At 54.5% G+C, this 213,180-nt stretch overlaps 4 protein-coding genes across 5 annotated transcripts in view; 1 reads left to right on the top strand and 3 right to left on the bottom strand.

Annotated features, from left to right (window-relative positions):
* The first annotated feature begins 5 nt into the window (after positions 1–5).
* On the top strand, positions 6–12,134 carry LOC133356457 (uncharacterized). Its single transcript, XM_061573990.1, has 4 exons — positions 6–461; positions 1,330–1,713; positions 1,756–2,091; positions 11,595–12,134. The coding sequence occupies exons 1-4, from the start codon at positions 6–8 to the stop codon at positions 12,132–12,134; spliced, it is 1,716 nt and encodes a 571-aa protein (XP_061429974.1).
* A 7,896-nt stretch (positions 12,135–20,030) lies between these two features.
* On the bottom strand, positions 20,031–81,618 carry LOC133356608 (ras-related protein Rap-1b). 2 transcript variants are annotated; one of them, XM_061574233.1, is made up of 7 exons: positions 81,286–81,618; positions 38,871–38,965; positions 35,479–35,547; positions 27,472–27,528; positions 25,903–26,043; positions 24,307–24,450; positions 20,031–23,870 (listed from the first exon to the last, which is right to left on the bottom strand). In XM_061574233.1, exons 2-7 carry the CDS (start codon positions 38,925–38,927, stop codon positions 23,781–23,783), a joined length of 558 nt encoding a protein of 185 aa, XP_061430217.1. In that variant the 5' UTR covers positions 38,928–38,965; positions 81,286–81,618; the 3' UTR covers positions 20,031–23,780. The 2 variants fall into 2 exon arrangements, with proteins under 2 accessions (XP_061430217.1, XP_061430218.1); XM_061574234.1 differs by lacking the exon at positions 81,286–81,618 and adding an exon at positions 55,622–55,640.
* A 20,935-nt stretch (positions 81,619–102,553) lies between these two features.
* LOC133356456 (twinfilin-2-like) lies at positions 102,554–142,342 on the bottom strand. The gene is made up of 9 exons (XM_061573989.1): positions 142,153–142,342; positions 124,946–125,023; positions 122,968–123,152; positions 122,009–122,104; positions 113,917–114,021; positions 112,292–112,417; positions 107,135–107,285; positions 105,369–105,490; positions 102,554–103,737 (listed from the first exon to the last, which is right to left on the bottom strand). The coding sequence occupies exons 1-9, from the start codon at positions 142,340–142,342 to the stop codon at positions 103,576–103,578; spliced, it is 1,215 nt and encodes a 404-aa protein (XP_061429973.1). The 3' UTR covers positions 102,554–103,575.
* Positions 142,343–169,571: 27,229 nt separating this feature from the next.
* The window catches only part of LOC133356412 (semaphorin-3E-like), a 49,200-nt gene continuing 5,591 nt past the window's right edge, over positions 169,572–213,180 (bottom strand). The window contains exons 3-18 of the mRNA XM_061573925.1: positions 210,525–210,688; positions 204,217–204,279; positions 202,499–202,615; positions 201,070–201,163; positions 200,450–200,569; positions 190,611–190,753; positions 189,832–189,946; positions 187,996–188,065; positions 186,381–186,525; positions 183,403–183,652; positions 181,843–181,934; positions 180,266–180,307; positions 177,991–178,148; positions 177,219–177,289; positions 170,663–170,856; positions 169,572–170,226 (exon numbers count right to left, since the gene is read on the bottom strand). Coding sequence (XP_061429909.1) covers positions 169,579–170,226; positions 170,663–170,856; positions 177,219–177,289; positions 177,991–178,148; positions 180,266–180,307; positions 181,843–181,934; positions 183,403–183,652; positions 186,381–186,525; positions 187,996–188,065; positions 189,832–189,946; positions 190,611–190,753; positions 200,450–200,569; positions 201,070–201,163; positions 202,499–202,615; positions 204,217–204,279; positions 210,525–210,688 — 2,486 coding nt within the window. The 3' untranslated portion in view covers positions 169,572–169,578. The remainder of the gene's footprint in view (positions 170,227–170,662; positions 170,857–177,218; positions 177,290–177,990; positions 178,149–180,265; positions 180,308–181,842; positions 181,935–183,402; positions 183,653–186,380; positions 186,526–187,995; positions 188,066–189,831; positions 189,947–190,610; positions 190,754–200,449; positions 200,570–201,069; positions 201,164–202,498; positions 202,616–204,216; positions 204,280–210,524; positions 210,689–213,180) is intronic.

Here is a 213,180-nt window from a genome sequence, read left to right as displayed (position 1 = left end):
CAGCCATGGCCGAGCACCCGGCGCAGGTGGCCCTCTACGCGCTGATCGTGGCGATGGGCATCGTGGGGAACGTCGTCGTCCTCCTCCTCCTGCTGCTCGGCTCTCCCACCGAGGCGCCCGCGTCTGGGCGAGGCGCCGCACGGAACGTCGACAGCCGCCACCGTCGTCGCCGTGGCTGTGATTGCGGTGGTTGTGGTGGTGGTGGTTGTCTCCACCTCGTCTGCGGGTGTCCCGCGCTGCTGCGGTCTCGCGTCGCCCGCCTCCCTCCCTGGGGGCTGCTCATCGGGAATCTGATGGCGAGCAACGCGCTCCTGGGGGTGACGCGCAACACGCTGCTGCTCGCCGCAGACGCCGGGTTCGATCCCCAGCTGGGGCCGGGCGCCTGCCGAGTGCTCATGAGCGTGTGGACGCTGGCACGCTGCGTCAACACGTGGAGCTGCCTGGCGCCCTGCGCCTACAGGGTGAGTGGGTGGGTGGGTAGGTGAGTGGGTGGGTGAGTGAGTAGGTGGGTGAGTGGGTAGGTGAGTGGGTAGGTGAGTGGGGAGGTGAGTGTGTAGGTGAGTGGGTGGGTGAGTGGGTGGGTAGGTGAGTGGGTGGGTGAGTGGGTAGGTGAGTGGGTAGGTGAGTGGGTGGGTAGGTGAGTGGGTAGGTGAGTGTGTAGGTGAGTGGGTAGGTGAGTGGGTGGGTGAGTGAGTAGGTGGGTGAGTGGGTAGGTGAGTGGGTGGGTGAGTGGGTAGGTGAGTGGGTAGGTGAGTGAGTAGGTGAGTGGGTAGGTGAGTGGGTAAGCGAGTGGGTGGGTGAGTGGGTAGGTGAGGGGGTAGGTGAGTGGGTTGGTAGATGAGTACGTGAGTGGGTGGTCGGTGAGAAGACAAATGGATAAGTGGGTGGTCAATTAGGTGGTCAGGTGGTGAGTGGATAGGTGGGTGAGTGGATGGTCGAGTGAGTGCACAGGTGGGTGAGTGGGTGGTCGAGTGGGTGGGCAAGTGGGTGAGTGGGTGGACAGGTGGGTGAGTGGGTGGTCGAGTGAGTGGGCAGGTGGGTGAGTGGGTGGTCGAGTGGGTGGACAGGTGGGTGAGTGGGTGGTCGAGTGAGTGGGCAGGTGGGTGAGTGGGTGGTCGAGTGAGTACACAGGTGGGTGAGTGGATGGTCGAGTGGGTGGGCAGGTGGGTGAGTGGGTGGAGAGGTGGGTGAGTGGGTGGTCGAGTGAGTGGGCAGGTGGGTGAGTGGGTGGTCGAGTGGGTGGACAGGCGGGTGAGTGGGTAGCCATCCGTTAATCGGTTTGCTTTTACTATGCCCATCTCCCCCACTGCGCCCTCTCTCCCTGCCCAGATGTTCAAGATGATTCGCCTCGGGCGCCGCGTCTCCCAGGGCCCACGCCTCAACTCCATGGGCGTCCGCGGCGCCGGCGGCGACCCGGAGCGCTGCGCCGTCAAAGCCTCCCTGGCTCTCGTCTGGGGCCTCAACGCGGCCTACGCGGTGCCGGGCCTCTTCTTCACCACGGCCAAGAGGCTGAGCACGGCGCAGGGTGGCAACCTCATGCTCATCAGCAGCACCACGCGGCCGCTCCTCGGCTGCGTCTGGGACTTCGGGCCGGGCGGCCAAGGGGCCGGCTTCGTGTTCGTCATGGCCTCCCTGGTGGTCCACGAGGTGGTGCCCATCGTGCTCATGGTGGTCACCAACGCCGCCAGCCTCATGGCGCTCAGGCGCTTCGCGGCGGAACGGAAGCAGGGGCAGCAGCAGGGGCAGCAGGAGCAGGGGCAGCAGCAGGGGCAGCAGCCCGGAGGCGGGGCCGCCGTGGGCCCTCTGGCTCGAGGTGCGGCGGGGTTGGCTCCGGGGCAGGGGCAGCGCCCAGACTCGAGGGCGACGGCCCCGTGGGGCCGCGAGACGCCCGAGGAGGATGGTTCGTGCCGAGTCTACGACGGAGTCCACGACGGCGTCCACGACGGCGTCCACGACGGCGTCTACGACGGAGTCTACGACGGAGTCTACGATGGCTCGGACTCTGGGGCTGCCCATGACCCCGCGGGGGGCGTCCGCGAGCCGGGCTCGGAAGTCATCGGCGAGCCGCCGGCTTCAGATGTTGGTGGCAGTGTACGCGTTGAGACAACACAGCAGCAACCACCACCACCACGATCACCACCACTACCACCACCACCACGATCATCAACAGTTTAACCACCACTACCACCACGATCACTACCACCACGATCACTGACACCACCACCACGATCACCAACACTTTAACCACCACTACCACCACCACCACGATCACTACCACCACCACGACGACCACCACGAACACCAACAGTTTAACCACCACTACCACCACGATCGCCACCACCACGACCACCAACACCGTGACCACCACGACCACCACCATCATCACGACCACCACCACGATCACCACCACCACGACTACCACCACAATCACCAACACTTTGACCACCACTACCACCAAGATCGCCACCACCACGACCACCATCATCACTACCACCACCACCACCACCACGACCACCACCACGATCACCGCCACCACCACCACCGCCTCCTCGCCCAACCCGACCGTTCATCATCATCAACAACATCATCAACATCATCAACGACGACGACGGCGACGACGTAGATCAGTGACCGAGGCGCAGTGACCGACTGGGACGAGGAATCGGCGCAGGAATTCTGTAAACACAGCGGGCACGAATTCGGGCTATGGGCAATTATGATACTAATACTACTACTAATAATACTACTAATAATACTACTAATACTAATAATTATACTACGAATACTAATAATACTAATAATAATACTACTAATACTTCTACTAATAATACTACTGTAGGACTCGTACAAGGGTTGTCTTTCTCTCCTCTTTATTTTCCTCTTAGAGTCCACCTTCGCCGCGCCACCGCTCCACGTCTCGGCGCGGCCTCGCTCCGCTCCGCGTCTCTCTACTGCACCACCGCTCCGCGTCTCAGCGCGGCCTCGCTCCGCTCCGCGTCTCTCTGCTGCGCCACCGCTCCGCGTCTCAGCGCGGCCTTGCTCCGCTCCGCGTCTCTCTCTGCTGCGCCACCGCTCCGCGTCTCGGCGCGGCCTCGCTCCGCTCCGCATCTCTCTGCTGCACCACCGCTCTGCGTCTCAGCGCGGCCTCGCTCCGCTCCGCGTCTCTCTCTGCTGCGCCACCGCTCCGCGTCTCAGCGCGGCCTTGCTCCGCTCCGCGTCTCTCTCTGCTGCGCCACCGCTCCGCGTCTCGGCGCGGCCTCGCTCCGCTCCGCGTCTCTCTGCTGCACCACCGCTCCGCGTCTCAGCGCGGCCTTGCTCCGCTCCGCGTCTCTCTCTGCTGCGCCACCGCTCCACGTCTCGGCGCGGCCTCGCTCCGCTCCGCGTCTCTCTGCTGCGCCACCGCTCCGCGTCTCAGCGCGGCCTCGCTCCGCTCCGCGTCTCTCTCTGCTGCGCCACCGCTCCGCGTCTCAGCGCGGCCTCGCTCCGCTCCGCGTCTCTCTGCTGCGCCACCGCTCCGCGTCTCGGCGCGGCCTCGCTCCGCTCCGCGTCTCTCTCTGCTGCGCCACCGCTCCGCGTCTCTCCGTGCCCTCACTCCGCGTCGCTCCGCGTCTCTCTACCTCACTATCGCTACGCTTGTCGTCTCTATGGTTTCTCCTACTCTGCATCCTTCCGATGCATGGCTACCCTGGTTGTTCACTGCGTTCTCGCTACCACTGTCTCTCCGTGCTTTACTCTACTGACACTGTCTCTCTACGCTTTACTCTACTCACACTGTCTTTCCATGCTTACTCTACTATCACTTGCTCTGCGACTCCCCGGGCACCGTTGCTGCAGCTCCATCCACGACGCCGACTCGTACAGGACTCCCTTCTCTCCGTTGCGCTCTGGCTTATATCCCCACACCAATTAATCTCCCTAATTATCTCTACCCCCGCTTATCGCTCGCCCCCTGCCCCCCCGTGTCACGTGGCCTTGTTTTCGCCGCCAGAGCGACGCCAGCTAATGCCCAATTACCTTCCTAGCCAATCACTGGCCTGTGTCCTCCCGGCTGCCCTGACACCTGTTTCAACCCTTAACGACCCACGTCGCCTAAAGCCACAACAACAACCATTACCTCACATCACCCCAATGTACTGTGCTTGCTCGCATAGCAACAGAGGTGGGGGATGCGTGGCGCGCTATACTCAAGCCCTACACTACTAATACTACTAATAATGCTACTAATAATACTACTAATACTACTAATAAGACTACTAATACTACTAATACTAATAATACTACTACTAATACTAATAATACTACTTATACTAATAATACTACTAATACTACTAATAATACTACTACTAATACTAGTAATACTATTAATAATACTAATACTACTACTATTAATACTAATAATACTAATACTACTAATAATACTCCCACTAATAATACTACTAATAATACTAATACTACTACTAATAATACTACTAATACTAGTAATAATACTACTAATAATACTAGTAATAATACTACTAATACTAATAATACTACTGTAATAAAAGGACTCGAACACTTCTTTCTGTCTTCGTGTCTTTATTCAGGTTCACGTCTTTACCCACACGGCACTCTGTTATAACTCCTGTATTTGTAGCCCCCGGCTATTCACTGCTATTATAGCTTCCTCACCCCTCTGACTCTCTGCTTCATCTACTGTAACCTCCTCCCTGCAGACTCGCTGCTACCCCTATGTGCAGAGTCCCGCTGCTACCCCTATGTGCAGACCCTCTGGCTGTCACTGTATGCAGACCCGCTGCCCACCCTCTCTGTGCAGCCCCGCTGCTGACTGCAGCCTCCTCGCTGCTTCGGGTCGGTCACCGCTGGCCAACGGTGCCGATCCTCGCTCCCCCCGTGTTCGTGGCGATCTCGCCACACCCCGCTTCGCCCTTCGTGGCCTTCCTCTGTTCCTGGTTCCCCGTCACTCCCCCTGCTCTTCCGGTTCCCCTCCTTCTATACTCAACCCCTCTCCCCCCACGTGACCTAACTCCTCCCCCCCTGACGGCACCTCAGAAGGGCCGTTTACAACCGCATTACATCACCCTCCCCCCTAAAGAAAATCCAGCCGACCTCGGCTGAATTGCAACCTGAAAAGCAATGCGGGTGTAAAGGGCCAACACGCAAAAAGACACGAAGCATTGAAGAACATTATAACAATAACACAACACAACACAATCTAACGAAACGTGAGGGATTTCGAGCGAGTACGGGTAGCCGGGCCGTCCCGGACGGTCGGCGGCCCACCCGCCGAGCGGGAACGTGGAAGGGTTTTAGGGGCGACGGGCGCAAGTTCTTCCGTCGCCATTGGAGGCCCGCCACTGTCCCGCTCGCGTCCAGAAACATCCCGTACTCGCGTCCGCGGAGGGATAGGAAGAGCTGCAGGTCCCGTGGGTTCTGCGGCTCCGGTCGGCGTCCCACAAGCGGAAGGTCCTCCTCCCTGCGCTGTCACGGCCGGCTTGTCTGTGAAGGGTCCGACAGGCGCTCTCGCAAGGTCAGCAGACACAGGCAAGGGCGAGTCGGCAGCAACAGACCCCGGCAAGGCAACTTGGGGAGATGACGCATCCGGCCGTGGGGCAATGTATGGCTTCAACCGGGACGTGTGCACGAACCAACGCCGTGCACCAACCTGAACACGCGCCGACTGTGGGTTGGGAACCTCAATGAGGCGGACCGGACCCTGCCAAGGTCGATGTAATTTAGGAGATGTACCTGGCCGCACCTGTGGGCAATGAAGCCAGGCCAGGTCCCCCTTTTTCCAGGGACACTCCCCCTTTGAACGTCGGGCACACCGCTCATTCCTGGCCTGAGCCTTGGCAGTAGCCATGCGGGCATTTTCCCTCGCCTCAGCGACACGCCGAACGTTGTCCTTAATATACTCAGGAAGAGGCTTAACAGGCCCCCTCGCACCGGTTCCCAACTGGTCATGAATCGGCGGCACGTTCTCACGGCCGTACATAAGGAAAAACGGCGAGTATCCAGTAGCCGCGTGCGGCGTCATGCGATACGCCGAAAGCACCCCAGGGATATGCAAATCCCAATCAGATTGGTTTTCCCCGACTGTATGGCACAGCATGGCGGACAGAGTCCGATTCAAACCGTTCCACCATACCATCCGTTTGCGGGTGGTAGGGGGACGTCCGTATCTTTTTAGTTCCAAGAGCCGCACACACCTCCCCCAACAATTTAGACGAAAAGTTACGTCCCTGATCCGTAAGGAGCCTCTCCGGAGCCCCTTTGTCCATTACATACCCAAATAGAAAGGCGTCCGTGATAGACGCCGCTGACTGGTCAGGCAAGGGCCAGGCCATCGGCCAGCGAGAGAGGTACTCCACCCCCACCAGTAAATACTTATTCCCTTTAGCTGATGGCGGAAAGGGTCCCAAAATATCTAACGCCACCAACTCATTAACCCGAGATACTTTAATCGATTGTATCGGCGGAACATATGGATGTTTAGGCGGCTTACGGCGGGCACAATCGGGACACGCGCGAACGTGACCGACGACATCCGTCGTCATGCCGTGCCAATAATAGTCTCGTTGCAGCGTCAATAGGGTTTTCTGCACCCCCAGGTGTAAAAGTGTGTCACAGTGCAAGGATCTAATCAGCTCATAGCGCAATGACGCAGGCACAACGAGACGCCAGTGTTCCTGTATCCCTTCCCTCCACATCAGTAACCCATCTCAGAGAGCAGTTTCCGAATTACCACCCGCACCGACTTCCTTACCCGCCTTCTCCGTTCGTTTCCGTAACGACACCAAAGAATCGTCCAACATTTGCTCCCGAATCCACACAGACCTTGGAAGACGCAAAATCCCGTCAGCCGGTCCCCCTTCAACCGGTCCCGGTGTAAGCGGAGGTTCGAGAACATCCACTGCCCGCGCGACAGGTTGAGGGGGGGGCTGAGCCGGTCCACACCTATGCGTCCCCGACGCACACGCACAAGGGGATTGTTGCGGCAACCTGGACAGTGCGTCCGCGTTAGCGTGACGCACACCCTTCCGATGGTGAATTTGGAAGGAGAATTCTTGCAACGTGTCCAGCCATCTCGCCAATTGTCCGGATGGCTGGTCCATCTTAAGAGCGTACTGCAAGGCCGCATGGTCCGTTCGGACAATAAACGACCGACCGTACAGATACGGTCGAAATTGGCGGAGAAAATACACAATAGCCAAAAGTTCCCTGCGAGTGACGCAGTAACGAGTTTCCGCGGGAGACAAAACCCGACTCCCGTACGCCACCACACGCTCAACACCACCTTTTGACTGGGACAACACCGCCCCAATCCCGGTGTCACTCGCATCAGTATCCAGAATGAAGGGATGTTCAAAATCCGGATAATCCAACGTCGGCGCAGTAGCCAGTAGGTCGCGCAGGCTCCGAAACGCCGCCTCCTCCGGCGGTCCCCACACAAATTTGTGCCCCTTCCCAGTAAGGAGATGCAAAGGCCTGGCGATAGTAGCGAAATTCGGAACAAACCTCCGGTAATATGAGGCGAACCCCAAAAACCGACGCACATCACCCACCGTGGCGGGGGTTGCCCAATCCCGGACACACGCAGTTTTCTCTGGATCCGTGGCCACCCCGTCCGCACTAACAATATGTCCCAAGTATCGAACGGAACGTTGCAGTAGATGACATTTCTTAGGCTTGAATTTCAAATTAGCAGAACGCATTCTGGCAAAAACGGCCTCCAACCGCAATAAATGCTCATCAAATGTGCGGCTGAAGACAATAATATCATCTAAATAAATGAGACATGTCTCCCACTGCAACCCCGTCAATACCAACTCCATCAATCTCTGAAAGGTGGCAGGGGCTGCATTCAACCCCATCGGCAGACAGTTAAATTGGAACAACCCCTGCGGCGTACGGAACGCTGTCTTTTCCCGCGAGGGCTCGTCAAGGGGAAGCTGCCAGAAGCCCGAAGAGAGATCTAGCGTTGAAAAAAACTTAGCCCCTGACAAGGCGTCGAGAGAATCGTCCATACGCGGCAGGGGATACGCATCTGCCACCGACACTTTATTTAACTTCCGAAAATCCACACAAAATCGTAATTTACCATCTTTCTTTTTAACCAACACGACAGGCGCACCCCACGGGCTATTAGACGGAGATATAATATCCGCTTTCAACATGTCTTCCACTGCCCCTCGAACGTGCTCACGCTCAGCCGGACTCATCCGACGCGAGTTCAAGCGGATAGGGGCCGCGTCCCCCGTTTCGATGTGATGAGAGAGCAGCGAGGTGCGTCCCAAGTCCAAATCGTCCGAGCTAAACACATCGGAATAGCTCGCTAATAATTTATGAATCGCACAACGCTGCTCAGCGGAAAGGGCCGAATTTTCCGCACATAATTCGGCGATCCAACGATCGTCCACCCCTCCGTCGTGTGAAACACCACCCACCAGCCCCCCGTCCGGAATGTCACTCTGAGCCGTAAACGCCGTAGTGGCGTGTGCCACAACGGTACCAGCCGGCACACACACGCTTTCAGAAGTCGCATTTAACACCTGCAAAAACGGGCGCTGATCCGGACGGACAATGGTTTGCGCCCCAACCAGTGCCAATCCGCCCGTAATAGCGGCGGACGGCGACAGCAAAATTCCACAAGCACTCTGCCGACCCGGAACCGGCTTCCGGTATCGTAGGGGAATGAGCATCTGCGAGCCAGGTGGAATATCAACTGAAACTTCCGATAACGCCTGCACCTGGGCAACCGGAGCCGGTCGCCCCCAGGTGGACTGTAAAAACGCCAATTTGCGGCCCCCTGGCAGTTCAATGCAATTTTCATTGATTCTAATTAAAATGGGCATCTTAGCCAAAAAATCCGTGCCCAACAAGCAAGGAACCGCCAGGGACCTCGAAATTAACACAACGCCCGAGGCCGAGACCCCCCCGATAGAAATATTATCGTCCACCTGTCCCACGATGCCCATACTACCCCCGTTCGCAGCGATGCAGGAAGCGTAAGCCGGCCTCACGGCCCCCGGTGGGATGTTCAAAAGATGGAATATGACATCCGAAATAATGGTCGCGGACGCCCCGGAATCCACCAAAATACGCACGTCCACCCCTTGGATCGACCCCGGTACAGTGGACGAACCTGTAGCGGCCGCGACAACCCGCCGAGCCAACTTACGCCACTGCGTTATCGAGCGACAAGGCGCAGATACTGGCCTCCCATATTTTAGAACATCCGCGTCGCACAACAACGGCGATGAGTGAGGTGTCAGGCCTTGCCGGGTGTCTGGTGCGCACCGACTTGCCTGTGCCGGAGAGTCTTTCTTTGGGATGTCCGCGATCGAGGCCTCCTGCTGGGGCGGCCCCGGAACCCGGGCCCAGCAGTCCCTGGCATAGTGGCCCCGACGGCCGCAGCGGAAACAGTCGACGTCGGGTCGGCGCGCAGCAGGCACCCCGTCCCGACGTGGCCGCGCCGGCGGCGGAGCCCGCGGCCCCGGCTCGCTTCGAGCCGGCCACGGAGTGGAGGCGGCCGAGAGCTCCTTTGGGCCGGTCGCATCCGGCACGTACACGGCCTTTGTAGGGTCCCACCCTACGGCCCCCCCATCGACGACAGGACCGCCCGTCCACGCCGTGACTTGTTTCCAGCGGCGGAGATTGAACTGGGCGTCCAAACACTTAGCCGCGGTCCGGGACGTGAGTTTCTCGTGACCGCAAGCCGGCATAGGAATGCCCAGATCCCGGGATAACTCCAACATCTTCCCCAAGATGAGAGGTTCCAGCAGGTCAGGCTCCGTCTCCGGGTAAGCGGCCATCGCGAGTTCCAGCACGGCGCCCCTGTACGCTACAGGCGACTCCTCCGGTGCGCGTTGCCGCTGCACGAAGCGGCGATGGGCGTCATCCGGTGGCTCGTACGCGTCCGCCATTTCGTCGAACACTCCACGCAATGTTTTCTTCTTCGCAGCTTTTATAGAGCGAAAAAAACGAACAGACTCATCGTCAAGGAGAGTCGGAAGCACCTCCAGCGCCTCGGCGTCCGTCCACCTTGCCGTTCGTACCGCCGCCAAAAATCGACAAGCGAACGCACTCCAATCGCCCCCGATGGAGAACTCCTTAACAGTTGTAAGGTGACGACTGCGGCTCCTTGGCCTGCTTCCGTCCGTCACCGACTCTTCCGGCGGCAAGTTCAGCAAGGCGTCGCAACGCGGTGTCGCCAAGATGGCGGACGATCTTCGTGGCGGCCCCAAGATGGCGGCTTCCCGCCTTCCGTGGTGCGCCACGCCCAAGATGGCGTCTTCACGCCGCGTGGTCGATGGCGGCGCCATCGAAGACGACCCGGGCTCCTGCCGATCACCACCATCACCTTCCAACGCCGCCCTTGGCGTGACAAGGTCACACAACTCCGTGATGACGGTTTTTAGGGTCGCCAGTTGCTCCGCCATCCGGGTCCATCTTAAATCTTCGTCCTTCAACGCAGATGGGTCGGGCGCAGCGGCAACCTCCTCCACACCCGGGCCCTCACGGATCTCTCCCTCCGCCGAAGTGAAGCCGACCTCAGGAGGAAGATCGTCGTCGTCCGATGATGAAGCCGACGCCGGAGATGGGATATTCTTCTTCCTCAGTTGTTTCGCCATGCCGTTTCACTTCTGACACCAGTGTAATAAAAAGACTCGAACACTTCTTTCTGTCTTCGTGTCTTTATTCAGGTTCACGTCTTTACCCACACGGCACTCTGTTATAACTCCTGTATTTGTAGCCCCCGGCTATTCACTGCTATTATAGCTTCCTCACCCCTCTGACTCTCTGCTTCATCTACTGTAACCTCCTCCCTGCAGACTCGCTGCTACCCCTATGTGCAGACTCCCGCTGCTACCCCTATGTGCAGACCCTCTGGCTGTCACTGTATGCAGACCCGCTGCCCACCCTCTCTGTGCAGCCCCGCTGCTGACTGCAGCCTCCTCGCTGCTTCGGGTCGGTCACCGCTGGCCAACGGTGCCGATCCTCGCTCCCCCCGTGTTCGTGGCGATCTCGCCACACCCCGCTTCGCCCTTCGTGGCCTTCCTCTGTTCCTGGTTCCCCGTCACTCCCCCTGCTCTTCCGGTTCCCCTCCTTCTATACTCAACCCCTCTCCCCCCACGTGACCTAACTCCTCCCCCCCTGACGGCACCTCAGAAGGGCCGTTTACAACCGCATTACACTACTACTAATAATACTACTACTAATACTAATAATATTACTAATACTACTAATACTAATAATACTACTACTAATAATAGTAATAATACTACTAATACTAATAATAATACTACTAATAATACCAATAATACTACTAATACTACTAATAATACTCACACTAATAATACTAATACAACTAATACTAATAATACTAATACACGTGTCAAGGGGCTGCTGTGCGATGTCAAGCTGTGCACTGCGAGGAGCGACACTTGCCATGTTGCTGCTGAACGTGGGGACTTGATGCCACCCGAGAGCGCGAACACGCATCGAGGCGTCGTTCACATTCGTTCACATCCGAGGACATCAAACTTTGTGATGAAACCGATTGATTTTTTGGAATACCCCCCCCCCCCCCACAGACCGGAGGCCCCCGGGCCCTCGCCACGGACCGCCCCACGGGGCCATCGCCCTGCGGCCAGCCGGGGCCTGCCGAGGCGGCACGAGGCCACGCGGCCAGCGGGACCCACGGCGGCGACGATGACCCCGCGGGGGCTTCCACCGCCGGCGCCGCCGGGCGGGTGCCGCACGCCGGCAGCGTCGTCACCAGCGGCGTCGTCAGCGGTGGCTTCACCAGCGGCGTCGTGGTCTCGGCCACCCCCGGGCTGGCTGCGGAGGTTCGCGCCACGAGGCTGGTGCTGGCGCTCGTCGGCTCCTTCGTGGCCTCGTGGGGCTCGCACATCCTCGCCGTGAACTTCTACAACTTCGGCGGGCAGCGCGAGGGGCCCCTCGCGGGCGCGCTGCTGGCCGTGGCGCGCTTCTCCGCCTCCACGTTCCTCGCCGTGTGCCCCCTCATCCTGGCGCTGGGACACGCGCCCCTGCGGAGGCGTCTCAGCTGCTGCGGCGTCGCCTCGCCGAGACGGCGCCGCGCGGGGGCCGGTGGCGTGCGGGTCGTCGTGTAGCCGTGGGGGGGGGGGGGCTGTGCGCTCCGTCCCACCCACCCCAGCCTATCCCCCCCCACCCCAGCCTATCCCCCCACCCCAGCCTATCCCCCCCCACCCCAGCCTATCCCCCCCCACCCCAGCCTATCCCCCCCCACCCCAGCCTATCCCCCCCCACCCCAGCCTATCCCCCCCACCCCAGCCTATCCCCCCCACCCCAGCCTATCCCCCCCCACCCCAGCCTATCCCCCCCCACCCCAGCCTATCCCCCCCCCACCCCAGCCTATCCCCCCCCACCCCAGCCTATCCCCCCCACCCCAGCCTATCCCCCCCAGCCCAGCCTATCCCCCCCACCCCAGCCTATCCCCCCCAGCCCAGCCTATCCCCCCACCCCAGCCTATCCCCCCACCCCAGCCTATCCCCCCCACCCCAGCCTATCCCCCCCCCCACCCCAGCCTACCCCCCCCCACCCCAACCTACCCCCCCCCACCCCAGCCTACCCCCCCCCCCACCCCAGCCTACCCCCCCCCCACCCCAGCCTACCCCCCCCCCCACCCCAGCCTACCCCCCCCCCCCACCCCAGCCTACCCCCCCCCCCCACCCCAGCCTACCCCCCCCCCACCCCAGCCTACCCCCCCCCCACCCCAGCCTACCCCCCCCCCACCCCAGCCTACCCCCCCCCACCCCAGCCTACCCCCCCCCCACCCCAGCCTACCCCCCCCCCCCACCCCAGCCTACCCCCCCCCCCACCCCAGCCTACCCCCCCCCACCCCAGCCTACCCCCCCCACCCCAGCCTACCCCCCCCATCATCATCATCATCACCACCACCACCATCCCCATCATCATCATCACCACCACCCCCATCATCATCACCATCACCACCACCACCACCCCCATCATCATCATCACCACCAGCACCACCCTCTCATCATCCTCATCACCACCACCACCACCCCCATCATCATCATAACCACCACCACCACCCCCATCATCATCATCATCACCACCACCACCACCCCCATCATCATCACCACCAGCACCACCCTCTCATCATCCTCATCACCACCACCACCCCCATCATCATCATCACCACCACCACCACCACCCCCATCATCATCATCACCACCACCCCCATCATCATCATCACCACCAGCACCACCCTCTCATCATCATCATCACCACCACCACCACCCCCATCATCATCATCATAACCACCACCACCACCCCCATCATCATCATCATCACCACCAGCACCACCCTCTCATCATCCTCATCACCACCACCACCCCCATCATCATCATCACCACCACCCCCATCACCACCACCCCCATCATCATCATCACCCCACCTTCTCTTTATCCAAGATCATCACCTCATTCCCTCCTCTCTCCCTGCTGCCCATCTGGAGCCGTGCCGCCCTCCTCCTCTTTGTCCGTCTTGGGGACTTCCCGCTGCTGCTGCTGCTGTGTGTGTAGTTTGCGTGTCTCTCTCCCTGTAGAGATGTTAACTGCCTCGCCTGGTCTACAGGAGGTCGTGGGTTCGATCCCGACCCTGATGACGCCTGCTGCTGCTGTATATTTGGAGATTGCGTGTCTCTCTCTCTCTCTCCCTGTAGAGATGTTAACTGCCTCGCCTGGTCTACAGGAGGTCGTGGCTTCAATCCCGACCCTGACGCCTGCTGCTGCTGCTGTGTATGTGGAGTTTGCGGTGTCTCTCTCTCTCTCCGTGGTCGCGTGGGATTTGTCTCGGGGTTTTCCCCTCCACATTTGGAATCGACATCACCACGCGTCTCGAGTATGTGGCTGCTACTCTACATGTCCACGTGGTGCTCACGATGAGCCATCATTTGCGATCGCCAGGGTCGCTTCTGAGAAAGAGCTGCTGCCTCGCAGCTCAGCGGGGGGGCCTCACCTGGTGGCACGAGAACAACAAAGCGATTCATCTTCTTGGTTCTCTCGGTAAAGTCACGTAGAAGGGAAATAATAAAAATAAAACATAATAAAATACAATTCTCACGACGTTTCGGCCACAACGCAAGCAGCCGTCCTCAGGTGAAGAACAGGGCTGTCGGAAAGACAGCGTCTTCACCTGCGGACAGCCTTGTTCTTCACCTGAGGACGGCTGCTTGCGTTGTGGCCGAAACGTCGTGAGAATTGTATTTTATTATGTTTTATTTTTATTATTTTATTATTTCCCTTCTACGTGACTTTACCGAAAGAACCAAGAAGATGAATCCCTGCAGTCACGAAAGCTTTAAATCGAAACCAAAGCGTTTGTTTGTGAGTTGAGAGCGTGTCCCTCGCCTCGCCAGCAGATGGCGGTGTACGACAACAAACGGCAAAGTGCGGCACGTACGTTGAACTTCTTTCGCACCGCACTTAGCCAACCGTGCCAATCAGGAGGTGCGGGAGAAGTACGACGATTCAGCAGCGGTGGCAGCGGTGGCAGCAAGTGGAGCCCGAGACTTCGGTGCAGGAGACGCGGTGAGACGAGACGGACAGAGAGAGGGAGGGAGGTTCAGCTCGAATCTAAAACTTAACTTGATCTGAAGCTTTCGTGACTGCAGGAATCCAAACTCTTTGGTTCTTTCGGTAAAATCACGTGGGTATAAAATAAAAGAAATCACGACGTTTCCGGCCACGCTTTCCCACCTGACAATGGACGCTTGTGCTGCGCCCGAAACGTCGTGATTTGTTTTATTTTATACCTACGTGACTTTACCGAAAGAACCAAAGAGTATAGAAAACTAAACTATTTTTTACTTTTTATTTTACCAGGCCAGCCCCCACGGAAGCGAGCTGGCCATCACAGACGAGGTAGCCCAGACGAGGTGGCGGCTTGTCGTCGTTCATCACGTGGAGGTTTATCCCAGCAGCCAAATACTCAAATCGCCGTGGTCATGTTGTCGATTCGAAACGTGGAGAGAAAAAACCGGAGGACCCGGAGAAAAATTCACACGACCACGGGGAGAGAGACACGCAAACTCCAAATATACAGCAGCAGGCGTCAGGGTCGGGATCGCACCCACGACCTCCTGTAGACCAGGCGAGGTAGTTAACATCTCTACAGGGAGAGACACACGCAAACTCCAAATATACAGCAACAGCCGGCGTCAGGGTCGGGATCGCAGCAACGACCTCCTGTATACCAGGCGAGGAAGCTAACATCTCTACAGGGAGAGAGACACCCACGACCTCCTGTAGACCAAGCGAGGTAGCTAACATCTCCTAGCCACCCTAGAGCCCAGGCACCACCATACAGGCAAGTCCTCGTTTAGCGCTCGACAATGCGTTCCTGGAGGGGTCTCGCGACACCGCCGTGCACGGGGGAGGGGGGGGGTCCCGACAGCAGCGGTCGTTATTACTTGTGAGCATAATAGATACCGGGACTCCTCTACTGACGAACGAGTTAGGTTTCAGAGGTGTCTGTTCTAAGTCGATTTGTTACTAAGCCCAACGTTACTCCTGTCGATTCCAAACGTGTTGTACGGCGTGTACACTAAACACGGGGAATGGCGTTAAAATTTGTATAATCTCCTGTAGCTGTAGATGCCACTGGTTCTTCACGTTCTGCAGATGTAGATGCCACTGGTTCTTCACGTTCTGCAGATGTAGATGCCACTGGTTCTTCACGTTCTGCAGATGTAGATGCCACGAGTTATTCACGTTCTGTAGATGTAGATGCCGCTGGTTCTTCACGTTCTGCAGATGTAGATGCCACTGGTTCTTCACGTTCTGCAGATGTAGATGCCACTGGTTCTTCACGTTCTGCAGATGTAGATGCCACTGGTTCTTCACGTTCTGTAGATGTAGATGCCACTGGTTCTTCACGTTCTGCAGATGTAGATGCCACTGGTTCTTCACGTTCTGTAGATGTAGATGCCACTGGTTCTTCACGTTCTGTAGATGCCACTGGTTCTTCACGTTCTGTAGATGTCGATGCCACCACCGCCATCTATTGCGCGGTGGTTGAACTTACGTCTCCCGGTCCTAACAGGCAAACTGGTCGTATGGGCAGTTTTGTTCGTATCTCTAAAAGTTCGTAAGTCGAATGTTCGTAAGCAGAGGAGCCCCTGTACACGAATGGGGTTTATTGGGAGTATCGGTTAAACGTTTGAACAATAATACATATGGTAAACATTAATTCGTTACTAAAATAAAGATTAATATCTTGTCGTACTGACTTCGGTGTTACTACGTACGCGGCTGTTGCTGCTCTTGCAAGGCGGCAGCGGGGGGGGGGGGGACACGAGGTTGCAGCAGCAGCAGCAGCAGCTGCTGTGCTGGAGCTGTGGCACTTTTAAATCATCATCGAGACTGAAAATCTCATTAATCTCGAACTGCCTTTTGTTAGTTTCCGTCCTTCCTCACCACCACCTGCACCCCCGATTAGCACAGCGGGCTACGTACGGTGCGAAAGAAGTTCAACATACACTGCGCTACACTATACACTGCACTACACTATACACTACGCTGTACACGAGCCAGTGGTTCTTAAGCCGGGGTGCAGGCCACCCCTTGGGGGTGCGAGACGTGGGCAGATTTCTTTGAGAAGGTAAATCATAGAAACACAAACTCAGCACAACTGATTTAGTTTCATCAAACCCCGAAGTAGTTATTAACATAACGAAAAACAATCACGAATGCGAAGCAAAGCGATGCAAGGCTGAAAGTAAAAGTTTAAGAACCACTGCTCGAGACGATACACTACATTACACACTACATGGTATGTATATCGTTTATTGTAAAATGTCAATCACAGTTCCTATGATCACTGTTACATTGCTTTTATAGCTTTATTTTGGTGATTTCGAAAACGTTTTGGTTTAGCCATATTTGTTTGTTGTAGTACAGAGTTAGTCTGATAACTTTAATCTAAATTGTCTTATGGTTGTTATTGTTTGACTTGCATCCCACTGGGATGTTTGCACACATCGTTGATACGCGGTGCTTTTTCTGGAAGACTTTGCTGTTTTTTCCTGGACTTTTCTGTTTGCGTGTAGTCACTTCAATATGTTCCTTGTTCGTGTTTTTGTTTGTTGCGGTTGCACCCGAGTCAAGAGCCGAATGGCTCACGGGGCTATACCTAATACATGAAACTGAAACACTACACACTGCACTACGATACTCCACACCACCATACTAAATTGAAGACTAATCTCTTTAGAACTTGTTGTGTTTCGTTTATTACCACCCCCACCCCACCCCCACACCTCCGATGGGCACGGCTGGTCACGTACGGTGCGAAAGAAGTTCAACACACATACAGATCTGCCTCGAAGCCCTAAAGCGATGCCCTCCGTCCAACATTCTGTTGCGTGGAGAGCTTTCTTGCAGGCTGCAGCCCGAAACTCGATTCTACCCTCGGGAGAAGAAAATCGATTATTAAAAATAATAATCACGACGACGACCTGAACCGTTGTCACCACTGAGTGTTTGGCGCGCGGCAAGGCCCCGCCTGAGGTGTCATCTCAACATTCACTCAGAGTGAATCCATCATTCATTCACACAGTGACCCCCCTTCCACTCACACAGTGAATCCTTCATTCATTCACACAGTGACCCCCCTTCCACTCACACAGAGTGAATCCTTCACTCATTCACACAGCGACCCCCCTTACTCACGCAGAGTGAATCCATCATTCATTCGCAGATGAGTCGCACACAGACTCGTAGAGACACGCGAACCCACTGAGACACACACACGTGACACACGCGTGTCACGTGTCGGAAGAGAAGTGGTGGAGAGTTCCCACACTTCACCCCGCCGCACGCGAACTGCCGACCGCATAGGGGCGCCACGGTGGCTAGATGTTAACTACCTCGCCTGGTGTGCAGGAGGTCGTGGGCTCGATCCCACGGTGGCTAGATGTTAACTACCTCGCCTGGTGTGCAGGAGGTCGTGGGCTCGATCCCACGGTGGCTAGATGTTAACTACCTCGCCTGGTGTGCAGGAGGTCGTGGGCTCGATCCCACGGTGGCTAGGGGATGTTAACTACCTCGCCTGGTATGCAGGAGGTCGTGGGTTCGATCTCGACCCTGACGACTGCCTGCTGCTGCTGTTTATTTGGAGTCTGCGGTCTCTCTCTCTCGTCGTGGATTTGTCTCCGGGTCCTGCGGTGTTCCCACTCCACGTTAATAATCAACATCAGCATCACCACCACCACCACGCGTTTGGAGTGTTTGGCTGCTAGAAATGTCCTCGTGATGACGACCACGATGAGCCACTTGGCCGAGCCGCCATTCGCCTTGCGCAGGTGGCTTCTGCAACACAAGTCGACATCCGAGTGGAGGCGCTCACCTGGGACAGTGGCAACCGTTTCAGTTGCCGGTCTTGGAATATGGGGGGGGGAGGGGGGGGCTGCGTTGACCATACTTCACCACGCCGGTCGGTGCGGGTCGGTGAAGCAGAAGGCGGGTGTGGGGTGGTGGGTGAGGGGTGGGTGTGGGGTGGGTGAGCGGGGGGTGAGGGGGGGGTATGGGGTGGTGGGTGAGGGGTGGGTGAGGGGGGTGAGGGAGTTCTGGGGTGGGTTAGGGGGGGTGAGGGGGGTGAAGGGTGGGCGGGGGGGGTGAGTGTGGGGTGAGGGGTGGGTGAGGGGTGGGCGAGGGGGGTGAGGGGTGGGTGAGGAGTGGGTGAGGGGTGGGTGAGGTGGGTGAGGTGGGTGTGGGGTGGGTGAGGGGGGGTGAAGGGTGGGCGAGGGGGGTGAGGGGGTGGGTGTGGGGGGTGGGTGAGGGGTGGGCCGCGGCGCGTCGCGCCCTCGTCAGGAGCCCCACAAACTCGCCGCTTTCAGGAGCAGCGAGCGCGACGACACCACCCACTTCGGACGTGGCCACTGAACCCCCCCCCGCTACCCCAACCACCCCACCCGCTCCTACCCATGCCTCCCCTAGCCCCCTACCACCCCCACTACCCTACCCACCAAACTGATAAGAAGATTCCCGATCCAACGATGCGTCGGGGCGTTCGGGGTGGTCTCGGAGGAAAATGTTCGGAAATCTCGCGAGAGCACCGCGGACTCCCCCCCCCCACCGCCTCCTCCTGCCCCCCCCTCTCCTCGCGCAAGTCACTGATGAGAGCCGCGGCTCTCCCCGTCTCAACTTTGCTCCACATTTCCTCCAAGGAGTTTCATCTTTTGCTGCCGCCGCTTCTGTCGACGCCGCGAGACCTCTCCTCTTCACATGGACGCGCCGATGTGTGCGGGGGAGCGGTGGCGCAGCGCTTAGCACCACGCCACGAACTCTCGCAGCAGCAGCAGCCGCCGGCGTCGTCCGAATCCGGATCTTAGGCCCCCCCCCCCCGCCAGTCACCCCGAAACCTGGCACTGACCAGCGTGGTGAAGTATGGTCACAAGACCCCCCCCCACCAACTAGCCCACGGATACCCAACACGACGTGCGAGTGGGGGGGGGGGGTCCCATCCAGCAGTGGATGAACAGACTGAGCTCAAACACACCTCGTGACACAAGACGACAGGATTAATTTATTGCTGTAATAAATTGCAGACGTCTCTGTTCGTTGGAACTTTAAACCGGGGCTGGTCTCCCTCGCCCGCTCTCTCATCCCCTTAGCGACAAGGCGAGCACCACGGACCACTTTCTCCAATGTGACCCCCTCGGATGTAGCCCCCCCCCCCCCACAGACCCAGCCCCTCCCCCCAAGATCTCCCGCCCCTCCAACACGCGACCCCCCCCCCCCCCCGTCTCTACATCTAATTCCCCATCTCTCATCCGGCATGACCACCACCACGACCACCGCCTGGGAGCGCATCTCAAGATTCAAATTCCTCCTATCCATTATTTCTCCCTCCCCGCCCACCCACCCGTCCAGAATTTAATTTGTGCGCGCAATCAGCTTACTAATGAATGACTTAATTTATGAATATGGGGGGGGAGGGGGGGGGCGTGGGTTGGGTCGGTGGAGTGTAAAATGTAATACAATTTATTTGGCATCAAATGTATGTACGGTACACATTGTACGAATATTTAAGTAGTTCGGGGAAAGAAAAAAAGTATTATATCATCAGACATCTACAGTACAATCAGTAGAAACTATAAAGCGGGTTAACGTGTGTGGACTACAAGGCAGAGAGACTTGGGATGTACCACTGAGTTGGAGATGCGGAGCGAATGGATTTCCTGCGGCTGGGTTTTTAAAATCTCCCCCCCCCCCCACGCCGGCACCTCTGCCCACAATGGTTTGCCCCATAACCTGGCCAACCGAGAGACAGACGGCTTCTCCTTTCAAGTCGGGGCGTTCCATTGCTTCAATGGGGAGGAGAGGGGGGGGTCAGACTCACGAGATACGGACACGCACACGCACACACATATATGTTTGTTTTTAATTCGGAGCATTCAATTAGTTTTTTTTTCTGTAGGGGCTGGGGGTGGTGGGTGGGTGGGGGGTTGTGTGGTGTGGGGCAATACAAAGCATTTTGAAAGCCTTCGAGGGGGGGCCTTGCTGGTAACTTTTTTGTGTCAATGTCACGCCTGCGAATTAACTCGACTTGTAAACACAAACAACGGAACACGCACGCGCTCGCATCCTCTCGTGCCACTGCCAAGCAGAAGTTCAACAGCTTATAACCGAGTTGTAATAAATGATATTGTTTAATAATAACGACGATGTCGATTGACGTTGGTGATGACGATGGCGAGAGGGGTGCGGGGGAGGGCGGGGGAGGGGCTAGCATCAATAAATGAATCTTGTAGTACGCACGAAAGCATCTTAAATCAAAAGTAAGGAAGTGAAATAAACCATGCAGGAGCTACCCCCCCCCCCAGCGCCACGGCCTGGCGAACAGCAGCAGCGGTGGACAGAGGCAGAGGCCATCGCTGTACCCGCGCAAGTCCCACCGCGTGTTAAGTTGTAAAGTCTCGTGCTGCTACAGCCCCGCCGACTGACCAATCAACTGACAAACCGCCCGACTGACCAATCAACCGACAGACCGGCCGACTGACCAATCAACCGACAGACCGGCCGACTGACCAATCAACTGACAGCGCGGCCGACTGACCAATCAACCGACAGCGCGGCCGACTGACCAATCAAATGACAACCCGGCCGACTGACCAATCAAATGACAACCCGGCCGACTGACCAATCAAATGACCGCATCGGCCGACTGACCAATCAACTGACTGCCCGGCAGAGTGATCAATCAACCGGCCGACTGACCAATCAATCAATCGTCAGACCGGGCGACCGACCAATCAACTGACAGAACGGTCGACCACCAAAACCGCATCTCCCTCCCCGTCTCACCAGCCCGCCCGCCTGCCGGGCCATCCGCCCGGACAGACGGGTGCCTCCGTCTCACAACGCAAAGCGGTGCCGGGGGACCGGGGCCACATCAGCGAGCGAGTGAGAGAGGGAGAGAGAGGGAGAGCTGCGGTCTGGGGATTTTGGCACCGCCGGACTCTAGCCCCAACAAACCTCTGGCGCCGTCAAGGTCCCCCCCCCCCCCCCGGCTCTCCTCTGGCTGCCAACGGAACCCGCCAAAGAGAAAGAACAAAAAAACCCCCCAAAAACAATCACTCGTGCGCCCACAAACAATAATCGAACGCAGTCCCGGCGGCGGCGGCAGCGGCCAGGACGATGTTCCCCCGGTGGCTCCGCTCACGAATCGCCCCTCTGGGTAAAAAAAAACGGCGAGTTGACAACTCAGTTTTCGTGTTCCGCGCCCCCCCCCAACATTTGATGGGAGTTCAGGAGCGGGGCCGGGGGGAGTGGCGGCGGGGGGGGGGGGGAAGAAGTCGTTTGGAGACGGGGGGCCGGCGGTGGAGGCCGGGGGGTTAATCGGCGGCGAGCGCAGAGAACCGGGCGAAATGCATCGTGCAGCTGGAGAAGAATAGAACAGGTAGGGGCAAGGGGGGGAGCGCCACCCAGCCCCCACCTGCCCCCTCACCCTCCCCCCCCTCCCCGTTATTTTCTGTTCTTTTTTTACGAAGTCTCAGCTCCTGAGCCACCACTTTTTTTTATTCTTTACAGTAAAATACAAAAAAATAATGGAGAGGAAAAAAAAATGACAATACAGTATTTATAAAGTCTGAAGAGACGGGTCGTATGCAAAAGTCTCTGTACAAATATTAGTACGGGAGCCACAGGTTAAACGGGGAGAGTGTTAGTTGGGCGCCTGCCTGCGCTGTCGAGTGGCGCTGTGCCGCTCGCTTGCTCGGCGACTGTCAGAGCGGGGCAGGGGGCAGTGGGGAGTGGGGTGCGTGAGGAGGGTGAGGAGGGTGAGGAGGAGGGTGAGGAGGAGGGTGAGGAGGAGGAGGTGCGTGAGTAGGAGGAGGAGCGAGCATCTGTCACGGCTTGGGGATGGATGAGAGGAGGGCGACAGAAGCTCCAGACAGCAGAAGTCGCTCACTCGCTCGCACACAGAACAACGCACACACGGAACGCACGCGCGTGCACACTGATGCACTAGCTCGCACACTGATGCACTAGCTCGCACACTGATGCACTAGCTCGCACACTGATGCACTAGCTCGCACACTGATGCACTAGCTCGCACACTGATGCACTAGCTCGCACACTGATGCACTAGCTCGCACACTGATGCACTAGCTCGCACACTGATGCACTAGCTCGCACACTGATGCACTAGCTCGCACACTGATGCACTAGCTCGCACTCGCACGCAAACTCGCGCGCGAACGCACACTCGTGCACACACACACACAACGCACTAGCGTGCACATTCACACGCTAGCTCGCACGCACAAGCTCGCACGCGAACACACGAGCGTGCACACTCATGCCATAGCTTGCGCACGCACAGAGAACGCAGGCGCGTGCACACCGACGCGAACGCACTGGCGTGCACACCGACGCACTAGCTCGCACGCACAACGCACACGGAGCGCACGCGCGTGCACACTCGGGCACACAAACACGCACGCACGCGCACCTGGCCAGCCGCCTACCTGTCGATCGCACGGCGAAGCGGGGCGGAGGGTTAACCAACTCTCACGTGCAACACACGGACCGTTCGAAACACACACACACGCCGGAGGGATAACAAAGGGACAGAAAAAGACAAAAGAAATAACCAGGGAAGGGGGGTGGGGGCTGTGTGGGGGGGGGGGGGGCACTCATCTTTTTCCCACTTCAATTTTTTTTTGTAATTTTTTTCCTTTTTTTTTCCCGGTGGACCGATTCCGCAGCCTTCACAAAAGGGCCCCCCCCCCCTCCACGGCAGCCCCCCCACCACCCCCCCCCCCCTCCCGCCGGCTGAACGTCGTAAAGGTGTCGGCGTCGTGACTCGGTAATTGGTTGCGTGGCGAGGCGTGGGTGGGCGCTCGGCTCTCGAACGCGGGGAAGTCGGTCGCGGTGAGGGACAGCGCCGGCGTCGCTTTCGTCTCCGCACGAGTTTCCGACAGACGCCGGTGGGGGGGGGTGGGGGGGGGGGGTAGCGGCCGCGGGGGGGGGGGCGACCGACGGACAAAAACGGGCGGTGCGCAGACGGTAGGCGGGTTGGTAGGTTGGGATCGGATCGGGGGGACGTTTCCCTCCTCGCGAAACGCCGAGCGCGACGGAGGACCCCACGCCGGGACCCCCCAAGGCGCAATAGAAAAAAGGTGGCGGTGGTGGTGGTGGCGGCGGCGGTGTTGGTGGCGGCGGCGTTGTTGGCGGTGGGGATTGACGGCGGTGGTGGCCGACAGCGTCTCACAGCAGCGTGCACGACTGCTTCTTCTTCGCCTTCCTCTTCTCAGGCGGCGCTCTCCTGTTGATCTGCCTCACCAGGTCGTAGAAGATCTACGGCGGGGGGGGGGGTCAGGGGAGGGTGGGAGGGAGAGAAAGGGAGCGTGAGAGAAGACGGAGGAGGAGGGGGGAGGAGGGGGGAGGAGGGTGGAGGAGGAGGGTGGAGGAGGATGAGGAGGTAGAGGACGAAAGGAGGGCGGGGGAACCGCAGGGGGAGAGGCTGTACTTAATACTCGGAAGTATTCGGTGATAAAACGTCAAAGTGATTTCCTCCTCAAACAACAACAACGACGATGATGATGATGATCATGTCGACATCTGGCCACCGCGGGGTTGCCCAAACCCTCTCCCCCACGTGAAAGGATATCGAAGCACCCAGAGAAATCGACGCGTGTGAGGGGTCGGGGGTGGGGGTGTGGAGGTGCGGTGGGGGTGTGGAGGTGGGGGGGGGGTGTGGAGGTGGGGGGGGGGAGGTGGGGGGGGTGCCCACCTCGTTGACGTTGATTTTGGACTTGGCGGAGGCCTCCAGAAAGGCGCAGCTCTGCCACTGGCGCGCCAGGTTCTGCCCCTGCTCGCGGCCCACCACGCGCTCGTCCTCCAGGTCACATTTGTTCCCCACCAGGATCATGGGCACCTAGGAGGGGCAGCGGGACAAGCGGGTGGACAGGTAAGAGAGTGAACCACTGGATAGGTAAGGGAGTGAGCGGGCAGATGGACAAGCGGGTGGACAGGTAAGAGAGTGAACCACTGGATAGGTAAGGGAGTGAGCGGGCAGATGGACAAGCGGGTGGACAGGTAAGAGAGTGAACCACTGGATAGGTAAGGGAGTGAGCGGGCAGATGGACAAGCGGGTGGACAGGTAAGAGAGTGAACCACTGGATAGGTAAGGGAGTGAGCGGGCAGATGGACACGCGAGTGGACAGGTAAGAGTGCGAGCGAGCGAGTGGGTGGGTGATTGGATGGGCGAGCGAGTGGACAGGTAAGAGTGTGAGCGAGCGAGTGGGTGGGTGATTGGATGGGCGAGCGAGTGGACAGGTAAGAGTGCGAGCGAGCGGGTGATTGGATGGGCGAGCGAGTGGACAGGTAAGAATGTGAGCGAGCGAGTGGGTGATTGGATGGGCGAGCGAGTGAACAGTTAAGAGTGCGAGCGAGTGAGTGGGTGATTGGATGGGCGAGCGAGTGAACAGGTAAGAGTGTGAGCGAGCGAGTGGGTGATTGGATGGGCGAGCGAGTGGACAGGTAAGAATGTGAGCGAGCGAGTGGGTGATTGGATGGGCGAGCGAGTGAACAGTTAAGAGTGCGAGCGAGTGAGTGGGTGATTGGATGGGCGAGCAAGTGAACAGGTAAGAGTGTGAGCGAGTGAGTGGGTGATTGGATGGGCGAGCGAGTGAACAGTTAAGAGTGCGAGCGAGTGAGTGGGTGATTGGATGGGCGAGCGAGTGAACAGGTAAGAGTGTGAGCGAGTGAGTGGGTGATTGGATGGGCGAGCGAGTGGACAGGTAAGAATGTAAGCGAGCGAGCGGGTGATTGGATGGGCGAGCGAGTGAACAGTTAAGAGTGCGAGCGAGTGAGTGGGTGATTGGATGGGCGAACGAGTGAACAGGTAAGAGTGCGAGCAAGCGCTGAGATGGACGCGCGAGTGGATAGGCAAGGGAGTGAACGAACAAGTAAGTGAGCGGATGTGCGAGCGAGTGAACAGGTGAGCGAATGGACAGTCGAGCGAGCCGGTGGACGTCCCCCCGAGCAAGTCGTCCAAACGGACATAAGGGAAAGAAGATGATCGACCTCTGTCCACCCACGGCTCGCGAGGCCGTGCGTGACGCTGGCTCCTCCATGGTTTATTTCACTTCAGTAGTTTCGATTTAAGATAATTTCGTGCGTACTACAAGATCCATTTATTGATGCTAGCACTCTTCCGTCATCACCAACGTCAATCGACATCGTGGTTATTATTAAACAAGATCCTTTATTACAACTCGGTTACAAGCCGTTTCACTTCGGGCTTGACAGGGGCACAAGGGGAGACTTGCGAGCAGGAAGGCGAGGGGGGGGTGGGGCGAGGGGGGGGCGAGGGGGGGGAGCTCACGTCGTCCGTGTCCTTGACGCGCAGGATCTGCTCGCGCAGGTCCTGCAGGTCGTTGAAGGTGGACTGCGCCGTGATGGAGTAGACCAGCACGAAGCCCTGGCCGTTCTTCATGTACAGGTCCCGCATCGCCGTGAACTGCTCCTGCACGTCGTTCCCACCGAGACACGAGCCCGCGCACACGCTCACCGACACGCTCACCGACACGCTCACCAGCACGCTCACCAGCACGCTCACCAGCACGCTCACCAGCAGGCTCACCGACACGCTCACCAGCACGCTCACCAGCACGCTCACCAGCAGGCTCACCGACACGCTCACCAGCAGGCTCACCGACACGCTCACCAGCAGGCTCACACAACACGCACACACCCTCACCGACACGCTCACCAGCAGGCTCACCGACACGCTCACCAGCACGCTCACCAGCAGGCTCACACAACACGCTCACCAGCACGCTCACACAACACGCACACACCCTCATCGACACGCTCAAGAGCACACACGCAAGCACGCACTCCCCAAAACGCGCGCTCACCAACACGCGTGCACGCGCTCACCAACACATTCCCCAACAAAGCTGCCACTCTCGCGGCCGCCTTCTCAACAGTTTGACTCCCGCTCACAGCCAACACCGCTGACGATTACCTGTACCGGGTCTTGGGCATCCCACGGTCGACTCAACCTCATACGAGCACCCGGTGCGGTGAGTAAGCGTCAGCACCGGGGGAGCCAAAGGCAGCTTCAAGGATGTGGTTGCGGCCACACCACCCCATCGCGTGCCGATTCTGGCCACACCACTCCCCTCGAGTGCCGTGAAGGCCTTCAGGGGGGCGCTGCTCACTCGCCGCACTTGCCCCGAGGCTACACGGGGGACCTTTGTCTCCGCGCTTAGAGCTACGCTGAAGCATGTGTGACTGTGTGTGTGCTTTGTGTGTGCGCACACAATGCGGGGCTGTGTGTTCGGCTATGAATGCCATTGTGTGTGGGAGTGCACAGCTGTAAATAACCACGCGTGTGTGTGCGCGTGTGTGCGAGCGTGTGTGCGAGCGTGTGTGAGCGCATGTGAGCGTGCGTGTGAGCGTGCGTGTGAGCGTGTGTGTGAGCGTGTGTGAGCGTGTGTGAGCGCGTGTGAGAGTGTGTGTGAGCGTGCGTGTGTGCGAGCTTGTGTGCGAGCATGTGTGTGCAAATGCGGTGTACATAACGGGCGCGGCTGCAAGGGCATTTACACAAATTCCTGGAGTGGTGGAAATTCCATATTGCCATGGTGGGGGGGAGGGGGCTAGTCTGTCCATAGGACAACCGTTGTTTACTTCCCCACAACTGTGGTACTCATTTTAGTCGACCCCAGAGGGAAGTATGATGGGCCGAGTCAATCCTTACCCCCCCAGGGTTTAAACTCCTGCTCGTGCGCCGAGCCATATGGCCGTACAGGTGTTAAGCTGTGAGATGATTGTAGGCGATGCAGGTGGGCGTGTATTGTAGGCGTGTGTGGGATGATTGGAGGCGTGCGTGCGTGTGTGTGATGATTGGAGACCCGTGTGTGTGCGTGCAATGTGGTGCAGCACTGACTGTGCCGGCTGTATCCAGGATCTCCAGCATGCACTGTGATCCATCCACTTCCACTTGCTGGGCGAGAGGAGGGGGAGAGAGAGACACAGATTCACTCACTTTAGTCACAAAAAAGCAAAGACAAAGATTCCCTGTATAACCTTAACAGACTGTCGGGGCAAGTGCTGTTAGCGAGCAGCACCTATGAAGACGGGCACGACACAAGAGGGGGTTGGGTGGCCAGCACCACGCCCGGCCGCCTTTGTCTCCCCAGTGGCGACGCACACACGCACGGCCCTCGCTCACCAACAATACTAACAACAAAGTGGGCGAGAGCAATCTTGGCATGGTCTGCGCGCCGGCACCGCGCGGCACGCCACCAACACGTGTCCGCTCACGCCAATGTCCGCCCCCTTCCTCTCATCTCGCGACCCCCCACCGCCATACCGCCCAACCACTCCGGGCACTATTTGTGTTTCCGTGTTTTGCCCCCGGCTAGGAGCGGCGTTTCCAACCCCGCTCGGTTCCCTCGAAGCGCCCAGCCCACACCGCTCGGGGCCAGCGAGGACTCCCCCACCCCCCCGCCCCCTCCCCCCTCCCCCCAGGCAGCCGTCCAAACTCGTCACTCGCCCGTCCGGCGAGCGTCGCGTACACACGGAGAACCGGGGGGGGGGCAGCCTCATCCGACTCACGCCTGGCAAACCACGTCGCGGGGCGGCTACGCCAGGGCGTTGCCAAATGGGAGTTGCCAACGGGAGTTGCCAAACGGCATTGCCGATGGAAGTTGCTTACGAGAGTTGCCAACCGCAGTTGCCAACAGGAGTTGCTAACAACTGGAGTTAACCGACACACCGACGGGCCTTGGCCGCGCGTGTGAACCAGGCCACCCCTAGGTCGGCTCGGCCTCAAAAGGGGAACTCGCAGGCCGACCAGCCCGCCCATGTGGTCGCTCGGACGGAGTTCTATCGGCGGAAGACGCGGACTTCCATATCGTGGTCTAAATGTGGAGGGGAAAACCCGGAGGAACCGGAGCAAAATCCCCGCGATGACGGGAAGAGAGAGGGACGCAAACTCCAAATATACAGCAGCAGGCGTCAGGGTCGGGATCGAACCCACGACCTCCTGTAGACCAGGCGAGGTGGTTAACATCTCCTAGCCACCGCAGAGCAACACGAGGGGGGGGGGGGGGGGCTGAGTGATAACGGTCGTCACTTAGCCGACTATTCCTTCCTCACAACGGTTTTCAAGTCTTTGGGTTGTTTTTTACGTGTTACAACCTAAGATGGACATGAAGTCCCTATCAACTTTCCACAACAACTCCCTGAGGAAAATCTGTCACATCTTCCAGCCAAACAAGATTTCAAACCGGGACCTGTACACGCGCTGAGAATGGAACCCGAGTCCCACAGCGAAGGCCGCCCTACGGTGGGGGGGGGGGGGGACACCACGAGGGGAAAGAGCACGGGGGGCAGGCCGAAGGCCTCCTGGCGACGCACCGCTCAAGACCAACCCGAGGCCATGGGGGGGGGGGGGGGGGGGGGGGCCGCCTGCGTTGCGGTGGAGCAGAGAAGGCCGCTAGAGACCGACCGGCACGGCGTGGGGCTTGTTGCGGCCTTAGCGAAGAGGAGTAAGATGAGTGTTTTCAACCGGGGTCGGAAGAGTTTCAAAGCGTTCGGGGAGCACCGAGGACGACGTTTGCTCGTCGCCGCAACCCTGACGGCGCAAAGACGGCCGCTGCGTCGCGCGGCGCTTGCGGACGCGCTTGTGCGGCCATCTGGAAAGCTCATCCCTATCGATATGATGAAAGGCCAATGGAGCCGTGCACTTTCAAATCATCATCAAATCATCATCTAGATTGACAAACTCACTTCTTTTTTGCGTGTGTTTAGTTTGTTGTCCTCGTACGGTGCGAAAGAAGTTCAACATACGATGTGCACAGGGGTGGCTCGGTGGCGGAAGACGGAGCGGCTGGCAAGAGAAAGGTCGCGGGTTCACAACCGAATGTGAGGGGGGTGGGGGGCGATGTGTGGCGGCATTTACTCGGCCAACCATCATCGCTCTCTCTCCTGGGTCGATAAAACCAAGTACTACTTAGCGGGAAAGTCTCAACGTTGTGGGTGGGAAATTGCACAGGTCCGTGCAATGTTCACCGCCGGGCCGAGGGCTGCGATCAGCAGAGCGCATTCTCTCTCTCGCGACTTTGGAAATTGCGACATTCGTATGGCACGAGGATGGCACACGCACGCAAGCACACACACACCCAAGCCCGCGCAACGCACACACATGCACGCACACGCACATGGCGGGGAGGGACGGTCAAGGGCCCCGTTACTGCCCATGCCTGGGGACGGGGCACTGCTCAGCTGTGACCCCGGCGCTCGGCTGGCACACAGCTTTCTTAGAATCCCCCAAAAGCCGGCACCGGCGCGTCTCTCTCGGCGCGTCTCTCGGCGCATCTCTCTCGGCGCGTCCCACTTTGGGGCGAGGCTAAACTGCGATGGCTCGCGGCTGACAGGGATACATTTACACAACGCCCCCCACCCCCCCGATGGGGCTCTTGCCGGGGGGGGGGGCTAAATAGTGTAACGGAGCTGCAGGGGGCACAGCGCACACGCGCGCCGCGGATTGTCAACAGCGACGACGTTCGCAACTTGAAAATAACTCCACCCCCACGAGCACGGAGCGAGACGACTCCGCGGGATTCCTGTTACCCCCCCTCCCCCACTACTTGTCCCCCGGGGGGGGTAGGCCATTGTGAAATTGTGAACCCTCCCCACGCACAAGGGGGGCCCAGTCAAACGCCATGCTTCCTTCACGGTGGCCAGGGGGGGGGGGGAGGTGGGTGGGGGGAAGTGGTTGGGGGGCGGCCCCGACCCACCCCCCCCGCCCCCCCCCCCCCCGTTCGGAGCGCGCCATCAACCCCTTCCCGCCCCCCCCCCCCTTTTCCGATGCCGTCCACCACAGTTGACTTTGTATTTTTTTTTATTAAAAATAAAACCTTCGGGTTTTATTCCCCCGTGGAGGGGGGGATTCCGCAACGTGCGTTGCTGTGCGCCACCTTAAAGCGACGGCACGGCGCTACAAAAACCACTAATTTAATTTACGCCGAGCCGCTGGCGTGCGTTCCGAGATTCAGCGGCTGAGCTGGGGGGGGACCCCGCACTGTTCAACTTGCAGACGCGACGTGGGGGAACAAGGGGTTTAAAAATAATAATCGGCGATCCCCAGCGTAATTAAAGGGGATTACAGCGGTGCTAATGTGCCGCTCAAACGAAAAAAAAAACTTTAAATTGTTGTCAGCCTCGGGGGTAAACGCTCCTACCCCCCATCCAGCCGGGCGGAATGGCGCCCGCATGGAACTCGGCACGGCAGAGCCGGCGAAGGCAACGGGGGGGGGGGGGGGGGTTGCCGACTCCCCCGCGCAAATCACTCCAGGCAAGTGGCCTCACTGAGATCCACCGGTGAGAGCTCCTCCCTCATCCCCCCTCGCCCTCCCCCTCCCTCCCTCCCTCATCCTCCCTCCTACTCCCCCCCTCGCCCCCTCGTCCTCCCTCTAACTCCCCCCTTCCTTCCTCTCTCCTCGTGTGTGGTGACCGCAAGTCGTAAGTATATCCAGCAGCGGGCACGTGATGGTGTTGACGATGATGTGGCCAGCAGTGGAGAGAGCATGGCACGTGGTGGTGATGGTGTGGCAAGCAGTGTCGAGCGCGTGGCTCGGGGTGATGGTGTGGCAAGCAGTGTCGAGCGCGTGGCTCGGGGTGATGGTGATGTGGCCAGCAGTGGAGAGACCACGGCTTGTGGTGGTGATGGTGGCGTGTTTATAGAGTAGCCCCAACTTCTATCGCATCTTGGCTCTAGACCTGCCGAGTCACGCTCGAAGGAAATTTAAACTAATCCAGGGTGGAGGTTTCAGGGCGAATCGTTTCAGGGCGAGGCGGTTTAGGGGCGAGGCGGTTTAGGGGCGAGGGGGTTTAGGGGCGAGGGGGTTTAGGGGCGAGGGGGTTTAGGGGCTAGGGAGTTTAGGGGCGAGGGGGGTTTAGGGGCGAGGTGGTTTAGGGGCTAGGGGGTTTAGGGGCGAGGGGGTTTAGGGGCGAGGGGATTTGAGGGCGAGGGGGTTTGAGGGCGAGGGGGTTTAGTGGCGAGGGGGTTTAGGGGCGAGGGGGTTTAGGGGCGAGGTGGTTTAGGGGCGAGGGGGTTTAGGGGCGAGGGGGTTTAGGGGCGAGGGGGTTTAGGGGCGAGGGGATTTGAGGGCGAGGGGGTTTGAGGGCGAGGGGGTTTAGTGGCGAGGGGGTTTAGGGGCGAGGGGGTTTAGGGGCGAGGGGGTTTAGGGCAGTGGCGGCTCCTGCAAAATCTCTCAGGGGGGGCAAATGTCTGGATGATTGATAAGGATAAGGTCCACCCATGCAATGAATAAATTAACAGCTTAAGCATGTAAAGGCAACTTCACTTCTTTAATATTAATGAAAAATAAAGTGACTCTTACAATACATCTTGTTTTAATTTTAGAACTTTCGTGACTGCAGGAATTATTATTTGTTTCTTTCGGTTAAGTCACGTCTAAACCGAAAGAAACAAATAATAATTCCTGCAGTCACGAAAGTTCCAAAATTAAGATGAACCACTTCTACGGGGAAGTTTTAAACTTATCTTCTTTTATCTCTCTCTCTGACTACTTGTTCTCTCTGCCTGTGTCCTCTCTTTGGAATGTTCACACTTAAATTCTAACTTAGCAATCTTTGAAATACGTAATCAACCAGGCTATGCGTTAATTGTGTGTTGACCGACACTCTGTGTTGTATTACATTACATTTCGATATTTTACTAGGTTATTTAATTTTAGTGTGTCCTTCTCCTGATTTTCAGGCTTGCTTGCCGTGTCATCGCACTTGCAGCACGTCTGTTGACCACTCATTGATATGCTAATTTTTTCTCTAACCCCCCCTCCCTCTCTCTGCGTCCGCCCTCCTCTGTCTATTTAAGGCCACCCCACAGAGACGACCATCTCTCTCTGTTACCTGTGTTGCTCTCTCTATGTATCTTGGTGATATCTGTCTGCTAATATGTCTGTCTATAGTTTTCTGGTTAGATTTTATGTCGCTATTTCATTATACCTGATGATGATTGCTTGTGTTGCAATCGAAACGTCGTATTCTATTATTTAATTTAATTTATTATTTTATCTTTAGACGTGACTTAACCGAAAGAAACAAATAATACATCTTGTTTGTTTATATACTCACTATTAAAACAAACCACTCAAGTTTATTTTATTAAAGATTCCACTAGGTAGCGATAAATTATATTGCTGGATGAAACGTGCTTACGTATGATGACGTAAGCACGTATGATGACGTAAGCACGTTAGGGCTTGCCCTCCCGGAGCCATAGAGAATGCATTGGAGCGCCCCCGTTCGAAAAAAACATCTTTGAATGTAAGTCTATGGAGCCACTCGGGGCGATTCTCAGCCGTAGTGAAATCGCCCCAAAAGAGGCGGTACTCCACAGAACGTGACATGACGCTGATTAGACTATATCCAGAGGCTGGCAGTGACGGCTAGCGTGACTCTGTGGTTCAATGACATTGGTGGTGCGTCGCCCAATCGCCCTAATGAAGAAACCGCCCCTGGTTTAGGGGCTAGGGAGTTTAGGGGCGAGGGGGTTTAGGGGCGAGGGGATTTGAGGGCGAGGGGGTTTGAGGGCGAGGGGGTTTAGGGGCGAGGGGGTTTGAGGGCGAGGGGGTTTGAGGGCGAGGGGGTTTAGGGGCGAGGGGGTTTAGGGGCGAGGGGGTTTAGGGGCGAGGGGGTTTAGGGGCGAGGCGGTTTAGGGGCGAGGCGGTTTAGGGGCGAGGGGGTTTAGGGGCGAGGTGGTTTAGGGGCGAGGCGGTTTAGGGGCGAGGGGGTTTGAGGGCGAGGGGGTTTAGGGGCTAGGTGGTTTAGGGGCGAGGCGGTTTAGGGGCGAGGGGGTTTGAGGGCGAGGGGGTTTAGGGGCGAGGGGGTTTAGGGGCGAGGGGGTTATAGGGGCGAGGGGGTTATAGGGGCGAGGCGGTTTAGGGGCGAGGGGGTTTAGGGGCGAGGGGGTTTAGGGGCGAGGGGGTTTAGGGGCGAGGGGGTTTAGGGGCGAGGGGGTTTAGGGGCGAGGGGGTTTGAGGGCGAGGGGATTTGAGGGCGAGGCGGTTTAGGGGCGAGGGGGTTTAGGGGCGAGGCGGTTTAGGTTAACAAGAGAGTAGACTAGATTGTCCAGCTGCTTCGGGGGTGTTTATATGTATTAGTGTTTTAAATGTGTTTACTGTGTGAAATCGGCACGGATAAACATACAAAAAGACAAAAACAGCCTACTGTAATAGGTTACTGTAATTACTGCACCGTACTTACCACTCCGATCTCGAAGCCTCTGCGTGCAGTATTTTCCTTGTTTAATTTGCATGCAGTGTATAATGTAGTGTATATAATATTTGACAGTGAAATCAAGCGTAGCTACTTTGTGTTTCGGAACACACGCGGTGCCGATAGCCGGACTGGTTACAGCCTTTGGAGCGGTTTTGCCGGATAGGCCCGGGACCGCCGGGTAACGTTGGAATCAGCCGGATAATCGACGGTCAACCACAGCCTCAACTCAAGTGGCAGCATATCCTCCTGACACTTGGTCCTAACATCATCGTCAGAGAGCCACGCTCAGTCCACTGCTGGATGGCGGAGAAACCTCGCAAGGGAGTAATAAGTCCGCCCCAAGCACACGGGTGGATTTCAGCACGCCGCCCTCCCCCCCAACCCCCCCCCCCCCCGCCAACGCGGATACAAACCCGACGAGCGAGACGACTCCGCGGGAGGCCTGCTAATTATCACACGGCAGAATATACGGGGGGCGTCAGAATGGCCTGGCAGAAGTGTCGTGGTGACGTCACCACCACTTAGTGGCGAATGGCGGTTGTTGTTTTTGTTGTTGTCAAAATGAACAAACAATTGACGGGCACAACCAAACGAAAGGGCGGACGAATGAAACGGTTTGGCACGTAGTAGTGGGAGGGCTTTCACGACCAATATGATGCACCATGAGGGTTTGTTTTTGGTTAGGTGACGCGAATACAAACGAGTCGTTAAACCCGCCACGGCCACCCCGATACATGGCCAATTAAGCAAGGTTGTATACTCTTCGGTTCATTCGGTAAAGTCAAGTAGGTAGAGAAATAAAATAAGAAATTATATATCACGACGTTTCGATCGCAACACAAGCGGTCGTCCTCAGGTGGAAAAAATAATCCAGCTGTGGAAGTGCTGAACCAGCGAGAGAGCTGTTACAAGAGGTTATTCATTTATCGAAACGTCATGAAAATTTTTATTTTGTTTTATTTTATTTTTCTACCAACGTGACTTTGCCGTAAGAACCAAAGAGTATGGATTCCTGCAGTCACGAAAGCTTCAAATCACGTAAGTTTGAGTCGTGTAAACAAAACGTGGCCAATTCGCTACTCGCACAGCACACGGCTGCGTGTTGGAGAGTAAAACCCACAGCACAACATTTACAATGAGCCCATGAAGCGGCAATTAATCGGCACGTTCTGCTTGCGTCAAACAACCTAACAACTAATTTGGCTGTCGGGTCGTGGCGGCGATCTAACCCAAGGGAAACTACAAATGGAACGATCACGCGGCTGGTGTAAAAAAAAGAAAATAATATTTTTAAAAAACTTTTTTAAAAAACACGCTAGTAATGGAAGAACTCCACGACTCCAGGAAGTGGCCCCGAAGCTTGCCACAACGTAAGGGGGCCGTGGCCAATTACAGCCAACGTCAGTTGACCGTAGACAATTAGACCCAAGCCGAAACATCACATATAAAAAAGAATGTTTAAAAACATGTTTTTTTTATGATAGAATATAGTATTGTCATCAGTATGACATAAGTATACCAAGTTTGCAGTCGATACCACATTGGGAAGTGGGTTAAAGTTACAAGATTTGAGGATACAACAACGACAACAACAGCAGACAGAACGAGTTGAATGAAAGCGTGTAACAACAAACCACCACACCTTCCGGTAGGAGTCTTCGATGGTGGGATCGTACTTTTCCACAAATATTCCTTGCACGAACTGTACCGTCTGCGGATAACACAGGGAAAAGGTGTGCAAATGTTAGGCACAACAGAACAGCGCGAGCATTTCACCCCCGTGTGATCATTAATTTGTAACAGTATCGTTCGTGGGCTTTGCCTGGTAGGATGGGGATGGTTTGGTTGTATTTGTATGTGGGCGATTTGTTTACCTTTCTTGTACTGTGCCCTCCTATCGTGCTTTTTGTTGTTGTCACGTTCTAACCCTGTGCCCCTAGTGGACATCTGTGAGCTTTATAGCTCAGATCCCTCCTGCAGCATAAATACAGATTCTGACCGGCCATGAAAGACAACAGCAAAAAATATAAATATCCTGCGCCCTCACAAGACATAGTGCACCCGAAGCAAGGTCAACTGATTAAAGACCAAAGTAAATAAAAATAAATAAAGGGACTTCAATAGTGTAAGGGAGGGGGGCATTCCACCACACTAAAAACGATTTTTAGTTTACCTGTTAAGACCCTACTGAGCTGTTATGTACCTCTTTGCAGAAGCTATCTGGCCATTACAAATGATAACTCAATGAAGTGGCTTATCATCATCAAGTGCAAATTTATAGCAGCCAAATGTTCAAAATGCATTTAGTCGATTCTAAATGTGGAGCGGAAAACCGGAGGACTACGAGAAAAATTAACGCAAACTCCAAATATACAGCAGGCGCCAGGGTCGGGTTCGACCCACGACCTCCTGTATACCAGGCGAGGTGGTTAACATCTCGCCACCGAGGAGCTGCGTGGATGAAAGGCAAGGTACGCTCCAACCCCAACCACCACCGCTCCCCGTCTTGAAATTTTATTTCAGGCCGAGTTTAAAGCAGCAGCAACAACAACAGAAACGTAATCTCTCCACCGAGGAAAACTGCGGCGGTGGAGGAGCCTAACCCGAGGGGTGGTGGGGAACGCTCCCGGCCGCAACGGAACGACCGGCTCTCAAATTACCGACGCCAAAGTTTTTCTGGGTACCCCGGGCGCGGCCGTGGGTGGCGGTGTTCCGACAGTACGATTTGCCGTGTGAACAGACCACAAAAATTTCACATGCTTGAACTAACATTTTACTGATTTTATCCAGGAGAGAAACTACGTTTTTTATTTACCAGGTGAAGGCCCCACACACTGGGCTGTGTAGCTCTTGTTCAGAATTTCAATAGCCCCACGTCGTGGCTTATCATTACGTGGGAATTCATGGCAGTAGCCAAATACTTAACAACGTGAATTTGGCTCCTGCCACCCGACACAGCCAACCAGTAAGGGTTGGCTGTGTCAAGGTGGTTGCGGGTTTAAACGACACATTAACGTGATCTAACCCAAAAAACCTCCATGGATTCCCCCCCCCTCCCGTCTACAGCGGTAAGCCACCCGACCCCTCAACCCCCCAAGCCCCCCACCAGCCCTTCCACCCCACACACACACCCAGAGAGCCACCGCTATATCATCGTTTGATGTTTGCAACGGCGACGCCTGTCGTACGCCGTTTCACATTTATCGCAAATCCTGCGGCAGGCGCCCGCCACGGTTTCCAACAAGCAGCAGAATTGCCCTACAGACCTAGAGACTTAACAAGAACGACAACCAACAACGACCCAATTAACGCGCGGAGAAACGTGCCGGCGAATGCCAAGACAACGTCTAATGAACATTTGGCGCAAGTCCCCCTTGGTTTTTGTGCGATGCGGCGCGTGTGAAGTAGAGCTTGTAATGTACGCGCCGACGATTCAATTTTAACGGCGGCACGTACATCCTACCGTCGCACGCGCAGCCAGCGAAGGGCCGCTGTGCACCAAACGTGTGACCCTCCTCTCTTTGCCACCGCGATCGCGCAAGACTGCTCCCCGGGCTGCCCATGCACCGGCGAAGCGATTAGTTTTGTACGTCGCCACTCGTCGCGTTCTCGTCGTCGGCAAATTCCCGGCGGGCACTCAGAAGACGAGGTCCAGAGAGAGACTGGAGACCGAGACCCATGGACTCCTCTCGCAGAGACCCAGAGACTGTGTTTAGAGAATTTGGCTGCTATAAATGTCCACGTGATAAGCCATTTCATGAGCTATCATACAGCTCAGTGGGGCCTTACCTGGTAAAATAAAAAAAATATGTTCAATGGCTGGTGGTGCTAGTGGTAAAAAACAGTGAAGGCAAGGAACTGAATATACAGAGGAGCTCCCCCCACTCCCCAAAAAACACAGAAACATCCTGGGCCCCCCTGCCTCCCGTAACTTAATCCAGCCCTGACCATCATCGTCGTCAACGCCACTGTCGTCCTCACCGGGTCTTCCACAACGTCAATCACCAGCTGCTTGGCACACGCGTCACGGAAACTCAACGTCGCTTGTGCTGGGATGTCCCTGGCTCCCCCCCGGCACGCAAACGTGGATAACCCCCACACGGCGCGGCTTCATGGACCATCGCGCACGTGTGTGTGTGTGTGTTGGTGGTGGTGGGGGGGGAGCGGTGGTGTAGTGGTTAGCGCCCTGCGCTACGAACGCAACGACCCGAGTTCGATTCCCGCTCATGGCCAACACCAGTGACGGTTATCTGAACCGGTCCTGGGTCTCCCCTAGGTCGACTCAGCCTCAAATTAATACCTGGTGATGTGTCGAAACATCACCACCGGGGAAACAAAGGCGGTCGGGCGTGGTGCTGGCCACCCACCCCCTCGTGTAGCATTCCAGCCTTGATAGTTGCTACTCGCTAACCAGCACTTGCCCCAACAGTGTGTTAAGGCTATAATACAGGGGATCTCTTCTGTCTTTTGTTGGTGGTGGTTGTTGCAGGAGTGTGCGGTGCCGAACAAGACGGAAAGACTGCCCTCGGCGCCCAGCGCAACGTCACTCGCCCAACGCTTCACATCGCCCTGGGGGACACGCGGACGGTGTCGCGGTGAAGAGTCTTCCAGGTCGGCGGTGAGCGGGTGAGGTGGGTGCGTGGGTGTGTGATGATGTTAAGATCGGCCTCTGTGGAGGAGGCTCGTGAAGGACGCTACTGGGCAGTTGGAGGCAGTCGCCCTCCAACAACAACGAAGGGCGGAGGAGCGACGCTCACAACAAAGAGCGGAGCGTCGGGTGGCTAAAGCACAGCAAGTTGGCACAGTAGGGGGCACAGGTGGTGCATCAGCCAGTCATCTCGGTCATCTCAGTCAGTCGACACGTGGCACCTGCTGGGACTGCCCCGTGAGGTCCTGCCAGCGGGCGTTCGACACTTCACGTGGCCTCAAAGTGCACATGGCCTGGCACAAGCGTCGTGGTGACGTCACCGCCACTTAGTGGCTAATGGCGGTTGTTGTTGTTGATGGTGGGGGGGGGGGGGTGACGCGACTCACCAGTGCGGACTTCCCCACTCCACCAGACCCCAGCACCACCAGCTTGTACTCCCGCATTGTGACACGGGGAAGCCCTCACCTGCACGCGCACACACCTGGGAGACAACACGGACAGAGAGGTAAATACTTGCCGCCTATAGTCCTTCAACAGATTGTCGGATTAAAAATTAATGCGTCGTTCAACCCGCCACTACCCGACACAGTGAATTGGTAAAGTTGTGTCACTTCAACAAAACGCGGCAATTCGTTGCGAGACCAGAGGGGGTATATCTATTATAGGTTTGGTTAGTCACAATATTCACAGTGGCCTTTGCACCTGATTGGCTTCACAAGTGACGAGACACCACTCTATTTAAGAGCGAAACAGGAGGAGGATTTCTCCACAACTCTGTGGCGGTCGCCTGATGACGCTGGTTGTTGTTACCAGTGAAACATCACGGGACTCGAATTGTAAATGTTGTAGTGTGTTTACTCTCCAACACACAACCTGTTCCTGCTCAACTAGTAACTAATTGGCACGTTTTGTTTACGTGACAAACCTGACTAATTGGCTGTGTCGGGTGGTGGCGGGTTTAACGACGCATTTATTTACTTATGAGATTCAACCCAAAATATGTCTATTATGGGCAAGTGCCGTTTGTGACCACCTATGCACCTCCGATTAGCACGGTTGGCTACGTACGGTGCGAAAGAAGTTCAACATCCATCCATACATACATGAATGCCGGCACGGCACACGAGGGGGCGCGTGGGCGAGGCTACCACCAACTTCTGGCCGTCTCTGGACTCCCCCAATGCCGATGTTTACACACAGCACCAGGTACTGATTCTTAGGTCGAGTTGACATAAGGGAGACCCAGGACCGCTTCAGATATTCGCCACTTTGTGCTGGTGAGCCGCAGGAATGGAACTCGGGTCGCCGGGTTCGTAGTGCAGCACAATCACCCCACTGCACTACTGCACACCCATACAACAACAACAATAACCGCCATTCGCCACTAAGTGGCTGTGACGTCACCACGGCGCTTGTGCCAGGCTGTGCACGTATACATTCACAAACTCAAGTATGCTTACAGAATAAACTATTTTTATTTTACCAGCTAAGGCCCACTGAGCTATATAGCTCCTTTTCAGAAGTGACCTGGTCACACAAATGATAGCCCAAGGAAGCGGCTTATCACGTGGAAATGTAAATCAGCCAAATTACCTAAACGCATGACTGTTGATTCGAAACGTGGAGGGAAAAACCGGAGGAACCGGAAAAAAATTATCGTGTTCACGGGGAGACAGACACACAAACTCCGAATATATAACAGGCGTCAGGGTCAGGATTGAAGCCACGACCTCCTGTATACCAGCGAGGTCGTTAACATCTCGCACCCAATCACAATGTAGCACACACAAAATCCATCACAATATGGTAGCAAAGATAAAGATCCCTCCCCGTATAGCCTTAGCAGATATTTGGAGTTGGGTCACCGGGTTCGTGGCACAGTGCGCTTACCACTGCACCATCGCTGTTCCCTACGCACGCAAGCGTTATTCGCCAGTCCACCCACCACTCTTACCACATTATCGTAATCATTGTCGTGTTGTCATAATTGCGCCATCACCACCACCTTCGTAATTACCATCGTCACCAAAATCCCCATCGCTCTCGATCATCGTCAGCCTGCCCCACTAAATACTTGGTGCGTGCGTTCTCACTCGTGACTCAATCGGCGCGTTCGGCGCTTCCGCGGCAGGTGCGCACGCACGACCCCCAGCCAGCGCCTCGCAGCGTTTATTCGCCCGGGGGCAGATATTCGTGAGCCACGGGGGCCAGGAAGGAGCGTCAAGAATCGTCGAGAAGCGCTACAACGCGCCGAGAAGCGCCGAGAAGCGCGGTATCACGGCAGGAAACTGGCACTTCCTTCTTTGCGGCCATCACTCGTGCCACCCTCGTGAGTGTGGTGCTCGGTTTCTGGGCACCCGCGCTAACCCCAGCCCCAACCACTGGGCCACAAGCGCTTGCCCCCATGGCCGGGTAGATCTCCGTACATGTCTATGGCTCTCCACACGAGTCTATAGGTCTCCGCAAGTCTCTGGGCCTCGTTGCAAACCTATGGGGTCTAAGCAAGTCCAAGGGTCTCTGCGAGAGTCCGTGGGTCTCGGTCTCCAATCTCTCCCTGCACCCCGCCTTCCCAAGTTGGCCCGCTGGGTATTTCCGACGACATGAATGCGACGAGTGGCGACGTACAACGGGCAGCGTGGGCAGGAGCGGCAACGCTCACACGAGCGCAGAAGTGGAGGAGGAAAAATAAATATAAATAGCGAGATGGCCCTGCCTCTGTCCACCTATAAAAAGGCACATGGTGGGGAGGGGGGGGTCAAGGCAGGGGACGTGTACACAGCCGCGATGTTGCCGAGCCGGTGGGCGAGCGCCTGTGAGCGACCGCTCAAAGAAGGTGATAGCCGATGGAAGTCTACGAGAATCTATGGGTCTCTGCGTGACGAGTCTAAAGGTTTCTGCGTGACGAGTCTATGGGTCTCTGCGTGACGCGTCTAAGGGTCTCTGCGTGACGAGTCTATGGGTCTCTGCGTGACGCGTCTATGGGTCTCTGCGTGACGAGTCTTTGGGTCTCTGCGTGACGCGTCTATGGGTCTCTGCATGACGAGTCTATGGGTCTCTGCGTGACGCGTCTATGGGTCTCTGCGTGACGAGTCTATGGGTCTCTGCGTGACGCGTCTATGGGTCTCTGCGTGACGCGTCTATGGGTCTCTGCGTGACGAGTCTATGGGTCTCTGCGTGACGAGTCTATGGGTCTCTGCGTGACGAGTCTATGGGTCTCTGCGTGACGAGTCTATGGGTCTCTGCGTGACGAGTCTATGGGTCTCTGCGTGACGAGTCTATGGGTCTCTGCGTGACGAGTCTATGGGTCTCTGCGTGACGAGTCTATGGGTCTCTGCGTGACGCGTCTACGGGTCTCTGCGTGACGCGTCTACGGGTCTCTGCGTGACGCGTCTACGGGTCTCTGCGTGACGAGTCTACGGGTCTCTGCGTGACGAGTCTACGGGTCTCTGCGTGACGAGTCTATGGGTCTCTGCGTGACGCGTCTATGGGTCTCTGCGTGACGAGTCTATGGGTCTCTGCGTGACGAGTCTATGGGTCTCTGCGTGACGCGTCTATGGGTCTCTACGTGACGCGTCTATGGGTCTCTGCGTGACGAGTCTATGGGTCTCTGCGTGACGCGTCTATGGGTCTCTGCGTGACGAGTCTATGGGTCTCTGCGTGACGAGTCTATGGGTCTCTGCGTGACGCGTCTATGGGTCTCTGCGTGACGCGTCTATGGGTCTCTGCGTGAAGACCCGACAGCTCCCCCCCCCCCCCCCCCGCTGTTCCCCGTCCCGTCAACCTTCCCCGACCTCGCACGCGACTCTGTAGCTACAGGATGTTGTCGCCGTGGCAACTCGCCGTCGGCAGACCTTGGACTCGGGGTGGAGTGGGATGGGGCGAAGGGGGGGGGGGCTGGAACCTCTCGCCCGTTATCGCACCGCGGGGGCCGAGGTCGGCGGAAGCCGGAGCCAGAAAGCAAACAAGCGCCGGCGGCGCTAACAGCTGGAGGGGGCGGGGAGCCGCATTTAATCTCGTTCGTAAAAAAAATTAGCAACGGAAATATTCGCACGCTTGAGTTTTTAAAATGTATTTTAGTTTCATGCTGATGACTAATTGGGTGAAACTCGTGATGTGTGCCGATGACTCTGCTCCATCCCACCCCTCCTCCCAGCCCCGTTCCGTCCCGTCCTTTCCATCCGTCCCGTTCTATCAGTCCCATCCTGTCAGTCTGTCTCGACTGTCCAATCCTTCCCATCCGACTGCTGGTAACAGCGCCGGACCATGCAGGGGTGGGGGTGAGACGGTGTGGGGTAGGGAGGCCTTCATCCAACAGTGGATAGACAAAGGCTGCTGCTGCTGCTGCTACTGGTGGTCTAGCGTGGAGTGTGCCGGAGTTACACACGGGCGTTGTAGTGACCTGGCACAGGCACCGTGGTGACAGTCGCCGTCACTCGGTGACGAATGGACGGCTGTCGTGGTTGTTGGCGAGGTTGCATGGCGAGGGCGGTGGGGGTGGTCAGGAAGCATGGGGTGGGGAGCAGAGGGTGACGACAACAAAAGCTTCAAACGTCTCTGGCCAGTTGGTGACGCGCGCAGCCTCGCTGGCTAACTGTGCCGGGCGACCCCGTTTGGGGTGCGCGTTGATCGTCCAGCCGTTGGCGTTCCCAACGTCACTTTTTTGGGGGGGAATTTCCCCACCACCCTCCTTACGTGGTTGACGACCACCACGGAAAGCGGACATCACAGTACAACATCAGGATCTCTATTTGTTAATAGCGGAGGAATCCGTTGAGCTGTAACAACTATTTTATCACAGATGTCCAGTAAGGGGGGCACGAGGTCAGAACATTATGACAACAAACGAATCAAACACATGACAGGAGTGTAAAGCATAGGAAAGGTATACCAATCTATATATATAAAATCGCAAATCTGTCTGTCTGTCTGTGTGTGTGTCTGTCTGTCTGTCTGTGTCGCCGGACCATACGCAGTTTCATTGGACGAAATGTGAGGGATTTGCGAGACACGATTGGTCCGGCGGTTGCCCCTGGCAACGGGTAGCGACGCATTCGCTGCGGGGTGGTCGCCATTTTTAATTCCCGTAAAAAATATGCGCACGCATTAACACGCGACTCTGAGGTAAATTCATCAAAGTTTCACGTCCTCTTCACTCCCCCCCACCACAATGTGTGCAATTACTATTATAGGGTCGGTAGATTATAAAATTATAGCGATTAGACAGTATTATTGTAGCACGGGGGGGGGGGGGGGGGTAACGGCCCCGGTACCCAGCCTCAGCCGGGTGGGCAATTTAGGCGAGGCCGGAGGCTCTGCACGGTACTAGGCCTCGACACCCCACCACACTATAGGCCGTACATATTACTGCACAGCGGCCGAGGAGATCGTGGCTGGGGGGGGGGGGGGGGGGGGTTAGCAGCCCATCTGTGTATATATGTAAGGTTATTAAGAAATATATTTTTCACCCGGGCAACGCCGGGTACTTCTGCGAGTCACTTTTAAAATACATATATGAGTAAAACTAAACTATTTTTTCATCTTAAACAGGTAAAGCCCACCGAGGTATGAACTTATACCTTCAAGGCGACTCCCTGGTTGCTCCCACGGGGGGGGGGGGTGGTGCACGTTCCCACTCACTCTGCCCATCACAATCAGAACATTTGTTTACCCTGGAGGAATACGATGAGCTATGACAGTAATAGTGCAAACGGAAGTCCTTCCACTTTTTAACTCCACCACCACTTCTTTGGCCGGTCCCGTATAACGCGTCCCTTGGCAACACGGCCCATCGAAACTTGACACCGCTGCCGCCACCGTGGTCGCCACGGTGGCTGGGAGATGTTAACGACCTCGCCTGGTATACAGAAGGTCATGGGATTGTTCGCTGTTTTTTATTTGGATTTGCCATGTCTGTCCGCGTGGTCACGCGCTTAAGAGTATTTTGCTGCTATAAATTTCCAACCGATGATGAGCCACTTCGTTGAGCTATCATTGGTGATGGCCAGGTTGCTTCTGAAAAAGAGCTGCATAGCTCAGTGGGGCCTTACCTGGTAAACATTTTTTTTAGCCTTTCTAGTTTGCCCGCGAATTAAACCGTAGCTCGGAGAACACCAGCGCCGGATCGGCGCGGGGGTAACAAAAGCGGCTGCGGTGACGCCAACGCAAGATGATTGGGACTCTCACCAGAGACCCATAGACTCTGAGACCCATAAACTTCCATATTCTGAGTTGTGATTAAAGCGGTTTCTTGTGTTTAGTAGGTTTATAGTATCAGCCCAGTCACCGATTATTGGATAAAAAGTAGCAGTCTGACCGCCATTGGACCAACAGACGTGGGCGAGTGTAGTATGCCCCCTTGTGTGCGGATACAATCTTAGAAGTGGTTCTGTGACATCTCCTCACATCGGGCCGCCCTCTAACACGCGGCAGGGTACTGCACAGCTGTGTGCGAGAGAGATGCCAACGGACGCCACATCTCATGACGATCGCCATAAAAATTGTTAACGAGGCTAAATAAATAAATTTGCTCGATTGATTTTGCTCTCCACTTTGTTCCTTTGGCAGCGGGCCGGTAAAGTTGCACACGTGGCACGGACACTCAAAGCAACTTTGTTAACAAAAATCAAATAAGTAAAACTATTTCACAGAGTTCTCCGGACCACAGCACCGCGTCGTCCAGAGGGTGAGGCACGCACGGTGCCGCTTGTGCCCGGTGTCAATGACGACACGCCGATCATCTGGCCGCGCGCACGCACACCGACACGCAGAGCTAGCGGGTGACTTTGGAGGTTGGTTAGCCTTCATATAATACTAATAGTTGGCCCAGATGAATTGCTACTACATTAGAGTAAATAAACCTGTATTTGTTGGAAGCCCACTTTAAATCTGATAGGTTCTTTGTGTTTGTATCGTGACACGCTTATGAAGAAGCCGGCTCTGGTGACACGGAGCATCTGACGGCCTGGATCATTACTCTTCACTTGCTGGCTTTTCCCGAAGATATCTGGCGCAGTTTCAAGCGAACCGCCGCTGCTATTTGCCGAGTTTGGTCGTGAGACTCATTCGTCAGCTCACCGGGTGAGCGAGCTGAAACAATAACTTAAACTTTTTTATTTTGCTAGGTAAGGCCCCACTGAGCTATGTAGCTCTTCGTCAGAAGCGACCTGGCTGCCACAAATGATAGCTCAACACAAGTGGCTGATCATCACGTGGAAATGTATAGCAGCCAAATAATCTAAATGCGTGGATGTTGATTCTAAATGTGGAGGGAAACAATGGAGGATCCGGAGAAAAAATCCACATGACCAAAGAGACACATGCAAACTCCGAATATACAAGCATAATCAGGGTCGGGATTGAACTCACGACCTCCTGCATACCCGGCGAGGGAGTCAACATCCCCTAGCCACTGTGGCATTAAATGTAAAATACTCCGCGCCGCCTGCTTCCTAGTAGTGATCGCTGACGATCACGTGACTCGCCGTTCGAAGAGAAGTTTGCCAAAACTGAAATTTATACTGGGAAAAAAAAAAAATCACTCAAATCGAGATCACACACACCAACAACGATCCCAGTATAGCCTTAACAGACTGTTGGGGCAAGTGCTGTTAGCGAGCACCTGTGAAGGACGGTACGGTACACGAGGGAGTGGGTGGGCCAGCACCATGCCCGGCCACCTTTCATCTCCCTAGTGACGATGTTTACTAGACATTTGAGGCTGAGCCGACTGAGGCTGAGCCGACTGAGGGGCGGCCAAGGGAACGGTTCAGATAGTCGTCACTGGTATTGGCCATGAGCGGGAATCAAACTCAGGTCGCCAGGTTCGTAGCGCAGCGCGCTAACTGCTACACCACCGCTCCCCTACACACACTCACAGTGACACAGCCAACCACCCCCCCCACCCCACCACAGATTGTTAAAACTGCCAACTGCGAAACTCACAGCAGAGCCTTCCTCAAGCGGCCATAGCACACACAGCCTTGCGTAGACCTCGGCAAGGTAAGGTAATTTACCCTTTTTACCGGGTAAAAGGGTAAAGGTGTCGACATGCCAAGGGGTAAGGTAAAGGGTAGGGTAAAGGTAGGCTCGTTGCTTTTTACCTTACCTGCTAAAGGGTAAAACGTAGGGTAGAGTGATTGTATTGTGATAAGGTAAAAGGTAGGGTAAAGGTACGCTCGTTGTTTTTACCTTTTACCTTGCCTTGCCGAGGCCTAGCCTTGCGCGCAAAGTACAACAGTGAGAATATCGAGTGTGCTAAATTATTTATGTGATTACAGGAAGCTCTCGATCATGACGGGGAGGGCCGCCGCGGATAAAAAAAATCACAGATAATCTAAAAGTGTCCATTTTCCGCAGATCTTTATGCCAAAAACCACCAATATAGGTATGTACATTGTGTTTAAGGTAAGAAAATTGAGTTTGTTAATGAACAACAAACATTTGTAGTCAAGAATCGACCGGTCGATGATGCGCGTGCTCTGTGACGACACTTTCCTGCTCCCACCCCACAGCCAAGACTCGGCCCACTCAGCAGACAGCAGCAGAGCCACGCCAACAGCAATCAAACTCCACCACCCATTGCTGTAAAGATATTGCAACTACTGTACTGTAGGGGCAATCACGTGGATTTCGGATTAACCGGAGCACACACATTCGTTCAGTTTTAAGCACGCGAGACTTGTAATACACATTTGCAAGAATAACAACTCAATCCACGGGTTATTAATTTAATATTATTTTGTCAACACCTCAGGTGCGCGTGGTTAAATCCGCAAATCGGATAAACCGCACGCGGACAAATACGAGTCAGCTGTGTTATCAAACTGAGGAATTGCTCCGTCCTCCTTCGTTGCCTTCCTCCGTGGGAAGGGGGGTTGCGGGGGGTGGGGAGAGGGGTGGGGAATGAGGGGGGGGGGGGAGACCGGGAGGACGAGTGAGGGGGGGACACGACGCGGGCAACCAAGAAACCGGAATTGCTGGCCTCAGCGCGGGCAAATAATCTACGTACGCCTAACTGGGGTGGGGTTCAACACACAACCGAGCCACCTTCACATAATCAAAGACGCGTCATCATTCGGTGGTGGTGGTGGCGTTGTCCGTGGTGCACAATTAACACCGGCAACACACTCCGTGCCAATAACGAACACCGTACGGGACTTACAAAAATTAATGTAACTAAAATGATTCAACAGGTGATTCATCGCGCACGCGTTGTGACTCGCGCATTTAAATGATTGACGTGCTCCGAAGAAGGGCCACCGCCTCAAACGCTGCCCATCACACACACGTGCTTTTGTTAAAGGCCACAGCGTTACCGACGTTCACGCGGGCCGTGACCAAACCGCCCGGAATGCGGCCTATTTTGTCGGCGGGCCGCCCGGAATGCGACGCTAACATCAGACGACGCGCCCCAAATAAAAAAAAAACGATCTGGAGGCAGCAGCAGCGGAGGGCGCTTGGCCGAGGTAAACAGCAAGAACAAAACCCTCCCGGATCGCTCGCAACGGCATGGCAAGCTTATCACGGAAGCAATAAACTAAAAAAACTATCAAACTATTATTATTTTACCGGGTAAGGCCCCACTGAGCTATATAGCTCTTTTTTCAGAAGCGACCTGACTATGACAAATGATAGCTCATCATCGTGTGGAAATGTATAGCAGCAGCCAAATAATCTAAGTGCATGTTCCTAAATGTGGAGGGGAAAAAAAATCGGAAGACCCGGAGATCAATCCACATAAACACCACATACATGCAGCGTGCGTCGGGGGTCGAACCCATGTCCTCCTGCATACCAGGCGAGGAAGTTAACATCTCCTAGCCACCGTGTCGCGAGACGACGCGTGACAAAAACGAGTCATGCAGTAACGACTGGAATAGATTCTCGAAACGACCGAATCGTGACCCCTGGAAAGCAAACGAGCAATTGAATCGTCACAGGGGGGGGGGGGGGGGGAATGCCAAGTCGCCGTTTTGCCATCGGCAAATCAACTATCAAAAACAACGAATAAACAGTTTGTTTTATTTTATCCTGTAAAGGCCCCACTGAGCTGTGTAGCTCTTCTTCAGAAGCGACCAGACCACAAATGATAGCCCCAACAAAGTGACTTATCACCACGTGGAAATGTATAGCAGTAGCCAAACTCTAAATGTGCGTAATTATTCTACATGCAGAAGGAAAAACCTGAGGACCCGGAGAAATATCCAGCAGACCACGGGGAGAACATGAAAACTCTACATATACACAACATGCGTCAGCGTCGGGATCTAACCCACATCCTCCTTATAACAGGCGAGGTATTTAACATCCCCCCCCCCTCTCTCAAACGGCCCTGGCCGAGCGGTGGAGCAGAGGGAAGAAGGGAGTGGGGGGCATTAGGAGCGTGCGTGTACGTATGCAGAACTTATTTCGTGCCGTATGTTGCCAACCGTGCTAATCAGAAGTGCGTGCCTGCGGGTTTTTGCCGGGATCACGCACGCGCAACCTGGCAAGTGCAGCGGCTAGAGTGCAGAAAGGGTGCTGGCAACAAGCGTATGTACGAGGATTAGGGGGTGGGATGTGCAGACAGACACACAAGTTGGCGTGTTCATCACTTGCATGCACGTTGAACTTCTTTGGCACCGTGCGCTCATCGGAGGTGCGGCAGAAGGACAACAAACGAACACGCAAAAAACTAAATCACAGTGAGAAGCACAACGGGGATTCGATTAGAAGTTGCCGATTCTCCTCCGCTGTCCTCGATGTTCTGGAACAACAGACCCCCAGCCGCTCGTGCTGGTGACTCCCTGCGCCCAGTCAAGTCCAGGCCTCAAGACCTTTCCCGAACGACTGTGCCTCTGAATTAAATCATTCCCGCAGCGTCTGCGCACCATCTTGAGGTGCGGTCACATTTAGACATAGCAAAATAATTCCACATCGTGTTACAAGTCAACCGTCGCCCATGACATGTTTTATACTTCAAGGCCCACTGTGTTAATGCGAAGGCGTTTGTGATGCTCTACATTGGGCAGGCGGGGAAAAGACGATCGAGTTTTGGGTTTATTGCCCGATTACCAAAAGAACAAGCAGTTTTTGTTCCTCAAGACACGCAGATAGGCCGCGTGCTCAGCGATGCATAACATCAGTTTGAAAAAGGCTAAGGCAACGTACTTCTCTGTTTTGCTCTAAAAATGTCACTGCTGTGTCAACAACAATCATGATTTCAACTTGTATCACGCCGAAGAATCGTCACCCACTCAACACGAGGGAGAACGGCGCGAGTTCCGCGTTATAACGGGGGGGGGGGTGCGTAAAATTGCTGTGCGGTCCAAATTGGGCGAATTATTTAATTATTTCGTGGGCAGCGTTCGACATTGGCAGATTTTGGACGGCAATAGCCCTTACTCGTTGCGAACAACTTCACGCAATGCTGTCAAAGAGCAGTATTAACCAGGGGGGGGGGGGGAGGTGGGGGGGGGGGTTGGCCTGCTGGTTCTGAACCTCGAAGGCCTCCTACAAGCGGGGGCGGGGGACAACGTCGATGAGCTATAAAGCACTTTTTCACAGACGTCCAGCAGACAGCGGCAACGCCGCCGTCGAAGCCCATGAAGCGACGGGACGTTTGGTGCCGGTCTACAGAGGTCGTGGAAGGGGGTGGGGCCGAATTCTCCGAGTCGTGGTTGACTTGACGAGCCTTGCGAGAGGCAGAGTCCCTTTCATATCCGTTTTGTTGGCTTTTGTAAAATATGTCGCCCGTAAAAATCCCTCCCAAAGTGGCCGTGCGTCCGTTCGTAAAGCAGGAGCCCCCCCCCCCACCGTCCGGGTCGAGGCATCAAACGGCGCTCGCGTTTGCAAAACACGTTCGACAAAAACCAAAGATCTCCCCAGATAGCCGTCAGCAGATTGGCGGGTCAATGGCGGGTCAAGTGTCGTCAGGGGAGTAGCGCCTATGAAGGACGGCAGAGTACAAAAGGTGGTTAACAACGCCCGGCCGCCTTGGTCTCCCCCAGTGGCGATGTTTACACATCACACCAGGTATACCTAGGAGAGGCGCGCAGTAGGTTCAAATATTCGGCACCGTTATATGGTCGCGATGAGCAGGCATTGAACTCTGGTCACGAGGTTCGTAGCCAAGTACGCTAAATCTCTGCGACGGCGATCCCCACGACACGTAATGACACGCACGTACACACAAGATTTTTAATGTACGAGTTATTATCACGAATATCACACCCAGTCAAACACTGTCTTTAAAAGAGGCAGCCCGCGTACCAAACGGAATGCTTCAGATGTGCGCTGCCATCACGTCGGGCTCGATTTAAAATGAAAATCTTAATAAAAAATATATAATTAAATTGCTTGCATCTCATTCCAGACAACTCCAAGCCAATTCTGTCTGCACGATACCCCCCCGCCTCATCCCCCCAAGCCCTGCGGGGGTGGGTATGTAAAGTAGTAACTCGGCGGGAGACGTCTTCACGGGTAGCACACTCTTTTTATTGACACCAAACTGTTACACGGGTGACTAACACTCACCCAGCCCCTTGGGTGACTAACACCCACTCAGCTCCACGGGTGACTAACACCCACTCAGCTCCACGGGTGACTAACACCCACTTAGCTACTCGGGTGACTAACACCCACTCAGCTACTCGGGTGACTAACACCCACTCAGCTACACGGGTGACTAACACCCACTTAGCTACTCGGGTGACTAACACCCACTCAGCTACTCGGGTGACTAACACCCACTCAGCTACTCGGGTGACTAACACCCACTCAGCTACACGGGTGACTAACACCCACTTAGCTACTCGGGTGACTAACACCCACTCAGCTATACTGACACGGGCTCTTACGCCCCGTAGCCTTCCGGAACACACCCGGCTGGGGTGTCCGTCTCGGCTCTGGGTACCACCGTCCCGACCCACGCGGGCGTCGGACTACGGGTTCCCCAGTCTCGGCTCCGAGCCACACAGGGCCCCGGTCCCGACAAGGACAGCGGGACTAGGGGTCTCGGGCCACTACCTCCTCCACTCCGTCTTCGGTCTTCAACTGGTTAACACTGACCACGAGTGCTCTCGCGCGTCTCCCTTTATACCCCTCCTGCGGACGTCGCTGAGAGCACCCATCTTATTGACCAATCACTGCGCGCGCTGGCTACGATCCTCTTTTCCCCGATTGTATCAGCGCGCCTCACCACCGGCGTGCGCGTTCATACCACGCCCACATCGCGTGCCCAACCCCGCGCCCCGTGATCCATCACTGTCGGCGCACGTCAATACCACCACTACAGGTACATCGTGTACCCTCATTAAAAAAGGAAAAAATCAGCGCTGCTCCAAACAGGAATGGCCGATCGCCTCCAGCTCCGCCTGCTTCGGCAGGGCTGTGTCGGGTTTTGCAGTGGCACGGGCCATTGCTGGAGCCTTGATGGCACGCGGCCATGCTCGTTGCTTCGAGAAGAAGGCAGTCGCTCCATTACACCACGGGAGCAATGGAGCAGAGGTTATCCCTCTAGATCCACACTGCGGGAGCGATGGGTGAGAGGTTATCCCTCTAAATCCACACCGCGGGAGTGATGGGCCAGAGGTTATCCGTCTAGATCCACACTGCTGGAGTGATGGGTGAGAGGTTATCCCTCTAAATCCACACCGCGGGAGTGATGGGCCAGAGGTTATCCCTCTAGATCCACACTGCGGGAGTGATGGGCGAGAGGTTATCCCTCTAGATCCACACTGCTGGAGTGATGGGCCAGAGGTTATCCGTCTAGATCCACACCGCGGGAGTGATGGGTGAGAGGTTATCCGTCTAGATCCACACTGCTGGAGTGATGGGCCAGAGGTTATCCGTCTAGATCCACACTGCGGGAGTGATGGGTGAGAGGTTATCCCTCTAGATCCACACCGCGGGAGTGATGGGTGAGAGGTTATCCGTCTAGATCCACACTGCGGGAGTGATGGGTGAGAGGTTAACCCTCTAGATCCACACTGCGAGAGTGATGGGCCAGAGGTTATCCGTCTAGATCCACACTGCTGGAGTGATGGGCCAGAGGTTATCCGTCTAGATCCACACTGCGAGAGTGATGGGCCAGAGGTTATCCGTCTAGATCCACACTGCTGGAGTGATGGGCCAGAGGTTATCCCTCTAGATCCACACTGCTGGAGTGATGGGCCAGAGGTTATCCCTCTAGATCCACACTGCTGGAGTGATGGGCCAGAGGTTATCCCTCTAGATCCACACTGCTGGAGTGATGGGCGAGAGGTTATCCGTCTAGATCCACACTGCTGGAGTGATGGGCCAGAGGTTATCCCTCTAGATCCACACCGCGAGAGTGATGGGTGAGAGGTTATCCCTCTAGATCCACACTGCGAGTGATGGGCGAGAGGTTATCCGTCTAGATCCACACTGCTGGAGTGATGGGTGAGAGGTTATCCCTCTAGATCCACACTGCGAGAGTGATGGGTGAGAGGTTATCCCTCTAGATCCATACTGCGGGAGTGATGGGCCAGAGGTTATCCGTCTAGATCCACACTGCGAGTGATGGGCCAGAGGTTATCCCTCTAGATCCACACTGCAAGAGTGATGGGCGAGAGGTTATCCCTCTAAATCCACACTGCGGGAGTGATGGGCCAGAGGTTATCCGTCTAGATCCACACTGCGAGTGATGGGCGAGAGGTTATCCCTCTAGATCCACACTGCTGGAGTGATGGGCCAGAGGTTATCCCTCTAGATCCACACTGCTGGAGTGATGGGTGAGAGGTTATCCCTCTAGATCCACACTGCTGGAGTGATGGGTGAGAGGTTATCCCTCTAGATCCACACTGCGGGAGTGATGGGCCAGAGGTTTTTTTCCCTCTGGATCCAAGTACTGTCTTGACTCTACCACCGGTACACTCTTCATTGCCTCTCGAATGTGCCATGTAATTTACACCATCTGCGATGTCATATGCAGGGTCTTGTTTTTCCTGTCTCAAATAAAGTTGTTTGCCCGTACTATTTGTTTAGTTTGCATGAACCTCCCCAAAGCCGCGAATGTATCATCTTACATGCACAGTCTTTGTTAGACCGTGACGTGTGTCGACCATGAGAATTACAAAGAGAAAATATTAAAACCAAATCCTTCGTCAATGCGCCCACACGACTCCTTCCATGAACGTTGACCGCGAGAGGTCAACCGGCGCTCGCGAAATCAAACTCCGGTTCCTGGTAACGCCGCCGGCCCGCTCCGCATTTCCACGCCAACCCGGCGCTCCTGGGTGTTCCCCCCTGCGTGAAAGAGACGAGCGGTCGGCGGTGGGTGGGACGGGAAGTTTGGACAGGGGCGGGTGGGCGACACCACCCCCACCCACAGAGTCCCCCAGAAAGAAATGTCGTGATCCTGAAGTCTTGTGTGCGTGTGTAGTCACATTGCGGGCAATTACATAACCCAGCAACACTCACACCGAAACCACTGTATATGCCACCATGCGCATCACCCATGCGAAGTCACTGCTTTGTCATTGCTATTTGCATTGTTACCGCAATTCACTCCCTCGCAGATCCAACGAGTCCAAGTATTTTCGCGGTCCGATTTAAGGTTTTTTTATTTGACTTGGGTTTCTAAAGTTTTGTTCGTGTACTGTACACGTCGGCCGTCCCATCTCACTTGACACACTACACTGTGCTCGTCTGTACTTCCCGTTGCGTTTTGAACCGGTCAACACAATTTCAAGCCTTTTCGATTTATCCAAAAATATTTTGGTGATATTGTTCAACCTGGGTGTTACATCACCCAATCGCCCTGGCAACTTTTGCCCGTCTCTATCTGCAGGCGCGCATTTAACCCCGCGTCTCGATCCCTAACGTCTGTAGTCTCTTCCGTGCCATTTGTTTCAACTCGACCCAAGCGCCCGTCTCGTTTGTACCGTCAGTCAGTGGCCACCCCCGTCCCCATCCGCTTCAATTCTACTAATTTGTTCTGAATGTTCATTCTGTTAGCCTAAAGGGGGGGGGGGGGGAATGTGCATTTAATTTTCACGAACTGGAAACGATCAAGTCTAACACGCACGATCTTGCGCGTGTGTGAGAACACATTTTGTAACATTAATATGTACAAGCCTGGAACTTGGCCTCACGTTTACCTGCAAATGGTCTGCCGGTAATCAGGTCATCGCCCGGCGGTGGGAGCAACAGCGGTTGGCGCGCTGCCACCGCACAATAAAACGCAACGACGACGACCCCGAGTATCGATTCTCTAGCCGCGGTCAACCAGTGGGCCCAGTGGCGTCTGAAGCTGTCCCCTGGACGTCGCCCGCCTGCCCCACCCACCACGGACCCGCGCCCACCAGCCCGGTGAACTACAGTCCATTTCTCCTATAGAGCGCGGCAGTAGTCGCATCCCAGAAGAACACCGCGTTATGGGGAAAAACAATTTCCGGGTTCTAATAAATTTGATGTAATATCGGTGTAACGCACAGTCCATGATAACACGTGAAATGCGGAACGCAGGCCCGAACGAAGACCGAGACGCGCGTGGGGACGCATCTACAAGCATCCAGCAGCATACCAATGCCCCGTGCGATCGGCCACTCCCGTATAAAGCGGCGCCGATTTTTTACGAGGGTACACGATGGTAGGCAAATGAGGGTACGCAAAGCTGGGGGGTACAGGGGAGAGGCGTAAGGAGGTGGGGGGCGCTGTTTGATCGTGGAGATAGAATTAGCTTGGAGATGCCGCACGACCGTAGTTCCGTTTGCTTGATCGCGTTATATATCTAATTCGCATCACGAAAACACACGCAGCGTTATAGGAGAACTGGCTGCGTATACAAGCGAACGACCCCGACAACCCGCCACAATGTTTACATCACTTGCGAGTTCGGCTTAACTCGTATGGGCTTGCAGCCGATAGGGTGTGGACAAGGGCCAAGCCGGGTAACTGCCAAGAAACGTTCGAGTGGCGTTTAGCCGAGCGGACTTGGGGACCACGGTGATCTCCCGCGGCGTTGGTTTAAGCGGACAGAAACCTCCGTCTCAAATCTACCCGCCATCCAAAAAGTCACCCACAAACATTCATCCAATACTGCGCCCTATCCACCAACACAGCATGTCATACAGAACGCCATTCACCCACCTACCACACTGAAGGTCACCACACTGCAGGTCACAAGACCACTCACCACAACGCTCCACTTTTCTGCTGCTTCCCTCGCGCACTGCCCCACTGTGGAACCTCACTTCCCATGACCGTCTCTCTACACCTCCCCACACCCACCCACTGCAAGTGTGAACTGCTGAGCGTGACGCCTGCCGCTTTTTTGGGCCGTCGCTCACAGAAAGCTACAGCCGAGAAACGACACACGACGACGGGTATGGTCAGCCTGCCATTTCCTCAAACGCAAGAGTCGAGGGGAAACGGAGGAGACATTTCGTAAACCGGAATTTTTGTCAGCAAATTTTTCCACGGCAGGGGGGGGGTTAACGCTCTTCTAACCCCAACGTGCCCGACGTTTGACCGTGCTCGCCCGTCCGAGTCACCGCTCGCACTCGCAGAAGGGGGCCAATCACACGGTCGCAACCGCAGGAGCCGCGCGTGACAAAAAGAGGTTAATGTCATCAAGACGCGGTTTGTTTCTCCGACAGCGCGGCAGTAGATGTGTTCTTGAAAGGGACACCGCTTTATGGAAAAATCGCGTTGTGATAAATTAAATATAATACAGGTGGAGAAGCGCAGTCGGTGAGAAAAACACCTGAGATGCGAAACGCAGGCCGAACGACTGAGACAGCATCCCAATGCCCGGTGCGACGATGCTACGCTAAGGCAGCCTACACACAACCAAAATATTACCGGTCATACTCTCTGTCATTGGGCCACGGTCAATCCACTGCTGGATGAAGGCCCCCCACGCAACCCGTACCCCTACCGCCACTCTATCGCTATTCTTCTAGAAGCATCGCACAGCCGTTGTCCCTTCCAGCCGTGTCGCATCCGGCAAGCCCCCCCCGAAACCCCACTTTGCTTTCTCTTCACCGGGAATCGTAACGCAACCGATGGAGGAGGTGAGGAGGATGAGGAGGGTGGTGAGGTGTGGTGGAAGAATACAGAAAAACCTAATTAAAAACCCCACACAATTGACGATGGGATGCATAACGCTCCAGCTGTTTCTCAGGGCCACGCTCTCAGAATCTGCCATATAAGGCCACGTGTGTTACTTCCCCCCACCTCCCACCCTGCCCGACGATATCCCTCCGCTCCGCCCCGCACCACCCCTCCACACCACCCCGCGTCGGAACGAATCGCCTGCGCAGGTGGGCGGGTGGCCACCCGCCGCCCGCCGGCTGCCTGGCTGGCGGTCCCGGCCGTCCGCGCCGTCCGCGTGGCTATCTTAATGGTTCCCACGCGTCCCCAGAACCTCGACCCGCCCCAGCCCAGCCCCGGGCCGGCCGGGGCCAGGCACCGCGGTTCCACCCCGCAGCTGCCGGCCCGCCCGCCCGAAACCCCAAAATGTTGCCCGCAGATGTTAAGAAATCCGCGGAAGCGCCTAGCAGGTTTTCTCATCGGGACCGGAAAAAGAGGAGAAAAGGGGACGCGAGGCTGATTCCTCGAAAATAACGAGGGTGGATATGCCGCGTTCGAGCAACAATGACAGGGCGGCGTGGGGAGTTGTTATATATTTGTTTTAATCTCTGGAACTCCGAAGATTGAAGAGGACAATAGGAAAGTAACGGTGTGTGGGGGCTGTTTCGGTTGTTGTTGTTGCTCGGCGGGCGCGACGTCCGACGGTTCGCTCCAGGGGCGGGCGTCTCCAGAAACGGCCCATTCGTGCACCAACGATGTGAACACGGTACCGTCAGGATGTTTAAGAGTCGATTTTAAAGCAGACGTGTCGATGCGAGGCTCAAGGAGACGTTCCCCCCCGTTGTTTGACCGACTCTCCCCGATCACCACAATTGTTAAAACCGCTGACGAATAAGAGCGACGATGGCGAGATGGCGAGATGTTTACTACCTCGCCTGGTATGCAGGAGGTGGTGGGTTCGATCCCGACCTCGATGCCTGCTCTACATTTGGAGTTTGCGGTGTCTCTCTCGCTCCCCGTGGTGACATTAACTACCTCGCCAGGTATACAGGAGGCCGTGGGTTCGATCCCGACCTCGACGCCTGTATATTTGGGGTTTGCGGTGCATCTCTCCCGCGTGGATTTTTATCCGGGTCCTCCGGTTTTTCCCGACACATTTAGAATGAACATCACCACGTGTTTGAAAGTATTTTGGCTGCTGCTATAAATTTGCACATGATGATGGTGATAAGGCCACTGCGTTGAGCTATCATTTGTGATCACCGGGTCACTTCTGAAAAAGAGCTACATAGCTCAGTTGGCCGTACACCTGGGAAAATAAAAATAGTTTCAGTTTAAAAACCAGTCCAGTGATTTGGGCAGCAGGATCCGAGGGGGAGACACGACCCAACGCAGGTCATTTTATTGCAGTTTCACGAGCAGACAGACTCGTGTCAACGTTCACATCGGTTTATTTTCCTCCTTCACTTAAAACGTACGCGCTCTCTTTTGCCTTTCACGGTGTGTGCGTGTTCGTTCTCCGATACTTGCTAACGGGAAAAACCACAAATATTAACATGCTCGCCATAATTTTGCAGTGTTTTGCAAGGCACCGTCGTTTTCCCACGCCACAGCTGAGAGGGACACCTCTTAAAGAGGGCCTCTTTAGAGAGCGAGTGTTTGGCCTACTCTTCCACACCGGCCAGTCATGGAAGAGGTGGGAGGTACCCCTCACACGACCTGCCGATAAGGACTAACCGTCTACACCGCTGGGTGGACGGACAGACTATAAACGATTACACAAACTATTTTTATTTTACCACTGAACTTTATAGCAGCTCTTTTTCAGAAGCGACCTGGCCACAAATGACAGCTCAACAAAGTGGCTTATCACGTGGAAAATTATAGCAGTCCAATGCCATAAACGCATGTTAATTCTCCATGTGCAGGGAAAACCCAGAGGACCCGGAGAAAAATCCTCACGACCACGGAGAGAGACACACAAACTCCAAATATACAGACATGAAGGTTGGGATCGAACCCACGACCTTCTGTATAACAGGCGAGGTAGTTAACATCTTGCCACCACAGCGCCCAAGACTGTAGGGTGTGGAGGGGGTGTGGAGCCAGGAGATTGAACCGGCGACCAATGATTTGCACGTCCGGGGCAGCGGTTCCAATGAGCAAGTTGGTGGAGGGGGGGGGGTTTATTGTAAAAATATGAATAATCAGTTAATTAGCATCTGTTTCCTTTATAAGGAATACAGTTGTAAGGTGTATTACTTAATAATACGCTTCCAGGCCGTACCAAACCTGTAGTTGTCAGAGTGGTTAAAATTATTTGTATTTCTCTCAATTTCAATAGATTCTCGAATAAGTCTCGGCCAATAATAATTACTTTTACACAACACTTCAACGTTATCAAAATCAATTGAGTGCCCTTGTTGGCAAGCATGTTCTGCAACTGCCGACAGTTGTGTTTGTGAGCATTTAATATTTATTTGGTTGAGTTAGCCTGTCACCGCACAAACATCGGCGTTAACGTCGTCGGCTTTTAATTGAAGTCGGCTTATTGCAACCTTCAAGAATTAAATATTTACTTTTGAGCGATCACGTGACCAACACTTTATAGGGCATCTAAAAGGTGTGCCCCCCCCTGGGTGTGCATGGGGCCAATTTGGGGAACTATACATAGCTTGGCGATGTAATCCTCCACCAATGTTGTCCAACAATAATCGTCGTCAAGGTGTGGGTTTCCATACCCACGCTAAACCCCAGTTTGCATGAACACACATTGAACTTCTTTCACAACCAATCGTACGTAGCCAAACCCCTTGCATAAGCTCATCGTATTCCTCCGGTATGAATGTAATATTATCATTCTAAAGTTCACGTGCACCGATGCTCGACCACTGCAGCGAAGAATGTGGTACTGAAAAGGTCAGATGCTTTATTTTTTCTTCTCAATGAAGTTCAGTAATTCTCAAGGACTTATCTCCATCAGGGTTCAGCAGTGCAGCCTTACCTTCAGTCACTGCCAGCACACGCTGCCTTTCACAGCGTAAACTAAAGCATTTTTGTTAACAGGTACGGCCCACTGAGCTGCATAGCTCTTTTTCAGAAGCGACCTGGCGATCGCAAATGATGATAGCTCAACGAAGTGGCTTATCTTCACGTGGAAATGTATAGAAGCCAAATACTCTAAATTCATGTCGATTTTTAAAGGAGGGAAAAACCGGAGAACCCGGAGAAAAATATACACGGCCACGGGGAGAACATGCACACTCCAAAAACACAGGCGTCAAGGGTCGGGATTTAACCCGCGAACTCCTGTATACCAGGCGAAGTAGTTAACGTCTTGACACCATGAACAATGTCGATAAAGTGAGGGGGCCCGGCTCGTTTTACAGGAATGAAACGGAGAAAAAAATCGATGCCCCTACGTGAAACCGACACTTTCCAAAAGTGCACCAGGAAGATATTCATTAGCAGTAATCACACACGAGCTTGACGAGGCGAGCGAGCCCGCGCGCACCACGCGGGCATGCGGACGTCACCCGCCTTGGGCCTCCCCCCCCAGTTTGCTCGGGGCCAGCTCCCACCACTTGCACGGCCGCCGTGCCCGAATGTCGCCACGCGTAACCTCCAAACCTACGGACCCCACAACTAAGAGCCAGCCGTGTCGTCTGATGCTTCGTCAACAGATTGCGGAGAACGCAAAAAAGTAAACTCCGCAAATTCTCCATGTCTCTCGACCCCGAAGCCCTCCTCCTCCTCTTGTGGGTAGCAGAAAAGAATAGAAGGCGGCAGAAGAGAAGACACGGGGGGGGGATTCTTCGTGTGTCTTTGCCCGACGCGTAACCCGCTCGAGAGCTGGTGGCGGCGGAGGTTTGCGTCTGGCAATGGAGTGGCGGTGAAGGGTCTGGGAGGAGGGGCCGGGAGGAGGGGCGATGGAGTTACGGATGAGTTGCGGAGGGGGGAGGAGGGGGAGGCGGGGCGGGTCTCCGTGCAGCATCTCGCGATCGCGCTGGCGAGGCGACCTTCACGCCGGCGAGCCTTATAGGGGGGGGGGGGGGGACTGTAAACAACAGCCGTGGTGGTGGGGGAGCCCACCACACGTCGACACTAAACCCACACGGAGAGAACGTGCGTCACAACAAACTCAAGCGAGATGGATCCGTAATGGCCAACAGAGAGTAACAATGGTGTCCCCGCCGCCGTTGCCGTGCAGAGGGAGCTATCTCATGGAAACTGTGATGCGCAGAGGAGTTCGTTTGTTGGTGGGCGGGCGGGGGGGTGCTAGCGTCAAACGACACATGGCCCCGGCCCCGAGCGAGTGACAGCACCGACTTTCCGCTCGTGTTGCTACTATCTCGACAACTGCGGCAAAAAAAAAGCTCGCCCAAAATTCCGACAACCGCCGAGGAAATTAACTGAACTCACTCGCCACTTATACTGCAGGCAGAGGGAGCGCGGAGGGGGGAGGGCAGGGGCTGATCGGACAGTAACCCCTCGGTTAAACGGACCCCCATTCAACGAGTCTCGGATTTAATGGACAAAATCTGTTGAATCAGAGATTTTGTCCGATGATCAGACAATGACGGACTGACCTTAAACAATGGACTGAGTCCCGTCCGTAATGGGGGCATCAGTGCAGACAATATTCACTTCGTCCGCTTAATGGGTACACGGTGTTTATTACACACGTGTTTTTTTTTTGTTTAAAATAGGTTCAAAATAGGGATAGAAGTGGAAAATTAGTTGTACAATACATTTACAGTACTTAGTTCTTCAAATATATGTTTCCGTATTATTAATATACAGGTATTACTACACTATTATTATTACTGTGTTGATTTTTGATAATGAAAAGCATGTACAATGTTACAATTATCCTTACAGAACTACCAGCGAGTAGTTTGCCTGTGCTAGGGTGTTAGGATTTAGTGCTCAGAATGCGCCATTTACCCATTAACGGCCAATTCGGTATTCTACGGACACCTCGTTCCCCCCATTAGTCCATTAAACCGAGAATGCGCTAATCACGTAAATCAATTTACTTCGGCCCACCCTCCAAGGTGTCGTGTTTTTTATCGGTCAACTCATCGGAAGTAAAGGAACTTCCTCTAGTTACAAACGAGTTAGGTTCTAAGGGGTCTGTTCGCAAGTCACGTTCTGCAGATGTAGATGCCACTGGTTCTTCATGTTTTGTAGATGCCACTGGCTCTTCATGTCCTGTAAATGCCACTGGTTCTTCACGTTCTGCAGATAAAGATGCCACTGGCTCTTCATGTCCTGCAGATGCCACTGGTTCTTCATGTTGTGCAGATGTAGATGCCACTGGATTTTCACGTTCTGCAGATGTAGGTGCCACTGGTTCTTCATGTTCTGTAGATGTAGATGCCACTGGATCTTAACGTTCTGCAGATGTAGATGCCACTAGTTCTTCATGTTCTATAGAAGAAGATGCCACCACCGCCACCGCCGCCATCTATTAAACGGCGGTTGAACTTATGGACTCTCGGTTGTAACAGGCAACTAGAACATAACGGTCCAGAGGTTTGTTTACACCTCTGAACGATCTTAAGTCGAATGTTCGTAAGTAGAGGAGTGCCTGTACACGAGGAAGTTACAGGTATAACGTCGATTTTACGGAAGGGACGCGTGTTCCTGAGAAATAAAAACACGCGTAAAGTAAAATGGCTCTTCCCATTAACTTATTTCTGAAAAGAGGGATTTTAATTCAGTCATTCCAACTACTACCTAATCTATACACTTTTCACAATGCAAAAATATAGATAAAAATAAATAAAGAACATTTATATTAAACGGATTAAATAATACTTAGTTTTAAAAAGTCACCTTTTCAGGGAACTCGCCAACAGATCTGCTGCTGCTGCTTGATTTAAAGCTTTCGTGACTGCAGGAATCCAATCTTTGGTTCTTTCAGTAAAGTCACGTAGTAATAACCAGGAAAAACCTTAACTGATAATGGTTATTCCATCATATCTGCAGGGTACTAGTCTGTTTTTCCCAGAGTTAATTCCCCCCCCCCGGCATCCCCAGCGTTTGGCATTGCTGCTTCATTGGCATTGCTGCTTCATTGGCATTGCTGCTTCATTGGCATTGCTGCTGCATTGGCACTGGTGCACCGCCCGTGCTTCTCCTGCTGTTGTTGGTGCACTTGGGCTACGCCCATCCCCAAGCCCTTATAAACAGTTTGCCTTTAGAGGCCGGCTCCTTTGCCGGATGACGACCGCTTGTGTTGCGATCGGAAAGGTCACGTGGAGGCGTTCCTGTTGCACTGTAGGGATACCGGGTGCCACGTGGTGAGATGTTAACTCCCTCGCCTGCCTTGCAGGATGTGGTGGGGGTTTGACCCCGACCCCGACGCCTGCTGCTGTATATTTGGAGTTTGCATGTTCAGCCCTGTGGTCGTGTGGATTTTTCTCCGGGTCCTCCACATTTTAGAAACACGCCTTTAGAGGATATGGCTGCTGTGAATTTCCACGTGACGAGAAGCCACTTCTCGTCGGGCTATCATTTGTGTCCAGGTCGCTTCTGAAAAAAAGCTATACATCTCAGTGGGACCTTACTTTGTAAAATACTTTAGTTGTTTACCATGACGCAGTTTGATCTTACGACACTTGTCTCGTCAAATTTCGTAATAAAACGCGGAAATTCGATTCCGTTAAATCTAAACGTGTCCATAATTTGTCAATTGCCTTCAGGGGAAATTTCCGTCATCTGAACATTCGTAGAAATCGGGGCGATACCTGTAAATAGGGGGGGAGGGATCGTCATCATCTCTAACTTCCCCAGCACCCCCAACTAATGTGCCACTGGACTGGAGGTTAGCGTGCGTGGCTTAGTGACATCATTCGCATCAACCGCACAGCGCTGCCCGTTCTATGTAGGCAGGATGTGAGAGGCGGGGTGAGGGGAGTTTGCCATTTTCACGTACAAAAATATTGGTTCAAGCAAGCCTGACACTCTGCTGATGATACACCGAATGTCGAAACGGGTCCAGTTGGGCCTGCAGTCCCAGAAGGCTGTGCTGCTGATGTATCATTTGCATATTTGATTTTGTAACTTAAAATGTAATGGATCGCAATTGCTGCCAATTTACGGACTTAAAACCGACTAATCATCCCAGCTCCACTGAGAACCAGGCCTCACAAATGGGGGGGGGGGGGGGGGGGTGTGGGTTGGCACGGCAATTCCCGTAATGACATTCAAATATCAACTAGACGTTGGCGTAACGTTGAGTTGATATTGGGGACAAATTCTTTGAGAAAACCGGAGCCAAAAACAAACCACACAGCTTTTGCAACTTCCAACGTATAAGGCCACCGCATTTCCGTCGTGACGGCCGCTCAACGGGCTTCCGTGCCGCCAATGAAGCGCTGCCCAAAACGAAATACGCGTGTCGGAAAAGCGTTAAGGCACAGAATCCATGCGTGTGCAGGATTTTTCTCCCAAATTTTTTTTTTTATATGGGGCCATTTTTGCCAGTATCAAAGTATGAAAAATAAGAATAGGTTTTTATTTTTACCCTTTCTGGCAATAAAACAGGAGTTGTGTTGAGATGTTCAAAAACCAAATAGATTATACCTTTTGCAGGGAATCAAGTGTGCACTGACCACACACGCAATTGTGGTGAACATGCAAACAAAACATGCTCTGATAATCTATGGATTGTCCTTGAAACTGATTGGCCTCCACAAGAGACAGCCTTCTTTATGGCCTAGTCTCACGAGTAGTGGTACCCCGGAGATCGAACTTAATTCGTTCCAGAAGGCCATTCGAACACTGATTTGTTCGAGTTCTAGTGCGTTCGATCTCCGACGTTCTACTATACTGTGTGTGGTCAACGCAGACTTGATTCCTTGCAAAAGGTTTCCATTTGTTACTTGAACATCTTAACACAACTTGTTTTTTTCGCAAGAAAGGTTAAAACCCATTCTTATTTCTCATCATGTTTGATACTGGCGTCAAAGGTCCAACAGACATCACTGCTCAAACCGAGCCACAAATGCTCTGATACTTGCATCGTCTTTGTGACCGTTCGCCTTCTGGCACTGTGTGTGCTCTCACACTGGTGGTGTGACGAGGACATGAAGAAGGCCGCTGTCTCTGGTGCAGGCTGATCAGTTTTCAAAGACACTGCACGGACTATTATCAGCGCATGTTTGTTTGCATGTTTTGCCACAAGTGCGCGTGTGGTTAACGCAGTCTTGATTCCCTGCCAAAGGTTCCGGATTTGGCGTTTGAACATCTTAACACGACTCCTGTCTTATTGCAAGAAAGGGGGTAAGACATTCTTATTTTAACACTGTCGTCGACCCGGGGTCCTGGTTACGCACCCGGAGTATGCGGCGGCCATGAGGTGCGACGAGGTCGTCGCCGCAAATTAAATCAAAGACTGCGCCGATTTCGTCTCCAACCGGTTACCCCGTCCCCGGTGAGCTTGGAGCGCCCGGCGTGGCGACGAGTAACAATTCACGGCCCTGCAGGGTGGGGCTCACGAGCTCTGTGATGCGGGTATCAAGATATGGAGGCATGGGCCCCTGCCTCCCCGGAAGCCGATGCCTCCAGCAGCTTCCCACCAGTAGCAGAAGCCCCACTCAGACTTTCCTCACTTGGTACAAGGTTGCGCTCGATACACGCAAAACACAAATTAATCACAATTGCCTCGCTGATCTCGTCAAGGAGCATAAACCATCATCACGCGAACTCCGGTCATCCCTTCGCAACAGCAGTGGCTTTCTGGCTGGCCATCAAACAAAGGTAGTCACCGAATCGCGCGTTTTCAGTTGCGCTTCTGCGGCCGCCTGGAACGCTCCAACTTCCGATATCAGGCATCCACTGGGAGCTACGTGCACTTTCAAATCATCATCAAGATTGACAAAACTCATTTCTATACTGATTTTTGTGTGTTAGTTTGTTGTCCTTCCCCCGCACCTTCGATAAAAACAGTCGTATACGTACGCCGCGGAAAGAAGTTCAACATACATAATCGACTAGCGGTGGTTACGGTCACTGTCTTTGCATTAACAGTGACAAGAATGAAAAAAAAACAGGGTGATTATGTACGTATATTGAACTTCTTTCGCACCGTACATAGCCAACTGTGCCAAAATGGGAGGTGCGCACAGAGAGACTTCTATCAGGAACCACAACGCGTTTAGCTTGTTAAGCGAGCAACGAAGGCAGCTGCCACGATGCAACAGTTATCGAACGGTTAGTCAATCAGCTCGCTGAACATGCAACGCAGGAGCCGCCGGTTTTCCATCTCCCGGCGCGGCAGTCAAAACAATGGCGGCAAGTTTCTGCCGAGTACACCGCAGCAGTGGATCGGCAGGCCGCGCGCGGTGGGGAAAAGTGTGGATAGATCACCCCAAGCCGAGAGGAGACTGGTCGATGTGGACGAGTAGACCAAATACCACCCCCACCGCCAAGACCTCCCTGTGGGGGAAGCTCTTCAGCCCGCAGTAGAGTGAGCAACCAACCAAAATAATTTTAGAGTCATACCATCACCATGCAACCGACTGTGACCACTGCATCAGCCGTTCCCCATAACTCCCCCCCCCCCCATGCCGGGTGACATCACCACACCGGGTACAGAATGCACGCACGAGTCTCTCCCGCGCCGAGAAGACGGACGCTCAACTACGTACAAACGACGAGGAATGTGCCATCCCCGCAAAGAGTGAGGAGCTGAGGGGAGGGGGGGACGCGCGGAGGGTTTATAACAAACAAAGAATGGTAACGTGACAAAATGGGCTCACACAGCCACAAAAGAAGTGACGGTTTCTGTAGGTGGGCAATGTTCAGTTGCAACATTTCCAAATGACAATTTCTGCGGCGCGGGCTGTTTCCGATTGTGTAAGCGTGACGCGAGAACGTGAACGCACGCTCCGATCGCGGGCACAAGCACAAGGGAGCCATTTTTCTTTGTGTTTGCAGCGCGAGACGCAATATATTTGATGTGCCGATGGGGGCCCCGCGGAACGCGATATCTTGCAGGAGCCAAATCGTCTGAAACGCGTGACGTCGATTATAAACGTAGAGGGAGAAAAAAAACGGAGGACCCGTAGAAAATTCCACGTGAGAACACCACGGGGAGGGAGAGAGAGAGACGTGCAACTCCAAATATACAGCAGGCGTCAGCGTCGGGATCGAACCCACGACCTCCTGCGTACCAGGCGAGATGGTTAACATCTCCTAGCCACCGTGTGGGCGCCACGTCGAGCGGCGCGTCCCAGCGCTGCCCCCACCGGTGCCCACTGACAACGAGGGTCGGGGGCGCTGGGTGCGCCGTGCCGATAACGAGCGGTAATGGGCGCAGCGCTTGCTGTAATTGGCGAGTGGGAGGGGGGGGCGTGTGTGTGTGCGTGACCGAGATAACCGCACTTCCTTCCAGCCTCCCCGGGAGGCCCCGATGGACCTCTCCCTAACGGTATTTTGCAAGAAGAGTTCGCAGGCAAAAGAAAAAGAGAGGAAAAACAAAAAGCCGTGGTCGCGGACGAGGGGCGAAGGCTCGCGCCAACCAAATTTGGTCAAATGTCGTTCCAGGGGATCCTCTGAAGTTACGCGCGACCACCCCCCACCCACCCAACCATCCAACCACCGACCCCACCCACCCAACCATCCAACCAACCAACCACCTAACCAACCAACCACCCAACCAACCAACCACACCCAAACAACCACACCGAACCACCCACCCACCCACCCAACCACCCAACCACCCAACCAACCAACCACCCACACCCAACCATCCAACCACTCAACCAACCACCAACCCCACCCACCCAACCATCCAACCACTCAACCATCCACCGACCCCACCCACGCAACCCTCCAACCAACCAACCAACCATCCAACCACCCAACCAACCAACCACCCAACCAACCACCCACACCCAACCAACCACACCGAACCACCCACCCACCCAACCACCCATCCAACCAACCACCCACACCCAACCATCCAACTACCCAACCACTCAACCACCACCCACCCACGCCGCCACGTATCTGCGGCAGGAAGGCAGGGAGGCGTGGAGCAGTGATAACGGGTTTTGGTGCCTCGCAGACGGAAGGTGACCCCGGGGTGGATTCAATTCCCATGCGTGCGGAGTTTGCACGTTTCGCTCGCCCCCCCCCCCCGCCCCTGATCTGAGTGGGCTTCTTTGGGTTTTCTTTTATAGCCAAATTAAAAACCCACACGCACTGAAACCGGGTATTGGACAAACATCCCAATGCTGAAATGTTACCTGATGACACCTGGATACATCACCCCAAACTGCAAATTTATTTAAAACTTTGACTAAACAATTTTTATTTTACCAGATAACTGAGCTAGTGAGTAATTTGTGGAGGGAAAATCCGGAAGATCCAGAGAAAAATCCACGTGACCACGGGCAGAACATGCAAACTCCAAAGATACAACAGGCATCACAGGGTTGGGCTAGAATCCATCACCTCCTGTATACCAGGCGAGTTAGTTAACATTTACGGGGAGAAAGACACGCAAACTCCAACAAATATTAGCAGGCACGAGGGTCGGGATCGAATCCACAACCTCACAGTGTCCCAGGGGGAGAGGGTCGGTGGGAATGAAAAAACTTGCCCCGTTGTCGTCGACTGCCACGCCACGAGATTGAACCGATACGGGTGGAGCTCTGGGATAGGAGCGAGTCGTGAGCCAAGTCATGAACAACCACGGCAGCATGCCACGCGCAGAAGAAAAGAGTAATTTCCTAGTCGCTTATAATTACATGCTTATTACAGACGCCAATGTTTCACGTGAGGTAATGAAATGCATAAAACCAGGCAAACATAAAGTAGCTGGTTTTTTTATTGAATCGTGCCCCTTCTCTGCCCCCCCACCCGCAGAAGCATGTCGATTAATTAACTCGTTGAGACGACGTGGCACCCTGATGTACACCTGCATTTATTGACGAAGTAAATCCAAACCGGATTACAGACTAATTTACGCATCGATCGACGTGGAGGATTATTGGTTAAACGCACACCTCACGCAGAATCCCGTTCTGCGTCTCCGCGTAATAAATAAATAAGTGTTGCTTACGAGCCCGCCGGCTTTCCAGAAGAAATATTTTTTGCGGCGGCATTTGTTCAAGTGGGTGGGGGCCTTACCCGGGTCTCATTGGCAAAGCGAGGGTTTTGTTAAACAAGTTCTGCTGGCTTACTGGACGCTACGGGCTAAGGGACACTTTTCATCTGCTCCAGTGGTTCTTAACCTGGGGTGCACGCCCACTCCTGGGGGTGCGAGACATGGCCAGATCTTTTTAGAAGGTAAATTATCGAAAAGGCAAATATTAAGCACGGGCACATAGGTTACAACTTACTTAGTTTCATCAACCCCTATGTACATATTACGATTACACTTTTTACACGCTTTTTATTAACTCAATCTGTCTGTTGTTGTCATTGTTGTATCCTCAAATCTTGTAACTCAATTATAACCCACTTCCCAATGTGGTATCGACTGCAAACTTGGTATACTTATGTCAAACTGATGGCAATACTATATTGTATCATACAAAAATATATATTTTAAACATTATTTTTTATATGTTATGTTTCGGCTTGGGTCTAATTGTCCACGCTCAACTGACGTTGGCTGTAAATCACCACGGTCCCTTACGTTAGGGAAAACTTCGGGGCCACTTCCTGGAGTCGTGGAGTTCTGCCATTACTCGTACGGTACATTTCATTAAAGCGTGTTTTAAAAAAGAAGTTATGTAAAATATTACTTATTTTTAAATTAGAGAACCCAAGGGATACAAAGGCTGCAGCAAGGGTTAAGAACCACTGCTCTAGACCATGGGGGTCGTCCCCCCCCCTCCCCTCCGCCGTTCATCGCAAAAAGCAGTACCACACACACAAAGCAGTATTAACTCAACTCGTGGGTTTTCACAGCCAAGATCACACGATCATTGATTGTATTGTGTGAGGCCACGTAGAAGTGATCCGGCTACATTTCTGTCGGAAGGACCCCCCCCCCCCAGCACTCGACAGAGCCAAACAAATGTAGTTCGTCACGCGGAGGCAAAATGAGTTTGATGGCGCGCCAATTGTCCACGTGGTCGCGGGAATTTTTTCTCTCCAGGCCCTCCGGTTTTTTTTCCCTCCACATTTAGAATCGACAGCGTGCTTTTAAGATTATTTTGCCGCAATAAATATCCACGTGATGGCAAGCCAACTATGTTGAGCTATCCTTTGTGATGGCCAGGTCACTTCTGAAAACGAGCTACGAAGCTCGGTGGGCCTTACAACACCTGGCAAAATAATAAATTGTTGAGTTTAGTTTATTGTTCCAGCTCGCTCACCCGGTGAGCTGACGTACGATTTTCACAACCAAACTCGGCAAATAGCGGCGATTCGCTTGAAACTGCGCCAAGCATCTTCAGGAAAAGCCAGCAAGTGAAGAGTAACGGTCCAGGCCCGTCGGATGGACCGTGTCACCAGAGCCGGCTTCTTAATACACGTGTCACGATTCAAAAACGAATAACCAATGAGATTTAAACTGGGCTTCCAACAAATACAAATTAATTTACTCTTAATTTAATTGCAATTTTTCTGAGCCAATGATTAAAATTAAATAAACGCACTAGCACTTAAATTTCGATTTAAAGCTTTCGTGACTGCAGGGTTTCATATTCTTGGTTCTTTCGGTAAAGTCACATAGAAGGGAAGTAAAATAATAAAAATAACACGTAATAAAATTCTCACAACGTTTCGGCCACAACGCAAGCAGCTGTCCTCAGGTGAAGAACAGAGCTGTCGGAAAGACAGCGCCCTAATGAACACTACTAACTAGCACTTCTTTTGCACGGTGCGACCTTGGAAACGATGACGACACCACCACGGGCTCACGTGACCGTGGGGTCAAGAGCCACCACGGTGGCAACGCAACTGCGGGGTCGCCCCACAACAATCGAGATGCCTGGCAATGGCCGATGTAGTCATCGACAAGCAGGTCGGGCGAGTATTAACACTCCGTAATTACACAGCAATGGGGGGGGGGGGGGGGGGGGCTTTCACAATACGAGAAGCAACCGGTGGATTTCGACAGCGGCGCCCCAAGGCCCCGTCCTTTTGGCCCAACGCAGTAGAAGCCGGCACAGCCGCGCCGAGGCTACGTCACGCTTTGTTTCAGTGGAAGTTTGAAACAAACATCGCTTCCCGACGCGCCCCGCCCATCCCAAACGCGCTCAAGAATCCTGCCCAGGCAAGACACCTCTTCCCCCTCTCCTCCCCCGCCACTGCCCTCTTCCTGGGCTCAGAGTCAGGCCCCCCCCCCACACAAGAGGTAGTCGACATCCAACGGGTTAAAAACCGCACCGCGAGGTTTCTCCGTTGGATCGTCTGTCGCAAGAGATAACGCACCGTGTCACAAAGCAACGGGTGTAGAGCACTTTTAGTCAAGGGTCCCTATCGTTTGTATTTTAGCATCGCGTTTTTCCCCCGGGTCGGCTTTCTCGCCCGTCGGCATCTCCTTTGCAGAGTTGTGTTTGGTCCCGGTCATCCCCAAGGCAACGCCACTGCATGATCTGCACGGACCACGCGACCTGCAGGGTTCATGCTGTACGTACGGCTATATGCGCGCGTGGGTCGTGAGAGCGTGCCGGGGGTTCGATCTTGGTCAACGAAATGGAAGCATCGCTTACACGCGCACGCACAGAAGGCGGGCCCGGGTGGAGAGGTGGCACAAGCAGTCAGTGGACTGTGGGACCGGCGCCACAGTGGCGAGGAGATGTTAACGACCTTGCCTGGTATAGAGGCCGTGGATTCGATCCTGACCCTGTCTGCTGTATATTTGGAGTTTGCGTGCATCTCTCCCCACAGAGATGTTACCTACCTCGCCTGGTATACAGGAGGTCATGGGATTCGATCCCAAACCTGACGCCTGCTGTATATTTGGAATTTGCTTGTTATCGCTTCCCGTGATCGCGTGGATTTTTCTCTGGGTCCTGCGGTCTTTCCCTCCACATTTAGAATCAACTTGGCGCGATACATTTCCGCATGATTAATCCACATCGTTGAACTATCGCTTCTGAAAAAGAGCTGTACAGCTCAGTGGGGCCTTACGTGGTCAAATAATTGGCTCGATTAACCGCGATTCAAATTGTAACCGACTCCCCTTGCGTGGGCAGATTTACCCCGGAACACATCCTGCCACCTCCGCCAGATACAGGGAGCTGCGAGCCGCGCCCAGCGCCACGTGGCCAACGACGCCAGCGACACCGCCAAGCCACTGCCAAGCAACCTCCCGTCCAGCGGCACACGTGGGAACGCAAGAGCCGAGGGAATTCGTTGCCCGATTAGTCGCATAAGAGAACCTGGGATCGGTAACCGAGGGGGTGGGGGGGGGGCTTTAGGGTCAACAACGCAGAAGCAGGTATCGCTTTGTAGAGAAGATCAAGTGGTTGTTATTTGAAAAGGCTCGCCCCTGCCATAGGAATGTGGAATTTTTGACTAATGGTCTCAGGGCTGTAAACAGGAGATGTGAGCATGAAATCACTAAAAAATATATGTATTCCTTAAATAATGAGAGTGTGTATGTGTCCATACAGGTTAACGAGATGTTAACTACCTCGCTCGGTATACAGGGCGTCGTGGGTTCGATCCCAACCATGACGCCTGTATATTTGCACGTTCTCCCGGTGGTCGCGTGGATTTTTCTAACATTATAATCAACACATGATTAGTGTCTTTGGCTGCTACACATTTCCACGCAACAAGCTACTTCGTCGAGCCATCAGCTGCGGCCAGGTCGCTGCTGAAAAAGAGCTACGTAGCTCAATGGTGGGAGCCTTACCTGGTAAAATAAGACAAATGGTATGTTGAACTTTTTTCGCACGTAGCCAACCGTGCTAAAATCAGAGGGGGGGAGGGGGGCGAGAAAACTCAAGCAGCCCAGCACAACAAGTGTGGGCTGGTGGAGCGCCGGCAGGGAAGCGTTGTTAAGAAGTGAGAAGAAACGTGCGGAAAGATTATTTGGATTATTTAACCTGCTATAAATCTCCACGTGATGATAAGCCACTTCATTGAGCTATCATTTGTGACAGCCAGGTCGCTGCTGAAAAAGAGCTATAATCGCTCAGTGAGCCTTACCTGGTCAAATAAAAATAGTTGTAAATAGTAATATATTGTGTATAAATTTCCAAATGATGGGCTGCTTTGTTGAGCTATTATTTGTGGCCAGGTCGCTTCTGAACAATAAGTTAACAACCTCAGTGGGCTTTGCTGGTAGGATGGGGATGGTGATTTGTGTAGCTATTTCCTGACTCGCCTCAACTGGACATCTGTAGAAAGAGCTTTACGGTTCATCGGATTTCTCCAGTGCAAATACATTTGCACATGATAAGCCACTTTGTTGAGCTATTATTTGTGGCCAGGTCGCTTCTGAAAAACAAGTTAATGGATGAAGGAACTCTGCGGGGGGGGGGGGAATTTGGCATGACCCGGAAAATCACTCCGCTGCTAGCCTGCGGCTCCGGCCCAAAAAGCAATCGTGAGAAGCGCCACAACGGTCGAAGCAGAATCAGATCAGAATGTGTATTTATACTGGAGGAATCCGAAGAGCTATAAAGCTCTTTCTCATAGATGGGGCACAGGGTCAGCATGTCCCAAACAATCAATACAGACTCACGATAGTAGCGCAAAGTACAAGAAAGGTAAACACATCGCCTGAACAAATACAAATAAAACTAAACCATCCCCATCCTACCAGGCAAAGCCCACCGAGGTATTAACTTATTGTTCAAAAACGACCTGGCCACAAATGATAGCTCAACAAAGTGGCTAAATTTCGATTTAAAGCTTTCGTGACTGCAGAGATTCATCTTCTTGGTTCTTTCGGTAAAGTCACGTAGAAGGGACGCTGTCGCCTCGACAGACCTGGTTTCACCTGAGGACGGCTGCTTGCGTTGTGGCCGAAACGTCGTGAGAATTATTTTATGTTTTATTTTTATTATTTTATTACTTCCCTTTTACGTGACTTTACCGAAAGAACCAAGAAGATGAAAGTGGCTAAACATTTGGGCATTGATAGCAGCAGGGAAAACCCGGAGGACCCACGCGACCACGGGGAGAAAAACACGCAAACTCCAAATATTCAGGCGTCAGGGTTGGGATTGAGCCCCCCCCAGCCTCCTACATAGCAGGCGCCAGGACACCAGCACGGCCCCCGCGGGCGGGCGAACACAGAGCCCCCCCTCCCTGCCCCCCCTGCCGCCCCCCCCCTCCAGCACCGCAATGACACCAACAACGGTTATGGTTGCTGAAAAATGTCGGTTTAAAAATAAATAAATGTGGGAGTAGTGGTGGTGGTGTGCGTCAGTATGGAAGGGAACCACACTGCCACACCCATCATCGATCATCCGTTTCCCCCTGCGGGGGGGTGGGGGCTGATATAACTTGACGGCGCCACGTTGCGGTGGGAGGTTTTTGTTGCACAGGGGCAGCGGCAACTTGGGGAGGGGGGTATTTCATCTAGCAGCGGACTGATCACGATCCATGGCGGCGATGGTGGTCGCGTAACCTCCGTGATCCGCACAGCGGGCAGAAGCCCTCATGCAGCAGTGGGTCATACGTGCGCACTTCTGGGAGAAGTCTCAACAGTTGCCGCGCTGTGGCAGAAAACTGGCTCTTGCCAGGGGAATGTGGAATGTACAGACCGCGAGGATTATGATTAACGGCCACCCAGCAGAGACGAGCGACAATGCTGCCGTTCATTCGATCGCGCACCATCGATGAACTCTCGACAAATGTCAGTCAAACTCCGGTTGACTTCATCATCCGCGGGGAGGGTTATCCCATCTCAATCAACGGAACGTGCGAAGATAAAAAAAAAAATCCCAACGCACGCGCCGCTTCCAGTATCAGCAACTCCTCACTCGTCGAGGGTCAGAGACTGGGTGCCCGCGTGACCGTGAGCACGTGGGCAAAGTGAATCTATTACTCCCGAGAACCGACTGAGACACATAAGCCGCGTTCCACCGCGTTCACTCGCACACTCTCTCGCCGCAGCTGCACGGTGAATGCGTCTTTGGCGGAACAAGCGGCGGTCTCCCGAGCGCCTCTTTAAACCAACCCACACGCCGCTCTTATCTGAGGGGGCATAAGGTAGAACACGCAATCACAGCAGCAAAGGGTAATGAACGTCTCCCGTACTGTGCCTAAAAATGTCAAGATATATATACACACACATACGCCTCGCTCTTTGTAGAACTACTTGTTGGCTCTGTTACAGGTTGGCCACCCCTGGTATATAGGATAAGTTACACACGCGCGTGTGGATGTGTGTGCGCGTGTCCTGCATTATGGGTAGCTGTAGTGCAGCAGTTAGCGCGGCGCGCTATAAACCTGGCGACCTGAGTTTGATTCCCACTCACGAGCCAACACCAGTGACGGTTATCTGAACAGGTGCTGGGGATCCCCTAGGTCGACTCCGCCTCAAATGAGTACCTGTGTGGTGTGTAAACATCGCCACTCGGGAGACAAAGGCCGTGGTGCTGGCCACCCGCTCCCTCGTGCGCCGTGCCGGCCTTCATAGGTGCTGCAACTCGCTAACAGTACTTTCCCCAACAGTCTGTTAAGGCTATGCGTGGGGATCTTTGTCTTTGCTTACGTACGTGCGTGCGCGTGTTCTGCATTATCCGCGCGGTTTTGTTTTGTCTGGGGGTCGCCCAATCCTCCCTTCCACTGACCCGGGTAGATCAGCAGTTCAGAGTCCTTAACTACGAGCGAGCATCCATGGCGCGAGAGCGAGGGAGCCGTGCGACTCGGCTCGCTTACCACTCACGGTTGAACGCGTTTACGCAGAAGAGCTCCGTCCGTTTGCCCGCCCACCCGCCCGTTCGCCCGCCCACCCGCCCGTTCGTCCGCGATAACTCTCGTGCAAAAAAATCGGGAGGGATTCGATAAGGAGTTGAAATTAAACCACGAGATCATGCGGCATTTGGCGGGGGGAGGAACTAAATCGTTATAGAAAACTGGTCACATTGATTAACAAAAAAGTTGCGTTGCTTTTCAGTGGGGGGGGGGGGGAGTACACAAGAGTGAAGCTGCCTGGTACGCGCTAATCGTTATTTAATGCGTAGTCGGCTCTGGCGACCGATATTATCCGCAACGGAGGTTTTATTTGTTAACGGGTAAGATCGGCGTACACGAATTGCAAACGCTGCGCGTTTGACTCTCAAGACGCACAACCGGCGAGTGCCGAACTAGTAACTGATTGGCGCGTTTTGTTTACGCGAGACAACCTCACGAAAAAAATCGGCCGTGTCGGGTAGTTGGCGGCTTTAACGACACACATTTATTATTTACGCCATCTAACCTGGCAAACCCCCCCCCCCGCCATGTCGGCGAGTGATCGGTGTTGTCGCAGACGCTGAACGTCGGCGAGCAAGCGACGAAGGTGCGCCGACGCTCCCTTCGAAAGGCGGCATCGTCGGAGGCACCCTCCCTCCTCCTCGGGGGGGGGGGAGGGGATCTGCACGCGTGCAGACGCTTCCGGTTTAAAATATATATTAAAAAAATCAACAGATCCGGCGGAAAGCGACGCCCACGGTTCTTCGCCAGAAGCTCTCCGGGCGCGCGGCGCGGGGAGAGGGAGACCGAGGCTGTGGCCGCCCGCCAGGCCGAGTTAAAAACGGGAAGAGATTGTGGGACTCCGGGGGTTGGGAGAACGGAGAGGATGGGGGCGCGGCAGGGGAAGTGATGGGGCGGACGGGCGGCACTGGGACCTTGGAAAGAGGCCCCGTGATGGGAACAGAGAAACGCGGAAGCCGTTTAAAATCGAAACTTCCCCCTCTCACACCACCCCGCACCCCCCAAACGAAGCGCTCAACCGGCCAGACCCCCCCACCACCACCAGCGTGTCCCCGGCCACCCCGATCCTGGCCTCTCACCAAACAAACACAAACTGCCGGCGAAGGAACTTCATTTAAAGTGCAACATCCCCCCCACGCCCCCCTCCCCTGCGCACTGCGACTCCCCACCACTGTACCGCTTACAAAGACAAAGAGGCCCCCCCCCTCCCGGGTATAGCCTATAACAGAGTGTTGGGGCAAGTGCTGCGGCTGCGGGTCGCAACCTATGAAGGCCGACACGGCCACACGAGGGGGTGGGTGGCCAGCACCACGCCCGGCCGCCTTTGTCTCCCCAGTGGGCGGTGTTTACACACCGCGCCGGGAACTCATTTGAGGCCCGAGTCGACCTAGGGGAGGAGGCCCAGGGCCGCTTCAGAGAACAGGTCACTGGTGTTCTGCCGTGAGCGGGAGTGGAACTCTGTCCGGCAGGTTCGTGGCGCGGCGCGCGAACCGCTACACTACCGCTCCCCACACACACGTGCACCCCGTGCTCAAGGTTCAACGGTGGAAGTTCCACATCCCTGTGGCAGGAACCAGACGCACTCTTGATAACGAACGGCGACTAATTATGGCCAATGCGCGGCTTGATCTCTTTTTCTAATTTATTTTAAAACAATTGCCGAGCACACGGGATCCAAGACCCAAAAAGTCACGCAGCCAAATAACAGGCAGCACTGTGTCCCGTCGATGAAGAAAACTCATTTCGAATCTCAGTCGTCGCTAACTTAGGCACATCATCATAAAAGTGGACAGGATTTGAAGATCACCACGTGGTATACTACACAACTTCTTGGGAGTAAAATCGGGGGTGGTGGTTGTGGCGGTGGTGGTGTTCATAGGTGCAACAACAAGTGGAAAGCCGGGCGGCTAAAATACAGCAAGTTGGCACAGTAGGGAGGACAGCTGGTGGTGCATCTATCGGTCATCTCAGTCAGTCACCCATGGGCACCTGGGGTCTGTCCCAAGACCTCCTGTCAAGCGAGCCTTCGACACATCACGTGGTCTCAGAGTGCACGTGGCCTGACACAGGCGCCGTAGTGACGTCACCGCCACTTAGTGGCGAATAGCCGGATATTGATATTGGTTTCCGAGGTGCTTGCTAACGGCACTTGCCCCAACAGTCTGTTAAGGCTATGCGGTGATCTTCGTCGGTGATGATGACAAGTCTTGTCGTCCAGACAAAAACAAAGCACGTGCCCCGCTCATCCTCTCAACATGAGGCTGATCAGAGGCATTAGGGGGTCATGACAAAAGCACCCCAACCCTTAACAAATTAAACCACTCGTCGACTCGCTCACGGAGTCAAACTGACCCCTCTCACTCACTCACCCATCCCACATGCCCTGTCACAACCCGACCCACCCATATAAACTCACTCACCCACACACACTCTCGCCTACAAATTCAATGGCTAGTCTAATCGCTCACGGACTCACAAACTCACCCCTCTCACTCACCCACCCACTCACCCATCCCACACACCCTGTCAACCCAACAGGGTGTGCGGGATGTCAACTGGAGTTCGCCGAGCTGACCCCACGATCGCACCAAGCGAGAGGAATAATGCAGCTCACAATGCATTTGTTTTGATACGTAATCGCCACTACCTGTGCTGCGATGTATATGTTTCCAGATGACGATGGAGTCGTATATGGGCACCCCCCCCCCCGCCCCCTTGTCACTCTGCTGCTGGATGGAGGCTGTGTAGGTCGTCAGTGATTTTTGACCATACATCACCGCACAGGTTGGTGCAAAGGGGAAGAACAATTGCCCGCGGCTTATTTCAAATGAACAAAAATCTCGACGCATTTATAGTACGGAATAGAAGGGAGGTTCGTACATTTTTAATTCCGTGCAAGAGTCGGCAAATTTCATGCTCCAGCAAACGTTCGATTTGATTGATTGTCCGGAAATCGTTTGTTCTCATGAATAACAACTACTGGAGTTACGGGTGACGTTAAAGCCTGGTACGAGGGATCCTCCTTTAAGAAAAACCAGTTGAGGTGAATGCCAAAAGAAAGTTACGATTAGTGTGGTCCGGACGGAAATCCTTTGAGAGGCGGGCTGGCGGGTCACGACTAAAAGACGCCACCCAACTTTCAGAAACTCCAGCCTGGGGAGGCGATAACTTCAGGTGCAAGAGAAGGTGTGCAGTGAGACGACAACACAAAGACAAGGGGCCTCAAAAACCCACTCCCAACTACCGATGGACGGGGACTGCACACACAAGAGCCGGAGATGCCAGATACTACACGAGCCAAGGCCCTCTGTGACCTCGAAAAACTGACGTGCCCTGCGCCACCCACCCGTTCTGAACCCAGCCTGGAACCAATGACGGGAACAACTTACTGTACTCTAAACGTCTTCTGGATGGAAGCCATAATTAGGAACAGCCCATCGTGGGAATTCAGCACCGAGGGAGAACCACGGGTTACTTGACTGTAGGTAAAGTCACGTAGGTATAAAATAAAATAAATCACGACGTTTCGGGCGCAACACAAGCGTCCGTCATCAGGTGAGAAAGCATGATCTGCTGCTGAGGCAGACTGTCGAATCCAGATTGACTGTAGAGTATTTACAAATGACGTGCCCCTACCGAGTGAGGGAAACGTCTCGCCCAGCACCTCGCCACAGTCCTTACAGTGCCTGCCCTTTGGCACCCGAGTTGTGAGCAACCTCCCCCGACAGCTCAAACGGAATCCCCTCCCCTCCTCACCGACTTCATCCAGCTCCTCGCACACCTCGACCGATCACTCACCTACCTCGCCCGACACCTACGAGACCCTCCCCACACGTTTGGCACTCACCCACAAATTAAACCACTCGTCTACTCACTAACTTGCCAAAAACTCAACCCTCTCTCACCCCCCCCCCCCCGTCAACCCGACCCACCGACTTTAAACTCACTCACCCCCCCACCGATCCAGCTCATTTCACCCTCCTCCAAGCTCACCCCAGGCACTCACGTTGTCCACAAACTCACAACCCACACTCACCCACAAATTCAATCACTCGTCTACTCACTCACGGACTTAAGACTTGCCAAACTCACCCCCTCTCACTCACTCATCCCACTCGCCCATCTCACACCGTCAACCCGACCCCACCCATATAAACTCACTCACCCCTCCTCCCAAACTCACCCCACGCACTCGCTTCGTTCCACAAACTCGCTCACCAACAAATTAAATTGCTCGTCGACCCACTCGTCCACCTTACTCAATCAAAATCTTGCCAAACAAACTCATCCCTCTCACTCACCCATCCATCCCACACACCCCGTCAACTCGTCCCACCCATATGAACTCACTCACCCTACTCACCCGACCGCTCAACTCATTCACCCTCCTCTGAAGCTCACCAACACTCACATTGTCCACAAACTCACTCGTCTACTCACGGACTTACACACCTGCCAAACTCACCAAACTCACCCCCTCTCACTCACCCATCTATTCAACCCGACCCACCGACTTCACCCATAAAAACTCACTCAACCCAATCACCCCACCGATCCAACTCATTCACCCTCCTCCCAAACTCACCCCCTCTCACTCACCCATCTATTCAACCCGACCCACCGACTTCACCCATAAAAACTCACTCAACCCAATCACCCCACCGATCCAACTCATTCACCCTCCTCCCAAACTCACCCCAACAACTCACCCGAGACACTTGGGACCGAACAACTCAAAAATAATAATTATTATTACAACTCGGATGGGTGTATCGAAGGTTTAAACGTAGGCCGCTAAACACCTGTGTGTGAGTAAACTCAACAACAATCATCCGCATATAAAACCAGACACACACACACACAGACACGCACACAGACACACACACACACGCACACAGACACGCACACAAACACGAACGTGGAGTTTGTCCGTAGAGAATGCCACGGTGTTTTGGGGTGGGGCTGCACAAATATCAACCACCACCGTCATCACCACCACGGCCACCACCAACACCACTATCACCAACGACAAAGATGCCCCAGCATAGTCTTAACAGAATGTAGGGGCAAGTGCTGTTAGCGAGCGCCTACGGCACACGAGGGGGTGGGTGACCAGCACCACGCCCGGGACCGGTTCCGATGATCGTCGCCGGTGTTGGCCGTGAGCGGGAATCGAACTCGGGTCGCCAGGTTCGTAGCGCTAACCGCTGCACCACCGCTCCCTCCCACCACTATCAACTACCACCAACCACCACGACCATTACCACCACCACCATCACCACCACCATCATCATGACTACCCCCATTACCACCACCATCATCATCACTACCACCACCATCATTACTACCACCACAACCACCACCACCATCATCACTACCACCACATCCACCACCATCACTTCCACCACCACCATCATCATCACTACCACCAACACGACCATCACCACCACTACAACCACCACCACCAACACGACCATCACTACCACCACCATCACTTCAACCACCACCATCACCATCACCACTTCAACCACCACCACCACTTCAACCACCACCACCACCACCATACTCTCGCTCGCTCCCTCAACAAACCGCGCAACCCCACACGGTCACGAATTCGCCCAGAATTAAAATGTTTTTTTAAAACCCACAAAACCGCCGGGGCATAATCGTAAATCGCCAAACGCTGGACGAGTAAACAGAGAGCGAGGAACAGAGAGCGAGAGACGGAGAGCAAGAGACAGAGAGCGAGAGGCGAGGCGGGCGGGCGGGCCAGGAAGAGGCGGCCGCCATTTTACGGGGTCCCGTCATCACCACCACCACCACCATCAACCACCACCACCACCAACAACATCAACCAACAACATCAACCACCGCGGCGACGAGGCAAGGGGAGGGAGCCCCGAGAAAACTCACGTTGTTTTACCGCACACGGCGAGCGAGCGACAGAGAGCGCGAAGAGGCGGCGAACCCGCGGAGCAAGGCGATGGGGCGGCCGGTTGGAGGTGGTAGTTTGGGGCTGCGGGGGGGTAAGAGTAGCGACGAGGCTCTGGCGGGCCGAGTAGAAAGTCGAGGATGGCGGCGGCGGCGGAGGTGGGGGAGGTCCGCGATGGCGTTTCTTTCTCCCTCGAGTCGATCCGCCCCGCGCGATGCTTCGCGTCGCTTCTCTCTCTCTGAGGGGGGTGGAGACGCCGCCGCGAGCTTCTCTATCCTCGCCTCAGCCGAGACTTGGGCGAGGTCACTTGCGCGGTGACGTCACCGGGCGAGACCATTACACCGCGCGCGCCGGGGGGGGGGTGGGGGGGGTCCGCGGTGGTCTTCTTGAGTCGATCCGCCCCGCGCTTCGCTTCTCTACTGACGCCTCCCCCCCCCCCTCGTCAACGACTTGGGCGAGGTCACTTACGCGGTGACGTTACGGGGACGAGACCATTAACGCGCGGCGGGGGGGGGGGGTGAAACTGGGCTGTGAAGCAGCCCTGGCGACTGTGGCGTTAGGGCGTAGGGAGGAGGGGGTGTCAATGTGAGAGAATGGTAGAGTCCAACACTGTTGGAACTTTTAAATGATTCAGAATTAGAAAACCGTACAACGTTGAACTTCTTTCGCACCGTACGTAGACAAACCGCGCTAATCGGGGGTGCGGGGGGGGGGAACAACACTAAACGCACAAAAAAACGAGTTTCATCAATCGAGATGATGATGATGATGATTATACTGATAGGAACCTCCTGGTTACACCAGCCCACAGGGGATTATTGTGTCCGTCCGTCGTGCAGGGAGGGCTGGGTGGGGAGGGAGGGGCTGGGTGGGGAGGGGAGGGGCTGAGTGGGGATAGGCTGGGTGGGGAGGGTGGAGAGGGGCTGGGTGGGGAGGGGAGGGTGAGGTGGGGCTGGGTGGGAGGAGTGGGGCTGGGTGGGGAGGGGAGGGTGTAGAGGGGCTGGGTGGGGAGGGGAGGGTGGAGAGGGGCTGGGTGGGGCTGGGTGGGGGGTGGGAGGGGTGGGGCTGGGTGGGGAGGGGCTTGTCACTCCGTGGTGCCCTTATAAAACTCAACGTTTAACCTACTCATGCCGGCTTGTGCCCGCCCTCACAGTCGGCCATATTTGCGGAATACACCACGCCGCCGTTGACCCTGGCCATTGACCGAGCAGCCCAACGTTACTACCAGCTCCCTCCGCAGGAATGTGTTTTAAAAGTGCAGCAAAGCTCCCAGTGGCTTCCTAACATCGGAAGGGAAGAGCGTTCCAGACGGCCGCAGAAGCGATTCTGAAAGCTCCACGCGATGATGCGGGGCAGCCAAAAGCCGCCGCCGCTGCTGCTGCTGCGAGGATGGCCGCAGTTGGCGTGATGGTTCATGCTCCACAACACAGGGGAGTTCTTTTGGGGTTATAATCGCGTGAATTTAAATGTGTCGTTTAACCCGCCGCCACCACCCGACACAGCCAATTAGTAAGGTTTAGTGTCACGTTAACAGAACGTGCGAAATCGTTACTGGTACAGCACGCCGGTTGTGTTGCAGAGAAAATCCACACCATTTACAATACGAGTACGACGTTTCGCCAGTAATTACGACTTGCATCATCAGGCGGACAGCAAGATTTGTGTGCTGGCGTGCTGTACTAGTAACGAATTGGCACGATCTGTTTACGTGACAAACGCTACTAATTGGCTTTGGCGGGTTTAACGACACATTTACGCGATCTAACCCAAAAAAACCTCGATTATGGATGATATTGGTCGCAAAAGCCTGCTACGTGTTCAACTGTTTTATGCTCCTTGATGAGAACAGCAAGAATCTGAATATTAACTTATAACTGGAGGAATCCGATGAGCTATGAAGTTATTTATGCCACAGATGTCCAATCGGGGCGGGTAAGAACGTCACATCAACAAACAATACAAAAGCACGGCGCCACTCGCGTTGTCAAAGAAACGTTTAACTTGAATCAGAATATTTATTAACACTGATGAGCTATGAAGCTCTTTCTTTCCACAGATCTCCAGTAGGGGCACGGGGTCAGAACGTTACAGCAACTGTGGTGCCACAACCGCGGAGCGAAACTCTGCAAGCGTAGCGATTGTCCACTACCCCCCACCCTGAGCACACACACACACAACAACAACAACCGCCATTCGCCACTAAGTGGCGGTGACGTCACCACGACGCTTGTGCCAGGCCAAGTGCACCTTGAGGCCACGTGAAGTGTCGAACGCCCGCTGGCAGGAGGTCACGGGGCAGACCCAGGTGCCACGGGTCGACTGACCGAGATGACCAAGATGACTGGCTGATGTACCACCTGTGCCCCCTACTGTACCAACTTGCTGTGCTTAAGCCACCCGGCGCTCCGCTCGTTGTTGTGAGCGTCGCTCATCCGCCCTCCGTTGTTGTTGGAGGGCGACTGCCTCCAACTGCCCAGTAGCATCCTTCACGAGCCTCCTCCACAGAGGCCGATCTTGACACCGCTGGTACCAGTCATAGGCAAGTCCACTCAGCTCCACGTCCTCCTGTACCACATCACTCCATCTCTTCTATAGCCCGTGCCGCGCCCGTTTAGCCCCCTCGATCCGGCCGAACAAAAGCTGTTTAGGCATGCGGTGGCTGGGCATGCGGGCTACATGACCCAGCCAACGCAGCCTTGCCTGCCGGAGGAGCTCACCGATGGGACTTTGCCCAGATCTTTCAAGGATTTGTGAGCTCCTCACACAATCCAGCCTGGTTAAACCCAGGATGGATCGCAGGCAGGCCAGCCTAAATGTTTCCAACCGGCGAAGATGCTCCACCAGGGGGGTCCACGTTTCGCAAGCGTAGAGAAGGGATGGAATGACTGTGGTCGAGAAGACCTGAAACTTCGTGCGGAGCGACAGACCAGGTAGCTTCCACACAGCGTTACGCAACCGGTGAAAAGATATTGCCGCTCGACTGATTCGGAGTGAGACCTCTGCTGTTAAACTGGAGCTGGTCATAAGCACACTGCCCAGGAATGGGAAACTCTCCACTCTCTCCACAACTGCCCCATCACCGATTGGGAGTTGTGCGGGTGGAGTGTCCGATGGTACAAAATACCCAGGCAGGTGCTTAGTTTTGGTGGGGCTGATCGTAAGGCCCCACCTCATAGTGGCACGCTCCAGTCTCAGAAGCAGCGTCTCCAACTCCTCCTCTGAATGAGCAGCTATTACCAAATCATCGGCATACATAACGTGGTTGACCAATAGGGAGCCATCCCTTGATCGCACCCGGGCATCGATCAGCCTCCCATTATATCTGTACCAAATGGAAATTCCCCCGGTACAGCTATTGAAGGCTTCACGAACTACGCGGTCAAAATAGATGTTAAATATAATGTGGGAGCCAGAGGACATCCCTGCCGCACCCCAAGGTGTACAGGGAAAGGCTCTGACTCCCAGCCACGTAGTTTTACCCGGGCCCGCTCACCATCATGAAGGTCCTTAATGATCGTGAGCAGAGGGTCAGGGACTCCGAAAGCACGAAGAACAACCCAGAGCCCAGGCCTACTGATGGTATCATAGGCCTTGACCAGGTCAATAAAGCAGAGATGTAGGTCTTGTTGGAATTCCCTACATCTCTGCTGTAGCAGACGGACAGAAAACGTGGCATCTGTGCAGGACCGTCCTTTCCTGAAACCGCAATGGGGCTCCGCAAGCCTCTCCTCAGCGTGCCTAGCAAGGCGATGTTGAATAATCCTTGCCAGGACCTTTCCCGGCACACTGAGGAGTGAGATGCCCCTGTATTTGTTACAGTCTGTGTGGTCCCCCTTCTTAAAGAGGGGGACCACCAGGGCATCCTTCCAATCCTGCGGAACCTTCCAGTGGTCCAGACTGTTGTTATGATGTCATGTAGGGCAGTCTGTGCACAAACGCCACCCTCCCTCAGCATTTCGCTTGGGAGATTTTCTCTGCCCGGTGCCTTTCCTAGTCTCAGACTCTGGATCGCCTTCAGTACTTCCTCAACAGATGGCACCTCAGCCAGCCACTCACAGGGGGTGACCTCTTCCAATATTTGAGGCACCGCAGCCTCAGCAGGGTTATCCCCACTTTGTGCCATGATGTTTTCCTGGCTGAGGGATTTCCCCTCCCCCAGGACCTCACATAAATGCTCAGCAAATCTGCAAACCTGTTCCTGGGGGTCGGAGATTGGATCACCGTTTTTTTTCCCTAACGATGGTAATAGGTGTGGCGCTGCAGGTTACTTTTTTGATGGAATTAATTCGTGATTTGTGATCGCGGGCCACTGAGGAAGACTCTATGTCCTCAGCAACCCGCGACCACCACTCATCCTTGCAGCGCCTTACGGCTCTCCGAACCTCCGAGCGAAGGCTGCGGTAAGCCTCCTCATTCTCTGACGTGGGATGCTGTAGCCGATGAGAGTGGGCCTGTCGCTTTTTCTCAACTAACCTGAACACCTCCTCTGTCAGCCAGGGTTTCTGGGGAGGTCTGGACCGCGTACCCAAAGCGGCCATTGCCGCTGCATGAGTCACAGTCCTAAGCCTCGCCCATTTACCCTCGACATCAGGAGGAGTGGGGGACGATGCCAACCCCAGCTGCAAGCGATGATGACATTCTCGCTTGCAACTTTCATCAGCTAACTGAGATCAGGCCACTTTAGGTTGGAATGGGGTCCTGGGTGTACACCCACCACCGGAGTTGAAGAATGGCAGGCGCATCTTACTGATGACTAGTCGATGGTCAGAGGGCAGATCAGCTCCACGGTAGGTCCTGGTGTCAAGGACATGGGCTCGCGTCCGCTGGTCCGTCACTATGTAGTCCAGCAGATGTTCTTGCTTGGACCCGGCATGCGTCCATGATGTTGTGTGGATGCACTAATGCCGGAAGAGCGTGTTGGTAATTACAAGCCCATGGGCAGCGCAAAATCTAGCAGCCTCCTACCGTTGTTATTGAGCTGATCTGGCCCATGCCTTCCAATCACTCCAGACAAGATGCCAGCATCATGACCAACTCGGGCATTGAAGTCACCCAACAAGATGACTCTGTCCCGAGTGGCCACTTTAGCCAGCACCTGTGACAGGAGGTCATAGAAGGCATCTGACTCATCGGCTTTGCCTGCATCCCTCCACGGATGTTCGTCTTCGGTGGGGGCATAAGTAACCACGACCACCACTCCTCACCTCCGGTTGATGGGAAGGCGAGCCCAAAGTATCCTGGGGCTTACAGCTTCCCACACCTCACCGCCACGCTCCCACGCCCCCTTCATTCTTTTGTTCAAAAGAAGAGCCACACCCTGTTGTTTGGCAGTCTCCTGCCCCGAGTAGAGGACTGCCCACCCCTCATGGTGGCAGGAGCCAGAACCGGTCCACCGGACCTCCTGAATGCCACAGAGATCCAGGCGGTATCGGTCCAGCTCCCGACAAAGGAGTGGCAGCCTCTCCTCCGCAGTGAGCGTTCGAACATTCCACGTGGCCATCCGTAATGGCTTTTCGTTGTTTCTGGAGGAGCCCCGATGGTGAAGATTCAATCTCCTGGCTTCGCCAATTGGGGTTTGGCCAGGAGATGTCATAGACGCCTGTCCCCCCGGGGCCTCCGGCACAAGCTTATTTGTTACAGGTTTATGTTTAATTCGTAGTTTCGTGGTAATAAATTGAAGGTGGAGGGATTACCATCCCCTTGCACCCATCCAAAGCCCCCGTTTAGCCACTGTGGTGGTCACAGACGCCATGAGGGGAGAGGCCAATGAGGCATTGGCCCTCCCCCCACAGCGCTGTCCACGACAGTGTTGCCCGTCCGGCACCGCGAGGAGGTAGGAGGTTGTTTTGCCTAGACACACGCACACACACACGCGCACACACTGGAGTGTCCTGGCAGGGGATTGCCTGGCACATCGGGTTTTAATCCGAAGGGCCACTAGAGGGTGAAGTCCCACGGTTTCCCGGTGCCAGGAGATTGGCCGACCCTCGCAGGGCAGGTGACATTGCGATGCCCATAAAATTGGTTTAAAATTGTGTGTGCGCAGAAATAAAAGGTTCCCTGGGCCAACTGCAATGAGTTATTTACAACACTGGGGGGAAGACGGAGGGCGGAATATTTAGCAAGCAAAAGCGCAAGAGCCCTTCCAGACAAGGGGCAACGAGGGACAACGGGTGGCCGCCGCCGCCGCGCAGCACTCGAGGGAGGACACGGTAACGGGGGGGGCGGGGGGGGGGTAACCACAGGTAAGCGCACGATTGACCGCGCGGTACAATGGCACCCCGGGCCTTTGAAGTTAAGAGAATAAAAGAGTAGCCCGGGACGATTTATCTCTCTTGTCTTCAACCTCCGGGCCGTCAAGACCCACTCCCTGCCGTCTTGCCTCTTCGAGCCGCTCGCAGCATCCGTGTGATGCCAGCGAGTGCTGCTACGAGGCAGTGATAGGTAAAGTTTTCTCTGGTCCTTCTCCCCCCGACTCTCACAGCGTCCGTGTGACGCCGTGAGTACAGCTTCGAGGTGCGTGGTAGGACGTTTGAGTGACTGGGTTCGTAGGAGGGAGTGGAGGAGGAGGGAGGGGAAGAGGGAGTGGAGGGGGAGGGAGTGGAGGAGGGAGTGGAGGAGGAGGGAGTGGAAGAGGGAGTGGAGGAGGAGGGAGTGGAGGAGGAGGGAGGGGAGGAGGGAGTGGAGGGGGAGGGAGTGGATGAGGAGGGAGTGGAGGAGGGAGGGGAGGAGGAGGGAGTGGAGGAGGGAGTGGAGGGGGAGGGAGTGGAGGAGGGAGTGGAGGAGGAGGGAGTGGAGGAGGGAGTGGAGGGGGAGGGAGTGGAGGAGGAGGGAGGGGAGGAGGGAGTGGAGGGGGAGGGAGTGGAGGAGGAGGGAGTGGAGGAGGGAGGGAGTGGAGGAGGGAGTGGAGGAGCAGGGGAGGAGGGAGTGGAGGGGGAGGGAGTGGAGGAGGAGGGAGTGGAGGAGGAGGGAGTGGAGGAGGGAGTGGAGGAGGAGGGAGTGGAGGAGGGAGTGGAGGGGGAGGGAGTGGAGGAGGAGGGAGTGGAGGAGGGAGGGGAGGAGGAGGGAGTGGAGGAGGGAGTGGAGGGGGAGGGAGTGGAGGAGGGAGTGGAGGAGGAGGGAGTGGAGGAGGGAGTGGAGGGGGAGGGAGTGGAGGAGGAGGGAGTGGAGGAGGAGGGAGTGGAGGAGGAGGGAGTGGAGGAGGGAGTGGAGGGGGGGGGGAGTGGAGGAGGAGGGAGTGGAGGAGGAGGGAGTGGAGGAGGGAGTGGAGGAGGAGGGAGGGGAGGGGGAGGGAGTGGAGGAGGAGGGAGTGGAGGAGGAGGGAGGGGAGGGGGAGGGAGTGGAGGAGGAGGGAGTGGAGGAGGATGGAGTGGAGGAGGGAGTGGAGGGGGAGGGAGTGGAGGAGGAGGGAGTGGAGGAGGAGGGAGTGGAGGGGGAGGGAGTGGAGGAGGAGGGAGTGGAGGGGGAGGGAGTGGAGGGGGAGGGAGTGGAGGAGGAGGGAGGGGAGGGGGAGGGAGTGGAGGAGGAGGGAGGGGAGGAGGAGGGAGGGGAGGGGGAGGGAGTGGAGGAGGAGGGAGTGGAGGAGGAGGGAGTGGAGGGGGAGGGAGTGGAGGAGGAGGGAGGGGAGGGGGAGGGAGTGGAGGAGGAGGGAGGGGAGGAGGAGGGAGGGGAGGGGGAGGGAGTGGAGGAGGAGGGAGTGGAGGAGGGAGTGGAGGGGGCAAACGTTGCGCTCCACCTGCCTGGCGAGGGCGGTGGGGCGGCGTCGGCCCCCACACAACAAACAGTTACACAAACAGGATAGGAGTGCAAAGTGTAGGAAAGCTAAACACATCACTTAACATGTATACACATACAACTAACACTGTTTTTGTTTATTTTACCAGGTATAACCCCCTAAAATTATTAACTTATTTTTCAGAAGTGACCCGACCATCAACAAATGATGGCTCAACAAAGTGACTTATCACGTGTGGAAATGTATGGCAGCCGTATACTTTAAAGTAATTTTTCTAAATGTGGAGGGAAAAACGGGAGGCACCCGGATACAAATCCACGCGACCACGGGGAGAGAGAGAGTGATATGCAAACTCCAAATACACAGCAGCCGGCGTCAGGGTTGGGATCGAACCCATGACTGCCGCTTACCAGGCGAGGGAGTTGTTTAACATCTCGCCACCGCGGCGCCTCTTGCCATGGTCAATCCACTGCTGGATGAACGCCTCCCCAAGCGGGTCACGTGATTAATAAGTTATTTTTCTATTCCGTCGGATCGCGTGAGTATAATGTGTGTCATACACCCTCCTCCACCCGACACGGCCGGTGAATGAAGTTGTCGCGTTCGCATACTTGGCTAACATATTACCATTTAACACGTTTAACACGTCATACATTGGCTTTCGCGACCAATATTCGTAACGAAAGGTTTATTTGGGTTAGAGTGCGTGAATATAAATGCGTCGTTAAACCCTGCACCAACATCCGATTTCCCGCTACTCCGATTAGCACGGTTGGCTACGTAGGGTGCGAAAGAATTCTAGATTTGAAATTTTCGTGACTGACTGCAAGGGTCCATACTCTTTGTTTTTTTCGGTAAAGTCACGTAGGTAAAAAAAGAAAGCAGATAAATTAAATCACGACGTTTCGGAGGCAACACAAGCTTCCGTCTTCAGGTGGACCGTCACAGCAAAATTGCTGTATCAAGTGATACAGCAATTTTGCTGTATCAAGTGATACAGCAATTTTGCTGTGTTACTTGATACAGCAATTTTGACGGTTCCACCTGAAGACGGTAGCTTGTGTTGCCTCCGAAACTCGTGATTTAATTTATTTTGCTTTTTTACCTACGTGACTTTACAAAAAAAAACAAAGAGTATGGTGCGAAAGAAGTTCAACAAACATACAGTGAGAGATAAAAGTATTTGATCCCCTGCTGATTTTGTACGTTTGCCCACTGACAAAGAAATGATCAGTCTATAATTTTAATGGTAGGTGTATTTGAACAGTGAGAGACAGAATAACAACAACAAAATCCAGAAAAACGCATGTCAAAAATGTTATAAATTGATTTGCATTTTAATGAGGGAAATAAGTATTTGACCCCTCTGCAAAACATGACTTAGTACTTGGTGTCAAAACCCTTGTTGGCAATCACAGAGGTCAGACGTTTCTTGTAGTTGGCCACCAGGTTTGCACACATCTCAGGAGGGATTTTGTCCCACTCCTCTTTGCAGATCTTCTCCAAGTCATTAAGGTTTCGAGGCTGACGTTTGGCAACTCGAACCTTCAGCTCCCTCCACAGATTTTCTATGGGATTAAGGTCTGGAGACTGGCTAGGCCACTCCAGGACCTTAATGTGCTTCTTCTTGAGCCACTCCTTTGTTCTAGATTTGAAGCTTTCGTGACTGCAAGGATTCATGCTCTTAGTTCTTTCGGTAAAGTCACGTAGGTAAAAAATGAAATTAAAATAATAAAAAATTAAATCACGACGTTTCGGAGGCAACACAAACTTCCGTCTTCAGGTGAAGCTGTCACAGCAAAAAAAGACGGAAGCTTGTGTTGCCTCCGAAACGTCGTGATTTTATTGTTTTTATTTGTATTAATTTTTATTTCATTTTTTACCTACGTGACTTTACCGAAAGAACTAAGAGTATCACTCCTTTGTTTTGGGTTATTGTCATGCTGGAATACCCATCCACGACCCCTTTTCAATGCCCTGGCTGAGGGAAGGAGGTTCTCACCCAAGAGTTGACGGTACATGGCCCCGTCCAACGTCCCTTTGATGCGGTGAAGTTGTCCTGTTCCCTTAGCAGAAAAACACCCGAAAAGTATACTGTTTCCACCTCCATGTTTGACGGTGGAGATGGTGTTCTTGGGATCATAGGCAACATTCCTCCTCCTCCAAACACGGCCAGTTGAGTTGATGCCAAAGAGCTCCATTTTGGTCTCATCTGACCACAACACTTTCACCCAGTTGTCCTCTGAATCATTCAGATGTTCATTGGCAAACTTCAGACGGGCATGTATATGTGCTTTCTTGAGCAGGGGAACCTTGCGGGCGCTGAAGGATTTCAGTCCTTCACGGCGTAGTGTGTTACCAACTGTTTTCTTGGTGACTATGGTCCCAGCTGCCTTGAAATCATTGACAAGATCCTCCCGTGTAGTTCTGGGCTGATTCATCACCGTTCTCATGATCATTGCAACTCCACGAGGTGAGATCTTGCATGGAGCCCCAGGCCGAGGGAGATTGACAGTTCTTTTGTGTTTCTTCCATTCGCGAATAATCGCGCTAACTGTTGTCACCTTCTCACCAAGCTGCTTGGCGATGGTCTTGTAGCCCATTCCAGCCTTGTGTATGTCTACAATCTTGTCCCTGACATCCTTGGAGAGCTCTTTAGTTTTGGCCATGGTGGAGAGTTTGGAATCTGATTGATTGCTTCTGTGAACAGGTGTCTTATATACAGGTAACAAAGCACTCCTTTTAAGAGTGTGCTCCTAATCTCAGCTCATTACCTGTAGAAAAGACACCTGGGAGCCAGAAATTTTTCTGATTGAGAGGGCGGGTCAAATACTTATTTCCCTCATTAAAATGCAAATGAATTTATAACATTTTTGACATGCGTTTTTCTGGATTTTGTTGTTGTTATTCTGTCTCTCACTGTTCAAATAAACCTACCATTAGAATTATAGACTGATCATTTCTTTGTCAGTGGGCAAACGTACAAAATCAGCAGGGGATCAAATGCTTTTTTCCTCACTGTAAAAGGGAAATTTGTGAATGTGTGTCCCTTCGAAACGTTGAGCATGCTTCCCAACATGCAACAAACTTGAAATTTGGCATGTGGGTAGATTCCAGAGTGTACACAATGCAAAAAGTATAAAAATAGACTTTTGTATTTTTTTGGGGGGGGGGGGGGGGCACAATAATGGATATATTTTGCACGGCAAGTGAGCGGTGACGTCACATCTGTGATGTCACCCGCATGCGGCAGCGTCACGCAGTGTGCCTGCTGACGTCACGCAGTGTGCCTGCTGACGTCACGCAGTGTGCCTGCTGACGTCACGCAGTGTGCCTGCTGACGTCACGCAGTGTGCCTGCTGACGTCACGCACCCCCTACCCTCCGCGTAGGCCGCGTGTTAATCCAAGACAAGAATCCAAGTCTCGGGCGAAGCCGGCTTGTAAAGCTAGTTATGAATAATAATAATCAACGTAACTCGTCATCAATCGGCTGAGAACATCTTACAAATAAGACCTCATTGCAGCAGGGGCAGCAGCAGCAGCAGTACCCTCCTGATAACGAGTCGTGGTACGACTAAGCGTAGCACTCCTTGATTAAACATGTTTGACTTCATTATTATTATTGTAGCTACAGTGATCACCGGTGATCACTGTAGCTACAGTGATCACCGGTGATCAAGCGCCCGATTACCAGGCGGCTTCCAACATTATGCGGCTGATCCGGCAAAAAACCGATCCACAGGCTGTAACCAGTCCGGCTATTGGCACCGTGTGTGTGTGACAAAACAACAGTAGCTATGCTTGATTCCAGTGTTAAATATTATTAACAATACATTACACACTACATACAAGTTACACAATGAAAATACTGCACTTCATAGATCACCCCATGCAGAGTCTTGGAGGGGTAAACACGGTGCAGTAAATGCAGCTACTTTGTTTTAAAGTAGGCTGTTTATTTTGTCTATTTATGCCAATTTCATATCGCAAACAAATATATCACACTACAAACAAATAATAACACTTACAAACATCCATAATAGAGGTTTGTCTTGGTTATATCGCATGAATATAAATGTGTCGTTAAAGCCGCCACCACGCGAAACAGCCAATTAGTAGTAAGCGTTGTGTCACGTCAGCAAAACTTGCCAATTCGTTGGAGAGTAAACCCAGCTGGAATATAAAGAACATCGGTCGCGAAAGCTGACGTGTTAAACTCACTAAAAGCATAATGTCATATAACAAGAACGTGCAAAAAATAAGCTATTTTAAAATGACGATGATGTAGTGATTATCGGGAGTTTCTTTAAAATCCAGCACCCCCCCCCCTCCATTCCTCCCTCCCGAAGCCGCCGGATAATCGATGATCTACTGCAGTTCAGTGGCTTCACAATCGATGATCTACTGTAGTTCAGTGTCTTCACAATCGATGATCTACTGTAGTTCAGTGTCTTCACAATCGATGATCTACTGTAGTTCACTGGCTTCACAATCGATGATCTACTGTAGTTCAGTGTCTTCACAATCGATGATCTACTGTAGTTCACTGGCTTCACAATCGATGATCTACTGTAGTTCAGTGGCTTCTCAATCGACGATTTTCTGCTGCTCAGTGGCTTCTCAATCGACTATCGGACCTTGTATTAATGGGGCACCAGGGGAGGCGAACGGCATTAGGGTAGAAGTCCTCTCCCTCAACAAGGCCCGGAGACCCGCACAGTTCAAAGTTGAACGCTTGTCTGACGCGTGCGTTTCCAGGGGACACGGAGCCCGCTACAAAAACACAGCAGCAGCATCAACATCATCATCATCATAATTGCACGGCGCCGAGAGAGAGAGAGGGAGACCGCATTAGCATGTCGAGGAACACAGGGCGATGTACCCTCCTCGGCGGTGGCGGCCGCCTTTGATTTGGCCATCGCATTATGAAGCCGACGTGATTTCCTGCCCAATAATAATAATTATAATAATAATGAAAGCATTGAATTTATATCACGCCCACGAATGTGCTTCACTCACTCGCTCGGAGAGACAAGGAGAGAGAGAGGAGGGATGACTCAGAGGCACGGAAAAACCCACACAGCGGAAAGCTACAGCCAATAATTTGCCCACGCTCTGCGGTCCTCTATTGGGGACGTTGGGCCAACTCAAGGACTTGAGTTGTGTGTCCGTGCGGCAGTAAACGGGAGCATCGCGAGAAACCAACAGCTGTCAACCCAATATCATTGCCCCGAACTTAACACATTCCTGCGGAAGAAGCTGGTAGGAACGTTGGGTTGCTCGGTCAATGGCCAGGGTCAACGGCGGCGTGGTGTATTCCGCAAATATGGCCGACTGTGAGAGCGGGCACAAGCCGGCGTGAGTAGGTTAAACGTTGAGTTTTATAAGGGCACCACGGGGTGACCAGCCCCTCCCCACCCAGCCCCACCCCTTCCACCCCCCACCCAGCCCCACTCCTCCCACCCAGCCCCACCCTCCCCACCCAGCCCCTCCCCACCCTCCCCTCCCCTCCCCACCCAGCCCCTCCATCCCCACCCAGCCCCTCCCTGCACGACGGACGGACACAATAATCCCCAGTGGGCTGGTGTAACCAGGAGGTTCCTACCGGTATTACAAACCTTATTGGTCACCCCGTGCCCTCATAAATCTCAACGTTCATCCGACAAAGTCCCATCACAAGGGAGAAACACAAACAAATAGACACAAATAGTTTTTTTGCCCGAATTGAAACGTCTGTACGCCGTATGGACCTGAAAACGCAATTTCCCTGTACAAGAATACGGGGTAAACCGTAAGGGGTTGGCAACAATGGAAACCTTATGCATGCATGCGGGCGGGCGGTGGGGGGCGCTCCGCTCGTTGTGAGCGTCGCTCCTCCGCCCTCCTTTGTTGCTGGAGGGCGACTGCCTCCAACTGCCCAGTAGCGTCCTTCACGAGCCTCCTCCTCCACAGAGGCCGATCTTGACACCGCTGGTACCAGTCATCGGCAAGTCCACTCAGCTCCACGTCTTCTTGCACCACATCACTCCATCTCTTCTCTAACCCGTACCACGGCAAGAATCTTACTCATGCACTTACTCATCCACTCAATCATTCACTCACAAAATCATTCACTCACTCAATGGTTCACCCACTCAATCATTCACTCACTCAATCATTCACCCATTCAATCATTCACTCACTCACTCAAACATTCACCCACTCAATCATTCACTCACTCAATCATTCACTCATTTACTCAATCATTCACCCACTCGCTCAATCATTCACTGACTTAATCATTCACCCATTCACTTACCCACCCACTCAATCATTCACTCAATCATTCACTCACTCACTCACTCAATCATTCACTCCACTCACTCGTTCTTGCAAATGAGACTTTGTCCTGGTCTTGTCAGTTCTCTCGCCTGGTAAAACGAAATAAAATCGACTGCAACTATCGCTGGGACAATGGCTCCCTCTGGTGGTGGCGATTGTCAAGCAAAAGTCGTTAATCTGCGTTAACAATACAGTGACTCCTCGACTTACGAACGAGTTAGGTTCCAGAGGTGTCTGTTCGTAAGATTTGTATAACCTCCTGTAGATGCCACTGATTCTTCACGTTCTGTAGATGTAGATGCCACTGGTTCTTCACGTTTTGCAGATGTAAATGCCACTGATTCTTCACGTTCTGTAGATGTAGATGCCACTGGTTCTTCAGTTTTGCAGATGTAAATGCCACTGATTCTTCACGTTCTGTAGATGTAGATGCCACTGGTTCTTCACGTTCTACAGATGTAGATGCCGCTGGTTCTTCACGTTTTGCAGATGTAAATGCCACTGATTCTTCACGTTCTGTAGATGTAGATGCCACTGGTTCTTCACGTTCTGCAGATATAGATGCCACTGGTTCTTCACATTCTGCAGATGTAGATGTCACTGGTTCTTCACGTTCTGCAGATGTAGATGCCACTGGTTCTTCACGTTCTGAACATGTAGATGCCACTGGTTCTCCACGTTCTGCAGATATAGATGCCACTTGTTCTTCACGTTCTGCAGATGTAGATGTCACTGGTTCTTCACGTTCTGCAGATGTAGATGCCACTGGTTCTTCACGTTCTGTAGATGTAGATGCCACTGGTTCTTCACGTTCTACAGATGTAGATGCCACTGGTTCTTCACGTTCTGCAGATGTAGATGCCACTGGTTCTTCACGTTCTGCAGATGTAGATGCCACTGATTCTTCACGTACTGCAGATGTAGATGCCACTGGTTCTTCACGTTCTGCAGATGTAGATGCCACTGGTTCTTCACGTTCTGCAGATGTAGATGCCACTGATTCTTCACGTTCTGCAGATATAGATGCCACTGGTTCTTCACGTTCTGCAGATGTAGATGCCACTGATTCTTCACGTTCTGCAGATATAGATGCCACTGATTCTTCACGTTCTGCAGATGTAGATGCCACTGGTTCTTCACGTTCTGCAGATGTAGATGCCACTGGTTTTTCACGTTCTGCAGATGTAGATGCCACTGATTCTTCACGTTCTGCAGATGTAGATGCCACTGATTCTTCACGTTCTGCAGATGTAGATGCCACTGGTTCTTCACGTTCTGCAGATGTAGATGCCACTGATTATTCACGTACTGCAGATGTAGATGCCACTGGTTCTTCACGTTCTGCAGATGTAGATGCCACTGATTCTTCACGTACTGCAGATGTAGATGCCACTGATTCTTCACGTACTGTAGATGTAGATGCCACTGGTTCTTCACGTTCTGCAGATGTAGATGCCACTGATTCTTCACGGACAATTGGATATACGGACCAGGTTTGTTCGTATCTCTTAACGTTCGTAAGGAGAGGCCTCCCTGTACGTTACATTATAGCCACGCCGTCTATCCATGCGTGTCTCTCCAAATGAAAGAGACAAAAATAAAGTTGTTGTTGTACACATCCCATCAGCTACACGACTTCCTCCTCCTGGGAGTGCATTGCAGTAGTTCGGTAGCATTTGGTTCGGCAAAAGTGACATGTCAAAAGTAACATGTCAAAAGTGACATGTCAAAAGTGACGTGTCAAAAGTAACATGTTTGGACCGGTCTCGACACTCGGGGGCCTCATCCAGCAGCGGGAAGGCTCACCATGAACCAACAACGCTGGCAAACCGCTCTACTGTCCCGTCTGCATGCGAGTGGTACCCCTTTGAGCGGCACCCCTTTGAGCGGCACCCCTTTGAGCGGCACCCCTTTGAGTGGCACCCCTTTGAGTGGTACCCCTTTGAGCGGCACCCCTTTGAGCTGACCCCTTTGAGCGGCACCCCTTTGAGTGGCACCCCTTTGAGTGTTACCCCTTTGAGCGGCACCCCTTTGAGTGTTACCCCTTTGAGCGGCACCCCTTTGAGTGTTACCCCTTTGAGTGGCACCCCTTTGAGCGGCATCCCTTTGAGTGGCACCCCTTTGAGTGGTACCCCTTCGAGTGGTACCCCTTCGCACGTGTGAGGGTTTCCTCTCACATGTGTACACTCATGAAATGGTAAAAAAACATCTTCATGTGTAGAGAACCGCAGAGCTTGGAGAGCAATCGTTGGGTGGCGCCGGCTCCTCGTCACCGCGTGGCTGCTGCTGCCTTCCCACTCCTCGTCTGTCGCTCCTCCTCCTGGCGCCTCTGAGTCGCCCTCTTTGAGTAGTCCTCTCTGAGTCGACCTCTCTCTGAGTCGCCCTCTCTCTTTGAGTCGCCCTCTCTCTGAGTCGCCCTCTCTCTCTGAGTCGCCCTCTCTCTGAGTCGTCCTCTCTCTGAGTCGCCCTCTCTCTCCGAGTCGTCCTCTCTCCGAGTCGCCCTCTATCTCCGAGACCTCTCTCTCCGAGTCGTCCTCTCTCTCTGAGTCTCTCTCTGAGTCGCCCTCTATCTCTGAGTCGCTCACACGAGACCCACGTCCCCACTTCCACGAGGTTCGCGTGAGACCCACGTCGCAGCTTCCCTGTCCACGCGAGCCTCGTGCCTCGAGCCGCGAGCAAAATCACAGCCAAACGCCGGTGCACTTGATTTATTATAGATTTTTATTGCGAGACGATTTATATATAAATCAAAATGAAAGCTAGTGCGACGCTCATTCATCTCTCTCTCTCTCAATTAACAACGCGTCATATTCATAGATTAGAGGCGTGATTAGCAGCTCTCCCTCCACCAGCACCACCACCACATATAGCGACACGAAGTCTGTTATTGTCAAGCGACGCAACACAAACAACACAAACAACAACAGTAACAGTTCAGTGGTCATCGTCGGATCAACTCGGGTAAACAGACTACACCAACACAAACACCACCACCAACCCGGCCACACCAACCATCACAACCACCACCACAACCACCACCACCACCACGATGGTCCGTTAAGTGGCCCCGGGGGGGAGCCAGGGACATCCCAGAACAAGCGACGTCGAGTTTCCGTGACGTGTGTGCCAAGCAGCTGGTGATTGACGTCGTGGAAGACCCGGTGAGGACAACGGTGACGACGACGATGATGGTCAGGGCTGGATTAAGTTATGGGAGGCAGGGAGGCCCAGGATGGTTCTACCACCACCACCACCCATGCCTAATGATGGTGAACCCACCCTTGATACTCACATTGAACAACTATAAACCATTTTTGTTTTATTTTACCGGGTACGGTAACCAACTGAGCGATTTGGCGCTTTCTCAGAAGCGACCAGCCCATCACCAATGATAGCTCAAGAAAGTGGCTCGTCACCGGCACCTGGAAATTCATCGCAAAAGGCAAATACTCTCAACGCCATGACGCTGAAAATGGAGGCAAAAAATAAAACGGCGGACCCGGAGGAGAAAAAAATCTACGCGGCCATGGAGAGAGAGAGACACTGCAAACTCCAGATATTTGATCTGTTTTTGTTTATTCTACCAGGTAAGGTCCCACGGAGCTGTGTAGCTCTTTCTCAGAAGCGACCTGGCAGAGTGGCCGATCATCATCATCATCATCACGGGGAAATTTACAGCAGCAGCCAAACACTCGTAAACGCCGTGACGTTGATTCTAAACGTGGAGGCAAAAAAAACCGGAGGTGCCGGACGAAAAAATCCACGCGGCCACGGGGAGAGCGAGAGACACCGCAAACTCCAGACAGCAGGCGTCGTCAGGGTCGGGATCGAACCCACGACCTCCTGCGTACCAGGCGAGGGAGTTAACGTCTCCGCGCACCCTCACTGATTTTATTATTCCACGTCCGGGTTTTAGTTGTCAATGGAACGGGTGGGGGGCAGCAGCGATCGTCACCACCCCTCCCCACCCCCTTTGCATCGGTGATCATCAAAAATACAGACGGCACTCACGCGCGCACACAGACACACACACACAGACACACACACAGACACACACAGACACACACACAGACACACACAGACACACACACAGACACACACACAGACACACACGGGCAGGCAGGCAGGCAGGTTCACCAAGACAGCATCCCCCGTATAGCCTTCACCAGACTGTTGGGGCAAGTGCTGTTAGCGAGCACCTATGAAGACCGGCACAGCACACGAGGGGGTGGGGTGGTCAGCACCACTCCATGGCCGCCTTTGTCTCCCCTGTGATGACGTCTACACACCGCACCAGGCGCTCATTTGAGGCCGAGTCGGCCTAGGGGAGGCCAAAGACCTGTTTAGATATTCGTCACCGACGTTGGCCACGAGCGGGAATCGAACTCGGGTCGCCGGGTTTCGCAGTGCGGTGTGTTAACAGCTGCGCCGCCGCTCCCCACTACACACGGCCAAAGACACAAACAACGAACACACACAAACATGGGCAGGCGCGTACACACACACACAACGTACAAATGTGAAAATACTAATTATTCTTCCTCTGTTGATCTATTGCATTGTGAGCGACACAGCAGGTTCGGCAGAGTCGGTCCACCTTTGTACAGAGTGCACGTCGCGTAGCGACGATCATCACGCGCGAGTGGGAGGTTTGATCTTTGTGCACACGATGGCAACGATGAGGGCGACGACGATGGTGAAGATAGTGACAATGGTGACGATGATGAAGATAGTGATGATGACGACGATGATGGTGTTAATGATGGTGACGATGATGGTGTTAATGATGGTGTTAATGATGGTGACGATGACGATGATGAAGATCGTGACGATGGTGATGATGGTGACGACGACGATGGTGAAGCTGAAGACGATGGTGAAGCTGAAGACGATGGTGATGATGACGATGGTGACGATGACGATGGTGATGGTGACGATGACGATGGATGATGGTGACGACGACGATGATGGTGACGACGACGATGGTGAAGATGAAGACGATGGTGACGACGATGATGGTGACGATGACGATGGTGACGACGATGATGGTGACGACGACGATGATGGTGACGACGACGATGGTGAAGATGAAGACGATGGTGACGACGATGATGGTGACGATGACGATGGTGACGACGATGATGGTGACGACGACGATGATGGTGACGACGACGATGGTGAAGATGAAGACGATGGTGAAGCTGAAGACGATGGTGATGATGACGATGGTGACGATGACGATGGTGATGATGACGATGATGGTGACGACGACGATGATGGTGACGACGACGATGGTGAAGATGAAGACGATGGTGACGACGATGATGATGGTGACGACGATGATGGTGACGACGACGGGGCTCCCACACTCCAGAACCAGACGCACGGGCGGGCGGGAGGGAGAGGCTCTACTCGTCACACGGCAATGATACCCCCCCCCCCAACACGGTGCACGTCGAGAGCGTGGGGTGAGCGAGGGGTGAGCGTGGGGTGAGCGAGGGGTGAGGGAGGGGTGAGCGTGGGGTGAGCGAGGGGTGAGCGTGGGTGAGCGTGGGGTGAGCGAGGGGTGAGCGTGGGGTGAGCGAGGGGTGAGCGAGGGGTGAGCGAGGGGTGAGCGAGGGGTGAGCGTGGGGTGAGCGTGGGGTGAGCGTGGGGTGAGCGAGGGGTGAGCGTGGGTGAGTGTGAGTGTGGGGTGAGCGTGGGTGAGCGTGGGTGAGCGTGAGTGGGTGAGTGTGGGTGAGTGTGAGTGGGTGAGTGTGGGTGAGTGTGGGGTGAGCGTGGGTGAGTGTGGGGTGAGTGTGAGTGGGTGAGTGTGGGTGAGTGTGAGTGAGTGTGGGGTGAGTGTGGGGTGAGCGTGGGTGAGCGTGGCTGGGAGGGGGGATGCGGTGCGCAGCGGCCGGTCGTCTCAGCGAGTCGACCTCCTGGCGGGAGCGAACTCTCCACGCCCCCTGCGACAGCCTCAGAAGCGCACCCAGCCTGGCACCATGGTGACGTCCATACCACTCAGCGGCGAATGTCGTCCTGTGGTGAAGGGGAGGCGAGCGAAGTTGCCGATGGGAATTTGAGAAGTCGTCTGAACACGGCAGTGCGGCGGTCCCTGCTCATTACGAATCGAGCGCACGGCTTGTGTCGTTGTTGATGCGTGATTAGTTTAAATTTGAACTCAACTGTGCACCATCTCTTGTTCCACCTACATACGAGAGACAGATCCCCCGTTGTCGCGTACACTGGGCTGCTGGGGCAAGCGCTGTTAGCGAGCACAAGGCCGGCACACGAGGCAAGAGTGGGGATGGTGTGTCCAGAATCACGCTCGGCCACCGTTATCTCCCCAGTGCTGATGTTTACACACCGCACCAGGTACTCAATGAAGGATAAGGCCGAGTAAGCCTAGAGGAGGCCCAGCACCGGATCAGGTATTTGATGATGGCTGTGAGCGGGAATTGAACTCGGGCTGGCAGGGTTCATAGCGCTGTGCGTTAACCGAATGCACGACCGCTCCACACGCACTTACGCACACACACACGCGTACACACGCACCTACGCATGCGTGCACTAACACACGTGAACGCACACACACACGCACGCACACAGACACACGCACGCACCGGCACACACGCGTGTGCTCGTGCCAAATCGGCAGAAATTAAAAACTTTCCAAGCCACCCCCCAGCAAAACGATTCAGCAGCCCCCTCCCCCCCCCCCTTGGCACATTTCAATTCACGAGAAGCCTCCTGCCCCCTCCCCTGCCCCCTCCCCCCCATCGACCAAATTTGTGAGCGTGGCCGGGAAACCGGAACCCCCCCCCCTCACCCACCCACCCAGCCGGCAGACCGTGGCAGGCCTGGTCCATCCGCAGCGAGGCGGCGCCGCCAGGGGCGGGGATCGGCTCCACGGACGTCGCTCGCCGGCGGTGGGTCCCCTGGCGGGTGGGTCCCCTGGCGGGTGGGTCCCCTGGCGGGTGGGTCCCCTGGCGGGTGGGTCCCCTGGCGGGTGCGGAACGCCCCGAGAGGAACCGAGAAAACTCGAGACGTGTCGCCGCTCTCCGTCGCCCCCGGCGAGGGACGTCTTCTGACGTTCCGCCCCCCCCACCGCCCCCCCCCACCGCCCCCCCCACCGCCCCCCCCACCGCCCCCCCCTACCGCCCCCCCCCACCGCCCCCCCCCACCGCCCCCCCCACCGCCCCCCCCACCGCCCCCCCCACCGCCCCCCGCTCCCCTTCGTCGTCACCGCCGTGCGTCGTACGCGGAGGTATGAGGGGGGGGGGGCGGTGGCGGCCCCCCGGAACTCGCAACACGCACAGCCCGCTCTCCTATAATGCCGCGTGTTGTTTTCACGACGCGGATATCTGGACGATATCACGCGGCGATGAATGTAACGAGGGAACGCGTTTCTTGTGCTCACGACGCGGATGTGCGACGCTCGCGAGTGCCGTAACGGCTGCAGCGGCGTGGCGGCGCCGGGCAGTGGGATGCTGCTAGATGCTTCCGATGATGCTACCCCACACGCGCAGCGCCTCAGTCTTTGTTCGGCCGTGCATTACACGCATCATGGAACTACCACCAACCGCGTTATAGGAGACACACACGCACGCACGCATACACGCACGCAGGAACGTAGGAACGCGTGCGTGCCGAAGGTTCGCCTTGTCGATGATTTTTCTTCTTCCAGGAAATAAAAAATGATAAAAACGCGATCCCAGCGACAAGCCCTCCACGAGACGAGGACACGAAGGGGAAAAACAAATCCTACGATTCAGAACCGAAGTTAAACTCAAATAGGTGGAAAAAAACTTGACGGAATTAAAACGTCAGACATTGATTGATGCGCGGTGCCGGGCTGATATTTGGGGTTCACGGAGATCCGCGGGAAGGGAGAGAAGATATTTGTGTCAAGTCTCCGTCCGTTGCTCCAACCACACCCCCCGGCCCCCGCTATCGCCAGCCCTTGGAAATTCCACATCTCTACGGAAAAAGGTGCCTCTCGATTGTGTCACGAGGGTAACGCGCACGCGGGGGTGGGCGGGGGAGGGGCGGGCACGTCCGCCGCGGGGAGACGGAGCGCCGAGGATCGGCTTCGCTGGCGCGGATCGCGAGCGAGACGGCTCGCCGGTCGCGAACTTTCCCCGCCGCCCACGCGACGACCCCGCAACGTCCCGTCCTGCTCACCGCCACCTCGTCGTTCAGCTCACCCCCCGCCACCCCCCCCCCCCCCCCCTAGTCGTCGGCCTCCCCCGGGCTCTTGGTGATCCTCTTGACGCCGCGCTTCCCCGTGGGGCCGCGGGGCTTGGCGAAGGCCGGCTTGTAGGCGTGCTGCTTGGGGTGCACCTCTTCGTAGAGGAACTCCTCCGTCAGCTCGTCGCGGTCCTCGATCTCGATCTGAGCGCACACACACACACACACGCACGCACACACACACATGAAGACGCACACACACACACGCGCACACACACGCGCACACACACGTGCACACGCGCACATGAAGACGCACACACACACACATGAAGACGCACACACGCAGACATGCACCCGTACGCGCACACACATGCACACACGCAGACAAAGACAAAAATATCCCCCGTGTAGCCTTAACAGACTGTTGGGGCAAGTGCTGTTAGCGAGCAGCTCCTATGAAGGCCGGCACGGCACACGAGGGCGTGGGTCGCCGGCACCACGCCCGGCCTCCTTTGTCTCCCCCAGTGGCGATGTTCACACACCGCACCAGGTACCCATTTGAGGCCGTATCAAACCTACGGGAGGCCCAGGACGGGGTTCAGATGATCGTCACCGGCGTTGGCCATGAGTGGGAATCGAATTCGCATTACCAGGTTCGCAGCAGGCTAACCGCTACACCCACCGCTCCACACACACACACGCACACACACACACGCACGCACGCACACACACACGCACACACACACGCACACACACACACACGCACACACACGCACGCACACACACGCACACACACGCACACACACACGCACGCACACACACACACACACGCACACACACGCACGCACACACACGCACGCACACACACACGCACGCGCACACACACACGCGCACACACACGCACGCACACACACACACGCGCACACACACACACGCACACAGACACGCACACACACACACACACGCACGCACACACACACACACGCACGCGCACACACACACGCACGCACGCACACACACGCGCACACACACACACGCACGCACACACACACGCACGCACACACACACACACGCACGCGCACACACACACGCACGCACACGCACACGCACACGCACACACACACACGCACACGCACGCACACACGCACACGCACACGCACACACACACGCACACACACACGCACACACACGCACGCACACACACACACGCGCACACACACACGTACACACACACACACGCACGCGCACACACACACGCACGCACGCACACACACACACACAAACACACACACGCGCAAGCTTCCAACCCCGCGCTGTAACTTGTTGTGCCGGCCTGCGGTGCGGCACGTCCGGGGCGATCTGCGTCATCGTCGCGGGAGCGTGTTCAATACGCGGATTGGATGCAACGCGGTCGAGCGAACGGAACCACGGTCGCACGCGAGACGCAATGATCGCTCGCTGTGACGGCTGCCTCGGCGTAGCATGGTCGTCATGGCACAGGGCGGCGACGACAAGATAACAACCACGGGTGTATCTCTGGCCATGACTCACACCCCCAGAAAGGGCATCTCACACACACAGGGGGTGCTCTCTCTCTCCTCATCCTCGCTCCCTTGCTCTGGTCTTCTCTCAATCTAACTGCGCCCTCTCGCTCGCTCACTCGCTCTCACTTTCTCGCTCTCCTCCACCCCCTCTCCATCACTTGCTCTGGCCTTCTCTCTGTAACCTGCGCTCACTCGCTGAGCGACTCTCACTCACTCGCTCACTCGCTCTCACTTTCAAGCTCTCCCCGCCTCCCCCCCGCCTCGCTCTCCCACCCTCTCGCCCGCCCTCACCTTGCGAGCGATGTCCAGGCCCAGCTTCTGCTCCACGGTGTCGATGAGTGGCCCCTTGCAGCTGGAGTAGAGCATCCGCTCCTTGATGCTGCACTTGTATCCGGGCATCGAGTAGATGAACACTGTGGGGGGCAGGGGAGGGGGAGGGCAGGTGGGGGGCAGTCGGGGGAGCGGGGGGGGGCACCAGGCCGCAGTGTTCACACGGCCGCTGGGAGCAGCGGAGCCAGGGGGATGGGGGTGGGGGGCCAGTGGGGGGGCCAGAGCCAGCCAGCTGGGGGGAGGGGCTGCCCAGGCTGTGGTCTGACTCTGAAGCCATAAACCCAGAACCCCCTGGGGGTCTAAACCCTGGAGGGGGAGGAGGGGGATGGGGACACACGGAGGTGGTGGTGGTGTAGAGTGGTGGTGGTGGTGTAGAGTGGTGGTGGTGTAGTGGTGGTGGTGTAGAGTGGTGGTGTAGAGTGGTGCTGGTGTAGAGTGGTGGTGGTGTAGAGTGGTGTAGAGTGGTGGTGTAGAGTGGTGGTGGTGGTGGTGTAGAGTGGTGGTGGTGTAGAGTGTGGTGGTGTAGAGTGGTGGTGTAGAGTGGTGGTGGTGTAGAGTGGTGGTGGTTGTAGAGTGGTGGTGGTGTAGAGTGGTGGTGGTGTAGAGTGGTGGGTGTAGAGTGGTGGTGGTGTAGAGTGGTGGTGTGTAGAGTGGTGGTAGGTGGTGGTGGTGTAGAGTGGTGGTGTAGAGTGGTGGTGGTGGTGTAGAGTGGTGGTGGTGGTGTAGAGTGGTGGTGGTGTAGAGTGGTGGTGTAGAGTGGTGGTGGGTTAGGGTGGGAGTGGTGGTGGTGTAGAGTGGTGGTGGTGTAGAGTGGTGGTGGTGTAGAGTGTGGTGGTGTTAGAGTGGTGGTGGTTGTAGAGTGGTGGTGGTGTAGAGTGGTGGTGGTGTAGAGTGGTGGTGGTGTAGAGTGGTGGTAGGTGGTGTAGGTGGTGGTGTTAGAGTGTGGTGGTGGTGGTGTAGAGTGGTGGTGGTGGTGGTTGTAGAGTGGTGGTGGTGGTGGTGTGTAGAGTGGGTGGTGGTGGTGTGGTGTAGAGTGGTGGTGGTGGTGTAGAGTGGTGGTGGTGTAGAGTGGTGGTGGTGTAGAGTGGTGGTGGTGGTGTAGAGTGGTGGTGGTGGTGTAGAGTGGTGGTGGTGGTGTAGAGTGGTGGTGGTGGTGGTGGTGTAGAGTGGTGGTGGTGTAGAGTGGTGGTGGTGTAGAGTGGTGGTGGTGTAGAGTGGTGGTGGTGTAGAGTGGTAGTGGTGTAGAGTGGTGGTGGTGTAGAGTGGTGGTGGTGTAGAGTGGTGGTGTAGAGTGGTGGTGGTGTAGAGTGGTGGTGTAGAGTGGTGGTGGTGTACAGTGGTGGTGGTGTTGGTGGTGGTGTAGAGTGGTGGTGGTGGTGTAGAGTGGTGGTGTAGAGTGGTGGTGGTGGTGGTGTAGAGTGGTGGTGTAGAGTGGTGGTGGTGGTGTTGGTGGTGGTGGTGTAGAGTGGTGGTGGTGGTGGTGAAGAGTGGTGGTGGTGGTGTAGAGTGGTGGTGGTGGTGTAGAGTGGTGGTGGTGGTGTAGAGTGGTGGTGGTGGTGTAGAGTGGTGGTGTAGAGTGGTGGTGTAGAGTGGTGGTGTAGAGTGGTGGTGGTGGTGTAGAGTGGTAGTGTAGAGTGGTGGTGGTGTACAGTGGTGGTGGTGGTGTTGGTGTAGAGTGGTGGTGGTGTAGAGTGGTGGTGTTGGTGGTGGTGCTGCGCCGCGCCTACCGGTGGACTCGAGGCGGTCCCCCTCGTGCGAGTGCGGGAAGATGAAGAAGTGGTAGCGGGCGGCGTTCTCCGGCACGCAGCGCGGCAGCTCGGCCACAGAGATCTGCTTGGCGTGCTCCAGGTTGATCGTCTCCTTGTCCAGGTCCACCGACTGCGAGCAAAGACAAAAGCCAACCCCGCCGGCCGGCCGATTTGACAACGCAGAACCCGCCGGACGAAGGTCCGATTGGCGCGGTTGGCCACGCACGCTGCGAAAGCTTCTGTTCCGACGCGGATACGCGACAAGCACCGACCGTGCCGAATTCTACTGCAGGGCGCGCACACGCACGGGCGAGTGGTCCGGCGCGAACGCCGAGGATCAGCGGGCACGCGGACACTCGCTCGCTCGCACGCTCTGACACTCGCTCGCACGCACGCTCTGACACTCGCTCGCACGCACGCTCTGACACTCGCTCGCACGCACGCTCTGACACTCGCTCGCACGCACGCTCTGACACTCGCTCGCACGCACGCTCTGACACTCGCTCGCACGCACGCTCTGACACTCGCTCGCACGCACGCTCTGACACTCGCTCGCACGCACGCTCTGACACTCGCTCGCACGCACGCTCTGACACTCGCTCGCAAGCACGCTCTGACACTCGCTCGCACGCACGCTCTGACAATCGCTCGCACGCACGCACGCTCTGACACTCGCTCGCACGCACGCACGCTCTGACACTCGCTCTGACACTCGCTCTGACACTCGCTCACACGCTCTGACACACGCTCTGACACTCGCTCAGACACTCGCTCAGACACTCGCACACACGCTCTGACACTCGCTCACTCGCTCTGACACTCGCTCACTCGCTCTGACACTCGCTCTGACGCTCTGACACTCGCTCTGACGCTCTGACACTCGCTCACTCGCTCTGACACTCGCTCACTCGCTCTGACACTCGCTCACTCGCTCTGACACTCGCTCACTCGCTCTGACACTCGCTCACTCGCTCTGACACTCGCTCTGACACTCGCTCTGACACACGCTCTGACACTCGCTCACACGCTCTGACACTCGCTCACACACTCTGACACTCACTCGCTCGCTCGCACGCTCTGACACTCGCTCATACACACACTCTCCACGCACGCCGGCCGAGACGATCGTCGCCGATGTTGGTGGCCGTGAGCGGGAATGGAACTCGTGTCCGCCGGGTTCCTAGCGCAGAGTAGCGCTAACCGCTGCGCCACCGCTCCCCACGCCGCTGCCTACAAACGTTTGTTCGCATCACCTGTAAGCGCACTAACAGAAACGGTCTTTAACCGGTTCGTACCGGTTTACTGCAAGTACAAAAAACTTTCTGGAGCGGTAAACACGACGCGTGTTACCACGGTGGGGGTGCAGCGGCGAGCATAAACCGCTTCTGTTCCTCACTAGAACTCCACCGGAATGATTTACTGGTCCCTGACTTTATGAACAGGTAACCGGTTCTTTCGCACCGCTCGTAAACAACCGTCCTAAATCGGGAGGTGCGGGGGAAGGACAACAAACTAAAACACGAAAAGAAGTTGAAAAATAAATGAGTTTTCATTCTCGGTTTAAAAGCGCATCGCTCCGGTGGCTTCCCAATATGGGAAGAGCGTTCCAGACGTCCGCAGAAGCGCATCTGTGAGCGCGCGATGTGGCATCCGTCTTTGTTCGATGGCCAGCCAAAAGGCGACGCAGCAGCGAGAATGACCAGAGTCCGATCGTCCCCACAGCACGGGGCTGTTGCCGCAAGGCGCTGGTGCCTTGAGCACCGACACGCGGCAGGCCGCAGCAGTTCCACAGCAGCGGCCTACGATGGTGGCCGTGCGATACCAAACAACTCATCTGCAGTGCAAATTCCCTGCTGACCGAGCAATCTTAAGAGCCGTGGCAGCAAAGATCCCCCGCATAGCCTCAACGGACTATTGGGGCAAGTGCTGTTAGCGAGCACCTATGAAGGCCGGCAACGGCACACGAGGAGATGGGTGGCCAACACCACGCCCGGCTGCCTTTGTCTCCCGAGTGGCGATGTTTACACACTGGGCACTCATTTGAGGCCGAGTCGACCTAGGGGAGGCTCAGGACCAGTTCAGATAATCGTCACCGACGTTGGCCGCGAGCGGGAATCGAACCCGGGTCGCTGGGTTCCGAGCGCGGCGCGCTAACCGCTACCCACACACGCGCACAGTTACACACACACACAGTAACACACGCGCACACACACAGTAACACACACGCGCACACACAGTAACACACACGCGCACACACAGTAACACACACACACAGTAACACACACACACACACAGTAACACACACACAGTAACACACACGCGCACACACAGTAACACACACGCGCACACACAGTAACACACACACACACACAGTAACACACACGCACAGTTACACACACAGTAACACACACACACAGTAACACACACGCGCACAGTAACACACACACGCACACACAGTAACACACACGCGCACACACAGTAACACACACGCACAGTAACACACGCGCACACACAGTAACACACACACAGTAACACACACGCGCACACACAGTAACACACACGCGCACACACAGTAACACACACGCGCACACACAGTAACACACACACAGTAACACACACATGCACACACAGTAACACACACACAGTAACACACACACGCACACACAGTAACACACATGCGCACACACAGTAACACACACGCGCACAGTAACACACACGCGCACAGTAACACACACGCGCACAGTAACACACAGTAACACACAGTAACACACGCACACAGTAACACACAGTAACACACACAGTAACACACACACAGTAACACATACAGTAACACACACAGTAACACACAGTAACACACACACGCACACAGTAACACACGCACACAGTAACACACACGCACACAGTAACACACACACACACAGTAACACACACACACACAGTAACACACATACAACAACCGCCATTCGCCACTAAGTGGCGGTGACGTCACCACGACGCTTGTGCCAGGCAAAGTGCACCTTGAGGCCACGTGAAGTGTCGAACGCCCGCTGGCAGGAGGTCACGGAGCAGACCCAGCAAGTGCCACGGGTCGACTGACCGAGATGACCGAGATGACTGGCAGATGCACCACCTGTGCCCCTTACTGTACCAACTTGCTGTGCTTTAGCCACCCGGCACTCCGCTCGTTGTTGTGAGCGTCGCTCCTCCGCCCTCTGTTGTTGTTGGAGGGCGACTGCCTCCAACTGCCCAGTAGCGTCCTTCACGAGCCTCCTCCACTGAGGCCGATCTTGACACCGCTGGTACCAGTCATCGGCAAGTTCACTCAGCTTCTTAGTTCTTTCGGTAAAGTCACGTAGAAGGGAAGTAATAAAATAATAAAAATAAAACATAATAAAATAAAATAATTCTCACGACGTTTCGGCTACAACGCAAGCAGCCGTCTTCAGGTGAAGAATGAGACAATGCCAAGCTAGGAGCTTATATATAAGCTGCGTTGGAGGTGGAGGAAAGAGCGCCTTAACAAAAGAATGTGCATGTGAAGAGGAATTTAGCATATTCATGGGAAATGCGTAGGAGGTGGGCGGGGGGGTTTCAAAGTCATATTATGCCCATGCATTATGCATAATGCATGGGCATAATATGACTTTGAAACCCCCCCGCCCACCTCCTACGCATTTCCCATGAATATGCTAAATTCCTCTTCACATGCACATTCTTTTGTTAAGGCGCTCTTTCCTCCACCTCCAACGCAGCTTATATATAAGCTCCTAGCTTGGCATTGTCTCATTCTTCACCTGAAGACGGCTGCTTGCGTTGTAGCCGAAACGTCGTGAGAATTATTTTATTTTATTATGTTTTATTTTTATTATTTTATTACTTCCCTTCTACGTGACTTTACCGAAAGAACTAAGAAGATGAATCCCTGCAGTCACGAAAGCTTTAAATCGAAAAAGTTCACTCAGCTCCACGTCCTCCTGTACCACATCACTCCATCTCTTCTCTAGCCCGTGCCGCGCCCGTTTAGCCCCCTCGATCCGGCCGAACAAAAGCTGTTTAGGCATGCGGTGGCTGGGCATGCGGGCTACATCACCCAGCCAACGCAGCCTTGCCTGCCAGAGGAGCTCACCGATGGGATATTGCCCAGATCTTTCAAGGATTTGTGAGCTCCTCACACAATCCAGCCTGGTTAAACCCAGGATGGATCGTAGGCAGGCCAGCCTAAATGTTTCCAAACGGCGAAGATGCTCCATTAGGGGGGTCCACGTTTTGCAAGCGTAGAGAAGGGAGGGAATGACCGTGGCCGAGAAGACCTAAAGCTTCGTGCGGAGCGACAGACCAGGTAGCTTCCACACAGCGTTACGCAACCGATGAAAAGATATTGCCGCTCGACTGATTCGGAGTGAGACCTCTGCTGATAAACTGGAGCCGGTCATAAGCACACTGCCCAGGTATGGGAAACTCTCCACTCTCTCCACAACTGCCCCATCACCGATTGGGAGTTGTGGGAGTGGAGTGTCTGATGGTACAAAATACCCAGGCAGGTGCTTCGTTTTGGTGGGGCTGATGGTAAGGCCCCACCTCTTAGTGGCACGCTCCAGTCTCAGCAGCAGCGTCTCCAACTCCTCTTCTGGATGAGCAGCTATTACCAAATCATCGGCATACATAACGTGGTTGACCAATAGGGAGCCATCCCTTGATCGCACGCGGGCGTCGATCAGCCTCCCATTATATCTGTACCAAATGGAAATTCCCCCGGTACAGCTATTGAAGGCTTCACGAACTACGCAGTCGACATAGATGTTAAATAATGTGGGAGCCAGAGGACATCCCTGTCGCACCCCAAAGTGTACAGGGAAAGGCTCCGACTCCCGGCCACGTAGTTTTACCCACACACACACAGTAACACACACACAGTAACACACACACAGTAACACACACAGTAACACACACAGTAACACACGCACACACAGTAACACACGCGACCACAAACGGCCGGCTCGCTTCTGAACAAAACCACGTGGGACTGATGAACTTGGACCGCCGTCCCGGCACCGACCGTTTTGACCGAACTGAAACGCGAGCGCCGCCGAGCCGGGCGGCCGCCGCGACGCGTCCACGCCCACGGGTTGCCCGCACCAGCTGCACGTAGTTGACCTCTCCCTTGCTGAACCTTTGCAGCGCCTGCAGCGCCCGCTCCTGGATGGGAAAGGAGACGCCCTGCAGCGTCTGCTGTTTGCTGTCCACGCTGATGTCAGTCTTCACCTGCACGGGGAGGGTGGCGTTGGACGGGGAGGGGGAGGAGAGACGGGGCGGGCCGCGCCGGGCGGGGTGATCTCACTCGCGCCGACTCACGCTGCTCTCCCAGCAGGGCACCACTGTGTGTCTGCTGTGCGTGGATGTGCGTGCCTGTCTGTGCGTGCGTGTCTTGTGCATGTCTGTGTGTCTGCTGTGCATATCTGTGCGTGAGTGGATGTGCGTGCATGTCTGTGCGTGCGTGTCTGTGCGTGAGTGTTTGCTGTGCGTGTCTGTGTGCGTGTGTCTGTGTGCGTGTGTCTGCTGCGTGTGTGCGTCACTGGGGAGCGGTAGTGTTCGGGGTTTGGCGCTGCGCTACGAACCCGGCGACCCGACTTCGATTCCCGCTCATGGCCAACACCAGTGACGAATATCTGAACTGGTCCCGGGCCTCCTCTCCTAGGTCGACTCAGCCTGAAATGAGTACCTGGTGTGGTAGGTGTGCGTCTCAGGTACTGTGCCGGTCTTCATGGCTGCTTGCTAACAGCACTTGTCCCAAGGCTCTATCAAGGGTACCAGGGGGAGCTTTGTCTGCGTGTCGCTGTTCCTTCCAGTGCCTCCCCATGCCTCCGAGTGTCTGGCGGTGTCTCTGCTCCTCCCTCCCTGTTCTTCGCTGCCTCCGTGTCGCTCCCGGCATGCCCTCATTCCAACCGCGTCTCCCCGTTCCTCTCGGTGCCTCGGTGTGCCTCCCCGTGCCTCCCCGTGTGCCTCCCCGTGCCTCCCCGTGTGTCTCCCCGTTCCGCATTGTTCCTTCCTGTGTATGGCCGCATCTCCCATTTCCTTCCCCACGCTTCCCCCCATCTCCCCGCGCCTTCCCACTCCTCTGCACATCACCCCAGCGCCTTCCCACTCCTCCCCGCGTCTCCCTGCCCCTTCCCCACTCCTCCCCGAGTCTCCCCTGCTCCTCCCTGCGTGTCCCCCGAGTCTTCCCCACGTCTCCCCGAGTCTCCCCACGTCTCCCCACGTCTCCCCACGTCTCCCCACGTCTCCCCGAGTCTCCCCTGCTCCTCCCTGCGTGTCCCCCGAGTCTTCCCCACGTCTCCCCGAGTCTCCCCACGTCTCCCCACGTCTCCCCACGTCTCCCCGAGTCTCCCCTGCTCCTCCCTGCGTGTCCCCCGAGTCTTCCCCACTTATCCCCGCGTCTCCGCCACGTCTCCGCCACGTCTCCCCACGTCTCCCCACGTCTCCCCACGTCTCCCCCCGTCTCCCCACGTCTCCCCGCGTCTCCCCACGTCTCCCCACGTCTCCCCACGTCTCCCCACGTCTCCCCGAGTCTCCCCGAGTCTCCGAGTCTGCCCCACGTCTTTCCCACGTCTCCCCACATCTCCCCACGTGTCCCCACGTGTCTCCCACGTCTCCCCGAGTCTCCCCCGTGTCTCTCCCGTGTCTCTCCACGTCTCTCCCGCGTCTCTTCCGTGTCTCCCCCACGACTCCCCCCCCCCCATGTGTCCCTGCGGCTGCTCTCTCACCTCGTTGAGCTTCAGCTTCTGTAGCTCGGCCTCGGCGGCCGTGAGGGGGTTGGGCGCGTTGCTCAGCTTGAGGTGCTTCTTGTATCCGGAGAGACTCACCTCCTCCTGTAGGTGAGAGGCACCAGTTCGTCACACACCGCGTACAACACAATTACCATCACATACAACTATTACACTCCACAATCACCATCATATACAACTACTATACTACTCATTCACCATTCTATACAACTACTATTCTGCACAATTGCCAAACACACAGTGGGCCTGTATAATTGGAGTTTACGTGTCTCTCTCTCCCCGTGGTCACGGAGATTTTTCACCGGGTCCTCCGGTTTTTCCCTCATCCACATTTGGAATCAACGTCACGCGTTTAAAGTACACTGGTACCTTGGTATACGTCGTTAATTCGTTCCAGAAGGTAGGACTTATACCGAAAATGACGTCTACCAAACGAATTTTTCCCATAAGAAATATAGGGAAAGGAAATAATCCGTTCCAGAGTATAAGAAATGATATTATATATGGCATATTATACATTAATGGGGTTGTATAAAATAACATAGACACCACTTATTACTAAAATGCATACAGAAATTAAAATAAATTGAAATAAAATGTAACATCACTTTACCTTGCTGAGAGGAGTTGATAGCCTACGAGGATGGTGGTGAGGAACGGGAGGAGTGGTGAACGGGGTCTACGTGGGTACGCGGTGACTCATCCCGACCCATACAAGTTCTAGCAAGCGCGTCGTATCCCAAGCAAGACGTCGTATCCCAAGACATTTTTTTCTCGTCAAAACACGACGTATACCAAACTCGACGTATTCCAAAGCGGTCGTATAGCGAGGTACGACTGTATTTGGCTGCTGTGAATGCCCGTGCGGTGACGACACAAGCCACCTCGTTGAGCTATCATTTGTGATCGCCGGGTGCGCTTCTCAAAGAGAGCTACGTAGGCTCTTTGGGCCTTTACCTGGTAAAATAAAAAAAGTTCAAATCAGTCCGTTCCAATAAAAGTCGCTGTCAAGAAACTGCCAGCACAGGTCTCTGTGAGTCCGAGTGAGTGTAGGAACCCAGAACCTCCGATTAGCACGGCTGGCTACGTACGGTACGAAAAGTTCAACACACTGTACATACATAGCCTCACGCAGAGGCCCACAGACTGACGCAGAGGCCCATAGACTTACCCATAGACCCATACTCACACAGACCCCATAGACCCATACTCACACAGACCCACTCACGCAGAGACCCACAGACTCACGCAGAGACCCACAGACTGACGCAGAAACCCATAGATTCACGCAGAGATCCATAGACTCACACAGAGACCCATAGACTCACACAGACCCATAGACTCACACAGAGACCCATAAACTCACACACACCCATAGACTCACACAGAGACCCATAGACTCACATAGAAACCCATAGATTCACGGAAAGACCCATAGACTCACGCAGAGACCCACAGACTCACGCAGAGACCCATAGACTCACGCAGAGACCCATAGACTCACGCAGAGACCCACAGACTCGCACAGACCCACAGACTCGCACAGAGACCCATAGACTCATACAGAAACCCACAAACTCACACGGAGACCCACAGACTCACGCAGATACCCATAGACTCACGCAGATACCCATAGACTCATGCAGAGACCCATAGACTCATGCAGACTCATAGACTCACACAGAGACCCATAGATTCACAGAGATCCATAGATTCACAGAGACCCATACTCACACACAGAGACCCATAGACTCACACAGAGACCCATAGACTCACATAGAGACTCAGACTCACACAGAGACCCATAGACTCACACAGAGACCCATAGACTCACACAGAGACCCATAGACTCACACAGAGTCCCATAGACTCGACCGAGAACTGTCGCGGATTGCCTGTGCTCCTTTCATGACGGTCGCCCCACCACAGCACGTTGCACAGGGCTCGTGTTTCCGTTGCAGTAACATCATCATAACAAAACGTACAAAAAATTGGTGTCTGAGTATACAGGGTCCTTATGCGAGTACAGGAGGCTCTCGGTTCGGCGTCAATGACGGGGAGGACAGCCGCGGATAATTATAAATCGCGGATGATTAAAAAAAAAATATCCATTTTCCGTGGATCTCTCTGCCAAAAACCACCAATATGGGTATAGATTACGTTTAAGGTGAGAACATTGAGTTTGCGCAGTAGGGAACACTTTCCTGCTCCCACACAGAAGGCTGTAAGTGGATAGCAGAGCCACGCCAATCAAGCGCCACCCAATGTTGTAAAAAATATGCAAATACAGAGACTCCTCTACTTACGAACATTGGACTTATGAACAGACATTGTCCGTATGTCCAGTTGCCCGTTCGGACCGAGAGTCGTAAATTCAACCGCCGCACAATAGATGGCGGTGGTGGCATCTACATTTGCAAAACGTGAAGAACCAGTGGCATCTACATCACACAAGAGATGATACAACTTTTAAAGCCATTCCCCGTGTTTAGTGTACACGCCGTACAACACGTTTGGAATCGACAGGAATAAAGTTGGACTTGCAAACAAATCGACTTACGGACAGACCTCTGGAACCGAACTCGTTCAAAAGTAGAGGAGACACTGTATTGTACTGCAGAGGCAATCGATGGGTTTCAGATTAACCGGAGCACCCATATTTGTTCGGTTTTAAGAACGCGAGACTTGTAATACACAATTCCAAGAATAACGACGCGTAACCGTTTTTAGATTATTAATTTGGGCTTGAGGGGGAAATAATCCACGAGTTGTTCATTCGTGTCTACACCTCAGGTGCGCGCGGTTAAATCCGCCAATCGGATAAACTGCACGCGGACAAATCTGGAAGTCTACCGTCTATGATGCTTCATGCGAGTCTATGGGTCTCCTCTATGGCTCCCTGTGTGAGTGTAAAGGGGGGTCCTCCCCGCCCCCCCCCCCCTTGCGTGAGTTTAGGGGTCTCTCCTCCACTCCGCCCATTGCTCTCTTGCCCAGTCTAGCCAAGACCCCCAAAAACTGTGGGTGCCATCGCCTTGCTCGGAAAAATGCTCGGAACTCTCCGTTTCTTTTTCTCGTTGCTTCAAAATTTGGCAGCAAAGGCAACAAGAAAAGCCGTGAAAGGCGAAAGAAATAATAATGTTAAATGGGAAGAGAATTACGCTCGCACACGCCACGCGTACGCACGGCTGGGAAGGCGACTCGTTGGTGTGAATCGGTTCGAAATGTCAAAAAATTCACCGTTCGCGATGAACGCAAATGAACACGGCAGCACGCGAGACGCACAATGCGAATGAGACGGTACAGACGGGACGGGCAATATAAATCAAGGGGTAAAAAACTGAGAATTGGCGACGAACCTTTACATTCCTGATACACACACGCATGCGCGAGCGTGCAAAGCCCTCGAAGACTTTTGTAACCCATCCCCTTGCAACATCGACACACAAGAGAAAACGTTACCCTGGGTAGCCGACACAGACCGCTGGGGCGAGTGCTCTCAGAGAAACACCTATGAAGGCCGACTTGGGCGCATGAGGTCGATTGGATGTGGCCGGCACCATTGAACTCGGGAGATGGGTGTTCGCGGCACGGTGTGCTAACCGCAGCGCCACCGCTGTTACCTAACGTCAACTGTTACGTAACGTGTGCACAAGCACACACACATGAATTACACGATTTATGGGTTAGAGATGTTAACTCCCTCGTCGCCTGGTATGCAGGATGGTCGTGGGTCCGACCCCAACCCTGACGCCTGTGTATGTAGAGTTGGCATGCTCTCCCCGTGGTCGCCTGGATTCTTCTCTGGGTTTTCCGGTTTCCCCTCTACATTTAGAATCAACGTGGGTTCAGAGTATTTGGCTGCTAGAAATGTCCACGCGGCGATAAGCCACTTCGTTGAGCTGCCGTTTGTGGCCAGGTCACTTCAGACAAAGGGCTATGTAGCTCAGTGGGCCTTGCCTGGTAAATCAAAATACAGTTCGTTCTCCTATAGCGCGGTATCTGCGTTCCTGAAGAACACCTCCTGATATAACTTAGGGTAAAGCACAGTCCGCGATAAAACGTGAGATGCGTACGCAGGCCGAACAAAGACTGATGTGCGTAGGCAGCATCTAGAAGCATCCAGCAGCATCCCAATGCTCTGTGGGGCGACGCTACGCTGAGGCAGCGACCGTGGTTCCGCTCACTCCATCGCCGTCGCAACCAATTTGGCATCCGCGTCACGACAAAAATGTTGTCCGCTATAATACATTGGCAGCGTTGACGTGCGCTGCTGTCACAGCCCTGCAAAGTGCGCAGCAACCGCCGACCCCCCCACAGGCCTTCAGGCCATGCTTCCACCCCCGCGTGAAAGCCGCCGTGTCACCCCATGATGATGCACCACCCCTGGCAAGCCCTGCGCCCTTGACCCCCCCCACCACCCAGTTGCCAGAACATTGCTCCCTGGACAGAAGCTCGCTTCTTCTCCTTCGCTCTGCTGTTCGGATAGGGAACCGCCTCTCTGATGAACACATTGTCGGGGAAATCACCGATTCTGGTGTTCAGGCCTTCGAATACCGAGCACACAGAGACATGGGACATCTCCTAACTTCACCACACACCTGGTAGTGAACCAATGATGATGCCGATTAGATGAACTAATGTCCGATATGCCTGCTGTTCACAATTGCACCCCAATGCAAAAAATCGATACGTCCAATTTCGCGCTTTTGAAAACAACACGAGTTACAGGAGAGGCAGAATGCAGTCAGTGAAGAGACTGAAAACAACAGACCACTTAACCGCCACGGTAGGCGTGCAAACGGATAGTCAGGTAGTGTGTTAAAGGCCTCCTATTGGTGCAGAGGCCTCAAAGCGGATTGGTTAGGGCCGGAGAATTGAACCAATTGGTTGAGAAATTAAAACGTAAAAGGCGGAGGGGGGGGGGGGAATCGAGGGCGGACTGCCGGGGAGACGTTTGACGATCGTTAGAGACGAGGTAGACGAGGGAAACGGGGGGGGGGGGGGGTCGAGGGATATAAAAGGAGCAGGAGTGGAAGGGGCGGCTGGAGAGAAGGTCAAGCATCGAGAAACGAAGAAGCCCGGGGCCTAGGAATAGCATTTGTATCTGCAATGAAGGGCTCTTGGACAAGCAAGGACGTGCGTCGACAGTCACCGCAGTAGCACGAAGTCACATAAATACATTTACAGAGTGAAGCTGCAACCCAAACGAACTCACTGCAGAGCTCATCTCACGCAGCTACACGCCCGGGCCGTCTGAAGCTGCGTCGATCGCAAACGCAGGGAAAGCTCGCGCACGCACACACACGTGTTCTGTGACGCTTTCCAACGCACGCTTTGTGTCCCCCCGGGGAAGGGGAGGGGCAGGGCATTTAATTAGCGGTGCTGGAAGCCGACGGGACGGGTGGCGGTGAGGGCAGGCGTGAGCTTGAACAGTCCCGGGCCGATCCGGCAAAATCCGCTCCACGGGCTGAAACCAGTCCGGCTATCGGCACCGTGTTCGTGTGTGTGTGACAAACAAAGTAGCTATGCTGGATTTCAGTGTTAATATTATATATATACAGGACATTCTACACTACATACAACTTAAACAATGAAATACTGCACGTGTATACATCATGCTGAGTATTCGAGATTGGTGGGAAGTACGGTGCAGAAAAAACAGAAACTTCTTAAAGCAGGATGTTTCAGCTCCTCTATTTATACAAATTTCATACAGCAAACAGATTTAAAACACTAAAAAACAAACAACACCTAACATCAATAATAGAGGTGTTTTGGTGAGATCGTGTAAATCTAAATGTGTCGTTAAACCCGCCACCCCCACCCACCACAGCCAATCAGCAAGGTTGTCACGTCAACAGAGCGTGCCACTTCAGGCTGTCGGCGCGAGCTGTAATTACTGGCAAAACGTCGCACTGGAATTGTAAATCTTGCAGGTGTTACTCTCCAACACACCGCTAAGTGCTGTGCTAGCAATAAATTGGCACGTTATGTTTACGTGACAAAAACCTAATTGGCTATGTCGAGGTGGTGGTGGTGGTTTAACGCCACATTTATAATTACGCCAGCTAACCCCAAAAAAGCCTCTATTGTGGGTTAGCTTGACCGTCTATAAATGGACGCGTTTGCCTGGCTCACGTCCCCCAGGTTGTAGGCAAAGCTTCGATCCAAGTGGCCAGTGGAACAGCAGCAGCACCACCCCACACTGAGGTTTCGTTCCGGATTGGATCATCCTTAGAGAGAGTTAGCGTGTGACAACCCTCCCCTCCCACCTCCTCCGCACCTCCGATGAGTACGGCTGGCTACATACGGTGGTGAGCGTACGTACCTACGTACCCCCACCCCTGCTTACGGACAGGGACAAGGTATAAAAAGTCCAATGATGTAGCTTCTAACCCTGAGCTGTTCGCCTTGTGGCATTGTTCCCTGGTCTGACACTGGTGAGACTAGGCCATAAAGACAGCTGTCTCTGGTCTAGGCCAGTTTCAAAGTCAATTCTATGTATTATCAGAGCATGTTTGTTGATGTGAACCCGATCCCTTGCAAAAGGTTCATATTTGGTGTTTGAACATCTGAACACCTCCTGTTTTATTGCCAGAAAGGTTAAACACATATTCTTATTTTTCATAAACGGACGACAGCCGACGCATAAACGCTCTCAACAACTTGCGTTGGAAAGCGCCAAACGGAACACGCCGAGCCCCCGCGCACACCGGTTCCATCACGAGCTGTAGTGACTCACATGACCGCCAGTCAGCAGCAAGTAACCAATTACTTTAATCGCCAATACAAACCCACCCGGACGCATTTTGCTTGTGCATTCCCAATCTTTGCTGCTCAACAATGTACGCATGTACGTTGAACTTCTTTCATACCGTACGTAGCCAACCGTGATAATGGTGTAGTGTACAGTAGTGTTTAGTGTACAGAAGTGTAGTGTATAGTGTACTGTATAGTGTAGTGTATAGTAGTGTGTCGTAGTGTAGTGTATAGTAGTGTAGTGTATAGTAGTGTGTCGTAGTGTAGTGTATAGTAGTGTAGTGTATAGTGTAAAGTGTAGTATGTATATCTATGGGTCTGTGTGAGTCTGTGGGTCTCTGTGTAAGTCTTTGTATGTACTGTATGTTGAACTTCTTTCACACCGTACATAGGCAACCTTGCTAATCCGAGGTGTGGGGGGGGGGACAATGAATGTGTTCATAGCCTAAGTTACACGGGTGTGTGTGTGTCCGTGTGTGTCTGTGTGGGGAGGCAGTGGCGAAGCGGTTAGTGCGCTGCGCTATGAACCCAGCGACTCGAGTTCGATTCCCGCCGATGGCCAGCATCAGTGAGGAATATCTGAATTGGTCCTGAGCCTCTCCTAGGTCGACTCAGCCTCAAATGCATACCTGATGTGATGTGTAAACGTCGCGACTGGGGAGACAAAAGGGGCCGACCGTGGTGTTGGCCACCCACCCCCTCGTATGCTGTGCCGACCTTCATAGGTGCTCGCTAACAGCACTTGGACTGACAGTCCGTTAAAGGTTATATGGGGGAGCTTTGTCTTTGGGGAGGCAGTCACCCTCCAGCAACAGCGGAGGGCAGAGAAGCGACGCTCACAAGGAGCGGAGCGCCGAGCGGCTAATATGCAGCAAGTTGGCACAGTAGGGGGCACACAGGTGGTGCATCTGCCAGTCATCTCAGTCGGTCAACCCGTGGCACCTGCTAGGTCTGTCCAGTGACCTCTTGCCAGCGGAGCCTACGAAACTTCAAGTGGCCTCAAAGTGGAAGCAGCCTGGCACAAGCGCCTTGATAACTTCTCAGATATTTAGTGGCGAGCGGCAGTTGTTGTTGCGAGTGGGTGAGCGAGTGCGAATCAGCGAGTTGTCGTGACCCGCAGTGTGGTGGTGGCGGTGGTGGCGGAGCGGTGTGGATGACACGAGGCTGTCAGTGTCTTGTCACTCAGGAATCGGCGCGTGGCGACGTTCACACGGAATAAGCAGCCACGGTAGCAGCAGCAACAGAAGAGCAATAAGGAGGCGGATCACCGTCGGGAGGCCCACGATAACCGTGGCGCGGTGATTTTGCCCACCTTCTCCGTGCCGTAGAGCTCCTCCTTGATGTGGCCTCCACCAAACTCCTTCTTCACCGTGGCCCGGGTCGCCGCGTACAGCATCTTCTGACGCACCTAGGAGGGGGCGGTACGCGGGGTGGGGGACAGGCAGGGGTGATACTTTTGCTCTTGTGTACACACACGATCGCGTTTGCATACCCGTGATTGTGTACCGATGTAATGGCAATAGAGCCTGCATGCAGTGTGAGGGGACTAGTGACCACGGGAGGTAATGACAGGGGAGTCAGCCTACAGTACGAGTGCACTAGTGGCCACAGCAGGTAATGACAGTGGTATCAGTTGCGAGTGCGAAGGGACCGGTGGTTACGGGAATGATTGAGAAGAGGAGCGTGGTCAGGTGACGGAAGAGGACGGTGGAGTCTGCCGGTGGAGCGAGAAGGGGGGCGTGGCCTCGTGTTGTTATATAAGGGGGAGATGCGCGGGAGACTACACACGACGCTATACACGACGCTAAACACTACACTATACACTACAATACACCGCAGTATACAGTACACTATACGCTCCACCTCCATACACTAAACACTAAACACTACTATAAACTGCACTATACACTACAATACACCGCAGTATACAGTACACTATACGCTCCACCTCCATACACTAAACACTAAACACTACTATAAACTACACTATACACTACACCATTAGCACGGCTGGCTATGTACGGTACGTACACTGTTTAGCAGCGGGTGTGTGTGTGTGCGTGTGTGTGAGCATGCGTGCACGTGTGTGTGTGTGTGCATGCGTGCACGTGTGTGTGCATGTGCGTGTGCATGTGCGTGTGCATGTGTGCGTGTGTGAGCGTGTGTGTGCGTGTGAGTGTGCGTGTGAGTGCGTGCGCGTGTGTGTGCATGTGTGCGTGTGCGTGTGCATGTGCGTGTGCATGTGCGTGCGCATGTGCGTGCGTAACGAACCGGTGAGCTATCGGGACACCAGGTGATGAAGAGCCACTCGTGCCCCTGCGGGTTCTGCGAGTCGAGGCGGTACAGCAGGTAGCACGGCTGCTCGGGCTCCAGCACCGACTGGACCAGCGCGTCGTACTCCGCGTCCCACGCCTGCCCCGGCCGCCGCTCTTCGGCCAGCACCAGCGTCTCTGTGCCTGGCGAGCGGCGAGCGGCGCGTCGTTAGCGTGGCCGGCGGCCACCGAAACCAGCCCCGGACGAAGTCGGCAACGCTTTCCAAATCATTTTCATTTTTTATAACCAGGTAAGGTCCCCAAGTGAGCTACATAGCTAGTTTTCACAAGCAGAATGTTTATCGATGCTGGAGGAGGAATCCGATGAGCTACGTAGCTCTTGTTCGCGAATGTCCAATAGGGGGCAGTGGGGTCGGAAAGTGACAACAACAAGCAGTGCAACGACGCGGGCAGCAGCGCGATGCATAGCAAAGGTAAGCAAATCACTAAAATAAATTGAAGCTACAACTATTTATATTTTACAAGATAATGCCCCACCGAGCTATGTAGGCCTTTTGCAGAAGTGGCCGTGGGCACAAATGATCGCTCAACGAAGTAGGCTTATCATCCTAGATTTGAAGTTTTCGTGACTGCAAGGATCCATACTCTTTGGTTCTTTCGGTAAAGTCACGTAGGTGAAAAAAACCCATACATTTTATTTAAACTATTTTTATTTACGATTCTTTTTTCACCTACGTGACTTTACAGAAAGAACCCAAGAGGCTTACCATCGTCACGTGGAAATGTCACGGCAGCCAAACACTTTAAACGCGTGACGTTGATTCTGAACGCGGAGGGAAAAACCGGAGGACCCGGAGAAAAATCCACGCGACCACGGGGAGAGAGACACCGCAAACTTCAAATATACTGCAGGCATCAGGGTCAGGATCAAATTCCCGACCTCCTGCGTACCAGGCGAGGGAGTTAACATCTCGCCACGGTGGTGAAGCTAAGATTGACGGCACTGAAACGGGGCGGGTTGTCCAATATGAACGATTGCAGCGAACGAGGGGCGAGTCAGTGGAGCGGCTGGTGGCCAAGCTGTCGCTGCTGCACGTGGCCGTTGCCTGTGACCCAATGCCGCAGCAGAGGCAGCGGCGAGGGTTGATGGATCACGCACAGATGATGCTAAGCTCCCTTCTATCCCTGGGCATTGAGGAGGTGCCGTACTCTGGCTCGCCAGGAGAATGCGATGCAGCAAGGTGTTGACTGACAGTGTCTGCTGTCCCTTCTGTACGGGGATAGGGCGTTGCCCCCTCTCATGGCGTGGGTTTTCTCCAGGTGCTCCAGTTGCCTCCCTCCCACATGGCCGAAAACATCTTAATACGTAGAGAACTGCAGAGCAATAGTTTGGCGGCGGCTCACCGCCTGGCAGCCCTCCAGCTCGTGCGTCTGTGGTTCCGACTCGGCGATTGTGAGGACATTTGCATGAACGACGCGATATTAAATTAATCAAACATTTACTTATTTTATGAGTGAATGGATGATGAAGTGATTGGGTGACTCAATTAATAAATGCGCAAATGAACGAACGAATTCGGGTAATGAATGAGTAGGTGAATGAGTTGAGTAGATGAGTGAATGAGCAAGTGCGTAGGTCAGCGGTTCTCAACCTGGGGGTGCACGCCACCGCCTGGCGGTGCGAGATGCCCTTTCTGGGGGTGCGAGACATGGCCAGATGTTTTTTTAGAAGGTAAATCGAAAACCCATATTAAGCACGGTTACAACTTACTTTGTTGTAACTTACTTTGTTGTATTTATTCACGTTATAAATTGTTCTAAACAATTGAGAACCCAAGGGGGTGCAAGGCTGCAGTAAAGGTTTAAGAACCGCTGGTGTAGGTGAATGAATGAGTAGGTGGCCGATTCAACAACTGATTGAGTGAGTGAATGGATCACTGCAGCAGCGATCGGTGAGTGCAGAAGCGGCAGCGAACCATCGTCGATGGCGATCTTGATCAACCGCACGTCCCCTCCGCGTGCTCGCCCCAAGAAGTCGCGCAGGTCCTGGGACGCTGGGGCACAAACAAAGACAAAGATCCCCCGTGCAGTGTTACACAGACTGTTGGGGCAAGTGCTGTTCGCGAGCACCTATGAAGGCCGGCACGCCAAACGAGGGGGTAGGTGGCCAGCACCACGCTTGACTGCCTTTGTCTCCCCAATGGCGATGTTCACACATGGCACTGCGTATTCATTTGAGGCCGAGTCGACCTACGGGAGGCCCAAGACCGGTTCGGATAGTCGTCACTGGTCTTGGCCGTGAGCGGGAATCGAACGCGGGTCGCTGGGTTCGTAGCGCAGTGCGCTAAACGCGACACCACCGCTCCCCTTTGTTCATTAGACAGCCATCACAGATACGGGCGCACAACACACACGTACAACAAGAACCGCCGCTCGACACCAAGTGGCGGTGACGTCACCACGGCGCTTGTGCCAGGCCAGGTGCACCTGGAGGCCATCACGTGAAGTGTCAAAGGCTCGCTGGCAGGTCATGAAACAGACCCGGGTGCCATGGATTGACCGACTGAGATGATTGGCAGATGCACCAACTGTGCTCACCACTGTGACAACTTGCAGCATCTTTCAAATCCTGCAACACTAGTCCTGTGAACCAGCCGGTTGCAATGATGTACATACGGGGACAAAGATCCTTCAACAGTGTTGGGGCAAGCGGTTAGCGAGCACTTATGAAGGCCGGCATAGCACACGAGGGGGGAGGATAGCAAAAACCACGCCCGTCCGCCTTTGTCTCCCCAGTGCTGATGCTGACACATCGCACAAAGGTACTCGGTTTAAAAGGCTGAGTCGTCCAAGGGGAGGCCCAGGATCAGTTCAGATAATCGTCACTTGTGTTGGCTGTGAGTCAACGGGTTCGTAGGGCAGCGCGCTAACTACAGCGCCACCGCTCCCCAGCAACACACACAAACACACACTCGCACACAGACACACTCACTCGCCGCACGCAATGCGTATTTCTGGTCGGACCGTTTATCACAAGGTCAGGGTTATTTAGAGGTGAATGAAATGCGTCTGCATTGTTTTTTTTCTACGTGTTGACACGCTATCAATTTTCACAATATCCGCCCGGTACCTTTCCCAAAATGTATTCTAATCGTATTTAGCGAATCTGTGCAGCTCACTGCAGCTCGTTACTTCCATCTCCCTCTCTTCCCTCCTCTCTCATCATCAAGATGTTAACTACCTCGCCTGATATACAGGAGGTCGAGGGTTCGATCCCAACCCTGACGCCTCGATATTTGGAGTCTGCGTGTTCACCCCGTGGTCACGTGGATTTTTCTTCGGGTCCTCCGGTTTTCCCCTCCACATTTAGCGTCACGCGTTTAGAATATTTGGCCGCTATAAATGTCCACGTGATAAGCCACTTCGTTGAGCAATCATTTGTGGCCAAGTCGCTTCTAAAAAAGAACTATATAGCAGCACAGTGGGTCTTCCCTGGCGAAATAAAAAGTTTAGTTTGTTTAGTATACTCACCACCCCTCTCATCTCTGACATCTGGGCCCAGTCATCCCTTTCCCCCTTCTCCCCAGCTCTCCTTCTTTGTCCCTGACGCTCATCATCTTTTATTCCGGTCATCCTCGCAGCAAAAGCAGCAGCGGCTTTTGGCTGCTGGCCATCGAACAAAACGGTGGTCACCGCATCGCGTGGCGCTTTCAGGTGAGCTTCTGCGGCCGTCTGGAACGCTCTTCCCTTCCGATATTAGGAAGCCACTGGAGCTATGCACTTTAAATCTAGAATGAAAACTCTTTTGAGAACTGCTTTCTGTGTTTAGTTTGTTGACCTTCCCCGTGCACCTCCGATTAACGCGAGTGGCTACGCACGGTGCGAAAGAAGTTCAACATATATACATACATTAGGACGTGAACACGGGCACAACATTTCATCATTGCAACTTTACCAATGCTAATGGTTTCAACGCAGCCGCTGTCAGCTACGCAAGAAGGCAGTCTCCGAATACTTCCCAGTCGTCTATCGGCTTACTCTCAGTTTTGATGCACGCCCGCATATTTACACCTCTAAATCATTGCGTTGGCTCTTTCGCAACGTACAGAGAAGCAAGACGAACTGAGATGCATTCTGCAAAACGGAGGACACGCCTATCGTGGGCCCTCCCCACCATCGTCATCCTCAGCCATTGTCTATCCACTGATGGATGATGGCCCTCCCAGGCCACCGACGCCACCACCGGCCACGATCCAGTGCGTGGTTCATTCCGTTTTCACTCCCGCACGTAACCTTATCTCACCGCTCCATCTCCGCGGTGGTCAGACCTCCTGCTGCGGTTCCCGTCATCAGTCTCGGCCATCGCCCTCCGTCTAAGCAACTCCCGCCCTTGCCCATTTGGGGCTCTGCGGTGGTGAGATGTTAACTCCCTCGCCTGGTACGCAGGAGGTTGCGGGTTCGATTCCCGACCCTGATGCCTGCAGTATATTTGGAGCTTGCACGTATCTCTCCCTGTGGAAGCGTGGATTTGTCTCTGGGTCCTCGGTTTTTTCCCCCACCACATTTAGAATCAGTATTTGGCTGTTGTAAATTTCCACGCGATGATGAGCCACTTCGATTAGCTATCATACGCGGTAGCCAGGTACGCTTCTGAAGAAGAGCTACACAGCTCTGTGGGCCTTGCCTGATGAGAAAAACATCGTTTAATCGTTTAAAATAAAATAGTTTGATAGTTTTCATTTAATTCCCTTAAATTCGCGGAACTTCCATCGCATGACGTGTCGTCGTGTCGCCGTATCACGGCCAAACTGGACATCCGTGAAAAAAAGGGATTTTTAGCTCATCAGATTTCCCCAGTATATATATTCAGATTGTAAATGTTGTGGCCTTGCTCTCCAACACACCGATGTACTGTACTAGTAATGAATTGGCACGTTCTGTTCACGTGACAAACCTTACTAACTGGCCGTGTCAGGTGGTGGCGGGTTTATGTTCACGCGATCTAACCCAAAACACCTTCATTATGTATATACGTAAAGACCGATGCTGAAAATATTGTGAAAGGCGGCTGCAACACTTCCGCAGGTCTGCACCAAAACAAGGAATTGAGGGACTTGTCTTGGAAAGCCACAGACGCTGAGAAAACAAAACCGGCCGAGGACTACGCCCACCAGACTTGGCACAGCGCGCCCGTCCCGCCCGCGGCGCGCGGTAGGGCCCCGTTTTTTTACGACGTCTATCTCGGATCCCACGTCGCCCGCAGCGCCGGCGATTGGCAACCCACTCCCCGCGGGAACTAACAATGCGTGTTTTTATGATTATTATTATTATTATTCTCCACGCCACAACGCTCGGGGGGGAGGGGGGTGGGGCGCAGCGAGCGGCGTTACGGAGAAAAATGTGGCGATCAGAAAATGTTGCGGTCCTGTGATGGAACGCAGTCAAAAGCAAGGCCAATTTTGCCGGTGCGTTAACGATTCATCGATTAAATCCCGATTCTTAGGCTCACGGTAGAGGCGTGCTATCGTGTGAGTGCGAATGAAAATATTATTCTGTATTTGCAACGAGTGGCAAAGAAAAACTCAAAACATTCGTCGGCGGCACCGCCTTAAGAGGAAATGCACATAACGGACGAGGTTTCAGTCAACGGCTCTCCTTCGTTGCTGTGCTATTATACGTCGCACATTCAATACTTTTCCTTTCGAGGCCACAGTGTCATTGCCGTGTGTTCGTTCGTTTCTCAATCCGCCTGTCCTGGTGAGGGTCACGGTGCCAGTAGCGTGTTGAGTAGGGCGGTCCAGACCTCCCTTTCCCTGGCGACGGACTCCAGTACAACTACACTATACACTACACTCTACTATACATTACACACTACACTCTACTATACATTAAACACTACACTATACATTATACACTACTATACACTATTACACTATACACAACTATACACTATTACACTACTATACATTACTATACACGATATACTACACTACACTATTAACTACTACACTATACACAGACTCTAGCTCTTCTTGGGGTATTCCCAGGCGTTTCCAAGCCAGCCGAGCGACATCGTCCCGCCAGCAGCGTGTCCTGGGCCGGCCCCAGGGTCTTCGCTCACTCAGTGTATCGAGTTTTTATGTAATTTCTGCTCATACAGCGCCGTCAGTGCAGCGTCGCCACGTAAATTGTCGATCCGTGGGCGTGGGTGCCGTACATTAGTTCACGCGAACCCGACAGCCACAGACCCACAATGGCAGAAACCACAATCGATTAATGAATAGAATTGTGACCTCATTAGTCTTGACGACTGGCCATCATCCCAACGAGCCTTGACGTTCACTGCTCAAGCCCACAACTGTACTTATTTAAGTCTCATACTGATCCATTTCCTCATCTTCCCGTCTCAATTTTGTTCCACCCCCTCTCCTGTTTCCCCTTGCCTGGTACACAGGAGGTTGTGGGGCTCAATCCTGATACTGACGATGCCTGTTATATATTCCGAGTTTGTCTCTCTCATCATCATCACGGTGGATGGGGGATGTTAACTACCTCGCCTGACCATGAGGCCTGTATATTTGGAGTTTGCATTTCACCCCGCGAGCACGTGCATTTTTTTCTGGGTCCTCCGGTTTTTCCCTTAACAATTATAATTATCAACATTACGCGTTTAAAGCATTTGGCTGCTAGAAATATCCACACGATGATAAACCCATTAATTTAACCTTCATTTGTGGACAGGCCGCTTCTGAAAAATAGCTCTATAAGCTCAGTGGGGCCTTACCTGGTAAAATATAAAATAGTTAACCATTTTAATAGTTTGGTCTGCAGAAAGGGCTAACGATGCACAGAAATGATGGCATAACAACTGCAAAACGCCACTTAGAAGCAAGGGTTGGTGGACCGCGCAGACATCTGTGAAAACTACAAACCCTCTAAAAGCTGCGAGGGGGCTAGTTCAGCAAGTGTATTCACGAACCCATACGTATGGATCCTTGAGAATTCCGAGTTGAAAAAAATGTCCATCCATTGAATGCTGAAATGCCACCAGAATATCACTGCGCCTTGCTTTACATGCCAATCCCAATCGTCCCCGCGTGTGTCTGAGATCTTATCTGAGTCCTCAGGTTTCCTCGTACACACAAAACACTCAGTCAAAAGGAATTTGCAAAACACATCCCAATGCAGGACTAATAGGACATCAAGTCTCAAGACTCGATGAGGCTCTTATGGATAAATTATCCAAATGATGCATTGATTGTGACGACTGCCTTATGAATAATCAAGTTAGGACCCAGCACACGACCAATGACACAGGTTAAATAAACAGTTCTAAGCAGCACCGTAGCTCACGTGGGGGCAGGCAGGGGGTGCCTTGGCCTCCCCACCCGGTGGCCACAGCTACGAGTGGGGGCCCCCTTGACAACCACCATGACATTTATTTTCACCAACAGTGGCAAAGAACAACACACACTTGTTTAAAACGGAGCGCCCCTACAGCGTTAAATGTTCGAGACCGTGAACTTGACTGATGTGATTAGGGCAAGAGGAGCCCGCGATGTATAAGAATAGCCAAGGTGCGACCGTGTGAGACTAATCAAATATTGGGGACCCATCCTGACCGACTGCCGCACCCACCTTAGCTGACAATGTCGTTACTACACTACTGGTTCTAAGCATGACATTTATATCGCTGTGTTAACTTCCATTATTAGCAGACAACAGCCGCGATATTTGCTAAACATTTCCTTCGCAGAGGCTGTATTTTGATTGACAACACGTCATGGCATTACACTGTATTTGCGATGAATTGTTGCTGTACATGATTTAGAATGTTCATGTAATAATGCACAGCTCCTCTGTCAGGCCACTGCTAAATGAAGACCTGCTCACGCAGAGTTGGGGGTTCTTTAACCATACTTCACCAGTTGGAGTTTGGTGAAAGGGGGACTTGTCCAGGACCAGTTCGGATATCACTCGCCACTGATGTCAGCCACGACGGGGATTCAAACTCAGGTCTCCGGATTCAGAGCGCAGTGCACTAACAACGATCGGAGTTATGACCGGGCGGGAATTGAACTCAGGTGGCCGGATTCATAGTACAGTGTTGCTTTACCACCCAGCCCAGCACTACATCCCTTATACATATAACAAACATCGAGAAATCACATTACTTAACCACCCGCCCGTTTTTCTTGCTCACATTAATGCCCAGATCACACTTGTCACAGAATTAGACTATTCTGGAATCTCCAGTTGCCCATATCTGTCAACCCATCCGGTTTACCCGTGTTCTTGTACAGGGAAATCGAGATTTCAGGTCCATACGGCGTACAGCTGTTTCAATACGGGCAAAAAAGACATGTCCATTTGTTTGTGTTTCTCCCTTGTGATGGGACTTTGTAAGATGAACCTGAGATGTATAAGGGGCACGCGGTGACCAATGAGGTCTGAATTTGTCTGTAATAAGGTAGGCGACGGCACTGATAAGGGGTTGACAGGTATGCACTTGTCAAAAAATGACACTATTCTGGAATCTTCAGTTGTCCCCACTGGTGATACAATAAAGTCGTCGACTTCAACGTCTTGAACTGCAACATACAAGGAATGTGGCTCCTGCAATGGTACGATTTTTTTCTAATTATTTTAGTTTTTCCGTGCAAGCCATTGGTGATCGGACGGGAGGCCATAACACTTGCGACACCTGGGAATCCGGGTTCATCTCAGATGGGCGGCTGCCACCAACCAGTCTTGCATCGTCTCTGTACCGTTCGCCTTTTCGCGTTGTTCTCCGGTCTGACATCGGTGGTGAGACAAGGCCAGATAAAGACGGCTGTCTCTGGGTGTGTAGGCAAATCAGTTGCATGGGGGCCGTCCATAAATGCCGTCACGTGATTTTGGACGATTTTTTGACCCCCCCCCCCTCGTCACACGACGTCACAAAAAGTCAGGCCCCCTTCAAATATGACGTCACAAAGCTCTGCCCCCCCCCCAAACAAAAATATATTAAACATGCTTCAAATCGCTTTAAACTATTGTCATTGTAGTGCGTATTTAATGTGGCGCTGCACTCCGATGTTGTAGTAGAAAACATTTATTAAAAAGTATATTTAATTAAGTAGAACGTGTTGTCTATATTTATTTAAAGTTGCGCATTTTGACGTGACGTCACATTTCTCACCCCCCCCCCCCCTCGTCACACATCGTCACAAATGTCTGACCCCCCCCCCTAAGTGCGTGACGTCATTTATGGACGGCCCCATATATTATTATCAGAGCATGTTTGTTTTTGCACGTTTTACCACAAGCACCTGTGGTGAATGCAGACTTGATTCATTGCAAAAGATGCCCATTCTGTGTTTGAACATCTTAACAGAACTTGTTTTATTGCCAGAAAGGGGTAAAACCCAGTCCCATTTTTTATTACACGCTTTTTATTAACTCACTCCGTCTGTTGTTGTATCCTAAAATCTTGTAACTCAATTTTAACCCACCTCCCAATGTGGTATCGACTGCAAACTTGGTATACTTATGTCATACTGATGACAATACTATATTCTATCATAAAAAATAAAACCATATATTTTAAAACATTATTTTTTACATCTTATGTTTCGGCTTGGGTGTAATTGTCCACGCGAAACTGACGTTGGCTGTAATTGCCCACGGTCCCTTACGTTACGGCAAGCTTCGGGGCCACTTCCTGGAGTCGTGGAGTTCTGCCATTAATAGTACGGTACATTTCATTGAAGCGTGTTTAAAAAGTATTTTTAAATCCTTTATATTAAGTTCGCTTGCTTGCTTGCGCGCTTACGACTGTGCAAATCTTTCGGTCGTTTTTTAACCCACTTCCCCTGATCCAATCGAGCTGACATTTTGCACACAGACTCGTTGTGTGTCACAATTTATTTTAGTGAATTTTTTTTCCCATAACTTTACACTTTTTAGGAATTTTTTTTTATATTTAATTACCAATTGCTTAATGGTGGCAGGCAATCATCTGACCCATAGGTGGCAGCCATCTCAAGCCAGAGGACGAGAGGACTCTAGCCGCCACGCATATAAAGGATTTACTGTATAGTGAAAAACTTAGTTTTTACGGGTTAATTTTTTAAATATTACTTATTCACACTTTGATCAACCCCCGGGTCTCAGGGGTGGTGCCGACGCAGCCTCAAAGAACCCCCTGCCACTTGCCTCCATTCATTCATTCCGCGGCGAATAAATCAACACGAGCCATGGTCAATCCACTGCTAGATTGAAGTCCCCACCCCCAAGTTTCCGCCTATCCCGAGACGTAATTTATCCACACGGATTGATGATTGTGTAGTGGTGGTATTGACGTGCGCCGGCAGTGATGGATCACGGGGCGCGGGGTTGGGCACGCGATGTGGGCGTGGCATGGACGCGCGCGCCAGAGGTGAGGCGCGCTCACACAAGCTGGGAAAAGAGGATCGTAGCGAGTGTGCAGTGATTGGTCAGATAAGTGGGTACTCTCAGCGACGTCCGCAGGAGGGGTATAAAGGGGGACGCGCGAGAGCACTCGTGGTCAGTGTTAACCAGTTGAAGACCGAAGACGGGGTGGAGGAGGTAGGGGCCCTGTGTGGCTCGGAGCCGAGACTGGGGGGACCGTAGTCCGACGCCCGTGTGGGTCGGGACGGTGGTACCCAGAGCCGAGACGGGCACCCCGGCTGGGTGTGTCCCGGAAGGCTACAGGGCGTAAGAGCCCGTGTCAGTACAGCTGAGTGGGTGTTGGTCACCCGTGTAGCTGAGTGGGTGTTAGTCACCCGTGTAGCTGAGTGGGTGTTGGTCACCCGTGTAGCTGAGTGGGTGTTAGTCACCCGTGTAGCTGAGTGGGTGTTGGTCACCCGTGTAGCTGAGTGGGTGTTAGTCACCCGTGTAGCTGAGTGGGTGTTGGTCACCCGTGTAGCTGAGTGGGTGTTGGTCACCCGTGTAACGAAGTTGTAGCTGAGTGGGTGTCCGTCACCCGTGTAGCTAAGTGGGTGTTGGTCACCCGTGTAACGAAGTAGGGTGTTAGTCATCCGTGTAACTACAAGTTGGCGAAAATAAAGAGTGTGCTACCCGTGAAGTCGTCTCCTGCCGAGTTACTACTTTACAACTGGCGTCAGAAGTAAACCTGTCTTCAAGGAGAATGGACACAAGGAAGACTTCTCGTTCCCACGTGCAAGACCGGGGAGACGACGACGTACCGGTGACACCACCCTCGGGAGGAGAGGACGAGGAGTTGCCGCCGATGCAGCACTTCGCGGAAATGGCCGATGCTCCGCCCGCCTCCGACACCAGCCTGCAGGACGCACACTCCCGCCTGGCGGAGTTGCTGCTCGCCGCCGCTGCGATCTTGGCGGAGATCTCCGTTCCAGTGGCCGGTGGAACGCCTGCGGGGTTGGAAGAGGCGGCGCGACTGGAGGGTTCCCGCCATAAGGCGTTTCGCGCCAAAAGTTTGGGAGTTGGCGCCATTTTTGAGGGTCCGCCTCCGGTTGGCGGGAAACGCGGACACCACGTGGCCAGAGGTCTCCACACAGCGCAGCCCGCGTCATCGGCGAGCGCCGGAGCTCTCCATTTTGCGCCTGCAGAGGGAGCCGACATTTTCTACAACCACAGCGGCGCGCGGGAAAATCGTTCCAACGACGACGACGACGATCGAGTTCTCCAGCAACGATTGCCCGCGCTGTCGGTGTTCAAGGCGGACGGGGGCGACTGGGGAGCCTTCCAGCGACGGTTCATCGCGCATCAAGAAATGTCGGGGTGGTCCGACACCACTGCCCTGCGCGCGCTGCCAGCGATGCTCGACGACGACGCGCTTGCGGCCTTCACGTCTGCCCCGAGGTCGTCCCGCTCAACGCTCCAGGCCGCGCTGCACCTGTTGGCCAAGGTGTTCGGGCCGCCCTCGACCTGTCGCCACCAGTTCTACGATCGGCGGAAGGTGGTTGGAGAAACAACGCTCGCCTATCGCACGGCGCTGCTCGCCCTGGCGGATTCAGCTTTTCCCCGCATGGACAAGGAGGGGAAGGACGCCATGGTGACGGAGCAGCTGCTGGCGCTGGCTCACGGATTGGGAGTTCCCATTAATACGGCGGACGAGATGGACATCTGCTCCCTGGGGATTGCCACGAGTATCCACGCTTACGAGGTCCTACAGCGGAAGCCGACGGTCGTCTGCGCATCGGTGGAGAACGGGGCACCGGCCGCCACGATCATCGGACCTCAGCCTGCTGTGCCTCGGGAGGAGGCCTTCGCTGGTTCGAGGCCGGGGGAGTGGAGACCGGGAGGTCGTTCGCCCACACGCTCCTCCCGCAAGCTGGAGCAACCGAAACCTACGACGTCCCTCGTCGTCTGCTACAACTGCGGCCTTCGGGGCCACGTCGCGGCCGGGTGCCGGGCCCCGCGTCAACGCACCGCGGGACCACGTCCGGACGACGACCAGGGACTCAAGACATCCCAACTGAACCCGGCAAGTCGCGGCACCTCACACGTTCGGTCCACACGCACGGCACGTTCGGGTCGCCGCTTAGCGGTGGGGGGACCGTGTATGGGCGCCGGGGGTTCGGTTCGGCGAGAGGGGTCCGCGTACGGCCCGAAGGCAGTCGAGTGGTCCGAATTGGCCCACAGGATTGTGGCTGCGTCGGCCGGGTCGTCCGTGGTAACGGGTTACATTGACGGGGTTGAGGTCCGGGTGCTCGTGGACACGGGTGCGTCGGCCACTATTATTTCGGACCTTATTTATAATATTCTTCCCGTACAATGTCGACCACTTCTGCCGGTGGACGTACCATTTTACGCGGCAAACGGGGGATCTTTGGGAATCATCGGCCAGATTCGGGCGAATATTTGTATTGGCGACATTAAATTGGCGGGTCCTATTTTTGTATCATCATCGTTGGCCGTTCCTTGTTTACTAGGCACGGACTTTCTGTCTAAAATGCCCATAAAAATTCTCATAGACCAGGCCTGCATTGAGCTTCCGTCGGGTCGGCGGGTTGAGTTTTTGAAGAGTCCAAATAAGATACGCACGGCTTGTGCGACGGTGCAGGCGCTGGCAACCCGGACTGTACGGGTGCCCCCGGGATCGCAAATGTTGGTACCCCTTCGGTTGAGAAAACCCCTTGGGGCGGATGCGGGGGCGCAGGGAGTTCTATTGGGGCCGTCTAACAGGGCTAAAGGGGACCTCGGCTTAGCGGTGGCCCAGACCATGGTGAGGGGGGACAGTGAGCCGTTCGTTGTGGTCCTGAATACGGGGTCGCGGCCGGCCGTGATTACGCAGGGAACGGTGCTCGCTCACGCCGCGCCGCTACCCGTCGAGGAACAGCTCGTTGCTCACGCCGATTCACATGTCGATACGCATCCCCAAAGTGAGGAGGGGACGGAGTGGTTGGACGCGTTGTGTGCCGGGTCCAGTACCTTGTCCAGTGTGCAGTTGGGTGCATTGAGGGGCTTGCTGCTCGAGTTCGCTGACGTGTTTAGCAGGCACAAGTACGACATTGGCTGCACAGACCTGTTGCGCCACCACATAGAGACTGGGGACGCGACCCCTATTCGACAGAATCCCTTCCGGCTCAGTCCAGCCGAGAAGGAGCATGTGCAGTCGGCAGTAAATGACATGTTGGCGGCCGACATCATTGCGCCCTCTTCCAGTCCGTGGGGTGCTCCTATCGTCTTGGTTAAAAAACAGGATGGATCCCTGCGGTTCTGTGTTGATTTCCGCCGCCTAAACAAAATATCAATGGCCGATGCGTATCCGCTCCCCAGGATGGATGAGTCGCTGGATGCCTTGGCAGGAGCACAGTTTTTTTCGACGCTCGATTTGCTTTCGGGATTTTGGCAATTGCCCCTCGATGACGAATCAAAACCTAAAACCGCTTTCCGGACACCGGGAGGCCTATTTGAGTTCAACCGATTGCCCATGGGTTTACATTCCGCTCCTGCCACGTTCCAGAGGCTCATGGAATTGGTTTTGTCAGGCCTTCAATGGGACACCTGTTTGATTTACCTCGATGATATCATCGTTTTCAGCCGAACTTTTGAGGAGCACCTCCAGCGACTGAGGGCAGTGTTTCTCAGGATGCGTTCTGCGAAGCTTAAATTTAAACCGGCTAAATGTTTTCTGCTTCGGGAATCGGTCAGGTATTTGGGCCATATCGTTAGCCGTTCGGGGATCTCGACGGACCCTGCTAAGACGCAATGCGTCGGCTCATGGCCAACACCGACCTCTGTTACTCAAGTCCGCAGCTTCATAGGATTTGCCTCCTATTACCGTCGTTTTGTCAAACAGTTTGCCACCATAGCCAGGCCCCTGCACGCCTTGACGGCTAAAGGGGTGCGGTTTCACTGGGGGCCGGAGGAGGAGGCCGCGTTCTGCTCCCTTCGTGACGCCTTGGTGCAGGCTCCCCCCTTGTGTTACCCCGATTTCACGCAACCGTTTGTGCTCGACACGGATGCCAGTAACACGGGTATCGGGGGAGTGCTCTCACAGGTGGTCGGGGGGGTCGAACGGGTGGTCGCCTACGGTAGCAGGGTTCTGTCCCCCGCGGAACAACGCTACTGCGTGACACGGCGTGAATTGCTGGCGATTGTGTTTTTTATACAGCAATTCAGGCCGTATCTGTATGGCCGTCACTTTACGGTTCGCACGGACCATGCGGCTCTCCAATACGCTATGCGGGTGGCGCAGCCATCCGGCCAATTGTCCCGATGGTTGGAGGTCCTTCAGGACTACCAATTCACGACGATTTACCGCAAGGGGTTGCGCCACTCGAATGCGGATGCATTGTCACGGTTGCCGACGCGTACGGAATGCGCATGTCAGTTGGGATCGGCGCGGTGTAAACCTTCTGTCGATGTCCCCGCGGAAGTGGTGCTAGCCGCCACGGATACTACGGGGGTCGACGCCCCCACGGGGAGGGACTCGCTGTTAGCATTGCCTCTCATCGAGTGGGGCCGTCTGCAAATGGCCGACAGCTCCCTACTCGCGCTACGTCGGAAGGTTAACGTTCCCGAGGGCGGGGAAACGCGGGTCGGTTCCTGGGTGTGCAGACAGGGCCTCTTGATGAAGTGGGACTCCATGTCCCGGCGTCACATGCTTGTGGTGCCGGTTGCTGTACGGGGGAAGGTCGTCCTGGCTGCCCATGAACGACTCATGCATCTGGGGTTTCACAAAACGCTCGCCCTCATTCAGCGAGACTACTATTGGCCTGGGATGGGCAGTGACGTGGCGAACATTCTTAAGGGGTGTGTAGGGTGCGCTAAAAGAAAACCGCCACCAATAGCGGCTAATCCACCGCTTCAATCCATTCAAGTTTCGCGCACGAACGAATTGGTCGCGCTAGACATCTTGGGGCCCTTTCCCACTACACCTCGGGGAAATAAGTTCCTGCTGGTTGGCGTAGAGTACTTCACCCGCTGGCCCATGGCGTGGCCACTCGCCAACCAGTCGGCTGCGGCAGTGGCGGACGCCTTTGTCCAAGGTTATGTTTTGGACAAAGGCGCCCCCGAACGCTTGCTGACGGATCAAGGGAAAAACTTTTCGAGTTTTTTGTTGCGCGAGGTGTGCGACCTGTTGGGTACAAAGAAAGTACGTACCTCCCCGTACCACCCGCAGACTGACGGTATGGTTGAACGTCTGAACAGGACGATTACGTCTATGCTGTGCCAACAGGTATGCGACGACCAGGTGGATTGGGACTTACAGGTACCGGGGGTACTAGCGGCCTATCGGATGGCACCCCATGCGGCGACGGGGTTTTCTCCATTTTTTCTGATGTATGGGCGGGAGGCTGATCCGGCCATGGACGTCCAACTGGGGATTTCACAGCCACGTGCGAAATCTAAATTGGCAGACCACATTAAGTTTAACATCGCCAAATTGGCTGAGGCGCGAGAGGCTGCGAGATTGAATTCACGCTCTCGGCAGATCGCGAACGAGCGATTGCATGAACGGAAGGTGCATACGCACAATTGGGAACCGGGCGATAAGGCCTGGCTGCATTGTCCACACGCACCGTTGGCTACGTCCCCCAAACTGTTGAGACCATGGAGGGGACCGGTGGAAATTGTGCGGGTTGCACGACCCCAGAGTATACAGATTAAATGGGGAAAACGCCGTTGGTACGTGCACCCCTCCCGACTGAAACCCTACGCGGCGCCGCGTGACCCCGGGTTGTGCCGTGACGACCGAGCGTGTGATGTGACCGTCGACTCGGGGAGGGATGTGTCGCAGGTTGATCCTCACGTGTCTCCACCTGACCCACCCCCAGGTGTCTCGGACCTGACGGCTGTTGACCGTCGAGAACCGGAACCCCGCGGCTCGCGCGGAGCCCCGATGCCTGGCCCATGCCTTCCTGAACGGCCGGCGCCGCCGGATGGCCAACTGCGTCCTGTGCCGTACGACGGTCCGGCAAGGCGGACTCGGGCAAGGACGCAACACTTTTCATGAAAAAAAAAAAGAAAAAAAAATGTTTTTCTTTTTTTTGTTAAAGCCCGACTTCGTTGCCGGCTTCCCCCTCTGCCGGGGTAATGTCCCGTTCAAGGGACGCTCGGACATTGGGACGCTGCATGAGTCGGAGAGAAAAGAAGAGAAAATGATTAAAGAAATTTTTTTTATTGTTACTCTTTCCGCATACACAGTATCGTTGCCATTCGCCGGATTGTGCATGTTGTTCTTGTTGCGGGTGTGGCGGTTGCTGGGTTTTGCGGATTGCGGTGTTCATGTTGTGTTGTTAGGGTTTGTGTTATGTTACGGGGCACACGTGGGGGTGAAGGGGTGTTGTATGTTTTATTAGCAGCCGGGTCGGCTGCGAGCTATGTGGTAGGGGGTGATGTAGTGGTGGTATTGACGTGCGCCGGCAGTGATGGATCACGGGGCGCGGGGTTGGGCACGCGATGTGGGCGTGGCATGGACGCGCGCGCCGGTGGTGAGGCGCGCTCACACAAGCTGGGAAAAGAGGATCGTAGCGAGTGTGCAGTGATTGGTCAGATAAGTGGGTACTCTCAGCGACGTCCGCAGGAGGGGTATAAAGGGGGACGCGCGAGAGCACTCGTGGTCAGTGTTAACCAGTTGAAGACCGAAGACGGGGTGGAGGAGGTAGGGGCCCTGTGTGGCTCGGAGCCGAGACTGGGGGGACCGTAGTCCGACGCCCGTGTGGGTCGGGACGGTGGTACCCAGAGCCGAGACGGGCACCCCGGCTGGGTGTGTCCCGGAAGGCTACAGGGCGTAAGAGCCCGTGTCAGTACAGCTGAGTGGGTGTTGGTCACCCGTGTAGCTGAGTGGGTGTTAGTCACCCGTGTAGCTGAGTGGGTGTTGGTCACCCGTGTAGCTGAGTGGGTGTTAGTCACCCGTGTAGCTGAGTGGGTGTTGGTCACCCGTGTAGCTGAGTGGGTGTTAGTCACCCGTGTAGCTGAGTGGGTGTTGGTCACCCGTGTAGCTGAGTGGGTGTTGGTCACCCGTGTAGCTAAGTGGGTGTTGGTCACCCGTGTAACGAAGTTGTAGCTGAGTGGGTGTCCGTCACCCGTGTAGCTAAGTGGGTGTTGGTCACCCGTGTAACGAAGTAGGGTGTTAGTCATCCGTGTAACTACAAGTTGGCGAAAATAAAGAGTGTGCTACCCGTGAAGTCGTCTCCTGCCGAGTTACTACTTTACAATTGTATCGATACGTCGTCTCCTCGGACGTCTTTCAAGACGCATCCCCCGTCTCCTTGAAGCCTTCAAGAGGCGTCCTGCCCAAGCCAAGCTCCTGGAGATGTGGCCAAAGAGCTTTAGAGCTCATCGGATTCCACCGGTATCAATAAATATTCGGATTCAAGTTAAACTTTTCTCTGACATAGCGAGTGGCGCCGTGCTTTTGAATGGTTTGTTTCTGTAACGTTCTTACCCGCCCTGACTGGACACGTGGAAAAACAGCTTTAGAGCTCATCGGATTCCACCGGTACAAACAAACATTCTGATTCAAGTTGAACTCTTCTTTGACACAGCGCGTGGCATCATTTGACACGAGCACGTGCTATATTGGGCCCACGGGTTCCATTCCTCTTCCTTGTGTCTCAAGGTGCAACATCCAAGCGGGTATCTCTTAGGAGGAGGGTTCTCAAGCAACATTTTGTTTAACTTTAACCTCGGGAACCAGTCTGTTGAAAGAGATTTCTGACGAAACTTTGTACGCGAAACAACAGCAGGGAAAAAACTAAAATCTACGACAGTTGAGAGAACTTAAATGCGGGTTCCAAAGCTTCAAAAGTCTTGGGCGTCTTCACACGCCAGAGGCTTGCCTGGTTGCCTCAGAGCCACGATGCCGATCGATGCAGTTCAATTGCACGGCTGCCATCAGTGGCGAGTCGTTTCTGAAACGATGTCTGTGTCTTGCCCCCCCCCCCCTTCCCGCTCTGACCGGCGGGGTGAAGTATGGTCAAATGTCCCGTACGACTGCCAGTTTTTTTGGGGGGGTCCTCCCATCCAAACAGCAGATTAACAAACGGTTGCATAGTAACATGTTATACTGTATATATATACACGATTAAAAAAAACACACGGATTTCCCTCCCCACAGGAAGCCAATCAAAAAATGTAATTCACTGGCAAACTTCCCAAAGTGAGCAAAGGAGCGCTTCCTAAGAATAAAAACACACCCCGAGTCCCGGCAAGGCTCTCTCTCTCTCGAGGGGGCACACAACACCCCGCGGCATTTCACCGTCTTAAGATCGCGGCGGTGAACAAGCCTCACACACCGGCGGACTAACAAACACTGCGATCACTACAACACGGGGAGGAGGGAGGAGGAGGTCTGCATAGCGCAATAATTACTGCGCGGAACCGTGATTTTAAAGTGGTCTCATTCGTTGAACGAGACTGCAAATCCGAATCAGAGAGCTCCACCCGGACACGCCGCTTTGCTGCGAGACAAAAACACACAAGTGGCGCTGGGGAAAGATCCAGCAGTGGATTGAGCAAAGGTTGCTGATGTGGTGGGAGCCGGGGGTGGAGGGGGACCCGGGCGGCGCGGCCTACACAGCGCGGCCGAGTGAAGCCTGCGGGGCCACTCAGGCGAGAGTGGTGGCGCCCGGGAAACGCCTTGAAGGGGAGATTGAAGCCGGGACGATTTAACGGAGGAAAATGAATGGGACCCGGGGGCCGGAGACAGAGGAGCAAGAGAAAGAAGCACAGCCAGGCGCCTTACCGACTATGCCGGTCTGGTGAGACATGGCTTGGATTATCGATGAGTTGAGGGGAAACCGGGGACTCGGGCGAGACCGCAGGAGACGAGGCTGAGTCAGGCCACGCCCACCGACAGCGATGCCACGCCCACCGACAGCCGGGACACGCCCACCGAGCCAGGCCACGCCCACCGACAGCCGGGACACGCCCATCGAGCCAGGCCACGCCCACCGACACCGATGCCACGCCCACCGACACCGATGCCACGCCCATCGACAGCCGGGACACGCCCACCGACAGCCGGGACACGCCCACCGACAGCCGGGACACGCCCACCGACACCGATGCCACGCCCACCGACAGCCAGGCCACGCCCACCGACAGCCCAGACACGCCCACCGACAGCCGGGACACGCCCACCGACACCGATGCCACGCCCATCGAACCAGGCCACGCCCACCGACACCGATGCCACGCCCATCGAGTCAGGCCACGCCTATTTGAACACCACTATTTTTTTTATTAAACTCAGAATATTTATTTCTGCTGCAGGAGAAATCCGATGAGCTATAAAGCTCTTCCCCCCCCCACAGATGTCCAGTAGGGGCACGGGGTAAGAACGTCACAAACAACAAACAATACAGACGATAGTAGTGCAAAGTACAAGAAGGGTAAAAAAATAACCCAAACATTCAAATAAAACTAAACCATCCCCACACCCTACAAGACAAAGCCCCACTGAGGTCTATTAACTTATTGTTCAAAAGCGACCTGGCCACAAATGACAGCTCAACAAAGTGGCCCATCATTTGGCCATTTATAGCAGCAAAATTATCTAAATACTCTAAACGCGTGATGTTGTTTACAAATGTGGGGGGAAAAACCGGAGGACCTGGAGAAAAAATCCACGCCACCACGGGGAGATAGAGAGACACGAAAACTCCAAATATACAACAGCAGCAGGTGTCAGGGCCGGGATCGAATCCACGACCTCCTGTATACTAGGCGAGGTAGTTAACATCTCACCACGGGGAGAGAGACACGCAAATTCGAAATATACAGCAGGCGTCGTGATCGAACCCCCGACCTTCTGCACACCAGACGAGGTAGTTAACATCTCTTAAAACACCACATACACATGTACTTGTGAAGTATTGGAAATGACGGCAGGAACTTCTTGACGGGTAACACACTTTTATTAAATCTTGACGTGTCACAATACAACGTGTGGTCTCTATTCTTTGTACTATACACTCCACTTAACTCGTGTAGACTCTATGCCTCTGGCTACACACAATACACTTGACTCGTGTAGACCCTATGCCTCTGGCTACACACAATACACTTGACTCGTGTAGACCCTATGCCTCTGGCTACACACAATACACTTGACTTGTGTAGACCCTATGCCTCTGGCTACACACAATACACTTGACTCGTGTAGACCCTATGCCTCTGGCTACACACAATGCATTCGGCTCGTGTAGACCCTATGCCTATGGCTACACACAATACACTCGCCTCTGGGTTACACAGAGTCCCGGTCCCGTTAGGACAGCGGGACTAGGTACCGCAGGGCCCTATCTCTTCGATCCCCGTCTTCATTCTTCGCTGGTTACATACTACTCTTACGCCTGTGTGCATCCCCTTTTATAGCCCCTGCTCACGGGAGACGGAGCTGATGCGGACGTCGACGTGAGCATCGCTCCTTAGTTAACCAATCACGACGCGCTCTCTCTACGATCCGTTTTCCCCAGCGCGTGTTAACACTACTCCACCAATCACACCGCGCTGCCATTTGATCACTCCCTCTCAGCGCGTCACCGGCACACAGCCAATCAGTACCCCGTAACCCACGACCCCGCGCTGACCCCTGATCCTCCACCGTCAGCGCGCGTCACCACATACACAGCCAATCATTACGCGCTGGCACACGATGCCTACCCCAGCGCGTATCACCACTACACTTGTACCGGTCTCTCCTCATTAAATATTTAAAGTACGCCTTTACGCATTCCTATCAGCCACACATCTTCACAGCGCCGCATTGACTCAGGGAAATCTCTGCACCGGTTTCGACTTTGAGTGTGCCATCAGCAGTGCAGCGTGCTTTGAGTCAATGCTGGTGAACTGCCAGATGTGACAGGCAAGGATCTCTCTCTCTTTCTACACTATGAGGTCCGAGTTGGGCGCCAAATTAGATAGGAATACATAACTCGCAAAAACCATTCGCGTCGTTGTGGATAATATTAATACATGGCAATAAATGTTTTTCCTTCACGTGTCCGTACTTTTATTTTTCCGGGAGGAAGTACGTTAATGTGCAGAGAGACGGATCTGTGTAGGTGCGATATTGCTTATTTACATACCTGGCAACCCCTTGTTGGTGCTAACCTTATTACAGGCCAATTCAGACCTTATTGGTCACCCCGTGCCCTTATAAATCTCAACGTCCATCCTACAAAGTCCCATCACAAGGAAGAAACACAAACAAAGAGACACACGTTTTTTTTGCCCGTATTGAAACGGCTGTACGCCGTATGGACCTGAAAACTCAATTTTCCTGTACAAGAACACGGGCAAATCGGATGGGTTGACAGATATGGACAACTGAAGATTCCAGAATAGTCTCATTTTGTGACGAGTGTGACCTGAGCATTAATTTGAGCGAGAAAAACTGGCGGGTGGTTGAGTAATGTTACGTCTTTGTGTTTGTTCACATGTGTAGTGTAATAGCGCCGGCTGGTGGACAACAGCGGCAGCTGTGGTGGACAGACAGCGCACACGCCGGTGAGGGTGAGCACGGGGCGTGTGGGCAGAGCGGAGGAACTGGGGCAAGGGTCACGGAGGACTCCGTCTGGAGGCCCCTGGAACCTGCCGGCGGGTTCGAGAAGGGAGGCGCGGTCTGGGCGGAGCCAGGCCGCGCTGGGAGCATAAAAGGAGCAGAGAGCGGGAGGCTCGGGGCTGCCGGTTCTGGGAGTGGACTCGTCTCGTCGTCGCTGTCGTCTCGTCGCCGTCGTCGCTAAACGTCTCCGCTAGACGCTGCGCTACGAAGGAGAGGAGTTGGCTCTCTCAGTCAGCGCCGTCAGTGTTAGACGGCTCGTGTTGTGTACCGGCCCTAGTCTGAGCTGCTGTGGAGAGTGTGCGGACGAGACCGCGATAGTTAATAAAGAAATCTTGATTTGAAGTTTTCGTGACTGCAGGAATCCATACTCTTTGGTTCTTTCGGTAAAGTCACGTGGGTATAAAATAAAATAATCACGACGTTTCGATCGCAACACAAGCGGTCGTCCTCACGCGGAAAAAATCTAATCCAGCAGTGAAACTGCTGAACCAGTGAGAGAGCTGTTACAGCAAGAGATTATATATGTGGCAATGGGCAAGCAAGCGGGATCTGAGCTGGAAAGGAATAATAAAGAAAGTGCCTCCTATAAACTCTGTCTGAATCGTTGACACGACCCATGTATAAGGGATGTCGTGGTGGCCTCTGTGGTAAAGCATACTGTACAAGAATACGGGTAAACCGTGTGGGTTGACAGCTATGTATTTATATTCTTCACAGTGATGCTCATAACACGAACAGACTCTTCCACGAGATGTCAGGGATCTCCAAGTATGTGGGTATTTAAAAAATGTGCCTTAGAACCTATTAGTACGCTTACGCTTATGAAAAGTGTTAGTTAATCTTCTAAATGGATTATGCTGCTGCTAAGTCTTGTATAGCGCTTTGAGATCATTTATGAAAAGCGCTATTTAGATACTCCTCTACTTACGAACGAGATAGGTTCTAGAGGTGTCTGTTCGTAAATCGATTTGTCCGTGAGTCCAACTTGACTGCTGTGGATTCCAAGCATGTTGTACACGAAGCACAGTGAATGGCTTTAAAAGTTGTAAAATCTCCTGTGCGATGAAGATGACACTGGTTCTTCACGTTCTGCAGATGTAGACTCCACCGCCGCAATCTATTGCGCGGTGGTTGAACTCATGACTCAAGGTCCGAGCAGGCAACTGGACATAACGGACATGTTTGTTCTTATCTCTGAAAGTTCGTAAATTCTAAAGTTCGTAAGTAGAGGAGTCCCTGTAGAAATGGGAATTATTAATCACATAGGAGTCTCACATCATGGGACCTCCTTTGCCAGTACCAAAATACGAGAATCGGTTTTCCCCTGTTTCTGGCAACAAAACAGGTGTGTTAAGATGTTAAAACACCAAACTGAAACCTTTTACAAGGAATCATGTCTGCATTAACCACAATACTTGTGGTCAGAATGCAAACAAAAAACATACTCTGATAATATATGCATTGTCTTTGAAACTGATTGGTCCACACCCGAGACAGCTTTCCTTAGAGCCTAGTCTCATATGGGTCGGACCAGATGACTAGGCTCTAAGGAAAGCTGTCTCGGGTGTGGACCAATCAACTTCAAGGACAGTGCATACATTATCAGAGTTATGTTCTTTTGTTTGTATTATGACTGCAGGTATTGCGGTCTATGCAAACATGACTCTTTGTAAAAAGGTGTCAGTTTTGTTGCCAGATAGAAGGGTAAAGAACCAATTATCAGTATGTTTTTTGTTTGCATTCTGACCACAAGTATTGTGGTTAATGCAGACATGATTCCTTGTAAAAGGTTTAAGTTTGGTGTTTCAACATCTTAACACAGCTGTTTTGTTGCCAGAAACAGGGGAAAACCAATTCTCATAGGAGTCTCAGTTAAATTCATAGGCCACGACCATGCTTACTGCGACCACGCCCACAAATATACTAACACGCCCACAACTACTATAGCCACGCCCACAACTACTATAGCCACGCCCACAACTACCTTAGACACGCCCACAACTACTATAGCCACGCCCACAACTACCTTAGACACGCCCACAACTATTATAGCCACGCCCACAACTATTATAGCCACGCCCACAACTACCTTAGACACGCCCACAACTATTATAGCCACGCCCACAACTACTATAGCCACGCCCACAACTACCTTAGACACGCCCACAACTACTATAGCCACGCCCACAACTACCTTAGACACGCCCACCCCAATACAAAGCCCGCCGGCGTGGGCCCTGCCCACCACTAATGTAGCCACGCCCACTCTAACACTGGAGCCCCGCCTACCCCCCGGTGTCTCGCCCCCCCACCACCAAACGCGCATGCGCAAACAACCACGTCGGGGGGGGGGGGTGTGCCGGGCCCCCTCCGCGAAAAAAGCGGGAAGTGGTCACGAGGCCCCGCAAGGGCCACGTGGTCACGTGCCAGGGGCGCGGTCGATCATTTATTTATTTATTTTCTCTCCCCACCCCACCTCCGTGTCTGGTTATGACCATATAAGGCGCGAATCGATGTATGTCGTTAATCGATTACGTATTGTGATTAATCGATTCCAGCTCGCGATTAATTAAAGATTACAAGCGATTGCTATTACATTTAAATTGGTTAATAATTTATATCGATTCCACTTATGGGCAATCATTTTCAAATTAAATCCATTATATTCGGTTCAAGCAACTAATATTACTTTATTTAAATTAAGTACAAATGCGTGATTAATAGAAAAGCCCACAATGTACGATTAATTAAGAGTAATTAAACGATCTATGAGGCAATTACAGAGGAGTACAGTGCCAATGAGAGCAGATAACAACCTGGCGCTGTTGTTAGAGACACTCAAATCAATAATCATGTCACCCCCCCACCCACACTCTCAAAGGGCGGATAAATCAAGTAACAGTTTGTGGGAAAAGTCAACAACTTGATCGTCCGCCAGAGTACCGGGTTGATCACGCCATGTGAACGTGGAATTTCCACCTCCAGGACCCTAGACAGGAAGGCAGTCTAAGCCTCGCGATTATGATGATGGCGAATAAATCTTGTCATCACAATGATTACTGAGGATCTACTTTCTGTAGCCAAAGCTTTAAACTGCGAGCTACAGACTGCCCTCCGCTGGAGTCTACTCTCATCACATCTGCTGCACCCACAGAACCCGCAGAGTGCCAGCAGCAGCAGCGGCGAGGGTGATGGAGAGTCCAGCGCCCACGAGTTCATGCCGGTCATTCATTCGTGAACCCGCTCGCCCACCCATTCGTTCACCCACTTCCTCACTCAGGCACTCATTGGCCCACTCACACAGTCACTCTTTCACCCACTCACACGCAATCACGAATTCACCCACTCAATCATTCCACCCGTAGATTTCACAGTGAAGCACTCGAATCACTCACGTACTCCCTCACCCACTCACTCCCTCACCCACTCACTCCCTCACCCAGCCACTCACTCACCCTGCCAGTCACTTACTCACTTCCTCATCCACTCGCTCCCTCACCCACCCACTCACTCACCCACTCACTCACCCACTCACCCACTCACTCACTCACTCACTCACCCACTCACCCACTCACTCACCCATAAGTCAATCTCTTCTCTAGCAAGTGTCACTCACCCACTCACCCAGCCACTCACTCACTCACCAACTCACTCCCTCACTCACTCACTCACCCAACCAGTCACCCACTCACTCACCCATCAGTCAATCTCTTCTCTAGCAAGTGTCACTCACCCACTCACCCATTCACTCACTCACCCACTCACTCACCCACCCACTCACCCACTCACCCACTCACTCACCCATCAGTCAATCTCTTCTCTAGCAAGTGTCACTCACCCACTCACCCAGCCACTCACTCACTAACCCACTCACTCCCTCACTCACTCACCCAACCAGTCACCCACTCACTCACCCACTCACTCACCCACTCACTCATCAGGCAATCTCTTCTCCAGCAAGTGCTACTCACCCACTCACTCACTCACTCACCCACTCACTCACTCACCCACTCACCCACTCACTCACTCACCCACTCACCCACTCACTCACCCACTCACCCATCAGTCAATCTCTTCTCTAGCAAGCGCCACTCACCCACTCACCCATTCACTCACTCACCCACTCACTCACCCACCCACTCACCCACTCACTCACCCATCAGTCAATCTCTTCTCTAGCAAGTGTCACTCACCCACTCACCCAGCCACTCACTCACCCACTCACTCCCTCACTCACCCACTCACCCAACCAGTCATCCACTCACTCACCCACCCACTCACTCACCCACCCACTCACTCGCCCAGCCAGTTACCCACTCACTCCCTCACCCACTCATTCACTCACCCAGTCAGTCACCCACTCACTCCCTCATCCACCTACTCACTCACCCACCCAGTCACCCATTCACTCCCTCACCCACCCACTCACTCACCCACCCACTCACTCACCCAGCCAGTCACTCACCCAGCCAGTCACCCACTCACTCACTCAACCAGTCACCCACTCACTCACTCACTCACCCATCCAGTCACCCACTCACTTCCTCAGCCACTCACCCATTCACTCACCCAGCCAGTCATCCACCTACCCCCTCACCCACCCACCCACCCACTCACCCAGCCAGTCACCAACCTACTCACTCACCCAACCACTTACCCACTCACTCAGTCACCCATATAATGTAGAGTGAAGCAGCAGTCGGCGTGTGATTGATGATCCAGCACTCACTGATTCACTCTAGTCACTCACCACTCACTCATCCAGCCACTCACTCACCCACTCACTCACTCACTCACCCACTCACTCACTCACTCACCCAGCCACTCACCCACTCACTCACTCACTCACCCAGCCACTCACTTACTCACCCACACACTCACTCACCCAGCCACTCACTCACCCACTCACTCACTCACCCAGCCACTCACTCACCCACTCACTCACTCACGCACCCAGCCACTCTCTCACCCACTCACTCAATCACTCACCCAGCCACTCACCCACACAATCACTAGTTCACCCATCGAATTCAGAGTAAAGTCGTTGTGAGGGTGACTGATACTTCAGCCCTCAATGATTCACTCTAGTAACTCAATACTCACTGACCAATATATTAATTCAATCACTCACCCATTCAATCATTCACTCATTCATTCTTACATTCACCCACTCACTCACCCATTCAGGCATCCACCCACTCAATCACCCATAGCATTTAGAGTGAAGCAGCAGTCAGCGTGTGATTGATGATCCAGCACTCACTGATACACTCCAGTTTTCCATTGCTTTACTCACTCACTCACCCAGCCACTCACTCACCCACGCACTCACTCACCCAGCTACTCACCAACCCAATCGCCAATTCACCCATCGAATACAGACAAAAGTAGTTGTGAGAGTGATTGATAATTCAGCCCTCACTGATTCACCCCAGCTACTCACCACCCACTGACCCATTCATTCACTCACACAATCATTCATTCACCCACTCACTCATCCACCCATAGGAATTGAGAGTGACGCAGCAGGCAGGGTGGGTGATGGTCCAGCACCCGCTCGCCGGGGGTCAGCGTCTACTCGTCAATCTTCTACCGCTGCTACCTCCCATGGTCGTCACCCTTCCCGTGATCTTCACTCGCAGAGTCCTCCTCACCACTCGGGTCTCTACCGGATACGCGCCGCGTCGTCTCATCCACCACACGGGGCTCAACGCGGCGTGGCGGCGAGCTGCTGCTGCCTCCCGCGCCTGGCATCAGTCTCGGCCATCGCCCCTCGTCTAAGCGCCTAGAGGCCCACCCTTGCCCATTTGGGACGCCGCGGTGGCTAGGAGATGTTAACTACCTCGCCTGGTATGAAGGAGGTTGCGGGTTCGGTTCCCGACCCCGACACCTGCTGTATATTTAGAGTTACATGTCTCTCTCTCTCTCCCCGTGGTGCCAGTGTCAAACTACAAATATACAGCATGCGTCAGGGTCGAGTTCGAACCTACCACCTCCTGTATACCAGGCGAGGTAGTTAACATCTTACCACGGAGATAGAGAGACACGCAAACTCCAAATATACAGCAGGCGTCAGGGTCGGGTTCGAACCCACGACCTCCTGTATACCAGGCGAGGTAGTTAACATCTCACCACCGCGGCGTCTCAAATGGGTAAGGGTGGAACTCTCCTCGCTTAGACGAAGGGCGATGACCGAGACTGATGATGATAACATTTTATTTGACCTTTTTTCCAGTTTCAAAGTATGAAAACAATAAGAATTGGTTTTACCCTTTCTGGAAATCAAACAGGAGGTGTTAAGAAGTTCGTACACCAAATAGAAACCTTTCTGCAAGGAGCATGCAAACAAAACATGCTCTGACACGTCGACTAAAAGAACACCAAATAAATATGAAATTATCTCAAACACAACTGTTGGCAGTGGCAGAACATGCTTGTCAACAAGGACACTCAATTGATTTTGATAACGTTGAAGTGTTGTGTAAAACTAATTATTACTGGCCAAGACTAATTAGAGAATCCATTGAAATTGAGATAAATAGAAATAACTTTAATCGCTCTGACAGCTACAGGCTTAGTATGGCCTGGAAGCGTATTATTAAATAAAATATATATTACAATTACAATTCCTTGTAGGGGAAACAAATACTAATTAATAACAAATGAATGATTACCAATCTATTATATAATTACAATACCCTCTCCGCCTTAAATCACTGCACCAGATTGGGTTAAATGATGACGTCACCCTGCTGCTGCTCTATTTAAGACCGGGAGCAAGTGGAGAGCCTCACTATTCTGGTAAATTGCCCGATGATGCTGGATGCAATTACCAGCGAAACGTCGTACTCAAAATTTTAAATGATGTCGATTCACTCTTCAACACACCGGCGGGCTAAAGTAATGAACTATTTGTAAACGTGACACATTTTTTACTGTTTCGCCGTGTCGGGTGGTGGAGGGTTACGACACATTTATAAATAATGCGATCTAACCCAAAAACCTTTATTATGAAAAACATGCCCTGATAATCTATGGCGTTGTCTTTGAAACTGATTGGTCTAGACCAGAGACAGTCGTCTTCTTTAGGGCCTACACCAGTGTCAGAGCAGAGAACGCCTAGAGACGAACATTACAAAGGCAATGCACTCTCAGGGCATTTCTAGTTTGGGGTGAGCAGCTATGAAATGGGACCTTTTTGCCAGTATCAAAGTATGAAAAAATAAAAAATAAGCGTAAACCCTATTCTTATTTTTCATACATTTTGACCTAAATCTTTCTTGACTGCAGGAATTAATATTCTTGATTCTTTTGGGAAAGTTACGTTGATAGAAAAAAGAAAATACTTTTCTCTCCGCCTGAAGACCGCTTGTGTTGCGATCATAACGTCGTGGGTTTGTTGCTTTTATTTTAATTTATTTTCAATTAAATTTTATTTTTATTTTCTAAGTACATAACTTTACCGAAAGAACCAAGCATATTTATTTTTCATACTTTGATACTGGCAGGAAAGGTTCCATTTTGCATCTGCCCACACAAATACAATGGCTATATATTATGAGATGATGTTTGTTTGCGATGTTCACCACAAGCATCGTGTGTGCTTAATGCAGACTTAATTCCAGATTTGATTCCTTGCGAAAGGTTTCTACTTGGCGTTTGAACATCTTAACACAACTACTGTTTTATTACCAGAAAGGGTAAAACCGTAGTCTTTTTTTTCCAAACATACTTTGTGATAATATTGTTTCTGAAACTGATGGGTCTACACCAGAGACGATGGCCACCAGGTGGCAATGGAGAGCCGCGAGGGAGACGCGACACGAAGGGTTGCCAAAGCCACCTCGGGCAGCGAAAAGTGTTCTTTAGGGACGCTGTAGCAAAGCTAAGTAACTCATACCTGTCAGTTCCTTATCAGTGCCCTACCTTATTACAGATAAATTCAGATCTTATTGGGCACCCCGTGCCCTTATACATCTCAACGTTCATCCTACAAAGTCCCATCACAAGGGAAAAACACAAACAAATAGACATGTTTTTTGCCCGTATTGAAACGCCTGTACGCCGTATGGACCTGAAAACTCAATTTTCCTCTACAAGAACACGGGCTAAACCGTGATAGATAGATAGATATAAATAGATCGTTTATTGTCATTGTCACCAGTACAACGAAATTTAAAATGCTCACCAGTCAGGGCATCATTCATAAATTTAAATTAAATAAAACAAGAAAATTAAAATGAAATTAAATGAAAGATAATCAATTTGTACTATATATAAAACAGCCCAAGTATACCCACATACCCACACGGCTGTGGTAACTCAGTAAACGAGACATGTCTAGCCGGTATGGGCTTAGGGGCCGTCCATAAATGACGTCACACACCTGGGGGGGGGGGGGGGGGTCAGACATTTGTGACGATGGGGGGGGGGGGGGGTTTGAGAAATGTGACGTCACATCAAAATGCGCAAAATTTAAATAAATATAGACAACACGTTCTTTAACAAATGTTTTCTCCTACAACATCAGAGTGCAGCGCCACATTAAGTATGCACTACAATGACAATAGTTTAAAGCGATTTGAAGCATGTTTTATTTTTGTGGGGGGGGGGGGGGCAGAGCTTTGTGACGTCATATTTGAGGGGGGGTCTGACTTTTTGTGACGCCGTGTAACGATGGGGGGGGGGGGGGGGGGGTCAAAATCGTCCAAAATCCCGTGACGTCATTTATGGATGGCCCGTTAATGTAAATTAACCACAAGTATAATTACGAATGAAAGTATTAATGACCATGGATTGGGCCCATAGGGTCACGTGAGTGCACAGTAGAGCACGCCCACCAGTAGAGTAATCAATGCAGGGTACAGGGCACCTATTCAAATTCGGGGGGACGCTGAACAGGGGTTGAGCAGTGAGGTGGTGTGAATTGGGGCTGATTGCTGTGCATTTGATCATAATTATAGATGCGCGAATGCTCCTCAGAAGAACACTTTGATATAAAGAGTTACAGTCACACAATCCTCTGGTGTCCCTTGGTGGTGGAGTCATCCGATTCTCAGTAGGGCAGAACAACGCAGAGTATCCACTCATCGCCTCCGAACTCATCTACTATTATTATTGTTGTTTTTTGTACTTATTAACCGGCCTGTCCCCTCGTAACGAACACGGGAGGAGAGGGATAGGGCGGGCCGGGTACACATGCATAAATACATCCATCATGTATCTGTCGCGCCACATAAATACAATGAGGTTGGAAACGTTGCGTCGAGCTATCATCGATATCGTTTCGAGAGAAGGGACCTTGTCCCAGGAAGCATCTGGCGGTGGGCCAGCATCAGTTGAAGCAGAGCCTGGCTCTGCTGCTGAAGAGACAGTCAATGTGGAAACCGGTCTTTGCCTACAAACATCTGGCAGGTCGCCAGCATTAGTTGAAGCGAGCCTGACTGATGATGATGATGGAACCCTGAATGTGGACACCAATTCTGAGTTTGGCTTGTGTTGAACCAATACTGCTGAAGTGTTCACTCCCAGAAGGCAGCCGGGTGCCTGATGGGATGTGTGCTTATCCTGAAGAAATCCGGCATGGGGCAGATATGTGAAGGAATTGCATGGTCCGCTTGTATAGAGTACATTTAGGAATCTAATGTGGATGCCTCGCAATCACCGCGAGACCTTTTGTTAAACGCTAATTACGAGAAGTGATTTGATTTGAAGCTTGTACACGCTTGGAGGGGAAAACCGGTCCGAATCAAAGAACATTTGTTGCCACCCAATCACAGCCGTCTCGTTCACCTTAACCTGATTCATACCGCGGCCTCAACCAAGGCGCTTGACGCGAGAATTAGCAAGGGGTGCAACGAGGCGTGCAGTGTAATGGGTGGAGGGAGATGCGGTGAATGGAATAGACGAGAGGAAGCGATGGGGGGGGGGGGGGTGCGAATGTGCGATGGCGTGAATTTGGCAGAAGCGAAATGTACCACGCGGTTGGCTTTCGCGACCAATATTATTCGTAATTAAGGTTTTTGGGTGAGATCGCGTGAAGTATAAATGTTGTGTCGTAACCCTCCACCACCCGACACGGCCAGTAAGGTTTGTCACGCAAACAACGCGCCAATTAGTTACTACTTCAGCCCACCGGTGTGTTGGAGAGCAAATCCGCAACGTGACAAACCTTCCTGGTTGTGTCGGGTGGTGGAGCGTAACGACACAACATTCATACTTCACGTGCTGTAACCCAAAAACCTCTATTATGAAAGCGAAATAGACGGTAGTAAATTAGGACGATGAACGGGGGCCGTGGTGTGAGAGTTGCGAGTGAGGAGCGGAGATTTAGTGAGCGAAGGTCACCGGTTTAATCTGGAGGAGGGGGGGGGGGGGAGTTTGTTCCAGTTAAGGGAGAGAGAGGAGAGAGAAAACGAACGCGTGGACCAGCAGGAGGAGGAGGGAACAAAGAGAGAGACAGCGAAGATTGCCAGTGTAGGCTCAGCGGTCGTCACTCATTGTCAGTGTGTGAGGGCCCTGCCACGACATTTCAAATCATTGGGGTTTGACAGCAGCAGCAGCAGCACCACGATGATGACGATGGGGGTGTTGCTGCTCTTTGTGTATTGTCGGTGGGGGCAGCGCGTCAGGGGCCGCACTAAAAGGCCCCTCCAGAGGCCCTTTAGGGCCCGGCCAGTGGCCTGCGGTGGGGCCTTGCAGTGGAGAAGATGGCGGTGCAGTGGCCCCTGAGGCAGCAGCAGCAGCGCGGCCCCACACGCAAAACGGTACTGGCCAAAGGACTAAATTTCGCTGTCACCCCTAAACATATACCAGTAGAGGATGTGATTTCTACATAGCAGGCGTGACCAAAAAGGTCTCCAAAATTCTAAACAAACATAAGATTTTTTTTATTTTTTACCTACGTGACTTTACCGAAAAAACATAAGAGTCTTGCAGTCACGAAACATTCAAATCTAGAAAGAAAAAAAAGACACTCACACGGGTTATTCACCGTATTTGGACATCGGCTGGGCACGCAATGTTTGTCAGATTTTAAAATTACACCGGACGCTCCTTTTCGACACGCGGGCGGAGGGAGGGAAAGGGGTGGGGGGTGGTGGGGGTGGTGGTGGTGTGGGTGGTGGTGGGTGTGGTGGTGGTGGGGGTGGTGGTGGTGGGGGTGGTGGTGGTGTGGGTGGTGGTGGGTGTGGTGGTGGTGGGGGTGGTGGTGGTGGGGTTGGTGGTGGTGGGGGTGGTGGTGGGTGTGGTGGTGGTGGGGGTGGTGGTGGTGGGGTTGGTGGTGGTGGGGGTGGTGGTGGGTGTGGTGGTGGTGGTGGGGTTGGTGGTGGTGGGGGCGGTGGTAGGTCCGCGTTGAATCGCGGCCATTGTGCTTGCACGGCGCCTTTGAAGGGACGGATGCCCGGCGTTGACCTCTTGACCTGGCGGCGAGCGCTCGACTATTACCGCGATCACCAGCAGGGGCCGGGCGCTGACCGCCTGGGGTGAGTGTGGCGGAGGGAGCCCAATCCCTGCATCTTACCTGGCGAGATGTTAACTACCTCGCCTGGTCTACAGGAGGTCGTGGATTCGATCCCGACCCTGACGCCTGCTGCTGTATATTTGGAGTTTGCGTGTCTCTCCCTCTCCCCATCATCAGTTGAAATTTTCTCCGGGCCCTCCGGTTTCGCTCCTCCACATTTAGAAAAAAACGTCGCCGCTTTCAACGTATTTGGCTGCCGCTATAAATTTCCACATGATGACGGTGATACGCCCACTTCACTGAGCTGTAATTTTTTGACGGCAGGGGTCTCTTCTGAAATATAACTACATAGCTCAATGGGGCCTTATCTGGTAAAATAACAAAAACGTGTTTATAGTTTAGTTAATCTACAACGCTGTCCTAACACCTTAAATTATCAACCTCCAAGTTGCTTACCCTATCCTCCTCCCTCCTGCACGCGTGTCCCACCCATCACTACGTCTGCTCGCCAAACAGTCCAAATCTTTCCTGGCACATTCGAAACGACTATGCCTTTCGTCCATTCGTCCAAGCAGAAACATAAATAAAAACCCTCAATCAAGTCTTAACAGATCACTTCCAACTTCATTTTCACGCGGTGATGTTGTTCGCGTTCTCTCTCTCGCTCTCCCACGTGGGAGACGGGCCGTGGCGCCCCGAATAACCTCAAGCGAGATGTTTGCGCTCATTGCACGTGCGGAGTGATCCTTGCCACACATCGAGCACCTTCACCTTTGCAGATCTCGCCAAGGAGCACGGGGACCATCATCACGCGACACCCCCCCCCCCCTCCCCGGTCATCCACGCAGCGAATTTTGGCCGCTGGCCATCGAGCAAAGACGGCGGTCACTGCAGCGTCGTCGCGCGGCGCTTTCAGACGCGCTGCTTCTGCGGCCGTCTGGAACGCTCGTCCCTTCCGACACTCGTGTAATGACGACTTGACACACCTCTCTTGAGATGGCACTTTATTGAAGACCCGTTCACTTGACGTCAGGCGGAGACCCCCACTGCAACAGCCCCGAGTCTCCCGCGCATCTTTCCCTTTTATACCGACACGAGGCCACGCCCCCCTTCTCGATCATTCTCCCTGGCTCTGGACGCTCGCTCCACCGGCAGACTCCACCGCCCTCTTCTGTCACGTGACCACGTCTCTTGCCAAAAGGCGTCCTCTGGTCTAACACCTTTTGAGACGAGGCTCCAAAGAAGCTGTCTCTGGTGTGGGCCAACCAGTTTCAAGGACAATGAATATATTCTTAAAATCACGAAAGCTTCAAATCAAGAATGAATATATTATCAGAGTGTGTTTTTTGTTTGCATTCTGACCACAAGTATTGTGGTTAATGCAGACACGATTCCTTGTAAAAGGTTTCAGTCTGGTATTTTAACATCGTAACACAGCTGTTTTGTTGCCAGAAAAAAGGGGAAAACCCATTTTCATATTTTTGTACTGGCAAAGGAGGTCCCATGATGAAGCTATAAACGAGTTTTTATTTTTATCTACACGTTCTCTGTTAACTCACTCTGTCTGTTGTTGTCGTTGTTGTATCTTCAAATCTTGTAACTTTAACCCACTTCCCAATATGGTATCGACTGCAAACTTGGTATACTTATGTCATACTGATGACAATACTATATTCTATCATAAAAAAATGAAAATAATTTTCTTAAAAATTTTTTTAAAATTTGTTATGTTTATCCCACGGTCCCTTACGTTATGGCAAGCTTCGGGGCCCCTTCCTGGAGTCATGGAGTTCAGCCCTTAGTAGTACATTTCATAAAAGCGTGTTTTTAATTAAAACAAAAATATTACTTATATCTTACCAGGTAAGGCCCCACTGAGCTGGCTATCACAAATGACAGCCCAACGAAGTGGCTTATCATCATCATCATCGTGTGGACATTTCTAGCAGCCGAATTCTATAAACGCGTAGAGACGTTGATTCCAAATGTTGAGGGAAAAAACCGGAGGACCGGGAGAAAAATCCACGCGACCACCGGGAGAAAAATCCACGCGACCACCACGAGGAGAGAGAGAGACACGCAAACTCCACATACACAGCAGCAGCAGCAGGCGTCGTCAGGGTCGATATGGAACCCACGCCCTCCTGTAGACCAGGCGAGGTAGTTAACATCTCCTAGCTACCGTGATGATGATGAGAGACACGCAAACTCCACATATACAGCAGCAGGCGTCGTCAGGGTCGAGATCGAACCCACGACCTCCTGTAGACCAGGCGAGGTAGTTAACATCTCCTAGCCACCGTGATGATGATGAGAGACACGCAAACTCCAAATATACAGCAGCAGGCGTCGTCAGGGTCGAGATGGAACCCACGCCCTCCTGTAGACCAGGCGAGGGAGTTAACATCTCCTAGCTACCGTGATGATGACGAGAGACACGCAAACTCCAAATATACAGCAGCAGGCGTCGTCAGGGTCGAGATGGAACCCACGCCCTCCTGTAGACCAGGCGAGGGAGTTAACATCTCCTAGCTACCGTGATGATGACGAGAGACACGCAAACTCCAAATATACAGCAGCAGGCGTCGTCAGGGTCGAGATGGAACCCACACCCTCCTGTAGACCAGGCGAGGGAGTTAACATATTCTAGCCACCGTGATGATGATGAGAGACACGCAAACTCCAAATATACAGCAGCAGGCGTCGTCAGGGTCGAGATGGAACCCACGCCCTCCTGTAGACCAGGCGAGGTAGTTAACATCTCCTAGCTACCGTGATGATGATGAGAGACACGCAAACTCCAAATATACAGCAGCAGGCGTCCTCAGGGTCGAGATGGAACCCACGACCTCCTGTAGACCAGGCGAGGTAGTTAACATCTCCTAGCTACCGTGATGATGATGAGAGACACGCAAACTCCAAATATACAGTAGCAGGCGTCCTCAGGGTCGAGATGGAACCCACGACCTCCTGTAGACCAGGCGAGGTAGTTAACATCTCCTAACCACCTGTTGGCGCAGGACTGCGCGTGAGTTCTTCCCGCAGCCACCTCGGATGAAGCTGGCTACGTACGGCGCGAAAGAAGTCCAACGCCATGGCGCGGCTCGCACCAGCCTTGCACGTGCGCCGTGTGAATCCCACACCCCCAACAACAACAACAACAACCACCAACTCACAACAATAACAACAACAACAGCAGCAGCAGCTTGTTACCATGCACCAACAGGAGGAGGGAGGAGGCGGACGAAGAGACACCGACCTAACGACCGCGAAGCTATCCCGGCGGTAATTGATTAGAACAACAAACACGCTCACGCATCTAAGTGGCGATGTCTCTGGACGGCGCCAGCAGCAGCAGCAGCTGAGAACCCTGCCAACCCGATCCCAACCACCCCCACGCGAATGAACATCCATCCTGCGGGCCGTTATTTCTCCTCTCTCACCCCCCCTCCCCGAGACAAACAGACAGCAATAAACAAAACTGCGCCACGATTTATAGACCTGAGCCCCCCCCCCCCCCCACACTCCTTCCCTGACTCCCCTCGTTTAATTTAATTTCAGCCAAGAGGCGGAGGAGGTGGCGGTGATGATGATGGTGGAGCGGTGGTGCAGCGGTTAGAGCCTCCTCCCCACCCCCCCAACACGCTGAGCTTCCCCTACTTGGGCAGTGTGCTTATGAGCGGCTCCGGTTTGACAGCAGAAGTCTCACTCCGAATCAGTCGAGCGGCATTATCTTTTCATCGTTTGCGTAACGTTGCTGTGTGGAAGACCCTGGTCTGTCGCTCCGCACGAAGCTTCAGGTCTTCTCGGCCACGGTCATTCCCTCTCTTCTCTACGCTTGCGAAACGTGAACCCCCCTAATGTAACATCTTCGCAGGTTCGAAACATTTAGGCTGGCCTGCCTACGATCCATCCTGGGTTTAACCAGACTAGATTGTGTGAGGAGCTCACAAATCCTCGAAAGATCTGGGCAAAGTCCCATCGGTGAGCTCTGGCAGGCAAGGCTGCGTTGGCTGGGCCATGTAGCCCGCATGCCCAGCCACCGCATGCCCAAACAGCTTTTGTTCGGCCGGATGGAGGGGGCTTAACGGGCGCGGCACGGGCTAAAGAAGAGATGGAGTGATGTGGTACAGGAGGATGTGCAGCTGAGTGGACTTGCCGATGATTAGTACCAGCGGCGTCAAGATCGGCCTCCGTGGAGGAGGCTCGTGAAGGACGCTACTGGGCAGTTGGAGGCAGTCGCCCTCCAACAACAACGGAGGGCGGAGGAGCGACGCTCACAACAACGAGCGGAGCGCCGGGTGGCTAAAGCAGAGCAAGATGGCACAGTAGGGGGCACAGGTGGTGCATCAGCCAGTCATCTCAGTCATCTCAGTCAGTCGACCCGTGGCACCTGGGTCTGCGCCGTGACCTCCTGCCAGCGGGCTTTCGACACTTCACGTGGCCTCAAGGTGCACATGGCCTGGCACAAGCGTCGTGGTGACGTCCCCGTCACGTGAGGAATGGCGGTTGTTGTTGTTAGTAATGGTGGCAGTAGTGGTCGTCGTGCTGGTGGTGGTGCTGGTGGTGGTGGTAGTGTTGGTGGTTGTAGTGGTGGTGGTGCTGGTGGTGGTGGTGTTGGTGGTTGTAGTGGTAGTGGTGCTGGTGGTGGTGGTAGTATCGGTGGATGTAGTGGTAGTGGTGGTGGTGCTGGTAGTGGTGGTAATGTCGGTGGTTGTAGTGGTAGTGGTGGTGGTGCTGGTAGTGGTGGTAATGTCGGTGGTTGTAGTGGTAGTGGTGGTGGTGCTGGTGGTGGTGGTCGTGCGGCCGGGCGTGGTGCTGGCCACCCACCGCCTCGCGTGTCCGCTTCTGCGTCTCTCCATTCGTGACTCGCTGTGTGTCCCCAGCTGTCTGTCTGCTATAATGTCCGTCTACCTGTCCGCACAACCATCCACGTGTCCATCTGCGTGGCTAATCGTCCGCATGTCTGTCCGCCCAGCTCTCCCTCTCTCGGGCACACATTCGCCCACTGAGGGCTGTCCGTGTGGAATGTCAAAGTAATAATAAGAATAAATAAAATGAAATTAAATTACCAAACCTCCTCCTCCTCCCCACCCAACACGCGAGCACACAAAGGGACAGTTCAAATTCCCAAAGGTCAACCTGTGGCCTGAGCAGCCACCCACATCCCATCGCCCCCACCGCTAGCCCCTCCCCCTGCCCCCCCAGCCCCCCCGCCCCTCCCCTCCCCCTGCACCCCCCCGCCCCCTAGCCCCTCCCCTCTCCCGCAAAATGCTGGAACGTGGACTCCCACCGAGAGACAACGCAATTGCAGCCGGACCACTTACATAATTTCAGGATGATTTCAACTGGGGAGATGTTGACTACCTCGCTTTGCATACAGGAGGTTGTGAGTTAGATCCCGACCCTAACGCCTGCTGCTGTATATTTGGAGTTTGCGGTGTCTCTCTCTCCGGGTCCTCCGGTTTTCCCCTCCACATTTAGAAACAACATCAACACGCGTTCAGAGGATTTGGCTGCTACAAATGTCCACGTGATGACGATGATGATGATAAGCGCACTTCGTTGAGCTATCATTTGTGATGGCCGCGTCGCAACTGAAAAGGAAGCGATGTAGCTCAGTGGACCTGCAAACTTCCGACAGTCCGCCAGCATTGGTTCAAGCGAGCCTGACTTCCGCTGATGAGACGATGGGTGTACAAACCGGTTCAAAGTTTTGCTCGTGTTGAACATATTCTGCTGGGGAACCCACCCCCCCCCCACGTATACCCTCCCAGAAGGCCACGTGGCTGATGGGATGTGTTAAACAAAATTACATTCTTGCATTTTTTAATGTGTAGGGACAGATAATTATCATAATTGTCCTGTTCATCATTGAGCGGAGGTTACGCTCGGTGCGAGGGTTGTAAACAACGTTCTAAACCCATAAAACGAAACTATTTATTTGTGTTTTTAATTTAACAGGTAAGGCTCACTGGGGAGCTGGTGTAGCTGGTTGTTTTTTTAGAAGCGAGCTGGACCATCACAGATGATAGAACTACATCTCTGCCTTATTGACCTGGTCAAGGCTTATGTTACCATCAGTAGGACTGGGCTCTGGGTTATTCTGTTCACCTTGGGGTGCGACAGGGATGTCCTCTGGCTCTCACATCATTTAACATATATTTCGACCACGTCATTTGTGAAGCCTTTGATAGCTGTAATGGAATAATTTTCATCTGGTACAGATATGAGAGGATATTCGATGCCCGGGTGCAGTCAAGGGATGGCTCCCTATTGGTCAACCATGCTTTGTATGCCGATGATCTGGTGATTGCTGCTCACTCAGATGAGAGGCTGGAGGCGCTGCTGCTGAACATTGAGCATGCCACTAAGAGGTGGGGCCTTACCATCAGCCCCACCAAAACTAAGCACATTCCTATGTATTTTGTACCATCGGACACTCCACCCATCGATGATGGGGCAGTTGTGGAGAGTTTCCCATACCGGGGTAGTGTGCTCATGACCGGCTCCTGTTTGACAGCAGGGGTCTCACTCCTAATCAATCGAGCGGCATTATATTTTCATCGGTTTCGTAACGCTGTGGAAGCTACCTGGTCTGTCACTCTACACGAAGCTTCAGGTCATCTCGGCCACAGTCATGCCCTCCCTTCTCTACGCTTGCCAAACGTGAACTCCTCTAATGGAACATCGTCGCTGGTTAGAAACATTTAGGCTGGCCTGCCTACAATCCATCCTGCGTTTAACCAGGCTGTATTGTGTGAGGAGCTCACACATCCTTGAAACATCTGTAGAAAAGTCCCATCGGTGACCTCCTCCGGCAGGCAAGGGTCATGTAGCCCGCATGCCCAGTCACCACATGCCTAAACAGCTTTTGTTCGGCCAGATAGAGGCTAAACTGGCATGGCACGGGCTAGAGAAGAGATGGAGTGATGTGGTACAGGAGGACGTGCAGCTGAGTGGACTTGCCGATGATTAGTACCAGCGGCGTCAAGATCGGCCTCCGTGGAGGAGGCTCGTGAAGGACGCTACTGGGCAGTTGGAGGCAGTCGCCCTCCAACAACAACGGAGGGCGGAGGAGCGACGCTCACAACGAGCGGAGCGCCGGGTGGCCAAAGCACAGCAAGTTGGCACAGTAGGGGGCACAGGTGGTGCATCAGCCAGTCGTCTCGGTCATCTCAGTCAGTCGACCCGTGGCACCTGGGTCTGCCCCGTGACCTCCTGCCAGCGGGCGTTCGACACTTCACGTGGCCTCAAGGTGCACCTAGCCTGGCACAAGCGCCGTGCTGACGTCCCCGCCACTTAGTGACGAATGTCGGTTGTTGTTGGTGGTGGTGGTGGGGGGTGGTGGGGTGATGGTGTTGGGGTCGTGGTGGTGATGGTGTTGGGGTGGTGGGGTGATGGTGTTGGGGTGGTGGTAGTGGGGGTGGTGGTGGGGCTGGTGGGGGGGGCTGGTGGTGGTGATGGTGGTGGGGGTGGTGGTGGGGGTGGTGGGGGTGGTGGTGGTGGTGGTGGGGGGTGGTGGGGGTGGTGGTGGGGGTGGTGGGGGTGGTGGTGGTAGTGGGGGTGGTGGTGGTGGGGGTTGTGGGGGATCTGTTATCAGATTTCCGCGTCGCATTCCATACGCGTTGCCTCCCCCCCCCCGTGCCCCCCCCCCCGCGCCCCCCCTCACCCCCCGCGTGGTATTTAATCAAAATCGAGTTTCACTCCGGTGTGTGTCTCGTTACGCGCCTTGCATGCTGTCCAACTACGGTGTTACCTTTGTCCGGTCGCCTGTCTGTCTGTCCACATGTGCCGTCCATCTGTGCGTCTCGTTGCTGCTGCCTGTGTTTGTCCGTGTGTGAGTCTGTCTGTTGGGAGAGCGGTGGTGCTGCGGTTAGCGCGCTGTGCTCCGTTTGTTGTATGCACGTTGAACTTCTACCGCACCGTACGTAGCCAACCGTGCGTTATACACAAAGCGCTTCTCTGAATCACGTGTTCCTCTCTCTGTCTCTCAGTGTAGTCACCGCCACCACGCTCGATCCACCGCTGGATGATGAATATCCACGCGATGACGGTGCCTCTACAGTCCGTGCGTCTGCGCCCAGTCACGCTCCCCCTCCCCCCCCGCTGTTACTTCTCCCACGACCCGTTAGCCCGACATGCGTCTCCGCCTCGAGCCGGCGAGGCCCCTTAATGATTTAACAAGCGCCCCCCCCCCCCCTTATTAAGAGTGCCGCGCTTAAAGGGGAGGGATCGAGAGAGAGAAGAGAGAGAAGAGGCGTGAAACGCATTAACCTCCACCCCCCCCCCCCCGGCAAATCGCGGGTGAATGACGAGACCGCGACTCCCCCCCGCCCGCGACCCACGTCACCCCGCGCCACGATCCCTATCGGACGTCTGCCACGCCGCTCGTTAACATTCATCGGCGAGCAGGCAGCCTGGTGGGGAGGGGGGGGCAATTACACAAAATAAAAACCTCATTTTGTATTTGATGTTATCAGCTGCAAGGCCCCACTGAGCGGTGGGGCTCAGAAGCGACCTCGCTGCGATCACAAACGATAGCTCCAGCAGGAGGCTGATATCATCATCATGGTCGTCATCGTCATCATCATCATCACGTGGAAATGTATCAGCAGCCAAATTACTCTCTGAACGCGTAACGCTGATGCTCAATGTGGGGGGGGTGGGAGACCCGGAGGACCACGGAGCACAAATCCACGACCACCACGGGCAGAAAGAGAGACACGCAAACTCCACAAACACAGCAGCAGCAGCAGGGTCGGGATCGTACCTACGACCTCCTGTAGACCAGGCGAAGTGGTTAACATCTCACCAGCGTGGTATCCCTTTGCCCATCACCACCACCATGAGTGGTGGGGGTGGCGGTGGGGTAAAGTGTGGGCGTCGTCCGTCAAAGCGCCCCAGCCGCAGCAGCAGCGGCAGCAGCAGCCGCATCAGCAGCAGCCGCGGTAGCAGCAGCAGCAGCCGCAGCATCAGCGGCAGCAGCAGCAGCAGCAGCCGCAGCAGCAGCAGCAGTAGCAGCAGCAGCAGCAGCCGCAGCAGCAGCGGCAGCAGCAGCAGCAGCAGCCGCAGCAGCAGCAGCAGTAGCAGCAGCAGCAGCAGCAGCCGCAGCAGCAGCAGCCGCAGCAGCAGCAGTAGCAGCAGCAGCAGCAGCCGCAGCAGCAGCAGCAGCAGTAGCAGCAGCAGCAGCAGGAGCGACAGCAGCAGCAGCAGTCGCAGCAGCAGCAGCAGCAGCCGCAGCAGCAGCAGGCGCAGCAGCAGCAGCCGCAGCAGCAGCCGCAGCAGCAGCAGTAGCAGCAGCAGCCGCAGCAGCAGCAGTAGCAGCAGCAGCCGCAGCAGCAGTCGCAGCAGCAGCAGCAGCAGCCGCAGCAGCAGCAGTAGCAGCAGCAGCAGCAGCCGCAGCAGCAGCCGCAGCAGCAGCAGTAGCAGCAGCAGCAGCAGCAGCAGCCGCAGCAGCAGCCGCAGCAGCAGCAGCAGCAGGAGCGACAGCAGCAGCAGCAGCCGCAGCAGCAGCAGCAGCCGCAGCAGCAGCAGGCGCAGCAGCAGCAGTAGCAGCAGCAGCAGCAGCAGGAGCGACAGCAGCAGCAGCAGCAGCCGCAGCAGCAGCAGCAGCAGCAGCCGCAGTCGCAGCAGCAGCAGCAGCAGTAGCAGCAGCAGCAGTAGCAGCAGCAGCAGCAGTCGCAGCAGCAGCAGCAGTAGCAGCAGCAGCAGTAGCAGCAGCAGCAGTAGCAGCAGCAGCAGCAGTCGCAGCAGCAGCAGCAGCAGCCGCAGCAGCAGCAGCAGTAGCAGCAGCAGCAGCAGCCGCAGTCGCAGCAGCAGCAGCAGCAGTCGCAGCAGCAGCCGCAGCAGCAGCAGCCGCAGCAGCAGTAGCAGCAGCAGCAGCAGTCGCAGCAGCAGCAGCAGCCGCAGCAGCAGCCGCAGCAGCAGTAGCAGCAGCAGCAGCCGCAGCAGCAGCAGCAGTAGCAGCAGCAGCAGTCGCAGCAGCAGCAGCAGCCGCAGCAGCAGCAGTAGCAGCAGCAGCAGCAGCAGCCGCAGCAGCAGCAGCAGCAGTCGCAGCAGCAGCAGCAGCAGCAGCAGTCGCAGCAGCAGCAGCAGCCGCAGTCGCAGCAGCAGCAGCAGCAGTAGCCGCAGTAGCAGCAGCAGCCGCAGCAGCAGCAGCAGCCGCAGTAGCAGCAGCAGCCGCAGCAGCAGCAGCAGCAGTAGCCGCAGTAGCAGCAGCAGCCGCAGCAGCAGCAGGCGCAGCAGCAGCAGCAGCAGCAGCAGGCGCAGCAGCAGCAGCAGGCGCAGCAGCAGCAGCAGCCGCAGCAGCAGCAGCAGCAGCAGCAGCCGCAGCAGCAGCAGCAGCAGCAGGCGTCCCGCGCGGCGCTTCGGCGTCAAGCCGCTCCGGAGACGCCGCGCGGCGGCTCTTGAGGGACTGCAGAAGGCGGCTCTTGAAATTGGAATTAAATAACGTGGCTCCCTTTGTTGTTTTACCATGGGAGTCCAGTTGACCATGGGAGTTCAGCTTACCACGGGAGTCCAGTTTACCATGGGAGTCTAGTTCACCATGGGAGTCTAGTTCACCATGGGAGTCCAGTTTACCAAGGAAGTCCAGTTTACCATGGGAGTCCAGTTGACCATGGGAGTCCAGTTTACCATGGGAGTCTAGTTCACCATGGGAGTCCAGCTTACCACGGGAGTCCAGTTTACCATGGGAGTCCAGTTTACCAGTCCAGTCGTCCGTCAAGCCAAGCACAGGGTTTGACAAGGGCAGGTTTTGACATTCGGAGTCCCATCAGCAGCAGTCAGGCTCGCCTGAACCAACGCTGACGGACTGGTAGATGTTCATTGGTGGCGAGTTCAAATGCAAGGTTTGGGCAAGTTGACTCATCAACATCATCATCATCATCGCTCGCTCGGGGAGTGGATAAAATATGAAAACTATTCGTGAGTGGGGGAAGCTCAGCAGTGGTTGTCCTTTGATGAGACTTGCACCCCCTACCCTGCCACAGGAATGTGGAATGTCCACCACTGTCTCTGCTGCGCTGTGCCCGGGACAGAAGCGACACGTGAGTGGCAGGAGCTCACTCTCACGTCGGCATATTTCGTGTATGCCGGATGAATCCGATGAGCAATGAAGCTCTTCTTTGTTGCAGCTGTCCAGTAGGGGCGGTCAGAATGTCTTTAAAGGGCCAGCAAACGTACAGCTCATAGGTCACATGACCCATGACCTCACCCCACACCCAGTATACCTCTCCGTGACCTTTTCACGTCTTGGCCCGGTCTGAAACGTCGGCAACAGAGAGACAACCCCACAGCATCTCGCTCGGTCAGGGACAAGCCCAAGTTTATCTGATCGTCCCACTTTCCGACACGCCCGCGGTACATTCACGAACGCGTGTACGGCACGCGCGCTCACATCTTAAATACCATCACCGAACGCCGTTAAGTTTCAGTACAATTATTTACAACCATTGACGTCAATCCACCGCTGGACGAATGCCTCTTTGGGGGGGTGGGGGGGTGGGCCGGCGTAGCCACGGTGACTCGGAGATGTTAACAACCTCGCCTGGTGTACAGGAGGTCGTGGGCTCGATCCCGACCCTCACGCCTGCTGCTGCTGTATATTTGGAGTTTTGCGGTGTCTCTCTCTCGCCGTGGTCGCGAGGATTTTTCTCCGGGTCCTCCGGTTTTTTCGCTCCACATTTAGAATCACCGTCACGCGTTTCGAGTAATCTGGCTACTTATAAATGTCCACGTGACGAAGGTGATCATAAGCCACTTAGTGTAGCTATCATTTGTGACAGCCAGGGTCGCCTCTGAGAAAGAGCTACAACATAGCAGCTCAGTGGGGCCCTTTAGCCGGTAGAATAAAAATAGTTTAGTTTCAGTTTGACCATACTTCACCGCGCAGGTGCACTGCCGTTTGGTTAAGGACACGGAGGAGACGCTCACGGAGTCCCGAGCCTTGCCGCACCGCTCGCCCGCTGGCGTTCGCCGTCGACTGGGAAATCCCACTCGGGCTGGCCGTGCGTTTGCGGCGCTAACCGCTGCATCACCGCTCCCCCCCCCCACCACCACCCCCACCAACCACCACCACCACCGCATTCCCTCCACCGCGACGGAGCGCGGCCATCCAGCGGAGGTCGCGGACGCGCTCCGGGCGACCTCGAAAGCCCATCGCAGCGGGGCGGAGTGACCGGCGGAGACTTTCTCTTTAAAAACAAAAATCAGCGCGAAGGACTCGAGGCGAGCAATATGTACACGCGGGCCGAGTGTGTGTCCACACGCAGTAGTGGCGTCGCGTCGTTGACAACGAAAGCGCAGCTTCTATACACATTATTATATTAATAAACCGCGGTAGCTACGCTCGAAGGTTGCCGGTGGCAAGTTTTTTGCACCAACGCGGACGCCGGAGTTATTTTTCGTCACTGTACAAGGGCAAGCTTGCTGGGCAAGAGGTCACGTAAAGGGGGGGGGAGGGGGGGCTGTGTGGGGGGTAGAGGGGGGGCTGCCCAACTCCCCCCTTCTCGCCTCCGCTCACTTTAAACAGAATTAGAAGATTGTATTTCAACGGGAATAAAGCCGATGAGCTATAAAGCTCTCTGGTGTCCAACGAGGATGGTTACCTGTGGCCAGCACCGCGCCCGGCCGCCTTTGCATCCCCCAGTTCTAACGTGTGGCTAGGAGATGTTAACTACCTCGCCTGGTGTACAGGAGGTCGTGGGTTCGATCCCGACCCTGACGCCTGCTGCTGTATATTTGGGGTTTGCTGGGGGTTCGTGGTGCAGTGCGCTAACCGTTCTGCCGCCACTCGTGGTGTTCCCTTGTTGGGGCTACTACTTCTACACATGCACACACACACACATGCAGGTCCAATCGTCTTGTGTGCAAGCAGCCAGATTAACTGGAACTACTCACCAGATCTCCCTACCAGATCTTCTCACCAGATATCTCTACCGGATCTACCACCAGATCTCACTACCGGATGCCCCGTCCCACCGGATCCCTGTACCATAGGTTTGTTGAACTTCTTTCGCACCGTACGTAGCCAACCATGCTAATAGGAGGTGCGGAAAACCCGTACCCCCCCCGCCCCCCGCCACCGGAGACCCCCCCAGACTGACCCCACCCCCCCTCCCATGAGGGCGCGGTGCATCTCACCGCCCCGGTGGCGGCACCGCGGCGCGTCTCGGCGTGCGGTTGCCCTTGCCGCGGCCTCGCCGCCCGTCGTGCGGAGGCCCCCTCCAGCGCGTCGCGCCGCCTCCGCCGCCTCCGCCGCCCGTGCCGGGGAGCGCCATCGGCACGGGGGAAGAGGCCGAGGAGCCGGCGGCGGCGCGCGCGGCCTGCTGCCTGCGCCGCGCCCGCTCCGCGCACCACACCCGCTCGCAGTACTCGTCGGCCCTCTGCACCCCGACGTGGCCCAGCAGCTGTGCGACCCCCTTGTGCCAGGCGCGGTGCCCGTGACCCCGGCCCGCCGGCCCCGCCGAGGCGCCGGCGCCGCCGCCGGCGCAGGCGTCGTCGTCGGCGTCGGCGCCCGCCGGCTCGGCGTCGCCGTCGGATTCGCCGGCGCCGTCCTCGCCGTCGTGGCGCTCGCGGCGGTGGTGGTGGTGGCGGCGGTGGGGTTGGCGGGGCGCGACGAGAGCGCGCACGCGCTCGTCCGCGATCACGTGCAGACGCAGGCGGCGCAGGCTCTGCGTGAAGCCGCGCTCCGCCGAGCGGCAGCGGTAGACGCCGGCGTCGAGGCGGTGCAGCGCACGGAAGAGCAGGCCGTGGGGGGTGCGCGCCACGCGCTCGTCCGTCTTCACCTGCGGGGCGGCGGGGGGGGGGGCAGAGGGGGAGGAGGGATCAGGGGCAGATCAGGGGGGGGGGGGGGGCAGGAGGGGGATAGCGCAGCGGCGGGGTCAAGTTCACTGACTGTCAGATTGAATTGCTTGTCAGCTCGTAGAGTAATTGATTGATGGATGTAATCGTTGGCACGTGTGTGCGGTGAGTTGGTGCGTCACGGTGTCACGGCGCGTTGCCACGTGTGTGCGGTGCGTTGGTGCGTCACGGTGTCATGGCGCGTTGCCACGTGTGTGCGGTGCGTTGGTGCGTCACGGTGTCACGGCGCGTTGCCACGTGTGTGCGGTGCGTTGGTGCGTCACGGTGTCATGGCGCGTTGCCACGTGTGTGCGGTGCGTTGGTGCGTCACGGTGTCACGGCGCGTTGCCACGTGTGTGCGGTGCGTGGCGGCGTGCGCACCTCCTGGGTGAGGCCGCTGTGTGCGTGCTGCACGTGCCACGTGATGGTGGCGCGGAGCGAGCGGGGCACGCACTCCAGGAAGGTGCTGTTCCTCTCCACGCCAAACACCACGCGCTCCTCCTCCTGCTCCTCCTGCTGCTGCTGCTGCTCATCCTGCACCGCCAGCGCTCCCGCAACGCCCGCCCCCTGCTCCGCTGAGAACCACCCAGCAGCACCACCACCACCACCGTCAGCACCACCACCATCACCATCAGCCCCACCACCACCTTCACCAACACCTCCACCAGCACCACCATCACCAGGACCACCACCAGTACCTCCACAACGATCAGCACCACACCAGCACCATACCAGAACCACCACTAGCACCACCTTCACCAGCACCACCACGACTACCGCCAGCAGCACCACCAGTATCACCAACACCACAACAACCACCACCACCGTTCCTGACCGCCAATTCCGTGAGTCGCGAGAGTTCGGCTGCGCGTGGGAGAAACCGGGAGAGGCCGGAGTGGAGGGGGCTGACACTCAGAGCCGGCTGCCAACTCCTGGCCACCCCGCACCGCAGCCCCGCGCCTACAGCACCTGGCAAGCCCCAGTGCTGGTGGTGGCGGTGGTGGTTAGCGCGCTGCGCGACCCGAGTTCGATACCCGTTCACGGCTAACACCGGTGACGATTATTTGAACTGGTCGACTCAGCCTCAAATGAGGACCTGGTGCGGTGTGTAAACATCGCCACTAGGGAGACAATAGAGGCCGGGCGTGGTGTTGGCTACCCACCCCCTCGTGTGCCGTGCCGGCCTTTATAGGTGCTCGCTAACAGCACTTGCCCCTACAGCCTATTAAAGCTATATGGGGGATCTTTGTCTTTGTGTCTATGTGTGGATGTGTCTATGTGTGGGTGTGCGTGTGTCTATGTGTGTGTGTGTCTATGTGTCCGGCAAAACAACCCCCTACCTCCTCGTGGTGCCGGACGGGCAACGCTGTCGTGGGCAGTGCCGTGGGAGGAGGGCCAATTCCGATTGGCCTTTCCCCTTATGGCGTCTCTGGCCACCACAGTGTCTAAATGGGGGCTCTGGATGGGTGTGAGGGGCCGGTAACTCTTCCACCTTCAATTAATTACCACTAAACCACGACCACAAAATGTAATAAATAAGCTTGTGCCGAAGGCCCCGGGGGGACAGGTGTCTATGACATCTCCTGGCCAAACCCCATTTGGCGGAGCCAGGAGACTGAATCCTTACCCTCGGGGCTCCTCCAGAAACAACAACAACCACTACGTGTGGCCACGTGGAATGTTGGAACGCTCACTGCGGAGGAGAGGCTGCCACTCCTCTGTCGGGAGCTGGACCGGTACCGCCTGGATCTCTGTGGCATTCAGGAGGTCCGGTGGACCGGCTCTGGCTCCTGCCACCATGAGGGGTGGACAGTCCTCCACTCGGGGCAGGAGACTGCCAAACAACAGGGTATCGCTCTTCTTCTGAATAAAATAATGAAGGGGGCGTGGGAGCGTGGCGGTGAGGTGGGAAGCTGTAAGCCCCAGGCTACTTTGGGCTCGCCTTCCCATCAAACCAAAGGCGAGGAGTGGTGGTCATGGTTACTTATGCCCCCACTGAAGACGAAAATCCGTGGAGGGGTGCAGGCAAGGCCAATGAGTCAGATGCCTTCTATAACCTTCTGTCACAGGTGCTCGCTAAAGTGGCCCCTCGGGATAGAGTCATCTTGTTGGGTGAGTTCAATGCCCGAGTTCGTCAAGATGCTGGCACCTGGTCTAGAGTAATTGGAAGGCATGGGCCAGATCAGCTCAATAACAACGGCAGGAGGCTGCTAGATTTTTGTGCAGCCCATGGGCTTGTAATTACCAACATGCTGTTCCGGGATCGGCGCATCCACACAACAACATGGATGCATGCCGGGTCCAAACAAGAACATCTGCTGGACTACATAGGGATGGAACAGCGGATGCGGGCCCATGTCCTTGACACCAGGACCTACCGTGGAGCTCATCTGCCCTCTGACCATCGACTAGTCATCTGTAAGATGCGCCTGCCATTCTTCCACTCCGGTGGTGGGTGTACACCCAAGACCCCATTCCAACCTCAGGTGGCTTGGTCTCAGTTAGCTGATGAAAGTTCCAAGCGAGAAATTCATCATCGCTCGCGGCTGGGGTTGGCATCGTCCCCGACTCCTCCTGATGTCGAGGGTAAATGGGCGAGGTTAAAGACTGTGACTCATGCAGCTGCAATGGCTGCTTTGGGTACGCGGTGCAGACCTCCCCAGAGACCCTGGCTGACAGAGGAGGTGTTCAGGATAGTTGAGAAAAAGCGACAGGCCCACTCTAATCGTCTACAGCATCCCACGTCAGAGAATGAGGAGGCTTACCGCAGCCTTCGCTCGGAGGTTCGGAGAGCTGTGAGGCGTTGTAAGGATGGGTGGTGGTCGCGGGTTGCTGAGGAGATGGAGTCTGCCCCAGTGGCCCACAATCACAAATCCCTATTTAACTCCATCAAAAAAGTAACCTGCAGCACCACACCTATTACCATCATTAGGGGAAAAAACGGAGATCCAATCTCCGACCCCCAGAAACAGGTTTGCAGATTTGCTGAGCATATCTGTGAGGTCCTGGGGGAGGGAAAATCCCTCAGCCAGGAAAACATCATGGCACAAAGTGGGGATAACTCTACTGAGGCTGCGGTGCCTCAAATATTGGAAGAAGATGTCACCCCTTGTGAGTGGCTGGCTGAGGTGCCATCTGTTGAGGAAGTACTGAAGGCGATCCAGAGTCTGAGACCAGGAAAGGCACCGGGCGGAGATAATCTCCCAAGCGAAATGCTGAGGGAGGGTGGCGTTTGTGCACAGACTGCCCTACATGACATCATAACAACAGTCTGGACCACTGGATGGGTTCCGCAGGATTAAAAGGATGCCCTGGTGGTCCCCCTCTTTAAGAAGGGGGACCACACAGACTGTAACAACTACAAGGGCATCTCACTCCTCAGTGTGCAGGGAAAAGACCTGGTAAGGATTATTCAACATCGTCTTGCCAGGCACACTGAGAAGAGGCTTGCAGAACCCCAATGTGGCTTCATGAAAGGGCGGTCCTACACAGCAGAGGTGTAGGAAATTCAAACAGGATCTACATCATTGCTTTATTGACCTGGTCAAGGCCTATGATACCATCAGTAGGCCTGGGCTCTGGGTTGTTCTTCGTGCTTTCGGAGTCCCTGACCCTCTGCTCACGATCAAATAAGAACCTTCATGATGGTGAGCGGGCCTGGGTAAAACTACGTGGCCGGGAGTCAGAGCCATTCTCTGTACACCTTAGGGTGCGACAGGGATCTCCTCTGGCTCCCACATTATTTAACATATATTTTGATCACGTAGTTTGTGAAGCCTTCAATAGCTGGGGAATTTCCATTTGGTACAGATATAATGGAAGGCTAATCGATGCCCGGGTGCGGTCAAGGGATGGCTCCCTATTGGTCAACCACGTTATGTATGCCGATAATTTGGTAATTGCTGCTCATTCAGAGGAGGAGTTAGAGACGCTTCTGCTGAAACTGGAGTGTGCCACTAAGAGGTGGGGCCTTACCATCAGCCCCACCCAAACTAAGCACCTGCCTGGGTATTTTGTACCATTGGACACTCCACCCCCACAACTCCCAATCGGTGATGGGGCAGTTGTGGAGAGAGTGGAGAGTTTACCATACCTGGGCAGTGTGCTTATGACCGGCTCCAGTTTAACAGCAGAGGTCTCACTCCGAATCAGTCGAGCGGCATTATCTTTTCATCAGTTGCGTAACGCTGTATGGAGGCTACCTGGTCTATCACTCCTCACGAAGCTTCAGGTCTTCTCGGTCACGGTCATTCCCTCCATTCTCTACGCTTGCAAAACGTGAACCCTCCTAATGGAACATCTTTGCCGGTGAGAAACATTTAGGCTGGCCTGCCTACGATCCATCCTGGCTTTAACTAGGCTGGATTGTGTGAGGAGCTCACAAATCCTTGAAAGATCTGAGCAAAGTCCCATCGGTGAGCTCCTCTGGCAGGCAAGTCTGCGTTGGCTGGGTCATGAAGCCCGCATGCCCAGCCACCGGGCGCGGCATGGGCTAGAGAAGAGATGGAGTGATGTGGTACAGGAGGACGTGGAGCTGAGTGGACTTGTCGATGACTGGTACCAGCTGTGTCAAGGTCGGCCTCTGTGGAGGAGGCTCGTGAAGGACGCTACTGGGCAGTTGGAGGCAATCGCCCTCCAACAACAACGAAAGGCAGAGGAGCGATGCTTACAACAACGAGTGGAGCGCCGGGTGGATAAAGCACAGCAAATTGGTACAGTAGGGGGCACAGGTGGTGCATCAGCCAGTCATCTCGGTCATCTCAGTCAGTCGACCCGTGGCACCTGGGTCTGCCCCGTGACCTCCTGCCAGCGGGCGTTCGACACTGCACGTGGCCACAAGTTGCACATGGCCTAGCACAAGCGTCGTGGTGACGTCACCGCCACTTAGTGGCGAATGGCGGTTGTTGTTGTTGTGTGTCTATGTGTAGATGTGTCTATGTGTGCGTGTGTCTACGTGTGTGAGTCGTGTGCCACAGTGCCGGCCTTCATAGGTTGCTGCAGCTCACAAACAGCACTTGCCCCAACAGCCCTTTAATGCTACACGGGGGATCTTTATCTTTGTGTCACTTTGTCTTACCACCCTATACAAAACCGCACCGCGTTCCCACCCCCCAGCCACCCCGAGGGAGTCCACTGCTTGATAATAAACAACCCCCAAAACAAACAAAACTAAAATAATCTTCACTCCCCCAGGGCTTCATTCCCAACCGGCAAAAAATATTCCCGTTTCACTCCCCCCCCCCCCACCCCCCGCGGCACCACACCACGATATAGCGGCACCACGCCACTGGCACCACCGCCGCAGTGCCACCGACAGGGCAAGGCACCACCGCTGGCACCACGCCACTGGCACCACCGCCACAGTACCACCGACAGGGCAAGGCACCACCGCTGGCACCACGCCACTGGCACCACCGCCGCAGTGCCACCGACAGGGCAAGGCACCACCGCTGGTACCACCGCTGGTACCACCGCTGGCACCACCGCACGTCGCCAACCGCGCTAGGACTGAGGTGCGCGGGGTTGGCGGGGCGAGGGGACAACAAACTGGACTCTAAAGAAATTGAGCTTTCCATCTCGACGACGACTCGAAAGTGTCATAGCTACCGGTGGCTTTCCTCAAACTCTCCGCACGTCACGGCCCCCACGCCCGCGGCACTCAGCACTCGGCAAGCCTCCGCCGGTCACCCGCCGAAATGTCGGATTCTAAAATCCAAACTCGCCTATTTTTATTTTACTTTACCAGGAGGCAAGGCCCCGCTGAGATGCTACGTAGCTGTCTTTCAGAAGCGGCCTGGCTATCAACAACGATAGCTCGACGAAGTGGCGGCCCATCATCAGCATCACCATCATCAGCATCACCATCATCAGCATCACCATCATCAGCATCACCATCATCAGCATCACCATCATCAGCATCACCATCATCAGCATCACCACCGTCATCACGTGTAGCAGCGTGATGTTGATTCTCAATACGAAGCGGAAAAACCGGGGAGACCCGGAGAAAAATCCACGCGACCGCGGGGAGAGGGAGACACCACAAACTCCACATATACAGCAGGCGTCAGGGTCGGGATCGAACTCACGACCTCCTGTAGACCAAGCGAGGTAGTTAACGTCTCGCCACATTGCAAAGTGATTACAAACAGGCGTCAGGGTCGGGATGGAACCCACGACCTCCCGTAGACCAGGCGAGGGAGTTAACCTCTCGTCAGAGTGCAAAGTGGTTACAAACGGGTGTCTGGGTCGGGATGGAACCCACGACCTCCTGTAGACCAGGCGAGGGAGTTAACCTCTCGTCAGAGTGCAAAGTGGTTACAAATGGGTGTCAGGGTCGGGATGGAACCCACGACCTCCTGTAGACCAGGCGAGGGAGTTAACCTCTCGTCAGAGTGCAAAGTGGTTACAAACGGGTGTCTGGGTCGGGATGGAACCCACGACCTCCTGTAGACCAGGCGAGGGAGTTAACCTCTCGTCAGAGTGCAAAGTGGTTACAAATGGGTGTCAGGGTCGGGATGGAACCCACGACCTCCTGTAGACCAGGCGAGGGAGTTAACCTCTCGTCAGAGTGCAAAGTGGTTACAAACGGGTGTCTGGGTCGGGATGGAACCCACGACCTCCTGTAGACCAGGCGAGGGAGTTAACCTCTCGTCAGAGTGCAAAGTGGTTACAAATGGGTGTCAGGGTCGGGATGGAACCAGCGACCTCCTGTAGACCAGGCGAGGGAGTTAATATCTCGTCAGAGTGCAAAGTGGTTACAAACGGGTGTCTGGGTCGGGATGGAACCCGCGACCTCCTGTAGACCAGGCGAGGGAGTTAACTGCGGCGTCCCCAAGGCTCAGCCCGAGAGACGGTGGGACCGGGCGAAGGTTCTCCGGCGAGAGGCGACGCGACTGAAGGCGAGCTGGGGTAGCCACCAGCGCACGGTGCCTACCGATGTTGGTCTGGTCCAGGCACTGCATGAAGGGGTCGCCGTTGAGGATGTTCTGCCTCCGGAACCTGCGGCTGCATCGACGACGACGATAAACACCACGGCACGCATCAGCGGGACGCGCGCCTGCCGCTCACGTGTAACGATGAATGCGTGTGAGCACACGTGTGTGTGTGCATGTGTGTCGTGTGCGCGTGTGTGGTGTGTGTGTCTGGTGTGTGTGTGTGTGGTGTGTATGCGTGTGTGCGTGTGTATGCGTGTGTTCGTGTGTGTGTGGGTGCGCGTGTGTGGGTGCGCGTGTGTGTGTGCGTGTGTGTGCGTGTGTGTGGTGTATGTATGCGTGTGTGGGTGCGCGTGTGTGTGGGTGTGTGTGCACGTGTGTGGTGTGCGTGTGGGTGCGCGTGTGTGTGTGCGCGTGTGTGGTGTGTGTGCGCGTGTGCGCGTGTGTGGTGTGCGTGTGGGTGCGCGTGTGTGTGTGTGCGCGTGTGTGGTGTGTGTGCGCGTGTGTGGTGTGCGTGTGTGGCGTGCGTGCGCGTGTGTGTGCCGTGCCGGCCTTCACAGGCGCTCCTCGCTAACTGTACTTGCCCCCACAGTCTGTGAAGGCTACCGGGCGGTGTCACTAGACAGCGTGTATCTGCTGTGTCACTAGGCAGCGTGTATCTGCGGTGTCACTAGACAGCGTGTATCTGCTGTGTCACTAGACAGCGTGTATCTGCTGTGTCACTAGACAGCGTGTATCTGCTGTGTCACTAGACAGCGTGTATCTGCGGGTTACCTGCGCGCGGCGTGATGGTACTTGGAGCAGGAGAGACCGTCCCAGGCGCAGTAGGGGTCGCGCGCCAGGCAGCACTCGGCGCACACGCTGCCATACGACGCGCACTGCTGCAAGCGCAGTGCCACCACTCCTGCCGCAGAGCCCACGAACAGCCGCTGCTGCTCACGCACGAGCAGAGGGGGAGCAGGGGGAGGGGGGAGCAGAGGGGGAGCAGAGGGAGGATGTCAGTCATGGGCCCAGGTAGAGGGACACACAACTTAACGTGTGCTGGTGGTGGTGCTGGTGGTGCTGGTGGTGCTGGTGGTGGTGCTGGTGGTGGTGCTGGTGGTGGTGCTGGTGGTGCTGGTGGTGCTGGTGGTGGTGCTGGTGGTGGTGGTGCTGGTGGTGGTGCTGCTGCTGGTGTTGGTGGTCCTGGTGGTGGTGGTGCTAGTGCTGGTGGTGGTGGTGCTGGTGGTGGTGCTGGTGGTAGTGCTGGTGGTGGTGCTGGTGCTGGTGGTGGTGGTGCTGGTGGTGCTGGTGGTGCTGGTGGTGGTGCTGGTGGTGGTGGTGCTGGTGGTGGTGCTGGTGGTGGTGGTGCTGGTGGTGGTGCTGCTGCTGGTGTTGGTGGTGCTGCTGCTGGTGCTGGTGGTGCTGGTGGTGGTGCTGGTGCTGGTGGTCCTGGTGGTGGTGGTGCTGGTGGTGGTGCTGGTGGTAGTGCTGGTGGTGGTGCTGGTGCTGGTGGTGGTGGTGCTGGTGGTGCTGGTGGTGCTGGTGGTGGTGCTGGTGGTGGCTACGCTGCGCTGCTGCTGCCTGTGATCCCCTAGTGCGAGGGTTGGTGGCTCACGCACAGATGGGCTGTGAAACTCTCATGGGTGTCGGGGAGGAGCCGTGCCCCAGGCTCTGGCAGGAGAAGGCGGTGCAGCAAAGTGTGGACTCGATGTGTTCCATCTGTCCGGGGATAGAGTGCTGCCCCCTCGCATGGCGTGCTCTCATTATTCGTCTGATTTTTTCTTCACGTATACAGGTTGCTTCACAAAAATATTAACACTTATATGGGACTCGCGTTTTTAATGGGAGAAGAACGGTTAATACTACACTGTAACGTGATAACAAATGTCATGTTAATAGCTTCAAAGAGTCTCCACTTGTTCACTATCATTGTCACCGCACACGTGGAATCTTCTCCAGGTGGTCTCCAGAGTCCCGGAGGAGGCACGACACTTCTCGTGGCGTTGTTGCAAATTCTCAGAAGTGTTCACTTTTATTTGTTGAAGCACCCCTGTACATGAAGGACCGCAGAGCTTGGGCAACTGTTGGGTAGCCACGGGCTCCTCGTCTGCGGTTCCTCCTCCTGGCGCCCACTGAGTCACCCCCCCCCCCCGCCTCTCTCTCTACGCCAGGGGTGGGGAACGTCCGGCCCGCGGGCCGTGTGAGGCCCACGAAATCATTTGGGTCGGTCTGGCCCTGCCAAGGCAACCGCAGGCGAGACTCGAAATTCAATACATCTAGGAGCAAACCTGGAAAAGCAGTTGCGAGTAGCAACATCATCAACACCAGCAGCTAACATCATCATACGCCTCGCCAAAGAGTAGCAGTTCCAGCCATCGCATTAGGGGCGAGTTCATTCAATGTTTGACCAAATATAACGGGCTAATTTTTAAGTTGATGATTTTGTATGGCCCGTGAATGATTTTATATATATCCAAATGGCCCTTGGCAAAAAAAAGGTTCCCCACCCCTGATCTACGAGATCGAGCGAGCGGGGACCGTGCGGAGGCAGTGGTTGTGATAGTTGTTACTGTTGTTGTTGTTGTTATTAGGATTGTAGAGTGGACAAGGCAGTGGTTGTGATGGTTGTTGTTGTTGTTGTCGTTATTAGGATTGTAGCATGGACGAGGCAGTGGTTGTGATGGTTGTTGTTGTTGTTGTTATTAGGATTGTAGCGTGGACGAGGCAGTGGTTGTGATGGTTGTTGTTGTTGTTATTAGGATTGTAGCGTGGATGTCTGTGCGCTGAACAAGCGATGGGGGAGTGATTGGGGGAGTGATTGGAAGGAGTGATTGGGAGGAGTGATTGGGGGGGGAGTGATTGTGGGAGTGGTGGGGGGAGTAGTGGGGGGAGTGATTGGGGAGTGATTGGGGGAGTGATTGGGGGAGTGGTGGGGGTGTGGTGGGGGGAGTGATTGTGGGGAGTGGTGGGGGGAGTGGTGAAGGGAGTGGTGGAGGAGTGGTGGGGGGAGTGGTGGGGAAAGTGGTGGGGGGAGTGGTGGGGGGAGTGGTGGGGGGAGTGATTGTACCCGCTTGACGGAGATGGCCATGGTGGTGATCGCGGTCGGCACCTGGGGGGGGGAGGCGGCACAGACGTCACTGAGTGGCACTACCACCACCGTCATCATCACCACCACCGTCAGTAACACACACACGGTAACACACACACAGTAACACACACACACACAGTAACACATACACAGTAACACAACAACAACAACAACCGCCATTCGCCACTAAGTGGCGGTGACGTCACCACGATGCTTGTGCCAGGCCAAGTGCACCTTGAGGCCACGTGAAGTGTCGAACGCCCGCTGGCAGGCGGTCACGGGGCAGACCCAGGTGCCACGGGTCGACTGACCGAGATGACCGAGATGACTGGCTGATGCACCACCTGTGCCCCCTACTGTGCCAACTTGCTGTGCTTTAGCCACCCGGTGCTCCGCTCGTTGTTGTGAGCGTCGCTCCTCCGCCCTCCGTTGTTGTTGGAGGGCGACTGCCTCCAACTGCCCAGTAGCGTCCTTCACGAGCCTCCTCCACGGAGGCCGATCTTGACACCGCTGGTACTAATCATCGGCAAGTCCACTCAGCTGCACGTCCTCCTGTACCACATCACTCCATCTCTTCCCCAGCCCGTGCCGCGCCCGTCTAGCCTCTATCTGGCTGAACAAAAGCTGTTTAGGCATGCGGTGGCTGGGCATGCGGGCTACATGACCCAGCCAATGCAGCCTTGCCTGCCAGAGGAGCTCACCGATGGGACTTTGCCCAGATCTTTCAAGGATTTGTGAGCTCCTCACACAATCCAGCCTGGTTAAACCCAGGATGGATCGTAGGCAGGCCAGCCTAAATGTTTCCAACCGGCGAAGATGCTCCACTAGGGGGGTCCACGTTTGGAGCATCTTCGCCGGTTGGAAACACACAGTAACACACACACACACAGTAACACACACACACAGTAACACACACACACACAGTAACACACACACACAGTAACACACACACAGTAACACACACACACACAGTAACACACACACACACACACAGTAACACACACACACAGTAACACACACACACAGTAACACACACACACACACAGTAACACACACACACACACACAGTAACACACACACACACAGTAACACACACACACAGTAACACACACACACAGTAACACACACACACACACAGTAACACACACACACACACACAGTAACACACACACACACACAGTAACACACACACACACACAGTAACACACACACACACAGTAACAACACACACACAGTAACACACACACACACACACAGTAACACACACACACACAGTAACACACACACACACACAGTAACACACACACACACACACAGTAACACACACACACACACAGTAACACACACACACACAGTAACACTCCCTCAGCGATGCCCGCACGTCGTTGGGCACGAAGTCCGACGTTCCGCTACCGCGTCCCGGGGGGCTCCTTCCAGAGAGCGGCACTTTTTGGGAAGGAAGCTACTCCGCAAGGGGGGCCGTGCGCGGAACGTCGGACGTCGTCGCGCCGAGCGGCGGGGAGCGTGGGGGGGGGGGGGGGGGCTCTGGCGGTCACCTTGAAGGCCTGCAGCTCCTCCAGGATGACCTCCTCGGGGGCGCTGACGCCCTCCCGCTCGATGGAGATCACCTTGAGAACCAGGCCAGCGTCTGGCGGGGGACACGCGGGGAGGGGGAGGGGTGGGGGTTAGACGCCCGCCCACTCACTCACTCACTCACCCACCCACTCACCCACTCACCCACCCACCTACTTACTCACCCACCCAGCCACTCACTCACCCACCCACCCACTCACTCACCCACCCACTCAGCCACTCACTCACCCACCCACCCACCCAGCCACTCACTCACCCACCCACCCAGCCACTCACCCACCCACCCATCCAGCCACTCACTCACCCACCCACCCACCCAGCCACTCACTCACCCACCCACTCCCTCACCCACCCACCCACCCACTCACTCACCCACCCACTTACTCACTCACTCACTCACCAACCCAGCCACTCACTCACCCACCCACTCACTCACTCACTCACCCACCCACTTACTCACTCACTCACCAACCCAGCCACTCACTCACCCACCCACCCACTTACTCACTCACTCACTCACCCACCCACCCAGCCACTCACTCACCCACCCACCCACCCAGCCACTCACTCACCCACCCACCCACCCACTCCCTCACCCACCCACCCACCCACCCACTCACTCACCCACCCACTTACTCACTCACTCACTCACCAACCCAGCCACTCACTCACCCACCCACCCACTCACTCACTCACCCACCCACTTACTCACTCACTCACCAACCCAGCCACTCACTCACCCACTCACTCACTCACCACCCACTTACTCACTCACTCACCCACCCAGCCACTCACCCACCCACCCACTCACTCACTCACTCACCCACCCAGCCACTCACTCACTCACTCACCCACTCACTCACTCACCCACCACCCACTCACTCACCCACCCACCCACCCACCAGGGACGTGCGGTCAGGGGAGGCAGAGTCTCACCTGTCACACTCCAATGACAATAGCTGTTACGAAAAGTTAAAATAAAATAAAAATAAAATTAAATACATATTAAGATTTTTCCACTGATCTGTGTTATAAATGTCATTTCTGTACGATTCCAATCATTTTTATCGTCAAAATCACCAAATTTGCGGAGCTCCGCAGCAAATACAGGAAGAGATGAGAGGTGAGGCAGCGACGAGCTCAGCCTCCCCTCTGATTGCACAACCCCTCAGTAACTGGATGGAGCGCGGGCAATAAGCGCGTGCCTGTTACTATCTCAGTATGTCACCAATGTAATGTTTGTAGATCCCTTCATTTCATGTCCTCGCCTTCCATACTCCAGGTAACTTATGTGTATAAAGATTTTTAGGCCCAACGGTCTCGTCATGAAACTGCAATGAAAAAGCACCAGGGGAGGCAGCTATCACATCTGCCTCACTGAGGGGGACCTGTCTAACACGCCCCCTCAGTGTGTGAACTTGGCTCTGACACTTGCCAGTGCCTCCCCAGCCATTGACCTCACCGCACGTCACTGCCACCCACCCACCCACGGCACCCACCCACCCACCCGTGCCCACCCTCACCGGTGGCGAGGAAGAGGACGTCGTAGGGGCCGTCCTCCGCCTGCACGCGGTCCACCACGACGCGCGTCAGCCGCTGCCCCGACCCTCGGCCGCCGCCGCCGCCGGTGCTGACGAAGAGGGGGCGGCCGTGCGCGGGCCCCACGGGGCGCGCCATGAGCGGGTGCGAGCGGGCAAAGTGGAGCACTTCCTCGGGGTAGTCGCGCGTGCTGCGCAGCGGCGAGTCCGGCGGGCTCGTCAGCTTGCTCGGGCACTGGGGGCCGAAACGACGGACACCGACGGGCCGGTAACGCGACTTTTCTCGTCCGGTACCGCCCGCCCGCTCGCCCCGCAGGGCGAATCAATAAAATTCGCCGCGATCGGCAAGGCCACGAGCGGGCGCGTGTGGCGGGGCAAAGTGCGGCTGCCTGGCCGGCGTGGAAGAGTAGGCCAAACGCAGGACCCTCGCGAGCGGCCTTCTCGCTCTCTGGAGGTCACCGCTCTGGCGGACGACGACGACGACGAGGAGGATGACGAGGAGGATGACGATGAGGAGGATGAGGGCCCTTCCACGGGCAGTGGCACGAGCAAGAGCGATTTGGCACGGACGCGCGTTCATAATTTCGGCACGCGGCACGGAACGCGGCCCAAATCCGGCGGCGCCGATCGGTTAGGCGGAGCGTGGCACGGATTACACCGGGGACCCCCACGGCACGGATTACACCTTGCCGTGGGAAATCGCGTCCATCTGTGCGGAGTGGCCAGATCGGTGTCACGGCGAGACGGGGAGAAGCGCCGCCTCCACCCTCCCCGCACCGGGAGCGGCCGCCGTGACCCGCAGGTGTTCACCCTATCCGGCCCCGCGCCTCGTAGAGCCGCGCGCTCCCAATCGCTCTCCCTCCCTCCCTCCCTCCCTCCCTCCCTCTCTCTCCCTCTCTCTCTACCTCCTCTGCCGTGAGTTAACAGAATCAGAGTATTTATTCTGGAGGAATCCGATGAGCTGTGAAACTTTTTTCACAGATGTTCACAGCGGCAGCGCACTAACCGGTGCACCACCGCTCGCTCCACCCCCCGCACACCACCCGCCCCCCCCCCCCGCGGGGTATTGGTCGTCATCGTCGTCATCATCGTTATTATCGTCATCATCATCGTCACCTTGATCATCATATCATCGTTATCATCGTCGTCGTCGTCATCATCGTCGTCGTCATCATCGTCATTATCATCGACGTCAGTATCATCGTCGTCCTCATCATCGTCGTCATCATTTGTTATCATTGTCATCATCATAATCATCATCATAATCATCGTCATGATCATCATCGTCATCGCCGTCATCATCTTGATCGTTGTCGTCACCATCAGCCGTGGCCAATCCACTGCTGGATGGAGGCTTCCCCCGCAAGCCGTGGCGACGGTCCCCACCGCTGGAGAGTGTGTAACTGACAATGCATGCGTGATCATTTGTGGATGCGCGTCTGTGCGCTGGACTTCTTTCGCACCGTACGTAGCCAAGCGTGCTAACCGGAGGTGCATGGGGTAGTGACAGTGGTGGTGGTGGTGGTGATCGTAGGGCCCTGTTTATAAGGCTCGGAATTTTGGGGCTGTCCCCTGTGGCCCCCCCCCCCCGCCCACTCCCCCTCCGTGTGAATCTTCTAAAGCGGCCTCTGGCGCGACCGCTCAAATCCTACGGAGCCGCCGATTTCAACGCTCCATCTCCGCGCCCGCCCGCCCGCCCACCCCCGTGGTATTTACGGAATCGGAGGCACCAAAGAGAAAGTGGAACAGCGCCACAGCCTCCTCGCTCCGTCCGGGAGGCAGGGAGGGAGGGAGGCCTCGTAATCGATTCTCCCACGGCACGGAGACACCACGTGTGGCGCATTAGCCGTGGAATCCCGCTTCGGGATTTACAACTCGCTCGCTCCCTCTCCCTCCTGCTCTCTCTCTCTCTCTCACCCCATCCCTCCGTCTCACACTATATCTCTCTCTCTTTCTATCTCTCTCCCTCCCACTCTCTATCGCCCTTTCTACCTCCATCTCTCTCTCTGTCTCTTTCCTTCTCTCTCTTTCTTCACGATCAGAGGAAACAAGAAGATGCTCGGTGTAGTCGGCACTTTGCTTCGTTCATCATTTCGGTTTTTTGTTTTTCAATGCTGTCTCCTCCTCTACCTCCATCTCTCTCCATCTCTCTATTCCTCCATCTCTCTCTTCTTCTATCTCCCTCCCTATCTCTCTCCCTCTCGCTCTCTCTCTTCTTCTCTCTCCCTCCCGCTCCCTCTCCCGCTGCCTCTCTCTCCCTCCCAACTCTCTCTCTCTTTCTCACGACAACATCACCGAGGCGGCGGAGCGATTGCATCGTCACAAATGTTTCATGGATTCACAGCAAAAGTGAAGGCTGTGTAAAGAATTTACATCTGGGGCACTGTGGGGGCCCTCTAACGTACGTGCGTGTGCGCGTGTTGAGCTACTTTAGCACCGTGCGTAGCCGACCGCGCTAATAGGAGACGCGGGGAAAGGACAACACAACACTAAACACACAAGAAGCAGTTCCAAAGACATGAGCTTGCCAATCGAGACGACGACGACGATGATGATGATGTAAAAGTGCAGCTCAGCTCCCAGCAGCTTCCTAACATCGGAAGGGAAGAGCGTTCCAGACGGCCGAAAACGCCGCGCGACGACGCGGCGACCGCCGTCTTTGTCGGACGGCAGCAGCCCGAAGCCGCTGCCGCCGCAGCGACGGTGACGGGAGGGAGGCGGCGTGATGGTGGCTTGTTGCTCCTTGACGGGATCAGCGACGTGTCGCGCTCCATTCGTGACGAGCGCTTCGTGCGCGACGAGCGCCGATCTTCTGACGATGCGAGTCGCTCGGCACACCGGCGAGCACCGGAACCGACAGGGCGGACTTCTGTCGCACCGTACGTAGCCCACTGCGCTAACGGGGGGCACGGTGGGGGGCCCTGCTGTGCGTGCGTGCGGTGCGAGGGGGGGCGCGTACTCACAAATCCCGGGCGGGGGTACGGCACGCGGCCCTCGAACGCCGCCCACTGGAACTGGGGGCCCTCCTTGTGGGCGTAGGCCCCGTTGAAGGCGTCGCGCACGTCCAACATGCGGTACGCGCACACCGCGTCGCCCTGGAACACGTGGCTGGGAACGCGCACACGACACGCACACGTGACACGCACACGACACACACACGCACACGTGACACGCACACGACACGCACACGACACGCACACGACACGCACGAGCACACGACACGCACACGCACACGCACACGTGACACGCACACGCACACGACGGGCACGCGTGGGCACGCACGCACGCACAGAAGGGAGGGAGCCGGTGTTACTCCCATCATCACCACCGCCATCACATCCACTGCCATCATCACCACCACCGCCATCATCATCACCACCACCATCGACAACCACTATCACTGCTACAACCGCCACCGCCGCCTCTAGGCTGCGACCGCCCCGCCAGAGGCCCAGAGCGTGGCTGCCTGCGGCGAGTCGAAACGAGCGGAGCGCGAGCGGATTGGCGTGGACCGCGGTGATCTGCTCGCGTCGCTGGAGACCTCCACGGGGGAGCGGTGTGGGATTGGGGGGGGGGTAAATGGGGTGCCCCCCGCGCCAAATATTCCAGAACTCGGCGCGCTCGCGTGAGTTGGAGCGGGAGGCGTGGGGGGGGGGGGACGGCTCAAATCGCAATCCACAGCCTCTCCGTCACGCGGTGCGATCTGCATCGCGGGGGGGCGGGTGGGGGGGGGGGGAGCGAAGTGGAAGAAGTTTTTCTCACGAATTTTTTTTACTAACAGAAAAATCGTCAACAAGTCAAATATATATGTCGGTGTGTTTACTTTAAAAAAAGTAATTATAGATATTTTTTAAAATCACATTTTTTGACAAATCATATAAAACGATGTTGTTTATGAACCACATTTGTTTTTTTATGTCGGGAGTTGGGATTGAGGCGCTAGGCGGAATCCTGGGGGGAAGCGGTGAAGAGGAGGAGTGAGGAGGAGGAGGTGGAGGAGGTGGAGGTGTGAGGAGGAGGAGGAGGAGGAGGAGGAGGAGGTGGAGGAGGAGGTGTAGGAGGAGGTGGAAGAGGAGGTGTGAGGAGGAGGGGGAGGTGTGAGGAGGAGGAGGAGGTGGAGGAGGAGGAGGTGGAGGAGGTGGAGGAGGAGGTGGAGGAGGTGGAGGAGGAGGAGGTGGAGGAGGAGGAGGAGGTGGAGGAGGTGGAGGAGGAGGAGGAGGTGGAGGAGGAGGTGAGGAGGAGGAGGTGTAGGAGGAGGTGTAGGAGGAGGTGGAGGAGGTGAGGAGGAGGAGGTGGAGGAGGAGGTGAGGAGGAGGAGGTGGAGGAGGAGGTGAGGAGGAGGAGGTGTAGGAGGAGGTGTAGGAGGAGGTAGAGGAGGTGGAGGAGGAGGAGGTGGAGGAGGAGGAGGAGGTGGAGGAGGTGGAGGAGGAGGAGGAGGTGGAGGAGGAGGTGAGGAGGAGGAGGTGAGGAGGAGGAGGTGGAGGAGGAGGAGGAGGTGTGAGGAGGAGGAGGAGGTGGAGGAGGAGGTGGAGGAGGAGGAGGTGAGGAGGAGGAGCTGGAGGAGGAGGCGCCGCTCACCTCGCCGTGCGGAAGACGCCGTAGATGAGGGGGTCGCTCTCCTCCTTGGTGGGCAGCAGGAAGACGTCGACTGCACGCCGAGCGGGGGCACAGGGCTCAGTGTCGCCACCACCCCACTCGTCACAGCCACAGCCGCCAGGAGTGAAGGAGCTCCTTGTTTCATACAAACGATGAAAACTACGAAACCAACGTTTCGTATTTCCCCAGTTAAAGGCCCCACTGAGGCATGAAGCCACCCTGTCCATCACAGATGACAGCTCAACGGAGCGGCTGCTCGTCATCATCACGTGGACATGTCATCATCACGTGGACATGTCTAGCAGGAGCCGTTCGTAGCAGCCCGGTGCTCACATGAGGCACGCAAACTCCTAATATACAGCAGCAGGCGTCGTCAGGGTGGGGATCGAAGCCTCGACCTCCTGTATACCAGGCGAGATGGTTAACATCACCTAGCCACAGTGGCATCCAATTATTAGTGGCGGCGGTGGCTCTGTACGGTGCGAAAGAAGTTCAACATACGTACGGGGGGGATGGGGGTGGGGAGGGTGATGTGGAGGGGGATGGGGGGGGGGGGTGATGTGGAGGGGGATGGGGGTGGGGAGGGTGATGTGGAGGGGGATGGGGGTGGGGAGGGTGATGTGGAGGGGGATGGGGGTGGGGAGGGTGATGTGGAGGGGATGGGGGTGGGGAGGGTGATGTGGAGGGGGATGGGGGTGGGGAGGGTGATGTGGAAGGGGATGGGGGTGGGGAGGGTGATGTGGAGGGGATGGGGGTGGGGAGGGTGATGTGGAGGGGGATGGGGGTGGGGAGGGTGATGTGGAGGGGGATGGGGGTGGGGAGGGTGATGTGGAGGGGGATGGGGGTGGGGAGGGTGATGTGGAGGGGGGATGGGGGTGGGGAGGGTGATGTGGAGGGGGATGGGGGTGGGGAGGGTGATGTGGAGGGGGATGGGGGTGGGGAGGGTGATGTGGAGGGGGATGGGGTGGGGAGGGTGATGTGGAGGGGGATGGGGGTGGGGAGGGTGATGTGGAGGGGGATGGGGGTGGGGAGGGTGATGTGGAGGGGGATGGGGGTGGGGAGGGTGATGTGGAGGGGGATGGGGGTGGGGAGGGTGATGTGGAGGGGGATGGGGGTGGGGAGGGTGATGTGGAGGGGATGGGGGTGGGGAGGGTGATGTGGAGGGGGATGGGGGTGGGGAGGGTGATGTGGAGGGGGATGGGGGTGGGGAGGGTGATGTGGAGGGGGATGGGGGTGGGGAGGGTGATGTGGAGGGGGATGGGGGTGGGGAGGGTGATGTGGAGGGGGATGGGGGTGGGGAGGGTGATGTGGAGGGGGATGGGGGTGGGGAGGGTGATGTGGAGGGGGATGGGGGTGGGGAGGGTGATGTGGAGGGGGATGGGGGTGGGGAGGGTGATGTGGAGGGGGATGGGGGTGGGGAGGGTGATGTGGAGGGGGATGGGGGTGGGGAGGGTGATGTGGAGGGGGATGGGGGTGGGGAGGGTGATGTGGAGGGGGATGGGGGTGGGGAGGGTGATGTGGAGGGGGATGGGGGTGGGGAGGGTGATGTGGAGGGGGATGGGGTGGGGGGTGATGTGGAGGGGGATGGGGGGTGTGTGGAGGGATGGGGGTGATGTGGAGGGGGATGGGGGTGGGGAGGGTGATGTGGAGGGGGATGGGGGGGGGGTGATGTGGAGGGGGATGGGGGTGGGGAGGGTGATGTGGAGGGGGATGGGGGTGGGGAGGGTGATGTGGAGGGGGATGGGGGGGGGAGGGTGATGTGGAGGGGGTTGGGGGTGGGGAGGGTGATGTGGAGGGGGATGGGGAGGGGGCACGCACCCAACTCGTCGAAGTGCGTGTCGATGCCGTCGGGTCCCGGCACGGAGCACAGGAGGCGCGTCTTGGTGAACGTGCTCCACTTGTTGAGCAGCACGCGGTGGCCGCCCGCGTCGTTCTGCACGCCAGCAGGGGCACACACGCACCACGCGCACGCACGCGCACACGCACACACACGCACACACGCGCACACACACACACGCACACGCGCACGCGCACACACACACAAAGACGCATGCACACATGCACGCGCGCATGCACGCACACAAAGATGCACACGTGCATGAGCGCACGCGTTTGCACGCACGCATGCACGCACACAAAGACAAAGATCCCCCGTATAGCCGTAACAGACTGTTGGGGCAAGTGCTGTTAGCGAGCACCTATAACGGCCGAAATGGCACATGAGGGAAGTGGGTGGTCAGAACCACGCCCGACCACCTTTGTCTCCCCAGTGGCGATATTTACACACCTCACCAGGTACTCATTTGAGGTTGAGTCGACCTAGGGGAGGCCGAGGACAGGTACGGATAATCGCCACCGGTGTTGGCCGTGAGCGGGAATCGAACTCGAGGTATGTGAGTCTGAAGCCTGGCAGGTGTGTGAGTCTGAGGCCTGGTGGGTATGAAAGCCTGAGGCCTGGCGGGTATGTTGTGAGCCTGAGAACTGGGAGGTATGTGAGCCTGAGGTCTGGGAGGTATGTTGTGAGCCTGAGGGCTGGCAGGTGTGTGAGCCCGAGGTGTCGCAGGCGAGGACAGCCAAGGCCCGAGGCCCGCACCTACCGCGCAGACGCGGCCGATGCGTGAGTACCGCGCCTTGCTCTTCCCGTCCGTCTCCATGGCCATCTCCGTGAAGAAGAAGTAAACCTTGTCGTCGTCATGGTCGTCCGTGTCGGAGATGACGTGCACCGCCACGAACCGGGGCTCTGTGAGACACGCCAGGGAGAGACACCGAGAAATTACAGAGGGGGAAGATGAATTACAGATGGACAGAGACGAGACATTGATTGCAGGACAGAGAGAGAGAGCGACAGAAGAAATACTGACGGACAGAGACTGTTTACAAGACATATAAAATATATGACAGAGAGACAGATGAAAAACAGAGATGGATGGTAGATAACCAGATGGATTAACAGACGGATATGAAGATAGATTACTACACCGGAGATGAATAGACAGATCTGCAGACGAATTATAGGACAGAGAGAGACAGCCAGTTGTATTACAGAAGCACAAATAGACACAGGAAACAGACAGATTAATTACTAAAAGAAAGACAGATAGATAGATATATTTACATATGAATTAGAGCACAGAGAAACACATGACCACACTACATGCAACACGTGCGGAAACATTGATGCCAAGACATGCGATTTGACATCAATCAGCATTCATCGATGATTATTGACTCACAAACCGACGCATCGAGTCGCCGCTATGGCTGTGAGTGGCCTCACACAGTGACTGAAATTATCTGCAGCGATGCGAGGATCGGGCGTCTGGACACGGGGTCGGTCGGGGAGGGGCGGGGGGTCAGGTTCAGGCTGCGTTGCTCAAAAACACAATGAACAGGCTCCAAACCGCTGGATGTGAAACCTCGCGAAGGGGCCGCGCGGTTACACAAGAGCTGCTTTATGGCGGTGGTGGCGGCGGCCGCCGATAGGAATCCACCCGACATCATCGCGTCTATCTTTAGACAATCTCCGTGGTTCTTTTTCTTTTCTCGTCAGCAGAAAAAAAAGTCACTTCCCTCCCAGTCCGTGTCGAACGCGACGGACTGGCGGGCAACGTCGCAGAAGCATCAACTCAACAATGTTTTGTTTTATTTCACCGGGTAGGAGCCCTACTTGTGCTGCTGTGTAGCTCTTTTTTTCCCAAAGCGAGTCTGGCCCTCACAGATCATAGCTCAACGAAGTGGCTTATCATCATTGTCATCATCATCACGTGGAAATCTATCGCAGCAGCCAAATTACTCTTAGACGCGTGACGTCGATTCTCAATGTGGAGGGACAAAAACCAGAGGGAGAGACAAAGAGACACGCAAACTCCAAACATACAGCAGCAGGCGTCAGGGGTCAACATCGAATCCACAAACCTCCTGCACACCAGGCGAGGGAGTTAACATCCCCTGGCCACCGTGATGATGATGGGAGAGAGACACGCAAACTCCAAACATACAGCAGGCGTCAGGGGTCAACATCGAATCCACAAACCTCCTGCACACCAGGCGGGGGAGTTAACATCCCCTAGCCACCGTGATGATGATGGGAGAGAGACACGCAAACTCCAAACATACAGCAGGCGTCAGGGGTCAACATCGAATCCACAAACCTCCTGCACACCAGGCGAGGGAGTTAACATCCCCTAGCCACCGTGATGATGATGGGAGAGAGACACGCAAACTCCAAACATACAGCAGGCGTCAGGGGGTCGGGATCAAACCCACAAACCTCCTGCATACCGGGCGAAGGAGTTAACATCTCCTAGCCACCGTGGCGTCCAACCATACGGATCAGAAGCAGGCAGATGGACAGATCAACGGCGGCGTTGGCACGGAACGCATTCCCAGCGACCTGTGGCACACCCACCCAGACGCTCGGTGGAGGCGGCCCGCGCTCCACTTGGGAAGCAACGCCAATTTGCGCACGGAGCGGGGTTTCTCGATGCGAACGACCGTGGGGGCGAATCCGATGAGCTACGAAAATCTTTTTCACAGACCGCGCAGCACACACACATCAGACAGCTGTCTCCCAGTAAACCGTACAGGTGACACACACACACACATCAGACGGCTGTCTCCCAGGCAACCGTACAGGTGACACATCAACGGCTGTCTCCCAGGCGACCGCACAGGCAGATGGGACGGATACAGCGACACAAACACCGCCATCACCACCACAACACACAAACATCAACAACGCCCAATTATGGGGACGCCGTTTCCACGCGAACGGGGATCGCTCTCGCCGGATCTGTGCGCGCGACCGCAATTTTCTCCCAAAGAGCAAAAGCGAATTCACTTGAAGTTGCCTTCGACGCTCGACAATCCCTCAAATCGCATCCCAACGGCGCCATGCGGCGCCTTTCGCTGCAAATCACGGGAGCCAGGAGCGTGCACCTGTGCCTGTGTTGGGAGAACAGCGTCCCCGCCGCCCCCCACCCCCACCCGAAGATGCCACCATGGGACAACTCCAGATGTCGCGTCAATTGGCCTCTTCTCCATCCGTGGATGCTGGCCACGCCGACTCGTTTGCACGGCCCGCTGACGGCGTTCGTTTATCCAAGTTGGGCATTTTCCTTAAAGGGATCGACGACGCGGATGACTGCCGGAGGGAAAAAAAGAAACCTTCATGGCCCCGTCGGATTCTTCCAAGATAAATATTCGGATTTGCGAGATGTTTCCGTGGCAGGCTGTGGCTGTTCAGCGTCGGTGGAGGTCGTGAGTTCGATACCGACGCCTGCACATATGGAGTTTGCATCTTCTCCCCTTGGTTGCGTGGATTTTTTCTGAGCTATTTCGCTCTTTTTCCGAAGCGACCTGGCCATAAATGATAGCTCAACGAAGTAAGCTTCTCATCATCAAGTGGAACATTTTTCGTAGCCAAATTCTTTGAGTGCGTGACGTGGATTCTAAATGTGGAGGGAACAATCGGAAGACCTGGAGCAAAATCGACGCGACCACGGGGAAAGAGAGACACGCAAACTACAAATATACAACAGGCGTCGTTCAGGCTCGGGATCGAACCCACGACCTCCTTCATACCAGGCGAAGGAGAACAACAAATCAGGAAGCCGAAATAAAACCGTTCCAAAGTGGATCATGGCGTGCGTGGAATGGCGTGTGTGGGAATCGACGTTTATCACCGAGCGGGGGGTGAACTGTTGAAGTTCAAGTGTGAAATCCATTAGCTACGCACACGGTCAGGTTTAGCCGAGCCGCCTGGCGATTCAACACGGGAGATCGTCACCGTGATGGCGACTCACCGTTATTGTTTCACTAGTACTTATTGGGGGGGGGGGGGGGGGGGTCAGATGGCCGTGAGTGGCTTTGACGTGAGAGCTGTGCGTAGCGCCACACGGCCAAACAAGCCGCGCTTGTCCCCTGCCCCCCACTGGATTTTCCATTCTTCATGGAGTCTCTCTTGGGTCCCATTGGTCACGCGGGTCGATTATGCGGCTGCTATACATTTCTGAAGCCACGTGCTCATAGTCGGTGTCACGAAACTACTGCTGAGGTTCTATTCAATCGGCGCGTTTCAGTGGCGAGATGTTAACTACCTCGGCCTGTCTACAGGAGGTCGTGGGTTCGATCCTAACATTCACGCCTGGTGTATATTTGGAGATTGTGGTATCTCGCTTCCCGTGGTCGGATGTTAACTACCTCGCCTGGTATACAGGAGGTCGTGCGTTCGATTCTGACCCTGACGCCTGCTGTATGTTTGGAGTTTGTGTGACTCTCTCTCTCCCCGTGGTCGCGTAGATTTTTCTCCGGGCCCTCCTGTTTTTCCCTCCACATTTAGACACAACGCGCGTTTAGAGGATTTGGATGCTATAATGGTCCACACGATAAGCCACTTTGTTGAGCTATCATTTGTGTGACCAGGTCACTTCTGAAAACGAGCTATATAGCTCAGTGGGGCCTTACCTGGTAAAATAAAATACAAATAGCTTAGTCGTTTTAGTTTAACGATACCAATGTTTTAACTGTAGCCCTCCATCAGCCAGTGCACAGGGCATCTGTGAAAAAAAGAGCTTTATAGCTCATCAGATTCCTCCAGTACGAATACAGATTGTGCTTCCGATACAGAGCCAATGGAATTCAAGGCGTCACCGCCGTGGGACGGACGTGCCGGCTGATTTCGCTTCACGTCGGCAGAGAAGCAACGTCGACCGGCGACAGCCGACGTTGCCGTCAGCAATTTCTCCTGAGGTCGCACGTTGACAACCATGAAGCCGATCGGAGGGCGAAGATTTCACTCGATTCGATTGGCCGTTGCGTGTGCGCGCGTGTCGCCGGGTGGTGGAGGGTGCTACCGCACAGCTCCACGGGCTGCACCGTAGCCCCGCGCGACGAATCCCGACCCGTGAGACATGGGGGCAGTGACCGCGCTACGGACGGGTTCGGGGTTCCACCAGAACGATCGGTAAAAACCCGCATGTTCCGCATGTCGAGAACTGATCGACTTTCCCCCTCCCCACCCCCCAAGATAAAAATTTCGCAGTCAGAAATCGTCGTGCCCTCCCGTTACCCGATTACTAGTTCGTTTTCTCTCGGCACCGTATCCGCACACCGCTGTAGCATGCCACAGAAGGGAGAATGTTCACGTAAACGCGGCAGTAAATTCCATTTCCCTGAATCCTCGTGAAGTTGGGCCCCTTACGCCTCGCTCCGTGGTGTCCACCCGCAACCTCGGCGCGCCCCACCGCTCGCGCTTAACGTAAACCAACGCAAATGGATAAGAAATATCCCACGTGTGGATTTTTTTTCTTATTTAAAAAACAACACGATTTACCGGAGAGTTTCCGTAAGTCGGGGGTGGGGGGGGGGTTCTTCCGCAAGCCGGGGACTTTACTGCATCGCGTTGCCGTGACGACTCGGCGATGTTACCCTAAACACTAAACACCGGCCGGTCGCGCTGCTGTTGGTTTATTTTCTCTCTTCCCCTCCTCCACGTCCCCGGCGTTGTCCCGCGATGACGCCGGGAGTAGCAGGCACGCCGCGCGGTGCCGCACGCCCCCCGAATCTCGCCGCGGGCAGAGGCCGCCACACGCCGTTCGCCAGGGGGGCCCGCGGTGGGAACCGCACGGCGCACAAAGATAAAGACAAAGATCCCCCCACTCACCCGCCCCTAGAAAGCCTCATCAGACTGTTGGGGCAAGTGCTGTTTAGCGAGCACTTACGAAGGCCGGCACGGCACACGAAGGGTTGGTGTGGCCGGCGACGCGCCCTGCCCGCCTTTGTCTCCCCCAGTTCTGATGTGTACACACAACTGCACCAGGTACTCATTTGAGCCTGAGTCGACCTAGGGGAGGCCCAGGACCGGTTCAGATAATCGCCACCAGCGTTGGCCGCGAGCGGGAAACCGAACCCGGGTCGCCCGGTTCGTAGCGCAGCGCACGCAAAGACAAAGATCCCCGTGTAGCCTGAGCAGACTGTAGGGGCAAGTGCTGTTAGGGAGCACACCAACACGCGCAGAGAGACAGAGCGGCCGCGCTCCGTGCCCTGGGAAACTCCGGCACGTGTTTCCAATGACGCGGAGGCCGCCGCCGGTGCCCCAGCGGTGATGAGAACCAGACCCACACATCTGAGTTGAAGGCCACACGGGCAGGGGAGGGGGCGGCCGTTACCCGGGGCCTCGGCACAACACGGCCACACAAACCCGCCGACTGCCCCCCACCCCGCACCGCCCCGCCGCTGCGTAACTTCACCCCGGCGAGAAAACAAAAGGAATTAACGTGCAGAGATGATGCGATCAAAGACGCGTTACATTGCCCACACTTTGTAAATTGATGAGAGTAATTATCATTAAAGTTAATTTAAGAAGCGGCCACTAAAACGGCCAAGGGCCGAGTGTCTCGGCGCTGCAACCGTTATTTTGTAAACCAAACTACGTCGTAATCCACCAGGTGCAGGCCCCACCGAGCTGCCTGGCTCTGTTGGAGAAGCCACCTGGCCGCGGATAATAGCCCAGCGAAGTGGATTCATCGTCACCACGTGGAAATGTACGAGCAGCCAAATGACTCTGGAACGCCACTTGCGGTCATTCTAAAACGTGGAGGGAAAACACCGCAGGACCCGGAGAGAAATCTACGCGACCACGGGGAGAGAGAGAGAGAGACAGAGAGAAACACCGCAAACTCCAAATGTACAGCAGGTGTTAGGGTCGGGATCAAAACCCACGCCCGCCTGCATACCAGGTGAGGTAGTTAACATCTCGCCACCGCGACTTATACAACGGTGGTGATGGTGGCCGCGCTGCAACGTGGCTGACTGGTCCGGCGCTTTGCAGGAAGCAGCCGGGGTTGCTGGATCACACCCGGGCGGCAACACGTTGCGAGTCTTTCCCTTCGAGACGTGGGGGTCGAGGAGGTGCCGTACCCCTGGCTCTGCCCGCGCAATGCAAGAAAGCGGTACGGCAAAAGTGTTGGCTGATGCTCTCTTTGTGCCCCTTCTGTCGGGGGATCGAGCGCTGCACCCTCACGTCTGCGGCCTCGACCCAGCGGCCGCGAGATGCCACCACCCGCGCCAACGGCGACACCGACGCTTCATGCAACAAATTTATCGCTAAGATTGATGTGTATATATTGTTATTGTTTCATTTTTTCTTTGTCGCCTTTTACATAGTCCACGTTTGTATGTGCATATATACTTATAGTTGATGAACATATCATCGCTCGTGTTGTGGTCGAAACGTCGTAGTTTTTTGTCATATTCTTTCAACCAAGCTCCGTGACTTTAAGACCCAAAGAATATGAATTCCTGCAGTCACGAAAGCTTTAAGTCAAGATGTATAGTTGGTGAGTTAGCCAAATCCTCTTTACTGCCCCATGGGATGTCACGCCGCAATGAGTTCCACTTCCCCCTGTCCTTGGCACGTTCCGAGCCTCGCCCCAAGAGAGTCTCGAACGAAACCACCGCCTCAGCCTCCTCCTCCAAGGCTATGGCACGGAGGGCTCCCTTTGACGTCCCGCCCACGGCGCGAGTCCCAGCGCGGCTCTACGACCCCAGTAGGCTCCCCTCACCCTCTTCAGCGTCTCTCCGGCAGTGTCTAGGCCAGCCGCGCACCCCCCCCCCCCCCAGCCGCTATGGCTGGGTGCCGTGGGGGGTCGTCATGATCGCTGGATGACGACGTTTCGCCCGTCGGGAGCTCTCGCAGCGAGAGGCCGACCTACGGCAGGGGACGGGGTAGGGGGGGGAGGACCTACATTCAGAAACATTCGTTGTGTTTTCTCTGCCAAATATGGAGGGGGAGACAGGGGAGAGAGGGGGGAGGCAATTGGGAGTCTGTTCGTTGACGAGATCGGCGCCACGGAACAACTTCTGAGCTTCGGCTCGATCGGCGCGTTTATTCACAATCGACGGGGGGCACACGCTCCACGCGCTCTGCTGAGGCTGTTCGTCAACGTGTCGTCAGAGTCGTCTGTAGAGGCTGAGTCAAGGGGACGGGCTGAGACCATCAACTTCGCCGCACTTGAGAAGCCGGTTTATTCACAACGCAGTCCATGCGAGTCTATGGGTCTCTGTGCGAGTCTATGGGTCTCTGTATAAGTGTAGAGAACCCCTCCAGAGAGCCCCTCTAGATTCGTATTTTGGTCTACTCTTCCATACCGGCCAGACAACTTGGAAGAAGTCAATGCACCCACACTGTACCCCACCCAGAGCCATCCCCCCTAGGGTGTGACAGCGAATCGGGGGGCGACTGCCCTGGGCCCCGCGCTTTGGGGAGGGGGACTGCCCCCCCCCCCACACGCGGCTTCTCCAAAGGGCAAATGAAGGGCAACGTCATCATCATTGTTGTTGTTGTCGTGTTTTCGTTGTTATCACAGCCCTCTACCAACCACCAACATCTTTTCTCACGCAATCTTTTTTTGCCAGTATGGAACATAAGAATAGGTGTTACCCCTTTCTAAAAAAAAAAACAAATAGACACCGCTCGCAAGGAATCGAGCAATGCATTAACAACTAACGGTACTTGTGGTGAACATGCAGATTGACATGCTCTGATAATATATGGCATTCACTTTGAAACTGATTGGTCTACACCAGAGACAGCCTTCTTCATGGCTTAGTCTCTGTCCCGGTGTGAGACCAGAGTACAACGCCAAGGGTCGGGCAGCACGAAGACAACGCGTGTATCAGAGCACTTACAGCTCGGGGCGAGCAGCTACGCCACGCGAGGGTTATCAGAGTTTGCTTTTGTTGCCAGAAACAGAGTGCAACATACTCTTACTCATTCATCCTCTCTCACGCCCGCTAATGAGCCGGAGCGACCCGTGACCCCCAGAGCTGCTGCGTCGCCTCCACCCCCCCTCAATTAACGCGTGATTAGGCCAAGGGGGGGGGGGGTCCTGTCCACCCCGCCCCCGTTTTCTCAACCCCATCCATCACCGAAGGCGTCTCCACCCGGCCGTAGTGAAGGGGGAAAAACACAACGGCTGTTTTCTCATCGTGCTGATTTTTCTTCGCTTCACCGCCGGGCTTAATTTTGTTTGTTTTTGCGTTCTTGTCGCTTTTTGGTGACGGGCCCAGCTCACTCGTCTGGCAGCAGAGGCCCAAACCCCGTCTCGCTCGCTCGAGTCCTCCTTTGGCCGCTTCCGCACAGTCGACCTGACAGCCTCGCGACTTTGTTCACCCGCAACCGCACTCAATCGTTCGCCCGCCCACTCTCCGTCTCGCCCACTCGGTGGCAGGACGTGCGAGATGCAGCGACCCTCGGCTGCTTCCTGGAAAGCGCCAGACCACAGCCAGCCACGTTGCAGCGCAGCAACCACCACCACCACCGTTGTATAATTTGCAGTGGCGAGATGTTAACTACCTCGTATGGTATGCAGGCGATCGTAGGTTTCGATCCCGACCCTGACACCTGCTGTATATTTGGAGTTTGCGTGTCTGTCTCTCACATCATCATCACAGTGGCTAGGAGATGTTAACTACCTCGCCTGGTATACAGGATGACGTGTGTTCTATCCCGACCCTGACGCCTGCTGTATATTTGGAGTCTGCGTGTCTTTCTCTCCCCGTGGTCGCGTGGATTTTTCTACGGGTCCTCCAGGTTTTCCCCTCCACATTGAGAATCAATGTCACGCATTTAGTATTTGGCTACTGCTATACATTTCCACGTGACGATGACAAGCCACTTCATTGAGCTATCGTTTGTGGCCAGGTCGCTTATGAAAAAAATTCGCTATATAGCTCAGTGGGCCTTACCTGGTAAAATACAAGGTCATTTTTAGTTTAGTTTAGTTTTGATGGCCACAAAACCGTGGCAGCGATGAGCCAGTTCAGGGTCTCTCCGTGTGGTTCGCGATGGTGGTGCCAGGGAGCTGAGCCAGCGCTCTCTTTCTCTCTCTGTGTGCGGGTGGCTCAGTTCTGAGGCTCGTGTAAGAGTCGTGAGCCAGCTTAATGTTGTGCTCAGAGCGTATCTCGTAGGCTAAAATTATGGGTGACTAAATAGTGACGATGGGCCACGTATCATGACGATGGGATCGTCACGATGATTGAAAAAACTAAAATGTGCCGCTGGACGGGAAGCGATGGGGCGGGGGGGCACAGTGTGACATCATCAGCACTGGGAGCGACCCCCCGGCGGGGGTTTCCTGCCTTCGGCAGGCAGTGTGCGGGGGGCGGCGGCTGCTCCCGAGTCATCGCACGACAAACACGTCGGAGAGGCGACCGGACACGCGCGGTCGCCGCCTCCACTGCCGTCGACCGTGCCCGCCGGGGCACGGCTGGCACAGGGAGGAGGGAGGGGCATGCCAAGTCGCAGCACGCTCCAAATCGCTTTGCACGTAATGACACTGGTGAAACCTTCGCGTGACCCGGCATGACCCCTGGCATGACCCGACATGACCCCAGGCGTGACCCCCGGCGTGACCTGCCGGCGTGACCCACGTACCGTCGAGCAGCCGGCGGTCGGCGTGCTCCGTGCGCAGCGCGTGGCGCTGCGGCGACGTGCGGAAGATGGCCGAGTCCTCGCCGAAGAAGTCCGAGTAGAGACCGGCGTAGAGATCTCCTCCTGCGGCACGGCGAGACGCGGAGAGGTGCGGTGAGACTCGGGGAGATGTGGAGAGAGACGGGGAGACGTGCGGAGATGCGAAGAGATGCGGAGAGACACGGGGAGATGTGGAGAGAGACGGGGAGACACGGGGTGATGCGGAGAGACATGAGGAGACATAGAAAGACATGAGGAGACATAGAAAGACACGAGGAAACACGGGGTGATGCGGAGAGAGATGGGGAGATGCAGGGAGATGTGGAGACACGGGTAGACATGGAAATACACGAGGAGACATGGGGAGATGCGGGGAGTCTAACAAATCACTGTTATTTGCAGGAAGCGTCATATCCGCACACGCTATTTACGGGCCACGATGTAGTATTAGAGCAAACTAATAAAAGTATAGGCGTGGAAGAGTGGGCCAAAACCCTCTCCAGAGTGGCTCTCTCGAGCGGCTGCCCCGAGTGGAGCAGCTGCGGGCGCGAGCGGGGGGCGTGTCGGTGCGCTCCTCCACGCACCGACGAGCGTGGAGGTGAAGGATTGCTCGGGGTCGTAGGGGCACTTCCCTCGGCCGCTCTCGGCCTTCTGAGCTTCCAGCCTGAAGACGTGTTCCTGATGAAACAACGAAGTAATGCAACAGAATGAAAAAAATAGAGAGAATACGATACAAAATAAAACATCATGGCACGCACGCACGCACGCCGGCCCGCGCGCGGCTCGCGTGGTACAAAGCGCGGCGAGATTTTATGACCCCCCACCACCGCCACCACTCGCTAACGTCAACCACGCAAGTGTCCTCAATTTGCCCGCGAGAAAAACGATCAGAGCTGCTCAATGTCAAAACGAAATCCACTCGTGCCAAGTCTCCCACCCCCCCCGCTGCCCCTCCCTCCCCGGAGGGCTGTGCAATTGACCCGTGACCTCCAAACGCTGCTCCTACAGTCTCACCACCAATAACAAAAACCTGGCCATTCGCCACGAAGTGACGGCGGCGTCACCACAGCGCCTGTGCCAGGCCGGGTGCACTTTGAGGCTATCGCGTGAAGTGTCGAAGGCTCGCTGACGAGGAGGTCACGGGACAGACCCAGCAGGTGCCATGGGTTGGCCAACTGAGATGAACGGCAGATGCACCACCAGCTGTGCCCCCTGCTGTATCACCTAACGCCACGGCCACCGCCGTCTGGATTTAGGTCTTCCCCTTGCGCCTCAGACGCCCGGGTGCCACTCTGATGCCCGTCTCGGTGGCTCTCCCTCCACCACCTTGCGCACACGTCCCACCCATCACAATATCCTCCTCCTATGCCCAATCTCTTAAATTGTTTACCCGATTCTCCTCCACCCTGCCCATTTATACCGCCCATCACAACCTCCACCGCTACTTGATTATCTCTGCAACGCTTCTCTGCCACGTTCTATCCCAAACCTACAAAGTTTCCTGCCCCCAAATCCTTTCCGTGAAATTCCCGATTTGCTGCTACCCCCACCCACCTACAGATGTGGGCCCAACCTGGGCCTTGTAGGCCACGTCTCAGACCTCTGCTAACCACCTGGCCCCCCGGCTAGGAAGGTCACCCTCGCCTTACTCGATAGGCCACTTCGTCGAGATAATTTGTGATGGCCAGGTCGCTTGTGCAAAAGAGCTACAATAGAGCGAGCTCAGTGGGGCCTTACAACTGGAGAAATACATCGTTTTAAGTTGACTCCACACCACCCCCAAGCCTCACCCGAGTCTCATCCCGGCCTCACCGCACTCTGGCATCCGACCTTTACCCAGGGCTCACTAGGGCCTCACCCCTGGCCCCCTCACCCGTCCCCCTCACCCCGATCCCCTCACCTGTCTTCTTCACCCTGAGCCGCTCACCTGGGACCTCACCCAGAGCCCTTCACCGGGGCCTAACCGAGGCTTCGTTCCGACCCTCACCGTGGCCTCACCACCAGCCCTCTCACCTCGGCCTTGTGGCCCACGTTGAGGAAGACGCAGGTGGGGTGGAAGGCGCCCGTGCCGCATGCCGCGAGGTGCGTCTGGTTGTAGCGGTGCAGAGCCCGCACGAAGTTGGCGCAGCGCTGCCGGTCACAGACACGCGAGAGAGACGGAGGAGACAGACGGAGGAGAGAGATTAGACACAGCACAACAGACAGACAGAGAGACCAGACACAGCACAACAAACAGACAGAGAGACTAAATGCAGCACAACAGGAAGAGACATCGCCCGCATTTTATTGACATCGTTCTAGATGGGACAAGCGGTGTCGCCGTAACCGCTTTGAGCGAGCGAGAGAGCGAGTGAGAGATGGTGGAGTCCAGGAACCAGCAACTGATTCCAGTGGAATCATCACTGGGGAGTAGTGGGAGGACCAACACTTTAACCCCACACCACACACGAGCCTCTGCCGATCTACAGCGGTGAGCACATTTGTGCGGCTTGCGTGGGAGGGACTTTGGAAACTGGCACCAGTTTGTTCCAAATTGCCACGCCGGGAGGTAGAATCGCATCAACCGTCTCCCTTATGAATGCCTCGGTTGATGATGCGAAGCACGGCCCCCGTTCACCGCTAGGGATGCCTCCATCGGTGCTGTTAACCTGTTTCATTCATGCGGTTACCGGAAAAACCGAAATAAAATAAAAACTATTTTGAGAGGTCGCGGGGACAAGCAGTCGCGTGCCTCGACATCCGCATGGCGGAGTCGGAGGTGGTGGTGGCGGTTGTGGCAAACTGGCTGCACAAAGAGACATAACAACAACAAAACACGTTGACTCAGAGACCGACCATGTCTCCTCCTCTTCTTCGGCTCGCAACCGAGAGAGAGGCAGAGAGACAGGGAGAGAGAAGGATAGGGAGAGAGAAACAGAGAGACAGAGAGTGCATCCGGTGGGAAGAAATAAAGAAACCAGTTCAGAACCCCGACGCCACTGCGGGCTGACGGACGCGGCCGGAATGTAAACAGCAGCAGAAGCCTCGACACCCACTGGAGACAAAGCCCAGGAAGACGAAGATTTAGATAAAGGCAAGAACCTCGGTGTGTTGGCTGGGGAGAGTTTATTTTGGTGAGCGGTGGCGACGCGGTTGGGTGGCGCCACGGAATCCCGCGCCCTCTACGCCTCTTCTGCCTCCCTCGGATGCGACGGCGGTGGCCGACCAGACCGTTCGAGAGGGGAGAGAGCGCCGCGATGGCTAAGAGATGTTAACTCCCTCGCCTGGTGTACAGGAGGTCCTGGGTTCCATCCCGACCTGCCCCCCACTGCATATTTGGAGTTGGCGTCACTCTCTCCCTATAGAGATGTTAACTCCCTCGCCTGGTGTACAGGAGGTCGTGGGTTCCCTCCCGACCCGAACTCATGCTGTATATTTAGAGTGTGCATGTCTCTCTCTCTCCCCATGGTTGCGTGGTTTTTTCTCCGGGTCCTCCGGGTTTCCTCCTCCACTTTTAGAATCGACACGTTTAAGAGTGTTTGGCCGCTGTAAATTTCCACGTGATGATGATGGTGATAAGCCACTTCGTTGAGCTTTCATTTGTGATGGCCTCGTCGCTCACTGAAAAAGAGCTACACAGCTCAGTGGGACCATCTTACCTGATAATGAAAACAACATAGACGACGGTTTGAGTTTAGCAATCGTCTCGTGAGATTGCTTTTGGTTGTGGGAGGCGCAGCGCCATCTCTCACCTTCGCATCCTTGCCTTGCATGAGGCACAGCTCCTTCTGGAAGGACGGCGCAGCCCAGCGGATCTGCGCGACGCACCACAACAAGGAGAGAGGGAAACAGAGAGAGAGAGCGAGCGAGGAATAGAGAGAGCAGAGAAAGAGAGTAAGAAACTTTGACTTTTACAGCACTTTTATTGCTACCAGCAGCAACAGCACCGGAGCCGATTCCGATACAAACCACGTGTAAAAATGCAGCTTCACGCGTGCACGTCACAAACAAACCACGCCCCGCGGCACGTGACCCCGCACGCGCCACGCGCACCACAAGCGGCGCGTGGTGGCGCTCGCCGCGCTCGACGATCGGGCTCGTTAGGAGGTGAAGTGCAGGACGCCGTTCGCGCCGTTGCATACGGCTGAACCGGCTCCTGCAGCATTCGAAGAACCACACACGCATCACCGGCATTGGCGCGAGGGAGAGAGAGAGAGCGAGAGGAAGAGAGCGAAAGAGAGAGATAGCAACAGAGCCAAAGAGCGAGAGAGAGATAGCAACAGAGCCAAAGAGCGAGAGAGAGATAGCAACGACGCACAGCGGAGAGGCGACCGTCGTTATGTGCCTGGTGCTTTGCGGAGACGGCCATATTACCTGGCTTCCCCCCCTGCCCCCCATTTGCCGTTTTAATTGCAAGTGTCACGTGGTAATTTTAAATGTAAATGTCTGATGATTAACTGTGTGTTTAGTTTTTGCAGATTTCCCATCCAAGGTTAAAATAACAATAAAAATTTAAAAAAGAGAGAGAGAGAGCCAAAGAGAGAGAGCCAAAGAGAGAGCCAAAGAGAGAGCGAGAGAGAGAGAGCCAAAGTGGACACAATCAAATCAGCTACGAACCCCCCCCACGCCCATCCTCCATCACCCATACCGCTCATCCCGTAATTGGCAGTGTTGAGCACTAACGAGATTAGCTGACGCAGCGGTCACCCGGAGAGGCCGTTTGCACTGAAAGGATTCCCCGAGCGGACGGCCGTTTTAGTTTTTTATTTATGTTCCGGGACGTCAATCGTGGCGTCGGCTGTGGGATTGCAGTGTGACGCATTTATTTAGAACTGCTTGTTGTCGTTGTTGTTGTTGTCGTCGTTGTTGTGTTTTAGATTGTCTTTCACCTACGTGCGGTGTGGAAGACGTTCAACATACATACACTACACTATACACTACACTATACACTACACTATACACTACACTATACACTAAATAATACACACTACACTAGACACACGCCTATACACTATACTATACACTACACTATACACTACGAACAGTATGCTATACACTACATTACACACTACAATACACACAACATTATACACTACGCACACTATGCTATTCACTACATAATACACACTACACTATACACTACACACACGGCTATACCTTACACTATACACTACAATACACTTTACACGACACACTACTATACACGACACTATACACTGTACACTCCACCACAATACTAACTTGAACACTAATTTCTCTCGAACTCCTTTTTTGCGTTAAGTTTGTCATCCTACGTACGGCGGGAACCAACATGAAACAGACACACCTATTGTGATGCATCACACAGACACACCTATTGTGATGCATCACACAGACACACCTATTGTGATGCATCACACATACACATCTATTGTGATGCATCACACAAACACACCTATTGTGATGCATCACACAGACACACACCTATTGTGATGCATCACACAGACACACCTATTGTGATGCATCACACAGACACACCTATTGTGATGCATCACACAGACACACACACCTATTGTGATGCATCACACAGACACACACCTATTGTGATGCATCACACAGACACACCTATTGTGATGCATCACACAGACACACACCTATTGTGATGCATCACACAGACACACCTATTGTGATGCATCACACAGACACACCTATTGTGATGCATCACACAGACACACACCTATTGTGATGCATCACACAGACACACCGATTGTGATGCATCACACAGACACACCGATTGTGATGCATCACACAGACACACCTATTATAAGGCATCACACAGACACACCTATTGTGATGCATCACACAGACACACCTATTGTGATGCATCACACAGACACACCTATTGTGATGCATCACACAGACACACCTATTGTGATGCATCACACAGACACATCCATTGTGATGCATCACACAGACACACCTATTGTGATGCATCACACATACACACCTATTGTGATGCATCACACAGACACACCTATTGTGATGCATCGCACAGACACACCTATTGTGATGCATCACACAGACACACCTATTGTGATGCATCACACAGACACACCTATTGTGATGCATCACACAGACACATCTATTGTGATGCATCACACAGACACATCTATTGTGATGCATCACACAGACACACCTATTGTGATGCATCACACATACACACCTATTGTGATGCATCACACAAACACACCTATTGTGATGCATCACACAGACACACACCTATTGTGATGCATCACACAGACACACCTATTGTGATGCATCACACAGACACACCTATTGTGATGCATCACACAGACACACACACCTATTGTGATGCATCACACAGACACACACCTATTGTGATGCATCACACAGACACACCTATTGTGATGCATCACACAGACACACACCTATTGTGATGCATCACACAGACACACCTATTGTGAATGCATCACACAGACACACCTATTGTGATGCATCACACAGACACACACCTATTGTGATGCATCACACAGACACACCTATTGTGATGCATCACACAGACACACCTATTGTGATGCATCACACAGACACACCTATTGTGATGCATCACACAGACACACCTATTGTGATGCATCACACATACACACCTATTGTGATGCATCACACAGACACACCTATTGTGATGCATCGCACAGACACACCTATTGTGATGCATCACACAGACACACCTATTGTGATGCATCACACAGACACACCTATTGTGATGCATCACACAGACACATCTATTGTGATGCATCACACAGACACATCTATTGTGATGCATCACACAGAAACATCTATTGTGATGCATCACACAGACACACCTATTGTGATGCATCACACAGACACACCTATTGTAAGGCATCACACAGACACACCTATTGTGATGCATCACACAGACACACCTATTGTAATGCATCACACAGACACACCTATTGTGATGCATCACACAGACACATCTATTGTAAGGCATCGCACAGACACACCTATTGTGATGCATCACACAGACACATCTATTGTGATGCATCACACAGACACACCTATTGTGATGCATCACACAGACACACCCATTGTGATGCATCACACAGACACATCTATTGTGATGCATCACACAGACACACCTATTGTGATGCATCACACAGACACACCTATTGTGATGCATCACACAGACACACCTATTGTGATGCATCACACAGACACACCTATTGTGATGCATCACACAGACACACCTATTGTGATGCATCACACAGACACACCTATTGTGATGCATCACACAGACACACCTATTGTGATGCATCACACAGACACACCCATTGTGATGCATCACACAGACACATCTATTGTGATGCATCACACAGACACACCTATTGTGATACATCACACAGACACACCTATTGTGATGCATCACACAGACACACCTATTGTGATGCATCACACAGACACATCTATTGTGATGCATCACACAGACATACCTATTATAAGGCATCAGGTTCTGCATTAACCGCACATGGTACTTGTGGCAAAGGCGCTCCGATAACATCCACATTGTCTACAATAGAGGTTTTTTTTGGGTTAGATCGCGTAAATATATAAATGTGTCGTTGAACCCGCCACCACCCGACACAGCCAACTAGTAAGGGTTGTCACGTAAACAGAACGTGCCAAATCGTTACTGGTACAGCACTAGTGTGTAGTGTAGTGTGTAGTGTAGTATGTAGTGTAGTGTATCGCGTAGTATACTAGTACAGCACTAGTGTATAGTGTAGTGTATAGTGTAGTGTATATTAGAGTAATGTATAGTGTAATATACTAGTAAAGCACCACCGGTGTGTTGGGGAGTTGGAGAGTAAATCCACAGCATTTACAATCCGAGTCCGACGTTTCGCCGTAATTACAACCAGCCTCATCAGGCGGACAGCCAGATTTGTGGACAAATCCTCCATTGCCGTTAGTATTAACTATTATAAATTTTCAATTAAAACAAAAACCTGCGGAATTTAATATTTTCTTTAGTGCACAAAATAAAGAATGGGCATGCTAACCTATGGCACATTCTTGAAAAAATTGGCCAAATTTTCATCGCGTAAAATTTTTCAACGGCAAGCTCATTCCTCCGTGGCCTTCAGCAGTACGACGCGATGTCTACAATGAAAATGCGCTGCGCGGCTGTGAGCGTTCAAGATCGGCGCCGCAGTCCCAGCTAATTTTTGTTGGGAAAAATGTGAAAAGGTCACACCGCGGATGACGCAACGCGCACGGAGAAACATCACTCTCAAGTTACTGTAAAAAAACCACTAAATAAAACCACTTGGTTATGAGCATCCTGAAAAAGTAAATGTTGTGTTTCTTATTTTTTCCTGCTGTCACGAACACGTTTGTATATACAAAAAAACTTGCGCGCAAAAATTATCCACGTACCTAACCCTCTAATGTTGAGTTTCGTAAAAATTCGCCAAGTGGAATGTTTTGGTTATTTTCTCCTGCTGTCACAAAGACGTTCATATCAATTCATTTTGCGCGCAAGAACTAATCGACATACCCAACCATATAATGTTGAGTTCCACCAAACTTCGCCAAACTTCGCCAAGTGGAAATCAACGTAACTCGACGCCGAGGGCGGAGGGGGGAAGGATAATCGAAGAGACGACATCTCGGTGGAGGCTGACGGCGAGCGAGCGAGTGACTGAGCGGCGCGGATAAACGAGACCCGTCCAGGCGACGGGAGGGGGTCGGGTGAGACGGTGGGACAGCCCCGTGTGGAAGAGACAACCCAAGGCAGGGTAGTGTGCGCCGGTGCAGAGCGACACAAGGGCGGAGGATAACCGGTGGGCAGAGAGAGAGAGAGACAGAGAGAGACAGAGAGAGAGAGACAGAGAGACTTTGACTTTTAAACAACTTGTATTGCCGCCAGCAGCAACAGCACTGGAGGCGATTCCGATATGAAAAACACAAAGTCACCAGCAAATAAATAATCCCTATAAATCCACGCGCTGTGGTGCTAAATGCAGTGCGCACAACACGAAAGAAGAGACAGACAGAGAGACGGAGAGAGAGACAGAGGGAGAAAGACAGAGACAAAGAGACAGAGAGAGAGAGAGACAGAGAGACACAGAGAGAGCGAGAGAGCGAGCGAGCGAGAGAGCGAGCGAGGGAGAGAGCGAGCGAGGGCTACATAAAGCCCCGTTTAAAAAAAAAAATTACGAAATGATGAACGAAACAAAGTGCCGAATACACCGAGCATCTTCTTGTTTCCACTGATCGTAAAAAAAAAGAGACACAGAGAGAGAGAGAGGAGAACGGGTGGAAGTCGTGGATATCCCCGGGGCGATGGCGAACCAACACCCACGAGAGAGGGATCGGAGAGAGGGATCGGAGAGAGGGATCGGAGAGAGGGATCGGAGAGAGGGATCGGAGAGAGGGATCAGAGAGAGCCAATTGCGGCACTCGAAGGCAGCGAGAGGGAAGTGGAAACACCAAATGACGACATGTCGCAGTGGACGCACTGACTGCTGGCTATCTGCTCCATGGATAGCGATGATGACGATGAAGACGATGATGACGATGATGATGAAGACGATGATGAAGATGATGAAGACGATGATGAAGACGATGATGACGATCATGATAATGATGATGACGATGATGATGAAGACGATGATGATGAAGACGATGATGATGAAGACGATGATGATGACGTCGATGATGATGAAGACGATGATGATGGTGATGATGATGATGACGATGATGATGAAGACGATGATGATGATGATGGTGATGATGATGACGATGATGATGAAGACGATGATGATGACGACGATGATGATGATGACGATGATGATGAAGACGATGATGATGATGATGGTGATGATGATGACGATGATGATGAAGACGATGATGATGACGACGATGATGATGAAGACGATGATGATGAAGACGATGATGAAGACGATGGTGATGATGATGGTGATGATGAAGACGATGATGACGATGCCGATTAATCGCGGGCAGAAGAGGTGGTCACCTCGCGGGCGTCCTGGTGAACGGCGTCGAGACTCAGCGAGTAGACGAGGTCGCGGGAGCCGATGAAGAGTCGCTCGTGGTACGCGTCGAGCAGCATGCTGTGCACGGCAGCGCCTCCACCCCGAGACCCGTAGAAGGTGCTCGACCGGTTCGACTCCAGCAGGTCTGGGAGAGGGTTGGCACGGTTGGCTCCAGTGTCGTCAGACGTTCAACATACATACCGAACTATTCAGCTATCGATACTCTTTGGTTCTTTCGGTAAAGTCACGTAGCTATAAAATGAAATGAATCACGACGTTTCGATCGCTAGTGGGAGAGTAGCTACAACAAGGCCTTGATGTAGCTGCTCTCTCACTAGTTCAGCAGTTCCACTGCTAGATGATATTTGTTTCCGCCTGAGGACGACCGCTTGTGTTGCGATCGAAACGTCGTGATTTATTTTATTTTCTACCTATGTGAGTTTACCGAAAGAACCAAAGAGTATGGATTTCTGCATTCACGAAAGCTTCAAATCAAGATATGAAGCTGCCTCTCTCTCTTTTTATTTTATTTCAGCAGGTAAGGCCCCACTGAGCTGTGTCGCTCTTTTTCAGAAGCGACCTGCCCATCACAAATGACAGCAGCTCAACGAAGTGAAATTGATAATAGCAGCCCAATACTCTAGCAGCCCAATACTGTGAACGCGTGATGTTGATTATACATGTGGAGAGAACAGCCGGAGGACCCGGAGAAAAATCCATAGGACCACGGGGAGAGAGACAAGCAAACTCCAAATATACAGCAGGTATCGTCAGGTTTGGGATCGAACCCACGACCTCATGCATACCAGGCGAGGTAGTTAACATCTCTACAGGGAAACAGGGAGATACGCAAACTCCAAATATACAGCAGGCGTAAGAGTAGGGATCGAACCCACGACCTCCTGTATACCAGGCGAGGTAGTTAACATCTATACAGGGAGAGAAAAAGGCAAACTCCAAATATACAACAGGCGTCAGGGTCGGGATGGAACCCACGAGCTCCTGCATACCAGGCGAGGTGGTTAACATCTCGCCACATTTGTTGGCGAGCAGAGTTAGGCTAATCATCATCACTGGAATCATTATAATCATCCAGCGATCATCGTCGAAATTATTATCGGCATCAGCACTCCTCCTGTGCTGATCACAATCATCATCATCATCACTCGCATCGTCATAACCATCGTCATCGCCACAGAGGGCAGCAAGAGAATGAAGTTCTTTCGTCGGCCGATGGTGACGATGTGGCTGTCCGTGACCTCTTCGCGACATCTACGGCACGGTGACCCCCCTCCGAGTGCAGAGAAGAGGTCACCACGCGAGTGAGTCTCTCGGAAGCAGTTCTGCGATATCAACTTCCGCAGGACGTCTGTCTGTGTGCGACAGACGTCTGTCTGTGTGCGACAGACGTCTGTGTGTGCGACAGACGTCTGTCTGTGTGCGACAGAAGGTCGTGGGGTGCGGATACGGCTGCTGCTGCTGCATATTTGATCTTGGAACCGTGATCGATAGGGGTAACTTTACACTTGACACACACAGAGACAGAAGAGGTGGCGAGAGAGAGAGGGGGGGGGGTAGAGGAGAAGGGAGAATAGAGAGGAGAGAGGGAAAGAGAGTGACGGAGGGAGGAGCAGAAGAGAGATGGGGGGAGAGTTGAAATGAGGGAGAGATACATAGAGAGGGAGAACGGAGAGGATTGTAAGGAGACAGGAGAGAGAGAGGGAGATGAGAGAGAAAATGGAGATGTGTGAAGGGCAGAGAGAGCAGAATATCGGGGGGAGAGAGGGGGGTGGAGGAGTCTATGTGTCTCTATGCGAGTCTATAGGTCTCTATGCAAGTCTACGGGTCTCTATGTGAGTCTACGGGTCTCTATGCGAGTCTATGTGTCTCTATGCGAGTCTACGGGTCTCTATGCGAGTCTACGGGTCTCTATGCGAGTCTATGTGTCTCTATGCGAGTCTATGTGTCTCTATACGAGTCTACGGGTCTCTATGCGAGTCTACGGGTCTCTATGTGAGTCTACGGGTCTCTATGCGAGTCTATGTGTCTCTATGCGAGTCTACGGGTCTCTATGTGAATCTACGGGTCTCTATGCGAGTCTATGTGTCTCTATGCGAGTCTATGGGTCTCTATGCGAGTCTATGTGTCTCTATGCGAGTCTATGTGTCTCTATGCGAGACTTTGCACGTCTGTGGGTGACCATCAGCGTGCTTGGGCGGCTGGAATCCCGGACTCTACCGCAGGGCGGGCAGCCCCACGGGCTGCGTTGTTCTCCGGCAAGTCCATCACGAACCCCCTCACACCCTGAGCCACCCACCCAGCCCCCACTACCCACCCAGCCACCCACCCAGCCACCCACCCAGCCCCCACCACCCACCCTGAGCCACCCACCCAGTCACCCCCCACCCACCCACCCCCATCAAGCCCCCACCTCACCCAGCCCCCACCCACCCACCCAGCCACCACCCACCCACCCAGCCTGAGCCACCCACCCACCCAGCCCCCACCCACCCACCCAGCCCCCACCCACCCACCCAGCCACCACCCACCCACCCAGCCACCCTGAGCCACCCACCCAGCCCCCACCCAGCCACCCAGCCCCCACCACCCACCCACCCAGCCCCGACCACCCACTAA

The sequence above is a fragment of the Lethenteron reissneri genome, chromosome 54 (genome assembly GCF_015708825.2).
Source record: "Lethenteron reissneri isolate LAM-NWPU_2019-01 chromosome 54, ASM1570882v1, whole genome shotgun sequence".
Lineage (NCBI taxonomy): Eukaryota > Metazoa > Chordata > Hyperoartia > Petromyzontiformes > Petromyzontidae > Lethenteron > Lethenteron reissneri.
This window is presented reverse-complemented; position numbering and strand designations above follow the sequence as displayed.

Excerpts from the sequence above, each read along its gene's own strand:
- LOC133356456 (XM_061573989.1), bottom strand. The coding sequence starts at position 142,342 with ATGGGCGTGTCCCGGCTGTCGGTGGGCGTGGCCTGGCTCGGTGGGCGT. Across the intron at positions 114,022-122,008 it reads AGCTCTACGGCACGGAGAAG|GAGGAGGTGAGTCTCTCCGG; the intron begins GTGGGCAAAATC and ends TCTCACCTACAG. Across the intron at positions 107,286-112,291 it reads AGGTCAACTACGTGCAGCTG|TCGGTGGACCTGGACAAGGA; the intron begins GTGCGGGCAACC and ends CTTTGCTCGCAG.
- LOC133356457 (XM_061573990.1), top strand. The coding sequence starts at position 6 with ATGGCCGAGCACCCGGCGCAGGTGGCCCTCTACGCGCTGATCGTGGCG. Across the intron at positions 1,714-1,755 it reads TGGCGCTCAGGCGCTTCGCG|GGGCAGCAGCAGGGGCAGCA; the intron begins GCGGAACGGAAG and ends CAGCAGGAGCAG. Across the intron at positions 2,092-11,594 it reads CTTCAGATGTTGGTGGCAGT|ACCGGAGGCCCCCGGGCCCT; the intron begins GTACGCGTTGAG and ends CCCCCCCCACAG.
- LOC133356608 (XM_061574233.1), bottom strand. The coding sequence starts at position 38,927 with ATGCGGGAGTACAAGCTGGTGGTGCTGGGGTCTGGTGGAGTGGGGAAG. Across the intron at positions 27,529-35,478 it reads TCGAAGACTCCTACCGGAAG|CAAGTGGAAGTGGATGGATC; the intron begins GTGTGGTGGTTT and ends CCTCTCGCCCAG. Across the intron at positions 24,451-25,902 it reads GCGTCAAGGACACGGACGAC|GTGCCCATGATCCTGGTGGG; the intron begins GTGAGCTCCCCC and ends TGCCCCTCCTAG.